Below are 288,358 nucleotides of genomic sequence, written 5' to 3'. Positions count from 1 at the left end.
AAGTAAAGTGTAATCCCATCAATAGTGGACTAATTGGTAAATCATGGTATATCCATGTAGTGGAATATTATACAGCTGTCAAAAAGAATGATAAAGCTTTTTATATACTGATAAGAAAATGTCTCTTAGATACATTAAGTAAAAAATTAAAAAAGCAAGATACAAACCACTGTGTATAGTATGCTCCTGTTTGCATATGAAAATGGGGGAGTATGAAAAAAGTCTGTTACTAGTATTGTGTTAACTACTTAGGGAGGATGAGAGACTGGGTGAATTAATGAGGAACAGGAGGGAGACTTTTCATTTTAGACCTTCTTATACTTAAAAAAATTATGTGAATTATCTATTTCAGAAAAAAAAAAGACTGGTTAAGACCTAGTGAATATCTCTGTATAAAAGAGGAAAAAAGAGAGAGAATTTATAATCCTGAGTTGGCAAAAATTCTCCAAAGAAAGAATGAACTCCATTAACTTGTTCAAGTGAGAAAAATTATGATTAAGCCTATAAGTAAATGGAATATTTATAATGCAGAATAATTAGATATTTTGATACTTTCTGCAGGTATGAGGAAGGCTTATGTATTATTAGTCTGCAATGTGAAACTGGGTGGAGTTAACAGAGCATCAGAAATATCAACTGCGCTTCCCTGGTGGCACAGTGGTTGGGAGTCCGCCTGCCGATGCAGGGGACACGGGTTTGTGCCCCGGTCCGGGAGGATCCCACATGCTGCGGAGCGGCTGGGCCCGTGAGCCATGGCCGCTGGGCCTGCGTGTCCGGAGCCTGTGCTCCGCAGCGGGAGAGGCCCCAGCAGTGAGAAGCCCGTGTACCGCAGGAAAAAAAAAAAAAAAATCAACTCATTTTTGTGAGATCACCTAAATCATCTGCTTTAAGTAGCAGTGTGACTCTGGGTAGTTCATTAGCTCTCTGTCTTTGATTATAAAGCGAGGGAGGTGGCCCTCATTGCTAAGGTCTCTTCCAGCTTTATCGTGCCAGCCAAAACTCCGTAGGGTAATAGGTGTGTACAAAATAAAGAAGTATGCCTTATAGATTAGGAAGACTTTTGTTTTACTGGAAAGGTTACATATGAATATGCATTGGGTATTTCCCTCTGTGGCTCTAACATTTTCATCAGTTGATTTGAAAACCTCACCAATGTTTTAACAAGAATTCATTTGGTACCACTTGTGCCAGGCCCTGAACTAGCCTCTGGGAATCCAGTGCAACATGGTCTTTGGTTCAAAACACTCCTGCAGTTTTGTGGGGAAGGAAGACATAGCACAAATCTTTCTTTCCCTCTTAAAATAAGTACCAAGGTGTCTCACAGGGCTGTGGAGGATTTAACAGGTGTAGGCCCATTCTTGAGACTCTCTTCTTAGAGGAAAAGGTTTTAGTCTCGTTTAAGCTGTTTCTTCTGGCCTTTCTGTACATGTGTCTATTTACTATTCTTTCTTGATTTGTAAACTTTAGACAGTTTATATTGATTTCTGATGATGGTAGATGAGGACTTAGCTATTTTACACCTCTTCCCACTTCCCTTTATTCATTCAGTCAAAATAAGTGTTATAATTTTGGGACTAAATCAGAAGTCAACCTTTCCATGTATATAAAATACAGTTTTGTTTAGAGTAGTACGACATGCTTTTGAAGGAGCACACCTTTTATATTTTCTTTATGACAAGAAGCGCAAATGGTAGTGCCAGAAATGACATGAAAATGGTATTTGAATGCTCTCACAAATACTAATTTTGTGTGATTTCTACATGATATGTTAGAAATTTCTCCTTTACTCTGTGCTAAAATTTATACAAAACATGGATGCTACCTTAGTGGCAGATCATAATTTTTTATAACTGCCATGACAAGGAATGAAATACTTTGAATTTTAAAGTTTGATAACTGGGAACAGGTTGGGTGAGATGTAAACTCTCAGCTTTTTATTGTCTTTGTTGTCAAAGCACGAAGGATCATACCCTGGCTGGAGGGGTGGCATTGTGCTGTATTAGTCAAAGCTGAAAATATGTATGATAATTTTTTTTTTTTTTTTTTTTTTTGTGGTACGCGGGCCTCTCACTGTTTTGGCCTCTCCCGTTGCGGAGCATAGGCTCCAGACGCGCAGGCTCAGCGCCACGGCTCTCGGTCCCAGCTGCTCCGCGCCATGTGGGATCTTCCCGGACTGGGGCACGAACCCGTGTCCCCTGCAGCGGCAGGCGGACTCTCAACCACTGCGCCACCAGGGAAGCCCAAATATTTTTGATTGTTCCATTGTTCTAGGTAGGCAGATAAGGATATTATTTGGCAATGTTGTATTTATTATGATACAGAGAAATTGCCATTATGAAATATTTGTACTGTTAGTATTTAGTTATTTGTTTACTTTAAATTTACTAGCATTTTTCACTAACTTGTTTTTGTGTTTTAAAATCAACTACAATACTTGTCTTTTCTTCCTTTTGATAGTAATATATGCTTTTCTAAAACAGCTATGAAATTATAAGAAAATCAAAAATTAAAAAAGCACAGCTCATACATAACCCTATCCACCCGGAGACGAGTACTGTTCTTCTAGATCATTTCCTATGTGCTTATCTACATGTATACATATTTTTAGAAAAAGTGAAAGTTCTCTTCAGGATTTTGAAACCTGAATTTTTTTTTCACTTAACAATGGTGCTTTGTCATTTTCTACAATAGTACATATACTTTTACAAATTATAAAGATAATTTTAACCCTTTAAAAAATCTTAGATGGGTCATTGCTTTTCAGAATCTAGTTTGAATATCTAAATGTGTCTCTGCTTACAGAGGGTTTGTATTCCGATGGGAAAGTTATATAGATTTATATATAATGTTAGCTTTGAAGTAAAATAAAGCTGGGTGAGGGAAGAGGACGTGATGGAAGTAGTGGGTCTGTAATAAGGTACAGAGAGGATGGTCATGAAACGCCTCTCTATTGGGTACCATTTGACCCAAGACCTGCATGACATTTGGAAGTAAGGACATGAGCAAATCAGAGGAAAGGTCTTTCCAGGAAGAGCGAAGAGCCAGTTTCAAGGTCCTGGGGCAGGACCATGTTGGCACAGATGCCAGAATAGGCAGAGACCACAGAATGGAAGGGAGCCAGGGGCCAAGTTGAGGTAGGTCTTGGTAAGGAGTTGAGATGATGAGATTACTTTTTCTAAAAAAAGGAATCACTGAGGCATGGGTTTATATGTACTTGTATGTTTGTATATTCTCACACAGTTTATCAGCTTATTGGTATCCAGAAGACTTGACAGAGGACGAAGAGTTTGAGTTGGAGGTAAGGTCAGCCTTGGTCGGCTCTGGGAAGGCCCAGTCTCACCTGTCCTTGCATCTCCAGTGCCCCTCCCTCAGGGCAGTTTGTTGAATGGTACACGAATGGGTGTCCCATTTTAGACAGCAGCTAGAATACTGCTTTGAGTTCATGTCACAGCAAAAGTTCAGGGTATTGATTCTTTTTTTTTTTAATTATTATTTATTTATTTGGTTGCACCCGGTCTTAGTTGCGGAGGGGTATTGATTCTTGTGATTTGGGTCACAAATGTTCAGAATCTGAAGGGTATGAGGAAGAAGACTTTGGGAAAATAGAGCAGTTGCTGATGTCATGTGTAGCTGGACAGCTCAGGTCACATCAAACAGACTGAGCTTCTCTATAGCCTGTGATTAAACTGTAAGTATGGGTCTTGTTTTGGGAGCATGTGATGGGAACAGGAAGTAAATAAGCTTCAAGGTGGATACATAAATTATAGGAGAGGGTTGACATTATGGGGAAAGGACTGTCAGAAGCTCTACGACTGCAAAGCCATGAAGCTTCATAATCATGTCTATTACCTCTCCTCCTTGCTCCCAGTTTCTCTCCAAAGAGTTCTGAAATTTAGACGCCAGATGTTTGGGCTAAAATACATGCTGTTTGTCTTAAAAGTGCAGCATTTTGTTACCTTTTAATTTGAAACCCAGAAATAGCCATAACCACCTGTTTTATATTCTGTTAATAGTCATTAAAAAAAAATACAAGTACTACTCTACTGCTGGCAGTCACTGTTTATGAATGGGGTTGTTTGGAAATTGTCGGTGTGGAACTGTCTTTATTCCCATAGAAGCAGGGTTGGAGATGCTGGGTGGGATTCCAGGCCAGTGCACAAGTCAGTCTAATCCATAATGTACCTGCAGTATAGCAGTGAACAAAGAGAACTCTAGAGCTTGTCGTGTGAAGATGTGTTTCTAAGATCCCCAAGGTAGTGTAGATGCCCCAAGGAATGAGCAGACCCTTTGGAAGGTGTGAGGGTGCTATATTTAAGGACCCAAGTGAGGGATGAGAGGGAACGGCCCAAGGGAATAGAGGACAGACCCCGGCTTGGCCTCAGTCACTTTGAAATAAGGGACAGTAGAAGTTTCTGCCTCCTTTGTGATGCCCTGATATCAGTTTTGACTGAGTTGGTTTCTTGGTCAGTCTTTTTCTTCCTTTACCACAGAAGCCTCAAGGTTAGTCTCCCTGTTCCTGTTTCCCCTCACTCTGCTTACTGAAGGATCATATGGGATTTTAGATATGGCAGAGTGCTGAGCTGACACTTCCAATGTACATATTTGAAAACATCAGATCCAGAAAGAAGCATTTTGACTGAAGTGCCTTTTGTCCCTAAGGTGCCATCCCTGAAACAGACCTATGTCCGTTTTGTTTTATTTTACGTCTGGCATAAAGTAAGTGGTTGCTTAATGACTGTAAGTTGGATTCCTGGTTTTCAGACATGGTCTAAATATGTTTGCTTCAAAAATGAGGAGCTTCTGTGTCACTTTGACCTTGATATTTATCTGGACCATTTTCAAAGAGTAATTTCCAGAGTTCTGTTAGCTAAGTAAGATGAGGCTATTAAAATTCAAGGGAGTCTTATTTGTGCCTACGTGTGATTATGATTACTGCCCCTCACCCCCTGCCGTGAGCAGAATGTGTGCTTTCTAAAAATACTGCTGTTGAAATAATTCCCGGGTCCCAAAGGGGGTTAAATTGTGAAAGAACAATAGGAAAGGCTTGTCGTCTTTCTTAACGTTTGAAGTCATCTGAATTGGAAATGTTTCTCTTTCTCTTGTATTTTTGAGAGGCTGAGAGTACCACTCCAAGTCTTTCGAGACTTTTCTGTTAATGTTTCTTCTTCTTCGTCCTCCTCCTAAGTTGACATCTAAGTATGCAGTATTTTGAGTGTCTTTATAGATTCTCTTCTAACTTTTTTGTGTTTTGTTTGTAAATCAATTGGAAATACCCTTGTTGCTATTGAGTAATTTTCTTCTCACAGCCCTACTCCCCTCTTTATACCTTTAGAGAAAGATGATGCAGGATGAGAGTGGATGGTACATGCTCTCAAGAGACTTATACTAGTATTTCATTAAGGAAAAAAGACTAATGTGTATTATTCCATTGTTCCCAAATGGAATAGTGTTTTCTGATTAAGCACACATAACTGGAGACTGTTTAATATCAGTTATTTTAAAAATTCATTTAACAAACAATATTTGAGTGCCTTCACACTGTCAGGCACGATGCTAGGCTCTGGGATACAGCCATGAATGATATCGTTCCTGAGTTAAATGAGTTCAAGTTCTAGTTCGACAAATGGACAATCAGCCAGTCATTACCAGCAGAAATGTATGAGGGGTATCAATGAGTGCAGTGGAAGCACAAAAAATACAGGTTAATGGACTTCCCTCGTGGTGCGGTGGTTAAGAATCTGCCTGCCAGTGCAGGGGACACGGGTTCAAGCCCTGATCCTAGAAGATCCCACATGCCGCAGAGCATCTAAGCCCGTGCGCCACAACTACTGAACCTGCGCTCTAGAGCCCACGAGCCACAACTACTGAGCCTGCATGCCACAACTACTGAAGCCCACGTGCCTAGAGCCTGTTCTCTGCAAGAGGAGAAGCTACCGCAGTGAGAAGCCCGTGCACCACAACGAAGAGTAGCCTCCACTCTCCGCAACTGGAGGAAGCCCGCGCCCAGCAAGGAAGACCCAACACAGCCAAAAATAAATAAATAAATAAATGAATAAATTTATTTTTAAAAAATACAGGTTAAGCTAGAACTAAATTGTAAAGGATTAAGAGTTGGACAGGGTGGGGAAGGATGTTGCAGGCAGGAGAAGAAACTGGTTTGCTGGCACGTGAATTTGGTGCATTCTGAGAATGGGAATGAGTTCTATGTGACAGGTGTGTCTGCGACCAGGAAGTGAATAACTTTCTATATCTATATTAAGGACTCTTCATTTTATTCATCAGCTGATGGAGATTTATTGAAGGAGTTTTTGAACAGAAGAGTGTCATGGTCAGATTGAAAATCACTTTGACCAGGAAGAATGGATTAAAGCAGAGTGATCCTGAAGATGTCTGAAGATGTCAGAGACAAATGAAGAAGGGACTCTAGTAATCTAGGAAGGAAGTGGGGAAAGCTTATCTGAAGCAGTGATTTTTATACTTACCCCAAATTTTAAAATATTTGTTTTAAAATTCAACACATTTTAAAATTTTGATTTAGCAGTAAGATTAGTGAAGCAAACATAGAATGTAAGTTTCAGAAAATTTTACGAGTGTCAAGTATTACTTCTTTTGGTGATTTCAGCTTTAAATTCTTCAGTTGTTTGCGCAATGCAAAATACTTATGTGCTGACTTAACAACTGTTTTTCTGGTATTTTGTGTGTGTTTATAGTGTGGAAATGATTATAGCTGCTTGAAAATACTGAGTTCTGCCTTAAATCCCATGGACGCCGAGCTGCATTTTCTGCAGAGTTTTTGTATTGGAAAAGACACTTTTACCATTTTCATTTACAATTTCACTAAGGCAGTAAGTTTATAGAATACCCTGTAAACACTCTAAATAAGTATACTTTCAGAAATCTTGAAGCAAGAACTAGGATACTAAAATGCCTATTGTATGTTTAGATAGTTTTTAGGTCATTTAAAATAGATTGTAGTTAGAGAATACACTTATAAAATCACCATAATCAGTAGTATTCATGATTATACTCCAAATTTTTATATCATGCTCTTTTTATGTGTATTTTGCCAGTCTCTTCCTTGATTTGAGCTTAAATAGACAAGTATTGACATTTAATTTAAAAAACCTGAATTGTAAATAACCTTGTGGCAAAAGATAAGCCTAGTAAAATAGGAAAAAAGAGATAAGGACCCACTCACATTTAAAATATTAACCATCTGAAACATTCTTATTTTATAGACATGTACATGTATATAGGTTACAATTCTGTGTTGTACATTATTTTTTCTACTTTTGTTCCTGTTTTTTCCTGTGGAATTTACATGTATTAAACACATAGCTCACAGATTTATCTTATTTACATGCTTGCTTTTTCCTATTTGGCATTTAAAAGGCTTAAGACAATGGCTGTTTCTTGTTGGTCCTTGTATTCCTGCATAGAGTCTGAGACTAAATGAGATTTTAATCCATTATATTTTCCAGGTGTTCATGATCTTTTTATTTGTTCCTTCTGTGTTTTGGGTTTTTTTTTATCATTATCGCTTGTTGCCTGGATAGTCTGCTCAAGTGCACTGGATTGTATGGATAGAAAATCTAAGTAGCACAAATGTGGCCTCTTTGCATCCTGTTGTGAGCTATCGACCCCCTCCTCCTTTCCATTCCCCCCCACCCCCGCCAGTCACCACGATTCCATATGTTTTCCCCCACCCAGTCATTCTCCTGTCTGAAGGCTTCCCGGTGCTTCTCACATTCTGTAACTGGTCCTCTGGTCTCATTCTCATCTTTAGCAGGATTACCTCTGCCTGTCACAAGATCCTGTGCTCCAGTCTTTTTTTTTTTTTTTTTTTTTTTTTAATTATTTTTGGCTGCCTTGGGTCTTTGTTGCTGCGCGGGCTTTCTCTGGTTGCGGCGAGCGGAGGCTACTCTTCGTTGTGGTGCGTGGGCTTCTCGTTGCGGTGGCTTCTCTTGTTGTGGAGCACGGGCTCTAGGCGCGCGGGCTTCAATAGTTGTGGCACGCGGGCTTAGTTGCTCCGCGGCATGTGGGACTTCCCGGACCAGGGCTCGAACCCGTGTCCCCTGCGTTGGCAGGCGGATTCTTAACCACTGCGCCACCAGGGAAGTCCCCTGTGCTCCAATCTTATATTAAAAACAAACAAACAGAACACGGTTTCCCCAAAATGCCGCATTCTCTATCACCTCCTGCCTTTGTACCTCCTCTGTGGGCACTTGACTAAGCAGGCAGAATCACTGCCTCTTGTTTCTTCTGTGCTCTATGGCATTTCTTTCATTCAGCAGTTGTAACTTGTATCAAGTTGTATTATTTGTTTGTGTATCAGTCTCCCCTACTAGACTTTTTACAAAGACCCTGACCTACTCCTTCTTAAATCCACAAGGCCTAGCACGTGGTAGAGTGTCATGATAACCTTTAGAGTGGAGCTACTCAATTTGTCTAGGATTATCAAAGTGTGAAAAGAAAATAATACGTAAACATAGAGACATAAATATTTAGATCTAAAATGTATGTGTGCCTAATAGGCAAAATAGGTTATTGTGACATCTGTGAAGGTATTCCAGACAGGACAATTAGAAGTGACTATCTGGAAAATCAGAATTTTAAGGGGCCATCTGGGACACATTTGGGGTTAGATAAACCTGCATCTATTTTGAGTGTCCCCAGAATTCGCTAGATGACCCTATACATTTATAAAAATTTGCTGAGTAGAAATATATTCCAAATAACACTCAACATAGGCATTAAAAAAAGATTAGACTGTGGAGAACCTTAATAGAGATAAAATCAAAGAATGGTAACACTTTCCAAGATTATGATAGTTGTACACGGGTGCTCCTTTGTTCAGGTGCATCGTTAGTGTGATGCTGGTCGTCCGCATAAGAAAATACAGCGCAGAATGGACTCACAAAAATGTCTGGAGTCTAGATGAGCATTTTCAAATGTGTGTTTCAAGTGTAGAGACTCCTATCAACATCTTTTTAGTATAACACTTTGTATATGAATCTTGAGTATTGCAGATATAAAGGACCTTTCCGTTTTTTCATTAAACCCAGAAACTGTATGATTTTAGTAATTCTCTTTTAATTTCAAAAGAAACTGTGGTTTTTATTTTTCAGTGTTGAAAATGAGCCCATGAGCACAAGTCAGAAAAAGGAAAAGGTACTTTCATCAGAAGCAGTAAAGGTATAGTTTTAAATTAATATTATTTTATATTAAGCAAATATGTTTCTTAGTTTCTGCTGTTTCTTATTCTTTTAGATTCTGTCATCTCATTTTACGTTTCAAAAAGAGCATAAAGTCTTATCACTTTATGTGGAACTCCAGCCCAGCTCTACTGGACATTTGCATCTTGGGGTGTGGGTAGGGGGAGAGGACTGAGGAGAGACTTGAGGCAGTGGTGCTCTCACCCCAGCGTAGCCACTAACCAACTGTGAGGCCTTCAGCTGAGGCATTTAACTTCTTTGTGCCTTGGTTTTCTAATCTGTAGATTGTATCATCTGACCTCCACAGTCTCTTTTCTCTAGGAACTTCTTTGATTTATGTTGTGTTTTCTCAAATGTTTCTGACAACTAAGAGTGCTTTTGAGGGCGTAGAAGTTAAAGACATGTTCGTACATGTCATTAGTATGTGATGATATGTTTGTCAGCTCATATATGAACTGGCTTTCCCTGCATCTACAGGACAAGCATGAAAAGAGTATAAGGTACACTTCTACGCAAATAGTTACTGAAAAGTGTGGTTAAAAATCCTGGAAAACCACTAAACCTTAATAACATTTCTTTTTAGTCATAAGTGATTTTATAGAAATTGGATGTTTATGTTGTTTGGGGATATGAGGCCAGGTATGTGATCAAGTTTTGGCAGCTGTCTCCCATTCATGGAGTTTGGTCCCAGTTACTTTCTTTTTAAACGATTTGTGACAGTCAAGGAGAAAGCTTGTGCTTTCCAGGGATTTCTGGGTACGTTAGCTTGGTCAGTGGAAGGACCAGAAAGTCATCTTAATTCTTCCTTACTGATATGGGGACTCTTAAACATTATATGAGATCCAAAGACCTTAAATATGGTAAAGATAAAGCTGTGTTCCTTCTTTATTCCCTCCTTCTCTATCATAGTTAGCAATATAAATATTTTTTGAAAGAAAAAAAATCAGAATCTAATTTTTTTTTATTTGTTTGTTTTGTTTTGTTTTTTTTTGCCATACGCGGGCCTCCCACTACTGTGGCCTCTCCCGTTGCGGAGCACAGGCTCCGGACGCGCAGGCTCAGCGGCCATGGCTCACGGGCCCAGCCGCTCCGCGGCATGTGGGATCTTCCCAGACCGGGGCACGAACCCGTGTCCCCTGCATCAGCAGGTGGACTCTCAACCACTGCGCCACCAGGGAAGCCCTGATTTTTTTTTTTTAACTTTATAGAAAGAAAAAAATCAGGATCGCCTTGCTTCCCTTCCCTTTCTTCTTCCTTTGTGAATTTGGCTACTAAATCCTGCTCCCAGGTTTGATAACACCTCCTACCTATTCTGTTTCAGCTAGTCGTTAGCCAGCTTGCTGGTTCACCACTGCATGGGCTCTGTAGCTTTCTGCCTCTTGCTCAGTTTTCACATGTCCTGAGATGCTTTACTTCAAGATTTTTGCTTGAATTCTGTAGGTGCAACCTTGCTCTTGAGTTGTTTCACAGGAAGTACGTATGTTACTTCTGAGATCTCAGACTTCACAGTTGCTTTGGCTGCCAGCTCCTGTCATTCTCTCTCTTAATCTCTCATTGCCTCTGCACCCACCCTTGAGCTTCAGAGAACCTTCATGTTTTCCCTGCTCTCTTCTCCTCTCTTGGTCTCTACTTGTTTGTCTACTTAGCCTGGAACTGATATGTAACACTCAGCTATTAATCTCACTGAAAGAAACAGTCTTCAAACTTGGCCCTCAGACTTTAATTTCCAGTAGTCCTGCTTTTTCACCTGCAGAGTTCTGCTCTAGAAAGTTACATCTTTGTGGCTTCAGTGTCTATGTGGTGGCAGATATAGTGGCTGGGCCTCCATGATTATGATCTTTTCTATCCATTCTTAGTATCTTGGTTTGAGTGCCCAGGATAATTTCAGTTTGGGATTTGGGCCCCCAAGTAAACAGGGCTCATGTTGTGAAACTGTTTCTCTTATGGTTTAAACGAGACCTATAGGATTACTTATACATGGGCAGTTTTGTTAGCCCATGATAGAAAGGGCACCATGGCACTCTCACTGGAGTAGTGTAAGCATTTTGGACCATGTAACTGCTTTTTTTTTTTTTTTTTTACTTTCTGGAAATTATTGGTAGGATTTCCTCAACCTCGCTACGCAGACCCAGTTGTTCTGGGACTTACTGCTGCCAGGCATCAAAAATACTTACATTTTGCAGATTATATTCCATTATAAGTTATGACCAGCTATCGGGTATAATTCTCTGTGCTATACAGTAAATCCCTGTTGCTTCAATTAAAAAAAGGAAAGAAAAAAGTACATATTTTGATAATATCAATAGTCAGATGCATACCTAGGGGGAAAGAAAGGTTAGCAACAATATCTATGATCTTATTATTTTAAGTAGTCTCATTTAAAGTTTTTTATTTAGCAATTAGTATAAAACACGCATTTGCTTTCTTTGTAACGAATGGTTTTCTGAAACAGCACTCCACTGTAATGTGACATTTCTTGCCGTGCTTCCATCTTCTTAACCTGGATTTTATGATAATGCCTTCCATGATAAGGAAAAATGTGTACCATGTTTCCTCTCTAGTGTAAAATGTAACAGATTTATGTATAATGAATGTTTTTAGTGCATTGCTTTTTGTATTTGACCTTGAGATACCAAATCAAGATATTGAAGATTGTTTTGTTATAAATTTAAGCTACAAAAAATTAAGTATATTTTTCAAACAGCTAGAGACTGTAGAAGCTTTATATTATCTTTGGACATAATTAGATTCTTAGTTCTTAAAATATCACTTATACGCTATACAAATTTTGCTGTTTTGATAACATTGGAATCTGTTTCTCACATGTGCATCTACCGTTCCACTGAAATATATATTTCTTCTATATTAATCAGTTTTTGTATCTAACTGGCAAAATTCCAGGTATTTAGTCCATATTCTATGTTTATTTCTCTATAGAGAGTGTAGATTCTTGTCTTGCAGCCTTAGACTCTTCCTGTGCTCATGTCTACTGTTATTTAAAAGAGAGGGAAGGCATGTTATAATGCCCTGCTCCCTTCTGCCTGTTTCAGAGGACTATTCATCCCTTCCTGCCTTCCAAGGCTAAACTCCCTAAATCCCCCTGCTAGTGGTACTGGTCTCTAATTTCCCACCTTCTTTTGGACTTCGCCTTGCACTGCATCCATCTCTCCATCTTCACTGGCTTCCTCTATTTCTCTCTAAATATATAAAATTTTTAAAAATATACTTTTTTCCTTTCATGGGTCTGGATTCCTTTCAGGCTATCATTTCATTTTACCTGCTCCCTTTAACTCAAAGATTTCTTATGAAAGTTTGTCATAATCACTGTTTAATTCTTAATGCTTTCTAATCTGACTCCGGTCTCCCTCCTGGTTCCCTTAGACATGGGAAAACCAGTACTGTGCCTGCCATACATTGTCATAGTTGTTAAATGAGTGAGAGTCATTCCATGAAACCCTGACCTCTTGCTAACCATCAGTGGCCTTTTCTTAGTTCTTATTTAACCAGTTGAGACACTTGATTTTCCAAGTCTTGTCTCCTTTCCAGAAAGTCTCTTTTTTATATTTGCACTTATGATATTGTACATTCTTGTTTCAATTCCTGCCTCTGGCCATTCCCTTCTGTTTCCTTCACTGATTCTCTTCTGGCTAAATTACTTTTCATGTAGATGTTTCTTAAAGTCCTCGACCCTCCTCAACATCAGTCTTTCAAAGCAGTATCTTCCAATCTTATTACTTCATCTTTTGGCTCTCAGATCTCTACCCGACATCCCTCTTGAGCTCTAGACTTGATTGTCAGAGTTCCAGACATTTCTACATGGATGGCCTTTGATACTGCAAATTCAGTCTGCGCAAAAGTCTCAATATTTTCAGAGATGTTCTCTCTATATAAATTTGTTTGGGAGATAGAGGTGTTGGGAGGTAGGGAGGATTGTTTAATGGCTTGGGATGGAGGAAGAGCCCTGGGGGTCAAGTACTCCATTTGGAGATTTTCAATCAAACTCTGCTCTTAATCCCATGTCTCATATTGCCCTAAGTAGTACCTAGTATCTTCAAATCCTGAGCTTTTCCAGGTGGTCTGCTGACAATCTGTCTGTAGATTGTTTCCCCCTTATGATCAAAGTTCCCTGTTGCAGACACTTGGGTGGAAGCTTCTTCTGGTCAATTACCATGCCTTCATCTGCTTTTGCCTTCTAAACTTTTTCTGAAATCTCTTATGTGCTCATATCTACTCTCTTCCTCTCCTTGTATTTATAACTTAAAAAAAAACCCTTTACTGTCATTTTAGAGTGTTTTGTACAAGAGAAGAAATCAGTGTGTGTGGTTTATCCCCAGTGTTAATCAGAATTTTTATCTCTCTTTCTTTCTATAAATTTATTTATTGATTCATTTATTTAATTTTTGGCTGCACTGGGTCTTTGCTGCTGCACGCGGGCTTTCTCTAGCTGCTGAGAGCGGGGGCTACTCTTTGTTGCGGTGCGCGGGCTTCTCATTGTGGTGGCTTCTCTTGTTGCAGAGCACAGGCTCTAGGCGCACGGGCTTCGGTAGTTGTGGCTCGCAGGCTCAGTAGTTGTGGCTCGCGGGCTCTAGAGCACAGGCTCAGTAGTTGTGGCGCACGGGCTTAGTTGCTCCACGGCATGTGGGATCTTCCCAGACCAGGGCTCGAGGCTGGGTCCCCTGCATTGGCAGGCGGATTCTTAACCACTGCGCCACCAGGGAAGTCCAGAATATTTATCTCTTAATAGTTGAGGAAAGTGAATCTCAGATTGTCACTTGACAAACTCATATTATTATTGAGAGGAGGCAGGAGAATTCAGATGCAGTTCTATACCATAGTGCTTCCCATTTGTGAACTTAATTTGTAAGGTATACTTATAAACTTAATTTACCAAAAAGAAATCCTATTAAAAATTAAAAGAGCTGTGGCGGTAAGTTTGTTTTCAGAATGAGTCATGAGCTAAATAAAATAAATTAAATCTGAACCATAGGTTATAGATTTTCCAAACCAGCCCTAAATAACTTGGTGATTATTAGGCCTGTTCTCTGTAGCTTGGCATCTGCTTTATGTAAAGTTTAACTCTTGCCCCATTTTAGAATTGTTGCTCATAACTGATCATACAACATTGGTGAAGGTTCTGGTATCTTTTAAGAGATGTCTGGTTGCTATATGCCTATGATGTGTCTAGGGACAACCGAGGAGTATCAATCTAGCGCATATTACTGTTAGTTGTTAATAATTCATAACCCTTATTTTTAATATTATCATAAATAGTTTACTAAAAAGAACCACGCTTGTTTTTATTGTTGCCACTGTTCACTGATATGTAAAAATGGAAGAATTGTAGCTCAAGAGTATCTCACTGAATAAAAATAGTCACAAATTGTTCTTTATATCAATGCCTATATTGAGGGTACAGTACTGTTTAGTAAGATGAATATATTAAATTATGCATTTGTTTATATTTTGATTCGTGTAACTCTTATTTCCTTATTGGTCTTTTTCAACTCTTTTTTGGCCAGAGGTGAAATGGTAGTCAAATTTAAATATATTAAATGTTTGCATGGTTAGGAGAAATTTAATTACTGAACTAATTTTTAAAAATAAATTATAGCCTTAATGCATGCTTGCTGTCCTTTTTTTCTCAGTGATACAAATAGCAATATGACATCAATTTAAAATCAAGATTAAAAAATTTTTCTTTTTCAAACACGGGAACTCTCTTTTCAAAAATTTCAACTATAGTTGGACTTGGAACCCCATATGTAAACAGATCCAAGCAACGCTCCCCTGTTGATGATGGGAATGACTAGCCTGGAGCCTCAGAGTCAGCCGCTGTTCCCTTCCTCTGCCAGCTATGGCACCTCCTTGGAACAGTTTTAAAATTACATGTGCAGTGATGGAAAGAACACAGTCTTTGGAATCAGACATATCTGGGCTTAAATCCCAGGTCTCCATGTGGTAGCTTTCTAACCTTGGAAAACGTACTCAACCTCTCTGAACTTTGGTTTGCTGCTCTGTAGTGGGAGGTGTCAAACCTTATTTTTTTTTTTTTTTTTGCGGGACGCGGGCCTCTCACTGTTGTGGCCTCTCCCGTTGCGGAGCACAGGCTCCGGACGCGCAGGCTCAGCGGCCATGGCTCACGGGCCCAGCTGCTCCGTGGCATGTGGGACCCTCCCGGACCGGGACACGAACCCGTGTCCCCTGCATCGGCAGGCGGACTCTCAACCACTTGCGCCACCAGAGAAGCCCCAATCCTTATTTTATAGAAGTGTTTTAGAATTAACTGAGATAACATGTGCTGCACTGCACGATACCCAACACAATTTAGGTACTGAGGAAAAGAGCTGTCTTCCTACCTTATGCAGTCTGACGAAAACTTAGAATCTAACTCTTTGCTTAAGAATGGTGCTGACTTTTTCTGGGTGAATTGTATGGAAATCAGCTATTAGAAACATTGATTCTCTGTAACATTTGAAAAGAAGGCATGCATGAACGTATGTGTGCACATGGAACTTTAGCTAGAACTCAAAAACTCTCACCCCTGATTGCTTCTATAAAGACCGGGTGCTGTCAGCGTGCCTGAAGTGGAGATTGCACTGCATGTTACTGCACCATTCACATGACCAAAGGGGCTGCCAGGGCTTAAGCCTGTGGATATGGCTGGTGCTGCTCTGGGGCCTTGATAGCTCAGAGTTCTTGGATGTTGAATGTATTGCATGGTATCTGGTTTGATTTGCAGCGGCTCCAACCTCTCATAGACCTGGAATAGTCCTACTCTGTGGTGTGGTGGCGTACCTTATGAAAATGGAAACTGGGGGTGAAGGGTCACGTACATACTCTAGATTTTTTGTGAGTAAATTTGCCTCCACAGGTGCCAGATACTGATTTGAGAGCTCCAAAAGGCTCTCACAGAATTAAAAACATTTATTATTCTTGCCCAGTGTTTTCGTTGGAGAAGTGTTTATACCATAACAAGAAGGAATGGCTTTCCCCCTACGCTATGTCATCTTGTTCTTTTCTCTTCTCACCTTACACACCTGCCCTGGTTGATTTGATTTTACCTACATCTTAGCCAATGACAAAAATCACATCTGTCCCTCCAGCCCAATGTGTTCTCCTGAGCTTCAGGGTGACGGAGCCAGTTCTTTGATGGACCTTTCCTGTGAAGGTCCCTGAGTATGAGATTTGACTTCCTCAAAGTTGAATTCCGTGTATTTTATCCTAATTTCCTTCTGTTCCTGTATTCCCTGTCCTGCTGAAAGGTGCCGCCAGGTACCCAATCTTGGTATCACGGAATGATTCTGCCAAGTAATGTGTTGTGGCCAGATATCTTAGGAGAAGACTAACTAGAATTGTCTAGTAAGCAGCTGGGTTTAGTTTATGAATGCCAGATTTTGGTAACTGTAAGTAATCTAGGTAATAGTCCTACTCATGAAGCAAGCATGAAGTTGTTTGCCCTAACCTTGTGGTGACAAGGAAAAATAGGATGTTAAGAGTTGTTTATTGGAAGAACACGCACGCACGCACGCATATATGTAGGCAGTCTCCATTCTGAAAAACTTTTGAGTTGTAGTAGGAATTTCCCAGGCAAAGAGGGCAAGGGATAAATGGTCTCAGCAGTGGTAATAGCTTTGTGCAAAGACATACCTGTAGTAAGAGAAAGAGGAAGCAAGAGGGCAGGGGGGAGAAAATAGGCTCCCATGAATGCCTGAGACCGCATATGGTGACATTAGGCATTGCGAGTGACAAGACATCAAATCAGAGAGGGGCTAGACCCACCAAGACCCTAAATGCCATGCTAGGGAGTTTGGATTTTATCCTGACAAGGGTGCACAGCCAATGGAGGCCTTTAAGGATGATTAGATTTGAAATCTTTTAGATCGCTGTGGCTTTTGTCTGGAGAGCAGACTGGGGAACTTTAGGAAACAAGTCATTCATTGCTGGCAGTGTTCTAGGAGAGAGGTCATGGCGTCCTGATGTTTCATCTGACTTTTTAACAAGTGGGAATGTTAAAGTTTACAGAAAATGGAAGAATGGAGACACAGCATGGTCAAGTTCAGTTTTGGATGTATTGGGTTTGAGGTGCCAGTGAAGCATCCAGGTGGGTGTGGATGTTGGGTTGATCGTTGGATATACAGTCTGAGTTGAGAATACAAATCTGGCAATCATCCAATTAATCTGTGAGAAATGAGACCCCGTAAGAAAATCATGAAGGTAAAGCAGCCCCGGGCTGGAAGTTGGAGAAACATGACATGTAGGGAATGGCTAGAAGGATGTGAACTTGAAGGAGATGGAGAGAGAGGAAGAAGGGAAACCTCAGGGTGATGTCATGGAAGCCAAGGAAGACTGGTTTTCAGGATCAGATTCAGTCTCACCTCCTGTAGACGCATCATATGAGACCAGGGCAGAAAGAAAGTACATTGAATTAGCAAGTAGGACAGTGTCTCTGAGAGATCGTGGTCAGAGCACAACTGGGGCAGAAGCCAAATTGCAGGGGCTCAAGGAGTCACTGGGAGGAAAGGGAAAGAAGATGGTGAGGGTTGGTGACTCCTTTTAAGGAGGTTGGTGGTGAAGGCAGAGGAGAAGGCTGTCCCTGGACTTAGACTTCTGAACAGTGGGCTCGCAGAAGGGGCAGACGAGGAAGTGGGGTTCCTTAGGAGACATCAAGTGTTATGAAGTGGTGCCCTGGTGGATCCTTAGAGGAGGAGTCCTTCATCCCTTTATGCTGAGGGTGAGTGAAGGCAGTGGGACGGATGTGCTGTGAGGCAGGTAGAGGAGGGGTGGAGGCAGGACCATAGGAGAGCATCTCCATGAAGTAGAAGGTAGGTGCCTCTGCTGGGCGACGGATGGGATGGTGGAGGGGGTGTGGCAAAGGTTTGAAATAGCTGCTGTGGAAAACGGGGACTGTCTCAGACTGATTTCCAGCAGAGGCTGTAAATTGTGAATTATTGGCAGCCTACATCTGCATAGTTGTGCATATCCCTGTGGATTTTTAGAGCAAGATGCATTCACTTATGAGGAAAAGATAAAACTAGAATCTTTCCGGGTGGGGATGACCAGAGAACAAGTAAAAGAGGCTCTGAGGGTGTTAGCCATATTTGATGTCTGGATAGAAAAGATACGAAAATTTGCGGGAGCTGAAAGGGACAGAGTGAGAGAGGCCAGAAGCTGTGATGAGGCAGGAGGACATTGTGTGGTGGGTGCACCTGGGACAGTGGGTTAAGAGAGCTGGAAAGATGATAGGGTGTGAACACTTGGGAATGCCTGAGATTGAGATTCACAGGCTGGGTGATTATGGGTAAAGACAAGGGTCAGGGGTTGCCGAACAGTGAGGTCCAGCAGAAGTGGAGGTCATCGGAGTTGAGGACGCTAACACAGGTCAGGGTGTTGCAAGGATTATCCCTGCTGTGTACAGTGAAGGCAGAGCCTGAGGTGGGTGGATGACCAAGCCGGGTGCTTGAGACGCTAAAGGAAGGGCCATCTGGCTCTTCACTATTTCTCATCAACAGACTCTTCGTTTGGTGACACTCTCTACCCCTTGGCCTTCTTGACCTTGTTCCCTGTGCCAGTCACCATGTTGGGACAGCACCGGCCACCTGTTAGAGGCTGATGAAGGAGGTGACAAACTAATGCCAATTAGACCTGAAAATAAGTTCTCACATCCCTAGAATGTAGGCTCTGTGAAAGCAGGGCTCTTGGTATATTTTTTTTCACTGTTGGATCAACGCACATAGAGTTGTATCTCGCTGTTCATCATTTATATAAGAATGAATACCTTAACATTTGCATTGACCCCGACTGTTCCTTGGAACACCTGGTCTCAGCCTATTGCTGCATTCCCCCAAACGCTCTTCCAAGTCTTCTCTATTTGGGGAGCTCAGATCCCAGCTCCACCTCTGTGTCCCTTCTTCAGCGGAGCATCTCTCCTCTCGCTTTACTGAGGTCAGAGCCACTCGTTGGACCTTGCTCATAGTCTTCTCCCCCTTACAGAATTGCTCAGGCTTTAGCCACTTCCTTATCACTGTAGCTGGAAGAGGAAGTGCCCCTACTCAGCTCCAGAGCTCATTCCTCCCCTTTATTAGAAGTATTAGAGACTGTACTGGTCTCTTCATCTCATCACCTTCTGCTTTTCTTCCTCATATCCGTCATCCTTCTGTTGTACAGCAGTTACTCCCTTCCCCCCAGGTGTAGAGCTGAGCCACAAAACAGGAACAAAAAGTCATTTCTGCTGTCTTGGACCTTAAACTGTCACCTTTTTACCTTTCCGCTAGTTAAAAAAAAAAAAATCAGAAGTGTTGCCTTCTATTGAATTATTTACCGAGTGTTTCTATCTCTTTGCTCTGTGTTCACTGTTTAACACCTTGCGTTTGGGGCTGTACTCACAAATTCCTGAGCTGTTATGACTATTTCTCCTGCATTCCTAGGGCTTTTCTATGGTCTTCATTCCTTCGTTTATTAGTGCAACAAGGATTTAAGCACCCCTTATTGTCAGGCACATTGCAAGGTGCTAGAGACAACAGCAATGACTAAAACAGACAAAAACCCCTGCACGTGTGGCTTTTACTTTCTAGAGGAAGAAACATTAAATAATATGTGTGTGTGTGAGATGTGTGTATTTGATACTAACAAGTACAAAGGAGAAAAATAAGGCTTTTACTTTCTAGAGGAAGAAACATATTAAATAATATGTCTGTGTGTGTGTGAGATGTGTATATTTGATACTAACAAGTACAAAGGAGAAAAGGCAGAGAAGGAATATAGGCTGTTTCAGAGTGGAGGAGTTTACTATTTTAGATAGAGTGACTGGGGAAACTTCAAATGGAGATGACAGTTAATAAAGGTTTGAAGGTGGTGAGCGGGTGTGAGTCATATAGCTCTGTGGGGGAAGAACATTCTAGGCAGAGAGAAGGGTGAATGCACAATTCCCGAGGGATGAGTGGGCCTCATGTTTTTTGGGTTTTTTGGGGTTTTTTTTTTTTGCTGTACGCGGGCCTCTCACTGTTGTGGCCTCTCCCGTTGTGGAGCACAGGCTCCGGACGCGCAGGCTCAGCGGCCATGGCTCACGGGCCCAGCCGCTCCGCGGCATGTGGGATCTTCCCGGACCGGGGCACGAACCCGTGTCCCCTGCATCGGCAGGCGGTCTCTCAACCACTGTGCCACCAGGGAAGCCCGGGCCTCATGTTTCTGAAGAACAGTGAGGAGGAAAGTCCTCATCTTTCTTGACCTTACAGTGGCGTTTGGCATTTGCTCCCCTTTGCTTTCGGAAATATCCTTCGTTGTTTGCCTTTGGAGACCAGCATTCTGGTGGGATGACTGTTCCGGCTTTGGCCTTCCACATCTCTTTCACTGATTTTTTTCTTCTTTGTGCCTGCCTTTTAATCTTTTTTCCCCAAGGCTCTTTTGTTGGTCCCCCTGAACACACTGTGTATCGCCAAATTGTGTTCTTAACTGTGCTCTGACTGCTTCACCAGGGGACCACAGATTCTGCACGTTTGACATCTAGTTTGTTGCCTCACCTCCCCCAAACCCCACAAAGGCTCTAATCTCACCTTTCCTTCTATTTCCCATATCCATTTTTGTCTTAACTACTTAGATAGTTTCCCAATTTAGAACACTTAATCATCTGTGACTTTGTTATCTCTCACCCTCCACTTCTAATTGGTCATCTTATCGACTTCATTCTCTATCCTCTGTGCCCCAGTCTTCTTCACCCACAGCCCTGCCGTAATAAACGTACTTCACACTTCTGTGTGCTCGACCCAGGCGCTACCTTATGTGTTGAATGCTCTTCTCACCCTTCAGGAGCAAGCTCGAACATCACCTCTGTGTAGAGAATTCTCCCCATCCCCAGCCAGATTAATTTTGTCTTCCATTGTGTACATATCTCTCCCTTGCCCCACCCAGTGATATAATGATGAGTATCTTGCTGGACTGTAAGTTCCTTGAAGCCACAGCTGAGTATTATTAATCATTGTTCTTAATGCTTTCCTGTGTTTCCCTGTATTGGGCACATAGCAAAGAGAATAGTTAGATAGATGGATGAATTTGGACCTAAGGACACTGCGTTACAACATATTGAGTATGAAGGGAAAAAAAATTAAATTCCCAAGATACATATGCCTTCATTAGTAGCCTTTATATGTTACATTCGGAATACCAACATCTTTGAGGGCAACTGGAACCGATGTTTTGTTAACGTTTGCTTGAATCCTGAGTGCTTTCATTCTAGTACTCGTTGGAACAGTGGCAGACAGTACTATTGGCAGGTGACATTGGCCCTAGCTTGTGGCAGGCTGAACTTCATTGTTGTCTAGGCTGAGGTCAAAGAGCAGCTATTTTATATCAAATTTTAAGATGTAGTTATATAAATACTGGGTTTGTTGTGTTAACTTTGAATAGCAGTGCTCTTTCGTGCTAACTTTTGTCTCTAAATTTAAATAGTTTTTTGGTGGTGTTGTTGAAGGTATTTTAATTACTGATACAAATTTCTCACAAGATTAGTAGGCAAAAATTAAGCAACTAAGACATTAAAATGCTCTTAAGATACTGGGATTCTGGAATAGCAAAGAAGTGATAATTGAGGGGAAAGAGAAACAAGTGATTTTTTAAAATTTTATATATATCATTGTAAAAGCGTTAAATGAGAAGGCTTTCACTAGTTTAGCAAAATGTATTTTCCTTGTTGAGACAGCAGTCCATTATATTTTGAAAGGAATCGTCAAGTAAAAATAATTGAGGCAGTGAGAGAAATAGTATTTTTGACAAATTATTTGTCTTGAGATTTTATGGATGTCAAAAAATGTAATTTCCATGTTCTCTAAGTTTTCCTTTTTCAAAAACCATTGCCCCAATTTTATAGAACTCCTTTGTGACTCTCTAAAGCATTTCAGGAATATTTGTGTTATTTTAGTGAGCAGCCTGTAGTTCCCGTTCCTCGGGTAGCCTCCCAGGAGGAGTGATGATACTCGTTGCAGGAAACAAATCACTGTTCTCTTCGTGCTGCAGTCTTGGTTCAGTTTGAAGCAGGAAGAAATATTGTGGGTGGCCATTACAACAAATTAAATGGAGTAGTTAAAGGCAAAAAAATATATGTCTTTCATACACACGATCACTTTCAAAATGTCAACTAGCATATTTTCTGCTGCTGTACCGAGAGGCCATCTATGCTGTCAACGCGAGGAGAGGGCGCAGTTAATTTATAGGGCGGACCCCATGAAGAGCAGGAGGCTGGGTGGGTGAAGTGGAGGCGCGTGGGATTGAGATGCCGTTGAAACCAGTAAAAGGCGAGACTTTGAGTGCCTCTGGAAGGCTGGTGCTACTCTAAACGTAGAGACTCACAAGTTACATTAAGGACGTAACACACAGAAAAATGCTATGCTGTGTGTTTACTCAGAAATATCCCTGACTTCTAAGGTGGGAACAAACAAAAAATATTGTTCGCTTGAAACTAATTTCCTGGGTTAATGGGTTCTAAACATTTTCTCAACCCTCCATATGCCAAATATTATTAGTGGTTAGTGGAACACTCCTTTAAACTGTTTTGAATTTGGATTAAAACAGGGAAGGGGGGTGAACAAATGACATTATACTTATGATGTTCTTTGCTTCTTGAAGATCAGCTTCTTACAAAACGTTTTCCTGTGAACCTGCAGTGGCCTAAGGTGGTCTCACCTTGGTGTCCTGATATTTTTCTGACTCACACTTGAGCTTTCCTTTTATAAGGACTAGTGAGTGTGACATCTGACACATACTATCAGACCGCATTCCTTTCACAAGTAGGTGAGTGAGCGTGTTGGGAAGGCAGGCTGAGCTGGTCCCTTGGCCTGAAGCTAACGCAGCTTTAGGGAGGAGTGTGCCCTGGAATGCCAGCGCGCGCTCGGATGGAGCAGCTCCGTCTCCTCACACAGAGTACGCGTGAATGGGAGCTTGCTTCACTAGTAGGTTAATTATGAGCAGGTAAGATGCACCCCTGAAAGTGTTTAACGTCTGCAAGAATTCCCGGTGCTGCCCACCGTTTGCATTAGTGCACATATCAGGGCTTTGTGTTTTACCTTGAAGAGTCTGTAGTGGGCTTTTCCTCTAAATTGATACACCATGTTGCTGTCTTTCCTCATCTTCCTGAGGAACAGTTTTCCACCATGTGGCAGCTTCAGAGGTTAACACAGTGCTGAAATGATGAAGTCTATTTAGGTGTTGTCTGATGTACCGAGTGTGTGAAAATACTGTCCATTAGCTCTGTAATAATAAAAGCTAAATTTAAACACCTCTGAGGTCTGCCATGATCTGTCCTTTTACTTATCTCTCCATACTTAACTTTTTGCGCTTCTCATTTTACACTCTTACCTCCAGTCCTTTTAAACTCCTTAGAAGCTGACACCTCTCTAAATGCAGAGAGACGGGGAGAAGAAGCAGGGAGCGGAGAACAGAGAGTGAGGGAGATGCACAAGCATCACACAGGCACTTTTTAGGTCTCCTTCAGAGGACACTTCCTTTAGGAAGCATCCCCTGAGTTACCTCCTCTGCTCTCTCCACAACCAAATCTGGACTGGTTACTCCTGGGTCCCCATGTGGGCTGTCCTTCCCCCTTTGTGACATTTACTATATAGCTTTGTTAAAGTTGCACTGACGGTGCCCTTCAGTAGCTTGTAAACTACTAGGGAACAAAAGCCATCTGTCTTATTCACAGATGTATCCCTGGCATCGGGCACAGAGTGTGTCATGTAATAGGTTATCAGTTAGCCTATGTCATTTTTTAAATGATGTTGCTTAATATTCTCTCTTTTGTTTTCAAAGATTCCCCAAAGTGAGGACAAAAGGAACCATGCTGAGAAGCTAATCACTCTTCCAACACAGGAAGATTCCAAAAAGCCAAATGACCTTTCCGGTTCCACTTCAGATGCCAGAATGGGAGAAAGCGATAAACAGCCGAAAGAAAGCTTTTTTCAGTTTCTTGGTAACTTATTCAACATCTCAGGAAAATCATCTCTTGGTGAAGCCAAGCAGTCTTCTTTCAAAGATGAACATGACAAAACTGAGAAAGACTTACGAAATCCCAGTGACCATCCTGATGAAGGGGTCCAAAGGGAGAGGGCTGTTGTCAGTGGCTCCCTGGGAACCCTGGCACTTCCAGCAGAAGCACAAGAATCCAACTCAGCTGAACTCTCAGATGCCTTGTCTTTGGATACAACACAAGACAGTGAACAGGAAACCAGTGATTTGCTAAGAAAGTAAGTTTAAAATCTACTTATCTAAAAAAACTGAGCTTTTGGACCTAGCTTTTGAGCCTTAGTTCTACTACTGTTAAGTAAGGGGATTAGAAAAAGTATTCTGTAATGTCCCTGCTACTAGGTGAAAAATTATGTGATTCTGTGTACCATACACATATCTAGGGCCCTTTGAGCTATTTTAGGGGGTGGTACTAATACCTTTTAGGTGCTAACTTTGTCATAGTAAACGATTTATTTCTGATTTAAGACTTCCTTAAATGGGAGTGTTTTCTGTTGTCTGAATTCTTCTGTAGTAGGACAGGCAATGTGTTCAGTATCTGCATTTTGGGAACAAAAATAATCCTACGGTTTGTGTTCACGTTCCATCAATATCTTTTCTTTGTGGAATCCAATTAAAGGGGTTAAGAAAAGAAATTAAATTGACTTTATTTATGGAATTAGCCTTTTGAACCTTTCCCACAGCTCCAAGAAACAAATCTTGAAGAAATTTAAGAAGCACTTCACCAACCCTTTTTTCTTTCTTTGATTTACAAATGGGCACTAACTTGTTTTTCTTTGACTCAAATGAGCTAGAAGGAACATTTTCTATCCAGAAAATGTTTGTAACAATGTTGAGTCCATTAGACATTTTGTGTAACATAAAAGTATTCATTCATAACTGATAAGGATCTGTTTTGTTTTATTTTTAAAAATTTATTAATTTATTTATTTTTGGCTGCATTGGGTCTTTGTTGCTGTGTGGGCTTTCTCTAGTTGTGGCGCGCAGGGGCTACTCTTTGTTGCAGTGCTCAGACTCTAGGCACGTGGGCTTCAGCAGTTGTGGCACAGGGCTCAGTAGTTGTGGCGCATGGGCTTAGTTTCTCTGCGGCCTGTGGGATCTTCCTGGACCAGGGCTCGAACCCGTGTCCCCTGCATTGGCAGGCAGATTCTTAACCACTGTGCCACCAGGGAAGTCCATGGATCTGTTTTACTGATTTTAATTTAAACTCTACTTGAGAATTATTTTTGTTCTTTGAAGAGTTCATTAATACTATAGTCAGATGACAATTTAGGACTATGTGATTCTTTATAGTTTCAAAGAGTCCTCATGCATGTGATTTCAGTGAATTCCTCATAGTAAGCTTTTGAAGTAGGGGTAGGCACAGACCCATCTTACAGTTGTGAGAACTGAGACCCCAGATGGATTTGGGTTTGCCCATCAAGAGTGATGAGGTCATATGTACAATGGAATATTACTCAGCCATAAAAAGAGACGAAATTGAGCTATTTGTAATGAGGTGGATAGACCTAGAGTCTGTCATACAGAGTGAAGTAAGTCAGAAAGAGAAAGACAAATACCGTATGCTAACACATATATATGGAATTAAAAAAAAAAAAATGTCATGAAAAACCTAGGGGTGAAACAGGAATAAAGACACAGACTTACTAGAGAATGGACTTGAGGCTATGGGCAGGGGGAAGGGTAAACGGTGACAAAGCGATAAAGAGGCATGGACATATATACACTACCAAACGTAAGGTAGATAGCTAGTGGGAAGCAGCCGCATAGCACAGGGAGATCAGCTCGGTGCTTTGTGACCGCCTGGAGGGGTGGGATAGGGAGGGTGGGAGGGAGGGAGACACAAGCGGGAAGAGATATGGGAATATATGTATATATATAACTGATTCATTTTGTTGTGAAGCTGAAACTAACATACCATTTTAAAGCAATTATACTCCAATAAAGATGTTAAAAAAAAAAAAAAAAAAGAGTGATGAGGTGGGGCTTGCCCTACCAGTTGTTAAAGTGTACTGATAAAGCTACGTAAATTGAAATGATGTAATACTGGTGTAATATTTGCTAGACATTTATATGGAACAGAATAGACAGTCTAGAAATAGACACTTGTGTATTTTGTGATTTGAGCCCTTGAATGTGATGGCATTATGTATTCTTGTAAAAAGGAAGACTTGGGGAAATGGGATAATAATTTGGAGAAAAAAATAAAAGCTAGATACTCATCTCATTTTTACATTAAAATTAAAGTGGAATAAAAATGTTTAAGAAACATACAAAACTAAAAGCAGCTAAATGTGAATTATTCTGGTGAGAAACAATTTTCTAAGCATGATAGCAATGGAAAGTATCAGGAAAGAGAAGATCAGTAGATAGGATTGCTTCCAGTTTTCCAACTCTCTATGATAAAAACTGTGAACAATGATACATTAAATTGGCAAATCAGAAAATTATATACAAAATTTGTATGTAAATAGTATATACAATTATATGCAAATATAATCATATAAATATACAAGTCAAAATTTAGACAAGTTATTACCTATAATTTGAAGTGTTAGAAAAAAATCCTTATCAAAAAGCATTGTAAATGATTTCATCTTCACTTAATTGAAAATAATAAACAGCTGTGTAATTGTTTTTATGTACCGTTGAGTATGCAAATTTCATTTTTAATACCAATAAAGCCTTTAAGTAAACCTGTTGTGCTAACACTTTTTAGATTACTTTCCATACATTAACTCATGCTTCTCGTGTAATTTATGTAGGAAGCTACTTCACTGTTGGATTGAAATTCTTTAAAAAGTTCTGCAATTCTTACATTTTCAGCAAATTCATATCCATCATGAGAAACTCTTCTGTCAAAACTTTATTGTGCTTTTTAAGTAAATGTCTGGTTTTGCAGCTTTTCTTTACATAAAATAGTTAAAAGCCTTCCCTATTGTGAGAGAAGATATTCTTTTTAAAAAATTATTTTTATTTTTATTTTATTTGTTTTGGCTGCATTGGGTCTTTGTTGCTGTGCGCGGGCTTTCTCTAGTTGCAACTAGCGGGGGCTACTCTTCGTTGCGGTGCGCGGGCTTCTCATTGTGGTGGCTTCTCTTGTTGCAGAGCATGGGCTCTAGGTGTGTGGGCTCAGTAGTTGTGGCATGTGGGCTCTAGAGCACAGGCTCAGTAGTTGTGGCACACGGGCTTAGTTGCTCCGCGGTATATGGGATCTACCCAGACCAGGGCTCGAACCCGTGTTCCCTGCATTGGCAGGCGGATTCTTAACCACTGCACCACCAGGGAGGTCCCAGAGAGAAGATATTCTTTTTTAAAAAAAATAAATTTATTTATCTATTTTTATTTTGACTGTGTTGGGTCTTCATTGCTGTGCATGGACTTTCTCTAGTTGCAGCGAGCGGGGGCTTCTCATTGCGGTGGTTTTTTTTGTTGCAGAGCACGGGCTCTAGGTGCGCGGGCTTCAGTAGTTGTGGCTTACGGGCTCTAGAGCGCAGGCTCAGTGGTTGTGGTACACGGGCTTAGTTGCTCCGTGGTATGTGGGATCCTCCTGGGCCAGGGATCAAACCCATGTCCCCTGCATTGGCAGGCGGATTCTTAACCACTGTGCCACCAGGGAAGCCTGAAGATATTCTTCACTATGTAATTTGAAAGGAAATAAATCTTAACACTAAAAATGTAGCTTAATCATACTTACTAAAAGTGAATTAGATATACTGAATACTTTTGCTCTAATGCTATTATTTTCAGGCTGCCTTTATAGAATTTTCTTTGAAGAATGACACATGTCTTTGGTTGATCTTTGTAGTATCAGATGCATTAAGTTTATCCAGGATAGAGTACAGCCATATGTAGTACTTGGAGGCTTAATAAACTTGCACATGATAGGTAGTTAGGTTTGGGCTGAAATGCATAAAACCCTTTCCAGATTTGCAATATGTATGTCTATTCCCTTAAATAGTTGAAATTTCTAGATATTTTACTTTTTTCTTAGTGTTGTTTGGATCACATACCTCTACTTATATTGAATAAGCTACAGATCCCATGCACAATTACATAATACATGAAATGAATATGTTCTTTATTCAGTTTGTGAAAATAAACCTTTTTAATTTTCTATCTTTAGTTTATTTGTAAAGTTATGTATTTTTGACATTTCCATTTTCTTTCTCTTTTCTGTATTAGGGAAAATCTTAATTAAAGGACAGTTTTATGGTCTTAATACTATTCAGTTATGAAGACTCAACTACAACCTGTGAGAGAATGTTGTAGAAAATAGACTATCTTGGCATGACTAACCCTTTACAAAGTGTGAGTGTAGCTCATCAGTACCTGAAAGGACTAATTATAATACATGAAGCTAAGCTTGAAACTTTGATGTTCAGTGCTTTAAACGTGATAGTATAGTTGTTTAGTATAAAGGGTACATATTTTAGTCACAAGCGTATAACATTTCCAGCTAGGGTGCTGAGGGAGATTATTTCATTAGAAATTTATACTGGTTCATATAAATCAGTTTAATCATTCTAGTTGACAGTAACCAGAAAGCTCCCAAGATGGGAATGGAAAACAATTATCCGCGCCCCACCCCCCCAAAAAGGACTCCAAAACTACCAAAAGGCAGTCTTACAGTGAACTGAAATTTTTTCTGGAGTGGATTTTTCTCTGTGCTTTATTTTAATAGAAGTTCTTTTAGAGCAAAAGTCGCATTATTGGATTGATGTAGAATAAAACGCCTTGACATCTCGTTAGGATGGAGTTGGTAGTAAGAGAACCTGAGTTTACTATACTTGAAGAATAAACTTCTGATCCTTATCTCTCGAGTCTTATTTCTTCGGACATCATGTACATTTTGGTGATCTTTTAGGGAAAAAAAAATTTGCAGCCTTGAAAGTAGGTTTTAAGTATAAAATTTAAAAGCTTTGAAAGAGAAATCAAACAATAAAACTTCTTGTCATCTGTTCATACTTCTGGATCTTCGTGTATTGTTCTGAAAGGCTCTTGTATTTTCTGAATAATTTATGCATTTTGATATAGGATTTTACCAATAACATTAATTTACCTATATGTATTTTTTCTTCTCGTATGTTTTCTTAGATAGGTTCCCTTATCCAACTTTTAACTTTGTTTCATAACTGTCTTTGATCTAGCCTGAAATTTGTGTAGTAGCTAAAATCACTTCTCCAAGGCAAAGCTTTTCTCTATACATCTCCTGTAGCTCTTTTAAAATAGACAGTAAAATGAATGTAACTAATACAAACTTTTACAATAGTGGTGTGGTAGGATTTTATAGGCCGGCAATTACATAGATTGAAATAAATTATTTCAGCTAAAATTCAAGAACTACATTAAGGGGCACAGTTAATTGAGATTTTACATGTCAGAAGTTTACTTTGTGTTTTATCATGTGGACAAACCTAGCATTCTTCATGGTGTTGCTTTAAAGTTGGGGAGAGGGCTTCCCTGGTGGAGCAGTGGTTAAGAATCAGCCTGCCAATGCAGGGGACACGGGTTCGAGCCCTGGTCCAGGAAGATCCCACATGCTGTGGAGCAACTAAGCCCGAGTGCTACAACTACTGAGCCTGTGCTCTAGAGCCCACAAGCCACAACTACTGAAGCCCACGTGCCTAGAGCCCATGCTCCACAACAAGAGAAGCCACCGCAGTGAGAAGCCCACACACAGCAACAAAGAGTAGCCCCTGCTCTCCGCAACTAGAGAAAGCCCGTGCACAGCAATGAAGACCCAACACCAAAAAAAAAATAAATTTATTAAAAAATTAAAAAAATAAAGTTGGGGAGAAAATACCTCATTTTTAGATACTGGAATACTGATAACTGGATTTCTTAGTTATTCATATGGGTTCTATAATGTTTTGTTAATTATATGTTTAACCTGAAAAAGTTAGAGCATACATCAAGTTTTTCTACCATACATTTTTGTAGCTGGGACCCTAAAATGTAACTAGAGAGCAGAATTGAAAACACTTTAGTATCATTTATAAGGATTAAGACAGAAACAAATTACTTAGCGTTTAGTATCATTGCTTTACTTAGCCATTCATTAATTCACACAAAGTTATTAAACATACATCATTTGCCAAATCTTATGTAGGGCACTTAAAAATATGAAAATGGGGCTTCCCTGGTGGCGCAGTGGTTGAGAGTCCGCCTGCCGATGCAGGGGACACGGGTTCGTGCCCCGGTCCGGGAAGATCCCACATACCGCAGAGCGGCTGGGCCCGTGAGCCATGGCCGCTGAGCCTGTGCGTCCGGAGCCCGTGCTCCGCAACGGGAGAGGCCACAACAGTGAGAGGCCTGCGCACCACAAAAAAAAAAAAAAAAAAGAAAGAAAATGATGAAGATGTAGTGCCTGCCTTCAAATAGGCACTAGGTTAGTGGGGAAATAAATCAGTGCATATATCTTTATAATCTAATATGGCAAGTGATGTGCTCAGGGCCCTTTGTCCCCACAGATCAGAGGCTAACTGCCCGTTCTAGCAGTAACGGGGTCTTGGGGTAGGTTTGCATTGGGGTTAACTTGGGAACTGAGTCTTATAGGACAGAAGCTTCTGTCTGGGGCTGGAATTGAAGGGGAGAGGAAGGTGTGTGTTAAGGGCTGTAAGGCAGCATAGCATAGCATAGCATAGCATCAGAGCTCCCAGGGGTAGATTCTCCAAAAGAAGTTAGATGCTGAGGACATCAGGAACTTTATGCTAGGGTTGAGAAAAAGTAGGGAACTTGTGCTAGAAACCTTTTTTGATTTCTGCATTCACCCAGCCAGTTTAATACTTACTGCTAATTGAAGAACTTAACAGGAGAGAGGATTTTTAAGGGAATTCTGTCATTTATTGACTTAAGTATATATTGAGTGCTTACTGCAGGCTAGACATCTTGCCAGGTGTTTTCATTACAACTTCTCTAACTCTGTGCTAAAAGTTGCTGTTCCAAATTCACATCTAAAGAAAGGAAGAGAAGCTCGCTATGATGCTCTGATATGGTGGAGAAATCAGTGATTAGCCATGAGGTACCAGTATGAGGCACAAAGGCAATGTGGTTCCTTCTAGTCAAAAACTCTTTGGAGATCAGAGCTAGAACTCCGGCCTCAGGCTTGTCAGCCCACATTCTCTCCATTAACCACCGTGAGAGAGACAGACGTAATCAGGTGAGAGGGACAGTTCTGAGGAGCTCAGACATTCATGCTGGTTGACACTTATGTGCTGCTGGTCACGTCTGTATTATGCTTAATAAAGATAGGTTGAACTAAAATATTCTAGGATTTCCTTCCCAAGTTTGGACATATGAAGAATAGGAGTGTTTGAAAGATATACTTCACTATGATTTCTGGAATTACTGTTAAGTGTTACTAATTATATTTCCTGATACTCTCATGCTATTTCTTTTTGCAGACAAATGGATGGTACACCAGAGAGGCCTGTAGTAACATATGCCACGTACCGAGGCCCCAGACAAATTAGGAAGTATTTGAAGCAGCAGACGGCGCTGGAAACCTTGAATCCCTTAGACAGAGAAAATGAAAGTTCCGACTCTAGTACGAGCACACATATTGGCCTTGGAAGTGAGATAGAGGCTGGGATGGTGTCATTGTCATCAGCTAGCACAGACGTTTCTGTGAAAGGACAAGTGCTTAAAGGCCGGATAGAAGACTCTGATTATAATAAAATAAATATCAACCCAGAAAGCCATTCAACAAACAACCGAGAACTGTCTAGCACTGCTTCTTCTAGGGATGTTTTAAATAAAAATGATCCTGGGGGACCTGAGAGAAGTCGGTCATCCCGTTCTGAGACTAACTCTAGCTCCACTGATGGAGAATTTGACTCACAGCACCATTTCAGTTGTATACCAGTTTCTCAGACTGACAGAAATTTGGTATGTTCAGCATTGTTTACAAAAAGTAACAGTAGCAAAATTCCTTGCAGTCCAGACTTGCAGAGGACAGCAACACCAGAAACTACGGTAATAGAAAACAGCTCGATGATGAGTGATGGGACACTGGTGCAAAGAGAGGAGCGTGTTGAGCCTGAGAACCCTGCTGTTTCCGACTTCTCTGGTAGTAAATCTGATGGGAGTGACACTACCAAACATGCAAATACAGATTTGCCAAGTCCAAATAAATCAATTAGGCATCAAGCTCTGCAGTGGCCAGAGAGTAAGTGTTCTGACAAGCACACTGAAGGTAACTCGTCAAAGCACGCTGCCAATCACACCAGCAACATTGCTCTCCAGAGACATGCTGTAACAGACACAGAACTTGTAAGTGAAGAAAACAGATTGTCTGCCCTGGACACACAGGAAAATTTGGCTCCTACAGAAATCAAGCAAGAAACAGAAAGCACCTCAGTTGGTGAACCCACAACTTCAAGTCATGGAAAAGCTCCAGAAGGTAGAATCGAGTCATTACCCAAAGGTACTGACAAGTTGTTGGTAACAGAAGCCAAGAAGCTCGTTAGGCCACATAGCAAAATGCCTCCCATTGTTAGAATGAATGAAAAGGATGCTGCCTCTGTACAACACACCAGTGAATTAGCCGTTGTAGCATGCTTAGAAAATAAAATATCACCTGAACTGGATAGAAATCACATTTCAGGATCTATTCTTGACTCTCAGAGTCGTCAGCAAGCCAAAGCCTCACCTGATGCCAGGACATCTCTTAACCTTGACCATAAAAAATCAGATTTCAATACTTCATCTCCTACCTTTGTTTCCCGAGCTGGCCTGCTGAGCAGGTTGGATATTCCTGTCTTAAAGAATGAAGGTTCCTCTGTGCTCACTGAAACTGGGGATGTCAGCATCATTGGTATTTCCCATCAGCCTCGTAAGTGTCAAGAAGAAAATGTGGCAAATCATGCTGAGGCCACAGACAGGAAGAGTCTCCCTGCTTGCCTTCATCCTGAGCGTGCATCTGCAATTCCTGAGTCCAAGGAAGTGCTTCCTGATAGTGGAAAATGCCAGTTTCCACTAGGTCTTGAAGCCAGTGACACCCACTTAACTGCAGTGGACTTGAGCTTTGAGTCCGAAAGCCTCTCTAAGGACCACAGTTCCACTTCATCTCAAGACCGTGATAAAGCAGAGTTCATGCTGTCAAACGCCAAAGCAAGTCAGGGCACTATAGGCAAGTCTGATTCTCTTTTCTCCTTGGAAACCAAAACTGATAACCTTGCAGAAATGTTGTCAACGTCTGAAGTTGACAGTCAGAACAGTGTTCCTGTTGGGTCACATTCTGGAAGAGGAAAAACTCTAGGTCTCTCCAAGATACCTGTTCCCCAAACAGAGCCCAGAGACACTTCTCAGGATACAATCTCTTCTCCACTTGAAATTACAGATGAGCCAGCAAGTCCTCTTTTATCAGAATTGACTTCCCTAGAAGTTGAACAGGACAGAAGTTTTCAGTTAGTGGGTCATAAAGAGATTAAAGAGAAATATTCAGATGCCAGCCTTAAAGAGAATCGCCAAACTGAGGTTTCTCCTTCTGCCTCCAAATATCAAGGTACACAGGAAGCAGAGGTGGAAGCCTCAGGTAATTCTGCTCTTCTCCAAAGTAATATACTTGGGACTTTACCTGCTGTTCATGATGGAAAAGTCACTAGGCAAATGGCACAGAACTGTGAAGCCAACACTTCTGTGATTCATCAACCTGCAGTTATCTGTGGGACCAAAAAGATTTCTGGTTTTTCAGAAATGGCAGAACTCAGTTTCACTAATACTTCCCCCAAATTCCAAGAAACTGACAGCACAGCAGTAAATGCACCTTTTCTGGGCTCTGGTGTGAGTTTGGAAAAAACTACGTTTGCATCTGAGGATTCAAATTTTCGTACTCATCCTTCTGTGCTGAGATCAGAAAAGAGAGCCTCATCTCACAGAAAGAAAGAGGGTGCTCATCTCCTAAGTGGTGGTATTGATGGCATGGCTTCTTCCTCCAGTAACTCTGAAGAAGTTAGCATGGTTACAAGTTCACAGAATCCCCCAAAGGATTTTAGTTCTGTAAAAGTTACCATAGATGTCCCACATGAAGGTGCCTCCTTGACTAACCTGCTGTACCCTGATAGCTCTTATTTGGAATTTGAAACATCTCTCCCAACAGGGGCAGAAGTCACCCCACTTCAGGACCATTTTGGGGATCATACTGGGATGGTATCAGTTGATTTCCCAACTGCTGCCCAATTTGACAGTCCTATGGAAGCAGAGACTGGAGCAGTTGCTGGGGCCCCAGCGTCAGTTAACAGCTCAAGCCAGCAGTGTTCTGAAGCATCTGCTGAGCACATAGAAGCAAGGAGAAGAGCACGTGAGCAACTTCTGGACCTCGAAAGTGGTTTATGTAAAAAGGCTGATACATTGATTGGTGAGATCTTTAATTCTGTCAGGGAAGAGCTAAAGTCCAGACACACAGTTGGTACCTGCCAGGAGTATATAGCCGTAGGCGGCATAATGAATCCAGGTACCCTAAAAGAAGACATCCTTGAGAAAAGCCCATCAGAAGTGACACTGACAGGGATCCAGCTGACAGAACATTTGGAAGAGCAGGCCGTGGAAAACATGTCTGAAGTCCAAGGGGAAGAAAAGGCTTGTGCTTCACCTATGGTTGGTGAGAAGAGTCTCCTTTTTGATTCTGATAGAATGAATGTATCTTGGTTGTTAGAAGATCAAGCTAGGGAATTAGTCAATGAGATTATTTATTCAGCCCAAGAAACCTTAGCAAACGATGCTCGGGATACCCGGGATTCTGAACTTCAGGCTAATACTTCAAAACTTCTGAACAGTGATAGTGTTAAGCCGCTTGATATGGTAAGGGAGTTCTTGGTGTCAGAACAGGCAGGAAATCAAAGCACATGTGAAATTAGTGAAAAAGTATTAGGTAGATTCTTTGCTGTAAGTAACTTAGTTAGTGACACAGAGTCAATTAAAGGAAGAGAAATTGTTCTCTACCAAAAATCCCCTTTTTCAGGAAATAGAGGTGGACAGTCTGATAGTATAAACTTGCAGGAGTCAGATACTGTTTTACTAGCTGAAGACACGCCCCATACAGGGTTAGATGATAAGTCAGAAGCACATTCGTTTCTCAACAAGGACTGTAAAGAGAAAATGGAAATAAAGGGTGTTGATAATCACAAAACTGAGACAGAGGAAAGAAGAACTCTTGTATTAAATTTCACGTGGCCTCCATTTGTGAATGATGACATCCATGTACCTGGGACATCTAAAAGCGGTTTGTCTGATACTCTTTTATGTATGTCTGAAAAAAGCTTGCCAGGACATAGTAATAAAAGCGTACCCCTTGCAGTGTCAGAAGTAGGGAAAGTACACAAGAAGGACACTGAAGTAAATGTAGGAAGAATTGAGCTTATACCTTCCATGGTAGAAATGGGAAAACCAAATAAGAAGGATGCTGAATTGAATATTATGAAATATGAGGCAGTTCCCCCTATGTCAGAAGTGGGAAGAGCACATAAAGAGGATGCTGAGTTGCATACCTCGAAAACTGAGCCAGCAACTGAAATTCTTAAAATGAGAGAAGCATACCAAATGGATGCTGAGAGGTATATTGAAAAAACGGAGGGATTACCCGCCATTTTAGGAATGGAAAAAGCTTATGAAATGAGGGATACTGAAGGGGATATTGGGAAAACTGACATAACACCTGATATGTCAGAACTGAAAAATGTCTACCAAAAAGATGCAGAGGGAATCACTGGAAAGACTGAAGTGATACCTGCTACGTTAGAAATGGAAAATGTTTACCAAAAGGATGCTGAAGGGGATGTTGGTAAGACCGGGATGACTTTGGTTATGTCAGAAATGGACAATTTCTACCACAAAGATGTTGAGGGCACTGCCAAAAAGGTTGAAATGATACCTGCTACACTAGAAATGGAAGATATTTACCAAAAAGATGCTGAAGGAAAGATGGACAAAACTGAGGTGATGCCCATTACATTAGAAGTGGTAAATATCTACCAAAAAGATGGTGAGAAGATCACTGGAAAGACTGAAAGACCTATGATGGACGTGGAAAACACTTACCAAAAGGATGCCAAAGGGGTTATTAGGAAAACTGAAATAGTACCTCCTTTTGTGTTAGAAGTGAAAGAAGCACACAAGAAGGCAGTACCTGCTTCCTTAGAAATGGAAAAAGCATGTAAGAGAGATGCAAAAGAGACAATTGGAACGATTGTGTCCATGCCCTTTAAGATAGACATGGAAAGAACATCCCCAGAAAATTCTGATGGGACTGTCAGGAAACATAAAGTGTTGTCCACAGCGGTAAACCTTGAGAAAACATACGGAACAGATCTGGAATTGCCTGTTACACAAGAAGAGGCCACACCTCCCATATCTGAAGCTGAAAAAGCACCCCAAGAGGTTGCTGAAGGGAGTGGTGGAGAAATGGAGAAGGAGCCTACTGAAATGAAGGCATGCTTGACAGCGTTTGACACTAGACTCACCGCTTTCAGGGGTTATGAATCACCTATGCTAAGTAAGGATTATGAAGGCTACCCAGCCTTAGCAATGCCAGATTTTCAACCCGAGGCTACCATAGGAAAGCTAGACAGAAGAACATCTGTTACTGCAGTACATAAGAAAATAAGAGATCTAGATTATGGAGATGAAAAGGAAGAGCCTAACCTAGCCTTCGTTGCTCAGGATGAACAAGAAAGTTCTTCCTTTACTATATTATATGAAGAGCCTCTTCAAGATGAGGACAAGTATGCTACTGCAGAAGTAAGAAGAACACAGTCCCTCCTGATTCCTGACATATCCACCAACAGCATGCCTGTTTCCGCGTGTGAAAGGTCTGAGAGTAGAACTGACCTCTTCCATCATTTTGAAAAGGAAACTAAATTAGGTGAGACATTCGATGATGATAGTTCAGAAATGATCTTATCAGTAGAGGCCAAAAGGTACAAGATTTATCCCTTAGCTTTGTCTCCCATTTATGAGGATGACAGCTCTCAGGAGGACATTCTATCCAGCGAAATCTCACCTGGCCATCGTGGCTCCACGAAATCGAGAGAGAGTGCAAACCAGTCCTCTTCTGTTTTATCACTTCTCCAGTCAGTATCGGAGCGTTTAAAGATGAATTTGGATGAAGATGACAGATGGAGGGGAGGGGAAGAGGAGAAAGAGGAGGAAGAGCCATTGCACAAAGGAAGTCTGAGCGCTAGAAGGCGGGAAAATGTTATCTTCAAGCTGCCAGATTCTTCTGTCGCATTTTGCCCTGATGATGACCAGGAAAGTACTGGCGTTTCTAAGAGTTCTTATGTGATGTCAAATGAGCCTACTACCTCTAATCTGCAAATTGGTCTGTGGCCAGAAAAGGCCTCATTTCTACAAAAATCTGACCTTACTTCCAAACTACATTCTTCTTTAAAGAGTGCTTATCATCAGTATTTGCAGACTTCCAAAATCCGTTCTTCAGAAAAAGGAGCCAGATTTGGTGGAATTTTTCAGGAACCGGTGTCAAAATATTGCTGTGCTCGAGACACCTCAGGCCGATTAAGCTCGTTCACAGAGGTGAGTTATTTTGATTATTAACTAGTGAAGTAGTGCTTTGGATCATGAAATGATCTAAAAGTTTATTAAGAAAATCAGTGTTGGGCTTCCCTGGTGGCGCAGTGGTTGAGAGTCCGCCTGCCGATGCAGGGGACACGGGTTCGTGCCCCCATCCGGGAGGATCCCACAGAGCGGCTGGGCCCGTGAGCCATGGCCGCTGGGCCTGTGCGTCCGGAGCCTGTGCTCCGCAATGGGAGAGGCCACAACAGTGAGAGGCCCGCATACCGCAAAAAAAAAAAAAAAAAAAAAAGTGTTTTGAGGTTGTGAAAGATTTTTTTTTTAAAATACCAGAGGTTACTTTGTACTTTGAAGTGTATCATACCTCATGAATTTTAGCTGGACTGGTATATTTGAGAAAACAAAATTGCTTCATCAGAATTTAAAAGGCATAAGAGAGAAGCAAGTTATATCCCAGTTCTTTGCTAATTTTTAGTTTTCAAACTAAATTAAGTGACAGCCTTCTGAGTTTCTCAAGGTACTGTATGTAGAAAAATTGTCACTTGCTGTTGAGCTTATGTGTCTCAAGAAAATATTTCACGATACTTAAAAATACTTTAACTACTTAAAATATTTTAAGTCTTTGCTTGACAACAGTCTCTCACTGTAGTTGGTCTTCTTCTTGTTCATACATAGCAGGGCAATGAACAGACTAATTCAGAGAAAAGGAGATGAAAACATTATAGCTGGAAAATGTCTTGAAATTCAATTACACTTTTCTTCAACTTAGAAATATTTAAATGTTTACTATAGACTATTCATTGAATATGGGACATTCCTTTTATTTTTTTAATATATTTATTTATTTACTTTTGGCTGCTTTGGGTCTTCTTTGCTGCGTGCAGGCTTTCTCTAGTTGCAGCAAGCGGGGGCTACTCTTCGTTTCAGTGCACGGGCTTCTCATTGCGGCGGCTTCTCTTGTTGCGGAGCACAGGCTCTAGGCACGTGGGCTTCAGTAGTTGTGGCACGTGGGCTTCAGTAGTTGTGGCACGTGGGCTTCAGTAGTTGTGGCTCGTGGGCTCTAGAGCGCAGGCTCAGTAGTTGTGGTGCACAGGCTTAGTTGCTCCGCGGCATGTGGGATCTTCCCAGACCAGGGATCGAACCCATGTCCCCTGCATTGGCAGGCAGATTCTTAACCACCGCACCACCAGGGAAGTCTCAGGACATTCCTTTCTGACATTCCAAGATCATGGAACTTTCTCTAGGATTCCCAAGGACTGTATCTGTACTTTGAATACCCTTAGTAGCAAGTACTAATACTTGAATACCAACCAATAGCTTGCAAGGCAAGGTCCTTTTAAAAGAAAGCTTGGTATTTGAAGAAATGTTTCTTTAATGGTTCCTGGTTTCCTACTAAGTCAAGTGCAACCTCTTCACTCTATGACGAGTTCCCCAAGTCTTGTTTGCTCAGCGTTCTCTCTTTGTGCGCTGGTTCCACGCCTTGTAAGAGTCTGCACTTTTTCTCAAGATGGTCTCTTCCTGTAATTTTTTTCTTTACTACCTCCACACCAACCTGCCACATTTTTTCACTTACTGAAGTCCTGTTTTTCAAGGTCTGCTCCATACCACTACTTCACACAAGCCTCTTGGGCACCTTCTTCTGCCATCACCTCACCTCCATGCTGGTGCCATTTCTCTTGACTTCCATAACTTGGCATTTTGATTGTATTTTACCTGAGGGTTTAACTTAATCCCCCCACCTAGAAGAGACATGGGAATGTGATCACCTGTTTCCCCTTTCTAAGCTATAAACTTCTTGAGGGCAGAGACAAAGCTTTATTTTCCTTTGTATTTACCTTTATATCCCTTATAGTACCTAGAGGTGCACCTTGTAATGATGCCCACTAAATAAATATGCGATAAATTGGATCTGTGACCGCTAAGAAAGTGAACTGTATATCTTTCTGTTTATGTTTCTTAAGGCTTACTTCTTCCACTTTTATTATTTCAGAATGTTGACAAACAGACTCTGAAGTGTAACCCAAGACCTGGGAAGGTAAGCACAAGTTTCTTAGCTAGACTAAAATAAAAGAAGTAAGGTTACTTTTACGTTTGGGAGTTTAAAGTAAGTACTTTTAACTGACTTAGAACATGATTGTTTTACTCAAGGGTTTAGCATCTAAAGTAATATTTTTATATATTTAGGATGTTTTATTTTCTACATTCTAGGACATTTTGGAATTTTAAATGCATTCTTAAAATTAGTTATTGTGCCTACTTACTGTGTGTTGCAGCTGGTTATCTATGATCTCCATGGAAGTAAATATAAACAAGAGATCTACTGTAATATTCCCGATGCTACATCTTGGTCCTTTCCGAATGGGGTACTGATAAAGGTTGTAAGGGGCTGGTAAGAGATCTCTTAAAATTTATAGCATTTTCCCCCTAAATTAAGTGTTTTCTTGCTGTTTATGCTTTATGTTTTTTGTATTGAGGTCACATTCCTTTTCCTCTAGAATAACTGTTTGAAACGTTATTTGTATTTTATAACTTAATTGTTCTCTTTATTTACTGTGACAGAAAATATAGGTTGTTTTTAGTACTTACAGCCTGCAGTAAGTAGTAAGTCCTAATATATACAGTATATATAATCAGTACCATTTTGTAACTGCATTATTAGCAGGATAGATTTGGCAAGTTTAGTTGAAGGCTTCAATTGAATGAAGCATAGCTTTGAAAATGAGTTCAAAATTTGTGGGACACTAAGGAATGTGAAGGCCACATGCTTAAAGTCATTTGTATCGGGCTTCCATGGTGGCACAGTGGTTAAGAATCCGCCTGCCAGTGCAGGGGACATGGGCTCGAGCCCTGGTCCAGGAAGATCCCACATGCCGTGGAGCAACTAAGCCCGTGCACCGCAACTACTGAGCCTGCGCTCCAGAGACTGTGAGCCATAACTACTGAGCATGCGTGCCACAACAACTGAAGCCTGTGTGCCTAGAGCCCGTGCTCCACAACAAGAGAAGCCACCACAATGAAGAGTAGCCCTCACTCTCCGCAATTAGAGAAAGCCCACACACAGCAACAAAGACCCAATGCAGCCAAAAATAAATAAAATAAATTTTTAAAAAGTCATTTGTATCACTGATCTGCTCAAGAAGTGAAAGATTCTTTGTATGGTGTAAAAATGATGGAAAACCTCATTTGTTATTATGGACCATGTCCCCTGGACATGTGGGGGCCAGAGTTTCTTTGTCCAGTGTTTGCGTTACCCACTGGTCAGTCACGTTAAAGCAGTGTCGTGTAGTGTATCTTCATGTTATAAAATGAGACACATGTGCTCTATTGTCCAATGACAGGAAAATTAGGGTAGAAGTGGAATTTGGAATTGTTAAGCTATTGTTTTTTTTGTTTGTTTGTTTGTTTTGAGGTACGTGGGCCTCACTGTTGTGGCCTCTCCCATTGCGGAGCACGGGCTCCGGACGCGCAGGCTCAGCAGCCATGGCTCATGGGCCCAGCCACTCCGCAGCATGTGGGATCTTCCCAGACAGGGGCACGAACCCGTGTCCCCAGCATTGGCAGGCGGACTCTTAACCACTGTGCCACCAGGGAAGCCCCAGCTATTGTTTTTAATGTAAATGTGTATACAGCATCTGTAAAGTGTATGTATACATAAATATAGGCACAGGCATAGACTGTGGTGCTGTGTTCAGGAAGTATTACTTCCAAGTTCTGTGCACTTTTATTCTTCACTCTTTGCTTATCCTTACATTAGCATATTTATCATTGTTTCAAAATAGGATTATATGCTAGTAGTGGAAAATAGCCCAGATATTAAAATTTAAGTAGAGAAGATGGTCTGTGAATTATAAGTATCATTTGTTTTATGCCTCGTTTCTTAGAAAATTAATTATAACTGATCATGCTTTCATATTTGTTCAGCTGGATTTTATATGAGAAACCACATTTCCAAGGTCAGAAATGTATACTAGAAGAAGGGGAAAAGGTGTTAAATCATGACTGGATCCTTCAGAACAGAAAGCATCCACAAAGAAACTTTGTATTGGGGTCTATCAAACGTGTCTTAAAGGTAATGGAACAGTTGATTTTATCCCTATTTTTGATTTTATTTTGTTTGTCATGTAGTAAAGCTGTACTTTGGCCCAGCAATGCTAGGAAATGGTTGCTAATATTTGTGCAAATTTTATTAATCTTCATATCATATTGATAATTTTTTGACCAGATATGTATAAAGTGTTAAGTGAATGAAAATTTAAAATATTACATGTAATCTGGCACATAAAATGTTACGTTATGTATATGTATTTTTAATAGTAGTAGGAGTATACCATCCAGACATCTTTAGGATAAGATATTTACAAATATATCTTTTTCTAGTGTAGATTTCTATTCCTCATTGTAGCTGTGTGTGTGTGTGTGTGTGTGTGTGTGTGTGTGTGTGTGTGTGTGTGTGGTGTTTATGAGAAAGGGGGAGAGAGACGAGTGTTAGAAGAAATTAGAGAAGGAAGGATGGGGAGAGGAAGCGAAAAAGTGTTGCTTTTTTATTTTCTGTTTAGAAAATATTATTTAATACTAAGATGAGGAAGGTCTTGCCACATAATGAAACATTTTGTGGGAAGTGCCTTGGTGGTTTAGAGGAGGGGTGAGTTAGTGATAATGACAGAATTCTCCCATGTATTCTTAAGAGTTCCTTCGGCAGTAATGTAGTCCATGATTTAGCGCAGTGACTCCTGTGACAGTCGTGGACATATATATTTTTCAAATTATGGAGATTCCATTTATATGCTAAAAATGTCTAAATTGGAGTGGACCCTATCATGATGACTTGAATCAACATTATTTAACCTTGATAGTTGCAGATAGCATATAGAAAAATAAGAGGACATACAGGAAAACTCATATTATCATAAAGGAGTGTCTGCATGAATTAATACCTTCTGCAAAACTGTTAAACAAACCTTTGTCTAACAAATGTTTGTGTCTTCTTTTGGACCCAATACTGTGATAGGCATTGGGAATAGAAATACAAGTGATGTACAGTCTTGTACTTCAGATTGCTCAGAGTCTAGGTCAGAGACAGCTGAATCACATGACCATATGATGTGAGAAGTACTACGCAGGGCCCTACAGGTGCTCGAAGAAGAGGTACCTCACCCAGAGGAGGTGGTACCTGATTGGCATCTTGACTGAGTGAACAGGAGTTAGGCAGCACGGGAGATGTGAGGGAGTCCCTAACAGAGCCACATGTGTCAGATACTGAGGTGAATGTTGGTGGCTTGCTGGTACTTCAGGGAGATTGATGGCTACAACATAGAGGGCAGTGTTCGTTTTCATTGAAGAATTTAATCGCAAGCAGTTCAGCTCAGCAAGCAGCATTTGAGTGCTCACATAATTAGCTAACTCACGAGAAATTCCTTGAAACAGATAATTAGTTTGTAGGTGGAATCTTCTAAGATTTAAATAATGTGTGGTTTTGTGCCTGCCTTGTGAATGTCAGGCACTGTGCCAGGCATAGTGGGGGAAAAAAAAAAAGATGAATAAAGTATTGTAAGCAGCAACCTCCACCCAGAATCAAGCAACAATAAAATCAAACAAAACTTCAATCTGTTGAGCCTGGGTATATAAATGGGTATTTGCACTTCCGCCATTTGCTTCAAATATATTATAAGAAAGAATAAGTCATACTTGCATTTTTTTCTTCTTCCACTGTTTGTTTGTGGAGTCATTTTTTAAATTGCAGTGTTAGTGCCCGCTTGTCTTGGACATGCTCGCAACTATTAGTGAGGAAGGAAAATAAAACTATTGAGCATTGAATGGAAAAAGCATTAGCATTGTTCTAAATATTTTACAAAGCAAGAATCAGGCATCAAACTGCTTCCTTTCTCCCACCTTGTCAAAATTCTGCCTATCGATAGCTTCATTTTCCTGGCAGCCATTCCAAATTCACCTAGGCCTACGCCAGCTTTAGCTTGTTCCAGCATCTTTTAGTGGCTCTAGTCTGAGTAGTCAAACTTTTAATGTTCTTTAAAGAAAATACTTTCATGATGTCTTTGTTTTGCCGTGAATAGATAGAGCAAGTAACAGAAGATACCATCAGTCATCAGCAGTTGTAGATTCTGCTCAAGGGTCATCTTTGCCCCCAGTGGAAATAACTGGAGGTGGGGTAGCAGTGCAGTGAGTCTTGAGTCAAGTGCTTTCTTTTCTCAAACAGAAAGAAGGAATATTGCGCATTACTCTGTTTATGACGCATTTAATATTTATTTTCAAAGAATGACATTTCCCTCTTTCAGAAGTTACTTAGGTTGTGCCCTCATTAATGAGCTGAGAAGAGAGAGATCTGTTGTTCGATCAGGGACTGGAGGTATTTCATGTAAGGTGGAGGCAAGTTTTTCTTACTGTTTTTGTAATTCATTCCCACCCTGTTTCTCTCCTATAGCTTTGTCTCCATTCCTACTAGTCGCTTTAATAGTCTAAGCTTGTAGATTTCACCAAGATATTATAAAGTATATCATGACTAGAAAAGTCTGGGAGGAAGCCATATAAATTCTACCAGGAGTAAACTGCTTCTTGTTGCTAGGTTACCATAAGGCGCCCTTCAGTTGCTAGTGTTTACTGCCTTTGTCAAGAATTATACAAATCTTGCAAAAGACATTACTTCTGTGAATAGCCACCGTGGAGAAAATAGAACTCATCAGTGAAATCTTTTTCAGTCAACTAGAGAAAAAAATTTGTCCTCTAGTAAAGATAGTTGAGAGCATAAGCATTCTTATTTTTATTTTCAATTTTTTAGCCATCATTATGCTTTTTCCATTATCTGTTTCCTTCTGTGTTGTGGTAGACTCATGCCTCTTAGCTTTTTCCCTTTTAAAATACACCACCCAAACATTGTTTGTATAACACAATGCAGAGGAAACTTATTTGTGTGAGACACTTAGTTATGTATTCTGTTACTGTACCTCAGATCCCTGGGGGAACATTAGTATGGCAGCATTTTAAATAATGTTACTAGAGCTCTATTTTTAATAGCAAACAAAAGAGTCTTGAAGATTGACAGGTGACTTCTGGAGATTTCTGGCTGTTTTTTAAATGAAACTTTAGAAGGAAATATACCTTTTATACTTTAAAGGATATTTTAGGTTATACCTTTTTACCGTACTGCATTTTAGAACTAACTTTCTGAAAACAAGATGTATCAACTTGCTTGCTTTTACATATTAATAAGAATGATTAAGAACGATTAATAAGAGAACTCAGTTTGAAGAAAGATTAAAAAATCAGAAAATTGCAGTTTTAAAATTGCAAAGCAGATTATAATAAAAATATAATTGTTTAATAACTGTCACCTCTAATTGTTATTGCATTTACCTATTTTATTAAAGCACAATCATTTGAATTTCACAATGTCTTGGATGAGAATTATGCTACTGAAACTTGAGTTGTGTAATTAAACATTCATGATTACTGAGATAGATTGTGTGTTCAGACAGAAGCACATCTGTAGTTTTAGAGAAGAGAAAAATAATTGTGGTTTTGATTCTTTAAGAAATGATAAGGTATTTTTTTAAATTAATTTATTTTTGGGGGGTCTCTCCCATTATTCTTTTTTTAAATTTTTAAATTATTTTTTTAACATCTTTATTGGAGTACAATTGCTTTCCAATGGTGTGTTTCTGCTGTATAGCAAAGTGAATCAGCTATACGTATACATACATCCCCATATCTCCTCCCTCTTGCATCTCCCTCCCTCCCACCCTCCCTATTCCACTTAGAGGTGGTCACAAAGCACCTAGCTGATCTCCCTGTGCTCTGCAACTCCTTCCCACTAGCTATCTATTTTACATTTGGTAGTATATATAAGTCCATGCCACTCTCTCACTTCGTCCCAGCTCTTTTTTGAGTTAGGACTTGACTACCTAAAACAAACTTATGGTTTGCAAAGGGGAAACGTGGCTGGGAGGGATAAATTAGGAGCTTGGGATTATCGTACATACTACTGTATATAAAATAGATAACCAACAGGGACCTACTGTGTAGCACAAGGAACTCCACTCAGTGTTCTGTAATAACCTATATGGGAAAAGAATCTGAAAAAGAATGAATATATATATATATATATAAAACAATCACTATGCTATACACCTTAAACTAACACAAGATTGTAAATCAACTATATTCTGATAAAATTTAAGAAAAGATTTTCGTAAGTAGTAATACAGACAATTTTGTCTTTAGTTACAATAAGGGAAACATTTACCAAGGTTAGAGAGGCCAGAAGCAGAGGTAGTATGGATACCAGTATGACTGAAGAGTTTTGGGGAGTTAGTATAGCTCACTGGGTTGTTGCCATATTATAGAAAGGAAAACAGAAATATAAATTTGAAATGCTTGGGTCTTGAGCCAAGGATTATGATGAGGGAAGTGGTGTTCTCACAGGCCCAGCTCTATAAAGAGTAAGCTTACTCGACTGGTGGCCTAGGCCCATAATCAAAGTCTTGGCCTTGATGAAGAACCTTGACAGTGGAAATTTTAAAGGAAAGTTTGACAGGACATGGTGACCGTGGACGTGTGACGGAGTATAGGTTCAAATTTCATAATGCCTTTCTTCTTCAAACCAACTTGTACTAAAGAAAATAAATACCACAAGTAGGAAAACATTTCCTTTGCCCTCACCTCTAATTCCTATTTCTTTTGTCAGTGTAAATTGGATAACATGCTGAGGGAGCAGTGCCTCTCTGTTATTTATTTTTTATGTTCCCCATGAGATCAGCTTTTATTTAACTCCCTTCCTCCCTATGGCTTTGTTATGCTTCTAAGAAGGAAGGCTTACAGACTCTTGGCACTCAGATAGTTTGGTAAATCTGAACCTTGGTTAATGGAGCAAGACTTTTAAAAACAAAGCAGAGAGAATTGGAGTAATACTTTTTCAATCAATAATATTTATAATTTTCATGTTATCAACGTAACTCCCTAGAAAAATTTATTTTAACAGACTGGTAAGGAGAAACAGTACTTCCTTTAGGCTGTTTTTGGATAGAAATTCAACTGAACAATGAGAATAATTGTAACTGCATGTCCAGGGTGTTGAGAATACTGGAGTGTGTGTCTCTAGATATTTCAAAGCCAATTTTTTTTCAGGATTGCAGCATTCCAGAGATAGAACTTTGCCCACAGTCTGACCCAGCATGTTGTCCTATCTACCTACAGCAAGCAGTCCCCAATTTGGAAGAGCTGAATATCCCCAAATCTGTGTCTCTTACTGTGAAGTCAGGAGTGTACGTATCCGTTTCTCTTTATTACAGTGATTGCTGGTTACCAAAGTTAACTTTTTGTTTAATGTTTCAATTGGTGACATACACATTTCTGAAGTTTTAGTTAATTTTACTGTTTATACTTCTGGATACCCAAGGAAGACTTTTGCAGGGATTAAAACAGATTCTGTCTTTGTTCGGATCCAATTAAGTCTTTGGTATGTGACTCACAGGATCAGATACAGATTCTCAGACGTAGTTCTTGATAGATGCATCCATTGTCTTTTCATCTACCAGACTGTGGGACTGAGAAATAAATACATGTCCCTGGCCTAAAGTTCTGGAGCCTGAGCTATTTGTAGAGTGTCTCAGTGCTGATAGTTATTGAGGGCCTCGTAGGACCAGGGACATGGCACCTTTTTATTACTCCTCTATTCCTGGAAGACAGGTAGAGCTGCTCTCATGTCATGAATGAGGAAATTAAGTGGCTTGTCCCAGGCTGCCAGTTGGTAAGCGTTAGATTTGATACTAGCCCTTTCTGATTCCAAAGGTATCTTCAGGACTGTGGATCTAAATTCAATCTTAATTCAGTCCCAGATTGGCTTAAATCATAAGTTTTGTGATGTCTGGTTCAACATGGATGCTTCTCTCTTTCAGCATTTTCATCTGCTCTGGAGATGGTTAGTGTCGAATTTGGGGGTCACTGTTGGACATCTTTCTTCATCTCCCCCAAGTGTAGATTAGAACTGTTGGGCAGACCCAGTAATTGACATGATCCTGAGAAATGTCTGTAATTATCAAGTTTAGCTGGTTGCTAAATGGGTTTTTTAGGAATCTTATTTCAAATGCTGTTCCTGAGGCAGCCCAAGAACTGATATTGATTCTAAAACTGTGGGTCAAAGGTATAAAACGCTTAGTGGAATCCCTACCTCTTATTGTCCTAGTTTAAAAAAGAATGGAATATAGTGGAATGGTTTTTATTTTTCAGTTACATCCTAATTGTAATTGTTTCACACCTTTTAAATATTGGAAAATTCTAAAGAAAGCAATGCCAGTGCTTGGAAAACATATAATAAACTTAGGATAGTATCTGAATGTAAGTACTTAACAACTTGTTAACTCATTGTTATATGCTGTCTGGCAATGTCACTTTGAGTGTGTTTTACTAGTGTAATTCTGTGACAGAGGTTTCTTTTACTTTTTGTAGCTTTTTTTTTTTTTTTAACTTTCAACTCTTACAGAACCAGATTAAGGTATTCCTATTATACTTTAACCAACCATTCATTTCTTACTTAGTTGGCTTGCCTACCCAGATATTAATTTCAAGGGGCAAGCCACAGTTTTGGAGGAAGACCATGGACTCTCTGAGATTTCTGCAGCAGAAATGAAATCATTGCATCCACTTCAAATGGTAAGCATATTTAAAAAGAAGCATTTTCCCAAGTATCCATGAATTCAAAATTAAGATAGCTCTGATGATTGGTCATGCATCTCGGTCTTGAGAAATGTATATGTATCCTACTGAATGGGCAAACTATTCATACATTGTGTTTCTGTTTCTTTCAGTGTGTGTGAAAATATTTTAATGTTTTCTAGAAGACAGATGTCTGAATTTACTTTGTGCTAAATTTATCACAATACAAGCAGTTTCTTTATAGTAGTATTCTGTGAAAATTTTGCAAACTTTAAAAAGTTCTGAATTTGTTTTTTTGATGCTTATTAGAAAATTGCTTGTTGGAAATTATACTCTTCCATTGCAGTAATGAATGATAAGTTCAGCATTAATAATAAATGGACAGTTCTGTCAATGGTTGCCTTCTTAAAAGTAATAAATGCCTGCATTAATGATTTATTTTGTTGCAAACATTTTTACTTGAGGGGCAGACTTCAGTTAAATGATACTATGTGATAAACCATTATGGTTGTGCTGTGCCTTTAAAAAAGCAACAGGAAAAAAAAAAAAAAAAAGCAACAGGAAAAACTGGGAAATTTTAAGGAATATCACAGTGTGGAGTACCATTGGAAACAAGGAAAGTATAAACTAGAGCTTTTGTGAGGAGTGGGTTACCTTTTATGCTCTACACCCCTGTGGTCACAAAGATAGTAAGTGTGATACGACGTGTTGATAGAACTTGGAAGAGGAAGTGCTCTCTCTAATGTAGAAAGCCCAAGCAATTGTAGAGAAGCAATTTAGTATTATGTGGTTTAGAAATGTACTCTGCCAGATGAAAGTTTTAAATCTACTAACAGCTCCACTGTTTTGAGACACTCCGCTGTGGGGTTAAATCTTTAATTGGTCACATGTACTTAAGCACTAAAGTTTGGTTTCCTTCCTTGTAGCGGTTATACTCTAGAAAGTATCTTTTAAGATTTCTTACCCCATCTACACTGATGTAGAGTAGTCTGACTTGATTTTGACCACTGTAGAGTTCTCTACTTAAATTTCTAAATTTTAAAATACACAACTTAAATTTGACTAATATGTAATCTTCACTGATCAGATTTTTATATAACCTACATACATCACTTAGTTACTTTTGAGTACTTTAAATATGTGTATGTCTAATATTAAAATTTCTTGTCATCTTAAGGGTGGACTGAAAGTGGAAATGCCTATGAACTTAAAGGTGAGTCTTAAACACACTTTGGTAGCAGGCTAAAAAGTTTGAGTATTAATCTTTAAGTATTTTGGACTATTAAAATAAAAAAATGATTACCTGAACGTATGCTAATAATAGCTAGCTAATGCATATTGGGGTGGTGGGAAGTGACTGCACACAGTGGTTGCTGAGAGCCCAGGCTTGAATGAGGAGAGGGCTCAGTATGCAAAGGTGGAGGTCTGTTCTGACAACCTAGTCAGACCCAATAAGTACCTCCTAACAGGGTGGAAAGATGATAGGTTTGATATTTGTTTTGTGGAGTGGTTGAGGTGACAGCTAGACATTCAAGTGGAAATACCTGGCAGACATTTGGGCGTGATGCTGAGGATGGAGATCAAGGATGATGGAAGGAGGTGTAGGCAGCTCCTATGAGGTGATGTCAGTTTGAAAGTATGAGTATCTGAAGGGAACGGTAGAGGCAATGAAACCTGGGGTAGTAATAATGCCAGGATTAAGTACGTTTTGGGAAAGGAAAAGAAATGGAATTAGAAAATTATGGTAAAGAGAGATAGGAAGAAACCCTCTGTTTAATTAAGTTACAGCATTTCCAGAGACAGGCAGGGAGACAGGGATTCATCCTCCTCTCCTCCAAAACAAGGCACAACTCCTCCAGCTTTCCCATTTCTGGGCTTCCTAATTTTTGGAATTGACTACCGTTTTCTCAATCACATAGATGGAGTTTTTTAAAACTTAGTATCTGACTATCTCTAATACACCTTGGCTGTATGTTGGAATCATACATGTGTGAGCTTTAAAAAAATACTTACGCCTGGGTTCCACTGGAAAAGATACTTTTTTTGGTCTGGGGTGTGGTTAAAATTTTTCAAAGCTTCTTAGGTGATTCTAACATACAACCAAGGTTTCGAACCAGTGACCTAATAGTTTCAGAATTAGTTGTGACACAGTTAGTTGTGACACTCCCTGAGTGATGTCTCAATCTCCTTGTCTGCTGAATGAGAATTTCAGGTGCGACAGGCTGGGAGTCTGACAAGTTGTAGAGGTGTGTGAAAGGAATGGCTATCCTAGATAGTCACAATTTTCACGTTGTTAGGTGTTGGCTTATGACTTACTCATCAAAAAATTATTGCTTCTTACTTAGTTTGAATGTGTTCAGCATATGTAGCATGTATTAAACCCAAATAATACTTCATCACTTCCAATAAACACTCTGAAAATTTAATACGTAGAAAACAGCAGGAACAGTACTACATATTTTTTTCAGTCTGCATAATGTTCTCAGTTTGTTTTTTTAATAAAGAAGCTATAACTTGCTGGTTCAGTGTGTCTAAGCATGGGTCTTATTTGCCAATTGTACACAAATTATGCCATTAGCCATAAATAGGACCAAGTGATAAGAGTGTGGCTAGATGAGCGCTGTTATCACTCTTATCACTTTCCTGTACTAAGGGCAGCTTGTGTTTGGGAAGTAAAGAGCATCAGAATGGTAGAAGAGAAGAACTACCAATCCAAGTTTGAAGTAAATGAAATACTAGAAATCTGTTTCCTACTACATTCCCTCCTCCCCCATTTGAACCAAATATCCAATAAAAATACCAAAATTCTTTCAATCATTTCAAACTTTTAGGAAGTTTTGTATTTAAATTCAGGAATTTGCATATCTAATTCTTCTCAGTGATTAGTAGTGACCATACAAGCAGTGCTACAAGACACAGCATGTTCTCTCAAACCAGTAGATAATTTGTCATTATGCCCTGGAACCCCTAGAGAGTTTTTATTTCTTATAGAGGACATTAAATAACTGTAAGGCAGGTCTGTATCAAATTTTGAACAGAGAGAAAAACGTAGAAAGATAATTCAAGAACCAGTTATAAGACAGTTTACTCCATGAGATGGTCCTAGGATTTGGGTAACTAGAACAATGTAATCATGCTTGAGTATAGTGATACGAGAGAAACATATTATCAAGATGTTTTAGCTTTATGATGATAAAGACTCACATATTCCTTGTGAATGTCAGACAGCGTGCTATATTTTGAGTATGTATTAATGAAGAAAATGGACAGTGGCCCTTAATTCAGGTTGTGGCCTTTAGTGTCACTTAAGTAAATCAGTATGTATCTATTCTAAAATATGAGCCTGCTAAGTAATTTTCTTTCATATTTTTCAGGTTATTATTTATGAAAAACCTCACTTCCATGGACAGGCCAAAGAGTTTAGTGAACATGTAGACTCTGTCCCTAATTTTTTAAAAAATGATGTAGACTTTCATGGAATTGGATCAATGCGTGTCATCGGTGGAGTGTGAGTGTTATATTTTCAATATGTGACTCAGTTGTCGATTTTTGAAGATCGGCACAAAACACGTGCTAAGCAGAGCAAAAAACAACCTACCTTAGTCTAAAACTATACATCCCTTCTGAAATGTGGGAAATAAAAAATATTAGTTACTGACAGCTTCCTGTGAACTCTTGTTAGTATTAGAGATTTTGAGATAGATTAAATGAAGAAAACAGTTTCTAAAACTTAAACACTTAGTATTTCTAAACACAATATAGAAGATAAGAATTGCAAGATAAAATTACTTTTTGACAGATCGTGCACATGAATGAGAGCCCCAGTTTTTACCCCCTATTCTACCTTAGTTGACTTTCTGTGCTGAGCATCTTGGCAGTGAGTCCTCCCTCATTAAAGAAGTAGCCTGGATTGTGTGTTCACAAAGTCGAGGATTCTTGACACTGGTTATCCTCTGGCCCTGCATTGTTTTAAGAAAGCTCCCTAAGAACTTCTAAGTACAAACCCAAGTGTAACCATCATGCTGCTATCCTAGTCTCAATCGGCAGTTACTGGGGCAAGAACCCCAGAAAATCCATGACTGCACCTGTGATGTGCCTTTGTATCCTGGCAGGTAAAACCATAGAGAAGAAGCCTTCCTCATAGCTTATTTGCCATTGTCAACTCAGTGCTAGACTTCCTTCAGACCCATTGTGTTAGTCTCTCTGTTGATAGGTTGGACTGTTTGGAATGATGGTTTAGTTTAATTTAAACATCCATATCTCGTATTATTTGCAGTAATAACATCATATAACTTGTTCATGCTATTCTAGCAAAAGATGCTGCTCAAATATTTTATTCATAGAAGTTAAATAACTTGTTTAAGATCAGTCAAGGGTCTACATTTAGAGACTTAACCTTTGCAATTTCTGACAATAAATCAAGCAATGGCCACACTAGCCAAAATGGAAATATAAGAGAGTATGCGATGCATTAGATATGTAGGTCATGTCCATAATTAGTCTTGTTACTTACCAGGGTTCTTGGCCTCTTTATTCAATAGGAGGCTGACAAGAAATTCAGGCAAGGCTTCACTGGGGCCCCTGCTGTAGCAGGGGGGGAGAGAGAACAAACAACAAATTCCCTTTCTTACTCACTCCCTGAGCGGGTGGTGAGCTTGTTCCTTATATGGGGTGAGGGTAAGGGTGTGTCCAGGGGTTGAGCCCGAGGGGTAGCTTAGGTAGTTTGCCCACCCCTTAGGTGGTGGTGTGTGCAGGGGGCATGGACAGTGCCTTGCCTTTGCTCCCCAGCCCCCTGCCTTTGCTCCAGGCACTTCAAAAGTGGCAGTTGTGTTTTTTGGTCTCTTTGTATCTTTTGTTCAGAATTTGCCCCAACTGCACATGTACTCAGTTATTTTTAGTCCCATATAGTTTCTTTGTATTTTGTTGCTCCAGGAGAGGTTTGTTCAGGTGCAAGCATTGCAGCACTGCAGCAAAGGGTCCCAGGTTCCAGCCTGTCTGAGTCTGACATATTAGTAATCAGCTAATTCCTTATCTTTGAATTTAAAAATTTTATTAGAGGCTTGAAAAACACAGCTCTTTTAGATAAACAGATTTTTATTGTGTTGTATTTAGTTAACAGTGTTCTCTGATCTGTGGACACACATGCTTCTTGTTAATCCTGATATAAAATATTTTTTGCCTTTTCTTTCCTTTAGGATCTGAATGGTTTTATCATTAACTATATAGTGATTTGCATTGTTATTTTCTGAGTGTATTTGCAGTTATTTTATAAAAATCTCAAAATATTATGCTGGTAAAACAGTATACACACTTTCATTTTTTATATGACACCTGCAGGAGAAAAATGTGATGTCCTAATTTAAAGGTGAACAACTGACTTCGTTAGTTTTTCACAATTTCTACTATTTTTTTGTTTTGTTTTACTGCTTCTCTATTTCATTATTTTCACTTTTAACTTTTGAACTTTATCTGTAAGTAATAGGAACTCTTCCTCACCTCTGTCTTGTCTTGAGGAGTCTAGGGAAAGTGAGGTTGATGTGTCTTAATTTTTCTCAGATAACATCTATTTTTAAATATCCCAGATATATAAATTGAATACTAATCAAAACTTTATCTATTGAGAAAAGCTGGGCAGAAGATTTTTGAACTGTCATTATGTAATAATTGCTGATCTGTCCTTTAATATTAGATCTTCTATATCTTATATTATTTTTCCCATTCAGGTGTATTAAAAGCATGTTTCGAATAGCTACATTTATGTAAACTTAGAATTTGAAAGTTCTCGTGTGAAATTTATTTTCACATAATAGTTTAAGAATAAAATAATGTTAGTTTCTTTATATATTACAAATTAATGAAGATGTATAAAATGTTTTTTCCAACTCATGTGGACACTTACCCTGCCATATGCACTAAGGAAATTGGAGACAGGTTCATGGTTACTGAGTGGCTACTGTTATTTTTGTACCCTATGAAAACGGTTCTTTGGGATATTCCTTGTATTTTCCCAAAATAATTGTAGTCAGCCCTACCTGGCTTCATTTTGTCAAGCTCCAGAATTCAGAGGTCCCTAACCCAGGAGCCCAAAATAGTCACCCTTGAAATCTGCCCCATTGGAGGGGGTCCCACTCTAGTTACACAGTGCCAGCTGAAGGCAGATTTAATCAGGTCAACGTGTGTTTTGAACCATCTATGCCCACGTTGCGTTAGCTACTGTGGATTGCTCCAAATAAAGGTACGTTTCCTGGAGGACTAATGACTAACGGTGTTTATCAGTGTTCTGTACTGATAATTTTAGAAGTCAAGAAACCTGTGTCCCTGGAAAGACTGCCACAGTGCTTCCAGTTTCCATTATCACCACTGATAAACTAGTGGGAGCAACATTTCCTACCCATACATATTTACAGGAGTCTTTGTATATACTTAGGCCACGAGGGCTAATACCAGCCCAGTCGCATTTCCCAGTTCTTGCTTGCTAAACCCACCTGTAATGTGTTTCAGATCTGAAGCTGGTGACGGGTTCCTTTGATTTAAACCCTAAATAAATATTTAATATAGTAATCATTCTGGGGTTCCAGCAGAGCTTAATCAGAAAAATAAGACTGATTATCTTTGAATCTCAGTGTGGGCTTGCACTATTTCTCATTGGCTATTTGTGCTTTCCATTAGTTTTTACTCGGCAAACTATTCTCCGACCATGTTGAGATGTAGTATCGGGTCATGCTGCAAACATTTAATGAGAGTTCCTCTGTTGCAGTTCTACAACAGTTAAGCTTTTGTTGGGAAAAGCCTCCAAACCATAAAAACTATTGATCCATGAGGCATACACCATTTGTTTGTCTCTGTAAATGGTAGCAAAATAAACGTGTTGCTTTTTAAAATACGGTGATGTGCAACGCGGTGCTTTATGATGATTTCCTCTCTTGCGTTCTTGCCTGCAGTTTTATCAATGACTCAGTTGGATGTCCTCTGTATTTCTAGGTGGGTTGCCTATGAAAAAGAACATTTTAAAGGCCAGCAGTTCTTGCTTGAAGAAGGAGATTTTGAAGACAGTAGTGCCTGTGGCGCGTTAAGTGGTTCCATCTTGTCTTTCCGGTACTTACAAGCTGTGAGTTAGCCTCCTTGTTCTTAATTTTCTTTTTTCTTTTTTAGCTCTGCATGTAAACTGGATATGACCTCTGGTAGAACATAAGATTATAAAATGTTTCTAATACCTGAGAGCATTAAACTGAACGGCTTATGTGACTTGCATGCCTTTCTTAACTGCCATGATTAATATAGAATATTTATGTTTAGTTTTCATCCATTGATTCCATAATCGTTTTTGACCACCTGCTTTGTTAGATGTATTGTGTCAGGTGCTGGAGATATGGTGGCCAGAGACTCAGTCCCTGCCTTCGCAGAGCAGGCAGTGATAGGGTAGATAGCACCTATATAAATGTTTGATATTGTTTGACTATGACTGGATTAAGCACAAAGTACTCAGGATACCCAGAGAAAGGTCAAGTACTTCCCCTTGGAAGTAGAGAGGAAAAGAGGGCAGCTGAGCTGAAATTTCAAGTTTGAGCGTTAGCCAAGTGAAGAAATTTGGGGACAGGGTGAAGAGGAAAGACAGGTGTTTCAGCAAGAGGTTAACATATAAAAAGGCAAGGATGTAAGCCAGTGGTTCTCAGCTGGGGGTGATCTTACCTAGGGGGCATTTGGCAGTGTCTGGAGACATTTTGGACTGTTATGACTTTGGGGCGGGGGGTGGTATGGCATGCTACTGACATCTAGCGGGTAGAGGCCAGGGAGGCTGCTAAACCCCTGCGATTCACTGAACAGCCCCCCACCACAAAGAATCATCAGCCTAAAATGCTAATAGTGCTGAGGTTGAGAAACCCTCATGTCAGTGAACCTGGTGTGTTTTGGAAATGCAGCAAAGTCGGGATATTAGGCAGAACTTTGGGAAGATGAATACAGAGGCAGATAACGAAGGGCCTTATATGCCATGTTGAGGAGCCCACACTTTTTTTCTTGACCTTCTTGGCATGAGGTGAAGAAGGTAAGTAAGCCTGGAGGCAGGAGGTCTAGAATGTTCCAGGACTCCAGGCGGAAGCTGATGTTAGAGAGTTCTGCAGGATATCAGGGCTTCTCAAATGTTGCTCATTTTTCTGACCAGCTCTGGAGACTTTTTTGGTGTGTTCAGAGGGGCATGTTTTCTCATAGTTCAGGAGTTATACCACCTCAGTGTATTTCCAAAATAATCTTTACCCATATAAACTCTAAGCTATCTGGCATGGCCTCCAAAGCCTCCTTTAGAAGGAATTGATAATGAAGTGAAGGGTGATTATTGGGTCCACGTGGGCTTTGCATGAGCACAGGGGTTATGTGCTCTGTTCCTTAAGTTTCTGTCTGCCGGGGGCCACCAACACCACTGGTGCAAACCCTCACCTGTTCAGGCATGAGGAGCCCAAATGGGAGAGAAGCAGCACAGGGAACAGGAGAGCTTTTTTTTTTTTCCCATGAGTGATCATTGTTAGTAAGAAAGTGAGTTGGAAACCGGTTCTACCAAAAAGAAATGTAACACAGTCCACTGAAGATTGGGCACTGAGTTTGCATGAGCAATGGATAGATAGCTTTTGAGGTATTTAGTTCACAATTCTAATGTACAAGGGCCACGGGTTTCCTCTACATAGCTACTCCTTACTTGAGCACTAAAAGGCAAGCCAGACAAAACACAATACAGCCTTTTTTTTCTTTTAGGTCATTGTGACCACACGCGTCGAGGAAGCTAAGGGTTGTGATTCAAAGCATCTTCCACCTAGTATTGAGTAATTTTTAAAATTTTCCCTCCTGATTTAAAAAAAAGAGTTGGGTGGAAGTGTTGCTCCTAGAAATGTTCAGCAGTGAATATGATGGTATCTTCCAAAGATGACTATGACTAAAACAAGCAAAACACAAACCAAAACCCCAAGATTTCACTAGTTGAACTCTCCCAATAGTAGAAAATGTAAAAATTAAAAATACTGTATAACTATGTAGCTAAAATTTTAGGAGATGTTTGATATAGACAGTCTATGATAAAATATATTGGAAAAATTAGCAGAGATTGGCATGTCAATTACCTCTGCAAACAAAAGTTTTGGGTATTTACAAAAATGATGTCACAGTTTTTGTACAAATAAGTACGACTTTCCTTCAAAGAAAATCTTTTTAAATTAGATTTAAAAAAAATTAGGACTATGGGGCTTCCCTGGTGGCACAGTGGTTAAGAATCCGCCTGCCAATGCAGGGGACAGGGGTTCAAGCCCTGGTCGGGGAAGATCCCACAGACCGCGGAGCAACTAAGCCCGTGCGCCACAACTATTGAAGCCCGCGCCCCTAGAGCCCGTGCTCCTCAACAAGAGAAGTCACTGCAGTGAGAAGCCCACGCACCGCGACGAAGAGTAGCCCCCGCTCGCGGCAGCTAGAGAAAGCCCACGCACAGCAACGAAGACCCAACACAGCCAAAAAAAAAAAAAATTAGGACTAGTTTACCTTGTAAAGATGTTAGCATAATCCTCATTATAATAATCCTAACATTTTCAGGTACTTATTAATGGCTTTACATGCATACATGCACTTAATCTTCACAAAAATGAAGAGATAGAGACTCACGATTCCCATATTATAGATACAGAAGCTGAGGATCTAAGATGTTCAGTACTGTGCCCGAGTGTGGAGCTGTGATTTGAGGGGCAGTCTGTCTTACTCTAGAGCCCATGTCATATTACCCATTTTCCTTTATTACGGAATGATTAGAGTAAAAAATTTAAGCACTTCAAGAGTAGAAAGCTGGAATTTCATTCAGCCAAAGGATTATTAGCATTTCATTTGTAGCTATAAATATATAGTTACTCTGCAGACTACTACACATGTATAAATATTTACATAATTTTCAGATTATTTATAATTTAAATGTATGTTCACGAAAATGTTTTCAGATGAAATATTTTATACTCTCCAGGTATAGCATATAATTGGGGAGGAGTTCTTTTTTAAAAACCACTTTATTGAGGTATAAGTGACATGTAAAAATCTGTACATATTTTTTGTATACAACTGAGGAGTTTGGGAATAAGTATACACCCATGAAACCATCACCACCATCAAGGCCATAGACATAGCCATCTCCTCTCAGAGTTTCCTCGTGCCCTGTTTATAATTATTATTAATGTTTTTGTGCTGTAAGACACAACATAAGATCTACCCTCTGAAAATTTTAAATATATGATACAGTATTGTTAGAAATAGGATTTAAAGCTCTTGGGGTTGTCACCTATGTCAACCTATGTGATTAGCAGGCAGAGTTGATGTGAGACATCTTTTCCCCATGTAGACTCTCAGAGGTCTCTCACCTGGGAAGAGTGAAGCACTGCATTTAAGATCTAAGCTGAAATAATAGAAAATAGAGGACAGAAAAGTTGCATAACACAATGCAGTCTTCTAACATCCTGGCTGTAGTGCGTGGAACACTCTGGATCTGCGAAGGTCAGATTCTGGATATGTTCCTTAGGGATAATGTGATCTGTGTCATGGATTGCTTTGGAGAGGACAACCAGAAATGTGTTTCTAATTCCAAATGAGTCAGGCAGATATGTTGACTTGGAGTTGATTACTTTCTAAAGCGAAAAGGACCAGAAGGAATATAGCAGTATTTAGACTCCAGGGATTAAAGAAGGAATTTTTATTCCTTGGTTTCCTCTATAAAACTTTCTTGGGATGCTTGTTTTTCCTCAGTTTCATACTAGCCTAACTTCTGGATTTGCTTTTGATATGATTTTCAGACTTGGGGCCTCTTTTCAGATCTCTGAAACCAGGTGGTGTGCAGCAGACACTGTTATGTCTCCTAAATTAATGGATACACCAGATCCCAGCTGGTGTCTCGTATTACGCTGCCCACCCTGGGGGGTTGTAGCGTAAGAGTTCCAGGGCCCAATGAGCTGAGGGATTTTATGGAATTTAAGAATAATCAAATTACTGATCCTTAAGACTTATTTTTGGTCCTGAAGCAATGGCTCATTAGCTTGCTCTAACAGTGGGGAGTACTGTACCTGAAACCATATTAGACTACCCAGATTTTTCATTGGATTTAAGTTCTTTAAAAATACAAAACGGAGTACAGATTTGAGGTTGTTACATCATTATTCATCCTTCTGGAGCAACAGAGCTCCACTTAAATCTGTGTGACTTTCAAAGTTATTTGATAAATTTAAGTATTATGTAATTGTGCTTATAGTCAGAATGATAATAACCTAGAATAACCTAGTAACCTCACAGGACTTGTGTCCTGTGGCAGTCACCTCCTGAGCAAGGCAGTTAGAAGTTTTGGTTTTTTGTTTTTGTGTTTTCTGGCATATTTTATCCCATACTTTATACATGTGACCCTTGAGATTTAGCCCCAGATGAGTGGATTTGGCTTGGAGTTAAGAACTCTGACCAGCAGGGACACCATATTGATGGCAACTAGTCAACTGGATCAGATACTGTATATTTGGTAGGTTTGAGTGAAAAATGCAGAGGGGGTCAAAGACCAAAGCCTGGCTCAGAAACATACTTAGAAAAAGATGGAAGGCAGAAGCTACAAGGCATGAATACACAAAAGCAGGAGATTAAAAAAGAGAACGATGTCACTTAGGAGTCTCCTGTGGCCTTTGGCCACGTCTCTGGGAATGGTAGCCAGAGTAGGAAGGACACAAACTCAAGCCACATGAGTAAATTTATTTGTGAACCCATGTGCTGCGAGCACTTGTACTCGGCACTGCGTCCTGTGGCAGTGGGTCCCTCCTCCTCTGCTCAGCTCCCGGCTGCATCATTGCCAAATGGCCTGCGCCTTCAGCCTGCTTCCCAGCTCACCCTCCTCACTGCCGCCACTCTCCCACGACCCACACAGTAGGCTTTGTGCAAATCAGTGCTCAAGTAGAGTCCATGACACCGTAACACAAGTGATTTCTCAATGAAAAGGCACAGTCCCAGCACATGTGCACATATCTGTGCTTGTCTTTGTCCCGTTTCACTCCAGCGTGACGCAGTGACCCATGGTTTATGTCAGCTTATCCCCACTCAATTCCTACAACCCTAACAGGGAGTAGAGAACAGTTGTAGGGGCAGAGGAGATAAAAGCAGAGATGGAGCGTTCCAGAATCACCAGAGTATGGGAGGAGGGGTCCACGTGTGAGAGCTGCTGAAGACCTGCCCATTGTCATGGGGCCTGACTTGGTCGGCAGCTGTTGATACCAGTTCCTGACCAGGACCCAGATGGGCGCCTTCAGTTGTCATTACCGCATTGTATTCTCACAGCCGCCTGGAGCTATTTACACACTTTCAGGTTGCAAGAAACAGAGGCATGTTCGTGTTCCTTGGATGATGGAAGTTTATGTTGTCAATATAACCAGGTTTGTTGATGTGGCGCCCAGGCTGTAAAATGTCATTGGGGAGGCTTGTCCTGGACACCTTAAGGCAAATCTCTTCTAGGATGTTGAAGCCTTGATTTAATATATGTATATTCTAGATTTGTATCTGGAAAATGGCAGATCTATATCTGTAACAAGATAGATATAGACATCTGTGTATATGTGCACATATATGTATATATATGTGTATATATACACATATATATGTAAAATAAGGGTTTAAGGGGAGCTCAAAAGAGATAACAAGTGCAAGTGTTTTGAAAAGTGTTCTATTAATAAAATGAGGGATGGTGGGAGTCATGAAGAGTAAATCCACCCTGCTCCCGTTTTCTTGAGAACCATGAGAAAGTAATGAAGGTGACAGGTGTTCTCAGGTTGCACATGTTTACTCTCAAGCAGGAATTGAGAACACGAATATGGGTTAGAAATTATTTTATAATAAAAATTTCTGGTAAAAAGCCTTTATCTTTGAAAATTTCAAATGAAATTTGACCCAGCTGTGTTAGCAGTTTTTAAATCCTTCAAACTTGACAAGTTGTAAGTGCAAGAGAATTTTTTTTTAAATGTATTTTCTTTCTCTCCTCATAGGTGCTTTGTTTTTATTGGACACTGTTTTGCTTGTTCATGTAAAATGAATGGTTATACTAGAAATCTTAGATAATATTTATAATAATAATCATAATGAGAAATTTGATAGTGTTTGAGATGTATAGAAGCTGATAACTTTTTTCCATAGGTCTAAGACTTGAGTTACAAACAATGAAATATAGTAGGCAGAAAGGAAGAGTCTTTGTTTTTTGTTTTTTTAAAAAATATATTTATTTATTTACTTGGCTGTGTCAGGTCTTTAGGTACAGCACGCGGGATCTTTAGCTGCAGCACGTGGGAATCTTTTAGTTGGGGTATGCAGGATCTAGTTCCCTGACCAGGGATTGAACCGCGGCCCCCTGCATTGGGAGTGCAGTTTTAGCCACTGGACCACCAAGGAAGTCCCTCTTGTTTTGTTTTTTTAATGCATTCTGTATTTTCCATTTAAAAATATACCTATTATAAAGTTTTGAAAAAAATATAGGGTAAAATTGTTCAACTTCTGGACCCAAAGTTAACCAGTCTTGGTATTTTCTTTTTTTTCTTCTAGTCTTTTTTTGATGAAAGTTGGGGTTTTTTTGAGAACTTGTAATCTTACCAAGTTTTTAAGTTTTAGTTTTTGTCCTACTGTTTCATCCTTACATTTATATCTGACAGTAATTAAGAGTTTAGAGTAGACAAATAGACAGATTTGGACTCAAATTCAATCTCTGCCACTCAGTAGCTGTGTTATATCAGGCAAGTTACTCAGTTTTGTTAGCTGTAAAATAGGAGTGATAGTAATATAATCACATTGGAAATAAGGCATGTAAAGCTCCTGGCCACTAGTAAGTGTATGATATAATTTTTAACTGTTAGCTTGTTAAAAACTCTGCTTAATTGTATTTATTCCATCAAGCACTGGATGCATAAAGGTTTATGTTTGTAAATCTTTGGGGCATTTACACTTTTTACAGCTTTTCGCTATGATAAATAATTCATCTTTGCATATAAATTGGCTATCATTTAGTTTTAGGAAACTTAAGAAAAAAGGAATTTCAGACTCAAAGAATGTAATCAATTTCAGTCTTTTAAATATATATCTAAATTATTTTCTAAAGTAGCTGTAAAATTTATATTTCCACCAGGAACGTTCCCTGGTAAAACTGGGTTTTTAGATCTTTCTTAACTTAAAAAGTGAAATTGTATCTGTTTTAATTTGAATTTCTTCATTTTTATGAGTGAAATTATACATTTGTTTGTTTTTAACATTAATCTTTTTTGTGAATTATGTGTGCCTTTTGCTGATTGTCAAGTTGGGTCTTAGAATCTTTCTGTTATTTTTGTTTTAAATATGCCGTCTGACTATACAGAGATGTCCTCTGATTTTAATTTTTAAAGAACAATTTTTTTGTCAAGCGGATTTTATTTTTTCTGTTACATTTAAGCTCATAAAATCCTCTCCCACAATGCCCACAGTACATTGTGTGTTTACTTCTTGGTTCATATGGCTTTTGCTTTTTAGGCATAAGTGAGACTTTAGTTTCCTTTACATTTAGTGTCATATGTGATAGTCTGTAAGTCCTGGCAATTTACTAACTGTTGACTAATTTCCAATTTCATAAAAATGTGTTTTCCTGATTAAAGTAAATTCAGACTTATTTTTTTTCTTTAAAGTATATAGGAGTAGTGACTATTAAAATTGTTTTCAGTGCCATTTAAAATTCTTCCTGGATTTATTTGTGTGAAAATCATCCCACAAGTATGTGAAAATTTGCTAAAATACAGCAATCCGTAAAACAAAATACCATTGTTCTCCTAAACTTTCCTCTTCCTCCTTTTAGAATTTCATAGAATCTTCTATCACACTGTTTGAATCTGATCTAGAAAGTGGAAAGTTTATTGACATTACAAATCAGGAAATTTCTGACTTAGAAGAAATGGGTTTTGGCAGTGAAACAAGATCCATTCACGTTAAAAGTGGCGTGTAAGTTGTCTCCTATTCTGAGAACCTAGAGCTTCTTTGGTGTTTAAAATTATTGGTTGCTCGATTCTGTGTCACCTCAGTTCTTTTTACTTTTTATCCTGCTAGATGGGTTGCCTACCAGCAGAAGTTCTTCTGTGGAGAACAATACATTTTAGAGAAAGGGAAATACAAATGCTTTTTTGACTGGGGAGGATCAAATAATATAATCATGTCAATACGACCTATCCAACTGGTGAGTTAAATGTGAACATAACCAATGCCAGTGACATGTAATGGCATACAATTGAACACATGGAACAGGCTTTTGTAAAAGTGGAGCTGTTGGATTATTTTGTATGTATCTATAGAGAAAATGAAACAGCATATGGATTTCTGCAGATTCCATAGAGAGCTAGTAGATTGGCATTAGCACCTCGATGATTAGGTACTCTGTAATTTGATCAGTTCATTCAGTAGCATTTATTTAGTGCCTTTGCTGTGTCAGACAGGACTGATCACTGGAGATGAAAGATGAATAAGACTGCCCTGTCTCAGTCTCTTAGAGAAGACAGGCATATGCACAATTGCTTATGGTATGACTAGTGAGGAAATGAAGTGTGTAGGCAGTGCTGAGGGACCAGGGGAAGGGAGAATGGAGAGCCTGGGGAGCTGGGGACCATGCCTCTCCTCAAGAAGAGGATGCATTGAGTCGTGTCTTAGAGGATAAAAGCAATTTTGCCAGGAAGGGAAGTGGGGCAGAAAAGGCAGTTCACCAAGAGGGAATCATCTCCTCATGTGCAAAATTACGAAGTTATGAAAGAGTGTGGCCAGTGTGGTTAATAACAAACACTGCAGAACAATAGGGTGCCCAGGAGATAGTGACGGGAAAGAGAATGTTGGCAAGTTCAGACTCTATCTTTCTGATGGACTATTGGGGCACATTTTTCTTCTAGCTATAATATTACTCAAAATGAATTAGTAATAAACATTAAAATTATTATAAGCTAATTTAGTAGGTTATATGAGGGTCCTAACCAGTTCAAGGAATCTAGTAAATTGGTCAGACCATATATTTTTTCATTTTTCAAAGGAGATTTTCAGCACTTTCAAAGACAACTGTGATTATACAATTATAATTTTTAAAATGTTTTAATGTATGTTTCAGGAACCACTTGGGATAAATGAGCCTCCACATTTGGTATGTTTAAAAATATTCTTAACTTATAATTGTTAAATTGTGTACTAAAAATGTATGCCCTTTCTCTCAAGTCTATCCCTTTCCCTCAGATAACTTTTATGGGTCTGTATGGCAGGGCAGTTTCTGTTGTCCTAGGAACCTGTGAGCACAAGAGTGCCCATCTTTGTTACTGATCATATTGGCCTGGATTTGTCACGGTTCCTTTCTTTTTCTCCTACTAGAGCTTCAGCACTGACCACTTTGGGTTCGTCTTGAACCTCTGCCACTCCTTCCTTCCTGTTGCCCATCCATTCTTCAGTGTCACATTCGTATTCAGCACAGTACGTTATGCTGACTGGAGGAGCAGACTTACCAGGGAGAAATGGCATGCTTATTATGTAAATGTAATTCTAATACCTAAATCACATATTCCTTAAAAGCACAGATAAAACTGCAACCCCGCTCCTTTATTTCTAGTGTGTTAATGGTTTGAAGGATTGGGTAATACTCTGGAGCCTAATGTTTGTTTATTATCCATTGAGGGCTAGAAATTGTGCTTATTTAATGCTTCTGATAACTCTGTGAGGTCAGGATTTATTCCCATTTATTAATGAGAAAGCAAAGATTTAGAATTTAAGTAAGCATCATTTCACACAGCTAGAAGTAGCAAAAGAGGCATTTTCTTCAGTATCTAATTCCAAGATTTTACGTCAAAGAAGGACATATCATGATATGAGCGGTACAACCACAAAAGAAAGGGGATGAGTTACAGTGCTTCCTCTGTCTCATTTTAAATAACCAATTTAGAAAAATTTCTTCAGAAAACCAAATACAATGATTAATTTTTAATATTTGACATTTGCTAGTTTTACATAAGGCTGAATCTTTTTCTCTGAGTGTGTATGTTTTTCGTGTTCATGTCAGTGTTTATATATTTCAAATCAGCTTAGTTTAACTGTGATTCTGTTCACAATGCTTCCAGGTTTTATTATTTTCCGATTAGCTCAGGCCTATTGGGAACATTTCCTCTCTGAATATAATTCAGTTGCTGTTCTGGAGACACTTCCTGCCAGCTCTTTATTTTGAATCTTAGAAAACTCTGACTGTGGACTTTCAAAGCACTTTTTCACATGCATCAACACAACCTGAGTAGATAAAGAGGTAAACCAGGATAATTCCAAACTGCACATTCTCTGAGTTTTAAGTGCAGATAAAAAAATCACATTCTTTTAAGCTCTGTTTCTCCCCCTCCTACATCCCTGTTCTTTCTTATGAACTTCCTTGTTTGGGGCAGATTGCTCAGAGGATTTACAGCCCAACTTGAAGAGAAAGTAAGCAGCAGCAAACACCCAGTGAAATTGGCCCTGTTTAATTTTCTCAGTAAAGCTCAGCCATTGCCTTGTGAAATAAAGGTCTCTGACTAGTGTATGACAGCTGGATATTTGGTAACATGCAGACAAAGCCTCCTTAGTTTACCCAGTATCGAAGCCCTTATTATTTCCATTGGACCAAATATTCAGAAAGTTGTGCTTGTTTTCATTTACCCAAATGAAAACAAACAGATCTTGGCTGATAGTCTGGTTCCATTCAGTAAGTAGAAGGTATTTTCTCCTTCGCAAGTAGTTGTGATAGGTTGACGATGCAGAAGCCGTGTTCATTTGGGGTAATTTCCCTATCTAAGGTACAAGGAGGAAGTTATATCTCAAGTTCAAGTGAGAGAGGGAATTCTTGTCTGCTGGTGATTTGAAAGGAAACCTCAAGCCACTTAAGGGAAAAGCCAGAAGATATATGTGTGTAGAAATTAATATATAGCATGAGAGTTATGCTAATAAAAATATTATTGCTTATGTGTAAGCATATTATGATGATATATGTCTTTTTTGGGACACAGAACATCACCTTTTATTGAGAAGATTATTTTTTCCCGTGGCTGAAGATTGATCACCAAGTCTGATTGCCAACTCACAATATTTGATACAGTGACAGGACCATTATAGAGTTCTTCATAGCAGCTGGCATTTTATTTTTGTTTTTATTTTTTCCCAAACAAAACAAACAGAATGTGGATTATGTCCAGAATGTCCTCATCTCTCTCTTTTAGCAAGTCCTGAGTATCAGAAATCTCACTAGATTAAATCTCATAAAAGTGAGTTTCGTTTCTAGAGAGGCTGTAGTCAGGCATCCATTCTCTAGAAATTCTAACCAGTTCCCCACTTTGACCCAACCAAGGACCTTTCTTTCCTGGAATCTTTTAAAAGTCCATTTGCAAATATAATTAGAAGTTTGGATTTCTTTAAGTACTGAGCCCTCTGTTCCATTTTATACATGATTCTAGCTGAGAAAAAGCAACTGAATATTTTCTTCTATTGGATAATTTGGCCAAATTGAATTTTAGAGCGATCACAGGATCTTTAACAGTGGTGGTTACTGTTATCATGTATGGAGGAGAAGTAAACAATAGTTTTAGTCAAATATCAGTAAGATTCAAGAGCAGTAGAGGAAAACATTTTTTTGGTACTACGACCAGATCATTTTTATAGAATCCAGAGACCAGAAATATTCAGGAAGTAGTACTTATCTAAGTAAAGAAAGCCTTCTATGAGTAAACAGGGAAGTAAGATTATTATTGAATATGTAACGAATGTGAAAACTACATAGCACTGCATTATGAGACAATGTGATGTAATGGAAGAGTGGAAACAAAACTGTTCTTTGTTTAACAATCAGTACATTTATTTGAAGGAAGTCCAAAGGGCTGCAGAAAGTCTTGTTTAGACAGGATAGAATGTTTCTCAGAGAAGTTATTTTAGCATTGGAATAAATAAAATTACGTTCAAAAATTATTCTGATATTGTGGAATAAATTGAGAAAGCACAACTGTTGTTCAGTAATTAAGTTCTTGAGGTTTTAGTTTGTCATATTGAAGAACTATTACGTCTATTTCTATATATCGTAAATGAAAAGTACATAGTAAACAAAGGATCTCTACAAAATTTTCATCATAAAGAGGTGATAATATCTGCTTCAAAGGGTAGTTCTAAAGAAGATAAAAGATAGATATGTGAAAAGGCACCTTGGAAACCAGTGATACACTGTTGTTGTTTTTTTCTTCTTCCATACAGTTCCATTTGGTGCTGGTAGGGATTAAGCCATGCTCACATGGCACGGAGGAATGGGCATAGTTCGAAATAAACTCATTTCTTGTTCAACTGACTATTCATCTGTGTTCTAAGCCAAGTTGTTAATTTATTCTCCATTAACCTGGAAAGGAAACCAAAGTAGTGAGTCATCCAGCTAGCTTTTCACAGGACTTATTCTCACCAAGGTACTGCCACTTAATTTCACCAAGGGTAGAAACCACAGATTCATTATTATAATTAGAAAGTGCAGAGTTGGTTTCGGGTGGTCCATCCTCAGAACATTATTATGAGAATTATTCTGTTCTGAGGCATTTGTAAGGTACTCAGAATGAGGGGTTACTTTTCTGGGGTTGGACAAATCCTGAGTGAACTGTGTATCAATACCATATCTCATTTGGGGGGTAAAAATAAACTCAGGTCAGTATTAAGTCCTTTTTTTAAAATTTGGGTTAAGAGTATTTTAAATCATCAAATCAAAACAGTACTTCATGGCAGAGTGAGTGTGTGTATGTGTGTGAATTTTAATGCTTCTGAGTGTGACAACTGAGACTAAAAAGTAGAGGTGGCTGTTACTACATCAACTGCAATATGATTAGCTTGCATCGTCAGTTGTCCAGGATTTGACATTTCACGACTTCATGATGAAATACTGAAGTGTAAATCTTAGGCTCAGCAATATGAATATAATTAATTCAACAAACTGGGAATACACGTAGTGAATCAGACAACCGTGATCTCTGTTCTCATGTGCTGTTTCTGATCCTTATTGTGAATAAAGATAATATTTGCCTGTAGGAGAAATTACTCCACATTTTTGGGAGTTAAATGTGATTTACTTTTTAGCCTCATGTTTTATAAACCTTTAAGTTAAAAAACATAGTCTGAAAAACCACTAACTAAAATATATGCTCTTATCAAGGAATCCAGGGCAGTGTGCCTGGACATGTAGAATTGTTCTTATACAGGGAATCAGTCGTTCCAGAGGTTTGTATTGTTTTGGACTTGCGTTTTCTTTCTATCCCCTGTATCCACCAAAGGACCATGATGTAGGAACTTGATGGATCACGCTTCCTTAAGGCAGGGAGTCCCTTGGTGTTTGAATGCTCCAAATAGAGCCTCGTTTCACATTAGGAAATCGTATTGTGCAAAAGCCCCGGTTGGTCGGGGGGAATGGGTTCTCTCGGCTTTCTGGTTTTGGCTTCGCTTTGATATCAGACCTAGCAAGGTCAGAGCAGAATGAGCTAGCTAAGAAACAATTCCTCAGAACTCAGAGACCACCCGTCTCTAAGAGGACCCTTGGGACAATGAAGCTGAACTTCAGCTGCTCAAAGAAGCCTTGTTCTCCAGGACAGCCGTGGCGGGAGAGAGGGCGGTGCTGTAGATGATCATGATGCGCTCTCAGCTGCGACGCAGGCCTCTTGGTGCCGGGTGGATCTGTGGGCCATGTTATGTCAAGGCTCCACTGTATCATGAAATATTTATAGGCCTCATTCATTTTTTCTTACTTATTGGAGATCCAAGGCCACTAGTGTTGCAGATTATTATGTCTCTGGTCTAAAGGGAATTAGAGTTGAGACTTCATGAATTTTCCTTGACAAGAAGGACTAAAGCAGAAACGTACTTATATAAAGCTGTAAGCTGTGCATTTAAGGTGCTCTTCAGTAAACTGGAACCTGTAAGCTGAAATATATGGCACAGACATCTTTCTTCACCATAAATCTTCCACTGATCCCATCATTATTGTCTTCTCTGCCATCTGCTCCTGTGGTCTCACAGTCACCCTCATGCTCTCTTACGAGCATGCGCTTGTGCTTTCTCCGTCTCCCTTTTATTAACTGCGGATCAAGAAGGCTTGGGGAGAGAAAAGGCATAGCCACCACACCTCATACCACTCCAAACCGCCTTCGTGTTTAGCACTAAATTGCTTCTTATTTTACACATGTAGTCTCACCATAGGGGATAATAATTGCTTGATACAATGGGCAAGGACCACATTTTAGTAGAGGAGGGACTCTGATTTACTCTTATAGGTAGAATTATTTTCCAGGCCTCTGTGCCCAGCATCTGATGCAAGAGATGGATGGAAATGATAAATAAATCTTGACACTTCTGGCAAATACATAAGGGGAAAAAATTGAGTTTAAGGAGAATGTCATCCTTAACATGGATTCCTTGTTAATAAAACACGAGTCGAGTATTTTGCTGAATTCTTGTAAGTACATGAAATGGAAGGTTTTCATTTGCTTTGTGATGATGTCAAGCAACTGTTTTCTGTTTCATTGTTGTGTTGTTGCTCTTATAGCTCAAAGCATTCAGTAAACCAGGGTTCCAAGGTGAATGTATAGATTTTACCAAAGAAATTTCGGATTTGACTTCACCATTCACGCCATGTTCTTTTAAAGTTCTTCGGGGTTGGTAAGTATGCTTACGGAATGATTTCTGCTGTTGTTTACATAACTAAATTGCTTTTAAATTTGCAGAGATTTAACTTTATTTTTTGCGTATACAGTGAAATAAACATATTTAATCATTAGTCAACTGCTAATTTGCCTATATGATCTTTGCCCAGCTTGTATTACAAGCTACTGTGAAATAGAATGCTGATTAGCCAACATTGGGAGCATTTTTGGTGGGGTTTTTTTTTCTCATTGTTATCTTAGATTATTTCCTAAATGTTTTGAATGTTTATATTGTGTGTTTACTGTGTAGTATAATAGAATGCTATAAAAATTAGCATTTTTGTCCAGATAAGACATATTATTCCTAAATTTAAAAAAAAAAATAAAAAACTTTTTGTTTGTTTAAAGTATTCATTGTCCCCATTTCACAGATGAGGAGCCCTGATTCAGAGTTAGTTTCCCAAGGTCACACACCAAATGTCAGACCCAGGATTGTTGGGCCGTTTTTTTTTTTTTTTTTTTCCTGTGTTCTTCCAACTGTGGCAACGTACTGGACCTTTCTCACATGTATATGAGACTGTATGTGATTCTCAACTTATATTCTAACATATATTCCTTTTTTTTTTAACATCTTTATTGGAGTATAATTGCTTTACAATGGTGTGCTAGTTTCCGCTTTATAACAAACTGAATAAGTTATACATATACACATGTTCCCGTATCTCCTCCCTGTTGCGTCTCCCTCCCTCCCACCCTCCCTATTCCACCCCTCTAGGACATATATTCTATGTATCATTTTTTATTGTGGTACAATATGTATAACATGAAATTTATCATTTTAGCCACTTTTAAGTGTATGTATCTTTACAGTGGCATCTCTGTATGTCAAGTATCTACCTAATAACTCATCAAAGTCTCTCTTCTCCCTTCAAAATATATTGGATTCATCCGTTCTCCTCCGTTTCTCTTGAACTGGTAGAGGGGTCCTATCTTCCACTTGAGGAATTTCAGTCCCCTAATGAGCCACACTCCAGTGTCATCTTTTTGTTTTTTAATTAATTAATTAATTTTTTGGCTGCATTGGGTCTTCGTTGCTGTGTGCGGGCTTTCTCTAGTTGTGGCAAGCGGGGGCTACTCTTTGTTGTGGTGCGCGGGCTTCTCATTGGAGTGGCTTCTCCTGTTGCGGAGCACAGGCTCTAGGGACGCAGGATTCAGTAGTTGTGGCACACGGACTTCAGTAGTTGTGCTCATGGGCTCTAGAGCACAGGCTCAGTAGTTGTGGCGCACGGGCTTAGTTGCTCCGCGGCACGTGGGATCTTCCTGGACCAGGGCTTGAACCCTTGTCCCCTGAATTGGCAGGCAGATTCTTAACCACTGCGCCACAAGGGAAGTCCCCCAGTGTCATCTTATTTCCAGTGTTTACCACAAACCAATCATAGCCCAGTTATTTGTCCCAAAGTCCAGCTTAATATTTTACTACTCTTCTTTAAATCCCACTCATTCTCTAATACCAGTCAGATCAAGTTCAAACTCTTCCTTTTCCAGGATTTACCATCGATGAGTCTCATTTTCCATATCCATACTCCATTTTATCCTTGTACTATCCTCCTTTCCTCCTGTCTTTGGGCATTTCCTCAGCTATGTGTTTTCCTCCTTACCATCTGTACCAGGGGTCAGCAGACATTTTCTGCAAAGGGCCAGGTAGTAGATATTTTCAGTTTTGTGGGCCATACAGGCTTTGTCCCAGCTACTCAGCAGTGCCACTGTAGCACCAAAGCAGCCATAGGCAATACATAAACGAATGAGCATCGCTGTGTTCCAGTGAAACTCTGTTCATGAATGTTGAGATTTGAATTGTATATAATATTTGCATATCACAAAATCTTCTTTTAATTTTTTAAAACCATTTAAAAATGCAAAAATCAGTCTTAGCTTGTGAACTGTTGGAAAACTGGCTATGAGGTGGATGTGGCCTACATGCTGTAGTTTGCTAACCCCCGCTCTGTATCAAACGTGGTAGGTTTCAGGTAAATCTAGCAGGTGTTATTTGGTTGGCCTACACACTGTTTAAAAGGTTTTTTGGGGGCTTCCCTGGTGGCGCAGTGGTTGAGAGTCCGCCTGCCGATGCAGGGGACGCGGGTTCGTGCCCCGGTCCGGGAAGATGCCACGTGCCGCGGAGCAGCGGGGCCCATGAGCCATGGCCGCTGAGCCTGTGCCTCCGGAGCCTGTGCTCCGCAACGGGAGAGGCCACAGCAGTGAGAGGCCCGCGTACCGCAAAAAAAAAAAAAAAAAAAAGAAGTAGTTTTTTGTATCAATACTTAAGTTTAGAATATTTTTCAGAAGAACCTGTTTTTCACCATCCCTTTAAAAATCAGAAGATTTGGAAACTCTGGGGAAACATTCACGTTTGGTGATAATTAGCTGGTGTTGAGTAGAGGCATAAGTGCTCCCCAGTGTACCATAGGATATATTGCCAATTTGTTTTTTTTTTTTTTGTTTTGTTTTTTTTTGCGGTACTCGGGCCTCTCACTGTCGTGGCCTCTCCCGTTGCGGAGCACAGGCTCCGGACGCGCAGGCCCAGCCGCTCCGCGGCATGCGGGATCCTCCCGGACCGGGGCACAAACCCGTGTCCCCCGCATCGACAGGCGGACTCTCAACCACTGCGCCACCAGAGAAGCCCTGCCCATTTTTTTTTCATCTGGTACACTAGTCATTTATATTACCTGCCTGACCTCCTGCAGGTACGTAAGTTCGTGAACCCTGCTTAATACTAACCTGCATATATGTTTTTAAGGTTCAGTCCATCCTCATTCCCTCTGTTAACCTTCTTGATTAACCCTAAATAAAACAGTCTTTTCCCTTTCTGATTTCCTATAACTCTTACTACTTTGAACCTCTCTGTATCTGTTACTGTTCTTATACTTACTTCCAAGAAGGATATGAAAGTTTTACAATGTGAAAACACATAAAGTAGGACACGGTTAGTTAAATAGATGATCTGCAACTTAGTGAGAAATATGTATATCAAGGGCCTGAGATAGTCTTGTTCCTAGTATTTGAGTTTTCTTCTCTAAGAAAAAAGAAAGTATTTTGCAAGATATAGTTTAAATTTTCTGATAAAAGGAAGCACTGAAGTTGTTTTTGGAGGGGAATGTTTTTGTCCTAGACACTGAAGTCTAGGACAAATTAGTCATATGTGTTGCTTCATGTAGGAAATGTATATGTTATTTACTTATAAATATATATATATATATATAATTTATACATATTTTTCAGTATAATGTGTGTGTGTGTGTGTGTATATATATATATAATTTATATACACAGTTGTCCCTTGATATCTGTGAGGGATTGTTTCCAGGAATCCCCATATATACCAAAATCCGTGGATGCTCAAGGCCCTTATATAAAGTGGCTGACGACAGTCGGGCCTCTGTATCTGCAGGTAGGAAACCTGTAGATACAGAGGGCCAACTACATACAAAATGTACATTTTATTTACATATTTTATTTAGATTTATGTGTAATTTATTAAACTGTAGTTTTAATAAAAGAATACAGGAACCATGGTGATTGTTTAAGTACCGGGGATGCTTCAGAGATGAGGATTTGAGCCCAGTTCACCACTATGTAATCTCAAGCAAATTGGACCATTTCTCTGAACCTCAGTTTCCTCCTGTGTAAATGTGGGCTAATAACAGTACTTACCTCAAAGGATTCTTATAAGGACTAAATAAATAATGCACGTAAGGGCTTAGCTGCATGCCCAGCACATTGAAAAACCTTTCGGAAATATTGGCTATAAAATGCTTGTTACGTAGGAGACGTGGCAGTAAATTTTGTCACAGAGCATTTCTGTGGTTATCTAAAGTTAACCTTGTATAGCTAGAGCATGGTTCTGGTGATCTTAAAATATAGAGCTAGAACTTAAACACACCAAAGCTAAAGTAGTAACGGTCAATTAATTTCTCCCTTGTGCCCCTTCTTTCCAAAATGGCATGTCTTAGCCAAGCTTTTGATGAGTGCTATATTGAAGATAATTTGCTATGGAAGATTCTAAAGGGTTCATTTCTTTTTAAAAATCTCCGCTTGCTATCAGCTATGCAGGTGACAGGTTTTAAATACTGTTGTGTGATTTTTGGAGTCTAGCTTCTAACTCAACCTAGACTGAAAGCAAACTCATCATTAAATAAGGATACAAATTTTTGTTTTCCTCAAAAAGAATTTCTAATCTGTTAAAGTACTTAATAATTACTATAATTTGATCCCAGGTTTTTATACTTGAAAGCACTGAATGAAGTTAATGTCTTTAGCTTACAGCAGATGTTTTATTTCAAATTTATTTAATAGTTGGGGGAATCTTGGGCAAATCACCTAACTTTTCTACTTCACTTGTTTCTACCTCATAAAGTAATGAGTACGTGGTGAAATAATGCATGCAGAGTACCTAGTCTGGCACATGGTAAGCAGTCAATAGGTGATAGTAGTAGCTTTTTTTTTTTTTTTCCAAACCGACTCTGGGTATTCGCTGCTGACCAGCACCAGGAGTTTTATGTCTTACTCCTACCCTGGCTCCCACTGCATGATGACGAGTCAAACTGCCAACTGATGCACTTTGACTGAATGTTCCACTGCTTGTTTTTTCAGCTGGCTCCTGTATTACCAAGAGGACATTTCTAATCGTCAGTGTGTGTTAGAAGAAGGGCTGTATGCTGACCTTACTTCCTGTGGCTGCCCAACATCTAGAGTCAAATCCCTCAAGCCCATTGACTATGTAAGTACTTCGCTGATGCATATTTATAAGACTTTTTCTTGTCCAGTTTAATTACCATGAATGATAACATGAAGTTGGAAGAAATAATACAGGGAAAATATAAAAATTTAAGTAACTTGCTTGAAGATTGTAAAATTGAGGTTCACTCATGAAATCCAACTAATGAAAGATGGATTTTTTTTTTTTTTTTTTGCCGCACCATGCAGCTTGTGGGATCTTAGTTCCCTGACCAGGGATTGAACCCTGGCCCTCGGCAGTGAAAGCACTGAGTCCTAACCACTGGACCACCAGGGAATTCCCAAGATTGATATTTTTCTTCTTTCTTTGTTTTTTTTTTTTCATCAGAATGCAAAATTTAGGAAGTAGAGTAATATAGCCCTGAGCTTAAATGAATACTTTAACAACTTTGGGTGACATTGACAAAGTTACTTAGTTTCCTCATCTATAAAAGATAGTAGTACTTTGTAAGGCCACTGGGATATTAAATGCGATGGTGCTTGTAAAATGCCTAGCACATGGTGAGCGCTCAATAAGTATTAGCTGTTAGTATCGTGACTGTAATTGGTAGAGCTGCTTAATAAAAATAATAACCTGATCATTTTATTATTCTGCTAGATAAGTCACATGACAGCTTGTCTGCTACTTAGGTTTGCAGTGTTACTTTAAGTCACGGAACACCGTTGGTATTGATTTCAAACCTTGTTTTGGGGGAACTAGGGCTTTCCTGCCTAGAGTGTGCAGAGTTATCTGGGTCACCTTGGAGGCTTACATTTATAGAGTAAGTAATTTTACTCCTTTCTATCATATTTACTCAGAATTTTAAGTGTGAGAAAAACAGGATAGCTATTCTGGGACATTCATTCCGGGTCCCTAGTTAGTAGTGTCTTTGCAGAGGAAGTAGTAAGGATCTGGAATATTTTTAAGATGTCTAGTTATGATGATTCCCTAGGAGCATTTGGTCAAAGCTGAGATTTACACAATGATGACTAGAAGCCCAACATGGTGACAGGAGTGACTCAGTCAGATCTTTCAACCAGAGCTGACTCCAGGAGTGATGATCATACTCAGGATCTTCGATCCCAACCTCAGCAATGTAGTCTTTTTTTTCCTTAAGATTTATTATTTATTTTTAATTTTTTAAATTTTTGGCTGCATCAGGTCTTAGTTGCGGCAGGCAGGCTCTTTGTTGCGGCACACGGGCTTCTTTCTGGTGGTGGCGCACAGGCTCCAGGGCTCATGGGCTCTGTAGTTTGCGGCACGTGGGCTCTCTAGTTGAGGCGCATGAGCTCAGTAGTTGTGGCTCATGGGCTTAGTTACCCCGCAGCATGTGGGATCTTAGTTCCCTGACTAGGGATCGAACCCATGTCCCCTGCATTGTAAGGAGCATTCTTTACCACTGGACCACCAGCGAAGTCCCAGCAATGTAGTCTTATTTCAAGGCATTCCTGGAGAGAGTATTCTTGGTATCAGGGTAAAAATAGAGTCTTGGCTGAGGAACAAGAATAAAAATAGAGGCTCGGTCTCTCTTAGTGGCCTTTAGACACCAACTTGGAAAGACTAAGTGGCTACGATGCTTCCTGTCTATTGGAGGAAAACTGGATTTAAAAAAAAAAAAAAAAGAATGTGTTTTGGTCAGTCTCTCCAAGTATTGATAAGGCTGAAAAAGGCATGGGAAAGTAGTCTGCATTTACCGGGAAGGGAACTTTTTAGCAATTTTTAGTGGTCAAACTAGCAGACAGATACTTAGGTGCTCCAAATGAATGGTATTACTATTTTTGTTTGAGGAGTTACATTTCTTCCACATTCATGAAGTCAAAAATAAATAGTTAAAATTAGGAGTAAAAATACAGACAGAGAAAAGAAACGTCTCTACATAAGTTGAATTATGCAGTTGCATGTCCCTGGTTTGGTCCTGTGGAATCCAGGCAGTGTAGATGAAGGTGCCTCTTGGAAAGGATTTGAGAGCTATAGCCTTTTCACTTCAAGAACTGATTAAAGAGTGTATTCAGTTTATGTAAGGAGAGCATATAAGTTTTCTTAATGCCTTTACCAGGTATGTTTTGAATCTCTGAAAGGTCTTTGTTGAAGCCATGTTTAGGCAGTAGGTTTGGTGGTGAAATGGAAGGAATATGAGGTGACATTGGGCATCCCAGTAAAGATCTGCAAGCTGACCAGGAGGCAGCCTCAACAGGTAACATTTCCTTGGTGAAGTCAACCATGCTTCACCCTGGTGGCCCTGAAACCCTGAGTTGATCAGACCTAGGAGATTGATAGGTGAACCAGAAGGCCAACCTGGTAATTTTGTAGGAGGTGGATTCTAGTAACTAGAATACTTGAGAATTCTGTCCTGGGTATTTTTCTGCCTCTCTGGAAGAACGCAGGAAATGGAATTAGTCATCAGACATTTTAATATTTGGATAAAATTAGGTAGATGAGTAGTTTACCTAGGCTAATATTCCCCACAAAAGAGACTCCACCACCCCACCTCCCCAGTTGTTTGTATTCTCCAAATTCTGTGTCTCCGTTCCTTGGAAAATTCTAGACACACTGTATCTATCCTGCTTCTCTGATTACTTTCACAGCCCCTGTCCCCCTACTGTGTTCCCACTTAGGAACTGATACGCCTTTTTCTATAGATTGGTTAATACTACTGCCTATGCCACAATCCAGTGTGATTCTGGATTCATTGTGGGAAATGTTACATCCAGCTGAGTTAACTTTACATATATATGAGCTAAATTTTTTTATTTTTGCTTTTATTAGTTAAAACTGCAGAATTATGAGGGTGTTGCTTGTAGTTGGCATTCCCAGACATGCTGGGACTTTTAGTGCTAAAGTGTCATAATGGTATAATATTGAGGAATCCTAACACTTCATCTTCATACAAGATCAGTATGTCTTGCAAATGACAGTTTGCTCCAGGCTGATTTCTATCTGTGCAGACATATGTTACATTCTAGAGGTCCATGGATGCATAATTTGCAGTCATTTTACAGCGAAAGGAGCTGCGAGCATGGTTTACAGTTCTGCTTTTCACTAGTGTGACCTTGTACAAATCACCTAATTTATTTTGACCTCAGTTAACTCACCTGTAAAGAAACTGTTAGAACAGGTATTTTTACAGGTATTTTTACAGGTATTTTACATCTTTACATCTTTACATCTTTACACTTCAACAGAATAAGTATCCTGGGCATATTTCTAATTGGACATGAAAAGCAATGTGTCCAGTCTTAGGCCTCACATGGTCTGAGGGAATAAGATGGTATGTTAGCTTTCAATAAAGTTTTGCCAAATAACAGTCCCCAGAACAGTTGGTGAGGGGCTAGAGGTGAGTTGGGAACATTAAGTAAAATGTTTTTTAAGCATTGGTCTAGTCGTGTGTGGGGTAACCTGCTTTTGTTGCATTTCCATGGGAGCAGCAGTCTTCTCATTACTTCTTTAGTGTCTCCATGGTGGCTTGGCATGAAAGTTGGCCTCCTTTGAAGTATAATCCAATCCTGGTAGCTATAAGCAGGCAAAGCAAAAGAAACATTGTAACAAGAGATTGTAGAAAAAGTTCAAATGAAATTTATGACTGTGATGACATAAATGATCTTAAAAGGTAGAATAAGAATTGGCAAGACAATAATTCATTCTGTGCAAGAGTAATGAATAAGGGAGGGGTACAGCTATAAATAGATGACTGTAAATCCAGCCACAGATGAAAGGAAGCAATGACTTTATAAAGTGTAGGGGAGTTTGGTTACTTTTAAATTTTCAGATGAACTTATATATAGTTAATAGCAGTAACAACTGTGTACATTTTGAACATGAAGGCCAACAAAAACCTACAGTAAACATCATACTTCCAAGTAAGATACCTGAAGCATTTCCTTTTAAATTCAGGCAGAAGACAATGGTCTCTACTATCACCACTTCTATTCAACATTATTTTGGAGTCCTAGGCACTTTAATAAGATTAAAACCACAAAAGGTATAAAGGAAGAAACAAAATTGTCAAGAATATCCACAGACAAGTTATTAGGATTAATATGAAATCTTTAAAAGTTGCCGATTACAAGATAAATAGCAATTAAAATATAGGATACTTAGAAATAAATCTAACATATGCAAGTAAGTTCTTTATGAGGAAAATTGTTAAAACTTTCTTGAAGGACATAAAAGATGGAGAGAGATTTTATAGATGAAAAGACTCAATATTGTAAATATTTTGGTCTTCCCCAAATTAATAAAATTTCAGGCAGAATGCTTACAGAATCTTTTGTCTTTTGCAGGGGTGGTGGTAAGACATGATGAGCTCCTTCTAAAATTAATTTGGCAAAGATAGGGATTCAAACTAGCCAAGATTATTTTTAAGAACAATAGGCAGGATCACTTGCCCTACCAAATACAGATATTGCATTATTCATCAGTAATAATTAAGGTAGTGAGTATTGGTACAAGGAGAGACCAATAGAAGAGTGGGATAGGAGAGCATAGAAACTGACCTTCATGAATAATGGAATTTGGAAGGTGACAGAAATAGCATTTCAGTGGGACTATTATGAAAGACAGTTGGCCCTTTACATGGAAAAAGATACCATTTGAATCTTGCTTTATTCCAAACACCAAAAATAAACTCCAGATGGATTAATGGCAACCTAAATGTGAAAAACAAACCTGAATGAAATGTACAGTGCCGGGCATATAGTTAGTAATTACGTAATATCTTTGTAAGGTGACAGACGACAACTCGACTTCACGGTGATTGTTTTGAAATGTATAGAAATATTGAACTACTGTATTGTGCACCAGGAACTAACATGGTGTTGTAGGTCAATTATACTTCAAAAACAAACAGACAAACGAACTCATAGAAAAAGAGGTCAAAAAAAAAAGAGGTCAGATTTGTGGTTAACGGGGTGAGGGGTGGCGGAGGGGGAACTGGATGGCAGTTAGTCAAAAGATGCAGACTTCTAGTTATAAGATAAATAAATACTAAAGATGTAACTTGTAATATGATAAATAGAATTAACACTGCTATATGTTATATATGAAAGTTGTTAAGAAAGTAAATCCTAAGAGTTCTCATCACAAGGAAAACAATTTTTTCCCATTTCATTTTGTATCTATATGAGATGACGAGTGCTCACTAAACTTACTGTCCTCCACAACAGTGAGAGGCCCGTGTACCGCAAAAAAAAAAAAAAATTAGTGCTGAAAACAACAGAAATGATCTTACATTTCTGGAGGTCAGAAGTCTAAAATAGGTCTTACTGGGGTAAAATTACGGGGTCGGCAAGACTGCATACCTTCTGGGAGACACTAGGGGCGAATCTGATTCTTTAACTTTTCCAGCTTCTAGAGGTGCCCAGCATTCCTTGGCTCATGGCCCTCTTCCATCTTCAAAGTTTATCACTTCAATTTCTGTTCTCTATCCTCTGTCTCTGACCCTCTTATAAGGACCTATGTGATTATATTAGGTCTATCTGGATAATCCAGACAAATATCCCCATCTCTAGATTCTTAACTCTTTTTTTTTTTTTTTTGTGCGATACGCAGGCCTGTCACCGCTGCGGCCTCTCCCGTTGCGGAGCACAGGCTCCGGACGCGCAGGCCCGGCAGCCATGGCTCACGGGCCCAGCTGCTCCGCAGCACGTGGGATCTTCCTGGACCGGGGCACGAACCCGTGTCACCTGCATCAGCAGGCGGACTCCCAACCACTGCGCCACCAGAGAAGCCCTAGATTCTTAACTCTTAATCACATTTGCAAAGTCCCTTCCACTATATCAGCTAACATATTCATAGGTTCCAGGATTAGGATGCAGACCTCTTTTTGGATGGTGGTGGGGGAACATTAATTATTGAGCCTACCACAGTAAGCCACAGACTAGAGAATATATTTTCAGCCCTTATAAGCTACAAAGGTTTAATGTATAGAATATAAAAAGAACTCTTTCAAATCAATTGAAAAAAAAAAGAAAAACCTATTTTAAAAATCAGCAGAGACTATGAATAGCCAGTTCATAAATGTGAGAAAATGGCTAAGAACATACAAAGGATGTTAAACCTCACTAGTGATCCAGTAAATGCAAATTATCAATAAAATAGTAATTAGGTAGCATTACCTTACTTTAGATACAAACATTGGAAGATCTGACAACACCAAAGTTTAGTTTAGTGGCAGAGAAGTGGGATTATTCGTACAAAGCTAGTGGAAGGAGTATCAGTTGCTATGAGGGAAAAATAAGGATGTTTGTTGCAGCATTGATGGATGAAACAAACTATAGTACAGCACAATCATAAAAGGAAATATAATATATTAACTGAGGTTCATGTGTTACTAAGGATGTTACAGTAAGATATATTTCTGTGAAATTTAAAAACAAAGGATGTATAAAGATTCACAACTTCATCATAGTGGTTACTTCTAGGGAGGGGGGAAAATTAAAATTCATCTGTACATGTTATGATTTTACTTGTTTATACAGTTTGATATAAATATAGTAAAATTCAAATGTATTACTTCTGGGTGCTGGATACATGATCGTCTAGATATTATTTATTCTTTTTTGAAATGTATTATAACTTTTTTTTTAAAGGAAGAAGACCAGTTAGAAAGGTAGGCCTGTGATGAAACTGATTTTCTAAGCCAAGTGAAAGAGGCTCTTATGAGGGGCATTATAGTTCACTGGAGAAGAGTTTGGTTTGAGAGTCTGACAGACCATTGCTTGTTAGCTGAGTGACCCTGGGCATGTTTCTGACCACTCTATGCCTCAACTTTCTCATCGAATAAAATGAGGATTATATGAGCTAGTGCATATGAAGCCTTTAGCACATGAAAACACTCAATAATATTATAATAGCTCATAGACAAGAATTCATATTTGTTGTGCAACATCAAGATTTGATAAGACTGAAAGTATTTATGTGATTTTGTTTTAAATGGGCCAAACTTAGAAGATTCCAGATTAGAGTCTCATTAGAGATTTATGAGCCTTCTATTAGATTTTCATCACTGCAGATACGTTTTTGCCAGCACACTGTTTGGTATTTCTCTGGATTGGAATGGTATTTGAGGTGCACATTATGGTTACTTTCCTTGAATTCAGTCTAGTTGTTCTTAGTTTTTTAGCCATGGTTCACTTGGCAAAGATTAGGGTGAAGTGATATTGTTGGGCTGTACAGATACGGCTGTTCTTAGTGGCTGTTTGCTAGATATTTTTAAAATAAAATAACATGTTATATTAGAGTCTAACCAACTAACATTATCCTAAGGTAATATCAACACCTTTTCCATACAAGCAGTGATTTGAAACTCAAAGAACTATACAATGCTAATGTACAGGTCTGTATGTGTTTTTTTTTTTTTTTTGTATGTAAATAAATGAGCATGTTTATTGCCCAAAGGGAAAGAGCCAGGAAAAAGTGGAAGGTGGAAATGTCAGAGACAGATGATATGGGACAAAAGAATTCCCCTGGACTTGGCAACTGGAAATACCTGGAAGAGTGAAGATCTGGTTAAGGCAGATAAGGATGTAAAGTGCTGAAAAGCAATAGAGATGATAGTAACTTTGTTACTCTGACAGATGAGGCTGCAAAGCCCTTTGGAGATCAGAACGTGAAGGGCTTTGTATACCATGAAAGGAAGTTTTGGACACTTCCTGTTAGAGGTCAGAGCTCAAGAGCTTCCTTCCATCTCAGCGTTTGAACTTGTTTAAGTATCCCAGGCACTTGGCAAATTATCTGGTGTGCAAGAAAAATTCAGAAATGTTTGCTAAATTGAATAATTTCTTCTTTCTTCTAAGCAATGAGAAGTAAGGCAAAATTTTATCAGATGCTTTGTTTTTAGTATTAATAGTCAATAAACTTTCCAAGTAGTTTTCACCTCTGTTCTCACTTCCAGAATGGCCTCTTTTTCTCCAATAAATGTGGTGTTTGAACGGGATGTTCCCTTTCATTATGTTTTTGTCAGAGGTCTCTCTTCCACCCCCGCCAACTCCCCGCTTTTAGTCTAACACAGACTCTAACTAGAGATATTCTGTGTGATTACACAAACCATGCTTCTAGGACCCAAACATATTTCCATTTCAAAAATCTTTTGACTATGTGCTTTCAAGTTATAGTTTATGTACTCCCTGGAGTGAAAGATTGAAGTCTTGGTCTCATGTTGACACTGAGCTAACCAATATAATTCAATATTTGCTTCGTCTTTAAAATTAGGAAAAGACCATTTGACAGACTTCATTCCACCTCAAAGACTTGCTATATGGATAAAAAAAAAATGAAAAAAATGTATAAAGTACATATATTCTCTTTACCATCTTGCAAACTCATGCAATTGGTGATTAGGGAAACTAATTCACCCCCATTGTTAAATACTATTCAAGTTCACATTCAAGTCTGTATAGTTTTAAGAAATGTCAAAAATTAGTAGTTAGATTTAAACATTTTATCCAATATATATTGAAGATGTGTTGATATAAATGTAATCCTTCTAGCAGAGTACCTGTACCCAGGTCTCAGAGCTTCAAATTTAGATGGTGGACACACTTGCTAAGTTGATGGGATAGGTAAGAATGGGGTCATAGATATTACCCAGATGAGCAACATGAAGTCAACTGCTTCAGATAATGTCACACATGCCAATCAAAAATATTCTACATGATAAAATTACTTAGAACATTTTAGAACTATAGTGGAGGGGTTAAGAACACAGCCTCTGAGGCCATTCTGTCTGGTTTCAAATGCCAGCTCTTTTATTTACTGTGTGTGACCTGTGCCTTCATTCTTCATCTGTAAAGTGGGGATAATAATGGTACCCATGTCAAAGGAAAGTTGCATGGATTAAAGGAATGAATACAGTTCTACAATTCCTAACATGAATGTATTTTGGGATTTGGAATTTTTCATATTTTAAACAGTAATATGGTTCATAGATAGCATATAAGACAATAACCCCAGAAAGGTTCTGGGCAACACCCCATAATTAAACACATTTCTGTTGCTGTAGCAAAATATAATCATGGCTACACAAGTTGGATAAATATTATAAATAGTTTTCTACTTATTCAGATCAGATTTTGTTGCCAAATGAATTCGGTTAAAAAAATCGGGATATATGTATATGTATATATACACACATGTATATATACATATATATATCCATCCATTCACAATCCCTTCTATATAGTTTGTGTGTGTGTATGTATATATGATGCCCAGCACATATTAAGTGTCATGTATGTAAGTTCTTACTATTACTGTCATTTAAAATATTAGTTGATGGAGTGATAAGTTTTCTTTTCATTTATACAGTTTAAGTATTCTTTTCCTTTCTTAACCACAGCCTCCTTTTAGAGGCTGTATCCTCTTTGCATGGCTTAGACTTCACCCAGCAGGAATGTCCTGTTGCTGCTGACACCTAAGAAGAGCCTGTGGCCCCAAATGGTTGGCTGTCTTCTAAGTTAGCATGGACTGAGGCCGAGAGATTTGCAGAGCTCAAATTGTAATTAAGTTCTGGTGGTTTCTGTTGTCCTTGGAAAGTTCAGATTACTCTGTCATCTTCAGTTTTAAAGACTGTTAATAGTGTATGTATACTCTTCCTACTTTCATATTTGGAAAATGTATCAGAAAAATAAGATTTTAACATAGTTCTTCAGTGCTCTTTATTTCTGAATGATTGCCTTCCTAACCTTTAGGTACATTTATAAATCGAGTACATTTATGAATTTAAGTACAGTTGACCATTGAACAACACAGGGGTTTAGGGGTGCTAACCCCCCCGTCTCCACCCCCTATAGGCAGTGGAAAATCTACGTACTGCTATTTCTGCCTCAAGACAAAGGAATTGATAAATGTCTCACCCAAGGGCAGGAAGGTGAAACAATTTGGATAGAATCAGGACTCGAACCCAGTTCCTTTGATTCCATATATTGTGATCTCTAATGAACACAAACTTTCCCCAACACTTAGTTAATTTAAAGAACTGTAAAATGAAAATACAGATACTAAATTTATTGGGAAAAAATCCACGTTCGGGTGGATCTGCACAGTTCAAACCCATGTTCAAGGATCAACTGTGTATTTATAAATTAAGACCATTTAAGTAAAAATAATTTAAATAGAGAAAAGTCAAGTTAAATATATATCTCAAACCTCTAAAGACGGACTGACTTTAAGCTTAGAAACAATAGTTGTTCGCAAATGAAAAGTTTGACAGATGGGACCACATGATGATATCTCGTTGTTGTTAATGAAAAGGAGGGAGGTCTGTCCATCCCTGTTAGTCATGTTTCCTACTTGGTTAATGCTGTTGGTTTGTGTTCTTTGCCCATTTAGGTACTGGGTCTCTTAGAGGATCCTTACTGATTTATGTAAACTTGTAAAAATATCTTCAGTCATTTTCTGCAATTTTTTTCTCAATCTTCCTGCATGATCATTTTTAAAACAATTTTTGAGATCCCCTCCATCAGATTTTGCATTGTTATCGTAAGATAAATTTCTAGGTCCAGAATTGCTAGATTGTCTTTGAAATGGGGAGTGAATTTGATGCGATGTGAGTGATAATGGTAGTCTTTTAAAAAATGCCTTTGAAAAAAATAAAAAACACCTTTGTGGACATTCCACAAAAGGAAGGTGAAAAATGTACACAGGACCTATTTTCTTAGAATATCACTTAGCATTTAAGTTATATCCTCACATAAGATTTTAATTTTTCCCTGTGGAATATAAAAGAGTTACCTCATGTCAGCGTTAAATGCCTGTAATGTAAGTGCCACTCTTACCACAGCAAACTCTTTACTGGGGAGAGTGTTGCTGGTGGTCGATCACGAGCCCAGTCCAGGCTCCTTGCCTGTCTGCCCTTCCTTACTAATTAGCAACTCAACAAGTAGAGGTAAGCTGAAATGTTTCTTCATTAGCTTAAGGGTGAGAATGTTGGGAAAAGTCCAGCAATAAAGTCAGGGGCTTATCTGTGGATTTTGACTGTCCACTAATTTTCGGTCACCAGTTTTAGTGGGTAATTTAAAGGCTGCTATTGGCTGCATTTCTAAACTACTACTGTTCTCGACCCTCCTATAAGGACACTTCTTCTATAAATTGTTGGCATGCTTCCAGTTTTTATTTTGCAGATAGCAGAAGAGGAGCCTGATCTGGTCTGCAGTCACTCAGGAACCTCAGTGACTTGAGATGAATTTCCATTCCTGACCCAGTTTATGTTGTTTACTGAAGGAAAATCAGTGCTCCCGGGCAGTCTTTTTATGCTTAGCTTACTGTCTGACTGCACACAGTGACGCTTACCTTCTTTTCCAGCATCCTCTAACCCCTCAGTCTGCACTATCTGATACCATAGCACTAGCCACATGTAGTTTTTTTAATTAAAATTAAATAAAACAAATTCACTTTGGTCACACGAGCCACATTTCAAATGCTCAATGGCCACGTATGGCTAGCAGCTACCATACTGAAGATACGGATATACAATATTGCTGTCGCTGCAGAAAGTTCCGTTGGACAGTGCTTCACACCTTCCTTGATCCACAGGCAACCTTTGCCACATAACATAAAGAGAAAATTACAACACGTTTTACCTATTTTAGAAACCTGGAAATTTCTCGGTATTCTTTCTCTATCTTTCCTTGTATTTCAAAGGTAGCATATTTCATCCTTTTCAAAGCAATCCTTTCCTCATGGACTGATTCCAGTCAGGGGTTCTGCACTGATGGGACAGTGGATTGGACCTCCACCTTCTTCCCTAGAACCACCCCTCTTGTCTTGCATCATTCAGGTTCTTCCCGTTATGCTGCCACCTTCCACCGTGCCTGCCACGTGGACCAGCCGCCGATTTCCCTCCTCTTTACCAAACTTCTCTAAAAAATAACCTGTATGCCGTCTACAATCTCTTCCCGCTTATTCCTCAGCCCTTTCAGCCTAGATTCTGCCCCTCATCTCCTGCATGTGGCTCAGTGAGCTCTCTCATTGGTTACCAGCTGCCCCCTGGTCGCCAAACCCAATCAGCCTCATCGCAGTCACCCTCTTCCTTGAAATCGCAAAAGTATTTGATACTGTGGCCAACTCTTCCTTATAATTTTCTTTCTCCTTTACTTCTGTGATATGTCCTCTTTTGTCTCCTCTCTCCTAGTTCAGTCACCTCCACAGGCCTGCCTTTGATCACCACCCGCTTCGTTTGTCAGCACAGTTCTGTCCTCCTGTCATTTCCATTTTCTTACCCATAACTGGCTCCAGTTATTACCCAGATTCTGAGAGTTCCCAGATTATCATCCCTACATTCGATCTTCTCCCTGAACTCCAGATCAGAAGGTCCAGTGTTCATTGGACATTTCTGCTAGGATTATTCTGTCTCTATCTCAACCTTCAAACCTCCAGTTCTCAATATAAGTTCTCAGCTGCGGGGCGTATTTCCTCTCCAGATTTTCTTATAATTAGTGTTGACTCTTGAACAACATGGGGGTTAGGGGTGCCGACCCTCCGCACATTTGAAAATCAGCGTGTGCCTTTACTGGTGGCCCTCCATTTCCGAGGTTCCACATCCAAGGATTCAACCAACCTCAGACTGTGTAGGATGTATTTATTGAAAAAAATCCCTGTACAATTGGATCTGTGCAGTTCAAACCCTTGTTGTTCACGGGTTGACTCTGTACCACCGTGCCCCCAGCCCCACTCTCGCACATGTTTTTTCTCACTTTCTCATTCCATCTGTTTGTCTCACTTGGTCTCTCTCATCACTGCGATAGTTTTTCTGGCCATCCCTTATTCGCCAATCCTAACCTTCCAACACCCCCCCCCCACCACCACCACCTCCTGTTTTAGGTCTGACTCTTCTTCTTTGGCCTGGGGGATTCTTCCCCTGTACTGATACTTGCATTCTTTCTTTTCTTCACTCATGTTGTTGCCAGATAAGTTTTCTGAAGTCCATTTAAAGAAAAATATGTGCAAACACATTTACATGCAAACATAGGCATAATAATTACCAATTTAAATTTTTGAATAAATATTTCCATGGTTCAAAAATCCAAAAGGAACCAAAAGGCATGCAGGGAAAAACTTGGCTCCCACTTGGGCCTTTTATCTTCTCAGATCCTAGTTTCCTGACAGACATATTCGCCATGGAGTAGTTTTATATTGATTTTTTTAAGGAAAATTTTAATGCATATAAAGCACATGTTATATGTGTGTGTACATAAATTTTCCCTTCTCTACACAAATGGCAGCATAAGAAATGTGCTCTTCTGCACTACTCTTTGTCTTTGCCACGAAAGAACATATCTTAGAGATCTTTCGTAACAATCTCATTCTTTTGTACAGCTGTATAGAATTCCTCCACAATTTACTTAACCCGTGCCCACTTGATGGACATTTAAGTCATTCTCCATCCTTTGCTATTCCAAACACTGCTGCCAGGAATAACACTTTGATAAGTCATTTTGCTCTTATGCAAGTGTATCTACAGGTCACTTGTGAGAGCTGGTCGTTGGACTGTTTATTTACTGTTCTCTGAACGTCCACAGTCCCTGTCCCCAGTGCTCTGCTTCTCATGTACCAACTTACACATAGTTCAGCCCCTTCCTACTCCTCTGCCCAAAAGCCTTCAAGGACTCCCTGTTGGCAGTACATCTGTCTCTGCCCTGTCAGTGTAAAGGAGAAGCAGGCAACTCAATACACAGTAGCAAACAGTGGGAGCGCTCGGCACTGTTTCTTGTTGGACTCTGTGTTCTAGCTACATACGTCTACCTGCTGTTTCCCTAACGTGGCCCGTGCCTTTCTGTCTCCCTTCTTTGCACAGAGTGCCTTCCCTTTATTCTCCGTAGGCCTCTCCAGATCCGTGGCATCTTTGGAGACTGAGCTCCTACACCACCGTGTCTGTGAAGCTTCCTTGATTCCTGCACCTTTCTGCTAGAAAGAGTCTGGGCTTCCCCTGGGTACTTTCATAGGGCATATCCTTCTCTGCCCTGGATTACATGCCGATATCCGTGCAATTCTTCTAGTTTAGCTTCTAGTTAGTAATGCCCCAGACATAAGGATGGTGACTTGTTTTGATTTCTCATCCCCCTGAAGTTGCCTAACATGGTGTCTTGTATATACCAATGAATGAGAAAGAGCAAAGTTGATTCTATTCTTGTCTGACGTGAGGGTTGGGGGAATACTTAAGAGCCTAGAGCCAAGAAGTCTTGTATTCTCAGTGACTGCTCCTGTGACCTCCTGGGAAATGCGAGTTCTGTTCCATTCTATGTTTATTCTATGGCCAGCTAAAAGCATTGGCAGGACCAAAAATGCGGTCTGTATTACAGCACAACCAGACCTTAATATGTGATTGGAACCAGGTCTCCATTTTTATTACGACAGCGAGACTCCTTTTTTCAAGCTTCAATTATTTACAAAAAAATTGAATAAAAATTATTTATGGAATCTAGTCTCACCACTGCAGCTTTGACTGTAAGGCCATTAGAGGGTAGAGCAGTAAACTGCATATGAAACCGTGGATCCAGGGTACCCTGCGTTCTAACTGGGATGTCACTGAGGTGTGGCCACTGTGTATGGTGATGTTTTCTCTTTTCTGTGCTGTTAGGTTTTCGAAGAACCCTCCATTAGCCTTTTTGCTCTGGAACATTGTGAGGGGAGAGAGTTACATCTAGAAGAGGCTGTGAACTCTGTTCTGAACAAGGACCTGCACTTCTACACCCAGTCTGTGTGGGTAAAAAGTGGACTGTAAGTATGGGACAAGGGCCTGGCCTGCTTCAGTCACTCTTGTAGGACAGAGTTGCACGGTTGCTTTTTATTCCCCCACAGCTGCTGTTACTTGGTCTGATGGTACTCTTACTCCTTCTTTTCTCTCTCCATGTAATAATAGTAGTTTCTCTCAAATAAGAGAAGACAGTGGACTGTGTCCAGTATGAAGTAGCAGGCAGTGGTCTGGGAGAAGAGCCTGCTGCGAGAGAAGGGCTGCCACGTGTTCAGAACATGTGTCCTAGAGAAGGTGGACCAGATGACCGTAGCAATTTGAGCCCACTTTCCTTTCAGAAGAAACCTAATTAAACCAGCCGCTTTGACTGGTTGAGACCATTGCCTGCTTATGACAAGTGACTAAAACTAATAGGGTTTTTTTGTATTTTGATTTGACATCTTGTTTATTCTAGAGCTGTTTGCTCCAAGGCAGTTATTTTCAGGCTGGATGTCCTGGCTGACCCAGCCCACCTACCAGCGTTGCTGTTCATTCAGGATGTCAGTCAGGGTGGATCCAGGTCTTGCAGGGCCTGCACTTTTACAATCTAGGGAGATGACTCTAAGAAAAGAAATAAAAAATGATGGGTATGAACTTCATTAGGTATGAACTTGCAAATTTATTCAGAACAGAAATGGTAAGTGGCCTGCAAGGGAGGGGCCCTGAAGCTGAAGCTCTAATGCTTCCTAGAAAATCTACATCTCAGGCCGTTTCTGAGAGTGGCTGTCAGCCTGCCCCTCCTCCTGTACCTTTGGTGTTTAGGTACCAAAAGTCATCTGAAAGAACACACATTGCTCTCAGTGATTAATATAAAGATGCCTATTTTTATGTCTTATGACTTTGAAATTGTGTGATAATCAACTCTCCTTGTTAAACTATCTTGGGGATAATGAAAGACAAAGCTGAGACTATAAGTTGATTTGAAAACTGAGTTAACTATTATAATAAGTGGTTTCTGTATCATTCACGTGTACAGCAGTTTAAACTTTCTTCTGCAAAGCATTTCACATGGTTTGACGTTTATTAAACATAAATTGCTTTACTCTCTCTAAGCATAATAATCCCTATATTATATTCCAGTATATCCTTTACCACTTAACTAACTCTGAACTGAATTCTACATCCCTGTGAAAGTTAGGACTTTCACAGCAGTTTTTTTAATAATAAATTTATTTATTTTTGGCTGCGTTGGGTCTTCATTGTTGCGTGTGGGCTTTTTCCAGTTGTGGCGAGCGGGGGCCACCCTTCCTTGCGGTGCACGTGCTTCTCATTGCAGTAGCTTCTCTTGTTGCGGAGCATGGGCTCTCGGCGTGCAGGCTCAGTAGTTGTGGGATCTTCCTGGACCCAGGGATCGAACCCGTGTCCCCTGCATTGGCAGGTGGATTCTTAACCACTGCACCACCAGGGAACTCCCTTACCGCTTTTTTATACATTTCTTTTCTTTACATTTCTAAGTGGAACCGATAGTTACTGACTCACTTCTGGAAATTTCTCACGAGCTTATTTCACTCTTTTGTAGAAAACTGCTGCCATTTTACCGTAACATTCTTATTGCTTCTCTTTAGTTTATTATGTACCTCCTCTCACTGTTCTGGATTCTCTGACAGAGAATTGGTACATGGAGTAAGGACTAGTGAAGGCTGTCTGAAGGTTTTCCTAGGCCACAGATGGCTCCCAGAATGCCACTTAATGCACAGCCAGCTGCCCTCAGTGACAAGTTTTGTTTTGTTCTGTTTAATCCCTGTATTATGCCACATCTCTGATCTGTGGTGGTAATGGGGGCCAAGTTAATGCTTTTCAACTGTGAAATTCATTAGATTAATATATATTGAGGTATAGTTTATTGAAACCTTGCCTAGGTTTTATAACTGAGACATCCCTGCCTGTCTAAAAAGAACCTGCAAAGCTGGAGAGGTAGCTCAGCCCCTCCATGGTCATGCTGTCCTGACTCTGCACCAACCTGATGGTTTATTTAGATTGTGTTGGCAAGAAGGGGTAGAGGGAAGGTCATATGCCTTGTTCATCCATTCATAATTTAGCCAAGCCTGATCTTGGCTGTGGAGAGCAGGAGGCTTCGTCTGAACCAAGCAAGGCAGCCACCTCATCTTCATGCCTACTTTCTGAAAGCACCATATGCCGTGACCTGGAGTCCTGCTGAGAATTTCAGATCCTCCTGGCAGTCCCAGCTTATTCTCCTTAGTTTGATAACCACCTCAAGCAGGGCTCAGCAAACCTTTTCAGTAGGGGCCAGGTGGTCTTTTCAGTTTGTTGGCTATCCTGACTCTGTCACAAGCATTCAACCTGCCATTGTGGTGCTGAAGCAGCCGAGGCCAATCCGGAAAGGAATGGGCGTGACTGTGTGCCACTGAATGAGTCTCCAGGCTCCAGACACTCACCTTGAGGCCCTGCACACTTTGACACCCTGTAACTTGGCCCGATTTGAAGGCCCCTGGGGTACTGAGAAGTATTTGCAAAGGAGCTAGACCTTGAAGTAAGGGTTCAGACCAGATTTCTGTGGATAATTTTAAGTAGCCTTTGCTGGGAGTTGTTGTGGAAGGAGGTGTGTCTGCAGAGGTCACCGGAGCTGTCCAGAGAGGCTGTGAAGGATGTGGGACAGTGAGCCTAAGAGTGGAGAGGAAACAGGTGGTTTTTAACTGGGTGAGTAGGGAGGAATTACGGTCTATCTCTGAATGTTAAAATGTTAGGAAAATAACTTGGTATCATCAAAGGAACAAAGAATTCTAAAGCTGGAGGGAACCTTGTTTTGGACGTAAGAAAACCAGATTCCTGATGAATCTAAATCTTCTAAGCCACAGTCCAGTGGGCTTTCTCCTAGTCCTCCCTGCTTTTTCCGTTAAAATATACAATTGCACAATGTTTTTTCTTAAAAACAGTCTACAAACCTGGAGGTTTTAAAGAAGGAACCCTATATGGTATAGTAAGAGGTATTTTTGTTAAGAGATTGCTTTCTGTTTTAAGCATCCCATTTTTTTTCCTTTCCTCTTCTCGTATAGGTGGATAGCTTATGAAGGATCCAATTTCTTAGGAAGACAAATCCTACTCAAGCCTAATGAGATCCCAAATTGGACAGCATTCAGTGGATGGAAAACAATTGGTTCCCTCCGTCCTATGAAGCAGGTAAGGAGAAGAGAACCATACGATCCAAAATAGCTCCATTTCTTAGTAGAAATGTCAAAACCCACAGCATCTGAACTATGGACCGTTTAATTTAGTTTGCCATTTATGTTATAGGAGGATCTGATTAGGATGGGGATTTTATAGATTTTAACTAATTCATAAAATTGTACCTAAGGTCAGCACTGGGTTTTAGCTTTGAGTCCAGAGTCCTATTGACCTTGTTGCCTTTTCGTGGGAAAATAAGTATCATAAGCTCTGTGGCAAGCAGTGGAAAGAAGAATGAACTCTGAGAGTGCACTAGTTTTACTTCCTAAGTACTTGGCTTTTTCCCCCCACTTATGTAATACTCAGGATGGATCCTGGCAATTTAATTAACATAGTATTTATTGCACACCTACTGCTTGTCAGTCTTCTATTCAAAAGCTTCCCACTGTACTTCGGATATAGTCTAATCTCTTCAACGTGTCCTATGTGATCTGGCTCCCCCTGGCTTCTCCAGCCTCATCTCTCATCATCTCCCACTCACACGCATGGCTGTCACATGCACCAGCACACAGAGTGTTTTCCCACGCTTAACACAGGCTCTGCCCTCTGTCTAGAAGTTTCTCCCCCCATTCTTTGCCAGGCTAGTTCTTACTTCTCCTTCTAAGTTCATCTGTAGTTTCAGGTCCTCCGGGAAGCCTGTTTCACTCTCTCTCTAAAACCAAACTACATCCTTAAAGACCTGGTTCTTTTTCTACAAGACACTGCCTGCCGTTTGTCATGACATAGTTGTTGTTGGACTGGGTGCTTTCTCACTCTGCTAGAAGCCCTGTGAAGGCAGGGGCTGTGCATACTCTACCCTGTCACAATGTCTGGCACATTGTAGGAACTCAGGGACTATCTGTTTAATGAAGGAATGAATGTATAAATGGATAAGTGAATGTTTGACATTATGCAGAAAAATTATGGAAGATGTATAAGGGTAGACATGATTTTGGCCTTCTTGGAGCTTACATTTTTGTTGGGTAAAAAACATGTCCAACTCAAAGCAGTAATATAAACTGCAAAGTGGGGAGGGGCCAAGATGGCAGACTAGAAAGACCCTGAGCTTACCTCCTCTCACAAGCACACCAAAATCACAACGATCTGCAGAACAGCCATCGATGAAAAAGACTGGAACCTATCAGAAAAGACATTCTATAACTGAAGACATATAGAAGGAACCACAACGAGTAGGAGGGACAGACTTGCAATATAATCAAATCACATACCCCTGAGTGGGTGACCCAAAACCTGGAGAATAATTATATTGCAGAAGTTCTCCCAAAGGAGTGAGGGTTCTGAGCCCTACATTGGGCTCACCAGCCTGGGGGTCCTGCACCAGGAAGACGATCCCCCAGAGCATTTGGCTTTGAAGGCCAGTGGGGCTTAATTTCGGGAGCCCCACAGGACAGGGGAAAATAGAGATGTCACTCTTAAACGGTGCAAACAAAATCTCATACACAATGCCCAGGGCAAAAGCAGTAATTTGATAAGAACCTGGGCCAGACCTACCTGCTGGTCTTGGAGAGCCTCTCAAAGAGGTAGGTGGCAAACGGATCAGTGAGCTGGAAGACAGAGTAATGGAAATCACTGACACTAAACAAAAGAAGAAAAGAGAAAAAAAAGAGGACAGTATAAGAGCCCTCTGGTACAACATCAAGCACACTAATATTTACATTGTAGGGGTCCCAGAAGGAGAAGAGCAGGAGAAAGGGCCTGAGAAAATATCTGAGACATAATAGCTGAAAACTTCCCTAACCTGGAGAAAGAAATAGTCACTCTAGTCCAGGAAGCACAGAGAGTCCAATACAGGATTAACCCAAAGAGGAACATACCAAGACACATTGTAATTAAAATGACAAAAATTAAGGATATAGAGAGAATATTAAAAGCAGTGAGGGAAAAGCAACATATAACATACAAGGGAACTCCCATAAAGCTATCAGCTGATTTTTCAGCAGAAACTGCAGGCCAGAAGGGAGTGGCATGATATATTTAAAGTGATAAAAGGGAAAAACCTACAAGCAAGAATATTCCACCCATCAAGGTTCTTGTTCACATCTGATGGAGAAATCAAAATCTCTACAGACAAGCAAAAGCTAAAAAGAGTTCAGCACAACCAAACCAGCTTTACAACAAATGTTAGAGGAACTTCTCTAGGCAAAAAAGAAAAGGCCACAACAAGAAACAAGAAAATTATGAAATGAAGAAGCTCACCAGTAAAGGCAAACAAGCAGTAAAGGTAGGAAATCATCCCCACACAAAGCTAGTAGGGAGGTTACAAAGCAAAAGTAAAACCATCTCTATCCACAGTAAGCAGTTAAGGGATACACAAAACAATTAGGTGTAAAACATGACATCAAAACAGTAATCATAAGGGGAGGAGAGTACAAAGAGAGGCTAGTTAAAATGCATTTGAGATTAAGAGATCAGCAACTTAAAACAGTCATTTATATATATAGACTGCTGTATGAATACCTAATGGTAACCATAAACCAAAAATCTACAACAGATATACACACAAAAAGGGATGCAAACATAACACTAAAGATAGTCATCAAATCACATTAGTAGAGAACAAAAGAAGAAAAAAGGGGAGAAAAGGGCCTATAAAAACAAATCCAAAACAGTTAACAAAATGGCAGTAAGAACATACATATCGATAATTACCTTAAATGTAAACAGACTAAATGCTCCAACCTAAAGACACAGAGTGGCTGAATGGATACAAAAACAAGACCTGTATATATGCTGTCTACAAGAGACTCACTTTAGATCTAGAGACACATACAGACCAAAAGTGAGGGTTTGGAAAACGGTATTCCATGCAAGTGGAAATCAAAAGAAAGCCAGAGTAGCAATACTTAACATTAGACAAAATAAGACTTTAAAATACTGTTACAAGAGACAAAGAAGGACACTATATAATGATCAAGGGATCAATCCAAGAAGATGACATAACAATTGTAAATATATATGCACCCGACATAGGAGCACCTCAATATATGAGGTAAATATTAACAAACATAAAACAAGAAATTGACAGTAACACAATAATAGTAGGGGACTTTAATACCCCATTCACATCAATGGACAGATCAGACAGAAAATCAATAAGGAAACACTGACCTTAAATGACACATTAGACCAAATAGATTTAATTTATATAGAGAGAGCATTCCATCCAAAAGCAGCAAAATACACGTTCTTTTCAAAGTATACCTGGAACATTCTCCAGGATATATCACACGCTAGGCCACAAAACAAGCCTTGGTAAATTTAAGAAAATTGAAATCAAGTATCTTTTCCGACCACCATGCTATGAGACTAGAAATCAGCTGCAAGAAAAAAACTGCAAAAAACACAAGCCTGTGAAGGCTAAACAACTAAACAACCAGTGGATCACTGAAGAAGTCAAAGAGGAAATCAAAAAATACCTACGGACAAATGAAAATGAAAACACAACAATCCAAAACCTATGGGACACAGCAAAAGCAGTTCTAAGAGGGAAGTTTAGTGATACAGGCTCACCTCAGGAAACAAGAAAAATCTCAAACAACCTAAACCTTATGCCTAAAGCAACTAAAGAAAGAAGAAACAAAACCCAAAGTTAGTAGAAGCAAAGAAGTCATAAAGATCAGAGCAGAAATAAATGAAATAGAGACTAAAAGCACAATAGAAAAGATCAATGAAACTAAAAGCTGGTTCTTTGATAAACCTTTAGCCAGACTCATCAGGAAAAAAAAAGGGGAGAGGGCCCAAATCAATAAAATCAGAAGTGAGAAAGAAGTTACAGCCGACACCACAGAAATACAGAGGCTCATAGGAGACTACTACAAGCAACCATCTGCCAATAAAATGGACAACTTGGAAGAAATGGACAAATTTTTAAAAAGGTATAATCTCCCAAGACGGAAGCAGGAAGAAATAGAAAATATGAACAGACCAATTACCAGTAATGAAATTGAATCAGTAATTCGAAAACTCCCAACAAACAAAAGTCCAGGACTAGACGGCTTCACAGGTGAATTCTACCAAATATTTAGAGAAGAGTTAACCCCTATCCTTCTGAAACTATTCCAAAAAATTGCAGAGGAAGGAACAGTTCCAAACTCATTCTCTGAAGCCAGCATCACCCCGATACCAAAACCAGACAAAGATATCACACAAAAAAAGAAAATTACAGGCCAGTATCACTAATGAACATACATGCAAAAATCCTCAACAAAATACTATCAAACCAAATCCAACAATACATTAAAAGGGATCATACACCATGATCAAGTGGGATTTATCCCAGGGATGGAAGGATTTTTCAGTATCTTCAAATCAATCAATGTGATATACCACACCAACAAATTAAAGAATAAAAAAAAACATATGTTCATCTCAACAGATATAGAAAAAGCTTTTGACAAAATTCAACATCCATTTACAATAGAAACTCTCCAGAAGGTGGGCACAGAGGGAACGTAACTCAACATAATTAAGGCCATATATGACAAACCCACAGCTAACATTATACTCAAGGATGAAAAGCTAAAGAAATCTCCTCTAAGATCAGGAAAAAGATAAGGATGTCCACTCTTGCTGCTTTTATTCAACACAGTATTGAGAGTCCTAGCCACAGCAATCAGACAAAAAAAAGAAAGAAAATGAATCCAAATTGGAAAGAAGTAAAATTGTCACTGTTTGCAGATGACGTGATACTATACAAAGAAGATCCTAAAGATGCCACCAGAATACTAGAGCTCACCAATGAATTCAGTAAAGTTGCAGGATCCAAAATCAATATGCTGGAATTTGTTGCATTTCTATACACTAACAATGAACTTTCAGAAAAAGAAAGTAAAGAAACAATCCCACTTACCATTGCATCAAAAAGAAAAAAACACCTAGGAATAAACTTACCTAAGGAGGCAAAAGACCTGTATTTGGAAAACCTTAAGACACTGATGAAAGAAATTGAAGACAACACAAACAGATGGAGAGATTTACCGTGTTGTTGGATTGGATGAATCAGTATTGTTAAAATGACCATACTTCCTAAGGCAATCAACATATTCAATGCAATCCCTATCAAAATACCAATGGCATTTTTCAAGGAGCTAGAACAAATAATTTTAAAATGTATAATGGAAACAAAAGACCCCTGAATAGCCAAAGCAATTTTGAGAAAGAACTGAGCTGGAGGCATCACACTCCCTGACGTCGGACTATACTATTGTACAAAGCTACAGTAATCAAAGCATTATGGTACTGGCCCACAAACAGACACATATATCAGTGGAATAGGATAGAGACACTGGAAATAAACCCATGCACCTACAGTCATTCTATGACAAAGGAGGCAAGAATATGTAATGGAGAAAAGACAGTCTCTTCAATAAGTGGTGCTGGGAAAACTGGAGAGCTACCCATGAAAAAATCAAATTAGAACATTCTCTAACACCATATACAAAAATAAACGCAAAATGGATTAAAGACCTAAATATAATACTGGATAGTATAAAACCCCTAGAGGAAAACATAGGCAGAACACTCTGACATAAATCACAGCAATATTTTTTTGGATCCATCTCCTAAAATAAAGGAAATAAAAGCAAAAATAAATGGACCTAATTAAACGTAAAAGCTTTTGCAAAACAAAAGAAATCATCAGCAAAACGAAAAGGCAATTTACTGAATGGAAGAAAATGTTTGCAAATGATATGACTGATAAGAGATTAATATACAACACATGAAAACAGCTTGAATAGCACAACACAAAAAACATACAAACTGATTTAAAAATGGGCAGAAGAACTGAACAGACATTTTTACAAAGAGGAAGGGCAGATGGCCAACAGGCACCTGAAAAGATGTTCAACATCACTAACCATCAGAGAAATGCAAATTAAAACCACAATGGGATATCACATCACACCTGTCAGAATGGCTATTATCAAAAAGAAGACAAAAAAAATGTTGACGAGGATATGGAGAAAAGGGAACGCTTGTGCACTGTTGGTGGGAATGTAAATTGGTGCAGCCACTGTGGAAAACAGTATGGAGGTTTTTCCAAAAACTAAAAATAGAACTACCATATGACCCAGCAATTCCACTCCTGGGTATATGTCCCAAAGAACCAAAAACACTAATTCAAAAAGGTACGTGCACCCCAATGTTCATAGCAGCATTATTTACAATTGCCAAGATATGGAAGCAACCTAAGTGTCTATCAACAGATGAATGGATAAAGAAGACGTGATGTGTGTGTGTGTGTACACACACACACACACACACGATGAAATACTACTCAGCCATACAAAAAAATGAAATTTTGCCATTTGCAGCAACATGGTTAGACTTGGAGGGCATTATGCTTGGTGAAATGTCAGAGAAAGACAAATACTGTATGATATCACATGTGGAATCTAAAAAATACAACAAACTAGTGAATATAACAAAAAAGAAGCAGATGCACAGGTACAGAGAACAAACTAGTGGTTACCAGTGGGGAGACTGGGGAGGGGTAACATATAGGGGAGGGGGAGTAGGAAGTAGAGACTATTGGCTGTAAGACAGGCCCAAGGATGTATGGTACAACACGGGGAATACAGCCAATATTTTGTAATAACTGTAAATGGAAAGTAACCTTTAAAAGTTGTACTAAAACTTTTTTAAAAAATTAAAAGCTAGGGGCTTCCCTGGTGGCGCGGTGGTTGGGAGTCCGCCTGCCGATGCAGGGGACACGGGTTCGTGCCCTGGTCCGGGAAGATCCCACATGCCGCGGAGCGGCTGGGCCCGTGAGCCATGGCCGCTGAGCCTGTGTGTCTGGAGCCTGTGCTCCGCAACGGGAGAGGCCGCGGCAGGGAGAGGCCTGCGTACTGCAAAAAAAAAAAAAAATTAAAAGCTAAGAAAAGTGCAAAACAGTGTGTAATCATCTAAAAGCCACAGGCAATCCCTGATTCAGAGGAAGGAAGCATGACCATGTGTAGGAGTGGTGGGAGGTTTCACGGAGGGTAGGAACCCATGCTAGGCTTTAGGGGTACTGTGGCCAACGGATATGCCATTGGTACTTCTATGAATCCTTTAGAAACACTTTCACACTTGATTCCAACAATAGTCCTTTAGGGTAGGAGTTATTACAGTTGACTCTTGAACATGGGTTTGAAATACGTGGGTCCACTTATACTCCAATTTTTCCAATAAATACTACAGCATTACAGGACTACAGTGATCCAAGGTTGGTTGAATCCACAGATGTGGAACTGAGGATACAGAGGGCCGACTATAAGTTATGCTCAGATTTTCAACTGCGCAGAGGGTTGGTGCCCTTCACCCCTGCATTGTCTAAAGGTCAACTGTATTCCTGTTTTCTAGAAGGAAAAATAAGGCTGAGAGAGAGAAAGCAAATTGGCAAAAGTCATCCAAGTGTCAGAACCAGGATTTGAACCCATACCTATTATGCTCTAACATCTGTGTTCTTAAAACAACCACACCCTACTTTCCTCCAAAATAAGAGAAGCATTTACAGTGTGGTACCATATACTTCAGGCACTGAGCGAGTGTAGGTAGCATAGTGGGTATAAATGCCGAGGCTCTGATTTTCAGATCTGACATATAAGTGGTAAATAAATGGTAGCCAATAAAGTTACCCTAATTATTGGTCTTGCTGCCCCCTTCTCTCTCTCGCTCTGTCACACACACACACACACACACACACACCCCATGCTCATCCCTACCACTCTGGTTCTGTTGGTTCAAATCCTAGCTCTGCCTCTCAGAAGCAGTATGACTTGGGGTGAGTCACTTCATTTCTTGGCGCCTCAGATTTCCTCACTGGTGAAACAGTGATCACATTGCTTACCTCTCAGTATCACTGTGAGGGTTAAATAAGAGTCTGACACAACACGTGGCTCATATTGCTGTGGTAACACATTTATTTTGAAAGGTTCTTTATTCACGACGTCCTTTGAGAGAACCAGAGATGCCCAACTGAGGGATACTAAACATCAGTGCACTTTCTTGGCAGAGTGTGTGGTACAGGATTTCCTGACCCTCACATCTTGCTTATTCCTCAGTCCTGTCACATGGGATGATGGGTAACCGCCCTGAAAAGCCGTGGGGAAAAAGCACGGCTGAAGTGGGATTTCAGTTTAGCTTTTACCGACTATATGATAACGCTTAATCCCATGTTGTTAGAAACTTCAGAAGCCAAGTTGGATGCTGAGAACATTTCCCTCACTTTTGAAAGGGGGTTCCTTGCTGGGGAAGGATGTCCCTGCCTATTGTTCAGGGCCCTGAGATAAAGAATAGCTAGAACAGTGTCCTCTGATTTTACGTAGTTTTTTGACAATTAACATTATATATCATTCTCCTTGCATTGTGCTTTGGGAAATTATTCCTGGTTAAACGTTTAATTTCAAAATAATATTTTAATAGATTATTTTCCTTTGTTTATTTAGGCCACAGCTTTGAAACGCAGCAAAGGAAGTCTAGGTTTCTAAAACAGTATCATGGGTCCTATTTCCTTTTTGGTAAAGCTCTTGGCAGTGCTTTAGTTTATATTCTTGTTTAGAAATTCAGGAATCATTAAAATGTGATCCTCTTTGAGCTTGGGAATTAGGAAGTCACTAAGGTAATTATCTGCATATCAGTGATTAAATGTATAATTACAGAGGAGTCAGACTACAAGTGTGTAAAAAGGGTAATTAGTACCTTGCTTGAGTTAATGGATTAAAACTGTGATGTTTGGTCCTAACATAATTGGAACTCTGTCATCTGTGAAGGTCACACCTGTTTCCTTATATATATAAGGTAAGGAAACTGTAGCAAAGAATGTACTGAAGCGTCCAGAATTAATTGCGGTGGGAGATTTATAGAATTATATGATTTATAGACTTTTGAATTATAGGAGTTTACCTACTGTTGCACTATGAATGTGGAAGTAGTAGTTTGAAACACTTAAAACATTTTGCCTAGTAGAGGTCTTTTTCACCTGCTTTAAATTACCAGATTAAAAAAAAAAATGTCTTTCTATTTGCTCATTTAAGTGTTCCGAATGTTTATTTCCTTAGGAAGGCAAACTTTAACTGGTCTCATGTTGACCCATCTTAAATTTCAAAATAGAATATTCATTGGTGGGTTTACCATGATCCCTTGTTGAATTTACCTAGCACTTACATTTCTCAGAGTGAAAGTGCTCTTTTGTTAAATCACAGATCATGTATTACTGTTATTTGACAGGGTTGTAATTGGGATGCCAACACCTGACCCAAGGTGGGGATGTTGGGTGTCCTGTGTTATATTACATTAAGACTGGAGGCCTAAGTCCTGGGGCTGAAAGAATAGTTTCTGTGGAGCTTCAGTCATGTGCTGTGTCCTCCTGTCATCTTATTTCACTGCCACTTTTGGAATCGGTCTCATTCCCTGTGTCTGAGAGTAACTAGTGCATTTCTCACACAGGCCTTAGAGCATCAGGGTGAAGAGGGAGTGTTTTGGTGCAGACAAACCTGGCTCTTCCTTGTCTGCGTCACCCTTATTTACAAAACTGCGGGTCATAATTGTACTTTCTTGAGGGGTTGTTCTGGTCATTAATTCTGACTGTGGCCCAGAAACCATTTAGGACTAAGTCTCAATAAATAATAACTGTTACCCATAGAGGCAAGTCCCAGATTTAATATTTTATTTGCAAACTTCTTGTATATATGCTAGGCCCAGGAGATGAAGTCCTCTGTTACCCAGTTTTTGAATACCTACATAGTGATCACCTACATGCATGGTCTCTTTCCTTGACATATTAAGGTCAACAAAGTATAAACAAAGAAATTACCAGTGCTACTAGGGCCCTCAGCTACCTGGGTTTTTCAAGACCTCCCATAGCATTCATTGGGCACTGAATCATAGCTCAAGCCAGTATGTCTGATGATTGTACTGTCGCTGCTAAGTTGTTGTTACATCCATGTAGGTAGTACCCTGCCCTTATTCCTACTCCTCTGCCTTCCTCAGGCCAGCTGGGACATAGTAGTTAGTGAATGAACCTCATTAAGTGCCGAATTCTGCACCGCCCCTTGCCATAATGGAGTGCGAGTGAATGAAACTATTACCTTTCACCCTTCCAAAAGAGTGTATTTCAGAAAAAATATAATAGAGACTGTACAATTTAAGCTGTGTGCCCTGTGGTGTAAGGATCTGTTAATAGAAAATATTAATTTACACACATCTGCTAAAGTGAAACAGATATAAATAAGCTAAATTCTGTTACCTCTCACATCCCCCTCAAGCTGTCCTTTGGAAAGATTGATTTCCAGATTCAAAAGGTTTTTTCAAAATGTCTCTGTTCCTCCCGTCACAGCCTGCAGTGTACATAAGAATAAAGAACCGAGCCCAGGATGAGTATCTGACAGTCACCGGAAATGTAGCTGACACGAGGGCAACATCTGTGTGCCTTTCTCCCTACAGTGGGAAGAATACTCAGATCTGGCACTACTGTCGAGGACTCTTTAAATCCAAGGTAACCAACCCCGCTGATAGTATACCCCGCTTTTCGGTCTTTGGTCTTTTTCGTTTGGAAACCAGAATCTTGCCAAATCAAATGGCATGATAAAATAATGCAATTTCCTATCAACAGTTTTTTGCATAATTATAAGAACACTGACATATATATTACTGAAGCATCTAGGTGAAATGGGCTTAGAAACTAGATTTTCTACATCAAAAAATTCTCTATTTTAAGTAAAAAGTAAGATTAACACATACTATGGATATTCCTAAATGGTTTTTTTAAACCAGTGATAAGTCACTGTACCCAAATGGACAATGTACTTTTGTGAGACGTTCCTTACACTCTGCGGCCCAGATTAATTTAGCTGTCTTTGTGATTCCAAACATGTTGAAGCCTCCTCATCTTCAAAATATACAACGAAGGTAGAGCTGCTGTTTTTTGGAGGAAGCTTAGAAAATAAAACTTAGGTTTCTTTGTTTTTCTGCAACCCTTCCATTATGTTTGATGCTGTGGGGAATAAGACACCAGTTTTATTATATCACCAGTGGATTGTCGACCATTTTCTCATGCTTCAACAAAAATGAGAAGCACTTAGAAGTAATTATTGTCTGGGTATCTTGCACATCACCCAAGGTTTTTTTGTTTTTTGTTTGTTTTTTTTGCGGTGTGTGGGCCTCTCACTGTTGTGGCCTCTCCCGTTGCGGAGCACAGGCTCCAGATGTGCAGGCTTAGCGGCCACGGCTCGTGGGCCTAGCCGCTCCATGGCATGTGCGATCCTCCCGTACCGGGGCACGAACCCGTGTCCCCTGCATCGGCAGGCGGACTCTCAACCACTGCGCCACCAAGGAAGCCCACCCAATGTTTTTGTAAGAAAAACAGGCTCGACCTTACACATTTAAGCTAACAGGGATTCAACATTTAATTGTAATTCAACAAACCTTTGACCATCTGTTGTCAGATCCAGACCATCCTTTTAAAAACAAGTACCTCTAGTTCAGTATGTTTATTTCCATACCATCTCCTTCCTTCAGCCATAAAGAAGACTTAAAAAGTTGACTGAATTTATAATTATGCTAGTTTTCTTTTGAGATTAGACAGTCATGTCTCTGATCTGTTCACATGAAAGAAAAGGGGCCCAATCCAATTGATTTTAGTAAACACAGTACTGCCAATTTATTTCTTGACCCTTTTAGGCCAGTGACACATGTCTCGATGTGATTGGTGGTCGAGACATACCTGGAGCTAAAGTTGCCCTATGGACTGAACATGGGCAGTTCAGGCAGAAGTGGAGACTGAACAAAAATGGGACCATCAGCTCCTACCTCAGTGACCAACTTGTCCTTGATGTTAAAGGTAGGCCTGTGATGAAACCCAGTGTTCTGTGTCCTTGGATATTCCTTTTAAATTCCAAGCCTCCTCCTCCTTATGGGTAAAAGAAGTCCTTATGCATAAGGGAAATATTAAATCATTTTAAATTATGCTTGAAAAAGTCGAGATATGCCATTTTAACAAAACAATTAGCTATATACGGATCAAGAAAAAGCCTAAGGACCAAGCCTACAAAGGTTTTTGTTTATCAGTACAGCTGTAAAATTTTCAATTTCTACATGATCTTTGAGAACATTTCTAAATTTGAAGCATCATCAACCACAGGATGTCATCCATTTCCTAAAGAAATATTTCTCACTTTCTGTTGTGCATTGCTGTGGTCCTTAAAATGTATGGTCCTTTAAATTTATCATTTAAACTTGTTTTTGAGTCCAGCCAAGGTCAGGGCCAATATTATTCAGTGCTGTCGCTTTAATTGAGTTAGTCATAGCCACTCTTGGTGTAGAAACTAAAACCCAGTACCTGCCGCTGAGCTAGAGCACTCTCAGAGCACTGTGTTAAGAATCCCATTGTCAGGGCACACCGCTTATGTAAACATCTATTATACCACTTAGCTTTTCAATCAGTCATAATGTCTGATTTGAGGTGAAGAATAGCTACGCCCGTTTAACCTCAGTTTCCCATTTCAGACCGCTTTACAAATGACATATTAATCTACCCCAACAGTGAGTGGGCTGAGCAAAAGCCTGTGAAAACTGAAATTGCTAAGCACCTGTGTGAACAAATAATCTTTCCTTTTGGGATTTCTGTTTTAGGAGGAAATTATTATGACAAAACTCATGTAATTGTAAATGAGCCCCTGGAGGGAGAAGAAACACAGAAATGGGACATTGAAATATTGTGAGAGAATCTGCAGCATCCCTGAGAGAGAGCAAGGGGAGAAGGACCCTCATGCCCCGTGAAAAGGAAGCTACCTGTCCTCATGCTTCTGGGATCACTGAGCAGAATGAACTTCTTCCCCAACCTTGAAGACTATTGTTGTTAACCATGGAAAAGCTCAAAATATTCTTGCCAGTCATCCAGTGTTCCTATGAAGAAGGCGTTAACGATTTCTGGGAAAGGTTCTACTCCTGCTTGATCTCCAGCTTCGGTGAGCAAGCTTCTTGAAGTCTCTTCTCTCTCCTTTCCACCAAACACGAATCCTATCCCTGATAGCCATTATAGGACACTGGTGATGCTGTCATCCTGTGTTAATTAACCTCCTAGTAGATGTGTGTGTGAATGCAAGGCACAGAGAAGCAGAGTCCTATAGGTCAAGTCATACTTTTAAAAAGACGAATAATATTTTTAGCAATATCTGAAAACATATTTAATAAACCTTACTATTAAGCTGCTGTATTAGATAAACATTAAAGGTTCCCTATTGAAGCTTTTATAACTGAAGCACCGTAAGTATTCACACTTGTAACTGACCCCAGGGAGGGGACCTCAGCTTTGTAAGGAAAAGGCTCAAGTACAGGAGTGTTTTCTGTGGCTGTTGTTTGCTCGGTCCTTCAAACTAAAAAAGCACAAGTAGCCTGCGGCTGTCCTTGCACTCTAAGTATTAACAGAGACACCCTTCTGGGTGACAAGACTGTAAGTAACCGGGGCTTACCTATCCTGGTTCTGAGACCTCACCTGATCTACCCTCAAGAAGTGTTTATAAAGACTCTGTCACCTACGTGTAAGAATAGTCAAATTTTTCTTTGCCTGAAGTAAGGGGAAATTTCATATGTTCAAATTAAGACCAAGTAGTATCTGATCCTTGACTATACCACTTTACTTTACAAAATGTGACAGAAAACTCAGTTTTTCACTCCCATTTTAAATAGCTTTCATTCAAGCAAAATCAGGTAGGATAATGTCTTTGACTTAGTTTCAAGTAATCATTACCACCATCACTATACAATTCTCAAGCATTTTTCCCTCCTGAGTTGGTTTTAAACTTACATTGAGACAACTGTTCCCTTCATCCCCAACTTTTGCCAGAAGGCAGAAAAAGGTCTGCTCTATTTTTATATACAGAAAGATTAAATTCTCCAATGATATTTTTAAAAATATCAACCTGTATGCACTTTAGAATGTTAACAGTGAACTGTTTAAACTCAAAGACCCACTATTTTGAGTATTTTTTATAGACTTGGTCTTTCCATGTAAATATTATTGTGTTTTTTTTTTCCCTTCCCTTCAATCTCAGGCTCTTTTGTCATCTTTCAAGCAACATCTGTAAAACTATTTTATGCCCACTGATGTGAGTGCCTGTTAGTGTGGCAGTATTATTTAATGAAATTGATGTTATAGGGTAACTTTATTTTAATGGGAGGCCTTGTGTGTACACAAAGGTAGGTATGTATATTTTCACTGTAAAAAACCAAGTTAAAAAATTCTTCATGTTAATTGTTTAAAATTTTTCTAGAGCCAGTGAGGCTCTTTAAAGAAGTTGTTTCTTCCAAAGAACAAAGACAAAGCCAGGTAACGACATGTAAATTTAAATGATACATTTATTGAGCTGTGCCTTTTCTACCACACTGGATTAAATAAACTTGTCAAGAAGTACGGTTTTTGTCACCTTCTGGGACATTTAGTAATTTGCTGTTCTTTCTTCTATGTACCTCTGTTAGTACACATGGCCAACTGGTCACCTTTAACAGGTAGGTCTCATGTTATGTTATTAGATACACAGGTAAGGAAAGTTACATTCATTATGTCCTTGGTTCAAAGCAACAGGGGCTCCCTAGCATGTAAATCTTTGCAGAATCAAGTGTCTACTATTTTATATATACATATTTAAAAAGAAGCAAAGGCACTAGACTACTTGGATTAGACATTCTGTCCAGAGGGCTAATACCAGGCTTTGCTTTTCCTCATCTGTAGTAAGTTTCAGGTCCTTGACAGAAATAGCTGAACTGTTCCAAATTTGCTTCAGTGCATCGATATGTGATAAAGGAAAACGAAGTCCATGAGACTGAAAAAAGATAAACTATTTAGTCACTTAGGTGGCATTTTCCATAATTTCTCAATACATCATTATTGATATCCTTCACAAGTATGAAACTTGTTTCAGATAAGCTACTTACAAAAATTATGATAACTTACGAAAGTTGCTAATTCCCACATGAAAACTCAGACTTCATGAAAGGTATTCTATTTTATAGAGTAAGAAATATTAATCCTTTGAGAAATGCTTCACATTTGCTACACCTTTCCCACAAGGCCACAGGTCCTAGTATCTTTTAAAGTGGGTACATATATCACAGAAATGTCTGACTTAATCATCCCTGTGCAAGGGCTGTCAATTTGTGAAATGTGAAGTCCACACTGCAGTCATAAAAAAGGTCATTACCCATAAATCAAAGGTAACAGATTCTTCCCAGCCACCAAATCGCAGGAAAGACATGCATTTTAGGTTGGAACAAACCTCTGTTTCCTCATTTCCCATCATGTGTGTGTCTCTCCTATTCTTTAAGGAATGATAGATGTAAACCATCTTTTCTCGAGTTTCATCCTTAAAAAAAAAAACACAGCAAGTCGTCAACACCAAAATATTGAGCACTTCAATACTAGGAGGGTTTTCCAATAACAAAGGTCAACACCAAGAAAAATCTTAATGCCTCAGTGCTTAAGTGAAATTTATTGAACACTAAAGAATCCTTCTGGCAAAAAAATTATGAGATACAGATAAATATAGATATATACACACGCAATGTAGAATATACGTATTTCATTATAGTGCTCACAGATTACTATTTGTATGCAGCAAATAACCACTCGTCATTTTTCAAAAAGATAACAGCATCTTCAGAAACGACCTAATGAAAAAGCAACCATTTATATATCAACTTACTTACCAATGAAACATTCAAGTTTTTCGTTTCATCATACCTGCACTATCTTTTTGCATCAGAAAAATTTGACATTCCTAGGTATACATAAATGGACAATTTATGAACACCACAGAGTAAATATTAATTCCTAAGAAATACCAGCTATGTGATCTATAAAAACTTCTATTCCACGTATAGTAAAGTAGGCTCCCGAATGGTCTCGACTTCCCGTCCCTCTCCACCCACCATAACACAGTGCAGTTTATTATCTCTTCCAGAACCTTTAGAAATTCCTTGTCACCTCTCACTCAGACGAGGACCCAAAGCCTTAGCCTGAAATAGAACGCCTCAAACTGATTGATTGGTTAGCAGAATAACTAGGATTTTCTTTTTTTAAATGGGGATGTGGGAGTATATACTTTTTAGGTTTTATATATATGTTATAAACCAGTCTTCTCCAGGGCTGGCCCTGATGGCTGGAAAAATAGGGTTCTGGAGACATCTCGGTGCCCCCCGACTCTCATCCCCTCCAGACACTCATTGGACACCTCCCAAGAAAGCTGATTAGGAGGAACAGGGTGAAGCCACAGGGCATGGGAGAGTTCCCAAGGGCTTTAGGGTTGTGTGGGGTGCTTTCAAAATAAATGCAGAGGCTCCACACCAGACGAAGCCCAGGAACTTACAAGTTCTAAAAATTTTCCAGTTGACTGTAATCAGCCAGTTTGGGGAACCACTGGGCTAGGTGGCAAGGGTATGGAATGTAGATTTTCCTCTCCATCATCTACAGAATAGAGAGTTTTTGAGAAGAACCATCAACAAAACCATATGTAAAGGCAGGTCTGCGCCGTATACGGGATGGGCGAGGGACTGAGACAGGGAGACGCATGAACGGGGTCTGCGGCCGTCTAAGCAAAGGCAACCTGGCCTGAATTAGGAGACAGAGAACAGACATTTAATTACTAATTAGAGAAAAGAAGGAGGGTTCTGTGGGGCCGAAGACAAGCCCTCAAATGCCCAACAGGCAGGAAACCTTGGAACCATAACAGTGAGATCTGGGCATGATCTGATCTAAAGAGATGGCGTTAAGCTGTGAGGAGGTGGATGCCCAAAGGAGGAGGGCAGGGCCATTTGTCAGTCTGATAACCTGGGGCCTGTGATGGAAATGCCCTGAGAAGAACGGAACCCCCTTCCCCTCTGGATACTCACGGATGGGTCCTGATCAGGTCCTACAGTGAGGACAACGTGGTCTCTAAATTGCAGCCTCACAGTGCTGTCCAACCCCGGTAACCGTCCACCTGGAAAACCCAGAGACAGGGAAAGCCATCTTTCAGAGAGGAAAGCAGCAGGCTCAAACCTGCTTGCAGGAGCAACTATTTAGGAAGTACACTTAGTAACAATTTGCAGGTGAAGCCAAATGTGGGGCGCCCTCTCCAGCTCAAGTATTCGCTCTCCCCGACATGTACGGTGATCTGAAAAGTGTAGCTGACATCTTGATGGAGCTCATCCTTATACTGAAGACACACATACAGACTTCTGTTGTTATTTATCTAACTGTAAGTTCATTTAAATAGTTGTCACCAGTACCCGGGGAGCACATACTATCACAGTACAGACAGGGCCACCATGCCTTCTGCACAGAATGCTCTCACGTCTCCAGTTTCTCTCCCCTGCTTGCTCCACATGTGGACTCTGAAAGGACTTCCAGAGCTCAAAGTGCACCACCCCTCCAATTACTAGTTCCATGACCATGGCAAATTATTCAGCCTGTGTAGGTCAAGTGCAGTGTCATAAAAAAGCCACCTAATAAAGTCCACAGGAAAAACTACTCTTTCCTAGATTGGATTTAACTTAGTGAAAAAGCAGCCACTACAATCAGACCAGCCTTACAGGGTCTTCTGGCTGGAGAAAGAGTTGAGGGATCATAACTTTATTGACTATAAGGACTAAGGCAAGGAAAACTCTGGATAACATATCCTGGGCCATAAGCTGATACTCAGAACACTGTTCTGCTAAAGATTAAAATATGTGCTGAGAAAACATGTGCTATTTTGAGTAGATGCTATCAAAAACAAATTTTAAACTCCTGCCCCCCCCCCCCGAGACTATAATAAAAATGTACATAGAATCAGTGTTAGAAGGGACCTTGTAGAGTGTGTATCTCAGTGGTTCTCCACTGGTGATAAGGCTTTTATGAAAATTAGTGAAAATGAAACTCTCCCTGTACCTGACTAAGAGAGAAGGAGCCTGAGAGCCAGCCTGGCACTCACGGCTGTGTCTCCATGTTCTCCAGCTGAACACAGGCCATTACACAGAACCGCGATATTAAGCAAGGCCACGCTGTGTCTGAGAGAGATCGAGACAAAACCAAGACCACTTCATCATCAGGTCAGAACTCAGGCCAAAGCAAGGACACTGTCCACACCACAGAAGTGACCAGACGTGCCCTATCCTGGCTGACTTGAGTGACTGCTGCTGCTGCTCTACCAACTGTCACCTTGGCTTCATTTCACTCCTCCTGCTACTGGCTAAGATTTACAGGAGACCCAATCCGAGAATCCCTCCTTTTTCCCGACAGCATTCAATCCCGAGCAAAGCCCTGCTTCCTTGAACCCTCCTGAAAATCACCTAACTCAAACCCAAATCCTATAAATCCTTTCCAACATCCTTTTACCGAGGTGCCTACAGCCCCCAGTGGCGTGCTCTCTTCCCTGTTACAAGTCAATAAACCCAGCTTTGTCCAACTACAGGAGTGTGGTGTGGTCTCTGCTCCAGAACACCGGTATCACCATCCACCCAGAAGTCTATCAATGTCATCTGTACCTGACACCTGTCACAAAATAGTCACCTGGGACTTGGGAGCAGGTCTGATAATCTTGGGCATTCTGGTAGTTCCCCTGCTGATGGCAACATTTTACCCATCCCTGGGTTAACTCCAACAAGATTATTTCAATGTTCAAGTTCTTAAAACTTCCTGAAGATGATGAATTCCAGAGGGACCCTAACCACACATACTCCTCACCCCAAATCACAGGGCTCTCATTCCCCATCAGGCTGCATGTCCTGTCCAACCTCACGCTAAGGATAGGCCCACATTAATCCTCAAATGCTTCATACATTCCATCAGCTCAAAGAGGTGCCCACCCAGAAAAGCTCAAAATAGCCCACATTAGCCCCTGACCACCTAGAAGAAAAGAGCAAAGCTCTACCTGGTGTTGAAAGCTCTGCTCCATCTCCCACATAGTACGGTGGGAGTCTGTTCATAGCAAAATCCTTCTTCATGTCTGCTGAAAGCAGTTCTCTGGTGCCCTCCAGCCGGTCTGCAAGCATCCTCAGAAAGCCACTTAATTTTCTTGTTGCAACGGCTGTGGTTTCCACCTGCTAGAAACACAGAGGTGAGTCCGGGCCCAGACTCCAGTGACCTTACTGCCCAGGTCCCAGTCTCTGGAGTAGTCCACTGACCACCATCACCCAGGGCAGACGCAGATCCACGTCACTCCCTTAAGAACAGTATCCCTTTATTTCCTCATAACCACTGTTCATCTTAAGCTGCCTACCGTTTGCAAAAAAAGATCAATTTTCAGGATTTTGCCTGAAAAGAGGGATCCCTGGGAATATGGCACAGTCTCGGCTTTGCCTTTTGAAAAGCAAATCGCGTCTAAGGTGTCTGCTTCAGACCGCAAAAGCACCCTCTGCTCAACTCAGCACTGATGCACTCAGCTTCTCAAAACTAGCCAACAGGGCCGCTGTTTCAAAGGTAAAACCAGGACAGACAGGAAAGCCAGGGAGCATACCAAGGCCAGGCTCTCCAGTGGGTCTGTCCTAACTAGTGATCTCACGTGTGCTCAGGCTACAGTTCCCAAGCCACGTTAGTTATTCATTCAACCACTGATTCAGCCAGAGCTCCCGGTGCCTGCCATTGCCGCCATGAAGTACAGGAAGCGGGCCGTCTGCACAACACTGTTGGTCCTTTGGGCGGCATGCAATGTGCAGCACTCCGTTCTGCAAACCACCGTGCCCGGGAGAAGACGAGCTTGGCTCGCACGGGGAGGACTCTGGGGTCCCGAGGAGGGAGCCACAGCTTCAGCTGGCCTGGGCCGTGGTTACCCCTCCTTTCCCACCTGCCTTTACGCCTTACCAGGAGCAGCTGCCGGGGTATGCCGGCCCGTAGCTCTACGTCTGCCTTTGCAGTATCAAACACGAGCCCTGAAATGGTGTCCAAAAGGAAATCTCCCCATGAACTGGAACGTGTACCAAGAAAAAAAAAAAAGAGTGAACACATAAGAAATGTGCACAGAACACTGATTACTAAAAGCCTAAAGCTACAAACTGTCACACCAACTCCCCTGCCCTGACGTCCTGAGTTCCACTAATTTCACATTACTCAGCATAAAGACTTACGGCCTTTATCAGTCAGTCTTCCCTTACTTCCCATCCCAGACACTCAGGTGCAAAATTAAAGGTGGGAAGCTAGGCTTCCTTCATGATTTGTCTTAAATGTAAAGATACCAGAGAATTAATTACAGACTGTCATAAAGTAGGAAGTTTAAGGGACCAATTTTTTTTTTTTTTTAATGTTTTCAACTATGTAACACAGAGCCTCGAGGAGAGCTTTGCAGGAAACTTTAACCCTCAATCATTATAGGACCTAAAAGGATTTTTATGTGTAAAAAATCCAAAGCAACACATTTAGGGTAACAGCAAGATCCCCGGACTGTGTAATCATCTGAACAGTTAAACACTACATTTTCCTTTGTTCCTTGTAAAAATTCCTCAGCAAAATATCCAACATCAACAATTTCAAAACAGTTGATTTTGCAACTTGTTAAACCCTGGCAGTGGTTTTACTGGGGTAGGAGATAGAAGCCAGAGGCCAAAAATACCATCTCGGGACGAGCATCAGTGTTCAGTTGCCTCTGCTTTCTCTGGGGCATTGAGAATCGCTCGCTCCTCAATGTGTGCCAGTGTGAGAAGCACACGCTGTGGGGCTGCTCTCTTTAAACACTTCTGAGCTGTTTAAAATTTTCCTCTGTGTCACCAGCAGATTTCAGATTGCTGGCTGCATGCAAGATGGAAATTCACAGTATGACTTTTGCTTCTCACGCAGTAACAAAATTAACACTTTTATGCTTCCCTCCTGGAAAAGTGGCAAAAGAGGACAAAAGCCACATGAGAGACACTTCCCCCAAGACGTCCACTCCTCCGTGGTAGCCTCACCGCTTGTGACATAATGCTACACCCAACCTCACACCTTTGATTGAACTTGGACCATAGAGACCTTTCAGCAGCATGAAATAATATCGTCTTTTGAAGGGTCCCAGGTACAAGTCATGCAGCAGTAGCTCACAGAGGAGTTTAAGTGCCGTTAAATTGAGCTCTGTGTTCTTCTAGGAAAACGGATCTTGGGCCTTTCCAAAGTTTGGAAACAACACCTCTGGAGGGGTTCACTTTGGTAAAGCAGCCAAATCGACAGGCCACTGTCTCACACAGCTGGCCCTAAATGTTCCAACAATGCTACCCTTGAGAGGGGTTAGGAAAAGGCCCAAGTCCTCACTCTGCCACAGGCCTTAAGGAGCACCAGGACCAAAGCATAGGGACACCTCCGGGGACCGATGGTCCTCGAGTTACATCTGTCCCGTTCTAGCACCGGCCCCACTGACAAAGGCCCAGGTCGGCATCCAGCTTAGATGCACAGGTCACGGTGCCTACCCACAGCCCCCAGCAGGCATCCTCTGTGACTCAGACCTCTCTTCCCCAGCCCTGCTGCCTGCAGAGGGGGTGGGTGGGACCAGGGAAGGCTACCAGTTCATCCTGGGGACTGGGAAACAGCAAGTCAGGCACTCAGTGGAAGCAAAAGCTAATAGGTTCAACGAGATCGAGGGAGGTCAGAGAAGTAACTGAGGATGCCTTGTGATGAGCCAATGTTGTGAGTAAATAGAAACCGAGGAAGGAAAACAAGGGAGCGAAAACCGATTACTAGGAAACCAAGAGAAATGAAAAAGAGGGAGAATTAGAGAAAGAGGGAGCAGCTGAGTAACCTCAACGGCGGGACACCAGAAGATGGACATTCATGGGGCCAAACTATCAATATGCGGCTGCCAAGGCCCAGAGCTGCTTTAGTCCAGAACGAACTTCTGGTTCAGCCTCCCTGCAGCCTGCCCTTCCCCAGTTCCTATGACCCACCCCCTCAGTCACCTCTGTTCTTCTCGAGCTGCCCTCAGAGACCGTTTCTCGCTATGCAAGGCACCTAACCAGTCACGGTGCCAAGGGCATTTTACATAAAGGAAGCCCCGAACAAGCTTTAGCTTCTACTTGTGGGCAAAGAGAGCCTAACTTCAGGCCAGACTCCAGCTAGCTCCTCCTGTCTCTTAAACACAGGGGGTTCACTTCTCGCTGAAAAGCCAGATGAGGAGGCAGAAGAATGCTTACTCACTTGTTCTGCAAGATACGGCTTTGAAGTTAGGAGGCGACTGGCTGTCCCTCAGGCCGGGAATATCCTCTCCTACTCTGACCTCCTGACCCACCTCTACTTACTCATCCTGTAAATCTCCCTCAGCTTGGGTGTCAAGTCATTTCCAAAGCCTTCCCTGAGACCCGGGCTTAGCTAAGTGTGTTCCTCTGTGCTCCCAGAGTCTCCTCTGCAAACCTATGATGGGATGTGTCACACTGTTTGGTAACTACATGCCTATCTCCCCTCCTTCCACCACTTCCAGAGAGTAAGTTCTCTCAAAGCGCCTTCAGTCCAATGCCTACAATCTCAGCAACTAGCACAAGGTGTAGCGCTGCATGATGAATAAATTAATGACTGGCGTTTTTAATGGGACCTGGACTACTGAGGTCACTGCTACCAGGAAATGACTCACTGGGCACTGCTGCCCTGGCCCTGTCATGTGACGAGGCACTCGCTGAACTGGAACGTGGTTTTAATTGGAATTGTTTTTAGCACGTGTGCTTTCAGGACTCACTGTTCCAGACTTCCTTTCTGACTTTAATTTCATGAACTGTAAAAAAAATGGAAGCCTTAAAATAGACCCAGAGGTTTCAATGGATAGAGTTTCTGTTTGGGGTGATGAAAATGTCTTGGAAACAGGTAGTGGTGATGGTTGCACAACAGTGTGAATATAATTAATGTCAGTGAATTGGACACTTAATGGTTAAAATGGCACATTCTATGTTATAAATATTTTACCACAATCAAAAAAAAATTTGAAGGGGGCGGGGAGAGAGAGAGAGAGAGAGAGAGAGAGAGAGAGAGAGACAGAGACAGAGACAGAGAGAGACAGAGAGGGGAAGGGAGGGAGGGAGGGAGAGAGGCAGGGGATGGGGTTGTGGGAGAGAGACTACAAGCCCAGCCTGGCAACACGAACACACTGCCACACCCACAGCTATGCTTCTATCTTCCCAAACCATGGGAGACTTTATTTGGGCAATTCCCAGCGTTCTGTGGAGTCAGGGTCATGACAGGCCAGGAGGAAGCCTGAGTGAGTCAATGGCACAGGTAGGACGCTGAAGGAATAGGAAGTCAGCCAGAAACCCCGGGGCCGGGTAAGGAGGAGAGAAGCAGCTAACTCCCTCACGTCTCCCGAACACGCCGCTGTGGCCACAGCTCGGAGCTGTCGGGGACGCGAGGCTGCAGGTGAGTGCTCACCTGCTCTGGTAGGTGCTGATGGTCACGTGCGTGGAGTGGGCCAGCCCTGAGGGAGTGTCCGCCTGATGAACGGTCCCTCTGGGAAAGTACAGCAAGTCTCCTGGCTAAAGGAAAAAAAAAGGGGGGAAGGAGTTAGTAGGGAGGATATCTTCTCGTTCTTCTAGAAAGGCTGTTTCAGTTCTGCATTCTAGAAACCTCTATGTGGTGATTCGAGCAGTGGTCTGCATGCCGTTCTCTGTGGTATCCACCCGTCTAGCTCTGCTGTGTCTGTGAACCTGTCACCATGAACCCCAATCCTGGAGAGGCTTCCAGAGCCTGAAGTCACTTTCTTTATTCATAAGCTGAGACCAGATACACCTGAAGCCACCCTGGGATCAAGGTGACAGCCCGTGCCTGGGAAGCCTGCTCCCGCCCTCCACACCCGTCAAAGGGGGCAGTGAGGATAGGAGCTTTAGAGCCATACAGAGGCTACACTCCCTGGCTGCTGGCCCCAGCAAATTACTTAACCTCCCGAGGCCTCAGTTCCTTTATGTGTAAAATGGAAGCCATCGCCCCAAATCTCACAGAATTATTTTGAGGATTAAAGGAAAAGAGTTCTTGGAGCTGCCTTCCCTGGCGGTCCAGTGGTTAAGACTCTGCACTTCCAATGCAGGGGCCGTGGGTTTGATCCCTGGTCGGGGAATTAAGATCCCACATGACGCACGCGAGGCACGGCCAGAAACAGAAAGCTCTTGGAGCAATGCTGGGCAAGTGGCTGTGGCTGTATTATGATTCTTATTGTACCTGCCAGTCCCTGAGAGTCTGTGAGCTCTTCCAAGCAGGGTCCAGATCCATCTTGTATCCCCAGGGCCTAAACCACCTAAGCATTCAGCACACACCAGAGGCTCAAAAGATGTCTGGAAGAATGGATGAAAAACCCTGTGACCCTTCATTTGAACCTAAACACGATACGTAACTAAAGATCAGTCCCTTCTCGGGCAGGTGAGCCTCCTCCACCCTGTCCTATTTCTTTCCCAAGCCACGGAACAGAAATATTTTCCCCAAATCACTACTGCCCTGGAGCTTCCTCCTCCCTAATCCCAACCAGAAGAACATTCTGTATACAGCAGTTGCCTGAGCAGAGGAGAGGGAATCTTGGGAGTCGCTTATCTGCTCTCTGCAGCCCTGCGAAGCCTTGTCTCACTGGTTAAGAGCATGGGCCCTGGAGAAAGAGCTCAAGAAATATCAGATTAAAAAAACTTCTCTTTTTAATGTTAAGTACATACATAAGTAATTATATATGTACTCATAAGAGCTATCTTGCCCTGGATAACACCAATCTGACAGGGAAACTAGTACTTCCAGTAAACAAATGCATTACTCATAATTACAGGCATCATTTGTGAGAGTCTGTGGGCCAGCCCTGTGACTGAGGCCCTCACGTACATATTTCATCCATCCATTCATTTATCCATCCCACAAACACCTGATTAACCCTTCCCTGCCCACCACCCACGCCAGGGACCTGTGCTAGGCACCGGGGGAGAGAGCACTGAACGAAACAAAGACCTGCCCTGATGGAGCACATTCCAGAAGAGAAAAACATTTGAGAAGGGAGAAGGTACACTAGACAATGAAGACATTCTAGTGGGGCAAGAAGGATAAAATAAAGCAGCAAATAAGTAATGTCAAGTGATGGCGAATGCAAAGAAGACAAAAAAAGCAGAAGGAGGAGGAGGGGAATGATGTTGATGGAAGTGGGGGGTGGCGGGGGGTGTCTGGGATTAGAGGGGCTATTTGACCCAGGATGGTCCATTAAACCTGACTCTGCTAAGGTGACATTTCAGTAGAGACTTCAGGAAACGAGCAAGCCAGCCATGCAACGACCTGGGGAGAAAGGATTCCAGGAGGAGGGAAGAGCAAGTGCAAAGGTCCTGAGGTTGGAACGTGCCTGGCAGGTTGAGGGGCATCCGTTAGGCCAGTGTGTCAGGAAGGTAGTGAGTGAAGGTGGGAGTGATGGGAGGTGCAGTGAGCAGGCAGCAGAGGCGCCAGGTTACAGGGCCTTCTAGACCATTTTAAGGACTTAGCCATTTGACATACCACTGTCCTGTTTCTGTTTACTCTGAAAGAACTAGAAAAGCTAATTATTTTAACCAAGAAAAAAAATATTTCTGGCTTCAATCCAAAGGCTACATAAACCAGCAGCATAAAGCCTTGAGAAAAGGAGGATTGGGTATAAATGAGTTCCATTTTCATTGTCTTTAATTATTCCATTGGTATTAATGCCTTTGAAAATATACACAATGGTAATGAATATGGTGGTACACTAGGATGTTGAAAAATATTTTAAAGAAATTTTATTATAATTTTCCATTAATTAGATCATTAAAACTTACTATGCTATCAATTTTCCATTTAAGTAATAAAGCATTGGTTATTTTTTAAAAAAAGGACTTTGGCTTTTATTCTGGGTTTAACGGAAAGACAGTAGACGTCTGGGCAAAGGGTTCAGGGATCACAAAAGGATCATCATGGTTGTTATGTCAGAAACGTCTGCAAAGGGGACACTAGGTAGGAGGCTTCTGTATAAATCTATGTCCAAGGATTTTGCCCCAAACAAGTAGAAGAAGAGTGACACATCTGCAGGGAGAAGGAGGTTGGGGACAGGGTAGGACATGGGATTTTGGTTTGGGGAATATTAAATTTGTGGTATCTTTTACATTTCCAGGGAAGACATTAAGTGGGCAGCTGGATTATGAGTCTAGAGTTTAGAGATGTGGGCTAGAGATCTAAAACAGCATTTAAAATACATCAGTGTAGAGGGTATTTGAAACCTTGGGAGGGGATGCTGACTGATCAAAGAAGTCCAGGAAATGAGCCCTGTACCCCAAATTAGAGAAGTAGGAAGACTGAGGACAAAACAGCGAAGGAGAATGAATAGGACAGTCAGGAAGGTGGAGAGAGAACCAAGAGAAGGTTGCATGCCGGAAGCCAGTGGACAGGGTGGAAGTGACCCACTGTGTCAAATGCTGACGACAGGCAGACTAAGAGGGGACTAGGAGTTGACCGCTGTACCTGACAACGTGGAGGTACCCTTGAGAATATTTCTAGAGGAACAATGAGGAAGAAACCCTGCTAGAAAGGTGCCCAACAGTGGGAGAGTCGAGGAAATGAAGACAGGCCATTATGGCAGGGTCTCCAAAAATGTCTACATCCTAATACCTGGCATCTGTGAATACTTAGGTTACACGGACAAGGGGAATTAAGGCTGCTGACGGGGGATTATTCTGGATTATCCAGGCAGGCCCAATGTAATCACAGGATACTTAAAAGTGGAAGAGGGTAGGGCTTCCCTGGTGGCGCAGTGGTTGAGAGTCCGCCTGCCGATGCAGGGGGACGTGGGTTCGTGTCCCGGTCCAGGAAGATCCCACATGCCGCGGAGCAGCTGGGCCCGTGAGCCATAGCCGCTGAGCCTGCGCGTCCGGAGCCTGTGCTCCGCAACGGGAGAGGCCACGACAGTGAGAGTCCCGCGTACAAAAAAAAAAAAAAAAAAAAAGTGGAAGAGGGTATTGGAAGAGAGAACCAGAGAGAGGGCAGCATGAGAAAGACCAAGCTCCATGTTGCTGGCTTTGATGTCGGAGGGAGGGGCCGTGAGCCAAGAGATGTGAGCAGCCTCCAGAAGCTGTAAAGGGCAAGGACACAAATTTTCCCCTAGAGCCTCCGGAATGAACACAGTCCTATTGACACCTTGATTTCAGCCACGTGAAACCCCTTTTGGACCTCTGAACTGCAGAACTACAAGATAATAAATTTGTGTTGTTTCAAGCCATAGAGTTTGTGCTAATTTGATAGGCAGCAATACACTGACATATAGCCATCACTTCCATGGAATTTCACTGTAAAGGCAGCATCAAAGTAATATTTTTAAATCTTTACAACCTACAAGATAAACATTATGATCTCCATTTTAACAAAGAAAAAACTGAGACAGAGATCAATAACTTGCCCAAGGACATGCAGCTCGTTAAGTGACAGCAGCTGAATTCAAACCCAGGTTTGTCAGATCCCCAAGCCACAGAGATGTCTATCCATTATAGGGGTGGTCTTCACCCCAAGACCTCAGGTTTGGCAGACGTACAAGTCAGGCTGCCACTTGGGTAGGAAGGAAGAGGGGTGAGGAGGGCTCCAGACCGCTCATCGTAGCCCCCAAGCCCACCCCCACCCAGAGCGACTCAGATCTTCGATTTCACACACTGGGCATTTATGCAAGATTTCATTTGAAGAATTCCACTGATTAAAAACTCAATAGACATACAACTTGAAAATTCCCACAGGACACAATGCTGTCTTTCTCCTTCCAGGAGACTCAGGGCTTCTCGTAGTGAGCTGGGACCAGGATGGGCACGAGCAGCGTGCAATGCTCCGTCTCCTTCAAGTCCCATGCCCTCTATGACCACCATGAAGCCCGACCCACTCGGGCAGGGCAAGTAGCCAGATGTCAGTCTGGGTAACTCAGCCCTGGCCTCAGAGACCATGGACAGCTTAGTCTTTGGCTTAAAAATAATCAGCCAAGAGCAGGGCTGGCCAACTCTCTCTGTAAAGGGCCGGACAGTAAATATCTGTGGTTTGTGAGCCACATGGTCCCTGTGGCAACTAGCTGACTCTGCCCTAGACAGTACATAAGGAATGAGTGTGGCTGTGTTTCCATAAACTTTATATAGAAAATCGGGCAGCAGGCCAGACTTCTGGCCTATGGGCCATAGTTTGCTGATTGCTGACCAAGAGCATAAAAAAAAAAATGAAGAACGGTACCTTTATTGTTGTATTTATTCAAGTCCCCTATAACATAGGCACCCATCCTAAAAAGGGAGATTGTTTCTCCCAGTTATGGCAGGCAGGCAAAGATCTTAAAATCAAGAAAGAGCTATGAGGCCCTGAGTAGGAATTAGATACTAAGCATAACGTCAAGACACAAGAAATACAAAAACAATAACCATATGCAAGTTTGGTTAGAATCTTCGGTATGGTTTAAATTACCTATTTTCTTATTACCACTGAAGGAAATTAAATTTTAAGTTTTGTAGGAAAAGGTATAAAATTTAATTATGCAGCTATTCTTATCCAAGATTTTTTCCTCAACAACCCCACCTGCTGGGGATTGGCTATGATCCCATCCAGCTAACTGCTCAAAGACACACTTTCTCAGCAGCAAGATGCCAGCGAACCAGCACATGCTCGAGCCACCTGGCTTCCTGGGGAAAGCCTCCTCAAGGGCTTTCGTGCTGACTATTCTTCTGGGTACTATATGCAGGGGGAAGGGAGCGCAGAGAGTCTACTGCACAATCAGGAGGAAAAGGGGTCAGACTGGAATTTTACCAAAAAAAACTACTGGGTCCCTGGCCGTGCTCTGCTCAAGCAGCCTACGACCCAGCGGTGACCACTGGCCATGCCTTCCACTTTTGCTCTAGAGAAGTCAGTGGTTACTGAATTCATAATTCATTCCTGTTGCACTTGGATTATAGTTGGAGACAGGTGATTTGGAAAATGAACTTAACATTTCCTCAGCTCACTTCCGCAGCTAAAAACTACCAAATGTCCTTTAAGAAGCCCCCCCGCCCCACCCTGTGCTGGCTAGCTGGAATGGGAGCCACTTGCCCCCAGCCTCTTGGGTACGGACCATTACACAAACCTCAAACCAAACCTGTGTCAGGAAAGGCACCCACGAAAGCAGGCCCGTACCTTCAATGTGAACTCGTGTGCTGGCCTCCCGATCCTGTCCTCAGCCTCCAAGCTGTACTCCCGCGCCAGGGGCACCGTCGGGTGGTACAGGCGCCAGTGTTTCTCTCCCTCCAGCTGCAGGATGAAAACCTACAGGAAGCACAGGACCCCGGAGTGTCAGAGAGCCTCCAGACAACTCATGAGGCAAAGTGCTTCTAGAGTGTTAGCCCTCTCAGGGCTTAGATGAATCACAAATTTCAGATAAAAAAATAAAAATAAAAGATCACAGATACATTTCACTATACACTTAAAGTTGCCACTACTGGTATTCACTTTTAAAAACAGGTAATCGTGAAGTCTGACACTGGAGGGCTAGTCATTCTTTTCACTTTCATGAAAGCCTCGCTAAGTTCTTTATATTCCAATATCTATCCCACTATCTCATTCTTTTAAATCTTCCATCAGGCAGCTGAAAGCCCATAATCTCTGATGGAAAAGCCAAGCTTCGGATATTACTGAGTGTCTAAAATCCTGAATACAATCCTTGGCACATAGGAAAATGTCAAGTTTTTTTATTCTTCATTCAACCAAAGATATTTTAAAGTTCTGTTAGAAATATATATTTTTAAATTTATTTATTTTATTTATTTATTTTTGGCTGCGTTGGGTCTTCACTGCTGCACGCGAGCTTTCTCTAGTTGCAGCAAGCTGGGGCCACTCTTCGTTGTGGTGCACAGGCTTATTGCGGTGGCTTCTCCTGTTGCGGAGCACAGGCAATAGGTGTGTGGGGTTCAGTAGTTGCAGCACGTGGGCTCAGTAGTTGCGGCACGTGGGCTCAGTAGTTGTGGCTCGCGGGCTTAGCTGCTCCGCGGCATGTGGGATCTTCCCAGACCAGGGCTCAAACCCTTGTCCCCTACATTGGCAGGTGGATTCTTAACCACTGTGCCACCAGGGAAGCCCTATTAGAAATATTTTTTTTTAATTTTTTTGGAAACAGTATTGATATCAAATTGCTCTCAAAGGAGGGGGAAAAAAGAGGTTTTTTACTAATAACTCTGTGTTCACACATTGTCTTGGTACAAAAATAAAACTATGAAATACCTAAGCCAAAGGGTTAACTCTTTTTGGCAGCCACATGAGAATGAAATCAACACTTGTCAAGGCGCCAGCGCTTAAGTGAAACCATGACCTTCATTCAAGCTGCCCCAAGATCTTCACAAATGGAAAAAATATATACTTTTGGTAGCTACAGAAAAAGGACAAAAGAAAGCAGATGTAAGAATTACTTAAGACCTCACCTTATTAAAGATCATACATTATAATATTAAAGAAAAAGCCAATCACACTTTTCTGTAGAAAATTCAAAAAACACCTATTTCAGAGGAATGTGTGGCTCTTTATATTAGTAAATAAACAATCTCCCCTTTCTGAAGGAGCAGGAAACCAGTTTGATGGGATTAATTTTGGCCCAACATCCCGGTGACTGAGGTCAAGCTCTGCAGAGCCCGCACAGGAAGAGTTGGCAGAGACCCGGCCCGAGAGCTGAACTGAACCCTGACAACCCACTAACCCGGGCTGGCAGCAACTCGTCCTCCCGGAGCCGAGCAGTTTCCTCCCCCCTCACCTCTACGTCATCATAATGGGGCGGCAGGCCCTGAGAACCCGCAGGGGTTATGTATACATTCGAGCCAACCAACGAGCCAAAGTAGCACTCCAGCTTCTCCTGGATCCTCCAAAGCTCATCCTTTAAAAAAAAAAAAAAAAAAGATGGAGGGGAAAGAGGTGAAAAATACATTAGAAACAAGGAATATGTTCTTATGCGCTCAGCAAGTCTTTATCACACAGCTATTATGTTCCAGACACCTGGAATTCAACGGTGCCCAAGCCAGCGCCTCTGTCCTCAGGACCCTTCCGTCCTCGTGCAGAACAGCACAGAGAAGAGGCAGCAGCAGACGAGACTGGAGAGGCAGGCAACAGGGAGTCATAGGATCTTAAGCAGGACAAGGACAGGATCCAATGCACACTTATAAAAGCTCACTCGGGCTGCGGTGTGGGGAATTGATTGTAGAAAAGCAAGAGAGAGCCGTGGGGAAGCTACGAAGGCAGCAGCGTAGGCTGGGAGTGACCAGGGTGGTGGGCAAGGGAGAGAGAAGTAGAAAAGTCGAGATGCGCTCAGAAAGCAGCACTGACGGGACATGCTGATGGCTGGGGTATGGGAGCGGGGAGAATAAATCAGAGAAACATTCTTGGGTTTTTGACTGAGGCAGTTAGTCAGCTCCCAGTTCCACTGAAATGGGAAAGATCTGCTAAAGAACAAGCATTCAGGGGGAAGAAAAGAAAAGCTGTACATTAGCAGTGTTAAGTGTGAGCTGCTAAGACCCCCATGTGCTGCCTGGCTAAGTCTGAAGTTCTGGCAAGACGAAGAGCTAGGGGGTACATCTGGGAACTGCCTGCACAAAAGGGTACTCAGAGCAATGGAAGCAGAAATGACTACCTAGGAAGGGGGTACAAGACAGCGAAGGGGTAAACAGGGTCGAGGAATGCTCCCTTTCTCCAGTCGCTAATCAGCTCTTCAGGGCCTAAGTCGAACTGAGGGGCCTAGAGAGGAGCCACACATCCCTGCAAGGTAGAAACCTGACTGTCCCGAGGCAGGTGAGAGAGGAGAGGCAGCAGTTAGGCCACGTAGGTATCGGCACTTCCTATGTGCCAGGCACTGTTTCCAAGCGCTTTTACCTACTTCAGTTGTACAACCCTCCCCGCCACCCCGTCTCATAGGGTGGGTCCTACCAATGAGGAAATGCCAATGAGGAAACGGGCACGAGAACACACAGCCAATGAATGATGAAGCCAGGATTCAAATCCATGCAGCCTGGCTCCGGAGCCCACACCTTGAACCATGACTCTGTATTGCCCCTCTAAGGAACTACCTTAAAGAAGTCACCTACAAAGAACACTGCAGAGCCCCTTCAAGCACATGCACGTACAGTGCCTGCCACACACGAGACACTGAAACGTCGAAAGTATCTGCTGAGTAAACCAGTGACCACAGCTTGGGAGTCAATCCTACCACTGGACTGAAAAACACCAAAAAAAACCCAAAAAAAACTACAGTATTAAAAATGCCAAGTGGGAAAGAATTGGGTCAGCATGAAAAAAGCTTTGGGAGACATCTTCAGTATAGACCACTGAGCTTCTCTACTTACACATCTCAGGCAACACAGGAAGGATGATTTTATGGCATCTGAATAGCTCCCGAGAGTTAAGAGATCTCCCAAGCTGCCTAATTTATACCTGGGAGGGGCCAGCAGGACCTGGCCCTGTAATTACATTTATACAGTAACTAGAACCAGTTTCTCTCTTGCTCTTTCTCTGTCTCTGATGGCCTGAGAGGTGTCTCAGGACCATATGGGTGACTTTATGGCCCCCAACTCAAGCTTCTGGGTCTGTAATTGAGGAGTACATGTCTCTTTTCTTCTGAAAAGTTACTGAAGGGCTTCCCTCGTTGGCGCAGTGGTTAAGAATCTGCCTGCCAATGCAGGGGACACGGGTTCGAGCCCTGGTCCGGGAAGACCCACATGCCGCGGAGCAATGAAGCCCGTGCGCCACAACTACTGAGCCTGCACTCTAGAGCCCGTGAGCCACAACTACTGAAGCCCGTGCGCCTACAGCCCGTGCTCCACAATAAGAGAAGCCACCACGATGAGAAGCCTGCGCACCACAATGAAGAGTAGCCCCTGCTCGCCGCAACTAGAGAAAGCCCGCGCGCAGCAACAAAGACCCAACACAGCCAAAAATAAAATAAAATAAATTAATTTTAAAAAAAAAGTTACTGAAAACCCCATCATTTGTACAATTTTTCTATCTCTCCTGGAAATAGAACCTTTAGCTTCTCAATCTGCCCAGTGTGGCCCACTAGAAAGGGATCTGGAGTCAAATCACCACCGACCAAGTTGTAGGTACAAGTCAGCTTCTTTATTTGCAAAGGAAGACTCCCACCCTAAGACTGTGGGAAACAGCATATTTATCTCAAAGCCTATTTACATTGCAAAGAAGTGTACAACTGTTACAGCTTCATCAGTGCTGACTTTGGCACAAACAAGGCTCCTGAAATCTGTCTCCTTTGACTCGTGACTCCCAACTATGTCTGGAGATGCGAAGGAGGACCCCAGAACAATGGGAAAGGGAAAGGGAAAGAGGAAGCTCCTCCTCTCTCCACTGACCTATCTGCAGGCTCAGCTGAACACAACAGCTAAGACCGGAAGCCCACACTCACACCTAAAGGTGAAAGCAAACATGCCCAAAGCCCTACTACATTTCAATTAATATCTTTAGATATATGGTTAGGAAAATGCTTTAATTTTGGAATCAGAAGTCCTTACTTAGTAGCTATGGAAAAGTCACATCTGTGAACTCGTTTTTTCCATGTAAAATGGAGACCACAGTGATTGCCCCAATTATTTCAAATGTCTGTTGGAGGGTTCAAAAGTGAACACATGTAAATATCTGGTAAACTCATCTGGACTCCTGATACACGGATTACCCAAAGCAGATGGGGAACAACCCACCACTCTCTGGTTACCTCCTTACTCATTTCCAGACAAACTAGAATAATAAACTGTGCACACGGTGTGACCTGATAAAGAAAGGGCTGACTGTTCACTCTGATACTCTCTCAATCTGGCCAATGAGGAACTGCCTCTATACTTTCTCTACCCTGATACCGACATATCCATTAGTAAACACACACACAACACTAAATCTGGTCACAATATAATACTTGGAACCCGGCTTCTAGTGTAAGAGGGTGAGCTCCTGAGGCCCAACAGATTTCTCAAGTCCTGGTGGTGGAAAAAACAAGCAAAACAGGATGCATCCTAGTCTAGCCCGGGGGCTGCGTTGAGATGGGAAAGCTCATCCTTCCTGCTTTGATAAACATGGCTAGAGAGCTGAGTCAACAGGGCAAAGGAAACACAGTCTTGGCCACTTGAAACTGGGGAAGAGGAACATGCAGCACTTAAGCAGACGAGCAGAGAAGAGCCCAAGATGATTCTACAGCACAAAAATGACAGCCACAGAGGACACCACACATATGCCAAACAATAACTTTCTGCTGGTCTGTGAACAAATTACATAATCAACATCAGTGATCTTTTCTATTCATACTTCTTAGGTGTCTAAAAACCACTTTTAAAAAAAAGTGCTGCTTCTAGCTAAGTAAAGAGTCAAGGACAAGCTCAGAGGGAAGTACCTCGGTGTCCATATTTTCTGAATACACATCATGACTTGGTCTGCAAGTGATTTATAAATTCCTTTTGGGTGCTAGGGACAAAAGGCTGGCATTCGAAGGACATTTCAACTGCTCATGATTGCCTCACTCCTTTGGAATGAGTGCTTGTACTGAAAAGTCTAAGAGTACTTGTACTTTATCCAGAGTACAAATAGGTTCAGGATCCTGCAGACAAGAAAGGGAAAGGCATTCAACAGATGAGAGAGGCCTAATGGATCTAACAGGGCAACTTGAGTTCCGTCGTGAGAAGCATTACTGGTAATTGATGACAAAGTCCTAGGAGCCACCACACAGCCAGAAGCCGCCCGGTCAGTGTGGAACTTCACGTGCTGCTCTCCTCCTCCTAAGCTGACATTTTGATTCAGCCATGGGTCACAGAAGGGCATTTCTGAATGGGGATAAACTTTATCTAAAACTCAGAATGGGCCCTCAACTGTTCTGGGCCACCTGTCACATAAAGATCTCATGCCTCTAAGAGCAGATTAGCTCATCCTAAGTCTACATTTTATAAACACAGAAACTGAGCACAGAGGAGGCAAATTATTTCTCAAATGTCAACCACTGACGCAGAATAAATAAAAGGTTAGCCAGTCTTCCCGACTTGCAAATCCAACCTACCCTCCACCTGCGAATGCCCCCCCAGCAGCAGTTCCAGGACCCTGCCCCTCAGTGCCAGGCGGGCTACTGTTAATAAGGGTGAAGTCTCTTTCTTAAACGTGCCTCTGGTGCCTATGTGGTCTGGTCACTGCTCAGAAGTCTCTACTTAGGTAGATGTAGGCAGTAGAGGGAGGCAACTTTAAGGAAAAAATGATCACCTTGACACTATCATGCCTTAAGTTACAGTGAAGGGACAAGCCAAACAGAAATGTCTACCATGTGTCAAAACATAAACCAGCCCACGGAAATGCTCCTGGAGGTGTAACGTCACTTTAACAAACTTTATAAACCTGAAGTATAATTTAGTTTTTGCACCTCACCACGTCCAGCCTGAGTTGTTGCAGATTCTAACAGTTTAGCCAAAAGGGAACATAGAGTCACTGAAGTTGTAATGCATTTGAAGACCAAACAGGTGCTACCTCTTCTCAAACTGGCAGCAGCCTAATCATCATCAAAACAGATTTACCCCCGAGCTGATCTGTGGCCAAATGGTAGCACTTTAATACACACCAGGATTCTGCACTGGGGAGAACTTGTTACCTTAAATCTCTGAGGTTGGTGAAACTGAATTGTTGCCCTTTTCTGATCAAAATCTTTTCTCAGCTGAAGAAAGTGCACTTTGCCATCTTTATTTAAAACCTTCTTCTTCCCATTGACACACCGGCAGACATTTACGTCTCTTCCATAGTACATACCCCGGCTGCACAGACTCTTCAGATCTGAGAGCCTGAACAGGGACCGGTAATATGTGGCCAGCACAGGGTCATCTCTCTGGATAAGAAGGGGCTTCTGCTCCCAGAATTCCTTGAAAAAAGTCTCTGTCTTGACGGGCGAGATTAAACTTTCAAAGAGGCCACTGGGACTGTCATGGTTCAAAGGGGAAGGCCCACCAGCTGCCTCCAGCTTCACCTGCTTACAGGGAACAGGCCCCTCTTCCTTCCCATCCCCTGCAGGCTTCACTTTCTTTGGCATCGTTGTCTTCAAGACAAGGCAGTGAGGAAACGCAAACCTGCCAAAAAGAAGAAAACACTCGTGATTAGGCGTCCCAGTTTCGGTGTCAGAGGATCTCATACACACAACTTGCATGACTATTAGGCCTTTGTGCGAACTCTTCCTAAACCAAGGCCATTTCTACCAGAAGAAGAGACAGCCTGAAGCCAACACCATTTCTTCCAAGATATGATTCAGCCTCAAACACTATGCAGATCACATATTCGCAGAAAGGAAGGCGTGTTTTTCTTGTACACGAGCACTAAGTCGTGGAATTCATCACTTATCGGAAGGTATAATTATCCCAAATTAAATGATTCAACTATCTCAGCAGCTCCTAGTCACAGTTTTTAGCCTGTGGCCATTGACACAGCAAAGTTGAAATCTTAAAGTTGGCTTTAATCAGCACCAGATCCCAAATCTAATTAGATGCACTCTGAGTTATAAATACTTGACTCAAGAACCACCAAGAGCTGCCCACGGCCAGGTGCTCCTCACCAAAGCACTACCCCCAGCTGCTGTCCTGGAGGCCACCTGGGCCAGAGGTGCCACCTGACGGCTGGGGCAAGAAGATGCCTGCTCCCAGGTCCTTAACCACCTGAATTGCCTCACTTCCAAACCTCAGCTTATTCCTAAAAATTGCCACTTTATCAGAAAAATTAAAATAAAGCAGAAAACTAATTGGGGGCTGAAAGTGAAGGGTAAAGATAGTTATATCTCAAGGCTTTTAAAAGCTCTACCTTTTTAACTAAAATAAGACATAATAAAATGGCAACGTCATTAACTTCTAACAAAGCTCTCCTCCCTCCAGCCTTCACGTGCATACACATCCCCTGGGCGCCTAGGGCTCGGGTGGGACTTGAGATTCTGCATGTCTAACAAGTCCACAGGTAGTGACGCTACTGCTGGGCCACAGACCACACTTGAGTAGCAAGAGAATCCACTCCCCTGAGTATTGTCAAAGGTCTCTCAGAACTGCCTCAAACCACAACTGTCGTCACGTTTACAATGCAGGTGTCCTGCATCTGGAGTTCAAGAATGTATGAATTTAAATTATATGAATTTCCTGAAACAAAATGCTATTTTAAAATCAATTTTTTTTCTGGGAAAGGGGGTAGGTCCATTGCTTTTACCAGATTTTTGAAAGAGTCCCCATCCCCCAAAAAGGTTAAGAACCACTGTGCTTATAAAAACCAATTTTTCCCAGAGACCAGTAACTTATTTATAAATGTCATGCTTTTCTATTTTGTTGGGCTATCAGAATTGCAAGTACACTGTTTTCTGCTCTTTTGTCATTATAACTAAGCTGTATTTCAGCTACACTATAGACTGAGTAGAATTAATGGTCTGGCCTGGGAAGTAGGCACCCGAAAAATGTGTTACACATTGCAACAACTTACAAATTTATAATTGATAAATTCAGAATAAACCTAGAAAATAAATTTAGAATTAATCCCTCTGTCTAGTGTACCCAGACCATTAGTCACTTAGTGGCCGTCTTGGTGATCAGACTGACTGTCCTAGTATCAGAAAGCTTGTCTTCCGGTGACCCTTATTTTACTTTATAATGATGGCCCCAAAGTCCAAGAGTAACGATGCTGGCAATTCGGATATTCTCTTACTGTGCCTAATTTATAAATTAAACTTGGTTATAGCTATCTGTGAATAGGGAAAAAGCACAGTATATACAGACTTCCGTACCATCCACGATTTCAGGCATCCACTGGGTGTCTTGGGACGTTGTCAGCCGTGGATAAGGGGGCGCTACTGTTTAAAACACTCTAGTGGCCTCATTTTAGCTTCTAAATATTGTACCCACAAATAGCTCAGTTCCTTCAAAAGGTCCAATGCTTTGGGCAGGAAACACAGGACCATAGTATAAAACTAATACAAATTGATACTAAAAGCTTGCATTGAAGGGGTAAGGGCTTAAGCTTTTTTCTTAAACTTTGGGGAAAAAAACTTTAATGTCTTAGGATATATCATCAATGAGACATATTTTCTGAAAATATTTCTTATTCTTTTTAAGTTAAACAGACCAGCGTGCTTTCTCAACTGAAGAATCAAAGCTTCAGTGAGACAAAGTACTGCTAGTACTTGGAGCCCAGAAGTGATGAAGAAATACAAGAGATACGAAAACAGATTCAGTAGACAGCATTGCTTGTGCAGAAAAGAGCCACCTGCTATCCTCTGAAAGGTCAGCATGTGGTGGATGTCAGGTCTGGGAACTTAGATTTCAGATGTGTTCCCACCACCATTAACTGAAAAGAGGGACTCACTGTGTCTAAGCTGTTTGGACAAACAATGCAGGTTATACTGAGCACCCGCATTCCTTCTGGGTGTCTGGAATTTTGATACATGCCAGCCAGAAGGTCCTACATGATGAGCCCCCAATAAAAACCCTGGGCACTGAGTGTCTAATGAGCTTCCCTGGTTGGCAGCATTTCACACATGTTGTCACAACTAGCTGCTGCAGCAATGAAGCACTTGGTCTCCATCTGCTGTAATAAATCAGCTGTGAGTCCTAGCAAATCACTAACCCCGGGGATGGTGTTGGGGACCCGGGATACAATGCTCACATTTAATTGTTAAAAACTGTTAGGTTGCCTCAGAAGGTTTGCATAATTAAAGGTGTTTATTAATGGAAAAGTAATTTCATATTCAGCTACACATTTCTTATCCCTTACAATTGGTCAGTTTAAAATTTATTTAAGGGATGGGAGCAGCAGGAAGATGCAAACAAAAGGCTTGTTTTCCTTAAGCACAGTATATGAATACAGTATAAGCATATTCACCAGGAAGTGTGGTGAAACAATGTGTGCAAAATACTTAAGCCAAAAATAAAATCACTTGAAGCATATTTCCCATCTACAATCAGTAACAAAATAAATCCCAACAGTGCATAACGAATGCTTTTGTTAGACTATGAATTTCACTACTTTTACTGCCAAAAGTTACATCATTTATTGTTTCTATGTGTTCATTTTGAAATGATTTGAGGCTCAGTTAATTGGAACGTAGATTAGTGGTTATTAGGCAAACATACTATTTCTCTGATTCTCACATTGCCCATACTGTAAGACAACCATTCTTTTTAACAGCTTTTGGGAGGTTGAGAGAACAGATGACATACTCCACCACATTAAACTTACAAAATAGTAAGCTGCATCACAATTTCAGAAACATTAAAAATGAAAAAAGCAAAAAGTGTGTTTTGTAATGTTAAGAAATATAGGAACTAAACAAGAGAATGCTTTGTCTGGAAAAGTACAGCCAACACTAGCCTGCCTCTGAATCTCACAGACCACCCAAACAGAAGTTAAGAGTAAATATTTTCATAAGCTACAGGGGGAAAAAAAGCAAGCGTTTAAAAAGCAATTGTTTCCAACTTAAGTTGACCACAGCATTCAAATGTAAAAAGATTAAGTTAAAAGATTCAAGGTTCATATTTTACTAACTGCCCACAGATGAAAACCAGCAACTAATCTAAACAACTTTGAAGGATTAAACTCCACAAGAAAATCAATAGTGATACCCATTCTACAGGCAACAAATACAAACAAAGCCTTTATATTTTTAAGTGTCCTAACTTCCTTTTCTATGGTAATATTCACTGACCAGAAGTCTTAACACAGAGCAACTATCTGCACATTTTCAGAGCCTAGCACAGACCAGGGCACATAGGAGGTCCTCAATAAACATTTGCTGAATTTTTTTCCCCTTTTCATCTTTTGTATACAATTTTAGAGGAAAAAAATCTCAAAAGCCTTACACAAAACAGAGTTAGGGGAAAACAGATGGTTTGTTCAGTGGGGATTATTCTTGGATGGCAGCTGTAGCTTGAGTATTCAACAGTACGGTCAGAGCTGAAAGGCACCTTAGCCATCAGAGGTCATTACCAACCAGGAGAGGGAGGTGTGTCTTTATAAGCTCCAGAGCTGTGTTTTACAAAGTGTAGTCAAATCACCAGGAAAGCTTGTTAGTATGCAAATTTATGGGCCCCATATCAAACCTACTGGACCAACACTTCTGGTAGCTGAGCCCAGAAATCTGCAGTAACACAGTTTAAAAGAAGTTAAAAAAGAAAATTAACAGTTCTCAGCAGGAGAATTTTAGATCCACTAACATAGAGGAGGATCATAGGCAAACTCAGCTCAGTTAGACGCACACAAACTGACAGAAACGATATATTGCCTGTAACAAGTTTGCCTAGGCTGACTTAAAATATTTTCTTTGGGCCCTCATTGATGTTTACCAGTTCAGAGAGGGAAAAGTGGTTCTCCTGTTGACCTAAAGCTGTGATTGGCACTTATCTTTTTAATTCTATTTTAGAAATAATGTATTGAACCTCATTAAAGTATTTTAGTAACCCTGAGGTTACAAAGGATGAGGGCAGAGAGGCAAAACTATCCAAGCGATGGTGTTAGAAGCTGGATAAATCAGGCTTTTCCACTTAAAGATGAGCCCAGTGAAATCAAAGGCCCGGCGCCGAATTTACAGCTGATTATTGGAGTAATCAGAGCCTGCGACTCCCAGGCCAATACTTCCTTAAAACACAGTGAACCACCTGGTCTCATTAACCTGATGGACAACCCAACAGTCGAGCAGCCGTTCTAGAAATATTCGGTGACAAATGAAAGAAAGGGAGGGTAGAATGTCATTTTAAAGTTACGGTGGGGAGAGAAAGACGCAGCTCTCCCGCCCGCACTTCAGGTTTTGCTGCCATAAAGCCGGTCTCCTAGGCCCGCCCGGCCGCCCGGGAGGACAGCCCACGTGGCGCTCCCATACAGCCCGCCGAACGGGGCCAAGGCCTGCATCACCCTCCCTGCAAACCTCCAAACTTTCCGTGTGCTCGTCCCGTCTCAAGACCACCGGCCGAGCACGTGGTTACTCTTGGTGCCCAGGCCATCCGCAATCCTGGGCGGCACCACACCCAGCGTGTCCACTATTCCAGTGCCCGGGATCGTCGAGCGCGTCGGCGCGCGTCCCCCGTCCCGAAACAAACAGAGCCCGCTGGCCGTGGCCCGGCCTTACCGAAGCTCTCGGCCCGAGCCCTGCGGTCCCCCCCACCCCCACCCCGACCTTGCTCCATCCACACTCGCGCCTGGACGCCCGGAAGTTGAGCACCACCCCACATAGCAGTGGCGGGGACAGAGAGCCGAGACCGCTCCACTCACCGGGCTCTGCGTGGGGCGCGCGGCCGCGAGCCAAGCGGGCGGCGGCGTGGGTTGGGGGCGGGGCAGCGCAGAGCGGCGCGACGTGAGCACGCTCCGGCGGCCCCTCCTGCTGAGCGCCCTTCTCCACGCCCGCCGCCGGCCCGCAGCGGGTGGGAGGGGGCTTGCTTCTAGCTCCGGGATGCAGGGGTATGTTGGGAGTTCAAGCCCGCACATTTTCTTATCTGGTGCAAAAGGAAATAAATGAGGGTTTTTCTTGAATTGGGGCGGGATGAGGCTCAGGATTTGGGGACGTGCTCTAGTACCGCACTGTTCCTTTAATGAATGGAGAAACTGAAGCCCGGAGGGAGTAAGTGAGCTGCCCAGGTTTAGGGAGCTAGCGGTCCAGGTTCTCCATCGCTGTCCTTTGGGGCTCTCTGCTACACTGTGCTGCTTTGTACTAAGTCAACTATAATTACTATCGTGTTGCTCCCGGAGAGAGAATTAATCCTGATTTTAAAGGATGCTGGAAATTCTTGCTACTGTGCCTGTAGAAGAAAAGAGTAATTATTTGAGTAATTTCGGCCTAACACTCTCTCCTTTTGACTCATTATCAGGACTTTTGGGTGGGGAGGCTGGCTGAAAGGAGTTGTCAGGGGATCAATTGCTCATCTCTGCTCTGGCATGTGCGTTTCATAGCTCTGTACACAGGCAGAGGGGTCACAAAGAAAGTCCTTATTTCATTCTGTTAATATGATTGAAACCAGAAGCTCTTTCTGATGATCAAGGGACACATGAGCAAATGGAAACAAAGTTTACCCTTACCCAACACTTGTCCAAACTAACAATAATCGCAGCCAGTAACGAATATTTCTAAAAATGAATGCATAAACTGTGATGAAATAATTTGTATAGGAGTAAATCTAATGGGATTTTCACTTGAAATTTCACTTAATGCCCCAAAACAGGAGACAATCATAATACTTTTGTTGAGCACCTACCGTTTTCCAGGCACTTTTTAAAATTTGTACTCAAACTTACTAATCCATACAAAAATCTATGAGAAGGATGCTACAGTTATCCTCATTTTGCATGTGAGGAAAATGAGGCACCAAGAGACTAAGTTCTTAGTCAAAGGTCACAGAGTACACGGGTCAGAATGGCCATCATCAAAAAATCTACAAACAATAAATGCTGGAGAGGGTGTGGAGAAAAGGGAACCCTCTCGCACTGTTGGTGGGAATGTAAATTGATACAGCCACTATGGACAACAGTATGGAGGTTCCTTAAAAAACTAAAAATAGAACTACCATATGACCCAGCAATCCCACTAGGGGGCATATACCCTGAGAAAACCATAATCAAAAAGAGTCACGTACCACAATATTCACTGCAGCTCTATTTACAATAGCCAGGACATGGAAGCAACCTAAGTGTCCATCGACAGATGAATGAATAAAGAAGATGTGGCACATATATACAATGGAATATTACTCAGCCATAAAAAGAAACGAACTTGAGTTATTTTTAGTGAGGTGGATGGACCTAGAGTCTGTCAGAGTGAAGTTAAGTCAGAAAGAGAAAAACAAATACTGTACGCTAACACATATATATGGAATCTAAAAAAAAAGGTTCTGATGAACCTAGGGACAGGACAGGAATAAAGACACAGATGTAGAGAATGGGCTTGAGGACATGGGGAGGGGGAAGGGTAAGCTGGGATGAAGTGAGAGAGTAGCATGGACTTATATACACTACCAAATGTAAAATAGATAGCTAGTGGGAAGCAGCTGCATAGCACAGGGAGATCAGCTCTGTGCTTTGCAACCACCTAGATGGGTGGGATAGGGAGGGTGGGAGGGAGATGCAAGAGGGAGGAGATATGGGGATATATGTATGCATATAGCTGATTCACTTTGTTATACAGCAGAAACTAACAACACTGTAAAGCAATTATACTCCAATAAAGATGTTTTAAAAAAAAGTTCTCAGAGTAATAAGAGGTAGAACCAATATTTTAATCTAGTCAGTCTGGCTTTAGAGCAGGCTTTCTTAATCTGGGCATTACTGACATTTGGGGCCAATAATTCTTTCTCGTATGGGGCTGACCTATGCATTGTAGCAGTACCCCCAGCCTCTACGCTTTAGATGCCAGTAGTGCCAGCACCCAATTTGTGACAGCCTAAAATGTCTCTAGACCCTCCATAATTTCTCTGTGGGGAACTACTGTGTTAGTAGTAACCCCTACCCAGCTTTTCACCTCACACTATGCTGCAGTTACATTCCGCACTTCTCAAGAGGAGGTGCTCAACGTTGCCCTACAGGACTCACTAAAATAGGTTCCATGACCATCACCCACATTCAGAGTAAGTAAAGAGAAGACTGGAAATTGAAGGGCAATCTGTGGCAGTAGGGAATATATGGGACTAGAAGATCATCAGACTAGTGGAGATTGCTGTAGCATTTCTCCTCCTCCCCCAAGCCAAGTGACAGGGACTGCAGAGCCCATCAGAGAGAATGGGGGCATGTGCAGAGGAGTACCTGACCTGCTGCTTGCTGAGCTGTGAACCTGCTGGTCTGTGCTGGGGCTGCTATCAAAGAAGAGCCCGGTGTAGTTACAAAGTTCTTGGATCCCTGAGACATGGCTGTGGGAGCTGGGGGATGGTTTGTGGACAGAGACAAGTGGCTGCTTCTTGCTGGGAGGATCCTGAAGGAGGTGGCACTCTGAGGCCAAAAGGCAGCATGAGGCAACTGCTCTAACACCCTTTGTCTTGTCAAGGACCCTTGAGTATCCTCTGGGTGGAGGGGGTGCTGTGGAAAGTATCAATACTTGGGCTTGGTCCATCGGGAGGTACCCTGCCAAAGAGAGTGACATAGCAGCTGATGAAGGCCAAGCATTAGGAGGCAGTGGGGTCCACTGGCATGGACAGGAAAGGAGGTATGGGGCCACAGGAGGTCAGTCAGAGATCTCAAGTTTAATTTTAATGCAGCCCAGTGTGTAGACCTCCAAAAGAACCTTCACCTGCATCCCTTGTAAACTTCAACATTTGAACACCCGTTATCAAGGCCAGCTACATAATTGGTGGGGCTCAGTGTGAAATGAAAACGTGGAGCTCCTTGTTCCAAAGGTAGGGGAAAAGTGTCATTAAAGGTTCTAAGGGGGCTTCCCTGGTGGCGCAGTGGTTGAGAGTCCGCCTGCCGATGCAGGGAACACGGGTTCGTGCCCCGGTCCGGGAAGATCCCACATGCCGCGGAGCGGCTGGGCCTGTGAGCCATGGCCGCTGAGCCTGCGCGTCCGGAGCCTGTGCTCCGCAACGGGAGAGGCCACAGCAGTGAGAGGCCCGCGTACCGCAAAAAAAAAAAAAAATGTTCTAAGGTATAAAATGGTTCCTTTCCTTTGCAGCCTCTCTCTTCACTATGATGGTGGTGTTTTCAACTTGCTATTTAGTGTCATGCTCTAGGGAGCACAGGAATACTTGAAAGGTGAGTGCAGACATTCAGGAGCACTGGAGGGCCCTTCCGTGCCACTTGGACCCGTGTATACACAGGAGCACCTGTCCCACAGGCTGTCGAGGTCTCCCATCTGCTGAACACTGGTCCAGCACTGCTGTGCCCTGGCCAGGGGTGGAGAAACCAATCCCTGATGCACTGGTCATGGCCGCAATCCACAGCAAACCAGCAAACCTCAGGAGATTGCAACCTTCCGCCCAGGGAACACTCCTTACCTGGGCTGGGGTAGTGAGAGCCTTGCTCTAGTCCAGTCACCTTCCAAACACACCAAGGTGCTACCTGCCCAGGGCGGTTACAGGGTGTGGGATGTGCGCCCCGACCCAACCCACCCTGCATCTGTGAGGCTTCAGACAGGGGCAGAGGGCAGCCGTGGGCTTCGGGCGGGGCAGGGAGAGGGGGCCAGGAAAGCGAGGTCCAGAACCCATCTCACAGGGAGGGAGGCAGAGCTGCACAAAAGACTTCACTTAAAAATCAAATTCAGATTACATTATTAACAACTATAAGATAGCAAATGCAGAGCATTAAACTCCAAGGGTGAGGCCCTGTGTGAGGGCACTGACTGCACGCCCAGGAAGCAGACCCTACCTGCCAACCAGAGGACATCAACAAACTCAGCTAAAATACATGTCATTTCAGTAAAAGATTTGCCAACTCTTTCCCTAATCCTCCCCGTCCATTCCTTGCCCCTAAAACTGGTGGAATGGAGGAGGGTGAGAGAGAGGTGTGAATTAAAGAGCAGATTCTACGTTCTTCCTTGGACCATTTCTTCAGTTCAGGGTGCAGGCCTGAGCTGGAAGATGGGAAAACAGACTTGAATCAGTCTAGGCATTATAACTGAAAATTATTATCATTGTTATCAAAGTGAGTATTTTGTATGTATGTATGTGCTTGTTGATTGATTGATAATTCAAAGTATCCAAAAAGCAATGGGATTCACCTGAGAAGTCAGCAAGGGGCAGAGAAGGAATAGCTAATAAAGCATGTTTGACAATAATTGATGAAAAATACAACCATTTTCTACCTGTACCTCCAACAAGTTCCAATTGTTTCACATAAAACTATGGTTCAGGGATATGATAAATGGGTAACAAAGTAGAACTCACCAGAAATTCTCCACCAGTAAATTCACTGCATAAAAGGGGTAAGTGATAAAGTCATGAGAGAGTAATTTGAAATGGGTTATTTGTGTCAAGATGGCATATTGATTACTTAGTGACCAATATGCAATTTAATTGCTTTGATTGCCCAAAGACACACCATCTTTTGTACAAATGAGCAATAGTCATCTGATTGCATTAATCTAGACCAGGATATTAACCAAAATAATCAAAGTAATTAATTCTACATTCAAATCCAAATCTTTCTCCAAGATATATGGGACTTTAAGGAGTTTGTTTTGTGGATCAATCCCATTTTTAGCTTCCACCTTGGTCTTTCCTTTGCCTTATTTTTCTCTCCTACTTTAAATTCATATTATCTTTATAAGTCATATTAAATTATTTGAGCTCATTTTCACAAAGCTTTCTCTTTCTTTTCTGTCTACCTGAATTGCATATTTATTTAAAAGCTGTTTATCAGGTCCTGAGTGAGCCTCCTTTCACCTTGATTCGCCATTTAATTTAAATATCACCTCATCCAAGATACAACCTAATTAACAAAAGATATTTTAAGCTATTTTGGGGTGGTGTGATAGCTCTAAAAATGTATTTGATGAGTGGGTTTATATTTATAACACTTCTTTAAAGTGCAAAATGCTTGAAACAGCTGCATTAATGTTCTCTGAAGAAGTAAGAGAAGAAACGAATATGGGTGCAACACATCCATCCTTCGGATGCCTTGTTCAAAGAGTCTGCTTGGAAATATTAGAACTTATATGTCACTTTTAAAAGACAGTCTTGTATATCAAACCTCAGAAAGTCTTATTACTTCACACTAGCTTTAAAAATAGTTGGTAATGACACTAACTTCATCTATTGATACTTTTGATTGCCTAAGGCAAGAAGTGATCAACTAGCAGCACAATTTTGTAGAAAGCCTTTGAAGCACTCTTGTATGAATAAGTTTCTATAATGAATTGTATTGATCCTAGGTTTAAAAGTAATAGTTCATCCTTCATATGACCTAACTGATAATAAAACATAGTTCAGTTTTTCCTACAACAAATTATCTATATATTGAAAAGAAAACTATGGTAATTTTTCCCAATGACCGTGAAATCTGTCATCACTTGGCCCCATCATTGACCAAAAAGCATTATGATTCAGCAGTGGATTAAAATGGAAGAAAAACTGACAATGTTGAACTTTTTCTGAAGCCCCAGCGTTCATGGAAAGCACAGCAAAGGTTGAAAAATCCCCCCACCATTTTGTTTTCTGAGAAATGGTAATTTTGCTCTCATATATTCTGAGATAAGACCCACCGCTACCCTTCCCCAGTGGATCTGACTCCCATGTTTAATATACCTCTTTGGGTTTCTCAGTCCCCTTCCTTTACTTTGAGATGTTCCTAATTATGAACATCCTTCCTGTTGCAATAGCCTGAAAAAATCATCTCCTTAATTATCCCATGCATTTTGTCTTGCATAACTTCTTTTTTAAATTTAATTTTATTTATTTTTGTTTGTGTTGGGTCTTCGTTGCTGCGCGTGGGCTTTCTCTAGTTGCAGCGAGCGGGGGCTACTCTTCCTTGCGGTGCACGGACTTCTCATTGCGGTGGCTTCTCGTGTTGCGGAGCACCAGGCTCTAGGCTCGTGGGCTCTAGAGCGCAGACTCAGTAGTTGTGGCGCACAGGCTTCGTGTCTGCGGGGTATGTGGGATCTTCCCGGACCGGGGGTCGAACCCATGTCCCCTGCAATGGTAGGCAGATTCTTAACCACTGTGCCCCCAGGGAAGACCCATAACTTCTTTACAAGAGGAAAAAAAAAGTGTTCAAGCTCTTCATTAAATCCTGGGAAGTCAAATTGCAGTTGGAAAGTGATATGACTTTGAAATTAGGCAGGACTTTAAGTTTGATCGAGTGTTTAAAAACAATGTTTACAAGGGAAGAGTGGATGCCTCCATTCACAAATGAGGTAGTTGGAGTGTAACACTGACTGCTTTGCCTAAGGCCCCGCCAGGAAATAACAGTAGCACCAGGTATAGAATTGTAGTTGAAATAGCAATTTCCTTACCACCGCTTTCTTTTGCTTCTTTAAGGATGTTACTTAATTTCATTGGAATTTTGACCTTCAGTATGGTAACAGAATTAGATATAATTATTTTCCTCATTAATCTTCATGTTAAAAAATTATATGTGTATATATGTGTGTGTATGTGTGTGATTTGAACAGGCTTATGAGTCGTACAAAACAAAATGAGACCTTACACATTAAAACTAACCCACCTGCAAGGATTAAGACAATGTAACCATAAATTATGATTTTGTAGCAACTCATATACAACTATTTACAATCTCAGTTATTCTTCTACTTACAAAGATGGTTTGTTGTGGGAATAGCAGTCATGCAAGGAAGCAGGATTTCAACAAACAGGACTGCTTTAATATAAGCATTTTATACAATGCTGAAACATCTTTTATATAAAAGGAATGCCAGTGGATATATATTCATATATATACATGTATGAAGGCTCTGCTTTGGGGGGAAAATGAACTAAAAAAAGTTCCTTTAGTTACAGTAATCTATACTCCAGAGCTTCTGGACAAATAGGCGAGTCTGACATGGCAGATTCTAGTAGCAAATAGGGATTCTTATAGAGAATAAATGCTGAAATTTGGATAGGGCTAGAAATTTCATTTGTTTCTAAAATAATTTCACTTCTAAATATTCTTTATGTTGCTAACTGCAACCCATTATAATGGCACACAATGGGAAATAAAGCAGATGTCCCACAGGAGGAGATGGGCTAAGTAAAGTGCACTCATTCAGTGGGCTGCTCTGCAGGCATAAAAATTAGTTTGCAGGAAAAAATGGCATAGTTGTCTATGGAAAAAAATTAAACAAATTGAAAAATATATTGTTTATGATCTAAGGTAGAAAATCTGGCTACAAATGGCACCGTTTAGACACATTTTCAAGTAGAATGTATGTTCAATAAGTCAGGGGGTGTTCATCTTCAGTTACTGTATCCCCAGCAGTGTTTAGTACGACATAAGGGTTTACATTAATAAATGAAGATATATACAAAATGATTTCGTTAGAAAAATATATGTTATGCATAGAAAAACTCTAAGAATATTCATTAAAATATGAACTATTTGAGTGGATTTTTTTTTTGGCCAACTGGTATTTTTAATTTTTATAATGAAATTGTATTTCTTTTGTAATCAGAACAAAAACAATAAACTTAAGTTAAAATATATCTTTTCATAGGTTTTTCAGAGCGGTCCTTATAAAACAGTCCTGATAAAATAGCCCATTTCTATATTTAGGCAGTTTATAGAGTTGGCTGGCTCTTTCTTAATCTTGGAAAGCAACTTATTTTCTGAAATCTTCACATTTTATCCAAGCTTATCCCTCAGTGAACAATCACACACAGTCTGTTCCAGATTGTAATCAGTAAATGAAGTGAAAATCACAATGAGATAACTATTGTATGCTGTCTGTCACTCACAGATTTCCCAGGTAGCTGTGATTTCATTCTTCACGAAATAAGAACCAAACCAGGAACGTTGTTGCTCCCCAGCAGAAACAAAGCTCACTGGAACAGTTCTGTCCTCACCATCTTCAACAAGCCACTGATTTGAGAAGAAAATGAGCTAAAATCCTAGGAGCTTATTGTGAATGCTCTAATTAATGCTCTTGAGCAGTAAATATATTCTAGACATTTATTACTGAAGAATGCAATGACTGTGTTTCTAGACATTAACAAAAGTTACGTTTGCTTGGCCAACAATTGTGCATTAATGCCCCTCAAGAGGAATGCCGAGTGTATGTGTCCTGTGATAGAGACCCATTTTTCTGGGCTAGATTGCCAAATGTATAAATGATGCATTTAAAATTGTGCAATGAATACGCCCAAGGGAAGTGTTAGCTGTCCTGAACGTTATAGATCAAATGGAAGAAAGAAAGCAATGTCTGAAAAACTGGAGACTCAGAAGAAGGGAATTGTGCAGATTTATTCTGTTCATTTGCAGATGTGTCTTTTCTTTTTTTTTTTTGCATCGATTATATACAGAGTATATCATATATCAGACGTAGAAATGTTAATCCAACTGTAGTATTTTGCTTAAATAATAGCTACAAATTCCCAAAGAACCACCTAGGATATTAATCTGTTCTAGATTTTGAAAATATAATCCTAGAAAATTTTACCCCCTTTAAGTCAAGCTTAAAAACTATTAAATGAATACTTATAAATTGTATTTATGGTTTATCCAATTAAACAGAGAAAGTTTCCAAATAAATTATATTAGCTCAATTTTGGACAGTTTCCTAGAAAAATATAATCCTTGGAAAGTTTTGAAATAACTGAAAAAGTTGTCTTAAGAAAATAGAATGAAGTATCCCAGAATTAGCCTGCCCATGAGGGAAGTCATAATAGAGAAAGAATTTGCCTTTAAATCTTTTGCACCCAAGAGGAAAATAAGTTTCTAGAACAGTATGTTATTCACAATAGAGAACCAAAACCAATGTTATTGGTAAACAAGCAGGACGTTATTTGTCTCTTCACCCGGCATGAAATAATTCAAATCATTTTAGTTCACTTTATGGTAAAATAAATGGCAAGACACTGAAAGTAATACACCGTTTAATTTATTTCCCTTAATTCAATCCCAGAAATCAAAATAGGATGGGAAATATTTCATACTTCCTATCAAGAACTTATCTCTAAATGGAATCTTTTTCACAAATACTCAACACAAAAGCATGCAAACTGTCAATCTACAAAATGAATGCTGATCATTGGAGGGTTTTCTACTTACCAAACATTTATTTAATACCCACTTGACCTGATTTACTTGGTTCAACCAAAGTTACTACAGATTGCTACGGGATACATAAATTTCATTCAATTTTTTCACTCAATACCAAGTCTGTAAGCATCTTCAGTTGTTTTTAAATTGAGAGCCCTCATCCCTTCATGGATGTTTTTTCCCTTCTTTTGATATCCTCTTTTCAGAACCCAGGTAGCGTAGTGTCTATACCTCTATTTTAACATCCATTACATTTATTATTTACTGTAGCTGCCATTTCACTGTTCCTACTATGCTGTGTACTCACTGATGGCAGGAATGTCATTTTGTATTCATTTTTTAGTACATAACACCAAATAAAATACCTAGTACATGTAGGAGGTCAATAAACATTTGGTGAACAAAGGTAACTAATTAAATACCTCCAAAAAGCTATGAAAGCTATAACTACGAGATGCTACTATTGAAGATTAATGTATTAATCTAACATTAGGATGGGAAGACTGAGTTATGTTTAGATTTTTTGTCCCCCCTTGGTGTCAATAACATATGAAACTTAATAGTAAAATAGGATGAAAGACTTGATTGGAGATGGAAGAAGGAGGCTCTTCATGGGAATCTCAGCTGTGTGAGTGACCATGGTGCCACCTTGATGTTGATAATTCTACCTCAGAGGGATTCAGCACTGTTAAGTAATCTAGCACTAAGGAACAGACTCTCCTGGAATTATTGTGATAGTCCAGCTTTATTCCTCAGTTAAATGCAGACAATTTACATTTAGAAAGCAAGGAGAATCTAAATGAAGCATTTACAAAGCCCTTCCCTATGGAAACTGTATTTCCATACTCTGCATGCCTATGACTATTATTTTTCTTTAAATCTTTATTTGAGTATAATTGCTTTACAATACTGTGCTAATTTCTGCTGTATAACAAAGTGAATCAGCTATACGTACATATATCCCCATATCTCCTCCCTCTTGCGTCTCCCTCCCACCCTCCCTATCCCACCCCTCTAGGTGGACACAAAGCACGGAGCGGATCTCCCTGTGCTATGTAGCTGCTTCCCACTAGCTATTTATTTTACATTTGGAAATGAATAAATGTCAATGCTACTCTCTCACTTTCTCCCAGCTTAAACTTCCCGCTCCCAGTGTCCTCAAGTCCATTCTCTAGTAGGTCTGTCTTTATTCCCGTCCTGCCCCTATATTCTTCGTGACCATTTTTTCTTTTTTTTTTAGATTCCATATATATGTGTTAGCATATGGTATTTGCTTTTCTCTTTCTGACTTACTTCACTCTGTATGGCAGACTCTAGGTCCATCCACCTCACTACAAATAACCAAATTTCGTTTCTATTTATGGCTGAGTAATATTCTGTTGTATATAAGTGCCACATATTCCTTATCCATTCATCTGTTGAAGGACACCTAGGTTGCTTCCATGTCCTGGCTATTGTAAATAGAGCTGCAATGAACATTGTGGTACATGACTCTTTTAGAATTATGGTTTTCTCAGGGTATATGCCCAGTAGTGGGATTGCTGGGTCATATGGTAGTTCTATTTTCAGTTTTTTAAGGAACCTCCATACTGTTCTCCATAGTGGCTGTATCAATTTACATTCCACCAACAGTGCAAGAGGGTTCCCTTTTCCCAACACCCTCTCCAGCATTTATTGTTTGTAGATTTTTTGATGATGGCCATTCTGACTGGTGTGAGGTGATACCTCATTGTAGTTTTGATTTGCACTTCTCTAATGATTAGTGATGTTGAGCATCCTTTCATGTGTTTGTTGGCAATCTGTATATCTTCTTTGGAGAAATGTCTATTTAGGTCTTCTGCCCATTTTTGGATTGGATTGTTTGATTTTTTGATATTGAGCTGCATGAGTTGCTTGTATATTTTGGACATAAATCCTTTGCCAGTTGCTTCGTTTGCAAATATTTTTTCCCATTCTGAGGGTTATCTTTTCGTCTTGTTTATGGTTTCCTTTGCTGTGCAAAAGCTTTTAAGTTTCATTAGGTCCCATTTATTTGTTTGTGTTTCCATTTCTCTAGGAGATGGGTCAAAGAGGATATTGCTGTGATTTATGTCATAAAGTGTTCTTCCTATGTTTTCCTCTAAGAGTTTGATAGTTTCTGGCCTTACATTTAGCTGTTTAATCCATTTTGAGTTTATTTTTGTGTATGGTGTTACGGAGTGTTCTAATTTCATTCTTTTACATGTAGCTGTCCAGTTTTCCCAGCACCACTTATTGAAGAAGCTGTATTTTCTCCATTGTACATTCTTGCCTCCTTTATCAAAGATAAGGTGACCATATGTGTGTGGGTTTATCTCTGGGCTTTCTATCCTGTTCAATTGATCTATATTTCTGCTTTTGTGCCAGTACCATACTGTCTTGATTACTGTAGCTTTGTAGTATAGTCTGTGGTCTGGGAGCTGATTCCTCCAGCTCCGTTTTTCTTTCTCAAGATTGCTTTGGCTATTCTGGGTCTTTTGTGTTTCCATACAAATTGTGAAATTTTTTGTTCTAGTTCTGTGAAAAATGCCAGTGGTAGTTTGATAGGGATTGCATTGAATCTGTAGATTGCTTTGGGTAGTAGAGTCATTTTCACAATGTTGATTCTTCCAATCCAAGAACATGGTGTATCTCTCCATCTGTTTGTATCATCTTTAATTTGTTTCATCAGTGTCTTATAGTTTTCTGCATACAGGTCTTTTTTCTCCTTAAGTAGATTTATTCCTAGGTATTTTATTCTTTTTTTTGCAATGGTAAATGGGAGTGTTTCCTTAATTTCTCTTTCAGATTTTTCATCATTAGTGTATAGGAATGCAAGAGATTTCTGTGCATTAATTTTGCATCCTGCTACTTTACCAAATTCATTGATTAGCTCTAGTAGTTTTCTGGAAACATCTTTAGGATTCTCTATGTATAGTGTCATGTCATCTGCAAACAGTGACAGCTTTACTTCTTCTTTTCCAATTTGGCTTCCTTTTATTTCTTTTTCTTCTCTGATTGTGGTGGCTTCAACTTCCAAAACTATGTTGAATAATAGTGGTGAGAGTGGACACCCTTGTCTTGTTCCTGATTTTAGAAGAAATAGTTTCAGTTTTTCACCATGAAGAACGATGTTGGCTGTGTGTTTGTCATATATGGCCTTTATTATGTTGAGGTAAGTTCCCTCTATGATTATCATAAATGGTGTTGAATTTTGTCGAAAGCATTTTCTGCATTTATTGAGAGGATCAAATGGTTTTTATCCTTCAGTTTGTTAATATGTTGTATCACATTGGTTGATTTGTGTATATTGAAGAATCCTTGCTTCCTGGGATAAACCCCACTTGATCATGGTATATGATCCTTTTAATGTGCTGTTGGATGCTCTTTGCTAGTATTTTGTAGAGGACTTTTGCATCTATGTTCATCAGTGATATTGGTTTGTAGTTTTCTTTTTTTGTGACATCTTTGTCTGGTTTTGGTATCAGGGTGATGGTGGCCTCGTAGAATGAGTTTGGGAGTGTTCCTCCCTCTGCTATATTTTGGAAGAGTTTGAGAAGGATAGGTGTTAGCTCTTCTCTAAATGTTTGATAGAATTTACCTGTGAAGTCATCTGGTCCTGGGTTTTTGTTTGTTGGAAGATTTTTATTCTTTTTTTTTTTTTGGCGGTACACGGGCCTCCCACTGCCGCGGCCTCTCCCGTTGTGGAGCACAGGCTCCAGATGCGCAGGCTCTGCGTCCACGGCTCATGGGCCCAGCCACTCCACAGCATGTGGGATCCTCCCGGACCAGGGCACGAACCCACGTCCCATGCATCGGCAGGCAGACCCTCAACCACTGCGCCACCAGGGAAGCCCTGTTGGAAGACTTTTAATCACAGTTTCAATTTCAGTGCTTGTGATTAGTTGTTCATATTTTCTATTTCTTCCTGGTTCAGTCTTGGAAGTTTGTGGTTTTCTAAGAATTTGTCCAATTTTTCCAGGTTGTCCATTTTATTGGCATAGAGTTGCTTGCAGTAGTCCCTCATGTTTCTTTGTATTTCTGCAGGATCAGTTGTTACTTCTCCTTTTAAATTTCTAATTCTTTGATTTGAGTCTTCTGCTTTTTTTCTAGATGAGTCTGGCTAGTGGTTTATCAATTTTGTTTATCTTCTCAAAGAAACAGCTTTTAGTTTTATTGATCTTTGCTATCATTTCCTTTGTTTCTTTTTTGTTTATTTCTGATCTGATCTTTATGATTTCTTTCTTTTTGCTAACTTTGGGGGGTTTTTTGTTCTTCTTTCTCTAATTGCTTTAGATGTAAGGTTAGATTGTTTATTAGAGATTTTTATTGTTTCTTTAGATAGGGTTGTATTCCTATAAACTTCCCCCTTAGAAACGCTTTTGCTGCATCCCATAGGTTTTGGGTCATCGTGTCTTCATTGTCATTTGTTTCTAGGTATCTTTTGATTTCCTCTTTGATTTCTTCAGTGACCTCTTGGTTATTTAGTAGCGTATCATTTAGCCTCCATGTGTTTGTATTTTTCACAGATTTTTTCCTGTAATTGATATCTAGTCTCAGCATTGTAGTTGGGAAAGATACTGGATATGATTTCAATTTTCTTAAATTTACCATGGCTTAATTTGTGACCCAGGATATGATCTATCCTGGAGAATGTTCAATGAGCACTTGAGAAGAAAGTGTATTCTGTTGTTTTTGGATGGAATATCGTATAAATATCAATTAAGTCCATCTTTTTAATGTATCATTTAAAGCTTGTGTATCCTTATTTATTTTCATTTTGGATGATCTGTCCATTGGTGAAAGTGGGGTGTTAAAGTCCCTTAGTATTATTGTGTTACTGTCGACTTCTCCTTTTTTGGCTGTTAGCATTTGCCTTATGTATTGAGGTGCTCCTATGCTGGATGCATAAATATTTACAATTGTTATATCTTCTTCTTGGATTGATCCCTTGATCATTATGTAGTATCCTTCTTTGTCTCTTATAACAGTCTTTAAAGTCTATTTTGTCTGATATGAGAATTGCTACTCCAGCTTTCTTTTGATTTGCATTTACATGGAATATCTTTTTCCATCCCCTCACTTTCAGTCTCTATGTGTCCCTAGGTCTGAAGTGGGTCTCTTGTAGACAGCATATATAGGGGTTTTGTTTTTGTATTCATTCAGCCAGTCTGTGTCTTTTGGTTAGAGCATTTAATCCATTTACATTTAAGGTAATTATCGATATATATGTTCCTATTACCATTTTCTTAATTGTTTTGTGTTTGTTTTTGTAGGTCTTTTCCTTCTCTTGTGTTTCCTGCCTAGAGAAGTTCCTTTAGCGTTTGTTGTTAAGCTGGTTTGGTGGTGCTGAGTTCTCTTAACTTTTGCTTGTCTGTAAAGGTTTTAATTTTCCTTCAAATCAGAATGAGATCCTTGCTGGGTAGAGTAATCTTGTTTGTAGGTTTTTCCCTTTCATCACTTTAAATATTTCCTGCCACTCCCTTCTGGCTTGTAGAGTTTCTGCTGAAAGATCAGTTGTTAACTTTATGGGGATTCCCTTGTATATTATTTGTCGCTTTTCCCTTGCTGCTTTTAATATTTTTTCTTTGTGTTTAATTTTTGATAATTTGATTAATATGTGTCTTGGTGTGTTTCTCCTTGGATTTATCCTATGTGGGACTCTCTGCATTTCCTGGACTTGATCCACTATTTCCTTTCCCACGTTAGGGAAGTTTTCAACTAAAATCTCTTCAAATATTTTCTCAGACACTTTCTTTCTCTCTTCTTCTGGGACCCCTATGTTTCGAATGTTGGTGCGATTAATGTTGTCCCAGAGGAATCTGAGGCTGTCCTCAATTCTTTTCATTCTTTTTTCTTTATTCTGCTCTGTAGTAGTTATTTCCACTATTTTATCTTCCAGATCACTTATCTGTTCTTCTGCCTCAGTTATTCTGTTTTTGATTCCTTCTAGAGAATTTTAAATTGCATTTATTATGTTGTTCATTATTGTTTGTTTGCTCTTTATTTCTTCTAGGTCTTTTTTTAATACTTTCTTATATTTTCTCCATTCTATTTCCAAGATTTGGGATCATCTTTACTATCATTACTCTGACTTCTTTTTCAGATAGACTGCCTGTTTCCTCTTCATTTGTTTGGTCTGGTGGGTTTTTACCTTTCTTCTTTATCTGCTGCATATTTCTCTGTCTTCCCATTTTGCTTACTTTCTGTGTTTGGGGTCTCCTTTTCACAGGGTGCAGGTTCGTAGTTTCCATTGTTTTTGGTGTCTGCCTCCAGTGGGTAAAGTTGGTTCAGGGGCTTGTGTAGGCTTCCTGGTGGAGGGGACTCGTGCCTGTGTTCTGGTGGGTGGGGCTGGATCTTGTCTTTCTGATGGGCAGGGCTGCATCCAGTGCTGTGTTTTGGGGTGTCTGTGAACTTAGTATGATTTTAGGCAGCCTCTCTGCTAATGGGTGGCGTTGTGTTCCTGTCTTGCTAGTTGTTTGGCATGGGGCATCCAACACTGGAGCTTGCTGGTCGTTGGGTGGAGCTGGGTCTTAGCGTTGAGATGGAGATCTCTGGGAGAGCTCCCGCCGGTTGATATTACATGGGGCCGGGAGGTCTCTGGTGGTCCAATGTCCTGAACTCGGCTCTCCCACCTCAGAGGCTCAGGCCTGATACCAGGACAGAGCACCAGGACCCTGTCAGCCACACGGCTTCTGAAATGTAGTCACGTTCTCCATTTAATTTGCAACTCCTTGTAGAAAAATGATTAGCCAACAATAAAGACTGCAGCCGGGCAGCGCTCTCTGTCTCTGTCTCTCTGACTTGCTTTCTCTCTCTCTGTATATGGTCCAGATGTCTCAGTAACCCCTTACTATCGCAAGGCTGTGTCTTTAAGGCAGCTTCTGGTGTGGGGGAGGCAAGCAGAATGTCGACTCTCATTGATGGAGCCAAATTCTCCTAAGACCTTAAACTCTTTCCTAGATGTGAATCAGTTAACTTTCAAATCTTCTTTGGGCCAAGAGAAGTGACTGGCTGACTCCAGTGTAGTCTAGTACCATCCAATTTATAGTTAAGAGTTGGTGGTTTTTATTGTTGTTTTTAACATAATCTGACTCCAAAACAAATTTTATCAACTGGGCTTTCCTCTTCACACGTAAATACTCCAGTAAAACAAATTAAATGTAATGTACACAATGGGAAATAAAATCCTTGAATAGGTGTCAATGACATGGTTGTTCTCCAGAATGATTCTACCAACCTGCCCTCCTAGTGATTTTCTTCTCTTTATCGGAGGTGAATCTGTGCTGAGGTTGCCTGTGCATCTTTCTTGCATGGAGTCCTCTTCTGAGTGTAGAGAAAAGGATGTCTGGTCCGTGTCAGTTGTACTGTCATGGTAACAACCATCGAAGGCCATGGCTTGAGCTGCATCAATACTGTACATTCCAGAAATCTGACAAAAAGACTTTTGTTAGTTAGTCATGAATATGGTTTTAGGAGTTGGAATTACAGTAAAAATCTAAACAATCAGATTTTAAAAATAGTTTCAATAAATACTAAGAATGTTTGTTTATTTTAAAGAATAGAATTCTGGTTTTGCTTCTGGTGTCTGATGAAAAGTCATTTTCATAATAAATGGAAAACATCATCTTAGACATCCATTTTTAATAGGGCTTTAGAGAGAGAGAGATTTGAGCATTATACAAATAAATGTATCACAACTATAATGGTCAATGTTTTCTAATTTAGTCCAGGCCTGACAGACTGTTACACTCAATGTTTTTTTCCACAAAAGGGAACATTGTTTCAAGTTTTCCTCTTTGTTTCTGAGTAGTATGAATTGCTTGCCCTAAGTTTGTGTGTTGAAATTGAATATGATTTATCAGAAGAGCAATATAAGCAATTGGACTTGTTTTTCAATGTATTTTTTCTCTTTAGAGAAAACATAGCAGTATGCCTAATCAGTGTGGGGTTTTTGTCCCAAAACAGAACAATATCATCTGGTGATCCATTTTTGCTTGAATTTGGGGTGGAGATAGGGAATGATTTTAGCTGCTCCTTTAAAATGCAAATTGACCAAGCCTTCCCACTTTTGCTGAAAAGTACCTTTAAATGATACTAACATAGCTCAATTAAACAACTTGAAATTGGTGTATTTTTTTGAAGGAGTGAGTTATCAATGCTTTCTGGCTCCATTGCTTGACTGAATCTAAACCACTGTTTTTCTTTAAGGTTTTACTCTGCGGGAGATAGTGGTTCTCCCTGATACAGAGCTGTGTCTAGGAAGCAGCTGTTACTAATTGCTTTCTGAGAAAACAAAATTTCTTTTTGATCTCTAGGGAAGCTAAAAAATGAACAAATATGGACAGGCTACTACTGGATGAAAGTATTCATAATTCAAATTGGAGGCTGCAGAGTAAATTCTGCCAAAATGTATATTTGGTTCAATACTGACTCAAAAACCTAATATTTTACTGAATTCAAGAGACATAAGGACTATTTTGTGCAGTCAGTAAACTAACCAGGGACCCATACTCGAATTATGTTGTCCCTTTTTGTTTTAGTTGTAGAAACTTCTCATAGTAAAATGAAAATGGGTAAAATAAACATGAAACGACATTGAGACTGAATTACTAACCAATAGCCAATAATAACACTTATATCCAACTCTGGATCTGAGGATAGAATAACTATATACTGTCTCCTTGGTTTTCTTTCTCCATTATGATAATTTAGATCTATAAAATTGGTTAAACCTTGCAGTGCACAATTTACCAGTAGGCTGCTAATGTCCACAAGTTTGTAAGTTGGTTGTTCCAGTAGAAACAGTTTTAGAACTGGTCTTTAATTTTTCACTCCAGCTTACAAATAAGCACAAAGCTAAGGCATATTATATCTAAAGTACAGATTTGATGGTTTTAGACTAAGCTCTAAGTCCTAGAATTAGGAAAACATTTGGATGAAGAATAAGAAAGAAAATAGCTTCCTTTCTCCTTTCTGGGCAATGGTCAATGCTAGGGACAAATTTTCCATGGACCTTACTGTTCTCCCATCTCTTGGTATCTGGGGGTGGTTGGGACGGGTGTGTGATGGTGGTGATCGTGGTGTTGGAAGGAAATGAGCTTTGCTTAACTTCATGATTTCATAGGGAGGAACTCCATAGCCTAACATTCCTGGTCTTTCTCATCATCCCTCAATCACTCTACCCTAGGGGTTTGGAAGAAGGAACTGGCATGTGTGTTTTTAGTCCTTTTGGAGTCACTTTAGGATCTGCATTGATGTCCAGGTTTGTTTTCTGAAATGAGATAAAGGAGACTGTCCTCACAGGGAAATCCTGAATTGTCTAGCTTCGCCAGTGACCAAGAGAGTAAGTACACTGAATACAGCAATGAAATATTAGTGGGACCCCCTGCTCACAGACCTAAGGCAATTTCTCTAAACTGTTTTACCAATAACAAAGGTAACATTATCACATCCATCTGTCTGGCTCCTACATCTCTCTCTCTCTCTCAGACTGGTTTCCCAACTCACATACAGAGGGGAGAGGTGTCATTGATTAGCCCCCAATCCTACAGACATATCTTTTTTCCCTGCATCTCACCAGAGCATCCCACCCCTTTAAAGATCTCTCATCTCAAACAGGCTGTTCCCACTATCCCTTTCAAAACTGCTACTCCTTCAGAGAATATGCTCTGGGCACTAATCACAATAAGAACATAACATTTGTGTAGCACTATAGGGTATGCAAAAATGTTAAATGCATTTAGTATATCATTTGATCTTCACAACAGCTCTGTGAGGTAATAGGGAAGAAATTCCACCATTTTGCAAATGCAGAATGAGGTTTAGGAGACAGCCTGGCACACGGAGCTAGGATATTAGGTTTGGCATCACTTCTGACTCCAAATCTGTGCTCCTTCATTTGTACCACAAACATATGAAGGGCAAGTAGGACATTTCTTTGAGATAATTGCACCTTTGAAGGAGAATGCATAGAATGGTGGTTTCCAGAGGTTGGGAGGAGGGGGAAATGGGGAGTTGTTTAATGGGTACAGAGTTTCGATTTTGCAAGGTGAACACTTTCTGGAGATTGGTTGTATGGCAATGTGTATACTCTTAATACTATGAAACTGTACACTTAAAAACAATTAAGGGCTTCCCTGGTGGCACAGTGGTTGAGAGTCCGCCTGCCGATGCAGGGGACACGGGTTCGTGCCCCGGTCCGGGAAGATCCCACATGCCGCGGAGCGGCTGGGCCCGTGAGCCATGGCCGCTGAGCCTGCATGTCCGGAGCCTGTGCTCCGCAACGGGAGAGGCCACAATAGTGAGAGGCCCATGTACCGAAAAAAAAAAAAAAAGAAAGAAAACAAAAACAATTAAGATGGCAACTCCTATGTTATGTATATTTTACTACAATTGAAAATAAAAAATAATTTTTAAAGTGAACAATGCTTATTAATTCAAAAGAATATCTTCTGGGGTACACAGAAGACTGTGAACAACCCGATCAAGTGAAAAAAACATGCAAGTAGTGTGAGCACATGTGCTTTGTGGTGGGGTGGGTGGAGGTGGGGAGTCAGAGGACCAGCTAGAGGTGGCCGAAATTACTACAGTGCCTCTGTCGTGGGTTCACCACTCCCCACATGAAAAAAAAAACAAAACAAAATAAAACAAGAACAAAATTCTTCTCCTCATCACACATTTATCTCTTTCACTTCACAGCTTATCTAATCATGGCTCTTCACAGTGTGGCTATGGACTGGCAGCAGCCAGGGCTTAGAAATGCAGACCCTCAGCTCCCACCCCAGACCTACTGAACGAAAATCTTAACAAATCCCAGGTGATGCGTACATGCCGATTACTGCACACTCGTCTAAAAGCTCCTGATTTTCTCACGCCTGCGTAGCGGTCACTGTAGGTATGTATGTGACAGAGACTCATACTTCCATGCTGTCAACAAAAGAAACTAAAGCATCTGCAATGAAGCAAAATCAGTTTCTATTACAGCTTTGACTCAAAGGATATGAAATAAAAGACTGAAGTAGCATTACAGGAGATCTGAACTGCGATTGCAGCTCTGCTGGCTCTGGATCTTTTGGCAAATCACCAGAGATCATCATCTCCGCAAGGCCTACATCATGGAGTTGATATGAGGGCTCGGTTCCAGAAGAGGATATACAGATGCTCTGAAAAGTATGAAATACTCTCACTAGAAGTATAAATAAATATTAAATAATGTTTTGGGTGTGTATAAATAGTCATTATAAGAATTTCGTAAACCTGTGTGAATATATCACATTAAAATTGCACATATATATATACACATATACACACACACATATATATAGCAAACAAATTAGTTTGATCAGTTAGGTTTCTGAAGTAAAATATCATGTGTCAGTTCTCGTAATAACAGGAAGTTGGTGCCCCACCCCTTTGTGAAATGAAGCAGGGAGAGAGCAATCTAGCCAGATTGAGAATGTCACAAGGAACAGGTGATAACATTTAGGCCGAGAAGGTGCCTTATTCCCAGTACACTGTGAAGAGAAGAACCTTCCCTCGTGCTCTACCACTCTCCCGAGTGACTAGAAAAGGAAAATAAATCCTAGCTCTTGGTGGAGATCGATCATTGATTGGTTGAGAGCACAGCCTTTGGAGTCAGGGTGCTGCAGAAACAAATCCTGATTCCTCTTAAGCTGTGTGACCTTGGCCAAGTTACTCCCCCATCTGCTCCTATTTCACCTCCGTAAAATGAAGGTGATAAAGTACCAACCTCTTGGAGTTACTCTGAGAATTAAAAGACATAATATGTTGGATGGTTAGCACAATGCCAATATATAAGAAACACTCATTAAATGTTAGCTATTATTATTATCATCATCATCATCTACTTGAAAGGATGTGATTTTGTACATCAACCCCTTCTTTTCAAGGGTTAGAGTCAGTGGAGGGGAGCACACTGAGAGAAATTCCTCACACAGAAAATCTCTTGGCAAAGGTGAATGAGGATGCTGAGGAAACCAGCCAGCACAGAGCAGAAAGAATAAAGCTCAATATCAAATTGTCATCACCCCATAAACTTGCATCTTGCCAAGGCACATGGACTTCACACAAGGGTCGCAATGCTGTCAGGAGAGGGCATAGATGAGGGTAGTCTTTTTCACATTCCGGAAAGGATACAACAGTCAAAAGAAGGCAGTACCTTCCCTGTCTTCACTGTGGTGAGGTAGTTCACGGCTGCGTACTCAAGGACTGACAGGAAGACAAAGAGGGAGCTAGCCCACAGGTACACGTCCACGGCCTTGACGTAGGACACCTGGGGCATGGAGGCGCATACCCCAGAGAGGATCGTGGACATGGTCAGCACCATGGTGATTCCTGCCATTTGAGAACAGTGATGAGTTCAGTGACATAACCATTCAGCTCCAGGTGCTGGTGCTGGATGACACCAGGGGATACATTTCCAGATTGATACCTGGTGATCAAAGGCGTGTGTGTGTGGACGGAATCCCAGCATGTTAACCTAGTACACGGCTTGAGCCTAAGCAAGAAACTGCTTGGATTTCTCTTTCCATCTCATTTTCTCACCCTCACCTCCATTGTCTGTGACGTCTCCTTCCCTCCAGCTAAAGTCTCCACGGAGTCAGACTTGTCTTTAAGGATCCATTGCTTCCCACCCTCAGTTGGGTCTCTTCTAACCATCCCAGGAAGGTAATAATGTATTCAAGTTTTAAAAATTCTTCTGAGAAAGAAATTCTAAAACCATTTTCACTACCCTTCCCCATCATTTCACAACTTCTACTGTTCAGAAAGCATCTTCATGTCAATCTTTAATCTTTCATTTGTCAGGGAGTGATCTTTAGCAGTATTAAAGATTGCTTTCTCTGTATTTTTCTTTCATATAGAACACTTACAAGCCATCGTTATTGGTATCACTTTGCCCATGGTTACTGAAACTACAATTCAGTTGAGATTGAGAACGGAAGTGTGTTAGTGGAGGCTGGGTTCAGTGTAAATATTTACTAAGCAACTGCTAAATGCCACTTACTTTCTGCGCCTCCCCTCCCTTTCCCTTGTTGTCCAGTACTCCTACCACTTTCCTTCTCTTCCCTTCCTCTCCCTGACCACTGCCTTCCTCTTCCCTTTCCTTTTCTTCTCTTCCATTCCCTTCTTTAATCCCTGCCATGGGCGTCAGAGGTAACGAGATCAATGTTCTGGGGGACAATGGAGAAAGAGGTGACTCTGAGACTTCCTTAATAAAATGCCAGCCTTGGGGAGGGCTACTCTGTGTCTACACTAATTTCTCAGAGGCATACTGCAAGAGTACTGCCTGGAGAGAAAGTAAAGTATTGTAAATATTTGAAATGTACACTGGCTGGCATGGTTTTATTTATTAACTTCCCACCAGGGGAGTGCAGATGGAATCCTTAATGATTTTTATAAGTTGTGAGGACATTTTAATGTTAACAGACAGAGTCCCGAACAGCAGGAGGAGCACTGCGATTTACTCCTAAATGTACAGACAGAGCATGTGGACAGCTTTCACCCGCACGTTTCTACCTTTTCAACAAATTCTATAATTCTGCGAGGTTCTCCTCTGAGGGAGGCCCGTATCAAAGACAATGACAGTGCTACAGAGCTACTCAATTTCAAATTAAGTTTTTCCTTTGGATGACCCAAACCAATGCAATTTGGCAATTTGATAGTCACCATGGGAGGGCCTGGAATCTCACCTTCACACTGCTTTGAACTCCAGAATAAGAAACCTAAAAGCTTCTCTAGCACTTACCATGAAATGCAGGCCACTGACCCACTGAGTCTCAGGTTTCCCCAACAATGGTAATATCAATAATCTGCGTCTCTGTGGAGGCTGCTTGCATTCCTTGCTACATAAACATGGAGATGTGAACTTTTTATTAATGGATCAGGTGTATGTATAGCTGAAGCTGAGATTAATAAATAAAACTTGCTTGCCTTTATTGAATGTTTACCCGCCACAAACCTAGGTAAATATTAACCACATGTTGCAGAGGAGAGTGGCTAATGAGCCTGAGTTTGGTCAGGAGCAGGACTGAAACCTTTCTCTCTGAGTGTAGAACCATGCTCTTTTCATGCAAACCTGTGGCCTCTCATTCTGAACCTGTAGAGGAAACTTCCTTTTGTTTTGTTTTGTTTTGTTTGTTTTTGCGGTACATGGGCCTCTCTCTGTTGCGGCCTCTCCCGTTGCGGAGCACAGGCTCCAGACGCGCAGACTCAGCGGCCATGGCTCACAGGCCCAGCCGCTCCGCGGCATGTGGGGTCCTCCCGGACCGGGGCACGAACCTGCGTCCCCTGCATCGGCAGGCGGACCCTCAACCACTGCGCCACCAGGGAAGCCCTCCTTTTGTTTTTAAGATTATAAACCAATTTCTATATATGGAGTATCTCTGCGACAAGATGCTGTAAAATTGAGTGTAGAATTGTGTCAGGAAGCATGAAGGTACTTTGTGCTTTACAAGAGGCCAAAAGTCTTACCCTGTCAGGATTTCCCAGGTAAAACCGTGAAAACTGTGAAAATCCTAAATGAACATTCCTATTTAGGAATGTTTACCTCATTTGTTCAAAAATGTTGAAATGTTTTCTCTTACTGGTTTTCTAAGATATGGAAGATAGAACTTGATTTTTTTTCAGTGAACAGTAACATGAAGCTTAATGGACAAAATAAGGGTTTAGAAAGACACACAGATACATGCTCTTGTCATGTATTTTAAATTGATGACTGTTGGGTCAATAAAAGGGAACTGCATTATCTATATTTGCCAGACAGCAATAAACTAGCAGTCATTTTCTTTAGAAAGGTGCTTAGTCCAACTAATTTTTGGTAGCTTTATTTATTTAAACCAGCATTCTAGACTTCCCTCTTTAAAAGGAGCAAACAGAGAGAGGGAGAGACAGGGAGACTGGGGAGAAGGGAATGTTGAGTACAGGGAGTAAGGGGTGAGAAAACTGATATATAAATTCCTAAAGCAATAGGACTTGGAGTGAGGAGTATTACAGCTACATTAACCACACTTGTCTTGAGCCACCCCTTAGAAATACATTAACCTTGACAAACTGTATTCATTCCAAGCCCATTAAAGTTAACATCCCAATAAAGGAGTTTTGAATTATAGGAAGTGACCATTTAGTCAAAGAAAGGTCCTGTGTTGGGATTAGAGGACTATTTTCCCACCTACTGAGATTGCTATGCATAGTGAGGAAAGTGTTAAGAGGCAATAGTTAGTCTGGCTTCTGGGACTCAACTTCCCTGAGCCTCGCAGTTTCACTCACCATATTAATTCTTAAGGACACATATGAGATCCAAAGAGCCCTGCAGTTAGGGGAGAATTATTCATCTAGCTTTGTGTTTCATTGGCTATTTTTTGCCATATATGATGGAGAGGTTCCTTGACCTGTGTGAAAGCAGTAGGGCCTGCAGCCGTCACTTAGAACTACTGAGTCAGTTCACCCCTTCAGTGGCTGTGTGGTGGGGAGCTCTTTTGAAGGAATAGGTGTCTACATTCATCTTTAAATGAGCAAAAACATTTTCCCTGTAGGCCTAGGCAGAAGAAAAATATTAAGTGACGTGAGGGAGAGAAACACAGGCTGGATATCCAAATATCACTCTATGGCCAGAAAGTAACAACCATTATTCCACAAAGGCGGTGCCAGAGCCCGTGGCACAGAAGTTCTAGTTACTTCTATAATGGTAAAATGAATAGCTCCTAAGTATTTACTTTTCCAGGTATACGGGATATCCTCTGTTAGACATTTTGCTTTATGAATGACTACATGCCTGAAAGTTTTAGTTGCCTTTCTCTGCCATGTTTATTTCCTGATAAATGACCCCATTACTTCATACATTGTACATGAATGGCATACCCCAGCAGAGGGGTCAAAACAGGAACGATGGAGACAAGGAAAGAAGGAGGGAGGTAGAAAGGAGAGGAGAACCCTCCATGAGGGTTAAAACATCCTTGAACAGCTTGTAATAGCCTCACACCAGATCGAATAGAAACATAGAATGGTATTTTAACCCATTACACATTCCAAGTTATGACAGCTATTGTCTCTTATGAGAAGTGCCTAATCACAATTGATACTTTTGTGCTGTTCAGCTTCCACTGTTCTTTATCTGAAACGTGACAAATGTGGAAGGGTCTTAACCAGCAAATGATTCATCCTCAATCAGCAAATGAACCCAAATGTGGAAGAGTCTTAATGAATCATCATTGTTTTCAGTTAGTAGCTAAAATACAGTTATTAAAAACATGGTGGGCTAAATACTGGTAGTTTAACAACTATGTATTGAGCACAAAATATGTGCAGGACACTGTGCCAGTCACGTAGGGACAGAAAAGAGGATAATAATGATCCTTTTCCTTAAGAAACTCATATTCTAATAGAGGAGACAAGATGAGCTACCAACCCATCCCATAGCCGAACATGAAATAGAGGAAGCAGGGGTCTCAGGAGAGATACAAAGTGCTATGTGGTCCAAAGATGGGAGAGACCATATCTGCCTGGAACCATCAGTAAAGGCTTCTGGCTGTATAGAAATGGCTGAATTTGACAGAGAAAGACAGGTAGGGAGGGCATTCCAGGCAGAGTGAGAGCCAGAACAAATGTATACGCAGATAGGCGTGAGGGCCTGTTTGAGAACATTGAACATTCAAATTGGTTGAAGCTTATTAGGGCTAGTATGTTGAGGCAGGAGTATGATTGAAAATTTAGCAAATAAAAATACAGAACACTCAGTTATATTTCAATTTCAGATGAACAATGAGCAGTGTTTTAGTATCAGTATGTCCCATACAATATTTGGGATAGACTTAAACGAAAACATTATTTGGTGCTTATCTAAAACACAGATTTAACCAAATGTCCTGTATTTTATCTGGCAACCCTCAAGGGACACCTTGGATTCCAAGTTGAGTGTATTTACTCCAATGGCATTTGAGATGAGAGTATTGTGATCACATTTGCGTTTTAGAGATATCACTCTGGTCATAGGGTTGAACTGGGGCAAGAAGAGAAGGAGGTGAAATAAGCTATTACAAGGCCTCTGCAAGCCCAAACTACATCTTTGTACAAATTAGTAAGAGGTGCCCCTTCCTCTGGAGGACGTCACCCCAAACCATGTCCCATGGAACTTGGGCTGGATTTCTGCTCCCTACTCCTCACTGGGTGCACTGAAAAATTAGGAGTTTGGGATTCACAGATACACGCTACTATATATAAAATAGATAAACAGCAAGGACTTACTATATAGAACAGGTTACTATACATAATATCTTGCAATAACCTGTAATGGGAAGGAATCTGAATCACTTTGCTGTACACCTGAAACTAACACAACATTGTAAATCAACTATACGTCAATACAAAAAAGTTTTTTTTAAACAGAGGGCAAAAACAAAAAACAAAAAACAAAAAACCAACAGAGGGCAAAGTATCTTTGAAAGAACTTGAAGGTGGTAGGAAGGAAAAGCCTAAGAGGATAGCGGTGTTCTAGGAATACTACAGTTCTATTAAAAAGGAGAGGGACACTTCTTATTTGTATATTATTTTACATAAATCTGCATAGAAATTTCCTAACCCTGAGGAATCGGATGTAGACACAAGAAGCACAGAATTTCAGGGGCGACTTAAATGGATTTCAGTGTTCTCCATTCACCCACCCTGCCCTGGAACCAGCGTTTACTGCTGTCATTTTCAAAGTATAAGCGTTGAGCAGTCAGCTTCAGGGATCCTATTGAAAATCATATCCATAAACCTTTAGAGACTGAATACCCTTCTCATTCTGTCTCGAGGGCTGGAAATAGGCCTTTAGTCTCCTCTTTTGGGTCTACACTGCCCTACTGAGGTCAGGGCCAGGCTGCTCTGATGTGAAGGAACAGCTACAATAATTTAATTACTCATTCAGATAGTATGTTTCCTCTTGAAGACATTCAAGCCTCAAATGCTTGTAGATTGAAGCTTTTAATAGGGGAAAGAGGTGAACAAATTATTAATATTAATGACGATTTATGTCTTTCAAATGATCTTTTGAAGTATGCATATAATTTGTGAACATTAACTTAGAAATCACCCTTTCTGGAATGAATTGCGTGATAATTACAATAATTATGAACCACTTATGACAATCTTCTCTCTAGTTAGAGCATTACAGGTGAAAGAACAAAATCAACCAAAATGATAGAGTTCTGCCCCAAACCAGCTAAGAAGGCAGGTGGGATTGACTCTTGGGTTCCCACTAAGTAACATGTTATCTAAGTGCTTAGCTTGGCAACTCCACTTTGTAAGGACTCAATAACTGCTGAGTCTGAAATCATTCCCATAAATCTGTATGTGTGACAGTGGCATATAACATATGTAGATAGAGGAGATAATATACCTGTTAATGAGGCTGGAAATGTTTCTCCACCGGAAATCTCTTGCCCACTAATGTGTCACCATACCTAAAATTCCACTGCAGCTGATTCTGATTTTAGCGTTTAGATTACGCCCTAATTTCTAACTAGTGCTCATGTTTCCAAATTCAAACATCCCCTTCTCCAAGAAGTAATTTATTAAGGTACCAGTAGTATAGGGTGAATTGGTTTGAATTGAAATCTTCTGTGATGTACGGGTTTGTCAGGGGAAGTGAAATGAACTTGGGCAAGGGATAGGGAGGTTTTCCTGAAAGGGAGAAGAGAGACATTTATAAAGTGAGGCTGTTTATGCTTCATAATTTCACCCTCTCTCCTTACTATCATCCAGCTTTGGTCAGTTGGTGCAGCCTTCATAGCTAATGTCTGGATTCCCGAGGAAAGAGTCCAACTACAATTTGCCCTTGAGGCTGTCAAGCCAAATACTGTAACCTGAGCCCACATCAGTAACTATCCCTACTAAACCATCAGTCTCTTTCCCTCTCCACTTACCACCCTTTTTATTTACCTTCCTCGACATTTCTCCCATATTAACATTTCACAAAGGTGTGGAAAGACTTACCCTCTTGCATGAACAGCTCTCTGGTCAATCTAAAATGAAACCCAGGAAAGCATTACCATCAACACAGCCGGGAGACAGGTTTGCAGCACGAAGAAGAAAATATGCCTCCTTAGCACAAAGTTGATGAAAAGCCTGTTGTACCAACCTGTGAGAAAAAGCCAAAGTTTTCATCAGAACAGGTTTCTTCGCGGAAACCCCACACTTAGTGAAACAACATGCTTCTTTAGACTCCAAGCTCTTAGGGAACATGGAACTTAACACACTCATCCTTGTTTACCCAGCATTGGCATAGGACCTGGGCCTGGCACTCCATCCAATGTTTGTTGAACTAACTGAACTGCAGTCTGTTTAATTATCTGACTCAAAGATCCTCCTTTAAATTTCATACCTGCTGTTCAGGGATGAATGGTAATTACATTTTATGGGATGGCCTTTAAAGACCTTTCTCCAAAATATACTGTGTTTGCAGTGTTTCTGCAGGTGAGAAAGTCTTCAGTACATGGCTAATGACTGATGCAATAGCCAATACACTATTTATTAGCTATAACAAATGAAATGAAATATTTTATGTGAAGGAAAAGATTCACAGTAGCTACTAGGTCACTGGATTCCAAGTTAGGATCCAGACAGCTAGGGATTCAAAGAAGAGCTAGGGGGAGGGAGTATCCGTAAACTATTTTTTATTATTTCAAAGTTTCACGGGTACCATTAATTTATCTATGATAAGTCTGCCAAAAAGTAGCCAAATGATGTTCTTTTGCTTGTTGTTGGAATTATATAAACTCACGTTGGTAATATTGATTAATTTGTGCTGATCAAAAGTACAAATTGTAGTCACATCCACACACATTTTGTTCAGGTTTCCCTTTTCACATTGGCTGCAAGGAAGTTTAAAGCCATATTTTTGGACCATCTATAGGACTTCTCTGACTGCCATTCTCTAATAACCACATATATTCTATAACATAACTTACCCTTGTTTTACATTTTTCTTTCTCACACATTTCTGATTCATATCATGCTTTATTTCACAATAGCTGTGATGTCAATCTTATTAAACCTTTTCTAAAATAAGGCAGTGAATAATGAAATGATAAAAATGAAAGTATATCTTTTATAAATAAGTGGTAAGATTAATTTTTCTATGATAAATGCAGTTGACTTTGAGACAAAATTATTCAAATCACAGAGACCATAGGTCAAAATAATAAATAAAACTAAATCATAGATGTTGCACAAGTGGTAAGATTAATTTTTCTATGATAAATGCAGTTTACTTTGAGACAAAATTATTCAAATCACAGAGACTATAGGTCAAAATAATAAATAAAACTAAATCATAGATGTTGCAAAGTTGGAGAACTCTTCTACTTCCTCAGTAGTAATTTCTTAGGTAACTCAAGATGGCAAACCTATTTAGACAGATTAGGTAAATACTTAGGCACTTAGTCTAAGATGTACTCCTAGTCAATCCACACCGAATTGGCAGACTGCATGCCTAATATTCTACTCTTTTTTTTTTTTTTTTTTTTGCGGTACGCGGGCCTCTCACTGTTGTGGCCTCTCCCGTTGCGGAGCACAGACTCCGGACGCGCAGGCTCAGCGGCCATGGCTCATGGGTCCAGCCGCTCCGCAACACGTGGGATCTTCGCGGACCGGGGCACGAACCCGTGTCCCCTGCATCGGCAGGCGGACTCTCAACCACTGCGCCACCAGGGAAGCCCAATATTCTACTCTTAATTAACTGCTGGTTACCCTTCTCTTTCCTACTTGTTCTGAGTTTCTCTCACCATCAGTTGATACGTTTCAGGAACACCAAACAATTTCATTACCAAGGCTAATAAAAGATACACTACATAGTGCATTCTAAAGTCAAAATATACATTTTTTAAGCTACTCATTGTCTTGTATTACCCATGTCACAGTCCACTTCATTATGGTTTGCAATTGAGAATTTTGATTATGGTTGCAGAGTGAAATAATAGCATCTCTGACGTTATAACTTCATATAATTATTGTGAGATTAAAAGAGATAAGGAAAAGCTGTGAAAGTACTTCATAAAGAAAGACATTAATGCATATGGTTTTAAGTCTTGAAATATATTTAGGTAACGAGGTCCTTTCTTTACTCATAATTTTCTGAATTTTTTTTTTTTTTTTGCAACCCAGCAGGAGAAATGTTGCTCTGTCTTGCAGTTCTTCTGGGAAGGGGAGACTAGGGATGGTTTTGTTGTTGAAGCTGTAGCCAAGAAGAGCTCCCTTTACCAACCAGGAAAGGTAGTGCTGCTTTGAAAAGTTGTGGAGCCCTCACTTTGGGTAGTGCAATAAATAGAGTGTGAGTCCATTTTTCATATTTGACTTCTGATAACTTTCTAGCCCCACTGCCCCTTCTGTTCCACACCTGGGCAAGCTAGGAGGAAAGCCAGATGTTACCTCTTTGGCACTGGTGGGAAGATCAAACCATGCAAACACTGCACCATTTAAGGGAATCCTCACCCTAGCCCCACTTTCTAACCACCATAGAACCCCAAGTCAGGCACCCTTTTCTGTTCTCTCAGACATTTTCAGACCTTCTCAGGAGCCTGCCCTGCTCTCTCTAGAAAACCTCATTATGTGAGTAATAAATCTCTTTATACCCTTTTGGCATGTGTGTGGCATCACAGTGACGTACTTGATTGATTGATTGATCGATTGATTCAGCTGCTATTTATTGAGCACCTATCATGCGCCAGGCACATTCGAGGTGAACAAGAGAATGGGGAAGAGATGGTGAACAAGGCAGACAGATCCCTGCACTCTTTCTAGTCAGGCACTCAGACAATAAGGCAGTCAAATAGAGATGTATTTCAGGACATGGTTAGTGATGTGAAGACAAGTACACATGGGAAATGGTGAGGAGGGAAGTCTATTCTAGATAGGATGGCTAGGAAAGCATTCTTTTTTTTTTTTCTTTGCGGTACGCGGGGCTCTCACTGTTGTGGCCTCTCCCGTTGCGGAGCACAGGCTCCAGACACGCAGGCCCAGCGGCCATGGCTCATGGGCCCAGCCGCTTCGCGGCATGTGGGATCTTCCCGGACCGGGGCATGAACCCGCGTCCCCTGCATCGGCAGGCGGACTCTCAACAACTGCGCCACCAGGGAAGCCCTAGGAAAGCATTCTTTGAGGAGATGATATTTGAACAAAGCTCTGAGCAAAATGAGGAAGCTGGTCATCAAAAGATCAGGGGAAAACATTCCAGGCAGAGAGAGAAAAGGCCAAAGCAGAAACCCTGCAGATGGAATAAGATGGGTGTGTTTGAAGACACACAAGAAGTAGGGAGAGGGGGCAGGGGTAGTTGTTGAGGTCAGAGCCTTAGGCAGAGAAAGATCATGTGGGCCCTTGCAGGCCATGGTGAGAAGCTTAAATTCTGCTGTAAGTTTGGTGGAAAAACACCAGAGGGCTTTGAACAGAGAAGAATTGTGCTGTTTATGTTTTCAAAAGAACACTCTGTCTGCCGTATTAAGAGTAGACTGCAGGGGCCGAGAGGAAGCAAGGCATCTAGTTAGAGGTGGTTATATGACGAAGACAGAAATCTACACAGACGGTCCCTGACTTAAGACGATTTGACTTACAATTTTTTGACTTTATGATGGTATGAAAGCCATACACATTCAGTAGAAACTGTACTTCCAATTTTGAATTTTGATCTTTTTCCCGGGCTGGCCATATGCTCTCTGTGTGATGCTGGGCAGCCGCAGCGAACCAGCCCCCAGTCAGCCCCAGATCACGAGGGCAAACAACCGATACACTTACAACGATTCTGCACCCAGACAACCATTCTGTTTTTCACTTTCAATACAGTATTCAATTAAATTACAGAAGGTATTCAACACTTTATTACAAAATAGGATTTGAGTTAGATGAATAAGTGTTCTGAGCACATTAAAGGTAAGCTAGGCTACTTATGATATTTGGGAGGTTAAGTATATTAAATGCACTTCAACTTATGATGGATTTATTGGGAGGTAACCCCATCGTAAGTTGAGGAACACCTGTATTGGAAAGGTAGAGGTGGCTGCCTATAAAAGAAGGATGATATTATTGGCCAAATGGTATGCTTGTTTGGACTTGGGTCTTTCCACTCATACTTTGCCGACAGTAGATGCTCAATAAATGCTGATGAACTGTCCACATAAAATACGGTACCTGTGCTGCTATAGAAAACAAATCCACTGGATGCACCGAATTCCTCAATGAAGAACTGAGAAAGCGAAATATGCTCGTCAGTATTCAGGGACTTGTGTCCATGTTTCCAGTACAGCATTAGATCCTCCTCATTGTAGGCATCTAAGACAAGAAAATAACATTCTTTTTATTGGAGTAAGCTCTTGTAAGTTCCATGAGGTCTATGACCATGTTTTATACAGTTCTGTATCCCTGGGGTCTGGTCCAATGTCATGGCTCTGAAATATACGTTTGCCAATAGACTGATAATATCCACATCTTCAAAAAGAAAAAAAAACCTCCAAAAATTAGACCCCGATTACTGGCATAGTGTGGCAGCTTTTTCTGTGCCCACGTGACGCATTAAAACTCTCCTAATAGCTGTTTCCATGTCTGTGTGTACTGTGATGTCACAGCACCGCCTTTCCCTCACAGGTCTGATGCCAAGTCTTTAGGCCCCTTTAGTTTTGTAGCTCTATTGGATGAAATTCCAGAGTGAGCTGGGCTTGTATAGAATTTTCTTCTATAATCAAATACTATTATAGAGAGTTTCTAATGGATTTGGGGAGGAGCATCTACGTAGGAGACATCCATTGAGATTCCCAGCATTTTACCCACATTATGGAAAACTGCAGTCAGCTTTTAAGATATCATGTCAAAAATAGCTGGTGGGTCAAAGTAATTGACAGGGAGCTGGCTCAGATGCCCTCTGACAGGGCTTTGATTAGGAGGTTTAAGTCTAGAGCTGGGTTTTTCCAGGGAAACAAAGCATACTTAATGGAAGACTGGGATTTATACGGGAACATAAATGGCGGAGCTTTCTAAATCTGCCCGTCTCTGTTAATAGCATTAGCAAGAATACAACTTTTTAGGGAGCTATTCCTTTAAAATCATTGTGGAAACTGCAGAATATGTAGTTATCAAAGCATTTTTTTCCTTGAATCTTCTATCTTCTCATTTGAGAGACAATTTGCCATCATGATTCTTACTAAAAAACCAACCAACCAACCAACCAACCAACCAGCTGTTTTGGACAAATATATTTATCAAGATGTTTACATGCTTGTTAAGAGTATGCTTATTTATATGCAAGTATGTGATGGTGTGTTCAGACCACACATACTCCATAGGGAAGTAAGACTTACAGCTTTCCCGTTCAAGGGAACAATTTTGAGTGTCAAGTGGAAACCTGCTGAAATCCATAAAGCACATTGCTGTAACAGTTATCCTATAGCAAGAATGAGAAAAAGAAAACTGCAGATCATTTAACCACATGGTCAAATAAGCAATGCAGCATTGAAGCTCTCTGACACTTTTGAGTGCCTTTCAAGACTAATGCAAAACAGGTGTTACCATCTTCTTTCCAAGTAACCCATAAGGAAGCAAACCCAGGAAGGTAGGTGATTTGCGTAAGACACAGTTAACGAGTGAATTCCTGCCCTAATAATTGCTTCTGATCTCACCATTTCCTGCTCAGCTTCCTCTATATTTTCTGGGTGTTTTCAGAAAAACACACTTCAAAGTGAGAAGACTTTTAAATAGATTTAAATACTTTCTGCTTTCTGGAAGATGCAAACTTAAATAGTTTCCAGTAATAAAGAGCTGGAATGGTGGTAATAAAAACCTATGAGTAAAGGTTTCTTTCACAAAGCAAGTTTACCTGAGGAAATTATCTTTCCAGGAGTGAGGGGAAAGCCTGGAGCATTTTCAGTTATAGATCTACGTGCTATTAAGCATGTAATTCAGGTGCTATCAAGTGAAAGGCTTGCATACTGATGAGGACTGCTTTTTCAAATTTTATGTCCTTTTAGCTTTTCCTGGCTTCAGGCAGAGGCTGTTGAACTTTGGTACCCGCAATAGCAGATCGGAGGTTCCTTAAAAGGCCCCTGAGCAAGTCTGCAAAAAACAAAGGCAACAGCTGGTCCTACCGATGGTGTATCCAAGTTAATCAGAGGAGTAGAACCATTTTATCTGCCGGGGGTTGAATTCTACTGTCAATAGTCATGCAGCCAAATGCCAAGCCAGGGAGATGTCTGGATAACTTTGTGTCACAAAACATATTCATTTTGGCATCTTCCTTGTACTTTAAAGCTGGAAAGGACTTCTGAAATCTTTGAGTCTACTTCCTTCAGAGTACATATGAATAAATTAAAAACCAAGGAGATTAGGCAGGCACTATTAAAGAAAAAACTATGCATGATACTTGTTAAAGAATGGTAGGCAGACTCTATTTAGGAGGGCTACTATAATTTTTTTTTAATGGGTAACAAAGATTGGGCTCAACTCCAAATATAATGAGTGGGAATTTATAGTGAAGGAAGAGGGAGTGGGGTGGAGGTGCGGAGGTCAGTGGATGAACAATTACCAAGAGGAAACATCAGGGCTTGGGCGATTCTGGCTAAATGGACCTAACAGGATTCTTGCTGAAGGGGGGCCAGGGTGATCAGATATCAGCTGGGGGTTAGGGGGTGGATGAGGAACCTCATCAGATATGGAGGGTGATCAGATATTGATAATAGGGGAGCAGGGCCTAGGTGAGAAGACAGTTCAGAGGAGACTGAGTAGAATTTGGTCAAAGAGAGAATCTTTGTCAGTAGACGGTGTCAGAACCAAGCCTGAAACCAGGTGACTGGCTGGGCTTCAGCTGGCTCTGCTGTCAGCTGAAATAGCTGTGCAGACAACAGTTTTGAGTCCTTCTCCAAGACCAAGCTCAGGTTCAATGTTTCACTAGAAGGATTCACAGAACTCATCAAAGCTGTTATACTAACAGTTAATGGTTCATTGCAATGAAAGGATACCAGTTAAAATCAGCAATGAAATAAGATGCATAGGGTAGGTTCCAGGAGAGACCAGGAGCAAGTTTCCAGCTGTCCTGTTCTAGTGAAGGTATATGGACAGTGCTTACTTCTCCTAGCAATGATGTGTGACAACATGCACGGACAATTGCCAACCAGGGAAGCTACATAAGCTTTGGAGTCCAAAGTATATATTAACTGAAGGTTGGTCACATAGTTATGGCTGACCTTAGTTTTAGCTCCTCCAGAGATCAAGTTGATACCGTGCGGCTCAAGGCCTCCGGGTAAACAAAGACATACTTATCAGGCAGGATATTCCAAGGGCTTGTAGGTTATTTCCCAGGAACCAGGCAAGAGCTAAATCTTTCTTTGGAATGTGCAGGGTAAGGATAATCCCTCGAGTTAATTCTCCAGTGGATATCGCCTCGTCAAAATAATTAATTTAAATCAGTTGATTCCTTGGCCAGATGCTGCCAATCGGCTTCTGATTCCTAGGAACGCTTGATTCCAGTACTTATTAGAGTCCTATGTTGCTTCTGATTTAAAAGTCCTATGGAAAGTAGTATTTTCCTTTAATTTCATTTTTTTTAAAAAAAAGCATATGAAACATCTGGTAATAGCACCTTTGTACTAAAGTGAGCAAGGTGTTTTTAATGAACAAAAAGAATCTGTATTGGTTTCCTATTTCCATTGTAACAAATTACCATAAACTTGGTGGCTTAAAACGACAGAAATGTATTCTCTCACAGTTCTGGAGGCCAGAAGTCTGAAGTTAGTATCACTGGACTGAAATCAAGGTGTTAGAAAGGCCCTGCTCCCTCCAGAGGCTCTAGGGGGGAAATTCATTCCTTGCTTCTCACAGCTCCTGGTAGCTGCCAGCATTCTGGGGCTAGTGGTTGCATCACTCCAATCTCTGTCTTCATGGTCACACTGCTTTCTATTCGTCCATGTATGTCAAATCCTTCCTCTGCCTTTCTCTTACAAGGATACAGATGATTGCATTTAGGACCCATCCAGATAATCCAGAATAATTCCCCTATCTCAAGACCCTTTATTTAATCACATCTGCATAGATCTTTTTTTTTTTCCTTATAAAATAACCTTCACAGGTTCTGGGGATTAGGGCATGGATAACTTTTGGGAAGCTAATTTTTTTGGTTTTTTTCAGTTTACTACTGAATCCTTCTGGGATTTCTAAGACATAAAAAAAATGAATTGCTTGGATTTACCAAACATTTTTAGGATTACCTATGGTAAGCCACTCAGTAAGCACAGGACTCAGGCTTAAAAACATATGGTATATTAAAGATGGAGGGATATTATAGCATAGTGTCAGTACAAATGTTTTAAATTAAAAATTTTTTTTCATTTTCAAAATTTTTTAAATGAAGAAACTAGGGGTAACTTGGATGATGACTATATATTCCTGTGAAAAATGAAGGAGATAGTTAACAAAATTATTTAGTTGATCCAAGATTCCAAGACTGCTTGTTGGGGTGCAGGGTGGGGTGGAGTTGGTGAGGAGGAAAAGTAGTTTTGTATACTTATAAAATTGTGGGCCAGATTCTTAAGGATTTCCATAATTCAGCTCCACTCTGTCCAACCTTATTTCCTATCATTCTCCAATACATGCCCAGAGTGGGTACAGTTAGACTAGGAAACCATTCTTTAAAACCTGGAAGTTAGAACCAGGAAAAATCACATCTTCTGCTTGTGTCCCAAGCTCCAGCATTACTAAATACAGCAATATTGGGAGTTTAGCCTGAAGTGAGGCCCATCAGCTTTGGTGTAGATGGTGTGGTATAAGGAAGCCAAAGGCAGTAGACAGCCCTCCTTACCTGACACTGAAGAGGACATTTCCATCAGGGTGTACACACAGCATGATGTTCTCCGCAGTTGTATCATGGATGAAGGATCTCTTCGAATGGACAAAAAAGATATCAGGCACCCAAATCTTTTTGATTAATCTGTGATCAAAAGTCATGCTTTTGTTGGTTTTGCTGGGAAAGGCAAGTCTTTCATCTTTCCAGTAATGCCTGAGATAAAAAGTCATTGTAAAGTCCTAGGTAGAGAGAAGCAGAGACAAGTCAAGGTCAGTAGGAAAATGGTTCAGGGTGACCAATCAATACTATTAGTCTCGACTGGTTTCCATGGGTGTTAGTGACCTGTCCGTGCATAGCTTATATTTTCAGGTAGATTTAGAATGAAGCTACTGAGCTTCGGTCACAGAGCCTCTCCCTCACCTGGACTCTGGTGAATGTTGAGAGTTTCTGAAAACCATCAAGTATTCAAGTTGGTGAAGGGAGACAGGTTATAACTGGGAAGCATTTCTACCTAAGCACTCTGGTAAATCACCTAAAGAGATCTCAGAAGAAAGGAACCTGAAACTCCATGGTCTGGTATTTTATTTTGATTTTTTTCTCATTATAAATAAATATTCACTTTTGTGATTGATTTTGTATCCATACATTTATATTGTTTTTGTTTTAAAGAAGCCCTCCCCAAGTTGAAAAAACTACAGTCCCACAAAAACCTGGACACAGCCTTTATTGGAGCTGTTAGTGGAAAGCATGTTTTCAGAGGTTCTGAAAAAGCGACAATGATCTCCCTCTTCTTGAGAGACAGAAAGAATGCCAGGAGATGGTGGTGCTGGAATTTTAGTGTGCAAAAGAATCACCTGTGAATTCGTTAAAATGGCACATTCCCCAGAAGCTAGTTCCCAGAGATTCTGATCCAGTATGGCTCAGGTATTTGAATTGTTAATGTGTATTCCAGTTGTAAGGAGGTAAGGATGAGGGGGAAAAGCTATATTAACATTATGTTAGCAGAAAAAAAAAAAAATGGTTAGTCAATAATTTGAGTTTTATTTGGCTCTCAGATACGACATTAAATATTTTGTTTGAACAGAAGTTCTCCTATCTTCGTCCAAGTCACTGGGTGTGGGCGACAACGTGTTTCACATTTCCCAAATGCTTACTTCACACTATCATTTATTGCCCAACAACACTCTTATTTTTCTTGAAATAACACGTATAATAGAACTTTGACATTTATTACACAGGCAAAGAACAAATCTCAGTAAACCACAAATAAGTCATCAAGCAATGATGAGCTCATTTGTTTTTCTTAGGATCAGAATAGAAGTACATTGTATTATTGCTCTGCGTTAATCTGGGAGCATCAGCCCTGTGTAATTTTGGATTACAGTGAGGGTGAATAAATAGAATGGTTCATTCATTACTGTAACACTACTCCACAGGGAATCCTGTGGGTTACTGCATGGATTGCTTTAATGAGCATATATTTGGTTTTAGATGCTCAGTCTGATCAGAAGGGCACTGGGCAAATACTGAGCCTATGAAGTCAAATGGCAGACATTGGTATATACATGTCAGTGGTACATCAGCGTCACCACTAGTTGGCACTATCATGAGAAGCGGGCTGAACAGCCTGTTTTGAGGAGAGCAGGACAAAACTAAAAGGGATCGAAAGTGAATTCAGGGTGGGACAGGGGAGCATGGGAAAATGATAAATGAGAAGCAAAAGAAGCCAACACTGGAGGTCACTGATGATTTTTTCAAATTAGGCATGGAGAATGCAGACCAGTTTTTGCTGATACTGAGTACTAAGGCTGAACTTATTCAGGAGAAAAGGATGAGGTCCAGTTTTGGGGGCTGTGGGGTAGACACAACGAGATTTTTAGATGCAGACTGGATCATTCAGGTATCACTTAGAGATTACGCCAGGAGAGGCGAAATGAGAGCCTGCTTCTGGAGCACAACAGGCTCAAGAAAATGTCACTAAAAGCCACTTTTGGTAAGGGAAAAGCCAACGCTTTCTAATCAAGGCATTTTTGAATAGTGGGTACTAGTGGTGCTATTCCCTCTGGGAGTAGGGTGCTTAAAATGAAGGAAGTTTCATTTAAGGTTTGATATTGAACTGAAATAAATATTAAATTAGATAATGACAAGGACTAGAAGGACATTAACTGAAGACTGAAACCAGATGTTGGGCCATAGAAGATCTTGTTTAGACTTTTCTGGAATTTTTATGTGTCCTGTAATTTTCATTTAGTTAGCATTTGGATGGCAATGACTAGTTGAAGGAATCACTATAAATAAAAATATTAATTAAGTTTACATATGAAAAGATTATTTGCTCTTTCAATTTTAAGTGATTTATATTTTCTAGGTCCTGCTTCCTTAAGAGATCCCTACTTTATTCTTTCTCTTTCATTCTCTTCTTTTTTAAAAAAAATTACCTTTGTGGTAATTGCATACTAAAAATAATATGTAGAATCTAAATTTCAATACTTAATTCTATGAAAAACACTATATATAAGCCACAGTTCATATATCAAAAATACTTTTATTCCAAAAAATATCTCAAAGCAACTTTTGAAAATTTCACAAGAACACACATGTAAAAGATTCCAGAAAAGGGAATAAAATGCAAGGATTAACATACATGAAATGACCAGATTAGATAAACAACAAACTAAATCTTTCCAGATGGAAAACGGAGCTTGAAACTAATTCATATCTTCTCTATTCATGGAGGGGGTATTCCCTGGTTTTATTTTTATCACCCTCTAGCCCCCTGCAAAAACCAAGCTTCCATATTCAAAGTAGAAGATGAAAGACAACAAGCGTTTGGCTAAGAGTTGCAACTTCAGATGTCTCCCTGGATCAGGACCTGGCAGGAAACACCAATGAACGAAGCAGGATGAACCTAAGAGGAAAGCCAGGCATGGGTTCCAGGGCAAACTGGAGGGCACAGGCCCTATCTAACGGCATTCACAAACTGTCTAAAACTTGGGGGGAGGTAGGAACAAATTCAAAACTGAAACCACAACCAAAACCAAAACATGTTCAAAGCTGCATCCTACCAGTGAGTACCTGTTAGGGCCCTTGTCATTAATAGTTGCACCTAGTGCAATGTTGATAGGAAACAAAAGAAAGACAACTACAGGAGATGATGGAAAAGACAACACAACTGAAGAGAACAAAATTAGATGGAAAGAGTGATTCAAATATAAGAATATACATCACTTAGGTAAGAACAAGGAAATGGACATTGAAAATTTGAAACTATAACGCACTTTTTATTTGGCATAGAAAAATATACTAAAATGGGCTACACAAAGCTCTGAGACATTAACAAATTAACAGAATAGTAGTAGGTAAAAAGGAATTACATCAATAATGTATATGTTTGTGCAAGTAAATATTATTCTTAAAGTACCTGAAAAAAGCTTAAAATTACTTAAATGAAACACAATTCTGGTAATTATGTAGACTCGGTAGTTCTAAAGTGGGAGTAGAGAAAATGAAATGGAAAAATTATGGTAGGGGATATTAAAACATAAATATAGCTAAAATGGTAAAACTGGGTTAGGGGGAATGGGGAAGAGGAAACAAAAAAGCAAAGCATATAAAATGGCAAAGGAAACAGGAAAAGGCTAAAAGGAAAATGATAATAATCAATCAGTTTAAAGTTTTAAGTGATGGTGGTTTGCAAGTACTACTCCATAAAAATGACAAATATTTCAGTGCAAAAATAAAATAAGGGCAGTCTCTTCTGGATTTCTAGAAACTCTAAGGGAATGGACAAACTTTTCTTAATTTAAATTTTTAGTCCTATGAGTTTAAAAAATCCTTTGTTCTCTGCTATTGTTTTTCTACAGATAAGCAAAGTTAGTATGAACTGAAAAATCTGGAAGCATTCTATCAACCCAGATTCAGGTGTTTATCATTTTGTGGGTAAGGACTCATGGTTGTGACTTCATATTTCACGTATATTATGATCACCCTTTCTTCTTGTGCAATTGTTTCTGGTTCATGTCACATAGCTAAATATATCATGTCCTTCAGTGCTGCACCACTGTAAAGCCATTAGAAGGAAAAGAGAAGAGGAGGAAAGGAATGAGAATTTTAATCAGAGGTAGAAAGTGGTGGATAGAAGAGAGTAAAGCAACTTCAACTTTATTAAGCAAAGTAGGAAAAATAAGTAACATACATAATTAAGATGATTTATTAAAACACCAGTGATTTTGACACTATTGAGACTCTATCCTTTCAGAAAAAGTATCTCATAGAGAAACTGACCATGTTAACCTCTGAAATGCTGTCAATGCTTTCAACCTGGACATCTATAACCCACAGGCACTGGAGATCCTTCAGAAAGAAGAATGGGTAATATAACGAGGAATCAGGATTATTTTGGAAACATTTAAAGTGGAGAGAGATCAATGTTGCAAATGAATTATTTTTCAAGTTTTAACAATAAATCTCTCCATTGTCTATTGATATATTATTACACATTCAGGGAGTGGATGTAGTCATGGAGTTCATGACTTTGGTAAATATGGGAGCCTTTCCTCCCTTGCCAAAAATTCAGCCTTTTTCACTTGGGCAGTGCATGGCAGGCTAGAGGAACACACTGCTAGTACAGTGCTACACAGGGATGCTGCACATTCAGAAATGTCGCTACCCAGATCATCAGTAACCACAACCTGCATTTGGGATAAAGCAAACATCCTTTGAAATGTGTGGCTGAGAGTATTCTGAAAGTCAGAATTGGAGCAACTTCAGACAGACAAGTGCTGAGATTGGTGTGCCGTTGGGCCTCACAGAATCAGGCTCATGCACCCAGAGAACAGACTGAGACCAAGACATTTCCTTGTTACACCTTACAGAGGGTTTCATCTGTTCCTGTGTGAGGGGATGCTGATGTTAATAGCTTCATTATTTAGTATTGTGTATGAAATTTGATGTATATATATGTTCAAATAGTTTGTATATTTATACATATAGTCTTCGTATGTTTTCTTTCCATGGTGACCAATTCTCAAACTTTATAGTCCCGAGTTAAAAAATGCTTTCAACTGTTGTTGAAAAAACAGAAATCTTGCCTAGATGGATCCCAGGTGGCTGTTTCAGTCAAGATTCTGGGATTTAGAAGGGACTGGCCAGAAAAACTTCCTTCCTTATTGTCTGGATGTGCTACATGTGAAATATATGTGCATATAATTTAATAAGGCACCTAATTATTGTGTTTTAAATGCACACTATAAAACAAGATATGCCTCGCCAGTCCCTGTGCACCTTCTATGACCCCCCTGCCCCATTAATTGGCTGATGTTACCTTCACTTTATCGACCCAGGTTCCCTCTTCTATTCCATAAGTCTAAACCCTCAATATCCTTCTTTACTTACCAGGGTATCAGCTGGCCAGGCACTGGGCCTGTCACTAGAATATATTTCTGTTTCAGGCTTTAGGAATACCTTACTTGCACCTTAACCACCAACTACTTCCTGTCATTGGACCAATTACTTCCTGTAATGTTAATAATGACAATTCTATTAAAATTTTGTTTAATGATAATTATGATTAAGCATTAACTTGGGAACAGCTCAGTATTATTCCTTTATCAGCTTTAACTCTGATGCTTTTATTTTGTTTGGTTGTCTTTTTTCTTTAATTGGTAGAGCTATCAAAATAAAAAAATCATGGAAAGATCTCATCCCTGCCCCTATCTGGCCTTTCAGGATGAGTAAATATTCCCATTAACTCCAATACTCCAAGGGACTGAAGGGATTGGACAGGTCTTGGACAGGGAGCAGAATGTCCTGGAGAAAATTCTGGCATTAGAGTCCAGACCAGAGTTTGAATCCAGCTCCATGTCTCACGTGTGATCTCGGGTCAGTAACATCTCTAAGCTTAGTGTCCTCAGCTATAAGTCCAGTAGTAGTACTCACCTTGGAGACTTACTGAAAGACTAGAAATAATATACAGTAAACTTAATTGATACTCAGTAAATAGCACAGAATAAATGTTACTCTTACTGCAATTCAGCAAAAATGTGAAACTGTTCCTAGGACTGCAAACCACAATTCCCAATCTTACATTCAAACATTTAGACAATCAGTCCACTCTTCACTAAAAAATGATCCAGTGTTTCTTACAGAGAGCTTATTTTAGGACAAAACCTGAACACAACTTGGATTCAAGATCTCATGACTTGTAAGTAGGACCTATTTACTGATGACTATCTCTGCAATCCAGGAACAGTCTTATAAAGCCACCATACAAGGACATTCATGCCACCACTGGACAAGCACTGGGCCCTCGGGGTTGTTTGAAGGCTGGACTGACAGTGGGGTAATAGTATGGCTTGTCTCTTAGGAATGGGTTCCTGGAAACATCTTAGATTTCTTCTTTCTTCCCTCTCATTTTTTCTATTCTTGTGGGGATCTTCCATCTCAAAGGAAAGTGTTTGTCTTCAGATGCTGTCTAACCTCATTTTTGTCTCCTTTGCATTTGATGCCCAAGTGTACTTTCTCCTGGGTCTAGGCCTCTGTACTCTGGTTTGACATTCTGAGGACAGAGTGGAGGGTGAAGGCGTGTAAAGGCAAGATGCAGAATCATAGAATTTTGGAGCTGGATAAAAGCTCCAAAGATCATTCTTTTTGTAAAACAGGAGCTGAGTCCCAGAGAAAAAGTGGCAATAAAGCAAAAACAAACCAAAACAAAACAAAAAAACATGAAATTTGTAGCCACATAAACCCGAGTTAAAATTAAATGTCTGGGGCTTCCCTGGTGGCGCAGTGGTTGAGAGTCTGCCTGCCGATGCAGGGGACACGGGTTCGTGCCCCAGTCCGGGAAGATCCCACATGCCGCGGAGCGGCTGGACCCGTGAGCCATGGCCACTGAGCCTGTGCATCCGGAGCCTGTGCTCCGCAATGGGAGGGGCCACAACAGTGAGAGGCCCGCGTACCACACACACACACACACAAAATTAAACGTCTGTAAATCCTTAACTCCTCTAAGCCTCAGTTTGCTCATCTGTAAAATAGGGGAAATAAGTATATGGTATGTGCCTAATTGGGTTGCTGTGAAACAAAATGAAAAAATGCATGTTAAGTCCTTAGCCTAACCTAACATTCAAATGTCTTAACCAACTTATTCAGTATCTATTTGATGTGTAATACATAGAACACGAAATATAACACTTTCATAAATACTCTTATTAATTCTCTATGTAAAGCATTTGGAATATAGTAAAAATTAAATGACTATTAACTATTACAGTTAGGTGTTGATTTCCCAGGATCACTAACTAGGTAGTGGCATAGATGTTTATACTGCTTTATATATATATATATAAAGCTAGATCATCTATCTGGTTTTATGCATGCTGGAATAAGGAGAGCTAAATGAAAGTTATTCATCTTATTTGTGAGGTGCATTTAAAATACTTTATATATTATCTAATGTTATTATTATAGCCACTTCATTAGTTAGCTGGGTAGAATCAATCTTAACTCCATTTGATATGAGGGAACTCATGCTCAGCAAGGTTGAAGAGCTTGCCTGCAACCTAGAGCTGTTTAATGCAGGAATACAGCCAGGTCCCTCTGGCTCCCAATCTGGTCCTCCTGTGTGAAAGCAAAGACTACACAAGCGGCTTTTAGAGCTTTAGCTTTTGTTTTGACTCAGTAGTCAGTATCTAGATGCTGAATTGTTTTCACTTTAAAGAAACAAAGAAATCATCAACTATAAAACTAAAACCAAAAAACCCCTTAGTTATGGGAGATGTAAAGGGTAGGGAAAGTGTAAATAAAGAAAATGAGCTGCAATTTATAACCCAAGTTAAACAAAAAGCTCCCTTAAATATGTATCCTCCTTTTTCCACATAATGAGTCAATTAATCTTCTAATGCTTTATAAAAGACACTGCAGTAGCAGCTGGTTTTACTGTTAAGGCTAATTAGGAAAACATTAAGGCAAGAGAAGTGCTGAAGTTACATTTAGCTCAAGAGGAAAGAAGTATGTGTGTGTGTTTGTGTTATGGACAAGTATAAAGAAAGAGAAGATAAATTTAAGCCTGTCTTTTATATCCTGCAGGCTGATTTTCCCAGGAAGGCAGGCTTGAGAGAACAGAGAAGGGGTCACCTGTATAAAAAGCGGTTCTGACCAAGACAAGAGAAGGTTAAGGATTATATTTCACAGGGCTACCAGACTGACATTTCTGACTGAATTTATGGATTTTTCTGCCTGAACTGACTGAACACACAAGCCATTTGGATACCATTTAGCCCCAGTCCATGATTGTCAGAAAAATTTCTTAATCGTGGGATGATTTGCCACCTGCCACTAAATAGTACATATAAATTGCATTTTTAATGACCCCACAAAGTAGCCTCAGGAAAAAAAAATGTTTTAAAAATTCTTAACATGTATCCCTAACAGATCAAGAGAAGTGGAATTTTAAGATCAGTTTTATGTTTTTCTGAGGGATGAGGATGATATATAGGAGGGAGAATGGAGGCATAAATGCTTTAAGATAAAAGTAGAGGGTCGGCTCTTGGTAATCTATGACAGTGCTTGTCAAATTGTAAAGCGTATTCAAATCACCTGGAGATCTTGTTAAAATGCAGATTTTGATTCAGAAAGCCTGGGTGGGGCCTGATCTTCTGCATTTCTAACTAACTCCCAGGTGGTTCTGCAGCTGGTCCTTGGACCACTTTGAGCTACAAAGTGTAGCATGCTTGTTTCAAGGTCCAAATTCAAGGACGGTAATTTTTCTCTTAATCTTTCTGGCTTTCAATGGTCTAAAATAGGCCCATAAAACCCGTTCCTCTAGGATAGTAGTTCATTTAATTGAGGAACCTAACCTGACAGGAATTAGGGCAGCTTTTTGAATCGGTATTGAAGAGAGTACATCATTTTGAACTGCTAACCGCTACTCGGGAGAGGCCCATTCCAAGCCATTCCTGTGCGTCTGGAGCCCCCTAATGGCTCAAAGCACCCATAGCCCGGCAAGTTTAACTTTGTAAGATTTTCCCCAACTAAACCATGAGAGGGAAAAGATTTTAGAAACTCTTTATAGAATCATAGAGACCAAGGTTCAGAATACCCGAGTAAGAGTTGTAGAGTATATTCTCCAAACTTTGGGCAAAACTTTGGGGGAAATAAACGGTCTGTTGGGAATGGTAGTTAGATTTCGGGCATCTTTTGGAGAATTGTCATCCTTAATGACACATCTGAGAAGTAGTGATGTAAGACAACAACAGCAAAAAACCAAAAACAAAAAAAAAAACAAAAGAAGATTAAAAAAATAGACCTATAATTAAAAAAAAACCAAAACAACAGAAACGCACACATCTTTAAACCTGATTGATTTTGAGGCTTCTAAAAATCTTAAATTAGGTTCAATAAGTGTGAGAAATGCTCTGGAAAACAAACAAATTCTACTCACCATGATTTAATCTGATGCTGATAATCTAATTCAGTAGTTATCACATGTGATCTCGGATCAGCATCACCAAGGAACTTATAAGACGTGACAATTGGTGACGCCACTCAAATCTACTGAATCGAAACCTCTGTGGGGGAGGCCCAGTAACCTGGCTGTTAAGGAGCCCCCAGGTGACTCTGATGCTTGCTAAAGTTTGCATCACTAACCTAATGAAATCAAAACCATACCCTTAGAACTGCGACCCAATGGATTCCAGGAAATGAGAACAAAAACCAAACAACCCTCAACATAACAGCTACCTGATGTACTTTTAAATTTTCCCTGTTAACAAATGAGTTTTCTAGGGTACCTACATGCCTGTTGTGCTTCCCTTTGTCATAACCACAACATGATGAGTATCAAGTTCTCCTCACCCCACGCTGAGTACTTGAAGCATTGGTTATTTATCGAAAAGCGGTACCTGTTCTACTGCTGGGGGATCCTGCCTCCTCACCACCACGCTCACTTCTCTCACCTCCATAGCTCTAGCATGAAAAGTTGAGTGGGAGGTGGGAGAGGTATGGTGGGAGACCTTAGGTCAATGACAGGAGGGTCAGGATGGATTTAGCAGTAAGACGGAGAGTTCAGTTTACCTTGTGGATTTTACCACATCCTGTGCATCTCTGGGAAACTTGGTACCCTCAGTGATGCAACTACATGCACAGTAAACAATCTGACGGGAGGAAAGGCTTTCTTACAAGTGTATCCTTCTAATGTGGTTTGCTTCTGTTCTCATCAGCCATTGCATCTTGGTTCCACCACTTACTGCTTTTTTCATGGCCTTGAGAAAATTTCTTGACTTCTCTAAGCCCCAGTTTCCCCATTGGAATATTAGGGATCACAATAACGCCTACTTCATAGGGTCACTGTGAGCGTGGAACGAGACAGTGCATTAAAGGGCTTAGCACAGTGCATTAAAGGGCATTCCAACATTTTGATCACTTTTTGTTGCTAGGAGTAAATAAAGGAAAAATCCTCAGCAGAGGTGGTTCGAGGGAAGCCGTGGCGTTTGGCAGACTAGTTCTTCAACAAAAGCCAGGCATTGCAGCTCATAAGAATGTTCAACAAGACTTTATGAATATTATCATATAACCCAACTTAACAAATTTTAATTAAAACAATATGTTGCTGTATGGGCAAGGTATATACATTCACTATTTTTGAACACACACTATTTATTAAACACACTATTTATGATAATGTATATAGAAAAAAATGAGTCTTTTTGGTTAATTTAAAATGCATAAATTATCAACTGTTCTTATTCAAGAGAAGATCATTGTAAAAGGTTTTTTGTTTTTTTTAAATTGGTGGTCTTGTGTTTTGGTCTTAATTCCTTCAAATTTTCAACTCAATTTTTTGACAGTGCAATGGACTGTGACACAAGAGTTTTGTAAAGATAGTACTCACCTCCAAATCCAGGTCTCACTGCAGAATTCTGGTCCTCTATATGGAGAAGTTGCTAATACTTCAGGGGCCACACTTTGGCACTGTCATCATTCCTCATTCTAGTTTCTTGTTTGCTGTACCTCCAAGGGAGAAAAATGCTTCTGAGATACATATGCTTCTGGATATTTTGATTTAGGTTAGCTTTCTGTGTTCAACATGATATGCTCTAAAATATACACATAAAAGCTCATTTTCTCAGTTCATATTACATATAGCCAAAGACCTGCCAGCATTTACTGTTTAGTATCCAAGGGTGGGGCAGGTAAGCAAATCTTGGAGCACCTTAGATGATAAACTGAGTTTGGATGTGATCCTGACAGGCAATGTTTCTCAGAATGTGGGTTATAGTAGGAAAACCTGGTTACTAGCACCTGGGTGGAGGTGATCAAGATTCAGATCCACGGACCCCAACCCAGATCAACTAAACCAGAACCAGAGGAAACAGGGCCTAGGCATCTGCATTCAATGTGCTACCTAAGTGATTCTTAGAGTCACTGAAGTTAAACTACCTCTTGCACTAAGACAGTAAAAAAAAAAAAACCATGAAAAATTGTAGACTGATGAAAATAGTGTTTTACAAAGACAGAATGTGCAAAAATTATGGGTGCTGGTTGAGATTAGAGGAAGTACCCCTATGGCGGATTCTGGAACCTGAGAGAAGGCGATGGGCATGGATGGAGAGGAATCCCAGGGAAAAATGGATGATCTGACAGCTGATTGGACCTAAGGTCAGGTCCAGCTGTGAAGCAGGTGCAGCCTATTTTCATCTGCAGTTTTCTAGGGCAAAGACAAAGTGTGTGGCCTCTCCCGCGTGTGTGGAGTCCTGATCTGGGAGTGAAGCCCGTTCCTCCCTGGGTCTTTGAACTCTAGCAAGTTACTGGGCCTCCCTGACTTATTTCCTGTGCTGTGACACATACCTCCCAGACGTATTCTAAGTGTGGCGGCAGAATATCTGTGGAAGCGCACACAGCTCCTCTGTATGTGACATGCTGCTGTCTCCTCATCCCCAGTGCTCGAGACCTAGTTCACTGCCTCTTCCAGAAGAACGTTCCTGTCACCATCACCGTCATCACTGTCAGCAGCAGCAATAACACAAGACACTGAGGGGTCTTCTAGGTGAATTCTAGTTACTCTGAATTCCTGACTGACTTTTGCATTGATACATGTCTTCTTCAGGAAACACACGTAAAATTTTAACATAAGACTCATGAACGCAATTTCCTAACTCAATAAAGTGACTTTGATTGTGGGAATTTCACATCCTGAAGCGGCTGGTTTAAGAAATATGTCCAGGTTTATGGGCACCTCAGATCACCTAGTATGGTCTTTAACTAGAGAAGTTTCTGGCTGAAACCTTCAGAGATTTATGTATGTATTTTTGCCATTAATAGAAATGGCGAAGTTGGAGGAACAAATCTGTTTTGAGTAGAAGACAAATGAGTTTGATTTTAAACATAAGTCATTTTATCCTATGAATAATTGAACACATAGAACTATTTCTTCCAAGGATCTCTTAACTAGAAAACTTCTTTCAGGGAGCTAGGATGAACCATTTATTGAAAAAGTAATAGCAGCTTGTGTACGGCCCCGGGCGTCCCCGGGAGTCCCCGGGAGTCCCGACCAGCAGGACAAATCCTTGTGAGTCCGAGGAGGAACCTGTGGGGGTTGAAAAAAGGGGGAAGGGCAGGAGACGCGAAAGAATGGAGGCAAGACAGAATCCTGATCAAGCCTCAAACTTTTATTGCTGCGGTAGCTGTATTTATACACTGCAGAGAAAGGGGGGCGGGATTCAGAATGAGGGAAGTACTTGGCTAATCATCATTGGTGCTGCGTGCGCGGGCTTTCATTTTAGGCGCGAACTTCTATCTCATAAATCAGGAAGAGAAGCAGGGTGTCGGCCATCTTCTAATGGCGAAAACTTCTTGGCTCCCAACAGCAGCTAACTTTTATTAAATGCCTACTGTGTTCAAGGCCCCCTACCAGATGTTTTGTAAATACTATCTTTGGGGTGCATCTGAATCACCAGGTTTGCTGGGTCCCATGCCCAGAGGTTCTGATTCCACAGTTTTAGGGTATGAGAATTTGCATTTATAACAATTTCTCTGGAGAACTACTGGTCTGGAAAATAGCAGACATTTTATAAAAGCTAGCTAGTTGTTATTATTTTATGAAAAGTGGAATGTAACCTTGGGTGGAAATTCATGGAAATTTGTGAACTTCTTCAGTAATATACACAACAAAACGGCAATCTCTAATACTCCTTTCAAAAGCATAACCCTCCATGAGATTGGTAGGGATAAATCTTAATTAAGAATCACCAGAACAATGAACATGCAGCCTGCTATGAAAGGCACTCTTGGCAGTACCTCAAATCACACACACCTTTTTTTACCTGAGGGCTCTTCTGATGTACAGTGAGATGTCCCATCTTTATTTATTTTTGACTTTATTTATACATCTACTTCTCAAAATATTTATACATCTACTTCTCAAAGAGGTTTATGTGGCTTAGATACCCTCTAAAAGAATTTTGAAAACCTCACACATACTTAAGTAGACACCTACAATTTTTTCATCATAAAAGTTAAAATTACTTAAATATTGATAATAATTTAAAATAAAACATATTCCTCCTTTTAATGTATCCAATGAACCTAAAATACCCACTTTATGCATTTTAAAATACATGAATAAACTCCTCTTTAAAAACCAGAAGTTTTATCTCATTCCTTGTTTTCTTGGAATTTGTATTTTATTTTATTTCCATTTTATTTGAAAGTTCATTCGGGTTTTTCCGTAAGATGTTACGGAAAAACCCGAATGAACTTTTTGGCCAATCCAATATTTCCTTCATTGAATTTTATCACCCCATCACACTTCTTTGCAAGAATATATGTATACACATTGAAATCATCTTTTTTAGCCTCTGTGACTATTGCAAATGGAGCAAAACATAATGCATATAACTGTTGATAAATACTTATTAAAATTATGAATTAAATTTTATAGGAAAAGTATTTCTTAATAAAGTGATGGTACATTTTCCCTATTTTGTGTATCTGTATATGGATATTACTTATTGCACTTGTTATTTCTTGTCTTTTTGATAAAGCCCTTCTAATAGGTATGAGGTGATATCTCATTGTAGTTTTGATTTACATTTCCTGATCCTACTTTTCACTTCTATAGATGAAAATATTGAAAAACTTTGTTGATATATATGTAAGTACATGGAATTGCAAGAAATTTTGTTTCAGGAATGTAACTTAATTATTTAAATTCCTTCTTATTTTCCAAAATTCACATTGTGGTCTATCATCAATTATTTCTAATGATTTGTAACCTGACAAATTAATTAGGTTATTACTTCAATACTGATGAACACAAAAAAAAAAAAAGAAAAAAGAAAATCACGCAGTTTGGAAAAGGATGTGTTATTTAAACTAAAGTCACCTCAACAACAATATCTGTAAAGGCTTCTTTGTACCTGGGAGGAGTTTATACACTGGTGTAATACACATAGTTAAGATTCAGGAAGAGGGAGAGGCATGCCTTTATTTTGCCAAATGGGACAGAGCAATCATTAAAGGGAGGCTACAGAGGAGATTGCAGGCAAGTTTTCAGGAGGATCCGTTTTAGGAAAGAGGTCAGAGGAAGTCAGAGATCCAGAAATAATTATTTTAAAACTATCCATGCCCACGTGCCCCTCTGCTAGCTTGCATGTACCCTAAGGGGAACATTATACTCTAGGAGTATAAGTGCCCTATTTGAAGACCTCTGGCTTATTAAAAAAAAACATATATAGAAAGGTTAATAAAATGAAGACTGAAATAGAACAAAGGCAAGAAAAGTAAATATGCTTAATAAGGGGATTAATTTATGACAGAGAATCAGATTTAGCTCAGAGCTTTCTGGCCTGATTCCATATATGTATAATTTTAAGCCCCTTTGTCTTCTGCCCTCTTCCCTTTCCTAGAAAAAATGATTTTGTTTTTAGTAGTTACTGAAAGAAATCTTTTGGATGACTTCTGTCTGAGGAGAGGGTCTTCTAGAAGGCTAGGTGCCAATGGGATAGAACAAAGAAATCTCAACTCACGGAAGAGTCTTGCATCATTACAGCATTCTTAATCTTTATAGCATTCTTAATCATTACAGCATTTTTATTCTTTCCCCACAAAGAAAGATTATGAACATTGTTTGAGAAACAACAGGTAAGGCTCGGTAATAGTTATCATTTTTCTTTTTGAGTTAGAACCTTTTTCTTTCTGGATGAAACAAAGGAACCATATTTTTATGTTCCCCCTTCTTGTCAGTATCAGAAACTTTACTATAATTTTGTCACTAAGAAAGTGTGGGTTCAGGGGGAAGGAAGGGCTGGATTTTGAGTGGTTTCAGGGGAATAAAGGGGTCTTTGAGGAGGATATACTAGGCAGAGAATTAAAAAGTACCAGAACTGCTTGAGGAAAAGCAAATACATCCAACTCATTCTGATACATTGGTGTTTAGTCAGTGGAAAGACAAAAACTCATTTTAACTGAGTCATACTCAGCTGGTTGCTTTACCAAACTGCTTTCCCAAGGGCCTATATAGTTGATTAGTTTACTAGGATCAGGACTTGGAAACGACTAGGCCTGACTAAATAGACTATTTACCCAAGAGAGGCTATAATTAAGAAACATATTAAAAAATATTTAATCTAGAGAGTTAACAGTGAGATAACAATTAAAAGTATGAATGCCATTTTATACCTATTAAATGAGCAGAAAACAAAAAATTTTAGTACCCAGTGCTGCTAAGAATAGGATGAAATAGAAATGTTTATACTTTGTGTGTAGCAATATACTTGTAAAGCCCGTTTAGAAGTTGATTTTGAGAGCTACGAAGATAATTCACATCCTTTGATGCCAATCCAAGGAATGCAGTAAAGTAGTCGGAAGGAAAATCAGTTGATCCAATTTTTGATCACAAAGAAAACCTTGATAATTCTGGATCCAATGTTTATTTTTAGGTCCCTGATGCTTTTGAGACTTCTTAGAGAGGACATGGTGCATTATACGGAGTGAATCTTGTGGCTTCGACTGAACTGCCCTTGAACTCATGACTCTGGGAATACACACTTGACTTTAGTCAACAGCCCGTTTCTTATAAAGGAAAAATCTACACAGACGAGCATTTCTGTGGAAGAGCCAGCCAGAGAGAGTGCCCCACTTGAGACACGACAGTTTCCATGACTTAACTTGTGTCTCTATCAGATCATGAGCTCAGTGAGGTCTCAGTTTCCTCATCTGTGAAATGAAGAAATTGGACCAGATTAGGAGCTGGTTTGCAGACATTTTTTGGATAGCCCATATGGTGTATTAAAGTGGAAAATTTCACAGGAAAATCTGAATTTTTCTCTTGAAAAATCAGAAAATCTGGCAATACCAGGCTCAAGTTGTCTTATAAGAAGTCATGACCTGACCAGCCTCTGCCCCCAGAGGAGCATATAGCCTGTAGTTGCCACAGTCTCTGCCACGCCCTTTGTTATTTGCAGTAGCAGTTGAATTGGCAATCTCTAGGACCCTCTTGGCTTCTACATTAGGTTCCTGGATGTGCTGGTAAATGTTTAAGTGGCTCCCCTGGAAAAAAAAGCCCTATTTGTAGTGTTTGTTGATTTCCATGATGTAAATACTGCCACCATAGCTGATCTCAAGCTACAGATATGACAGAGATGTGTGTAGCCCATAGTGTAGTATAGTATAGTAAAGTATAGTTTTGTGTATTATAGTATACTACAGTTTATAGGATAGTATAGTACAGTATAGTGTAGTATTTCTACCAGACATAAATAGATATAAATAATGGAGAATAGACAATAGCGACATGTAGTAAAGTAGTTAGGAAGTGGTGAGTTTTAAGTATTTATTACCTTCGTTTTAAAAATAATTTATTTAATTGTATATTTATATAATTTAATTTTTAATAATGCTTATATTTAACAGCCTTAAAATTTAACAATTGGCTCTTGCAAGCCATTTTGCACAGACATTGGCACTCTGCTGATTATTCTTAAAGCCAGAGACAGTGTGTTGTTCTTAACTCTCAACCCAGTACTTGTCATAAAAAAGGCACTCAGTACGATTGTTGAAAGAATGAATAAATACTCAGTGAGTCTAGATGCCTAATCCCCTTTGCATCCCTTGAGAGCCAAATCTCTCCCCTAGGCAAAACAGGAACATTTTCCCCTGCCATACTTAATTTATTCACCAACTCCTCCTCTCCCCCATTTTGTCTTTAAGAAATAAAGGAAATGTTTGGATGAAAGATTTTTAAAATACTTCGATAAAAAAGGGAATCTTTGGGCAAAAAGTAAGATTATATTCTGAATGAAAAAGGATAATAGGAAAGGATTTAAGGGCCTGATTGTAGGAAAACTGGCTCAAAATAATGTACATAAATGTGAGTTAATATATAAAGATATACTTCCTAATTTTCAAAGAAAGATCAGGCCTTTCTTCCATGTTCATTCTATTAGTTCTCTTGCATTATGACAGAGTGGATTGTTCATTCATTCATTCATTACTTATTTAATTACCGATAATCAGATTGTGTGTAGGGCAAAGAACCTCACAGCATTTATTCATATATTAAGGTCTAATGTATCCTGGGCTCTTTACTCTAGAAACTATCCTATACAGTAATTTCAGTATTTTTGTCAAAATGCCTTAAAATCTTCATGAGAGAGTGCTGAGCGACAGCTCAGAAACAGGCTGGCTGAATTATTCTGTTCACTGGGGAAAATGCCTGACTCTCATCCTAAGTGGCTGCTTCTGAACTAGGGTCTATGTTTTACGCAATCCCTAGTGTCCTAGAGGATTTTTCTTTGAAGAACAAAAGAAGCAGATATAAATTTTAATGAATCATGTTGTAGCTTATCGCTGAAAGGGGTACCTCACTTAGGTTATAGAGAAGTGAAAACAAACATGCTTGGCCCCATGGAGTAGGAAGCCCGGGGTTACCTCTTCATTTAAATAGATTCTAAAAATGAGACACCTATCATAAGAGAGAAATTCCCACCCCGCCACAAAGAACAGATGTTCTCCTCTTGTCCCTTAAATGACACCTAAAAAATACACATGGTGGGTTTTTCTGCAGCAACTCTTCCACCGAGAGTGTGCTGGTGAGATTGATGAGTTCCTATGACCATCTCCCTTCTTATCTGCACATCCACCAAACAAACTGGACAAACTTCCTATTGTTTGAGTTGTAGATGATAGTTTAAGCAGTCTCTATTTGTTTCAAAATTAGATAAAATATACTACTAAAATATACTAGATGTTATAAGCAATCTGAAAAAACATACAGTTTGGTTGTATAGCCCCACATTTCCCAAATATTGCTTGCCCAATTGCCTTAAAGAAGACTCAAAGTGTTCAAACTGGGCAAGATTTCATAGCGTCTCAGATCTGCAGAAGCCTGGGAGGGAAGTGTGGGAGGTGGTCCTTGATTTTTAAGAGCAGAGCAGGAATTAGGTATCTAGTGACCTCTCCTCCCCTCCCCCCATACCTCTTTTGTTTTTGGTCATTAAACCTGAGGCTTCAGAAGGATTTATTAAATTTTTATGTTCTTTCCTGATGTTATAGTGAGTGCTTCACAAATATCCAAGATGTGAGGGCAATCTGGCTGAAACAAAAGTTACCTCACTGATCGCTAAGGTTGGCTGGGTGATATCACTCACCTTTATTCCTCAATTTCTCCTACTAGGTCTTTTTGGGAATCTTGTGCTTGGTGAAAAGGAAAGACTTTCCCTACAACAGGAGGTCATTTCTTGGTTATTAAAGGGTAGTAGGGTGACTAATCGTTCTAGTTTGTCTGCGACTGAGGGCGTTCCTGGGACTTCTAGTGCTAAAAACCATGGAACCCCAGGCAAATCAGGATGAACTGGTCATTCTAGTAGAGATCTATGCCGCTTCACTAGCAGGTCCAAACATACTCTGATTATTGATAAGATAATAATGATGATGTATTGACATTCAGGATGATATTTCAAAGATGATTTTCAAAATGGAAAATGAATTTTATAAAACAACAAATGGCTTTAATGTCTTTCAGTACTGTCTCATCGATATACAGAACTATACACTCTGCAAGTACTTGACATTAGAAATTGGTGCTTAGACTAATTTCTACTCAAAAAATTTTGAAGGAACATTAAACTCATGTTGTTATTTATAATAAATGCATTACTCATTGGAGAAATACAATCCCTGAAAGAAGATTCATACATGAGCCCTTTAACTGTTTTCTCCAAAAATAAGCAAGCAAATGCCAGCAGAAACCCCAGACTCTTCTCTTTCTATGCTAATTAGAGGCGATTTATTTTGATGGTTGAATGCTATCTCTAGAGACAATCACTGCCACAAATGCGTGCTACCATTAAAGATATAGCTCTGAGGCAGGTGGTGAGAGAAACTGGGACTACACTATGGATATCTTACCGGGTCGGCTTCGCTGAAGAGAAGCAGCGCTGGTGGGGCTTCTTGATTTCACCAGCAGTACAAGCATTTGACATCAGTGCGATCCAGATGCAGGTGAAGAAGACCAACTGGGAAGCCGGGATCACCTCTGCCGAAAAAAAGGAATGTAGATGGATGCAACCAACGCTGTTACCAATATTGCTTCTTCACGTGTCTTTTAAAAAGTAATTAGAGGGGCTTCCCTGGTGGCGCAGTGGTTGAGGGTCTGCCTGCCGATGCAGGGGACACTGGTTCGAGCCCTGGTCTGGAAGGATCCCACATGCCGCGGGGCAACTAGTCCCGTGAGCCACAACTACTGAGCCTGCGCGTCTGGAGCCTGTGCTCCGCAACAAGAGAGGCCGCGATAGTAAGAGGCCCGTGCACCGCAATGAAGAGGGGCCCCCGCTTGCCACTAGAGAAAGCCCTCGCACAGAAACGAAGACCCAACACAGCAAAAAATAAATTAATTAATTAATAAACTCCTACCCCCAACATCTTCTAAAAAAAAAAGAATTGAGATAATTTAAATCAGACATCAGCAATCAAAATCTAGTCAGAAAAGGGTGGGAAGAGCAAATGTGAGATGAGGTGGCAGGAGTGAGTCACTAAAAAAAAAAAAAAAAAAAAAGTAATTAGAGTGCCAGGTAAAAAGGTATCAAGGAAAAAAGAGAGACATTGTTTTCAATGCTGTGTCTTTTGTTTTAGTAGGTTAAATGGATTGACATCATTTACAGGCAAACATCTGTCTCGATCACCAGCAATTTAAGAAAAACAAAGCAGATTTTTTCATTTTGTTTCCATCCTTTAGTCCCTCTTTCCGGGTAAGGTTCTTAGTGGGATGCTTGATCCCCTACTCAATAAACTCCCAGCTGCAGTCCTCCGCAGACAAAGAAGTGAGATTAGGCATTAAGTCCCCTTAATCCAACACAATATCATTTGAATATATTTAATGACTCAGCAAAATAATATGCTTAATGAGAATAAAGATGATTAGTTTAATTTTAGTTATAGTTTTAAAGATCCTTTCCTTTATCTCATGGCTGTTTTTTTAATCCAGAAAGGAATCTTTCCCTCTCCAAATGCGTACAGATTGCCAGAATACAAACAAACTTAAATTATTATTTTATCAAATAAATAACCATATTTTAAGATGATGGTTTATTCCATTGATATAAAAAGTAGTTCAATTTAAGGTTTAATGTGGTGAGCAGCCAGATAAATAAAAAAAGAAATTAGTCTTGGGCGGTGGGTAAGGAATTAAATTATGGCCACATCAGCTCCTAAAGGTAGTTTGCACACATCGAGTAGAAATATTCCCTCCATGTATGCAAAGTACCAGTGAATGGGCAGGTTAGTGAAATTCAGTTTCTCCAACTGAAAAAGCACAGGGTGAGCAATCCAGAGACAGCTGACCTGTTTACTAGGACTTAAGAAGAATGCTGTTTTCTTCCCAGGGATATACTGTGAAGGAATTCTTAAATTTTCTCGAATTGATTTGTCTCCTTGACACCTCATATCCTGTGTTATTGCTTGATGGTGTTAATTTATTTTGATTTGGGTTATCTCTTCTCTTGGCCCATGCATCTCCTCCTATGTTTCTTTGGCATGTCTTTCCTCTTTAAAATACGTGTTTAATATAAAATATTACAAATATTAAAATATTACAAATATACAGAATGATGTAATAAATACTTACCTCTCTCTTGATCCCCTATTTAGTGTTTATCATTGTATACAGTTATACTATTATGTATATTATGTACAGATTTTTTGCATATTTCAGAAAGTTTAATAAAAATGGTGTTAAATTATACTTTTACCTCTGCAACATACTTTTCCTCTCCACATTATGCTTAGATTTATTGTGTTGATAGTTGCAGTCCTAGTTAATTTTTGAGTGCCATATAGTATCTCACCGTGTAGATAACTAACATTTTATTTATTCTTTTGCTGATGGGCATTATTTCTTATTTTTCAATGATAAACAATCTATTATAAGCAAACCTGCAGTGAATTTTTGTCAATATTTTCTTGCTCTCATACATAACAGTTTCTCTAGGGTAAGTACCTAGGAGTAAAACTTCTAGGCTGAACAATTTTCACATCTTCAAATTTATAGGAGACTACCTTAATGCTCCTAAACATGACTGTACCAATTTACAGCCCCATTAGAAGTGAATGAGAGCCCTCATTTCTTAAAATTTTTTTTTAACATTAATATTATCAGGCTTTTAAATGTTACCCAATCCAATCAATGTTGTAGTTTTAAGTTTAATGTCCCTAATGGCTAGAGAAATTTGAGCATTTTTTTTTTCATGTCTTTCTGGGCCAGTAAGCTTTCCTCTTCTGCAAAGAACCAGTCAATAGAAGAAATGTGAGGAAAGTTGCTGGTCTTAAGCTACTTCTGGAGGATGCCACCATGGTCAAAGTTTGTTTTCTACCCTAGTGATCTCATGAGATCCAGGGCCCTGACACTTGACCCGAGCACTCTCTGCTACCTGGGCCTGTTCTCTTCATTAAGTACCAGGATCTACACCAACATTTCCCAAAGTAGTTCTTGGCTACACTGGAGATGTTTTGTGAAAAAACGTTCTGTGCCAAGTGAGTCTGGGAAACACTATACAAAAAAAATTTTTTGTGTGTGGCTGTTTACCAATAAAATTTGTTTGTTGACATTTGAATTTCATAGAGTTTTCATGTATCATGAAATCTTCTTCTCTTTTCTCCCCCAATTAAACACTATAAAAACCATTTGGTGGGATGGATACAGCCCACGGGGCATAATTTGCCAACTGTGAGTCCCCAGTCTAGGTTGGGGATTCACAGTTCACATCACACGGTTCAGTGAAAATGCTCTCCTCCTTCAGCAATGGGGAGGATGTGAGTTCAATTGTCTAGCCTCAGTGCTTATCTTACTAGATCTGCTGGCAACAGTGACACACCTGAGCTCTCCCTACTTGAAATATTTTCTTCACCTGCCCTCTGGGATACTGGACTTGCCTGTTTTCCTCTTACATCTTCCTCATTCCTGCTCGGTTCTATTATCTTATCTCCCTTCCTCTAACAGATTTCACAGTACTCGAATGGCCCTGTGCTCAGCACTGCAGTACTTTAGTATCTTCTTTCCTACCAACTCACTCATTCTGTGATCTCAGCCAGTCTCAAGGCTTTAAGAACCGTACATACACTCCCAAATTATATAATCAGTCCAGGCTTTTCTCGCAGAATTCCATCTCATATTCCTATGGTCTCAATATTTGTGTCCCCCAAATACAAATGCTGAAATCTTAACCCTCAAAGGTGATGGTTTTAGTAGGTGGAGGCTTTGGGAGGTGATTAGGATGAAGCCCTCAAAAATGGGATGAATGGTCTCATAAAAGAGGCTCCAGAAAGATCTCTCACCCCTTCCACCATGTGAGGATAAAACAAGAAGTCTGCAACCTGGAACACAGCCCTCATCTGACCAAACTGTCACCCTGATCTTGGACATGAACTGTGAGAAATAAATTTCTGTTGTTTATAAACTGCCCAGTGTGTGGTATAGTGTGATAGCGGCCCAAACAGACTAAGACACATATCCAACTGCCTGCTTACTTGGATGTCTGATAAGTATCTCAAGCTCAACATGTCCAAAAGTAAGTTTGTTAATATCACTCCCCCTAGCCCACCAATAGCCTTCTCTATCTCAACTGATAACAACACTGTCCGTTCTTTACTCCTGTCTCTGACATTCCTTGTCCAGTCCACCTTAAAAATACAACCGGGATCCAAGTGCTTCTCACCAGCATCTCAGCTACTACCCTGGCCTTTTAGTCATCATCATCTGTTGCTTGAATTATTGCGGTGGTGGCCTGTCTCCTTGCTTGTTCCCTTGCCTTGTTTCAGTTAATGCTCAACACAGCCACCAGTGATCCTTTAAAAATATAAGTCAGGTCAAGTAACTCCTCTCTTCAAAACTCTGCAATGGCTTCTCCTTTTCTTCAATTTGAAAAGTCTTTACAAAGGCTAGGAAAGCCTTACCTAATCTACAGTTCCCTCCTCTTCCTTGCCTTCTCCACTGTTCCCTCCCCCACCACTGGCTGTAGAAATACTGGCCTCTGTGGTTCCTGGAACACACCAAACACACTCCCACAGCAGGGTCTTTGCACAGATTGTCACACTTGCCTGACCCACCCATCACATAGATTCTGACCCACCCAAGGATCTATATGACTAACTTCTTTAACAAATTTAAATTTTTGCTCAAATATCGTTTATTCAATGAAGTATACCCTAACCCCCCTTTAAAAAATGCAGTATGCTCCCTTTCCTTCAAACACCTGTTACCAATCTACCATATACTCCACTTAGCATGTTTTATACAATTTACTTATTATAGTTATTATTCATTCTCTGTCTAATCATGCTAGAATGTAAGCTTTACAAGGAAGCATTCTTTGTCTGTTTTGTTCCCTGGGGTATCCTAAACACTTGTAACCATTTTTGGCATATAATCAGTGTTTAATAAATATTTGTTACATTAAAAGCATCAGAAAAAATCCTGTTTAGTTCTGCTGAGTTGTGTGTTTCCCAAGCTAGGTTGACCTCAGATCTCCATAAAAAAAAAAAAAAATCTACCAGACTTACTAATATTCCTCAAAAAAAGTGCTCCTCCAGAGCACCCAGTTTGGGAAATTCTGATTTATCAGTTAATCTGTGCTTTACAAATCCTCCGTATCAAAATTCTATGTCCTAGCATCTCATGACTACTTTTTCTTTTTAACATCTTTATTGGAGTATAATTGCTTTACAATGGTGTGTTACTTTCTGCTTTATACCAAAGTGAACCAGCTATACATATACATATATCCCTATATCTCTTCCCTCTTGCATCTCCCTCCCACTCTCTCTAACCCACCCCTCTAGGCGGTCACAAAGCACCGAGTTGATCCCCCTGTGCTATGCGGCTGCTTCCCACTAGATATCGGTTTTACATTTGGTAGTATTTATGTCCATGCCACTCTCTCACTTTGTCCCAGCTTACTCTTCCCTCTCCCCATGTCCTCAAGTCCATTCTCTAGTAGGTCTGCATCTTTATTCCTGTCCTGCGCCTAGGCTCTTCATGACTTTTTTCTTTTTTTGATTCCATATATGTCATAAGGTATTTTTTTTTCTCTTTCTGACTTACTTCACTCTGTATGACAGACCTAGGTCCATCCACCTCATTACAAATAACTCAATTTCGTTTCTTATTATGGCTGAGTAATATTCCATTTGTATATATGTGCCACCTCTTCTTTATCCATTCATCTGTTGATGGACAATTAAGTTGTTTCCATGTCCTGGCTCTTGTAAATAGAGCTGCAATGAACATTTTGGTACATGACTCTTTTTGAATTATGGTTTTCTCAGGGTATATGCCCAGTAGTGGGATTGCTGGGTCATATGGTAGTTCTATTTGTAGTTTTTTAAGGAACCTCCATACTGTTCTCCATAGTGGCTGTATCAATTTACATTCCCACCAACAGTGCAAGAGGGTTCCCTTTTCTCCACGCCCTCTCCAGCATTTATTGTTTTTAGATTTTTTGATGATGGCCATTCTGATTGGTGTGAGATGATACCTCATTGTAGCTTAGATCTGCATTTCTTTAATGATTAATGATGTTGAGCATTCTTTCATGTGTTTGTTGGCAATGTGTATATCTTCTTTGGAGAAATGTCTGTTTAGGTCTTCTGCCCATTTTTGGATTGGGTTGTTTGTTTTTTTGATATTGAGCTGCATGAGCTGCTTGTAAATTTTGCAGATTAATCCTTTGTCAGTTGCTTCATTTTCAAATATTTTCTCCCATTCTGAGGGGTGTCTTTTTGTCTTGTTTATGTTTCCCTTTACTATGCAAAAGCTTTTAAATTTCAATAGGTCCCATTTGTTTATTTTTGTTTTTATTTCCATTACTCTGGGAGGTGGGTCAAAAAGGATCTTGCTGTGATTTATGTCATAGAGTGTTCTGCCAATGTTTTCTCCTAAGAGTTTTATAGTGGCGGGCCTTACATTTAGGTCTTTAATCCATTTTGAGTTTATTTTTGTGTATGGTGTTAGGGAGTGTTCTAATTTCATTGTTTTACATGTAGCTGTCCAGTTTTCCTAGCACCACTTATTGAAGAGGCTGTCTTTTCTCCATTGTATATTCTTGCCTCCTTAATCAAGGTGACCGTATGTTTGTGGGTTTATCTTTGGGCTTTCTATCTTGTTCCCTTGATCTATATTTCTGTTTTTGTGCCAGTAACATACTGTCTTGATTACTGTACCTTTGTAGTATGGTCTGAAGTCCAGGAGCTGATTCCTCCAGCTCCGTTTTTCTTTCCCAAGATTGCTTTGGCTATTCGGGGTTTTTTAAGTTTCCATACAAATTGTGAAATTTTTTGTTCTAGTTCTGTGAAAAATGCCAGTGGCAGTTTGATAGGGATTGCATTGAATCTGTAGATTGCTTTGGGTAGTAGAGTCATTTTCACAATGTTGATTCTTCCAATCCAAGAACATGGTATATCTCTCCATCTGTTTCTATCATCTTTAATTTCTTTCATCAGTGTCTTATAATTTTCTGGATACGGGTCTTTTGTCTCCTTAGGTAGGTTTATTCCTAGGTATTTTATTCTTTTTGTTGCAATGGTAAATGGGAGTGTTTCCTGAATTTCTCTTTCAGATTTTTCATCATTAGTGTATAGGAATGCAAGAGATTTCTGTGCCTTAAATTTATATCCTGCTACTTTACCAAATTCATTGATTAACTCTAGCAGTTTTCTGGTAGCATCTTTAGGATTCTCTATGTATAAGATCATGTCATCTACAAACAGTGACAGCTTTACTTCTTATTTTCCAATTTGGTTTCCTTTTATTTCCTTTTCTTCTCTGATTGCTGTGGCTAAAACTTCCAAAACTATGTTGAATAATAGTGGTGAGAGTGGACAAGCTTGTCTTGTTCCTGATCTTAGTGGCAATAGTCTCAGTTTTTCACCATTGAGGACGATGTTGGCTGTGGATTTGTCTTATATGGCTTTTATTATGTTGAGGTGAGTTCCCTCAATGCCTACTTTCTGGAGGGTTTTTATCATAAATGGGTGTTGAATTTGGTCGAAAGTTTTTCTGCATCTATTGAGATGATCATATGGTTTTTAATCTGCAATTTGTTAATATGGTTTATCATATTGATTGATTTGCATATATTGAAGAATCCTTGCATTCCTGGGATAAACCCCATTTGATCATGGTGAATGACCCTTTTAATAAGGTCCTGGATTCAGTTTGCTAGTATTTTGTTGAGGATTTTTGCATCTATGTTCATCAGTGATATTGGCCTGTAGTTTTCTTTCTTTGTGACATCTTTGTCTGGTTTTGGTATCAGGGTGATGGTGGCCTCATAGAATGCATTTGGGAGTGTTCCTCCTTCTGCTATATTTTGCAAGAGTTTGAGAAGGATAGGTGTTAGCTCTTCTGTAAATGTTTGATAGAATTCGCTTGTGAAGCCATCTGGTCCTGGGCTTTTGTTTGTTGGAAGATTTTTAATCACAGTTCCAATTTCAGTGCTTGTGATTGGTCTGTTCATGTTTTCTATTTCTTCCCGGTTGAGTCTCAGAAGGTTGTGCTTATCTAAGAATTTGTCCATTTCTTCCAGGTTGTCCATTTTATTGGCATAGAGTTGCTTGTAGTAATCTCTCATGATCCTTTGTATTTCTGCAGTGTCAGTTGTTACTTCTCCTTTTTCATTTCTAATTCTACTGATTTGAATCTTCTCCTTTTTTTTCTTGATGATTCTCGCTAATGGTTTATCAATTTTGTTTATCTTCTCAAAGAACCAGCTTTTAGTTTTATTGATCTTTGCTATAGTTTCCTTCATTTCTTTTTCATTTATTTCTGATCTGATCTTTATGATTTCTTTCCTTCTGCCAACTTTGGGGGTTTTTTTGTTCTTCTTTCTCTAATTGCTTTAGGTGTAAGGTTAGGTTGTTTATTTGAGATGTTACTTGTTTCTTAAGGTAGGATTGTATTGCTACAAACTTTCCTCTTAGAACCACTTTTGCTGCATCCCATAGGTTTTGGGTCATTGTGTTTTCATTGTCATTTGTTTCTAGGTATTTTTTGATTTCCTCTTTGATTTCTTCAGTGATCTCTTGGTTCTTAAGTAGTGTATTGTTTAGCCTACATGTGTTTGTATTTTTTACTGATTTTTTCCAGTAATTGATATCTAGTCTCATAGCGTTGTGGTCGGAAAAGATACTTGATATGACTTCAATTTTCTTAAATTTAGCAAGGCTTTATTTGTGACCCAAGATATGATCTATCCTGGAAAATGTTCTATGAGCACTTGAGAAGAAAGTATATCCTGTTGTTTTTGGATGGAATATCCTATAAATATCAATTAAGTTCATATTGTTTAATGTATCATTTAAAGCTTGTGTTTCCTTATCGATTTTCATTTTGGTTGATCTGTCCATTGGTGAAAGTGGAGTGTTAACGTCCCCTACTATGATTGTGTTACTGTTGATTTCCCATTTTATGGCTGTTAGTATTTGCCTTATGTATTGAGGTGCTCCTGTGTTGGGTGCATAAATATTTACAATTATTGTATCTTCTTCTTGGATTTATCCCTTGATCATTATGTAGTGTCCTTCTTTGTTTCTTGTAATAGTCTTTGTTTTAAAGTCTGTTTTGTCTGATATGAGAATGCTACTCCAGCTTTCTTTTGGTTTCCAATTGCATGGAATATCTTTTTCCATCCCCTCACTTTCAGTCTGTATGTGTCCTTAGGTCTGAAGTGGTTATCTTGTAGACAGCATATATATGGGTCTTGTTTTTGTATCCATTCAGCCAGTCTCTGTTTTTTGTTTGGAGCATTTAATCCATTTACTTTTAAGGTGATTATCGATATGTATGTTCCTATTACCATTTTCTTAATTGTTTTTGGTTTGTTTTTGTAGGTCTTTTCCTTCTCTTGTGTTTCCTGCCTGGAGAAGTTCCTTTCGCATTTGTTGTAAAGCTCGTTTGGTGGTGCTAAATTCTCTTAGCTTTTGCTTGTCTGTAAAGGTTTTAATATCTCCATCAAATCTGAATGAGATCCTTGCTGTGTAAAGTAATCTTGGCTGTAGTATTTTCCCTTTCATCACTTTAAATATGTCCTGCCACTCCCTTCTGGCTTGCAGAGTTTCTGCTGAAAGATCAGCTGTTAACCTTATGGGGATTCCCTTGTATGTTATTTGTTGCTTTTCCTTTGTTGCTTTTAATATTTTTTCTTTGTATCTAATTTTTGATAGTTTGATTAATATGTGTCTTGGTGTGTTTCTCCTTGGATTTATCCTGTATGGGACTCTCTGCATTTCCTGGACTTGATTAACTATTTCCTTTCCCATATTAGGGAAGTTTTCTACTATTATCTCTTCAAATATTTTCTTAGTCCCTTTGTTTTTCTCTTCCTCTTCTGGGAGCCCTATAATTCAAATGTTGGTGTGTTTAATGTTGTCCCAGAGGAATCTGAGGCTGTCCTCAATTCTTTTCATTCTTTTTTCTTTATTCTGCTCTGTAGTAGTTGTTTCCACTATTTTATCTTCCAGATTACTTCTCCGTTCTTCTGCCTCTCTTATTCTGCTATTAATTCCTTCTAGAGAATTTTTAATTTCATTTATTGTGTTGTTCATCATTGTTTGTTTGCTGTTTAGTTCTTCTAAGTCCTTGTAAAACGTTTCTTGTATTTTCTCCATTGTATTTCCAAGATTTTGGATCATCTTGACTATCATTACTCTGAGTTCTTTTTCAGGTAGACTGCCTATTTCCTCTTCATTAGTTAGGTTTCATGGGTTTTTATCTTGCTCCTTCATCTGCTGTGTGTTTTTCTGTCTTCTCATTTTGCTTAACTTACTGTGTTTGGGTCTCCTTTTCTCAGGTTGCAGGCTCATAGTTCACATTGTTTTTGGTGTCTGCCCCCAGTGGCTAAGGTTGGTTCAGTGTGTTGTGTAGGCTTCCTGGTGGAGGGGACTAGTGCCTGTGTTCTGGTGGATGAGGCTGTGGATAAGTGGATAAGTGGATCCACCAGTGCCTGTGTTCTGGTGGATAAGTCTTTCTGGTGGGCAGGTCCACATCTGGTGGTGTGTTTTGGGGTGTCTGTGGCCTTATTGTGATTTTAGGCAGCCTCTCTGCTAATGGGTGGCATTGTGTTCCTGTCTTGCTAGTTGTTTGGCATAGGGTGTCCAGCACTCTAGCTTGCTGGTCGTTGAATGGAGCTGGGTCTTGGCGTTGAGATGGAGATCTCTGGGAGAGCTTTCACTGTTTGATATTACGTGGAGCTGGGAGGTCTCTGGTGGACCAATGTCGTGAACTTGGCTCTCCCACCTCAGAGGCACAGGCCTGATTCCTGGCTGGAGCACCAAGACCCTGACATCCACACAGCTCAGAATAAAAGGGAGAAAAAAAGAAAGAAAGAAAGAAAAAAAGAAAACAAATTATTAAAATAAAATATAATTATTGAAAATTTAAAAATTTAAATAACAAAAAAAGAAGGAAAGAAAGAAGGGAGCAAACACACCAAAAAAGGCATCCACCAATGATAACAAGTGCTAAAATCTATACTAAAACAAACAAACAAACAAAAAATGGACAGACAGAACCCTAGGGCAAATGGTAAAAGCAAAGCTATACAGACAAATCACAAACAGAAGCATACACATACACACTCAGAAAAAGAGAAAAGAGGAACAAATATGTATATATCGTTGCTCCCAAAGTCCACCACCTCATTTTAGGATGATTTGTTGTCTTTTCAGGTATTCCATGGATGCGGGGTACATCAGGTTGATTGTGGAGATTTAATCCACTGCTCCTGAGGCTGCTGGGAGAGATTTCCCTTTCTCTTCTTTGTTTGCACAGCTCCCGGGGTTCAGCTTTGGATTTGGCCCCACCTGTGCGTGTAGGTCGCCTGAGGGCGTCTGTTCTTCACTCAGACAGGATGGGGTTAAAGGAGAAGCTGACTCAGGGGCTCTGGCTCACTCAGGCTGGGAGGAGGGAGGGGTACGGAGTGCAGGGCGAGCCTGCAGTGGCAGAGGCCGGCGTGACGTTGCACCAGCCTGAGGTGTGCTGTGCGTTCTCCCGGGGAAATTGTCCCTGGATCACGGGATCCTGGCTGTGGCGGGCTGCACAGGCTCCCAGGAGGGAAGATGCGGATAGTGACCTGTGCTCGCACACAGGATTCTTGGTGGCTGCAGCAGCAGCAGCCATGGAGTCTCATGCCCGTCTCTGGGGTCCGCGATGATAGCCACGGCTCGCGCCCATCTCTGGAGCTCGTTTAGGCGGCACTCTTAATCCCCTCTCCTCGCGCACCATGAAACAAAGAGGCTAGAAAAAGTCTCTTGCCTCTTAGGCAATTCCAGATCTTTTCCCCGGACTCCCTCCCAGCTAGCTGTGGCGCACTAACCCCTTCAGGCTGTGTTCACGCCGCCAACCCCAGTCCTCTCCTTGTGCTCAGACCTCCGAAGCCCGAGCCTCAGCTCCCAGCCCCCGCCCACCCCGGCGGGTGAGCAGACAAGCCTCTCGGGCTGGTGAGTGCTGGTCAGCACCGATCCTCTGTGCAGGAATCTCCCCGCTTTGCCCTCCCCACCCCTGTTGCTGTGCTCTCCTCCATGGCTCCAAAGCTCCCCCCCTCCGCCCCCCCGCAGTCTCCGCCCACGAAGGGGCTTCCTAGTGTGTGGAAACCTTTCCTCCTTCACAGCTCCCTCCCACTGGTGCAGGTCCCGTCCCTATTCTTTTGTCTGTGTTTTCATTTTTCTTTTGCCCTACCCAGGTACCTGGGGGGTTTCTTGCCTTTCGGGAGGTCTGAGGTCTTCTGCCAGCGTTCAGTAGATGTTCTGTAGGAGTTGTTCCACGTGTAGATGTGTTTCTGATGTATTTGTGGGGAGGAAGGTGATCTCCGCGTCTTACTCTTCCACCATCTTGAAGCTCCTCTCATGACTACTTTTGATGACTACTAAACTTTTAAGCTCATAATGAAATATTGATAGCTGATGAAGGGTAGGCAAGACAGCAAGTGGGTATTTCTTGTAACAATACTTTGAGCTGAAGGAATGAAGCACTAAAGTAGAATTTCATCCACCTGTCAGGCAGGCAGTGGAGCTATTCTGGGGGACATATGTTTTTCACGAATGTCTGGCAGGTCATATGCGTCCTCACCATCACTTAATCATATCAGCGTGCCCTGCAGAAATGACACACTGTAGAAACACTGTAGAAATGACACAAATCCATCTGATCTCTTCATTGAATCATCTTTGCTAGAACAACTATCCATATCAACATTAACATTAAGGGAGGAGTAAACGCAGTTTAAAATTTGTTAGTTATGAATTTTAAGTCTGCATAAAAATAAAAATAAGGCAATGGCCTAGGATACAAAGAGTTGGCTCACAGAAGGTCTTGGGGTTTCAATTCAATCACAGTAAGACATCTGTCTCTGTTGTTGCTGAATCTGCTCCTTATCCCTTTAGTGCTTTCTTTGCAAACCCAGTAAGCTTCTCAAGAAAAGAGCGGAAAACCACATCTGTCAAAATTAGAAAGTGGTAACTACCAGGAAACAAAATAATCACAGGGTCACTGGAGGCTTTGTAAAGGTTGAAGCTCTCCCTCACATAAATTGCCTCCTGTTCACTCTCCTTCCATTCTGATGACGTCAGCCAGTTTCTGTTCCTTTGGCAGGGAGCCAAAGGGAACACTTGGATAGCAGGGCTGTGTCCTCAATATTCATCTTGGGATATGCAGCTATTTTGCTTACAAAGAGAAAACACAAGGTAAGTGGAGGTCTTATTTATATTGGATCAAGAACATCTGACAACAACAATAATGAATTCCAAGCCTCCACAGATTTCCCCCTGTGTCCGCATGATGCCAAGTAGGCAAAATATCCTGAGTGGGAAATTGTAGAGTCATAGAATGTTGATATGCAAAGGTCTTTGGAGATCACTTAGATTACCTACATCCTTCTCTTTTTTTGTATATGGGGAAACTAAGACTGGAGAGAGTAAGCACACAATTCATTTGCTTTTTTTTTTTAACATCTTTTTGAAGTATAATTTCTTTACATTGTTGTGTTAGTTGCTGCTGTATAACAAAGTGAATCAGCTATACGTATACATATAACCCCTTATCCCCTCCCTCTTGCGTCTCCCTGCCACCCTCCCTATCCCACCCCTCCAGGTGGTCACAAAGCAGCGAGCTGATCTTCCTGTGCTATGTGGCTGCTTCCCACTAGCTATCCTTTGGTGCATTGGAAATGCAATATAACATGGCCATGTCAAGAGCAGCCACTAGGAGGCATTTGCTATCCCTCCAAAAAACCTTGCTCTCACTCATAAATGGTGTTTTCTCTTCCGTTTCCCAGAATTACCAGAGCCCCGATAGAGCATCTTTCCAACCCACTGCCCTCTTACATTCCCCTCCCACTTCATTCCTGAATTACAGAATCAACAGTGATGGGAGCGGGGGACTCCACGTTAGTGGAAAGTGGGTGACAGGAATGCAATCTTCATCATAGTGTAATAATACAATATAACCACGAGATGGCAGCACAGACTACACAATATTGTTTAAGCATTCTCTTCCTTATGAAATGAAAACCACAAACTAAATGATTAGCACTTATATTCTGCAAAAGTAAATGAAAAGATTAATAATATAATGGCAAGATTCAGGCAAAAAGAAACTCCCTTTTATTCAGGAAAACGCAATTATTTACCTTGCGTGAAGACTGAACACTGAGCATATTTTAAAGCATCTTTTATAGATATAAGAACAGCATTTCGTTTTATCTCTGGGAACGCTAGGCTATAGAGGTGAACACTGGAAAAAGAAACTTTCCAGAGAAGACAAATATCATATGATATCACTTATATGTGGAATCTAAAAAGGTGATACAAATGAACTTACTTACAAAACAGAAACAGACTCACAGACATAGAAAACAGACCAAAGGGAAAGGGGGGGGGGGTGTAAATTAGGAGTTTGGGATTAGCAGGTACAAACTACTATTTATAAAATAGATAAACAACAAGGTCTTACCATATAGTAAAGGGAACTATCTTCAATATTTTGTAATAAACTATAATGGAAAAGAATATGAAAAAAAAAGCCTATATATAGGCTGAATCACTTTGCTGTACACCAGAAAGTAACACAACATTGTAAATCAACTATACTTCAATAAAAATGAGACTTTCCATCAAAATAAAGTGCATGTCATGAGTAATGTATTGAAAGGACATGGGATAAGGAGCTAGGAGACAGCTCTGGGTTGGGATGTGGCACTTAACTGTATGATATTTAGAAAGCTTCTTAACCTCTCTGGGCTTCCATTTCCTCTTCTGTATTCATTAGGCAGATGGATTTAGATGATTTCTGAAATCCCTGAAGAGGCAATCGAATATAGTGGTTAAAAATGTGATCTTTGGCAACAGACTTCCTAGGTGCAAATCCTAATTCTTGCACTTACTAGATGTGTGACCATTGGCAATGGCTGGATATTTTTCTCTGAGTCAGCTACTTCATATGTCAATTCGGGATGACATCACTAGGACCTATCTCTTAGGATTATAGTCAGAATTGATGGGATAATACCATGTGTTTAACACAATGTCTAGTACATTGAAAATACAAAATTAACATAATTGTTAACTGCCAATCTTATTCATCTTTATTAATGTAGTCTTTGCATTTCCAACATCATGACTTTGATCAAAACTACCAGCATTCCCCTACTCTTCCAGTCTTGAAATTTTGAAGTCATCTTTGACCCCCTACCTTTTCAAGGCTTGAATGTTTTTGTTTTATTTGTTTTTTTCCTTCAGAACTTTTTTTTTTTCTTTTTAGTTCCCTTGTCTTCCCAATGCCACTAGACTGTTTTGCCACTAACATAAATAAATACCTCAATCAGCCTTCTTGCTGCAGGCTTTCTATTTTACTCTCTTCCGTTTGCTTTTGCCAGATTTCTATTAGTGATACTTCTTTTTTCTAACTTCTTTTCTCTGGTTAACATGTTTTCATATTGCCTATAGGAGAAAGCCTATTCTGTTACATTGGCCTACGTTACTACACCTTTGCAAATACTGTCATCACTGTAGCTTTATTGTAAATAAATCTTAAAATCCTCCAACTTCATTCTTCTTATTCAAAGCTGTTTTAGTTATTCTAGTTCTTTTGTTCTTCTGTATAAGTCTTACAGTCAGTTTTCTACATCTACAAAATTCTGCTAGGATTTTAATTGGTATTGCATTAAATATGTAGGTCAATTTGGTGAGAATAGACATCTTACGTTGAATCTTCCAATCACAGAGCATGGTATGTCTCTACTTAGGTCTTTTATGACTTCTTTCAATAGTGTTTTATAGTTTTCAGCATCTTGTACATATTTTATTAGATTTAGTGCCTAAGTATTTATATTTTTGGAGTTATTATAAATGGCACTGGTTTTTAAAATTTTGGCTTCCAATTATACATTGTTAATATATAGAAATATAATTAATTTTTTCCTCAATTAAGAAATTGTGGGAAAATACATAACATAAAATTGATCATCTTAATCATTTTTCAGTGAACAGTTAGGTATGTATTAAGTACATTCAAATTATTGTGCAACCATCAATACCATTCATCTCCAGAACTCTCTCCTCTTTTGTTTTTAAGACAATTTTTAAAGAGCTGTTAACAGTTCACAGCATTTAAGTTTCCTCCATATCTTTTCATGGCTTGATAGCTCATTTCCTTTTAGCACTGAATAATATTCCATTGTCTGGATGTACCACAGTTTATTTATCCATTTACCTACTATAAAAGACATCTTGGTTGCTTCCCAGTTTTGGCAGTTATGAATAAAGCTGCTGTAAACATCTGTGTGCAGGTTTTTTTGTGGGCGCATAAGTTTTCAACTACACTGGGTAAATACCAAGGAGTGTAATTGCTGGATCATATGGTAAGAATCTGTTTAGTTTTGTAAGAGGCCACCAAACTGTCTTCAAACGTGGCTGTACCATTTCATATTCCCACCAGCAATGAATGAGAGTTTCTGTTGCTCCACATCCTTTTCAGCATTTGCTATTGTCACTGTTCCAGATTTTGGCCATTCTAGTAGATGTGTAGTGGTGTCTCATTTTAATTTGCATTTCCCTGAAGACATATGATGTGGAGCATCTTTTTATATGCTTATTTGCCATCTGTATAACTTCTTTGGTGAGGTGTCCGTTAAGGTCTTTGTCCCATTTTAAAATTGGGTTGTTTGTTTTCTTTTTTATTTGTTTGTTTGTTTTCTTATTATTGAGTTTTAAGAGTTCTTTGTATAGTTTGGACAATAGTCTTTTACCAGATGTGTCTAGCAAATATTTTTTCCCATATTGTAGTTTGTATTATTCTCTTGACATTGTCTTTTTTTTCAATATTCAAATTTTTATTATGTGCTTGATGAAAAATTAAAGAACACATTGCTTAGTGTTACCCATAATTTTTTTCACACACACTGTATTTTATTTTTACAAGAGATAAATAAACTGACACCAAGCATTGTAAATGGATGACCACAACAATAGCAACAATGACTGCAATTACCAAACATGAAACACACTCATACTATTGACATTGTCTTTTGCAGAGCAGAACTTTTTAATTTTAATGAAGTCTAGCTTGTTCTGTTTTTTGTTTTTTTTTTCATGGATTATGCCTTTGGTGTGGTATCTAAAATGGCATCACCATAGCCAAGTCATCTAGGTTTTCTCCTTTGTTATTTCCTATGAGATTTATAGTTTTGCATTTTATATTTAGGTGTGTGATCCTTTTTGAGTTAATTTTTGTGAAGGGTGGAAGGTCTGTATTCTGCTCGTTTTGGATGGCATGTCCTATAAATATCTGTTAAGTCCATCTGGTCTAATGTGTCATTTAAGGCTGCTGTTTCTTTACTCACTTTCTGTCTGCATGATCAATCCATTGATGTAAGTGGGGTATTAAAGTCCTCTACCATTATTGTGTTACTGTCAATTTCTCTGTTAATATTTGCTTTTTATATTTAAGTGCTCTTATATTAAGTGCATATGTTTATTTATGTTATATCTTCTGCTTGGATGAACCCCTTTATCATTATATAAAGCAGTTCTTTCTCTTTTATTACAGACTTTGTTTTAAAGTCTATTTTGACTGATATGGGTATAGCTACCCCAGCTTTTTTTGTTTGTTTTTTTCCATTTGCATGGGTTGCCTTTTTCCATTCCTTCACTTTCAGTCTATCTGTGTCTTTAGCTCTGAAGTGACTCTTCTGTAGGCAACATATAGATGGGTCTTGATTTTTTTTTAAATCCAATTGGCTACCCTGTGTTTTTTGATTACAGAATTTACTCCATTGACATTTAAAGTAATTATTGATAAGTATGTACTTATATCCATTTTGTTATTCATTTTCTGGTTGTTTTTATGGTTCTTCTCTATTCTTTTCTTCTTCTTCTAGTCCGCTCCCTCGTGGCTTGATGATTTTCTTTAATGTTACGTTTAGGTTCCTTTCATTTTATTTTTTGTGTATCTATTGTAGGTATTTAATTTATGGTTACCTTGATGTTCTTATATATATATTGACCTATAACTATATCTACTTGTTTAATATGATAGTCATTTAAGTTCAAACACATGCAGGGATTCAGGGTCTTCCTACTCCACCATCTTGACTCTGTCTCTCAAGCCTGCTTTTTATTGTTATTTGTTAGCAGTTCTAAATGATACCAGTAATAGTATGCTCCTTCATGAGAAAAATATTTTGTTAGTCTGTTTGAAACAACTGCTGCCATTACTGTTAAGTATTACACATATGTATATAAATTTACATTAGCATGTGTTATTAAAGAAGCATTAATAAAGAGTACATTCTGTTTAGAAGTTTATTCAGAGAACTACCATTTAACAGTTGCTCTAGATGCATGGGAATTCAGCTATTTGTACTCATTTTAAGAATAAGCTTATATAGAGATATACCATGTTCTTGGATTGGAAGAATCAACATTGTGAAAACGACTCTACTACCCAAAGCAGTCTACACATTCAATGCAATCCCTATCAAACTACCACTGACATTTTTCACAGAACTAGAACAAAAAATTTCACAATTTGTATGGAAACACAAAAGACCCTGAATACCCAAAGCAATCTTGAGAAAGATAAATGTAGCTGGAGGAATCATGCTCCCTGACTTCAGACTATACTACAAAGCTACAGTAAACAAGACAGTATGGTACTGGCACAAAAACAGAAAGATAGATCAATGGAACAGGATAGAAAGCTCAGAGATAAACCCATGACCATATGGTCACCTTATCTTTGATAAAGGAGGCAGGAATGTACAGTGGAGAAAGGACAGCCTCTTCAATGAGTGGTGCTGGGAAAACCGGACAGGTACATGTAAAACTATGAGATTAGAACACTCCCTAACACCATACACAAAAATAAGCTCAAAATGGATTAAAGACCTAAATGTAAGGCCAAACACTATAAAACTCTTAGAAGACAACATAGGCAGAACATTCTATGACATAAATCACAGCAAGATCCTTTTTGACCCACCTCCTAGAGAAATGGAAGTAAAAATAAACAAATGGGATCTAATGAAACTTAAAAGCTTTTGCACAGCAAAGGAAACCATAAACAAGACCAAAGACAACCCTCAGAATGGGAGAAAATATTTGCAAATGAAGCAACTGACAAAGGATTCATCTCCAAAATTTACAAGCAGCTCATGCAGCTCAATAACAAAAAAACAAACAACCCAATCCAAAAATGGGCAGAAGACCCAAATAGACATTTCTCCAAAGAAGATATACAGATTGGCAACAAACACATGAAAGAATGCTCAACATCATTAATCATTAGAGAAGTGCAAATCAAAACTACAATGTGATATCATCTCACACCAGTCAGAATGGCCATCATCAAAACATCTAGAAACAATAAATGCTGGAGAGGGTGTGGAGAAAAGGGAAAACTCTTGCACTGTTGGTGGGAATGTAAATTGATACAGCCACTATGGAGAACAGTATGGAGGTTCCTTAAAAAACTACAAATAGAACTACCATATGACCCAGCAATCCCACTACTGGGCATATACCCTGAGAAAACCATAATTCAAAAAGAGTCATGTACCACAATGTTCATTGCAGCTCTATTCATAATAGCCAGGACATGGAAGCAACCTAAGTGTCCATCAACAGATGAATGGATAAAGAAGATGTGGCACATATATACAATGGAATATTACTCAGCCATAAAAAGAAAAGAGATTGAGTTATTTGTAGTGAGGTGGATGGACCTAGAGTCTGTCATACAGAGTGAAGTAAGTCAGAAAGAGAAAAACAAGTACCGTACGCTAACACATATATATATGGAATCTAAGAAAAAAAAAAGGTCATGAAGAACCTAGGGGTAAGACGGGAATAAAGACACAGACCTACTAGAGAATGGACTTGAGGATATGGGGAGGGGGAAGGTTAAGCTGGGACAAAGTGAGAGAGTGGCATGGACATATATACACTACCAAACATAAAATAGATAGCTAGTGGGAAGCAGCCGCATAGAACAGGGAGATCAGCTCGTTGGTTTGTGACCACCTAGAGGGGTGGGATAGGGAGGGTTGGAGGGAGGGAGACGCAAGAGGGAAGAGACATGGGAACATATGTATATGTATAACTGACTCACTTTGTTATAAAGCAGAAACTAACACACCATTGTAAAGCAATTATACTCCAATAAAGATGTTTAAAAAAAAAGAATAAGCTTATAAAAGTTTGAAATTACTCAGATTGAAGTTTTGTCTCCAATCCCATTGGTATTACATATTCTTATATTTAAATGTTAGATTAAAAATTAATAATGAGAACACATTGACTAAAAAGACAGGCAGAATTTAAGTCATTTTAATTATATCATTGTATGGGAATCACTTGAAAATTCTATCTGTGTTTAAAATTTACAAAAATGAAATAGCATGCTAATTGCAAGGTAGGATATTTTTGTTTGCAAAGTGTATGTTTTAGTTCTTCCATCAGCTATAGCAAAGATGTTGATGACTCTGGTTATAGGTCTATTGAATATAAGTGTAAAAAAAAGATAAAAATTTGGAAGAGCATTGGCAAATTTGTAGAAGTTGAGTCATAAGAACAGAAACTAATATTAATTATTTATTATGGTGACAGAAATGTAAATGTATATTCTTTTAAACATATAAAAATGTGGTTAAAAACATTAATCTGTTGCTTTTTCATTTTTATGCTATAATATTTTATTTTTTACTGACATAATGTGAAATTAAAGAAAATTTTTATTGCTTGTATTCTTTTCTGAACATTGTTATTATTATTTTATTTTGTGATTATTACTGAGAGTACTTCTATCATATAGAGGAGGCATTGTTAAGAAATTTTCAACTCCATCTGTCAAATAAGCTTGTTATGCCACTGACCCTGACTACCTTACAAAACAGCAATTCTAATCTATTTCTAGGTGAAAACCTAGGAATAGAAAATGATTGCACATGTCCACTGAAAGACAAATTCATAGCTAGCTTATTTACAACCAAACCCTGGAAACAACTCAAAAGTCTATCAACAGGAGAATGGATAAACTGCGGTGTTTAAGAAAACAATGGACTGCTATACAACAGAAAGTTGATTAAACTAATGGTACACAATGACATGGATGAATATAAAATACTATGTTGAGTAAAATAAGCCAGATACCAGAGTACTTCCCATATTATTTCATTTATAAAAACAGGCAACAATGCTGTGATAAAAAAAATCTACATTAATAAAACATTAATGTAGTATAAAAATAATAGCTTAATTTTGCTCTTGATAAACACTATTTTCTCCTGACTCTGTTTAGTTCATACTCTTGTTTTCTTTCAAGTGTAGCTAAAGAAAAAGTGAAAGACTGAATCTGTTTTCCATTAGACTCTGCTTGGACAAATGGCTATAGGATTCCTCTTACAGAGCATCTTGTATCCATCTGCCTGCCTCCTGAGACATGTTCCTTAAAATTTCCTTATGATCATACTTTGTATACATTATTGTTTTAAATGATGAGCCAGTGAATGAGTTTATGACAGTTTAGCAAGGCTGCTACTATTCCTAATAACCATCAGTGACTGTGAGTTGAATATGTATGAAGTGACAGAGCATAGGGCTTGGCATATGGTAAGTGCTTAAATAAATAAATTCTTGATAAAGGAAAAACATAGTCCTAGTTGTTTTAAATACACTGATGTAAGATTTATACACAGTATTACCATTTTCCTCATATGGATATTCTTTTATTGTTTTTGGAGGTCTGACACAACTGTCTCTATTGTAGCAAATATGAACTTGGTGTTTGCTCTCTAAAAACAAATGCATTAATGAAGAAATTGTACATGATACCAATTTTTTCAAATTTCCAAAAGATAATTAGTTTGAGGAGACTGGCTACACACATCCATTCAGTTTATAAAAAGCTAACCGCAATTCTTTCCTAACAAATATTTCTCTTGCCTTCCTAGAGTCCCGTATTTCAGCAGGTGTTTTATTTATATTGGCAAGTTCTCCATTTTTGTCTATATTAGAGTATAGTATAATCAATCCATTAAATATCATTAAGCTATTACAAAATGTCTGCTAGGTACATAATTTATATAATTGGAGTAAATGGCCTCTATGCAACATTTATTACAGGTCACTAAAGCAGAAGAGAAGCCAATGTTACAGAGATTTTTTCACATGAGATTGTCATTCTCAAACCTCGGTGAGCATGAGGCCACAGGTATTGGCAGACAATAGCCAATACTTAATAATAAATTAAATGGAGTATAATCTATAAAAATATTGAATTACCAGTTTACCCCTGAAACGAATATAATAATGTAACAACTATACTTCAATAAAATAAATAAATATAATCCCTATAGGCTTTTCCCTTTCAGGTGATGTGTCTCATTTACTCCACAAAAATCACTATTTTCTGGTCTCTGTGCCAACCTGCAGGTGGCATGAGCTAGATGTAAAAGTTGTTTTATGTAAAAAGTTAAACTGTCATTGTCACAAATTAACAATATCTCAATTTTGCTCACCCCAAATACCATTGCCTAACAAAAGAGCTTAGCTGCTTTACTTATAAACAACTAGAATAACTAACACAAATAGTTAAACTTAATATTTAAGGAGCCCTTTCTACCTGTGAAGTACAGCACTAAGGCTTGTTGTTTGTCCTCTCATTTGATTCTTGTAACAGTCTTATAAGTGCACATTATTTACTTTCTTTCAAAATGAGGAAATCAAGGCTTAGGTAATTTAAGTTATTGATCATAGTTTTAGAGGCAAAGCCAGTTTTGATCCCAAGTCTGTCTTTCCAAAGTCTATGCTCTTAATCAACTTCATTACTCTTTCTTTCCATGTCTAGAAGTAGACTATCACATTTTAGTGAATTCGTACCCATTGTGAACCTTGACGACATAAACATAGTTTCAATTGTTACAGCTAACTTTATGATATAGTGCAATATTGGGCATGGAACATCTCCCATCTTTATTCTTTTTGTAAAATTCTTTTGACATAAAAAAATCAATTTGATTCCTGATGAATTAGAATTTACTAATCAAACTACCTCCCAATTATTTTGTTTGAGATTGCATATAATTTATATATTAATTTGGTAAAATTAACAACTTTACTGGATTTCAAGTCTTCCTAAGACTTGAAATGATTAATTTTCATACATTAAACAAATTTTTATGCCTTTCAGTAGATTTACATTTCTGACAAATACATTAGATCGGACATATTTCTTACTAAGTTTAATCATAAATATAGATAAATACAATTATGTGAATATGTGTGTGTGTGTGTATATATATACACACACACACACACACACACACACACATATATATTTATACACAGTTGAACCCTGAACAATGTTGGGGTTAGGAGTGATGACCTCCGCTCAGTTGAAAACCCAGTACAACATATAGTTGGCCCTCTGAATACATGGTTCCTCAGTAACAATGGTTCTGCATCCATGGATCTGACCAACAGCAGGTTATGTAGTACTGTAGAAGTTAATGCTGAAAAAAATCTGAGTATAAGTGGACCTGTGCAGTCAACCTGTGTTGTTCAAGGGTCAATGGTATTATACATCTCTTTTTGGTAGTATAAAGTTTGGTAAATTAGTAACTTCAAAATTTGTATTGTAAAACAGTACAATTTTCCAAGAGGCCCATTGATTTCTTGAAAGAAAATCCTTAATATCATGAACATATTTGGACAAATTATCTTTAACTCTATAATTTTATAATTATAGATTTTTACAAAATTGTTGTAGCCAGAGAGACAACCCCAATGTTCTTCAAACTAAGAACATAGGAGAGGAGAGGAGCTTCAAGATGGCGGAAGAGTAAGATACAGAGATCACCTTCCTCCCCACAAATAAATCAGAAATACATCTACATGTGGAACAACTCTTACAGAACACCTACTGAACGCTGGCAGAAGACCTCAGTCCTCCCAAAAAGCAAGAAACTCCCCACATACCTGGGTAGGGCAAAAGAAGAAATAAAAAACAGAGACAAAAGAATAGGGACAGGACCTGCATCAGTGGGAGGGAGCCGTGAAGGAGTAAAGGTTTCCACACACTAGGAAGCTCCTTCAAGGGCGGAGATTGCAGGTGGCGGAGGGGGGAGCTTCGGAGCCACGGAGGAGAGCGCAGCAACAGGGGTAGGGAGGGCAAAGTGGAGAGGTTCCCGCACAGAGGATCGGTGCCGACCAGCAATCACCAGCCCGAGAGGCTTGTCTGCTCACCTGCCGGGACGGGCGGGGCTGGGAGCTGAGGCTCGGGCTTCGGTCACATCCCAGGCAGAGGACTGGGGTTGGCTGTGTGAACACAGGCTGAAGGGGGCTAGTGAGCCACAGCTAGCCAGGAGGGAGTCCGGGAAAAAGTCTGGAGCTGCTGAAGAGGTAAGAGACTTTTTCTTGCCTCTCTGTTTCCTGGTGCGCAAGGAGAGGGGATTAAGAGCGCTACTTAAAGGAGCTCCAGAGACGGGCGCAAGCCGCGGCTATCAGCGCGAACCCCAGAGATGGGTATGAGATGCTAAGGCCGCTGCTGCCGCCACCAAGAAGCCTGTGAGCAAGCACAGGTCACTATCCACATCTCCCCTCCTGGGAGCCTGTGCAGCCCGCCACTTCCAGGGTCCCGTGATACAGGGACAACTTCCCTGGGAGAACGCACAGTGTGCCTCAGGTTGTTGCAACGTCCCGCCGGCCTCTGCCCCTGCAGGCTCACCCCACATCTGTACCCCTCCCTCCCCCCGGCCTGAGTGAGCCAGAGCCCCCGAATCAGCTGCTCCTTTAACCCCGTCCTGTCTGAGCGAAGAACAGACGCCCTCAGGTGACCTACATGCAGAGGCGGGTCCAAATCCAAAGCTGAACCCGGGAGCTGTGTGAACAAAGAAGAGAAAGGGAAAACTCTCCCAGCAGCCTCAGGAGCAGTGGATTAAATCTCCACAATCAACTTGATGTACCCCGCATCTGTGGAATACCTGAATAGACAACGAATCATCCCAAATTTAGGTGGTGGACTTTGGGAGCAACGATATATATATTTTTTCCTTTTTCTCTTTTTGTGAGTGTGTATGTGTATGCTTCTGTGTGTGATTTGGTCTGTATAGCTTTATTTTTACCATTTGTCCTATAGCTTTATTTTTACCATTTGTCTGTCCCTCTTTTTTTGGTTTGTTTGTTTGTTTTAGTATAGTTTTTAGCGCTTGTTATCATTGGTGGATTTGATTTTTGGTTTGATTGCTCTCTTTCTTTTTTTTATTACTTAAAAATACTTTTAATAATTTATTTTATTTTAATAACTTTATTTTATTTTATTTTATTCCTTCTTTCTTTCTTTTTTTCCCCTCCCCTTTATTCTGAGCCGTGTGGAAGACAGGCTTTTGGTGCTCCAGCCAGGCATCAAGGCTGTGCCTCTGAGGTGGGATAGCCAAGTTCAGGACATTGGTCCACAAGAGACCTCCCAGCTCTACATACTATCAAATGGTGAAAATCTCCAAGAGGTCTCCATCTCAACGCCAAGACCCAGCTGCACTCATCGACCAGCCAGCTACAGTGCTGGAAACCTTATGCCAAACAACTAGCAAGACAGGAACACAACCCCACCCATAAGCAGAGAGGCTGCCTAAAATCACAATAAGGCCACAGACACAACAAAACACCCCACCAGATATGGACCTGCCTACCAGAAAGATAAGATCCAGCCTCATCCACCAGAACCAGAACACAGGCACTAGTCTCCTCCACCAGGAAGCCTACACAACACACTGAACCAACCTTAGCCACTGGGGGCAGACACCAACAACAGGAACTACGAACCTGCAACCTGCAAAACGGAGATCCCAAACACAGTAAGTTAAGCAAAATGAGAGGACAGAGCAAGACACAGCAGATGAAGGAGCAAGGTAAAAACCCACCAGACCAAACAAATGAAGAGGAAATAGGCAGTCTACCTGAAAAAGAATTCAGAATAATGATAGTAAAGATGATACAAAATCTTGGCAATTCAATGGAGAAAATACAAGAAACGTTTTACAAGGACTTAGAAGAATTAAACAGCAAACAAACAATGATGAACAACACAATAAATGAAATTAAAAATTCTCTAGAAGGGATTAACAGCAGAATAACTCAGGCAGAAGAACAGATAAGTGACCTGGAAGATAAAATAATGGAAACAACTACTGCAGAGAAGAAGTAAAAAAAAAGAAAAGAAAAGAATTGAGGACAGTCTCAGAGAACTCTGGGACAACATTAAACACACCAACATTCAAATTATAGGGGACCCAGCAGAGGAGAAAAAGAAAGTGACTGAGAGAATATTTGAAGAGATTATAGTGGAAAACATTCCTAATATAGGAAAGAAATAGTTAATCAAGTCCAGGAAACACAGAGAGTTATATACAGGATAAATCCAAGGAGAAAAATGCTAAAACACATATTGATCAAACTATCAAAAATTAAAAACAAAGAAAAAATATTAAAAGCAGCAAGGGAAAAATAACAAATAACATACAAGGGAATCCCCATAAGATTAACAGCTGATCTCTCAGCAGAAACTCTGCAAGCCAGAAGGGAGTGGCAGGACATATTAACAGTGATGAAAGGGAAAAACCTACAAGTAGGATTACTCTACCAAGCAAGGATCTCATTCAGATTTGACGGAGAAATTAAAACCCTTACAGACAAGAAAAAGCTAAGAGAATTCAGCACCACCAAACCAGCTTTACAACAAATGCTAAAGGAACTTCTCTAGGCAGGAAACACAAAAGGAAGAAAAGACCTACAATAAGAATACCCCAAACAATTAAGAAAATGATAATAGGAGCATACACATTGATAATTACCTTAAATGTTAATGGATTACATGCTCCAAACAAAAGACATAGACTGGCTGAATGGATACAAAAACAAGACCTGTATATATGCTGTCTACAGAGACCCTCTTCAGACCTAGGGACACATACAGACTGAAAGTGTGAGGATGGAAAAAGATATTCCATGTAAATGCAAATCAAAGAAAGCTGGAGTAGCAATTCTCATATCAGACAAAATAGACTTTAAAACAAAGACTATTACAAGAGACAAAAAAGGACACTACATAATGATCAAGGGATCAATCCAAGAAGAAGATATAAAAATTGTAAATATTTATGCGCCCAACATAGGAGCAGCTCAATTCATAAGGCAAATGCTAACATCCATAAAAGGGGAAATTGACAGTAACACAATCAGAGTAGGGGAATTTAACACTCCACTTTCACCAATGGACAGATCATCCAAAATGAAAATTGATAAGGAAAAACAAGCTTTACACGATACATTAAACAAGATGGACTTAATTGATATTTATAGGACATTCCATCCAAAAACAACAGAATACACTTTCTTCTCAAGTGCTTATGGAACATTCTCCAGGATAGACCATATCTTGGGTCACAAATCAAGACTTGCTAAATTTAAGATAATTGAAATCATATCAAATATCTTTTCTGACCACAATGCTATGAGAGTAGATATCAATTATAGGAAAAAATCTGTAAGAAATACAAACACATGAAGGCTAAACAACACACTACTTAATAACCAAGAGATGACTGAAGAAATCAAAGAGGAAATCAAAAAATACCTAGAAACAAATGACAATGAAAACACAATGACCCAAAACCTATAGGATGCAGCAAAAGCAGTTCTAAGAGGGAAGTTTATAGCAATACAATGCTACCTTAAGAAACAAGAAACATCGCAAATAAACAACCTAAGCTTACACGTAAAGCAATTAGAGAAAGAAGAATAAAAAAACCCAGAGGTAGCCGAAGGAAAGAAATCATAAAGATCAGACCAGAAATAAATGAGAAAGAAATGAAGGAAACTACAGCAAAGATCAATAAAACTAAAAACTCGTTCTTTGAGAAGATAAACAAAATTGAAAAACCATTAGCCAGACCCATCAAGAAAAAAAAGGACAGGCTTCCCTGGTGATGCAGTGGTTGAGAGTCCGCCCGCCAATGCAGGGGACACGGGTTCGTGCCCTAGTCCGGGAAGATCCCACATGCTGCGGAGCGGCTGGACCTATGAGCCATGGCTGCTAAGCCTGCGCGTCCGGAGCCTGTGCTCTGCAACGAGAGGGGTCACAACAGTGAGAGGCCCACGTACCACAAAAAGAAGAAAAAGGAGAAGATTCAAATCAATAGAATTAGAAATGAAAAAGGAGAAGTAACAACTGACACTGCAGAAGTACAAAGGATCATGAGAGATTACTACAAGCAAGTCTATGCCAATAAAATGGACAACCTGGAAGAAATGGACAAATTCCTAGAAATGCACAAACTGCCAAGACTGAAGCAGGAAGAAATAGAAAATATGAACAGACCAATCACAAGCACTGAAATTGAAACTGTGATTAAAAATCTTCCAACAAACAAAAGCCCAGGATGAGATGGCTTCACAAGCTAATTCTATCAAACATTTAGAGAAGAGCTAACACCTATCCTTCTCAAGCTCTTCCAAAATATAGCAGAGGGAGGAACACTGCCAAACTCATTCTACGAGGCCACCATCACCCTGATACCAAAACCAGACAAGGATGTCACAAAGAAAGAAAACTACAGGCCAATATCACTGATGAACATAGATGCAAAAATCCTCAACAAAATACTGGCAAACAGAATCCAACAGCACATTAAAAGGATCATACACCATGATCAAGAGGGGTTTATCCCAAAATTCAAGGATTCTCTAATATATGTAAATCAATCAATGGGATACACCATATTAACAAGTTGAAGGAGAAAAAGCATCTGATCATCTCAATAGATGCAGAGAAAGCTTTTGACACAATTCAACACCCACTTATGATAAAAACCCTCCAGAAGGTAGGCATAGAGGGAACTTACCTCAACATAATACAGGCCATATATGACAAACACACAGCCAACATCATCCTCAATGGTGAAAAACTGAAACCATATCCACTAAGATGAGGAACAAGACAAGGTTGCCCACTTTCACCACTACTATTCAACATAGTTTTGGAAGTTTTAGCAGCAACAATCAGAGAAGAAAAAGAAATAAAAGGAATCCAAATCAGAAAAGAAGAAGTAAAGCTGTCACTGTTTGCAGATGACATGATACTATATATGGAGGATCCTAAAGATGCTACTAGAAAACTACTAGAGCTAATCAATGCATTGGTAAAGTAGCAGAATACAAAATTAATGCACAGAAATCTCTTGTATTCCTATAAACTAGTGAAGAAAAATCTGAAAGTGAAATTAAGAGAACACTCCCATTTACCACTGCAACAAAAAGAATGAAATATCTAGGAATAAACCTACCTAAGGAGACAAAAGACCTGTATGCAGAAAATTATAAGACACTGAAAGAAATTAAAGATGATACAAATAGATGGAGAGATATACCATGTTCTTTTATTGGAAGAATCAAAATTGTGAAAATGACTACTACCCAAAGCAATCTACAGATTCAATGCAATCCCTATCAAGCTACCACTGACATTTTTCACAGAACTAGAAGAAAAAATCTCACAATTTGTATGGAAACACAGAAGACCCCGAGTAGCCAAAGCAATCTTGAGAAAGATAAATGGAGCTGGAGGAATCAGGCTCCCTGACTTCAGACTATACTACAAAAGTACAGTAATCAAGACAGTATGATACTGGCACAAAAACAGAAATATAGATCAATGGAACAAGATAGAAAGCCCAGAGATAAATCCATGCACATATGGTCACCTTATCTTTTATAAAGGAGGCAAGAATATACAGAGGAGAAAATACAGCCTCTTAAATAAGTGGTGCTAGGAAAACTGGAGAGCTACATGTAAAAGAATGAAATTAGAACACTCCCTAACATGATACACAAAAATAAACTCAAAATGGATTAAAGACCTAAATGTAAGGCTAGATATTATAAAACTCTTAGAGGAAAACATAGGCAGAACACCTCATGACATAAATCACAGCAAGATCCTTTTTGACCCACGTCCTAGAGAAATGGAAATAAAAACAAACATAAACAAATGGGACCTAATGAAACTTAAATGCTTTTGCACAGCAAAGGAAGCCATAAGCAAGACGAAAAGACAACGCTCAGAATGGGAGAAAATATTTGCAAATGAAGCAATTGACAAAGATTAATCTCCAAAATTTACATGTAGCTCATGCAGCTCAATATGAAAAAAAAACCCAACCCAATCCAAAAATGGGCAGAAGGCCTAAATAGATATTTCTCCAAAGAAGATATACAGATTGCCAACAAACACATGAAAGAATGCTCAACATCATTAAAGAAATGCAAATCAAAACTACAATGAGACATCATCTCACGGTCCAAATGGCCATCATCAAAAATCTACAAACAATAAATGCTGGAGAGGGTGTGGAGAAAAGCAAACCCTCTTGCACTGTTGGTGGGAATGTAAATTGATACAGCCACTATGGAGAACAGTATGGAGGTTCCTTAAAAAACTACAAATAGAACTACCATATGACCCAGCAATCCCACTACTGGGCATATACCCTGAGAAAACCATAATTGAAAAAGCGGCATGTACCACAATGTTCATTGCAGCTCTATTTATAATAGCCTGGACATGGAAGCAACCTAAGTGTCCATCAACAGATGAATGGATAAAGAAGATGTGGTACATATATACAGTGGAATATTACTCAGCCATAAAAAGAAATGAAATTAAGTTATTTGTAGTGAGGTGGATGGACCTAGAGTCTGTCATACAGAATGAAGTAAGTCAGAAAGAGGAAAACAAATACCGTATGCTAACACATACATATGGAATCTAATAAATAAAAAAATGGTCATGAAAAACCTAGGGGCAAGACAGGAATAAAGACAGAGACCTACTAGAGAATGGACTTGAAGTTATGGGGAGGGGGAAGGGTAAGCTGGGACAAAGTGAGAGAGTGGTATGGACATATATACACTACCAAATGTAAAATAGATAGCTAGTGGGAAGCAGCCACATAGCACAGGGAGATCAGTTCGGTGGTTTATGACCACCTAGAGGGGTGGGACAGGGCGGGTGGGAGGGAGGGAGTCGCAAGAGGGAAGAGATATGGGGATATATGTATATGTATAATGTATAACTGATTCACTTTGTTATAAAGCAGAAACTAACACACCATTGTAAAGCAGTTATACTCCAATAAAGATGTTAAAAAAAAAGAAAGAAGAACATAGGAGAATATGAATGATATATTATTCAATTACAAATAATTTGTGAAAAACATGTGTAGCAGTAGCATTATCATATACATAAAACTTTCAATAAATTATATATAAAAATATATGTAAAACAAATATATATGTAAATATACCAAGAGAGGTACATGCATTGGTTAAAGGTGAAAGAAAAAATACCCTAAAAGTTAACTGTATTTTCCAGTGATAAGTGAGATTACAGCAATTCGTTTTCTTTTTGCTTTTCTACATTTTCAATATTTTTCTATAATTAAGCTGTAATTTTTCTACTATTAAACTGAAATTGCTTTTAGAAGAAGAAAGAAGCTATGAAAATAATAGTTGCAAATGAGTATGTTCAAAATGATATGTTGATTAACCTATAATACCCAGTAGATTGATTTATTCTACAGGGAATCTTTTGGTAGCATTGAGGGAGATTCAATATTATCTCCACAAACAGATTTGAAGATGGGAGGATATAAATACCTTTCCTTCTAAACTGCATTTCTCAAAGAAGATTAATGAGATGAATAATTGTTTTTGACATTTTTCTTCTTGAACTTTAAGAGCTCTTCTTGAAAATTTATATTTTATGGCATCTCTGCATCTTCTTATTGGGATTGGGTGAGAATTCAATGCTTTATTTTATTGCCATTATCCTTTCCATGAAAAGTGATAGAACATATCATTTTCGTACCAAGAGTTTCTCTGGAGCTGTCAAAATATCTGAAAAAAAATTGAAATGACTTAACTACCAAATGGAATAGGCAGCAATCCTGAACTGAACAGTTAAATAAACATTATGTTCAATCCTCTGAACCCTTATGGATACAAGCTATATATTTGTAGAATGAAGATTTGAATTGGTGATATTACATATAGAGTCTGTGTGCTTAACTGTTATACTCTACTAGTTAAATAAACAGCAAAGAGGAGTCATAGACTCATAGACTGTGGGCAGATATGCCTTAGAAAATCCAGTGCACTACAGATGAGAATCTTAGAACAAGGTCATAAAGTGGTTTAGGCATTGTCATTTAGTAATTTAGAGGTGGAATTGAGACTCAAAGCTTCAGAAATTTTGTTACATTTTCTTTGCCAGGATAATGAGTTATGGAACCAATGTATTTAATAGTTTGTGTCTGTAAAGGTGGAATTTATTCTAGCCTTTACTGTACTGTCACAGAATCCAGAAAATTTTCCAACAGTGAAGAATCGTAGGGTTATGGAGTTTTAAAGGTAGTCTATGCCTTTGTCTTCAACCTGGTTCTTGTTTAGATTGTTACTTCTCTGGAGATAGGCAGAAAGAAGGAGTTCACCACATCTGCCCCTAGCCATACCTCATTATTGTATTCTAGGCAGAATGTAAAATGTAGATAATCTGCTACTTTCAGTGATATGACAGCAGTGTGCTTACTCAATGACTACTGCCAATGTTACCAGCCTCTCTTTTTGTACTTTTTAAGTCTAATATTAATCTCAAACAAATTTTCTCTTTTCCTATTCCTTATGAAGTGTGCAGAAGTGCTTTCCTCTACATACCCTCCCTTTTTAAAGGAAAAAAAACGAACAAAAGAAAAAACCAAACAACCCCCCCCCACAAAACCTCTATGTGCATTTCTGTAGAAAATACCCCAATTCTTCTATATATTTACTGTTCAAATATTATTTTTGTCAGAACTGAATTCACAAACCCTATCTTCCTCAAATTTTCTACATTGTTTCCTTCTTTTGAATTACAATGCAGGCACTTTGAGAAAATGTTTCAGGCTAGCATAGACTTGGCAGTGAAATCTTCATCTACGTTCTGCAGAGTTGGTGACTAGGATATAGAAATAAAAATTTGTGCTGGAATGACTCCCATGTGGTTGGACATGTCATAAAAGCCAGGGAACTGCGAATCCAAGTCTTATTCCCTTGCATGGTTATATACTTAGATCAGCTGTTTCTAAATGGCTAGATCCTTCTTTAGATAACCGAGGCAGGGATTTGGATGCACAGAACACATTTTATATTCAGAAATGTACACAATTTGTCACTGATAAAATGCATTGTGATGATGTGGACTTAGGTTTATCCCTCTGGGTTTCCACAGGATCTAGCCTTCTCATTTGCTTCACAGGATTATAAAATTAACAGGTACATTTGTAATTTGGGGCTCTTTTCTGCCTTACCTATCTTCATGTTAGCCATTGCCTACCAACGTGTTTCATCTTTTCTCCTCATTTGATTTAGGTGTAAACAAAATTTTAATTTTTACTATTTAAATTGAATCCAGATATTCAAAACATTAAACACTGGCTATTCTTTCCATTTTGGTGTTTTTGGAATGTTAAATTGCACGCTGACTTTGATAGTCTCACTTGTAATCTCAAAAAGGGCAGGGAAGGGGGGACGAGGGGAAGATGGCGGAAGAGTAAGATGCGGAGATCACCTTCCTCCCCACAGATACACCAGAAATACATCGACGCGTGGAACAACTCCTACAGTACACCTACTGAACGTTGGCAGAAGACCTCAGACCTACCAAAAGGCAAGAAACTCCCCACGTACCTGGGTAGGACAAAAGAAAAAACAAAAAACAAAGACAAAAGGATAGGGACGGGACCTGCACCAGTGGGAGGGAGCTGTGAAGGAGGAAAGGTTTCCACACACTAGGAAGCCCCTTCGCGGGCGGAGACTGCGGGTGGCGGAGGGGTAAAGCTTCAGAGCCGTGGAGGAGAGCGCAGCCACAGGGGTGCGGAGGGCAAAGTGGAGAGATTCCCGCACAGAAGATCAGGGCCGACCGGCACTCACCAGCCAGAGAGGCTTGTCTGCTCACCCGCCGGGGCGGGCGGGGGCTGGGAGCTAAGGCTTGGGCTTCAGTCGGAGCGCAAGGAGAGGACCGGGAGGGAGTCCGGGGAAAAGTCTAACCTGCAGAAGAAGCAAGAGACTTTTTCTTCCCTGTTTCTTTCCTGGGGTGCAAGGAGAGGGGAATTAAGAGCGTTGCTTAAAGGCACGAGGCGCCGCTAAAAGCACGGACCCCAGAGACACGCATGAGACACTAAGACTGCTGCTGCCACCACCAAGAAGCCTGTGTGCGAGCACAGGTCACTATCCACACCCCCATTCTGGGGATCCTGTGCAGCCCGCCACAGCCAGGGTCCCGTGATCCAAGGACAACTTCCCTGGGAGAATGCACAGCGCACCTCAGGCTGGTGCAACGTCACTCCGGCCTCCGCCGCCGCAGGCTCGCCCCACACTCTGTACCCCTCCCTCCCCCCAGCCTGAGTGAGCCAGAGCCCCTGAATCAGCTGCTCCTTTAACCCCGTCCTGTCTGAGTGAAGAACAGACGCCCTCTGGCGACCGGGCGACCTACATGCAGAGGCGGGGCCAAATCCAAAGCTGAGCCCATGGGAGCTGTGAAAACAAAGAAGAGAAAGGGAAATCTCTCCCAGCAGCCTCAGAAGCAGCGGATTAAATCTCGACAATCAACTTGATATACCCTGCATCTGTGGAATACATGAATAGACAATGAATCATCCCAAATTGAGGAGGTGGACTTTGAGAGCAAGATTTATGATTTTTTCCCCTTTTCCTCTTTTTGTGAGTGTGTATGTGGATGCTTCTGTGTGAGATTTTGTCTGTATAGTTTTGCTTCCACCATTTGTCCTAGGGTTCTAACTGTCCGTTTTTTTGTTTTAATTTATTTTTCTTAATAATTATTTTTTATTTTAATAACTTTATTATATTTTATCTTACGTTATTTCATTTTACTTTATCTTCGTTCTTTCTTTCTTTTTTTCCTTCCTTCCCTCCTTCGTTCCTTCCTTCCTCCCTCCCTCCCTGGTTTCTTTATTTTTTTCTTTCCTTCTTTGTTTCTTTCTTTCTTTCTTTTTCTTTCTTTCTTTCTACTTCTACTAATTCTTTCTTTCTACTTTTTCTCCCTTTTATTCTGATCCGTGTGGATGAAAGGCTCTTGGTGCTGCAGCAAGCAGTCAGTACTATGACTCTGAGGAGGGAGAGCCAACTTCAGGACACTGGTCCACAACAGGCCTCCCAGCTCCACATAATATCAAATGGTGAACATCTCCCAGAGATCTCTATCTCAACACCAGCACACAGCTTCACTCAACGACCAGCAAGCTACAGTGCTGGAAACCCTATGCAAAACAACTAGCAAAACAGGAACACAACCCCACCCATTAGCAGAGAGGCTGCCTAAAAACCATAAGTCCACAGACACCCCAAAACACACCACCAGATATGGACCTGCCCACCAGAAAGACAAGATCTAGCTTCATCCACCAGAACACAGGCACTAGTCCCCTCCACCAGGAAGCCTACACAACCCACTGAACCAACCTTAGCCACTGGGGACAGACACCAGAAACGACGGGAACTACAAACCTGCAGCCTGCAAAAAGGAGACCCCAAACACAGTAAGATAAGCAAAATGAGAAGACAGAAAAACACACAGCAGATGAAGGAGCAAGATAAAAACCCACCAGACATAACAAATGAAGAGGAAATAGGCAGTCTTCCTAAAAAAGAATTCAGAATAATGATAGTAAAGATGATCCAAAATCTTGGAAATAGAATAGACAAAATGCAAGGAACAGTTAACAAGGACCTAGAAGAACTAAAGATGAAAAACACAACGATGAACAACAAAATAAATGAAATTAAAAATACTCTAGATGGGATCAGTAGCAGAATAACTGAGGCAGAAGAACGGATAAGTGACCTGGAAGATAAAATAGTGGAAATAACTACTGCAGAGCAGAATAAAGAAAAAAGAATGAAAAGAACTGAGGACAGTCTCAGAGACCTCTGGGGCAATATTAAATGCACCAACATTCGAATTATAGGGGTTCCAGAAGAAGAAGAGAAAAAGAAAGGGACTGAGAAAATATTTGAAGAGATTATAGTTGAAAACTTCCCTCATATGGGAAAGGAAATAGTTAATCAAGTCCAGGAAGCACACAGAGTCCCATACAGGATAAATCCAAGGAGAAATATGCCAAGACACATATTAATCAAACTGTCAAAAATTAAATACAAAGAAAGCATATTAAAAGCAGCAAGGGAAAAATAACACACAAGGGAATCCCCATAAGGTTAACAGCTGATCTTTCAGCAGAAACTCTGCAAGCCAGAGAGAGTGGCATGACATACTTAAAGTGATGAACGAGAAAAATCTGCAACCAAGATTACTCTACACAGCAAGGATCTCATTCAGATTTGATGGAGAAATTAAAACCTTTACAGACAAGCAAAAGCTGAGAGAGTTCAGCACCACCAAACCAGCTTTACAACAAATGCTAAAGGAACTTCTCTAGGCAAGAAACACAAGAGAAGGAAAAGACCTACAATAATGAACCCAAAACAATTTAGAAAATGGGAATAGGAACATACATATCGATAATTAACTTACATGTAAATGGACTAAATGCTCCCACCAAAAGACACAGACTGGCTGAATGGATACAAAAACAAGACCCATATATTTGCTGTCTACAAGATAACCACTTCAGAACTAAGGACACATACAGACTGAAAGTGAGGGGATGGAAAAAGATATTCCATGCAAATGGAAATCAAAAGAAAGCTGGAGTAGCAATTCTCATATCAGACAAAATAAACTTTAAAATAAAGACTATTACAAGAGACAAAGAAGGACACTACATAATGATCAAGGGATCGATCCAAGAAGAAGATATAACAATTGTAAATATTTATGCACTCAACATAGGAGCACCTCAATACATAAGGCAAATACTAACAGCCATAAAAGGGGAAATTGACACAAAAACATTCATAGTAGGGGACTTTAACACCCCACTTTCACCAATGGACAGATCATCCAAATGAAAATAAATAAGGAAACACAAGCTTTAAATGACATATTAAACAAGATGGACTTAATTGATATTTGTAGGACATTCCATCCAAAAACAACAGAATACACATTTTTCTCAAGTGCTCATGGAACATTCTCCAGGATAGATCATATCTTGTGTCACAAATCAAGCCTTGCTAAATTTAAGAAAATTGAAATCATATCAAGTATCTTTTCTGACCATAACGCTATGAGACTAGATATCAATTACAGGAAAAGATGTGTAAAAAATACAAACACATAGAGGCTAAACAATACACTACTTAATAACGAAGTGATCACTGAAGAAATCAAAGAGAAAATCAAAAAATACCTAGAAACAAATGACAATGGAGACATGACGACCCAAAACCTATGGGATGCAGCAAAAGCAGTTCTAAGAGGGAAGTGTAGAGCAATACAATCCTACCTTAAGAAACAGGAAACACCTTGAATAAACAACCTAAGCTTGCACCTAAGGCAATTAGAGAAAGAAGAACAAAAAAAAAAAAAAACACAAAGGTAGCAGATGGAAAGAAATCATAAAGATCAGATCTGAAATAAATGAAAAAAAAATGAAGGAAACAATAGCAAAGATCAATAAAACTAAAAGCTGGTTCTTTGAGAGGAAAAACAAAATTGATAAACCATTAGCCAGACTCATCAAGAAAAAAAGGGAGAAGACTCAAACCAATAGTATTAGAAATTAAAAAGGAGAAGTAACAACTGACACTACAGAAATACAAAAGAGCATGAGAGATTACTACAAGCAAGTCTATGCCAATAAAATGGACAATCTGGAAGAAATGGAGAAATTCCTAGAAATGCACAAGCTGCCAAGACTGAATCAGGAAGAAATAGAAGATATGAGCAGACCAATCACAAGCACTGAAATTGAAATTGTGATGAAAAATCTTCCAACAAACAAAAGCCCAGGATGAGATGGCTTCACAAGCTAATTCTATCAAACATTTAGAGAAGAGCTAACACCTATCCTTCTCAAGCTCTTCCAAAATATAGCAGAGGGAGGAACACTGCCAAACTCATTCTACGAGGCCACCATCACCCTGATACCAAAACCAGACAAGGATGTCACAAAGAAAGAAAACTACAGGCCAATATCACTGATGAACATAGATGCAAAAATCCTCAACAAAATACTGGCAAACAGAATCCAACAGCACATTAAAAGGATCATACACCACGATCAAGAGGGGTTTATCCCAAAATTCAAGGATTCTCTAATATATGTAAATCAATCAATGGGATACACCATATTAACAAGTTGAAGGAGAAAAAGCATCTGATCATCTCAATAGATGCAGAGAAAGCTTTTGACACAATTCAACACCCACTTATGATAAAAACCCTCCAGAAGGTAGGCATAGAGGGAACTTACCTCAACATAATAAAGGCCATATATGACAAACCCACAGCCAAAATCATCCTGTATGGTGAAAAACTGAAATCATTTCCACTAAGATCAGGAACAAGACAAGGTTGTCCACTCTCTTCACTCTTATTCAACATAGTTTTGGAAGTTTTAGCCACAGCAATCAGAGAAGAAAAGAAAATAAAAGGAATCCAGATTGGAAAAGAAGAAGTAAAGTTGTCATTGTATGCAGATGACATGATACTATACATAGAGAAACCTAAAGATGCTACCAGAAAACTACTAGAGCTAATCAATGAATTTGGTAAAGTAGCAGGATATAAAATTAATGCACAGAAATCTCTGGCATTCCTATACAATAATGATGAAAAACCTGAAAGTGAAATTAAGAAAACACTCGCATTTACCATTGTAACAAAAAGAATAAAATATCTAGGAATAAACCTACCTAAGAAGACAAAAGACCTGTATGCAGAAAATTATAAGACACTGATGAAAGAAATTAAAAATGATATAAATAGATGGAGAGATATACCATGTTCTTAGATTGGAAGAATCAACATTGTGAAAATGACTCTACTACCCAAAGCAACCTATAGATTCAATGCAATCTCTATCAAACTACGACTGGCATTTTTCACAGAACTAGAACAAAAAATTTCACAATTTGTATGGAAAGACTAAAGACCCCGAATAGCCAAAGCAATTCTGAGAATGAAAAACGGAGCTGGAGGAATCAGGCTTCCCTGACTTCAGACCATACTACAAAAGCTAGAGTAATCAAGACATTATGGTACTGGCACAAAAACAGAAATATAGATCAATGGAACAGGAGAGAGAGCCCAGAGATAAACCCACGCACATATGATCACCTTATCTTTGATAAAGGAGGCAGGAATGTAAAGTGGAGAAAGGACAGCCTCTTCAATAAGTGGTGCTGGGAAAAAAGGACAGCTACATGTAAAAGTACGAGAATAGAACACTCCCTAACACCATATACAAAAATAAGGTCAAAATAGATTAAAGACCTAAATGTAAGGCCAGAAACTATCAAACTCTTAGAGGAAAACATAGGCAGAACACCTCATGACATAAATCACAGCAAGATCCTTTTTGACCCATCTCCTAGAGAAATGGAAATAAAAACAAAAATAAACAAATGGGACCTAATGAAACTTAAAATCTTTTGCACAGAAAAGGAAACCATAAACAAGACCAAAAGACAACCCTCAGTATGGGAGAAAATATTTGCAAATGAAGCAACTGACAAAGGATTCATCTCCAAAATTTACAAGCAGCACATGCAGCTCAATAACAAAAAAACAAACAACCCAATCCAAAAATGGGCAGAAGACTAAACAGACATTTCTCCAAAGAAGATATACAGACTGCCAACAAACACATGAAAGCATGCTCAACATCATTAATCATTAGAGAAATGCAAATCAAAACTACAATGAGATATCATCTCACACCGGTCAGAATGTTCATCATCAAAAAATCTAGAACAATAAATGCTGGAGAGGGTGTGGAGAAAAGGGAACCCTCTTGCACTGCTGGTGGGAATATGAATTGGTACAGCCACTATGGAGAACAGTATGGAGGTTCCTTAAAAAACTACAAATAGAACTACCATATGACCCAGCAATCCCACTACTGGGCATATACCCTGAGAAAACCATAATTCAAAAAGAGTCATGTACCAAAATGTTCACTGCAGCTCTATTAGCAATAGTCAGGACATGGAAGCAACCTAAGTGTCCATCATCGGATGAATGGATAACGAAGATGTGGCACATATATACAATGGAATATTACTCAGCCATAAAGAGAAAAGAGATTGAGTTATTTGTAGTGAGGTGGATGGACCTAGAGTCTGTCATACATAGTGAAGTAAGTCAGAAAGAGAAAGACAAATACCGTAGGCTAACACATATATACGGAATCTAAGGGGGAAAAAAATGTCATGAAGAACCTAGGGGTAAGACGGGAATAAAGACACAGACCTACTAGAGAATGGACTTGAGGATATGGGGAGGGGGAAGGGTAAGCTGTGACAAATTGAGAGGGTGGCATGGACATATATACAGTACCAAATGTAAAATAGATAGCTAGTGGGAAGCAGCCGCATAGCACCGGGAGATCAGCTCGGTGCTGTGTGACCACCTTGAGGGGTGGGTTAGGGAAGGTGGGAGGGAGAGAGACTCACAAGGGAAGAGATATGGGAACTTATGTATATTTATAACCGACTCACTTTGTTATAAAGCAGAAACTAACACACCATTTTAAAGCAATTATACTCCAATAAAGATGTAAAATATATATATATATATATATATATGCAATAAAAGGAAAAAGAAAAGACATGACACCATAAATCTTCTGGAAGAGAGCATAGACAAGACACTCTCTGACATAAATCGTACCAGTGTTTTCTTAGATCAGTCTCCCAAGGAAATAGAAATAAAAGCAAAAATAAACAAATGGGACCTAATCAAACTTATAAGCTTCTGCATGGCAAAGGAAACAATAAACAAAATGAAAAGACATCCTATGGACTGGGAGAAAATATTTGCAAATAATGCGACCAAAAAGGGCTTACTTTCCAAAGTCTACAGACAGGTAATATAACTCAGTAACAAAAAAACCAAACAACCCAATTGTAAAATGGGCAGAGGACCTTAATAGACATTTGTCCAAGGAAGACATACAGATGGCCAATGGGCACATGAAAAGATGCTCATCATTGCTAATTATTAAAGAAATGCAAATCAAAAGTACAGTGAGGGGGCTTCCCTGGTGGCGCAGCGGTTGAGAGTCCGCCTGCCGATGCAGGGGACACGGGTTCGTGCCCTGGTCCGGGAAGATCCCACATGCCATGGAGCGGCTGGGCCCGTGAGCCATGGCCGCTGAGCCTGCGCGTCCAGAGTCTGTGCTCCGCAACGGGAGAGGCCACAACAGTGAGAGGCCCGTGTACCGCAAAAAAAAAAAAAAAAGTTTACTAAATACCAAAAATATAACAAAGGAGGAATAGAGAGAAAACATGACACAAGACATACAGGAAACAAAAATCAAATGGCAGAAGTAAATCCAACCATATCAGTAATAACACTAAATGTGAATGGATTAAACAATACAATAAAAAGGCAAAAATTGTCAGACACAATAAATGTAAGATACAACCACATGCTGTCTATAGAAGATACACTAGATTCAAAGATGCAACTGGCTTTCATTCTTCTAAATGGAAAATATTATACCACAGAAAGAGCAACAATAAGAAAACTGTAGTGGCTATACTAATATCAGACAAAATAGACTTCAAGACAAAAGGTAAATTAGAAAATATTTTAGATGAATGGAAACAAAAACACATCAAAATTATGAAATGTAGCTAGAGCTGTACTTGAAAGGAAATTTATAGCTGTAAAAGAGAAAAAAAGATCTGAAATAAACAGCCTAAACTTCCACCTTAAGAAATCAGAAGAATAAGAAATTATAAAGCAATTATACTCCAATAAAAATGTTTAAAAAAATTAATTAATTAATTAAAATGGGCAGAAGGAAAAAAAATCAGAGAAAAGAATAACAAGCTAAATCCAAAGCAAGCATAAGGAGATAAATAATAGAGATAAGAGCATTAAAGAAACAGACTAGAAAAGCAATAGAGAAGATCAGCAAAACCAAAAGTTGGCTCTTTGAAAAAAAATTGACATTCCTTAGCTAGACTGATCAAGAATAAAAGAGAAAAAAGAATAAAAGAGAAAAGACTTCAGTAGCTACAATCAGGAATTGAGGAGGGGAAATTACTATTTGACCATACAGAAATAAAAAGAATTATAGGGGAATATTATGAACAACCCTATACCGATAAATTAGATCGAGGAAATGGATAAATTTCTAGGAAGCAACAAACTACCAAATTAACTCCAGAAAAAATAGGAAATCTGGATAAACCTATAAGAAGAGAATAATAAATCAGTAACTATAAAACTTTCCACAAAGAAAAGCCCTACCTCAGACAGCTTCATTGGTGGATCCTCTCATACAATTAAAGAAAAATTAATACTAAATTTTCACAAACTGGTCCAAAAATAGAAGAGGAGGGAACATTTCCCAACTAACTCATTCTATAGGGCCAGTGCTATAGACTGAATGTTCACATCTCCCAATATTCATATGTCAAAATCTAATCTCCAAGGTGATGGTATTTAGAGGTGGGGCCTTTGGGAGGTGATGAGGGTGGAATCTTCATGAATGGGATAAGTACCCTCCTAAAAGTAAAAACAGCTTGTTTTCTCTCTCTGCTCTCTACCATGTGAGAATACAACTAGAAATTGACATTCAGTAACCCAAAAGAGGACTCTCACCAGAACTCAGTCATGCTGGCACATTGGACTTCTCAGAAATGTGAGAAATAAATTTCTGTTGTTTGTAATCCACCCAGTTTGGTATTCTGTTATGGCAGTCCAAACTGACTGTGACAACCAGTATTATTCTGATAACAAATACAACCACATCACATGAAAAGAAAACTAAAAAATATACCTTATGATTTTTAAAGTAGGCAAGTCAAGGAAATAAAGGCCATTCAGACTGGAAAGAATGAAGTAAAACTATATTTGCAGATGATATGATTTTTATATAGAAAATCATGAGGAATCTACTAAAGAACAAATAAAACCTATAAATAAATTCAGCACTGTTGCAGGATAAAAGATCAATACACATATCAATTGTATTTCTATGCACTAGCAATTAGCAAAAAAAATGATATTAATAAAACAACTCTATTTACAATAGCATCAAAAGAAATTAAAATATATGTTCAAACAAAAAAATCTTATATATGAATGTTTATAGTAGCATTATTTGTAAGAGTCAAAAAGTGGAAACAACCCACATCCATCAACTGATGGATGGGTAAACAAATGTGGTATAGCCATACAATGTAATATTACTCAGCAATATAAAGGGGTGAAGTGTTGTTTCATGCTACAATGTAAATGAACCTTAAAAACGTTATGCTAGTGAAAGAAGTCATTAAACCACATATTATATGATACCATTTGTATGAAACTTCCAGAATAGGCAAATCTATAGAGACAGAAGGTAGATTAATAGTGCCCCATGATTGAGGAGGGAAAAAAGGGGCTTGACTGTTAATAGGCATCTTTTGGGATGACAGAAATGTCCTAAAATTAGACTGTGTTGATGGTTGCACAACTCTATAGAAATACTAACACTGTTGAATTGTACACTTAAGAAATCACATCTATCTCATTCTTTGGATTATTATTTGATACTGAATATTTGGAGGTACATTGTTAAGTATAGCTCAGTATACAAATTCAGGTTTACCCAGTATGAAGAGAAACAAGACAAATCTAGACTGTGGGACATTCTAGCCTATTTTCTTCAGCAAGTCAATATTTTAAATATCATTGTTCCAGACCAGCATAGCAAACATAGAAGTCATGTGTTGAAGTGGTGGAGAAACAAAATGGGAGGATCTGATTAGAACAGAACCAACCAAGAAACTTGTTTAATTTTTATTTGAGGGATAAATTAAAGTATTACATTAACTCACTAAGATATTGAGGTCCATTTCTTAAAGCAGCAAGGATTGCTACAACAAATATATCTACTCAATTCAATGCAAATGAAATTAAAAAAACAGCATATGTAGTTAAATATTGGGTCTGTTTTATGATATGGCCTAAAAGATAACTAGGCTTAAAATTTTTGGTCTTTGGCCTAAGTGCAGTAGAAAAAAATTTACAAGTTTTAAGTGGAGACAGGAATGGATGGATGTATTAGTTTACTATGGCTGCTATAACTAACACCACAGACTAGACGGCTTAAGCAACAGAAATTTATCTTTCACAGTTCAGAGGCTGGAAGTCCAAGATCAAAGTGTCAACAGAGATTGGTTTCTGCTGAGGCCTCTCTCCTTGGCTTTCCAATGGCTGCCATCTCATTGTCTTCACATGGTCTTTCCCCTGTGTACAGGCATAGCTGATGTTTCTTTGTGTCTTCAAATTTTCCCTTCTTATAAAGACACTGGTCTGATTGGACTAGGACTCACCCTAATGGCCTTATTTTAACTTAATCACTTCTTGACAAGCCCTGTCTCTAAATGGAGTCATATTCTGAGGTACTGGAGGCAAGGACTTCTATTTATGATTTTTTTGGAGACAGAGTTCAGGCCAGGACAGTGGTAGGAATGAATGTGGGTAGTGACATAACAAACTCTACATTTTATCAGATTGGTCTTGGGGCAATGTAGAGAATGAATTGGATGAGTGTATTAGTGGATACAGATGGATTACTTAGGAGGTTTTTTAATAATCCATGCAAAACTTGGTTGTACCTATAGAGAATGTGAGAAGTGGATGAATATGAGAGATGCTAGGAGATGAAATTTACAACTTGACAATGGCTGATGCATGGAATCAGAGGGGGAGTTCAGTGTCAAGGATTTTTCTGTTATATGGTTTGCATAACTGATGGTTTAGTGGTGTTACTTCTCAAGACAGAGAACACTGGAGGGTAAATATACCTGGGGGTGGGATTAAAGAAGATTCTAATTTCAAATTTGGACATGGTGACTTTTAGGTAACTTTGAGAGTTTCAAAGAAACATGTAAAGTAGGGTTTTGGATGATACTATTCATTAAAAGAAAAAAGAGAAAGGAAAACAAATATTTCCTAAAGGCTGTTCATTGATGTTCTGTATAGATCTTCCACAGTAATCCCTGTGGATTATAAATACAGTTGTTAATTGTGACAACTAGTTGTGGTGGTGAACTGATGATTAACTCACAATGCCCAGCAGAATGAATTTAATTTCATCCTACAGGGAATCCTTTGGAAGTGTTGAGGGAATATTTGTCTTTCCTTTGTTTTTTAAAGAACAAGTTTGGAAATAGAAGTAATAAATATTATCACCATTCATTTTTGAGTTACTGATGAAAATCAGTGTGCCAGTAATCACTGCCTCATTTCTGTCTATTCTACCTTACTTCAGGAAAACTATCACTTTCCAATTTCCCTATGTTTTGCAGGAATTGGGTGAGAGTTCAGTGATTTCTACATTTTCCATTACTTAGAGTTTTGCAATTTGTCTTTAGATATCAAAATATCTATGCAAGATATTTATGTAGGAAATTAAAATTTCGGAAAGGCACTGAGATTTTTTTCAACAGTCATCAAAATCTGGACAGATGGGAGAGGATGGCTTACTGTAAAAGGAGACATATTTACCACAAAATTTTGTAAATAATAAACCTTAATAGAAGAATGAAGTAAATGGAAAAACTTAAAGTAACCACAATAAAAATGATTCAATAGCTTTAAGTTTTATTTTATAATACAGAGAGTTTAGAATTGAGACACAGCCATGAGGGTTGTATATACTTTATTTGTAATTTTGCAGAATGAAGATAATCCTGGACTTTAAATTTGGTGGCTGTCTATAACACATAGCTTTTAAAACTTCATGGAATCATGAGGATAAGGGCTGCAGTAAGTAATATAGCCCTTATAATATATAATATAAAATATATAATAAATATATAATATATAGCTAGCACTGTCTGCTTTACTCTCATCTGCAGATATTTCTTTCATATTACTCTTAAGGAAAAAGCAATTCCCAAGCTTGCTACTTCTTGGCTTAATTATGCTGAATTAATGAAGCAAAATTAAAAATGTCTATTACTTGGTAATTTGGGTTGCAAAGAAAGCAAGGTCACTTTATTTAGGCCCAAATCTCCACTTTGGAAAGAAAATGACATTTCGTTAACATTCATGTAGTCCATTTTCAGTAAATATACTCCAGTGAATCTTTTTAGGTGTATATATTATAATAGGGATTCCTGTGGGTATGTGTTTGGTAATTTAAATGTATTAAATGTTTTTTTTTTTTTTTAGCTTAATGAAGAGGGAGAATAACAACTCATTGTTCTTGCTACTGGTTAAACAAACCTAGTTCTTTTAATGCATTTTCATTCAATGTCTCTATGTACTGTGTGTCAAGGGGTATGGCTATAAAATTATGAAATTTATTTTTTAAATGTTACTTTTATTTTAACTGTTATTATTATAGTAAATGTATTTTTGTTTCCCTTTCAAAGAGCATAGGAAGTTACATTTTCACTGCAAAATATTTGGGAAATTCTATTCTGGATTTTCATTCAGATATAGTTTATAAGTAATAAAAGAAAATCAACCTTATTACTTCATAAAAATATCTGACATTATAGTCATAATACCAGTAAAACCTAAAAACCCCTTAGGAATAAATAAGAAAAGCATTGAAACTATATGAAGAAACTATAAAAAGGCCTACTATACTTGGATACCACCTTAAACAATTTCCAAATGCCTTTTGACTATTTCAAAGAATAATGCCTGCTCTCAGTAGTCTATTACTGAATATTTAAATGGAAAATATCATTAAGAATTAAAGACTGTTAATAGATATTTTCATAGAAAAATTTACAGATTTTTGTTCCTATTTTTAATTAGAGTTTCCAGTGTCAAATACTTCTTGTTTAAAGTAACAATAACATTTTATTTTTTCTGTTTCTATTAATATACTAGTGACCAACCTTTTATATATCTTTCCAGGCATACATATGCATACAGACAGACACACAGGCATAAACACAGACATACAAGCATATATATATAACAAAATTATATACTAAAGGGTGTATGATATGTTTTTAGCATAATTTTTTTGTGTGTGTAGGACCAAAATATCTCTCCTCTGCTTTCACTATTCCTGCCACTACGTCTACTTCTGCACCAGAAAACCAGTGTTAGCAACTTGGTATATTATTCCACATTTATCCACATTCATATCATCATATTTATTTATATTTATAAACAAAAAATTTTGAAAATTATAAAGATGGGACCATAAAATTTAAACTTCTTTATATTTTGATTCCCTCAATCATACATTGAGAAAATTCTTCCACAGTTAACTGATACAATTCAAATACATTTCTTTTATGTCTGAATAATAATCCACAGTATGACTGTACCATAATTTATTCAACCATTCTACAGTTGTGAGTGTCCTTTCTGTTTCCAGGCTTTTCCCTCATGAATAATGCCTTATTAAATATCCTTGTACTTTATTCTTGTATATGAGTGATATTATTTATAGAATATATATCCATGAATAAGCCTGGTTGATCAAAGTTTATATACATTTCTAATTTGACAGGTAATGTCAGATTCAAAAGGCTGTTACAATTTATATTTTCACCAGTTACATTAGAAAGTGCTTTCTTTTTCACTTTCCTGTCATCAACAGATATTATTTCTCATTTTGCTGTTTTGCTTATCTAACAAGTGAAAATATGCATCAATTTTAAAAATGTTCCTAATTATTAAGGAGGATGAATATTGTTTAATATATTTATTGGTCACATTGACTTGCTCTTCTATAAACATGTCTGTTCATATTTTCTGCCCTTTTTTTTTTTTTTTTTTTTTTGCGGTACGCAGGCCTCTCACTGTTGTGGCCTCTCCCGTTGCGGAGCACAGACTCTGGACGCGCAGGCTCAGCGGCCATGTCTCACGGGCCCAGCAGCTCCGCGGCATGTGGGATCTTCCCAGATCGGGGCACGAACCCGTGTCCCCTGCATCGGCAGGCGGACTCTCAACCACTGCACCACCAGGGAAGCCCAAGGTTCCATATATATGTGTTAGCATATGGTATTTGTCTTTTTTTTCTGACTTACTTCACTCTGTACGACAGACTCTAGGTCCATCTACCTCACTACAAATACCTCAATTTCATTTCTTTTTATGCTGAGTAATATTCCATTGTATATATGTGCCACATCTTCTTTATCAGTTCATCTGTCGATGGACAATTAAGTTGCTTCCATGTCCTGGCTATTGTAAATAGAGCTGCAATGAACATTGTGGTACATGACTCTTTTTGAATTATGGTTTTCTCAGGGTATATTCTCAGTAGTGGGATTGCTGGGTCGTATGGTAGTTCTATTTTTAGTTTTTTAAGGAACCTCCATACTGTTCTCCATAGTGGCTGTATCAATTTACATTCCCACCAACAGTGCAAGAGGATTCCCTTTTCTCCACACCCTTACCAGCATTTATTGTTTGTAAATTTTTTGATGATGGCCATTCTGACCGGTGTGAAGTGATACCTCATTGTAGTTTTGATTTGCATTTCTCTAATGATTAGTGATGTTGAGCATCCTTTCATGTATTTGTTGGCAATCTGTATATCTTCTTTGGAGAAATGTCTATTTAGGTCTTCTGCCCATTTTGGATTGTGTTGTTTGTTTTTTTAATATTGAGCTGCATGAGCTGCTTGCAAATTTTGGAGATTAATCCTTTGTCAGTTGCTTCATTTGCAAATATATTCTCCCATTCTGAGTGTTGTCTTTTAGTCTTCTTTATAGTTTCCTTTGCTGTGCAAAAGCTTTGAAGTTTCATTACGTCCCATTTGTTTATTTTTGTTTTTATTTCCATTTCTCTAAGAGGTGGGTCAAAAAGGATCTTGCTGTGATTTATGTCAAAGAGTGTTCTTCTTATGTTTTCCTCTGAGAGGTTTATAGTGTCTGGCCTTACGTTTAGGTTTTTAATCCATTTTGAGTTTATTTTTGTGTATGGTGTTAGGGAGTATTCTAATTTCATTCTTTTACATGTAGCTGTCCAGTTTTTCCAGCACCACTTATTGAAGAGTCAGTCTTTTCTCCACTGTATATTCTTCCCTCATTTATCAAAGATAAGGTGACCATATGTGCATGGGTTTATCTCTGGGCTTTCTATCCTGTTCCATTGATCTATCTTTCTGTTTTTGTGCCAGTACCATACTGTCTTGATTACTGTAGCTTTGTAGTATAGTCTGTGGTCTGGGAGCTGATTCCTCCAGCTCCTTTTTTCTTTCTCAAGATTGCTTTGGCTATTCTGGGTCTGTTGTGTTTCCATACAAATTGTGAAATTTTTTGTTCTAGTTCTGTGAAAAATGCCAGTGGTAGCTTGATAGGGATTGCATTGAATCTATAGATTGCTTTGGGTAGTAGAGTCATTTTCACAATGTTGATTCTTCCAATCCAAGAACATGGTATATCTCTCCATCTATTTGTATCATCTTTAATTTCTTTCATCAGTGTCTTATAATTTTCTGCATACAGGTCTTTTGTCTCCTTAGGTAGGTTTATTCCTAGATATTTTATTCTTTCAGAAAACTGAATTTTTAATGAAAAATAGAACAGGCTTTTTAAAACAAAGGATTTAGAATTTTCAATGTTTGACTCTGTAAATTCCTTCTAAATTGATACAGTAGTTTGTGATTTTGCTGTGGCAGACATTTGCATGTTTCTTTGTTTGAGTTTGGTGTGACTGAGTGAAGATAATTGTTTACAGCTTGCATATCAAAACTCTTGCTGCTTCTCAACTGTTCAGAGACTCAGATGAAGTGACTTCTTGGAGGAGATTGTCCGTAAAGAGGAAAATTTCTTTGTAATAAAGAAAATGTTTAAAAAGCACAGATTATAAGAGACTGGTGAATTTTACTGGAGAATAATGGAAGCTGGAATAAAATAAAAAGTGAACTACTGAACATGGCTCAAATATATGCAAGTACATAGTGCATTTTATCAGGAAAATTATAGGTAATAGTGGTATTCAAGACTTTGCAGATATTAAAAGATTTCAGAATATATTTCCTCAGATATTAGCAGTCTACTGTATTAATCTTTACAATGTTTAATAAGGCAGAAACATAAATTTACATAATTTTCACGCTTCTTATAATCTCTTGTATGTTTACTATTTAAGTAAAAATAATTTATTTCTGCAATTACATGATGCAACACTTCTTAATTCGGGTAAGTGCCAGTATGGAATGGTTCTCATTTCTGAAGTGACTGTAAAAACTTACAATGTAATATTTATTGTTCTTTCATTGACTGCTCTGTACGGAACGTGTAGTGACTTTCTCTGTTGGCCATATCCTAAATTTAAAGGAATTCTAAGGTAGAAAATGTAAAATTAGTTTGAATTTATATCATCATTGGCTACCTATTGCTGTTGCAAAATCCTTAGGTGACGACCTGATACTGCTGATCAGTAAGGAAGAATTAAAAGGAAGAATTACATATACAGAAAACCTGATGTATAGACACAACAGGTATGCAAGGTAGCAGGATGCAAGGCTGAGAACTGAAGCCAGAAATGCAGCTCCACTGCCCTGTCTTAGACTATCTTCAGGGCACAGAGAGTACGTGAACTTAAAATGATTATATAAATGTAATCGGCCATCTAAACAGGCAGTAACCAGAGGAATGAACACATTGAAGCCAAATGAATTTTAAAATTCTACAAATCAAATTAGTTCTGGGAGAAAACTGTCCTTGTTGTATAAGTGGAAGAATTTAATAGGGGCATCTTTGGTGCTGATAGAGATCAAAGTATCTAATCCATCGATGCTTCTGCAAGGTGTCCTGTCCTCTCTTCAACCAGATAGGGAGAAAGGGTTTAGATTTGTGAAAAAGGACACTGTTATTTCAAAGCACAAGTGTTGTAAAGCCATATAATATTCAAACTCATCAGAAAAATCTCATATATAGAAGAATTTCTTTTTTGAGAGTATTTTTGGAAAGAAATGACCACTGGAGGGAGTCTATTGTGTATTTACACCCTCTAAACTGGTGATTCTAGAATTGGCAAGTTAGGCTCACTCATTCTAAAATATAGCTCATCAAGCCATTTCCTAGAAACAAAGGAAATCTTGGATTCCTAAGCTAAATAATCTGCAATGGATAGCACTGATACTATAACAACCACAAGAGGACTATGCTCCTGGCAAACAGTCCCAGATTTCAGGGTAAAGAGAGGATCTTTAAACTTCTAGATAGAGAGACTGGGTTACTAACAAAGTAAAGGTACGTACAGTAATATTTGATTTCCCATTTGTTGCACTGAAAGTAGAGACAATGGAACAACATTTATAAACTACTGAGAGAAAAATGGGTTCCATGAATAGTGTTATAACAAAGTGTGTACAGAGGAATTTTGAATGGCCATGCAAACTGTGTGCACTGCTTAACTCAGGGGCACTATTCACAACACAATATTGTATTGCTGACTGCCCTGTGTATTAGACACCATAAGCAATGACCCAATGGATGATGATGATGTGACTGGGAAGAGTATTTGCTTAGATTTTTAAAGACTACAAAACAAATTAAATAACATTCCATCACTACTTTAGGGGAGTTTTGGCAACTATCAGAGGAAACTTTATTCCAATTAAAAGGCCCTAATGTTAAGTGTTACATAGTATAAATTGTATGCCATGACTCACTGTGAAACACTGTTTTCCACTTTTCTAATACTGTAAGAGCAATTTTCATCGTTTCTTTTGTTATATGTGGACAAACCTAAATTTAAGGTTTTTGAGAATGGGTTGCTTGAGAGGTAGTCTGACTCACTATAATAGCTAGTGTTGAATGACTCATTCAATGTGAGTCACAGATCACACTGTCCATTGATTCCGATATATTCCCTGTTACAGATACTGTTGGTGCCTGCCCATGTCTTTTCTAACTATACATCTTCATCTGAGGGCTTTCTCTGATGGCCAGAGGCATTTAAGGCAGATTGGAGGAACTGGGAAATGACTACTGTTCATAGACTCTCCCCCAGACCATTTATCAACCAATGATTGGCAGGAGTTGGTGAATAAATACCCCAGATCCTTCGCCCTTTGTCTATATAAATTTGACATTCATGCTCTATACTGGCTCATGGTGTTTCCAAAAATGATTAAGCTTGATTACCCACAGTTGTAACTTGTTTGGTAAATTACCCTTTATTGGCTGCATTCCCTTTCCTGTCTCACTTCATCACTTTCTCACTCATCAACTATTCACAAATAAATTACTGCACTCAAACAATGTCTCAGTCTGTGGCAGAACACAAACAAAGATACCTACCCCTTCTCCCCTAAGGTAGAATTTAATGTTTTATATAGAAACCAGGCATACATGTACTATACTATTTCGTATGAAGCGATTATTACTTTACAGAAATCTCAATGGTTGGTGGTCCTCTCACTACTTTGGATATGCCCCATCTATCCAGATGTTATTCAGATCTAAGCAGAATCTTAAAGTGGTTCTTCCTTTTACCTCATACCTTTAAGAGTCTGACCCCCACCACATACATATACAATACACTCTACCAAAGTTTATAGTCAATGTCCATTTTAACTTGGTATCTGAAATATACACTTCAGCTAATAAAAAAATTTTAAGTTTTTATAATTCCGGATATTTCATTTGTCCTTTAAGTACGATTAACTTCCATTTTTATTGTCCTACACATGAAGACCAGACTTCAGATAAAACTTGTGAGACAAACAAACAACAACAACAAAAAAAAAAACAAGAAAGAGACAACCCAATGTCAAAAGGCAAAACAATCAAAAGAACAAGTGTCAGATATGACTCAGAAGTTGGGATTATCAGTCAGGAAATTTAAAATGATCATGAGTAATATGTTAAAGTTTCCATGCATGATCAGATTTAGAGAGAATTTAGAGCTAGACGGATAGAAAGTGTTTTTTAAAAGTCAAGTGAAAATGGTAGAAATAATTTTTTAAAAACATGAGAACAAACATAAAGGATGCCTTTGGTGAGCTCATCAGTAAATTAGACACAGTAGAGGAAACAACAGTGATGTTGAATATAGGTCAATAGATATCAAAATTAAACACAAAGAAAGAAAAGAGTAAAAAAAAAAAAAAAACCCAGAATATTCAAGTACTGTGAAGGACTATCAAGTTATCTAACTTATGTGTAACTGGAAACTTAGAGGAAAAGAATGAGAGTTGGGCAGAAGGAATATTTGGAAAACATAATGGTCAAGAATTTTTCAAAGATAATGAAAGTCATCAAACGAAAGAATCAAGAAACATAGAACCTGAGGCAGAATAAACAAAACAAACAGAAACCAAATCATAAGAAAATAAAAACACAAAAACACCTGGACACGTTATATTGAAGTGGCTAAAAACCAAAGATAGAGAAAAGTTTGAAGGTAGTGAGAGGGGAGGGAAAAGTACACAGCCAGAAGATAACTGAGTAACTGAGTGACATATTTCAAACTGTGGGGGAAAGAGACCTGCCAACTCAGAATTTTACCTAACAAAAAATAACTTCCAAAAATTAATGTGGTCCAGGTCCTCAGCTTGGGGGACTTTCTTCCTCACTGCAGGATACCTACTTGCTTTTGAATTTTGCCTTTTTACTTCCACAGATGTAGGGGTAGGTGTAGGTGATGGGTCAGGAGGGTTGGAGCTGGGCTGGGTTGACCTTCTCACCTGGCTGGGCTTCCAGCACCCCGCTTCTGTGCCTCCTCCAATATGGTCCAGGAATTGGGCAGGGGTTGGAGAGTAGCTGAAGTTTTTGGGGTACTCAGTGCTATGTGAGTTCTGCAGAGGGATGGCATAATGGGTCCTTTAGGTTGGAATGGGGCTGGATCCTCAAGGCTGCTGGAAACTTCTCAGCCTGAAGTCTAGTCTGGGGCCAGGATTGAGAGCAACTCTGAAGGGGTCTCCCCCAAGCCTTGTGCTGTCTTCCTGGTGGCATGAAGCAGGACAATGTGAAGCTGCAGCAAAACCTGGAAGGGTCTCAGGACATCAGAACTTTACAGGAGCTCCAAAGCAGAAGAGGATCACCCTGTGGGAAGGTATTTAGCCAAAGGAGCAGCTGCTGTTTTTAGACTCTGCAGCTCAGTGTCAGTAAAGTGTGTAAGCTGCAGAAATAGGTGGAGGAAGCTGACAACAAGGAGAATCTTCAGGGAAAAGGCAAAGAGGAATCCCTCCTGCAGCAGGCTCAAAAGGGAGAGCAGATAAGCATTGAGAACTAAGTAGCTTGGCATCAAGAAGCACATACTCTGAGTGTGGCTCTGTATCTGGTACCAGAAGGGCAGTCAATCAAGCAGGAACTATTCCCAATGAGAGTATTTTGAGGCTGCTGAGATTCCTTTCATGGGGTCACCAGTGTGCTTTTCTCTGGCACCAGGGCCCATTTCAGTAGTCTAGACTATGGGGGCTCTCACTTCACTATTCTGTACTCCTTGGTCCCTTTGACCTTTGAGGGTGAAGTGTCCCCTTTTGTCCAGCTCACCACTCTGGGCTTTCTCATGCATTCAGACTGAGGTGCCTGCTTTTCTCTGAGGGGTGGGGGCAGGAGTGGGGGATGAGGAAAGCAGGAGAAACTGGGGAAACAGGACCCTGGGATTTGTGCCAGGGCTTTTGGAGTTAGGTTTTTCATTCAATAAATAGGAAACATTCAATTAATTGGGAATATGAAGAACGGGGGCAGGGAGTTTTGAGGGAAATAGTCCGAAGGAAGGTAAAATTCATTGATGTTCTTGATTTTAAACACAATGTCAGTCATCACTTTGTTTTTAAATAAAGAAGCCTGGGACACAGTGGGGAAAAAAAGTGTAAAATAAAAACTTTTAAGACAAGAACCAAAATAAAAAATCATTACCCAAAGTGCTAGAGGAAAAAAAATTATGAAAGGAAGTTCTTCAGGAAGAAGGAATATGATATCAAAGAGAAACTTGGTGCTACACAAACAAACATCTCTGAAAATAGTTAAAAATTAAGGTTCATACAAAAAGGATCTTTCTTCTTATGAATTAATCTAAGAGGTAATTGAATGCCAAAAGAGTAGCAATATATCATAACTTTACAGATAAAAGTAAAATATATGATAATATAGCAGAAAAGATTGGAGGGAGAAATTACAATTTGTTAGATTATTGCCCTATAAATGTAGTGGTATGATATTATTTGAAGGTAGATGTAATTAATTAAAATAATATATTGCATACCCTAAGAGAATCACCAAAAGATAGACAATATATAAATAATAAGCCAAATGTAGATATAAAATGGAATCATAAAGAAGTTTCTATACTCCAAAAGCAGGCAGGAAAAGAGGAAAGAAGAACAAAGAACAATGGAATGGATAGAAAAATATCCAGCAAAATGATAGATTTTAATCCAATCACATCAATAATTCATTGAATATAAATGGTATAATATACCAAATAAAAGACAGATTGTCAGATTGGATTCAAAAGCAAGATCTAACCACATACTATAATTATATACTGTTGAGAAGAAATACACATCAAATACAAAGACACAGATAAATTAGAAATAAAAGTATGAAAAGCAGACATACTATGCCAACACTAATCAGAAGAAAGCTGGAGTGGCTAGCAAACAAAATAGGGATATTACCAGAGATAAAGAGGGACATTGCAAAATGATAAAGGATTCAATTTATCAAAAAGACAAAATAATACTAAGTCTGTAAGCACTGAACAATGGAGCTTTAAAATACTTGAAGCAAAAACTGATAGAATGGGGCTTCCCTGGTGGCGCAGTTGTTGAGAGTCCGCCTGCTGATGCAGGGGACGTGGGTTCGTGCCCTGGTCCGGGAAGATCCCACATGCCGCGGAGCGGCTGGGCCCGCGAGCCGTGGCCGCTGAGCCTGCGCGTCCGGAGCCTGTGCTCCGCAACGGGAGAGACCACAACAGTGAGAGGCCCGTGTACCGTAAAAAAAAAACAAAACAAACAAAAAAAAAAACTGATAGAATGGGAAGGAGAAAGAGACAAAGAAGAAAGAGACAATTGCAGATTAAGACTTCAATACTCCTCTTTCAATAATTGATAGAACAAGTAGAGAGAAAATCAATGAAAGTAGAGAAGACCTAAAGAACATTATCAACCAACTTGATAGTTATAGAATACTATATCAAACAACAGTAGAATACACATTATTTTTTTATGTGTGCACTGAACATTCACCAAAATAAACTCTATTCTGTGTAATATTTAAAATAATTGAATTAGGGAAGGGCCAAGATCATGGAGTAGAAAGACCCTGAGCTCACCTCTTCTTACGGGCCCACCAAATTTACAACTATTTACAGAACAACCATCAACAAAAAAGACTGGAACCTACCTGAAAGATCTTCTACAGCTAAAGATATAAAGAAGGAATGACAACAAGATGGGTAGGAGTCATGATATAGTCAATTCTCATACCCTCGGACCCACAAATGGGAGAATAATTACAATTGCAGAGGTTTTCCCAAAGGAGTAAGGGGTCTGAGCCCTACATCGGGCTCCCTAGACCAGAGGTTCGTCCTAGAAAGGTGAGACCCCAGAAAGTTTGGCTTTGAAGGTCAGTGGGGCTTATTTTAGGAGTTCCAGAGGGCTGTGGGAAATAGAGACTCAACTTTTAAAGGACACCACAAAATCTCACATGCACTGGGACCCAGGGCAGAAGCAGTAATTTGAAAGGAGTCTGGGTCAGACCCACCTACTGATCTGGAGAATCTCCTGGAGAGGCAGAAGGCAACTTCAGCTCACCTTGGGGACATGGACACTGGCAGAAGCCATTTTGGAGAGCTTGTTCTACCATGTGGACACTGGTGCTGGCATTCACCATTTAGGAATCCTCCTTCTAGCTTATGAGCCTCAGGACCCAGCCCCACCCATGCCCACCAGCCCATAGGCACTAGTACTGGGACATCTCAGGCCAAGCAATTAAAAGGGCAGGGACACAGCCCCACCCATTAGCAGACAGAGTGCCTTAAGACCCTCTGAGCCCAAAGCCTGAATAGACAATTTTCCAAAGAAGACATACAGATGGCTAACAGGCACATGGAAAGATGTTCAACATCATTAATCATCAGAGAAGTGCAAATCAAAACCACAATAAAATATCACCTCATACTTGCCAGTATGGCTGTCATCAAAAAGAACACATATAACAAATGTTGGCAAGGATGTGGAGAAAAGAGAACCCTCATACACTGTTGGTGGGAATGTAAATTGGTGCAACCACTGTGGAACACAGTATGGAGGTTCCTCAAAAAACTTAAAATAGAACTACCGTGCAATCCAGGAATTTCACTTTTGGGTATATATCTGAAGAAAGTGAAAACATTGATTTGAAAAGGTGTATGCACCCCAAGGTTTATAGCAACATTATTTACAATTGCCAAGATATGGAAGCAACCCAAATGTCCATCAACAAAGAAGATATGGTTTATATATACAATGGAATACTACTTGGCCATAAGAAAGAATAAAACTTTGCCATTTGTACAAACATGCATGGACTTGGAGGGCATTATGCTAAGTGAAATAAATCAGGCAGAGAAAGACAAATACTATATGATATCACTTACATTTGGATTCTAAAAAAATTAAACAAACTAGTGAATTTAACAAAACAGAAACAGGCTCCCAGATATAGAGAACAAACTGGTGGTTACTGATGGGGAGAAGGAAGGGGAGAGGGACAATATAGGGGTAGACGATTAAGAGGTACAAACTACTATGAATAAAATAAATAAAGTACAATGATATATTGTACAGCACAGGGAATATTAGCCAATATTTTGTAATAACTATAAATGGAGTATAAGCTTTAAAAGTTGTGAATCACTAGGTTATACACCTGAAACATAATACTGTATATCAACTATAACTCAATTTTTAAAAAAGGAAAAAAAAAAGAAAACAAAAAAATATATAAGGTATTTTGTATAGATACCAAGTCTTTGAATATAATAGCAAAACATACTTTGATAATTTTTCCATTTAAACTTCAATAATGGGCTTTAAATAAAATTTTAAAGATTAAAGAATTAGAATGAAATAATTGAATTAATACAAACTATAAACCCATAACATAATTAAATTAGATATCAATAAGAGAAAGATATCTCTAAAATCTCCATGTATTTGGCAATTAAAAACCATCTTTCTAAATATCCATGGATCAAAGAAATAGTCACAGGGAAAATAAGAATATATTTTAAATTCAATGATAATGAAAATACAAATATTTAAATATGTGGAGTATAGCTAAGAGAACGGTTAAAGAGAAATCTATAGCATTAACTACGTACATTAGAAAAGAAGAAAGGACTGAATCAATGTTTTAAGCTTCCACATTAACATACTATAAAAGAAGAGCAAATTAAACCCAAAGCAAGCAGAAATAAATAATAAATATAAGAGCAGAAATCAATTATATTGAAACAAAAGTAATAGAGAAAATCAATAAAATGAAAAGCTGGTTATTTGAAAAGATCAATAAAATTGATAAGCTTCTAGCCAAACAGGCCAAGAAAAAAAGGGAAAAAACTTAAATTACTAAATGACAGAAAATGCAAACATCAGAAGAGAAAGAGGAACATTATTACAGAGGCTATAATGTTTAAAGGACAGCAAAGAAATATCTTGAACAGTTTTATGTCTGAAAATTTGTCAATCTAGATGAAGTGAGCAAATTCCCTAGAAAAAATATAAGATACCAAAGCTTATTTAAGAATAACTAGGTAATCTGAATACTCATATGCTTTTTTAAAATTTGGATTTTTAGTTAAAAGTTTTCAAACCAAAAAAAGTCCAAGTCCGTATATTTTATATAAAACAGATAAGCAGAAATAGCTAAATTATCTTCTAGGAGTTTTGGGGAAAAGTACCTAAACATTCTTTTTGATGTTCTAGAGAAAGATATAAGTGCAAGGAAAAGAAAGCAAAGTAAAATGTATTGCTACCTGAGTCTTGGTCAAAATAAGACAGAATATTGTGGCCTAGACTAGAGGTCCAAGGAATTTTTCACTGTTAAGCCTAATCTGAACCTTGATTTCTAGCTCTGAAAGAGATGGAGCCAAAGGTGTACAAGTTAAGCCTTGGTGCGCAAATCTGGCCTGCACTGGCCAGACCAAAGCCTGGTGGCCAGTTTGGAAAAGAAAGAGTGAAGTGGAGCTGGCTGTGTTTGGAAAGAAAAGTCCAGGGTGAGCTTACTTCTCCAGTCAGGAAGAAGAAATAATGGAGAAAAGGGAACCCTCCTACAGTGTTGGTGGGAATGTAAATTGGTACAGCTACTATGGAGAACAGTGTGGAGGTTCCTTAAAAAACTAAAAATAGAGCTACCATACGACCCAGCAATCCTGCTCCTGGGCATATATATGGAGAAAACCATAATTCGAAAAGATATATGCAACCCAATGTTCATTGTAGCACTGTTTACAATAGCCAAGACATGGAAGCAACCAAAATGTCCATCGACTGAGGAATGGATAAAGAAGATGTGGTACATATATACAATGGAATTTTACTCTGCCATGAAAAAGAATGAAATTCTGCCATTTGCAGCAACATGGATGGACATGGAGATTATCATACTAAGTGAAGTAAGTCAGACTGAGAAAGACAAATATCATATAATATCACTTATATGTGGAATCTAAAAAAAAAATGATACAAATGAACTTATTTACAAAACAGAAACAGACTTGCAGACTTAGAGAGCGAACTCATGGTTACAGTGGGGAAGGGTGGGAGGAGGGATAGATTGGGAGTTTGAGATTGACATGTACACACTACTATTTTTAAAATAGATAACCAACAAGAACCTACTGTATAGTACAGGGAACTCTGCTTAATATTCTGTAATAATCTAAATGGGAAAAGAATTCAAAAAAGAAGAGATACATGTACATAACTATTTTTTGTACATACATAATGGAATCACTTTGCTGTACACCTGAAACTAACACAACATTGTTAATCAACTATGCTCCAATATAAAATAAAAATTTAAAAAATAAAGTGAGATGTTACTAGGGATGTAATGTACAACATGATAAATATAAAGAACACTGTTATATGTTATATATGAAAGTTGTTAAGAGAGTAAATCTAAGAGTTCCAATCATAAGGAACAAGTTTTTTCTATTTAACTTTTATCTACATGAGATGGTGGGATGTTCACTAAACTTATTGTAGTAATCATTTCATGATGTATTAAGTCAAATCGTTATGCTGTACACCTTAAACTTATACAGTGCTCTATGTCAATTATATCTCAATAAAACTGGAAGAAAAAGAAAAGTGAAATAAAAAAGAAAAAAGAAGAGGTGACTGGCTTGTTTCAAGGAAGCATGCCTGGGAACTATTTAGCATTCTGTTAAAAGAAGAGACAAGCTATGGTAAATCAAAGCCACAGTCTGACTTTTAGATGCCCCTTAAGCCCACCCATGTGGTCCCACCAGAATCTTGTTACTTCACACAACACATTAATATCTCCTTACGTTGGGAGAAGGAAAAAGGGAAGTGCAAAAGGGATCAGAGTAGGAACTTGAACTCCTTTCTCACTCTTATCACTCCAAATATAGTAATCAGGAATAGCAGGTTGCAAAACTGTATGTATTTGCATAATTTATCAGAAAACATGCATGTTTGTATAATATATGATAGAAAAATTTAAAAGATTCATACTAAAATATTAGTAGTATATATTTCTAGATGATTATAAAATATTTTTATTACTTAGCAGTATTTTCAAATATTTCTGTAATGGACAGTTTTATTTGTGAAATAAAATAATTTGAGTGAATGGAAGATATTGACAAAGATTCTGTCATTGATCAAACTCTACTCAGGTTCCTTTGAGCTCTCTTTCAACCAGGCCTGATTTTTGTACTTCCATATTCGTCCCTGAATTGTCCAGTTTTATCAAAATTCCTGCTAAGTCTGACCAGTACCCCTACCCTTGATATCTGATCATCCTTGATACATAATTAGGTTCCTTATCCTCCACCATACCCCAGGTGATGTCTGATCACCCTAGACTGCCTTCAGCAATACTATGAGGTGGGTTTAGCCAGAATCCCCTTACTTCTGTTGTTTCTTCTTGGTAATTTTCCATCCACTGCCCCCCTCCCTGCTCCTTGGCTATAAATACCCACTTGCTTATGTTATATTCAGAGTTGAGCTCAACATCTCTCCCCCACTGAAGTGGTTCCTACACCTAGTAAAATAGCCTACACTTGAATAAAGTCTTCCTTACCATCTTCAACAAGTGTCACTGAATGATTTTTTCCTTAATAGCATCCAGATTGGATGAAAAGAAATAAATGTATTTTAAACAGATAATATAATAATCTATGCAGAAAAATCAAATGGAATCCACAAAAAGCTACTACAACTAACAGATGAGTTTAGCAAGTTTCCAGAATACAAGATCAATATTCAAAAATCAACTGCACTTCTGTATAGTGGTAATAAACACTCAGAAATTGAAGTTTAAAATACTGTGTACAATTATAATAAGCATATGAAAACTCAGTTTTAAATCTGGCAAAAAATGTGCAAGATCTATAAATGGAAAAAGAGCAAAAGCTTTTCTGAGGAAAATTAAAGAATACCTAAATAAATGGAAAGATGGGTTAGAGGATTCAATATTGAAAAAATGTCAATTCTCCCCAAATGCATTTATACATTTAATAAAATTCCAATCAAAATACCAGCAGGATTTCTTGTAGATATTGACAAGCTGATTCTAATACTCACATGGGAATGCAAAGAATATAGAATAGCCAAGACAAGTTTGAAAAAGGAGCAAAGTTAGAGATCTAACACTATCTGATTCTAAGATTTAACATAGAACTTTATTATCAAGATAGTGTGGAATTGTTGTAAAGATAGACAAGCAGATGAGTAGACTAGAATATAGTCCAGAAATAAACTATAAATATATGGATAGCTGATTTTGAACAAAGCTGAGAAGGTAATTCAGTGAAGAAAGGAGAGTCTTTTCAACAAATGATGCTGGAACATCTGGATACCTGTATGAAGAAAAATGAACTATAATCCAAATCCTATACAAAAATTAACTCAAGATGGATCATAAACCTAAATAAACAACCAAGAAATATGACATCAAAAGCACAACCTATAAAAGAAAAAATATTGATAAATTAACTTCATTAAATAAAGAATTAAATTAAATATATTGCTGTTAAAAATTGCTAAAATGAAATGACAAACCATAGAATTTCAGGAAACATGTTTAAATCATATATCTGATAAAACACTCATATGTAGGATATGTGAAGAACTCTCAAAGCTCAAATATTAGAAAACAAATTTTAACTACTGAAACAGTTAAAAATGGGCTAAAAAATTTGAAGAGACACTTCACTAAAGATGGCCTACAGATGTCAAATAAGGGCAGAAAGATTCTTAATCATCATTAGCCATCAGGGAAATGCAAATTAAAACCTCAATGAGATACCACAACCCACCTGTTAAAATAACTGAAATTGAAAGGACAATCCACTCCAGAAGCAGCAATACAGACCTTTGTATCATAGATAGGCAACACAATAAATTAGAAGATAATTACACAAAATTGAAGGGGGCAGTAAATTTACATCAAATTTTCTTTATGTTAAAAGTTCCCTCGGCACATTCTAGTTACCTCTGCACATCCTACTGCTTACTCAGCCCTTCTGCAGAGTTTTCGCAGTGAATCCTCTTTAATCTATGTTATTTTTTCTCCACTTTTTTGCCTTTCATTAGCAAAATTCTAAGGAAGCAGGAAAAGGATTAATGCATCTATCAAACAATATGCCCTTTTTCCCTGGTATGTTGCCAGACACATTTCAATTGGAAGTTATTTTTTTAAAACTTTTTAGATATAAAATCAAAATGTCACAAGTAAGTAAATTAAGGTTTATTTTATGAATGTTCATGGATAATTTTCTCTGTTAATGCACAAAAAGCAAATCTGAACACATTACCACCATGTTCAAAATCATGTTAATAATTTTTCTTTAAGTTGGGGTAAAGAACAAAGTCCCTGACCTGGCCTCCAAAGTCCTGTGTTATCTAAATATGCTGGCCTCTCCGACCCCATAGGGCTCCTCCCTGCTTCTCTTTTTGCAAGCCACATTTACCATGCTGTGCTTCTCCAGTTACCTAGGTTCTCTGATAATCTGATAGTCCCTCCAATGATGAAGGCCCTGTGGATGGGACCTGTCCACAGGCAACAATCACTTTGTTAGAGTTGAAGACCCCTGGGCCCCACACAGACCTACTGAAACAAAATCTGCCTTTTAACAAGATTTCCAGGAGGTTCACAGGCAATAAAGTTTGAGGAGCACTGATCTAGATCACCTCTCACTGTGATCTTTTTTTTCCTTTGCTCCTCCCTAGATCTTTGCTTAGTAAGATTTCTCATCAGATTTCAGCTTAAAGTTGGGAGTTAGGTGTGAGTCTGGAAGGTGAGCTACAGTTTGCACGAGGAGGACAACTTTACTTGGGGTTCACTCCTGAAGGGAGTCTAGAACTTTGACCTCATTAAAATCATGTATGATTAGCTCAGACAATATGATACTAAGCAGAGCATCAAAATTTATAGATAAATTGAAGTTTTCATAAACATATCAGATGTGTCATCTGTAGTGAAAAGTAATGGCATAAAGTGTGGTTTCTACTGTTAAAACTGGAACTATCTACAATGATTGATGTTTATAATTTCAGAGCCTATGATGCCCCATGGGACAACCTGCCTTTCTCATACATGTCCAAGTCCACAGTGCCCAGTAAATGCTTAGCTTTGCCCTAAAGGGAATCCTTGCAGGGGGTATCAAGGGAATTTTAGTTCTTCAGTCCTCCTTCTTCTGGCAAAAGTACACAGTTGTATAATTGTTTGACCCTTCTGTTCAAAGCAAATTAATATAAACTATAATTTCCTGAGCTTGGGAAGTCTCCAAAATGAATCAGTGTGCAAAGAATTGCTACCTATGTTATTGTCATTTCTGTGCTGTTGTAAAGAAAGCCTAATGTATTGACAGGATATCCACAATTTCTCATAAGATATGGGTAAGAGAGAAATGATTTGTATAATATTCATTATTCTTTATATAAAAATTAAAATACTGTTTATAATAATTTTAGATTGGGTTCATAAGATGTCAAAATAGCCGCGTAGAAATGAAAAAAAGTGAATTAATTGTGTATTTTACTTTTGTGATTAAAATTTAGACATGTAAAATAGCTGTAAGACAGAATTGTTCCCTTTAATTTAATGATGTTTTATTATTTTGTTAACCTAACTATAAAGATTTATAAGGTAAATTCTGGTGAACCAGAAAGTTAAATAATTTTAAATTGGGTTTAATGTTTCAGGTCATATGATTCTTATATGAGAAATCATTTAGAGCTTTCTGACAAAAAGACCCACTCTGATTAGTTAACTGATTAAAACTTTTAAGGTAAATCACTTAAATATTAATTCCTATATTCCTTCACATACTTATGAGAAAAATTTTATTGAATATTTTGTATATATAGCATAGAAATATATACATGCATTGGAATATAAATGAAAAAAGTATATAAATCATATATATATATGTTAGGAAATATATAGACAATGTTTCTCCACTATGTTTTCCAGCATTTATGAATTAATAAGTACCCACACACAAAATAAATTTGAGAACTTTCAATTACTTAGTGATTGGGATTGAAGAGAAGGAAGGAAATTTCATATAAAAATCTACTTAACAACTGAAATTCTTGATGTTCATTATTTATATCACCTATATTCAAGATCCGGTTTGGGATCAGTTTTTGATTCTCCCCGCAAAACTAAAAAGCCCACAATTGGTGGAGAGTAAAGTGCTCTCAAGTTAAATGAGCAGGATTTCTAGATAAGGTAAGTTCTAATTACTCTAATAACAGAGAGAAAGTAATTTTAAATATGGAAAGAACTTTCTGTCAGTGCCAATATATTTATTAACAACACACAATTTGTAAGATACAATTTAAAATAGAAGTCTCTTTTTCATACACAAATTCTAGAGGAAAACAAACTTTGCATAAAAAAAAATTCAGGACAGACAACCTTGGGGAACACCAGAGTTAAAACAAACACTCACCCCCAAGTCTCTGAGCCTTTCCCTTTACAGGTTTCCCCTGCTATCTGAAAGTAGAACATTCCTATGAAACCTTTTAAAAGCTGAAATGGCATAAAGAGAAGAAGCTATTACCTTAAGACACATCTTCCTAACAGACGGACAAAATAAATCAAGATAAAGCACAGATACAGACACAGTTCAAAGATATGATGGCTTGATGCTGATAATGATAAATGTAGTTCCCAGGGAAGGAGCTTGGTGGGGCCATTCTGGCTGCTGGGGGGTGTGTGTCGTCTCTATAGCTGCTTGCTGCAAAAGAAATGCTGAACACTGTTTTTGTCTTTTATTGGTAATAGCAAAAATCCTTTTCGGATCTCTTTTGGTTAGTGAAAACAATTATTAATATAGTTCTTTCATAAAAGAGAAGTGGTGGTAAAGCAAACTTTTGAAAAGCGGGGCATACCTATATTTCCTCTTCAGCTTTTCTTGGACACTTGCTCTCTCAGATACTTCCTTCTCAGCTCTACTTTGGCTTGTCTTTCCTATACTTATCCATCTATGTCTCTTGATATTTTCCATCTGTTATCTCCCCGCTGTTTTCTTTTCACCAACACACATTATCTTCCCACTTTTCCTGTTCCCTTTCTCCTCTCAACTCCTTACTCTCCTCTCTTTTGAAAACTTTCATTAAAATATTCTAGAGGAAAAAAAAACCCCATATGTGTCTAGGAGAAGTAGGAAAATGTCAATGGTTCTCCACCTTTCGTGGAGTACTCCAAATCCTTCCACCCACTTGTTTCCCTTTCACTTCTCATTAGTCTCTGGCCTTAACTCAATCACAAAATGCAAACTGCTCTCACTAAAGCCACTAAAAATCCCTTAATTTCCACACTCAGTGAAATCTGATCACCCTTTGTCCTACTAGACCATTTATTTTGGCATTTGACACATCATTCTCTTCGTTCATTTTGAATATCTTTTCTCTAAGTTCATAACACTCAGCTTTCTAGTCTCCTTCCTGCTTCTCAGCTCAGTATCCTTTTCTGGTCTCACCCTAGTCTTTCTCTGTTGTGAACCAGGCCTCTTGGTTGCCACAGGAAATGAGTTAATTGAATGGAAATAGCTCTAACATAGAAATGCATGAGACAATGGAGAAATCAGGTGAAAAAATGATCAGGAAGAGAAGGAAGCAAAGGAGCTAATCAACAGCCCAAATCATGACCCAACACCAGCTCAATGAGACCTGCTGCCACTGATGTTGAGGTTGGAATGCCAGCTCACACTCACAGTGCCATGGTTGTGGATGCAGGATGAGTTTGCTGGAGTCTTGATATTGCTGTCTTTGCAACCAGTATTCTCTTTTGTCCCGGTACATTTTTTTTCTCTCTCTCTTCTTATTCCAAATGTAGGTTTTGTGGATTTGATTTGACAAATCTAGGTCAAGTTCCCTCACTCTATGTGCAAGGGGAATGGGAAAGTCAGTTTCTAGTTTTTTGGCTTCTTTTTTTTTTAATTAATTTTTTATTGGAGTATAGTTGGTTTACAATGTTGTGTTAGTTTCTGCTGTACAGAAAAGTGAATCAGTTATAAATATACATATATCCACTCTTTTTAGATTCTATTCCCATATAGGTCATTATGGCTATCATCTTTTGGCTTCTTGAATGGGTGATACCCTCTACCAGCCACCACGATTACGTGGGAGAAAAGGGGATCAGATGTTGGCTATCTAATATATGCTGTGTATCCACTGTGTAACCTCTTTAATATAAGTTCCTCACGTTTCTTTCTGTGCCCTTCTTCTTCTTATGCATACTCTTCAATGGATAGGTTATCAATAAATATGCCTTCAGCTACCCCCAAAACTCCTAAGACATTATTTCTATTAAGCTATTTGTAGACTCATATTACTAAGTACATCTCATCTTGATGTTCAGAGGATGCTCTCTCCACAAACTGGCCACTGCAGCTGAGATCTTGATTTCAACTTTTGCTGTCCATCTAGCCAGTCACCAAGTGACTCTTCTCTCCTTCACTGACCATCCCTTTCACATCTAATGTCACAAGGTCCTAGTGTCTCTGCATTTTGAATTCTTTTGCATCTATCTCTCTGTCTTCCTCATGACAACCAAAGTTATATCACCAACGGACTAGGCACTACACATGCATTTGTGGAGCATTTTTTTAAAGTACAGATCCCTAGAACTGAATATTGACCCACTGAATTAATTTCTACAGTAATGTCTCACAATGTATATTCTGCATAAAAAGCTCCACAATCAATTCTGATGTGTAATCTGGTTAGAAAACCATTGGACAATAAATAGCAATATCTCCTGAATAGTATCCCTGACTCCAGCTTTCCCTCCATGACACCTATTTTCTGTGCTGACAAAAAATTAATTTAAAATACTTTCTGAGGCCTCTCCCTGTCTTGAAAATTTTCAGTATATACATATTACCTGAGGCAAAGAGTTCATGATCCTTCACGTAGCATTCAATTCATTTTATAATCCAGATCCCTTAAACATCTATTCCCTTGACTAATAATCCATGTCCCAGACTCAGAATTTCCCTACCACACTCTATCAGGTCCCCACAAATTTAGCAAATGGTTAGAATGTCTCTTTTATATAAATCTATTAATTTCTGCACATTATTTGAACTGAAATTATCATATTGAGTGGCATTTCTTTAAATCCCCCAGTTTATATAGTGATATTTTATGAAATTAAAAGGGCATTCTGATAGGAGTATGATTTCGACTCCACTTTACAAGTTTTCAATTCATAAATCCATAGTGAATGTTATTTTTATATTTATTGCATTTTATTTCAGGGGACATCCAGTGAAGATATGGAAAAGGAAAATGCAACATTGCTGACAGAGTTTGTTCTCTCAGGATTTTCATATCAACAGGAGTGGCAAATCCCCTGGTTCCTGGTATTCCTGGTGATATACCTCAACGCCACTGTGGGGAACCTTGGTCTTACTGCTCTCATCTGGAATGACTCTCAACTTCACACCCGCATGTACTTATTCCTTGGGAGTTTGGCTTTTGTGGATACTTCAGTATCATCCATAGTGACCCCCAAGATGCTGGTCAACTTCTCCGCCAAGAGTAAGATGATATTTCTCTCTGAATGCATGGTACAATTTTTTCCCTTTACAGTCAGTGAGACCACGGAATGTTTTCTCTTGGCAAGTATGGCATATGATCGCTATGTGGCCATATGCAACCCTTTATTTATCCAGTGATTATGACCAATAGACTATGTATGCGACTGTTCGTCTCATCATTTGTAGGTGGTGTCCTACATGCCTTTATTCATATAGGATTTTTATTCAGATTAACCTTCTGTAATTACAACATGATATATAACTTTTACTGTGAGAGTCCACCTGCCGATGCAGGAGACACGGGTTCGTGCCCCGGTCCGGGAAGATCCCACATGCCGCGGAGCGGCTGGGCCTGTGAGCCATGGCCACTGAGCCTGTGCGTCCAGAGCCTGTGCTCCGCAACGGGAGAGGCCACAACAGTGAGAGGCCCGCGTACAGCAAAAAAAAAAAAAAAAAAGAAAGAAGCTTGTAAGATAAAGAGATCAGTAGTATGTAAAAGTTATTCAAATGTGTTGTTGACAACAAGGGGCTTTAAATGCATATTACCAAAGCTCAAATAATGTTAAGATGATATGATGCCATAGTTCCCAGTGGGTAGCTGAGAAATACTTGAAAATGAGCAAGAATTTGGCTGTTTCATGCTCTAAAAGTCCTTGAAAGGTTGCTCTCCTCACATGCCATACTATTTAAGTATAATAAGCAATCCATTTTCAGAGCCATTTTGCCTTTCCTCTCCTGACACTTAAATTCCATACACATTCCATATCACTCAGGTCCTAACCCTCAAAACTACCGACCTCTGTTATTTATCCCTTCCATCCTGCTGATATTTTTTCCTTTCCAAACATACCTGCAGGATTAACCTTTATAAACTGGACTCTGATTACATGATATCTTTCTTCAATAACTTTTAATAGATTGTCATTGCTACCAGATTTTTCACATATATGGGAAATGTGTCTAGAGCTGTATACATACATGTGCATTATGATTATTTCTTCATTTATGTTAAGATTATATGGTATATAAATACAAGTAAATATATACGCATATATATCTATATATACAGACTTCTTCCTTTCTTCCTCCCTCCCTCCCTCCCTCCCTCCTTCCTCCTTCCTTCCTTCCTTTCTTCTTTCTTTTTTTTCTGTTCTTTCTTTCTTTCCTTCCTTCTTTCTTTTTCTCTTTCTCTTTCTTTCTTTCTTTCTTTTCTTTCTCTCTTTCTTTCTTCTTTTCTTTCTTTCTTCTCTCTTTTTTTCTTCATATTTCACCCTGCATATGTTCATCCCAGCATTCAAATAAAACCTTGCTTTAACTCTGAAGGCTCTTTCTCCACAATCCTCCTGTGGACTCTACACTATACCCAAACTGAGTTACTGAAAGCTTTCTGGACAAACCTCTCTCTCTCAGGTTCATGCTTTTGCTCACACAGGTCTCTCCACAGAGAAGCCTCCCCACCCAACTTCTCTATCTTCATTTAAAATTGAAAAGGTATCATTTTCTCAACGACTCTCTCAAATTTTACAACTTCTGCGATGTTTTTCCAGTGTACCTCAAAGATAATAGGAATGCTCACTCATCTCAAATGTTTAGCAGTTTATTTATTCTTCTTGGTCACACTTGGCCTCGTATAATAATATTTTTGGCCTACAAACTCTTTTAAATTACAATTTAGAAATCCTTCTGTCTTTTGTAGTAGATAGCATAGTGGCTTACTCACATGAGCTCCTAAATAAGTATTCACAAAATATTTATAAACTTAAAATGATCTGACAGCTCACATACATAGAATACAGTAAGAGTGCATCACTCTTTTTCAACCCGGCAATGAGCCCAGGGAAATTACTGGACCTGGCATGGCTGCTGCATGCCAGCTCACCTTCTTAAATTTCTTTCATGACAATTGAAAATATTATCAGTAGGATTGGTTCCTGGGATAGAGTATGACAAAATATCAGGGAGAAGCTTAATCAGAGGTTTGGTTTAAAGATGCAAGACATATAATTATTTAAAACAAAAATCATTACTCTATATTCCTGGAAGTGCGAGTCACAAGATTAGACCAGGTCATCTGCCTTCTTTTTACTCCTCTGAGACATCCCCCTATGTCCCAAAAAGGGAATGCATTCATCACATTCCAGTTGCTTTTACTGTTTCTCCCTAAAGAGTCTTTTTTTTTTTTTTTAAGGAAACTCCATACTGCTCTCCATAGTGGCTGTATCAATTTACATTCCCAGCAACATTGCAGGAGGGTTCCTTTTTTTCTGCACCCTCTCCAGCATTTATTATTTGTAGACATTTTGATGACGGCCATTCTGACTGGTATGAGGGGATACCTCATTGTAGTTTTGATTTGCATTTCTCTAATAATTGGCGATGCTGAGCATATTTTCATGTGCCTTTTGGCCATTTCTTTGGAGAAATGTCTATTTAGGTCTGCTGCCCATTTTTTGATTGTGTTGTTTGTTTGTTTGATATTTTGCTATATGAGCTGTTTGTATATTTTGGAGATTAAACCCTTGTCAGTCTCATTGTTTGCAAACATTTTCTCCCATACTGTAGGTTGTCTTTTTGGTTTGTTTATAGTTTCCTTTGCTGTGCAAAAGCTTTTAAGTTTAATTAGGTCCCATATGTTTATTTGTTATTTCAATTCCTCTAGGAGGTGGATCCAAAAAAATATTGCTGTGATTTATGTCAAATAGTGTTCTGCCTATGTTTTCCTTTAGGAGTTTTATAGTAACTGGTTTTACATTTAGGTCTTTAATCTATTTTGAGTTTATTTTTGTGTATGGTGTTAGAGAATATTCTAATTTAATTGTTTTACATGTAGCTGACCAGTTTTCCCTGCGCCACTTATTGAAGAGACTGTCTTTTCTCCATCGTATATTATTGCTTCCTTTGTCATAGATTAATTGACCATAGGTGTGTGGATTTATTTCTGGGCTTTTTATCCTATTTCATTAAAATAGAGCTACCATACGATCCTGCAATCCCACTCCTGGGCATATATCTGGAGAAAACCATGACTTAAAATGATACATGCACCCCAATGTTCATTGCAGCAATAGCCAAGACATGGAAGCAACTTAAATGTCCATCAATGGATGAATGGATAAAGAAGATGTGGTATAATATATGCAGTGGAATATTACTCAGCCGTACAAAAGAATGAAATAATGCCATCTGCAGAACGTGCATGAACCTAGAGATTACCATACTAAGTGAAGTAAGCCAGACAGAGAAACACAAATATCGTATGATATCGCTTATATGTGGAATCTTTTAAAAAATGATACAAATGAACTTATATACAAAAGGTCCAAAGACATAGAGAATAAACTTATGGTTACCAAAGGGGAAGGTGGTGGAGGGATAAGTTAGGAGTTTGGGATCAACATATACACACTATTATGTATAACATAGATAACCAACAGGGGCCTACTGTATAGCACAGAGAACTTTACTCAATATTTTGTAATAACATATAGGGGAAAAGAATCTGAAAAAGAATAGATACATATATATGTATAATTGAATCACTTTACTGTACATCTGAAACTAACATGACATTGTAAATCACCTATGCTTCAATTTAAAAAAATTAAAAATAATAAAAAAGAATCATTGTTATTGCATATGTACATAGTTCAATGATTTTTATTACTGTATAAGGTTTCCATTGTTTAGATGGATTCCTTCAATTATTTAGCGTTTTGCTTCTTCATACATTGTAATGACCCAAAGACTAACTGAAAGTATAGGCAGCGGTATGTATTTCTTCTGCCATCATTAGCACTGTTTCCTACAGAATTTTTCTTTGAATGAGAAGTCTGGTGTCAAGCTATGAGTATATGAGAGGGTGTATAACCCATCACATCTTAATTTAGGTTGCTGAGTACAGAATAGACAGTTGGAGGCCTCTCAGAAGTGCAGACTTCCTTGAAGCCTTCTCTTGTAGACGTCTAGTCTACAGATTCCTCTGCTCTGTATTGATCTTCAGTACAATCTCAACTACTTTATGCCTTCCAGAAATTACCAAAATCCCTACTCGAATGATGGATCCCATTCACTTCTGTTATAGATTTATTCATTTGTACATTTTTTTGTCATTTCAATGGTATGTTGGTAAAGAGGTAAAAGATACACCTGTGAAAAATCCACATTTTTGGACAAGATATTCTGCTGATTCCTTTAAAAAGAAACTATGAAATTAAATCTGTATTGTTTAATGGTTATTTAGATTTAAAGGATGATATAATTTTGCTAAGTTCATCCAGTTGTCTGGACACTGCTGATGCTAGATTAGATCATTTGTTGGAAATACAAATAATATACTTGAGATATTCTTTATTATGAAGTTGCATTCATTTTCTTAACCTGGAGATTGAAAAGAATATATAATAAATTATCTCTCTTTATGTATATGTGCATATGTTTTTTTCTCTTTGCCTTCCAATACCTTCTACTAAGTAAGACTTCTACTGTTCAGGAGATTGTTGATAATTTTATCCTAGACTGTGTTCAAAGAAATAACATAACTAGGATTGGGCAAAAACAAACAAATATAAATCAAAATTAGAACTGTATAACTAAAGTCTGTTTTGTTGACTGATTTTGGCATGTAGTCTTAGCACATGTAGTATTTGGAAAGTGTCAAAACCTCTCTGGTATAGGCTTTCATTTTAGCTCTTTTTGTTGGTCTTTTAAAACTAAGGTTTGAAAAATTTAGTGGGCATCAAAATCACCTGGAGAGCTTATGAAAACACAGACTGATGGGCATTATCATTAGAGTTTCTAATTCAGTCATGCTAATGCTGTTGTTTTGGGACTATACATAGCAAACTACTGTTGTGAACTGAATGTTGATTTCCCTCCAAATTCATACATTGAAGCACTAATCCCCTAATGTGGTGGTATTTGGAATGAGGACTTTAGGAGGTAATTAGGGTAGGAATAGATCATAAGGGTCAGGTTTTCATGATGGTATTAGTGCCCTTATAAAAAGAGAAAGAGGCAAGAGAACTAACTCCTCCCCACCACCCCCAGGAATACTCAACCTGCAAATGCCAAGTGAGAAGGCTGCTGCCTACTAGGCCAGGAAGCAATCTCTCACCATGTACAATAAATATCTGCTGGCCCCTTGTTCTTGAACGTCCCATCTTCCAGAATGTAAGAAATAAATGTTGGTGGTATAAGCAACACAGTCTATGATATTCTGTTACAGTAGCCTGAGCTAAGATAATCACTGCTTTAAAGTAATCAGTGAAGCAAAATTGTTATAGTATTAGGATATTTTGATATCAGATGAAACAGAGTTTCCATATACTCTATTCCCTACTTAAACAGCACTCTGAAAATATTTTGACAGTTTGCACCCTCTATTTATACTTTCCTTTCAGTTTTGGACAGAAAGATGCAAATAGGGCATCTATTTCAAAGGATGAATTATTGTGGATTTTTAAATAATTTTTTCTCGGGAACCATGATTGATAGTGATGATAGCCAATAAAAACCACATTGTCTAATTTCAGTATGGTTAATGGGAGGGTTCTCTGTCCCTTTTGAAAAATTAATTACCAAGCCAGATCAGCATTTAGATCACCCCTTTCAAGTACAACTTCATATACACAATATTCCTTATGCTGTAGTACGTGACGTTTACCTCTTCTGAAAAGGTACCTTCACAGTGAGACTTATTTAGAGCCATAGCTAACAGTTACATAATGATATTTCCCTCACTTTGCAAGATAAAACAAGATGTTCACTAAACATACAGTGAGTTTTGGTTATAGTCATGGTTGTCCAGAGTAACAGAACCAGGAGAATCTATCTCTCTATCTCACTACCTCCCTATATATCTATCTATCATCTATTTATCTATCTATCTATCTATATTTATACCAAGACATTTATTATAAGATATTGGCTGACATGATATGGAGTCTGAGAGGTTCCATGATTTTCCCTCTGCAAGCTGGAGAGTGAGGACAGTAGTGTCCTACTTTCAAAGGTCTCAGGCAGTAGGGCCAATTGTATAGATTCCTTTCTGAGTATGAAGTCCTGAGAATCAGATCATCAAGGGCAGGAGAATATCAATGCTAACCAGTCAAACAGAAAGTGAATTCCACCTTCCTCTGCCTCTTTGTTCCATCCAAGCCCACACCAGACTGGCTAATGCCCAGCTACGCTGCGGAGAGTCATCAGCTTTACTGAGTCCACCAATTCCACACTAATTTGGAACTTCCTCACAGAAACACCCCCAAATAATGTTTAATTAGATATCTAGACAGTTCACGGACCAGTTGACACATAAAATTAACCATTACAGGTTCACCTTTTGTCAACTTAGCACCCATACACATATCTTAAAACTATTCTATTTCTAAATAATGATAATAGCAAGGTCACCTAACATGATACAACTATGCTATGTACAACCAAAAATGTATTACTTCTTCCCCGGAGAGGAGGTAAAATCTTTGAGTGATGTTTACTATTGATTCTCCTTGATATCTGGTAATACAAATACTAAGATGTCAAATGAACAACACTCAATTATTATACTATAAAGTCAGCACATCTTATGTCTCATGACAAGGGAATAAGAGTGGAAAGAAAACAAAGCTGTTTGCTATACACACCCACAAATGTTTTCATATCAAACTAAGAAGGAAATCTCTTGGCAAATTACACCTCATATCTGTAACTGGACATGTGATTGGTGCTGGTATTTTAACTAACTTCTTTCACTACCCATTCTGCATTCTCTTTGCCTCCAGCAAACACCTCACTCAGGTGGTCATTGTTCTTCACCTTGTGGAATAAGCCAAAGGTTCACTCCTGAAGAGTCTGGGCCATTAGAACTACTATGTGGTTTGGCCTGTTAAAGTTTTCCATTGACCTTAACCATGGGAATGATAATGCTAAGAGATAGCCTGAGGTATCTTCTGTATTCCAGACATACTCTTCCTTACCCTCTTTGTGGAATAGTCCAGTTTCCTCTTGGTAGTTGCCATCAATCACCTCAGCCAGCACAGTAACTCACTTCTTTGTCTCATGAGTCAAAGGAACGTAAAGCCAAAGGGACCAAGGGGCAGTCTACTTTCAGCTCAACGGAAGCATTGTTGTGTGTCCTGGTGGAAGCAGGACTGCCCGCTGTAAGGTTTTCCCTTCACTACTGTCCTTCCTAAATGTCACAGAGAGGAGTTGTCATGCAACAGCTGTCCACTTTATGATGGTGCCTACATACCACGCAGAACCATCTGTAAATCAGGCCCCAGTCTTCTCTTCTCTGTCAACTCATCATAGAGAATTCCCTATAGGACCACAGGTCCAGGCTGGGAGACAGAAGCCATTGCAGCAGGAGTAGAGGCCAATAGCATTTGAACCACTTCTTCATGTAACTTACTTGTGCCTTCAGGACCTGTTCCTGCCTTGATCAAGTGTCTACTACTTCTATTCGATGAAGGAATGCTGCTGTGCACACTGAACTTTATGGTTAGTGGGTCAAATAACATCCAGTGTGTCAAGGGCAGCTCTGGTATCATGGCAAATTGGTGGCCCATTGTTAAACGTTCATGTTTTACCAAGGCTCACTAGCAGTCCAACAGCTGTTTCTCTAAAGTACAGTCATTATCCACAGAGGATGGCAGTGCTTTGCTCAGAATTCTAAAGGCCTGCACTGTGATCAACCTCTAGAGGCTTATTAAAGGCTCCAAGCATCTGTCACTGCCATTTCAGGCTCCACTGGATCTGCTGGATATGGTTCAAGGAGCAGAACAGCTTGCACAGAAGCCAAGACATGTTGCAAAACCTTCTTTTGCTCTGAGACCCACTCAAAACTAGCCGCTGGTAAATGGGCTGGAGTAACACACCCAAATAATGCTAATACTGCTCCAAAATCCACACGGGCACATTATGTGTTGTGCCTCTCTTTTGGTTTCAGGAAGGGTCAGATATAACAACTTATCCTTCACCTTAGAAGGGTTTTCTTGACATGCCCTATATCACTGGACACCTAGAAATTTCACTGAAGTAGAAGGCCCCTGAAATTTTGTCAGATTTGTTTTCCACCTCTGTCCTACAAATGGCTAACTAATAAATATTATTGCTTGCTCACTAAGACCAATCAGCACAATGTCATCCATGTAACAGACTAGTGTGATATAATATTTACAAATCATATGTGTGATAAAAGGCTTGTTTCCAGGATATATGAAGCACTCTCAAAATTCATAATAAAAAACAACTAAACCAATTAAAAATGGGTAAAATACTTGAACACTTTACCAAAAGAGATATACAGATGTCAAAGAAGGATGCAAAAAAATGCTTTATAAAATTAGTTACTAGGGAAATGCAAATGAAAGTGCTATGAGATATTACCTATTAAAATGACCAAAATTGAAAAGACTACCCAGAGTGGAAGCAGTAATACAGGCCTTTGCGCTCAGAGAGAGGCAACCAAATAAGTTAGGAGATAACTATACAAAATTGAAGAGGGCAGTAAATTTTAGTCAAGTGTTGGTTATGTTGAAGCTACCTCTGCACATCATACTCCCCACTCCATTCTTCTGTGCACTTTTCACAGGACTCTTCTCTTCTATGTTATTTTCTCCTCTACTTTGGCTTTCATCAGCAAAATTGTAAGGAAGCAGATTAATTGATCAATCAATCTACTAAAATGATGCTGTTTGCTTTCCCCCATCTAGTCATCCAAGTCCCAAATGGAGGCTAAGCATTTTCTTTTGTTACTCAGATATCATACCAAAATACCACAAATAAGTAAGTTAAGTTTTATTTTTCTGAATAAATGTACACTGATAACTTTCTCTGTTAATGCAAAAAAGGCAAATCTGATCATCATGGTACCACCATTTCTAAACCCCTCAATAGCTTTCCTTTAAATTAAGGTATAGAACAAAGTCCCTGATCTGGCCTCCAAGGCCCTGTGTTACCCCCATATGCTGGCCTCCCTGACCCATCTGGCTCCTCTCTGCATCCCTCTTTGCAAGCCAGCTACATTTACCATGCTGTGCTTCTCCAATTATCTAGGCTCTCTGATAATCTAGGCTCTCCATGATAAAGACCCTGTGGATGGCACCTGTTCACAGGCATCACCTCTTGGAAATGAAGACGCTCAGGCCCCACCACTGATCTACTGAAACAGGATTCGCTTTTTAACAAGATCTCCAGGAGACTCACAGGCATTAAAGTTTGAGAAGCACTGCTATAGGTTGTCTCCCACTGTGGTCTTTTGTTTTGTTTTTCCTTTACTCCTTCCCCAGACGTTTGCTTGGTAAGATTTCTCACCAGATTTCAGCTTAAAGTTGGGAGTTAGGTATGGGTCTGGAACGTGAGCTACAGTTTGCATGAGTAGGACAAATTGACTTGGGGTTGGGTCTTGACAGGAATCTAGAAATTAGGCCTCATTAAAATCATGTGTGATTAGCTCAGATAAGACCATACTGATCAAAGCACTCAGAGCATCAACACTTATTGATAAACTGGAGTTTGCAAAAACATGTCAGAAGTGTCCTCTGTGGTTGAAAATAGTGCCATAAAGTGTAATTTCTATTGTTAAAACCAGAACTGTCTGCAATGACTGACGTTTATGATTTCAGAGACTGTGGTGTCCCATGCAGCAACCTGGATTTCTTGTACCTGTCCAAACCCACAATGCCCAGAAGAACAGCTTAGCTTTGTCCAAAAGGTAATCCATGGGTGCTATCAGGGGAATTTAAGTTCTTCACTCCTTCCTCTTCCGGCAAAAGCACACAGTTATACAATTGGTTAACTCTTGTGTTCAACACAAATTTATATAAACTTATGTAAACAACATTTTCCTGAGCTTGGATAATGAAGCCTCCAAAGTGAATCAGTGTGCAAAGAATTGTCACCTGTGTTATTGTCATTGCAGTGCTCTTATATTAGTTTCTACTTCAGAAAGCCAAACACTGAAAGGAGCTCAACAATTTCTAACAGATATAGGTAAGAGAGAATGCTTTTTGTAATATTCATTATTTTTTCATAGAAAGTTAAAATACTGTTAAATTTGTAATAATTTTGATTTGATTTACAAGATACCAAAATAGCCAGTTGAAAATGGAAAACAAATAGTGAATAATCTGCATGCTTTATTATTGTGAGTAAAATCTGGATGAGCAAAATAGCTCTAAGAACACATTGTACTCTTTAAATATTTAACCATCTGGTTAGCATACTTACAATGACTCTATAGGATAAGTTTTGGTGAATTAGAACTTTAAACAAATGAACAGTAGTTTAAGGATTTAGGTCAATGTTTTCTACATAAGAAATCTTTCTGATAATTGCATTCAAAATATTTATTTGATTTAATTAACCATATTCTCTGATTAAATTTTAAGTTAAATCACTTAAATAATAACCTCTCTATTCTTTCACCTACTTCTGACAATAATTTCGTTATACATACATGTACATATACCTATATATATACAGAAAAATGAAGAAAATGTTTCTCCAGTGCTTTTCTCAGGTTTATGACTTAATAAGTACCCACACATCAAATTGAGAATTTTTAAAATGTTTAGTGATTTGAAATTGCATGGAAGGATGTTCACTCAAAATAAATATACATTTAACAACTGCAGTTATTGGCACTGGTTATTTACATTGCCTGTATTAAGTCCCAGTCTTTGAATCAATTTTATTCCACTAATAAAACTTGTGGAGAAGCAAATGCTTTAATCGCAAACCAGGAGGATTTCTAAAGAAAGTCAGCTCTAATCATAGTAATAACAAAGATAAAGCATCTTTTATATATGAAAAGAACTTTGAGGCCATGCTAGTATATTTATGAGCAAAAAATAAAATTAAAATGAAAGTTTTTAACACACCATTGTAAAGCAATTATACTCCAATAAAGATGTTTAAAAAAATTCTTAATTAAAAAACCTAAAAAAAATGAAAGTTTCTAATTAATACACAAATTCCATAGGAAAATAAACTTGGAGTTTTTAATAAAAGAAAAAGAAAGGTGACCCTGTGTTGACAACTTTTGTTGAAGCCAGAGTTGACAGATATTTATCCTCCAAACGCTGAGACTTTCCCCTTATTTCATCTTCAGCCTTTCTCTGATACTTCCTCTCTCTATTTGCTTGTCTTTCCTACACTTATTCATCTATGTTCGTTTGTCTCTTCCAGTTTTTTGTTGTTCCTTGTCACCCACACAAATTTTCCATTCCACTTCTCTATGCACTCTCATCTCAATGACCTCTTCTCTCTCTTTTGAAAACTTTCATGACATCGTTCTATAAGGAAAAATATCGCATCTGTCTATGGGCGGTGGTAAACAAATGTCAACTGTTGTCCACAACTTATATACTTTATTTCATTCTCCTCACTGCTGTGCCATTTGCTTCCTTTTCATTTCTCATTATTCTCCGACCTCAACTCTATCCCAAAATGGAAATTGCTCTCACTAAAAACTCTCTTAATTCCTACACACAATGATCTCTATTCACTCCTTATCCTACCAGAGCAATTATTTCATTTTAGGCACTGTATTTTCCTTTGTCCTTCTTGAGTATTTTCCTCTCTTTAAGTTCCCAACACTCAGCTTTCCAGTTCCCTCCTGATTCTCTGACACTCTGCTCTGTAGCTTTTTCTGGTCTTTCCTTTTCTCCTTTTGTGTGAGCCAGAGCTCTTGGCTGCAAGATGAAATGAGTTAATTGAATGAAAATTGGCTTGGACATAGAAATGTTAGGGAAGTTGGGGAAATCCACTAGAGAAATTGGCAGGACACAAAGAAAGAAGTCAGACAGTCAACAGCCAAAATCATGTCCCATCTCTAGCTCAATAAGACCTGTTGTCATTGCTGCTGAACTTGAATGCCACAATTCACACTCTCAATGCCACTGCTATGGGTACAGGATTTTCTGGGGTCATGATATTGTTTCCTTGGTTGACTTTATAACCAAAATTCTCTTTGTCCACATTTGACCTCTTTCTCCCCTCTCCATATCCCAAATAGAGTGTAAATGAGTTTTTTGGGGCTAACCCTATATCAAGCCCCCTCATTCTAGGTACCAGGGGGATGGGAAAGATAGTTTCCAGAAACTTTGGCTTCTAGAGAGGTTGAGAGCTTTAGTCTGCCACCAAGACTCATTTGGTAGAAAAGAGGATCAGATGTGAACCATCTAATAAATGATGTACATCCATTTTTAATCTCTTTAATGTAACTTCTTCAAGTTTATTTTCATTCCTTCCTCTTTTTTTTTTTTACCTTATGCACACTGTCCAATGTATAAGCCATATATAAGTATGTTTTCAGCCACCTCAATGATACCCAAGTCATTATTTCTATTAAGCACTTGTAGAATCATACTGCTAAGTTTATCTCACCTGGATGTTCAGAGGATGCTCCTTGCAAAAACTAGCTACTGCATCTTCAATCTCAATTTTTAATGACTACCTATCCAGTCATTAAAGAGAGTGACTCTCTCTCCTTTACTAATTACTCCTTCACATTTAATCTGTCACCAAGTCTTAGTGACTCTACATTCTAATTTATTTTGATCTCTTTGTCTCCCTCATCATTCTAATCATATCACACATGAACCAAGAACCTCACATACATTTTAATCAACTGGGAGCATTTAAAAATGCATATTACTTGACCACATTCATGATCTACTAAATCAATTTCTACAGTAGTACCTCAGACCCAATGTTTTGCATGGAAAACTACCCCAAACAATTCGGATGTGTAATCTGGTTCGGGAATTACAGGACAAGTGTTATAACTTCCTGAAGAGTATTCATGACACAAGATTCTGCTTCCTGCAGACTATTTCTACAACCAAATATTTAATTTCAAAACTAACTGATGATGACACTCCACATCTTAAAAGTTTTCAGTGCTTGCCTATTCCTTGAAGAATAAAATTGAAGATCATTCACATGGCATTCAATTCGTTTGATAATCCAGGCCTTTCTAAGATTTTTTTGATGTGCATCCATGTCAAACACACAGAATTTCCCTACCTCATTCAATAGCTTCCCCATAAATTTGCTCATGTTCAGAATTTCTTTCTTTTCTTCTAAATCTGTTTATTCCTATACATATTTTGAACTGAAATAATCACATTTTTCCAATATAGCAATTTCCTGAAATACTTTTCATGTATTAAAGAGTAAATAAAATAAATGGCATTGAGTCTAGTGTATGGTTTTATTTATAGTAGCTTAACCAAATCTTCTTTTTAAACTTCTGATAAATGTTACTTTACATTTACTGCATTGTATTTTAGAGGCCATCTAAGGATATGGAAACGGAAAATGCAACAGAGCTGACAAGAGTTTGCTCTCACAGGACTTACATACCAACCAGAGTGGCAAATCCTCTTGTCCCTGCTGTTCTTAATGCTACACCTCATCACCATGTGGGAAACCGTGGTCTGATTGCTCTCATCTGTAATGACCCTCACCTTCACATTCCCATGTACTTATTCCTTGGGAGCTTGGCTTTTGTAGATACTTGGTTATCACCCACAGTGGCCCCCAAGATGCTGGTCAACTTCTTTGCCAAGAGCAAAATGATCTCTCTCTTTGATTGCAAGATACAATTTTTTTCCCTTGCAATCTGTAACCATGGAATGTTTTTTGCTGACCACAATGGCGTATGATCGCTATGTGGCCACATGCAAACCATTACACTATCCAGTGATTATGACGACTAGGCTATGCATCTGGCTATTAGTTTTGTCATTTATAGGTGGCCTTTTCCATGCCATATTCAGATTAACTTTTTGCAATTCCATCATAGTACATCACTTTTACTGTGACATTATACCATTATTTAAGATTTCCTGTACTGATCCTTCCATTAACTTTCTGATGATTTTTATTTTCTCTGATCAATACAGTTGTTCACTATTTTCATTGTTCTTGTGTCTTACACACTTATTCTCTTTACAGTCTTAAACAAGAAGTCTGCAGAAGGCATAAGGAAGGCCTTCTCCACCTGTGGAGCCCAACTCCTATGTGTCTCTTTATACTATGGGCCTCTTCTCTTCATGTATGTGTGCCCTGCATCCACACAAGCAGATGATCAAGATATGATGGACTCTTTATTTTACACTGTCATAATTCCTTTGTTAAATCCAATTATCTACAGCCTGAGAAATAAGAAAGTCATAGATTCACTGACAAAAATGTTAAAGAGAAATGCTAATAGGTGTTCTTTTTTCATTAAAAGAACACATAATTGTACAGGTTAGATGTTGCTACGTGTTGACTAGTGTTCAAAGTTTTTTGCATTTATAATTGTCCTACTATTTTAATGACTTAAGATGTTAGTGCCTAACAAATTCCTTAAAGTATTTGCATATCTTATTCAAAAATATGTAAGGAGGGGGTGCAGGCAAGATGGCGGACTAGGAGGACGCGGAATTTGCGTCCACATTCCCTGTCGACTAGGGCACCTACCAGGCACTGGTAGGGTACCATGGACACCTAGGGTACGGGAGGAACCCCCAGCGACTGGGTAGGACATGGAGCATGGAGGGAGTAAAGGGGGAGGAGAAGTGGAGGCGGGACGGGACTGGCACTCCTGAGGGGTAGCTGGGGGAGGAGAAGGGATTCCCACGCCCGAAGGGGGAAATTGCGGGACCATTGGGAGGACAGAGGATCAAAAGGGAGCATAGCCAGGTTTCCCCTGCCCACCTGGGGCCCCAGGAACCTGCTGAGATCCTGGGCCTGATCCTCTGCCCACCGAGGCCCCCTCCAGCCACGCAGGTCCTGAAGGAGTGGGGGGAGGGAAGAGGCAGCAAGAGTAAAGGATGGACCTACAGGCCGGCACCTCTGAGGGGCGGCTGGGGGAGGGGAGGAGTTTCTACACCCAGCAGGATCCATCCATGGTTAGGGGTCCAGAGGGGATGGGGGAGACCCTGTGGGAGACCCTGAGAGGGTAACGGAGGAATGGAAAGGAACGTGGCCAGCACTTTCCCTGTCCACTTAGGCACTGGGGAGCCTGTTGGGCTCTCAGGCCTAATCCTCTGCCCTCGGAGCTTCCCTCTTACCGCAGAGAGCCCAAGCCCTGTCCCTACACCCCCACCCAGGGCCCTACCTCTATACTCAGAGACCCCCTCCAATGTGCTGGGCCTAAACCCCACCCACACACCCTCACCCAAGGCCCTACCTCCAAACTCCAGAACCCCACACTCCACTCATGCTGCCTTTCCCCTTCCACGCAGGTCCTAAGCAGAGGCCCTGCACCTCGCTTTAACATCGCCCTGCCTAGGCCCCGCCCCAAAGGCCTTTTCTGGCTGTGTGCGTCCTGAGCCTAAGTCCTGCCTAGGCCCCACCCCTGCCTAAGTTCCACCCCCGCCTAAACTCCACGCCCCCTATAGCCAAGGACTTTTTTTTTCTTCTTCTTCTTTTAGGTTGGGGTTCTGTTTTACCTTGTTGTTGTTGACACATTTATATTTTTATTTTTTCTAATAAATCTTTTATTTTTCAAAATTTATTTTATTCTTTATACTTTGTTATTGTTCTGCTCCTTTTGGCTTGTTCCCCCCCCTTTTTTTTTCTGTTTTCTGTTGTGGTTTTGTTTTACCTTGTTGCAGTTGTTTCAATTATATTTTTATTTTTCATAATATATTTTTTACCTTTCTAATTTTATTTTTTATTCTTTGTTATTGTACTGCTCCTTTTTTTCTTTTTTTTTTTTTTTTCCACTGAGCCACGTGGCTTGTGGGATCTTGGTTCCCAGGCTGGAGGTTGGGCCTCCAAACAAACAAAAAGCAAAAGCCCAAACAAAATTTGTCCTCAAAAATTATATTAAGATTTAAAGGGTTTTCTCTTCTAAATGTTAGAAAAACTAAAGTATAAAAGCAAGCTTTTAATCTACTCTGATATACTTCAGAAAATTTTACACAATTTTCTTAGAATCAGAAAAATTGTAGATGAGTCCCTTCAGATTAGGAATACCACTAACCTGGACTGATTCCAATTATGAGTACTGATATATGCATAGCATTAACAAAAACCTGGAGATGCTGATCAAGCATATTGAGATATAAAATGTTAAAAATTCTACATTTATAAACAAAAACACTTATTGATCCTTACAATTATGAAAGAAAAAAATAATTTACTGAGAACCTACTATCTGCTAGGCACTAAGCTAGAACTCATATATATTACCTACTAAAGAGTTAGACATGATTTTTCACGATTTTCCTCAGTAAAAAATTTCATACTTTGAAATATCAAGGAAAGGATTTATTACCAAAAGACCAAATCTAGAAATAATAAGCAGATTAACTGATGTATGTGATTCTCTGATTATTTGCCTTTTGGCCTCAATCCATTTTCCAACTTCCTCTCCTGTGTTTTGTTTTATAATTAGGGACCACTGTAAACTCTATTTCCCAGACTCCCTCCCTTTCAAATGTCTTCTGGCTAGATTTGGACAATGATGAGCACTGTAACTAAAGAGTGGGGGGAAACCCACAATATTTCTGCCCTGTTCCACTGCTGTAGGGAGTGTCTCCAGCACAAGCTGCATCTTATCACTGAGTCCACCTCCTGCAGGGAAACTGCTCATGCGGGTCAAATCATGGGTTCTGTTAACTAACCACTCATCCTCATGGGATCTTCCTACCATTAGTAATCTCTGGGCTGCCTTACTATTCCCTGTTTGACTTTTTGATTTTACAACACTTTCAAACCATTTGCTAAATTAAATTTCCTCTTCTTAACTAGTGGGTAAGGTCTTTGTTTTCATGAATTGTTCCTCTTACAATGACTACATAAAATTTTAAAACTTTTATATAATAATAAAATAGAAGAGTTAACAGCCACATAAAAATACAAGAAAAGATATTTAAGACATTTATGAGGGAAAGAAAAAGTTTAATACCTTTAATATATAAGGAACTCTTACAATTCATTAAAACATGCAAACATCTGAATGGAAGGAAGGGCCACTGAACATTCAACTGAAGAATTAAAAATATCCAATAAGTTTAAGAAGTATATTTAACTTATTTCAATTTAAATAAATGAAATTTAAAATTTTTGTTTTATTTATTTTACTTCTATGGGTGAGGGGAAAGAAGAGCTACCAGTTTGGAAAACATTTAAAAGGATAATGATAGCCAATTTGTGGGAATATAATGGAGCAGTTGTACTGCTAAGATTGATAGTCTTTATGAGGACAGTAAACAAAATAGATTAGATTGGGAGTGGCCACAACTGGGGAAGAATCTTGATCATGGGACTTAGAGGTCATCCGGGCCCAGGGTAGAGCCTGGGTGGGACAGTGGTGGTCATTGATGGCACTTACTAAAGTGGCACCTCAGAAGCCACCCAGATCTCTTAGCAGAGCCATGGACACCTACACAGGCAGCACACTGAACCTCTGTGCATGTGACCCACTCATTTTAACACTCCCCTCTGCTGGGGCAAAGGTTCTAGCACAGGGAGAGGGAAAAAGACACACTTAAAGGGAACAGGGCCCCCTCAAAGCCCAATCCTCATGGCTTCTAAAAAAATAAATAATAAAACATAAATAAACAATTTACCAGATAAAAAATTCAAACATTGGTAGGAAAAATGTGAACTGAATTGGGGAAAATAATTGATCTAAACACTGAACAATTTGACAAGGGACTAGAATGCAAAAACGACCCAGTCAAAAATGAATAATTTAATAGCTGAAATAAAAAACACACTAGAAGAAATGAATAGCAGACCAACTGATACAGAAGAATGCATAAGTGATTTGGAAGACAGAATAATGAAAATCAACCAAACAGAACAATAGGAAGAAAAACAAGTTTAAAAAATAAAAGCACTCTGGAATACCATGAAGTGTTTCTACATTCACATTATAGGGGTTCCAGAAGGAGAAAATAGAGAAAATGGTGGAAAAAATGTATTTGAGGAAACTGTAGTTGAAAATTTCCCAAACCTGAAGAAGGAATAGATATCCAGGTACATGAAGCACAGTGGGTCCCAAAGAAGATGAACCCAAATAGACCCATACCAAGACATGTCCTAACAAAAGTTAAAGAGAGAACTCTAAGGCAGCAACAAAAAGGAGAGCCATATTCAAATGAATCCCCATAAGACTATCAGCTGATTTCTTTGCAGAAACTTTGCAGGCCAGAAGAGAGTAGCATAATGTATTCAAAGTCCTGAAAGGGAAAAACTTGAAACCTAGGATACTCTACCCCTCAAGATTATGATTTAGAATAGAATGAGAGATAAAGAAATTCTCAAACAAGCAAAAACTAAAGAAATTCATCAATACTCAAATGGTGAAGGGTCTTCTCCGAATGGAAAAGAAATAAGAACCTGTAAGAAAGGGAAAAAATCTCACTAGGAAAGGCAAATATATAGTAAGGAGGGAGGACCAATCAATTAAATAAGCCAGTGTGCAGATTAAAAGACAAAAAATTGTAAAAGCAACTTTAACTACAGTAAATAGTCAAGGGATAAGCATGAAGATATAAAATATGACATCAAATACACAAAATGTTAGGTAGAGGAGTAAAAATGTAGATCTTTTAGACTGTGTTTGAGTGTAAACAACTACCAGTTTAACGCAAGTAGACATACAGGTCAACATTTAGGAATCCCATGGTAGCCACAAATCAAAAATGTACAATAGATTCACACACACACACACACACACACACAAAGAATGCAAGCATAATCTTAAAGAAAATAATAAAACCACAAAGGAAGAAAAAAGAAGAAAGAATGAACAGAGAAGAACTACAAAAACAACCAGAAAACAAGTAACAAAATGTCAATAATTACTGTAAGTGACAATGGACCAAATGCTCCAATCAAAAGACAAAGAATGGCTCATTGGACCCTTCAATAGGCTGCTTTCAAGAGACTGCTTTCAGGGATAAAGACAAACAGACTGAAAAGGAAGAGTTGGAAAAAGATATTTCATATAAACAGAAATGACCAGTAAGTGGGGGTTAGCAATATTCACATCAGACAAAATAGACTTTAAAACAAAGGCTATAATGAAAGACAGAGAAGGGCATTATATTATGATCAAAGTATTAATACAAGAAGATATTATACTCATTAACATATATGCACCCAATACAAGAGCACCTAAATATATCAAACAAATACTAGCAGACATAAAGGGAGAAATTGAAAATAATACAATAATAGTAGGGTACTTTAACAGCCCACTTACATCAATGGACAGATCATCCAGACAGAAAAGCAATAAGGCAACAGTGGTCTTAAATGACATGTAAGCCAAGTAGAACTTAATAGATATATACAGGACACTTCAGCTAAAAATAGCAGAATATACTTTCTTTTCAAGTGCATATGGAATGTTCCCCAGGACAAGACTACAGGCTAGGCCACAAAACAAGTCTCAACAAAATTAAGAGAATAGAAATTATATAAAGCATTTTTTCCAACCACAACATTATGAAACTAGAAGTCAATTACAAGAAGAAAAATGAGAAAAGAACAAACAAGTGGGGATGACAGAACATGCTACTAAAAAACCAATGGGTCAATGATGAAATCAAAGCAGAAATCAGAAAGTACCTTGAGACAAATGAAAATGGAAGCACAACACTCCAAAATCTATATGATTCAGCGAAAGCATTTCTAAGAGGAGGCTTTATAGCCATTCAGGCCATTCTCAATAACAAACAAACAAACAAAAAGCAAATAAACAACCTAACCTACCAACTAAAAGATTTAGAAAAAGAAGAACAAAGCCCAAAGTTAGCAGAAGGAAGGAAATAATAAAGGTCAGAGAGGAAATAAACAAAACAGAGATCAAAATGACAATAGAAAAGATCAAAGAAATCTAGAACTGGTTCTTTGATATGATAAAAAATTGATAAACCATTAACCAGGCTAACCAATAAGAAAAGAAAGGACCCAAATAAATAAAATAAGAAATGAAAGCGGAGAAATAACAGCTCATAACACAGAGATCCAAAAAATCTTAAGAGAATACTACAAATGGTCATGTGCCAACACATTGGACAACCTAGAAAAAATGGGCAAATTTCTTGAAATATACACCCTGCCAAAACTGAATCAAGAAGAAACAAGCAATTTGAACAGACTGGTCACCAGTAGTGAAATAGAATCTGTAATTTTTAAAAGTCCCTTCAAACAAAATACAGGACCAATGGTCCTGCATCTTCTTGATTCAGTTTTGGCAGGGTGTATATTTCAAGAAATTTGCCCCCCTGCCAAAACTGAATCAAGTAGAAACAGGCAATTTAAAGATGTAGACATAGAGAATGGACTTGAGGACACGGGGTGGGAGGGGGAAGCTGGGGTGAAGGGAGGGTAGCATTGATATATATACACTACCGAATGTAAAATAGCTAGTGGGAAGCAGCAGCATAGCACAGGGAGATCAGCTTAGTGCTTTGTGACCACCTAGAGGGGTGGGATAGGGAGGATGGGAGGGAAGCTCAAGAGGGAGGGGATATGGGGACATATGTATGCATATGGCTTATTCACTATGGCGTACAACAGAAACTAACAGTATTGTGAAGCAATTATACTCCAATAAAGATCTATTAAAAAAAAATAGTACAGGACCAGACAGCTTCACTGGGGAATTGTACTAAACATATAAAGAAGAGGTAATACCTAAACTTCTCAACCCATTTCAAAAACTGAAGTGGAGGGAACACTCCCAAATTCATCCTATGAGGCCACCACTATCCTGATACCAAAACCAGACAAAGACACTAAAGAAAGAAACTAATAAGCCAATATCTTTGATGAAGATAGATGCAAAAATCCTCAACAAAATATTAGCAAACCATATCCAACAAATATAAAAAGGATCATATACCATGATCAAGTTGGGTTTATTCCAGGGATGAAAAGATGGTTCAGTATTCACAAATAATGTGATACACCATATTAATAAAAGGAATGATAAAAATCATATGATCATCTCAATAGATGCAGAAAAAGCACTTGCCAAGATTCAACATCTATTCATGATAAAAACTCTCCTCAAAGTGGGTATAAAGGGAACATATCTCAACATAATAAAGTCCATAAATTTAGCACATATTTAGAATGTCTTTCATTTTTCTAAGTCTGTCCATTGATTCACATTTTTTGAATTTAAATGATTGCATTTATTTCCATCCCCCCCGCAAAGAAAAGATCCCATCTATTAAGGAGGTATAATAAACAAAATTAAGAGGAAATTCTGAAGTGCATGTTTCATTTCAACTCTCTTCCTCCATAGTTTCACTTTATAATTTCTTACTGACTATTCCTTTCATTTACTCCATGTATTTCAGACACTGCCCAGTGAGGATATGGAAAAAGAAAATGCAATGTTACTGATAGAGTTTATTTTCATAGGACTTACATATCAACAAAAATGGCAAATCCCCTTGTTACTGGTATTCTTGGTGATATATCTCATCACTGTCATGGGGCACCTTGGTCTGATTGCTCTTTTATGTAATGACCTTCATCTTCACATCCCCATATACTTATTCCTTGGGAATTTGGCTTTTGTGGATGCCTGGATATCATCCACAGTGACCTCCTCCTGGCCCCAGCCAGATGCTGGTGAATTTCTTTGCCAAGAGCAAAATGATATCTCTCACTGAATGGAAGATACAATTTTTTCCCTTTGTAATCAGTGTAACCACAAAATGGGTTTTGTTGGTAACAATGGCATATGATCGCTGTGTGACCATATGCAAACCGTTACATTATCTAGTAATTCTAACCAATAGACTAAGCATCCAGCTGTTGGTTTTGTCATTTTTAGGTGGCCTTGTTCATGCCATACTTCATAATGTTTTTAAATTCAGATTAACGTTCTATAATTCTATCATAATACAGGACATATACTGTGACATTGTACCATTGTTTAAAATTTCCTGTACTGACCCTTCCATTAATTTTCTGATTGTATTTATTTTCTCTGGGTCAATACAGTTGTGCATAATTCTGACTGTTCTTGTCCCTTATAAAGTTGCTCTCTTTACAATATTAAAAAAGAAGTCTGTACAAGGCATAAGGAAAGCCTTCTACACAAGTGGAGCCCATCTCTTAACTATCTCTTTATACTATGACCCTCTATTCTCCATGTATGTGCTCCCTGGATCTGCAGAAGCAGATGCCCAAGATACAGTGGACTCTCTATTTTGAACTGTCATAATTCCTTTGTTAAATCCAGTGATCTATAGTCTGGGAAATAAGAAAATCATAGGTTCTCTGGCAAAAATGCTAAAGAAAATGCTTAGATCTCATACTAATATCTGTTCTCCATTCATTAAAAGTCACATAAGTGTGCAGATTAGACATGTGTTGATTAGTGTTCAAAGTTTTTGCACTTACAATTGCCCTAGAGATTTTACAACTTAAGGTAGGAGTACTAATAAATATATTAAAATATGTGCATATATTAGTCAAAAGTATAAAAACCATAGAAAAATTTAATCAAGTGTTCAAGTCAAATTAATTAAAGAGGAAAACAAATTAATATATTTTACACATATGTTCTCAATGTGGCTCCATAAATGCATGATGCACTATAACAGCACAACTGCTCTGAAAAAAAACTGAAAAAAAACTGAATATGATTTTTTGATAGTAAAACAGCTGTGCAGCCTGGAAGCTCATATCATGTTTACCTCCACAGTGGAGGCAGGTTTGTGTTTAAGGAAACAGAGGCCAATTACAGGAATTTTGCTAGCCACCAAAAGGACTTTCATTACATTCTATTTGGGACATGGTGAAATTTATTTCTTGTGGGGACTTAATTCTCATATTACACAGAGAAATCAGCAGAAATGAGAAGGCAATAAGAAAAAATGAGAAAGGAATTAAATAAGTGAAAGAACAAATTGTAAGAGGATGCTTTTAGCTAAGTGTGTGTCTATAAATAATGAGAAGAGGGAAGCTGCCTCTCACTGTCTATGATGCCTTGAAAGGCACTGTCCGGTTTTCTTGTATGTTGTATGGTAATCTGAAAAGCTTTACTAATTCAGAAAGCTAAGAGATGAGATTTCAGATTTAATTGGGATGGGCATAGAGAAGAAAAGAGAAATGATAGAATAGGAAGGAAATGGATTAACCCTTCCTACAATTTAAAAATAAAGAAACTGATAAGAAAAAAAAGAAGTAACATGTAAAGGTTATTAGAATATATTGTTGAGTAAAAGAGGCTTCATATGCGTATTACCAAAGTTCAAATAGTTTTAAGATGATATGATATTGGTGAGTCCAGTGAGTAGCTAGAAAAGACATAAAAATGAACAAGAGTTGTTCCCCCAAAGTCCCCCAAATCATGGGGGCATGATTTGTGCCCCCCAAAGTCCTTAAATGTTAGCTTTTGTCTCACTCCATACTCTATGAATAATAAGTGATTCATCTTCAGGTCCATCCCTGACCTTCCAATCTCACCACTGATTCCATACACATTCCTACCGACACGACTGAGGCCCTCACCCTAAAATTACTCATATTTGTCATTTGCAATAGTCTTGTTACTTCCTTTATACTATGTTGATATTCTCTTACTTTCCAAACATTAGTGTCAGATTATTCTTCATAAACAAAACTCTGATTAAATAATATTCCTCTTCAATAAATTTTAGTGGATTGCCATTGCTACCAGATTGTGTGTATATATGGTACATGTATGCAGAACTTCATATATGAATAGACATGTTTAATTTTCAGATCTATGTATAGATAACATGATATATAAACACACCTACATCTAAATATATTACCTTGCATTTGCTTATGCTGGCATTATTTGAGGACTTTCCCCCCAGATTTGATTTAATTCTGAAATCTCTGCCTCCACAATTTTCCTAATGGACCATATGTTATACCCAAAATGAATTACTGACAGCCTCTGCACAAACTTTCCTCTCAGGTACATGGTTTTGTTCATACAGGTCTGTCCACTGAGAATGCTCTCTACAGGTACATCTGTCTTTGTTTACAATTGAAATGGTCCTTTCTTCAAAGTCTACCTTAAATGCTACAGTTTCCATGATGCATTTCCAGATTACCTCAGAGAGAATAGGAATGCTTCCTCGTTAGAAACACTGAGTAGTTTATTTGTTCTTTTAGACCACAAATGACCTTGTGTAATACTTATTTTTGGCCTACAGACTTAAAAGTTTGATTATTCTTCAATCTTTTGTGGTACTTAGCACAGCTGTTTACACACATGAGGTCCTAAATAAGTATTTATGAAATATACAAACAATTGAAATAAATATGACTTCAAAAATACTTCAGATGAAGTAAGAGTGCATCCATTATTTTCAATCTTGTAATGAGTTCAGGGAGATCACTTTGCCTGGGATGGCTACTGCATGTCAGTTCACCACCCTGTTTCTTTTAAGATAATCACAAGTATCATACACATAAAGTGAATTAATCTTATTCTTTTTATCATGAGGATTAGCTCCTGGGATATATCAGGAGAAGCCCTTTAGTTAGATCTTTGGATTAAAGTATTTCTAACAATGTCATTATTACATATTTCAGGAGGTGGGTACAAGATTAGAACTGGTCAACTTCCAGGAGAGATACATTGATTTCACTAGAAAAAAATTAGTTGTCAGGCTGGATCAAATTTTGGACCACCATTCTCAAAGAAGTTTCATATACAAGTTATTCCTTGTGCTATAAAAATATGATGATACCTTGTTTGAGAAGGTACCTTCTAAGTCAGCTTCATTTGGGGGTTACAGTTAACAACTGCATCATGATATTTCCATTTATTTTTCAATATAAAGAATGTGGTTCACTAAATATTCAGTGTTTGTATTAGTCAGTATTGTCCAGGATAGTACCAATAGGAAATCTATATCTATATCTATCTCCACAATACATATACACACATACATACACATACATGTAGACAGATATAGAGATCAACCTATATCACTCTCTATATAAATCTACATCTTCATGTACTTCCATATCCATATCTACACCTATATCTAAAGACTTGTACTATTAGATGTGACTCACCTTATTATGGAGGCTTAGGAGACCCATGATTTGCTATCTGCAAGGTAGAGATCCAGGAAAGCTGACGGTAGTTTTAGGCTTGAAATTGGAGAGCCAATGGTATATATTCCACTACATGTATGAAACCCTGAGAAACAAGAGCATGGAGGGCAAAATAAGATTCATGTTCCTGATCAATCAGCCTTCCTCTGCCTTTCTGTTCCATTCAAGCCCATAATGGATGAGATGACACCCACCCACAAAGGGTGCTGCAATCAACTTTACTTAGTCCACTAGTTCAGTACTAATCTGTTCTAGAAACACCCTCACAGACACACAAAAAAATAATGTTAACTGGATATCTGGGCATCCCTAGGCCATGTCAACTTGACACAAAAAATTAACCATCACAAGTCCACCTGTTGTCAACTTGGCTACCACACATAATTTCTTAAACTACATTTAAACTTCAAACAGAGACAATAGGTTACCTGGGCCAACATGGCAGAGTACAAAAACCCTGAGCTCACCTCTTCTTACAGACACATAAAAATTACATCTATTTACAGAACATGATAAGAAAGACCAGAATCTACCAGAAAATATCTACAACTAAAGATATAAAGAAGGAACCACATAGAGATAGGTAACAGGGGCAGAGTTGTGGTATAATCAAGACCTGTACCCCTATATAGATTGCTATATATAAACCTCATGGTAACCACAAACCAAGAATCATAATAGATACAACACACAAAAATAGAAAGGAATCCAAACATAACACTAAAAACAGTATTCAAATCATAAGGGAAGAAAACAAAAGAAGAAAGGAACAAAAATGAAGTACAAAAACAACCCTGAAACAATTAACAAAATAGCAGTAAGTACATACTATCAAGAATTACTTTAAATGTAAAAGGACCAAATGCTCTAATCCAAAGATGTAGAATGGCTGAAGGGATACAAAAACAACACCCATATTTATCCTGCCTACAAGACACTCCCATCAGATCTAAAGACACACAGTGACTGAAAAAGTATAAAAAAGTTATTCCATGCAAATGGAAATCAAAATAAAGTTAGGGTAGCAATACTTATATCAGACAAAATAGACTTTAAAACAAGGACTGTAATAGGAGACAAAGAAGTACATAACATAATGATCAAGGGATCAATCCAAGAAGATACAACAATTGTAAATATGTATGCACCCAACATAGGAGCACCTCAATACATAAAGCAAATATTGGTGAACATAAAGGGAGATATTGATAATAACACAATAATAGTAGGGGACATTGACACTCCACTTACATCAATGGATGGATCATCCAGACAGAAAATCAGTAAGGAAACACTGGCCTTAAAGGACACATTAGACTGAATGAACTTAATAGATATGTATATAGAACATTCCATCCCATAACAGAAGAAAACACATTGTTTCAAGTACACTTAGAACATTCTCCAGGATACATCACACATGGTAGGGCACAAAACAAGCCTCAGGAAATTTAAGAAAGTTGAAATCATATGAAGCATTCTGACCACAATGCTATGAGACTAGAAATCAATAATGAGAAAAAAATCCCCCAGAAAACACAAACATGTGGAAGCTAAACAACATGCTACTAAACAATGGATCAATGATGAAATCAAAGAAGAAATTTTAAAAAACAGGAAAAAATGAAAATGAAAACACAGTGATCCAAAATCTATGGGACGCATCAAAAGCAGTTATTAGAGGAAAGTTTATGGCGAAACAAGCTTACCTCAGGAAGTAAGAAAAATCTCAGATAAACAACCCATCCTTACACCTAAAGGAACTAGAAAAAAGGAACAAACAAAAACCAAAGTTACTAGAAGGAATGAAATCATACAGATCAGAGCAGAAATAAATGAAACAGAGACTAAAAGAAAAAAATAGAAAAGATCAACGGAACTAAAAACTGGTTCTTTGAAAAGATAAACAAAACTGTTAAACCTTTAGCTAGACTCATCAAGAGAAAAAGAGAGAGGGCCTGAATCAATGAACCAGAAATGAAAAAGAAGAAGTGAAAATCAACACCACAGAATTACAAAAGATCATAAGAGATTATTATGAACAACTATATGCCAATAAAATGGACAACCTAGAAGAATATGATAAATGCCTAGAAATGTACAATCTCCCAAGACAGAACCAGGAAGAAACAGAAAATATGAACAGACCAATTGCCAGTACAGAAATTGAATCAGTTAAAAAAAAAAAAAAAGAAACTCCCAACAAACAAAAGTCCAGGACCAGAGAGCTTCACAGGTGAATTCTACCAAACATTTAGAGAAGAGTTAACACCCATTCTTCTCAAATTATTCTAAAAAATTACAGAGGAAGGAAAGCTTCCAAACTCATTTTACATTGCCAGGATTACCCTGATATCAAAACCAGAAAAATATATCACACACAAAAAAATTACAGTTCAATATCAATGATGAACATAGAGGCAGAAAAATTTTCAAATAAATATTAGCAAACCAAATTCAACAATACATTAAAAGAGTCATACACCATGATCAAGTGGGATTTATCCCAAGTATGCAAGGATGGTTCAAATTCTGCAACTCAATCAATGTGATACACCACAGCAAAAAAATTGAAGAATAAAAATCATATGATCATCTCAATACATTCAGAAAAAACCTTCTGAAAAAAATTTAACATCAATTTATGAAAAATACTCTCCAGAAAGTGGGTATAGAGGTTACATACCTCAATATAATAAAAGCCATAAATGCTAAGCCCACAGCTTACATCATACTCAATGGTGAAAAGCTAAAAGCATCTCCACTAAGATCAAGAACAAGAGATACTATGCTCTATTGCCTGGAGGGAGGAGAATCAAAAAATCTATGAAAATATGTTAACACCACATTAGCAATTAATAAATAGTTGGTAGAGATATTTTGAGACTATAAACTATCTTGTTTCTCCTTTAAGTTTTGCATCACTGGATCTTGCCTGTAGCAATTATTACTTTTTACTTTCATAGCAATTTTCTATTTCCCTGATGTTTTCTACATGTATTAACTGGAAAATATAACTTATAAATAGATATAAAACCCTTGGCTTACACTCTTTTCCTTGAATTTATTGACAATAAATTATTGACAATAGTGATCCACTATTATCTATTTTTTTAACATCTTTATTAGAGTATAATTGCTTTACAATGGTGTGTCAGTTTCTGCTATAGAACAAAGTGAATCAGTTATATATATACATATGTCCCTGTATCTCTTCCCTCTTGCATCTCCCTTCCTCTTACATCTCCCTCCCGCCCACCCTCCCTATCCCACCCCTCTAGGTGGTCACAAAGCACCGAGCTGATTTCCCTGTGCTAGGCGGCTGCTTCCCACTAGCTATCTATTTTACGTTTGGTAGTATATATATGTCCATGCCACTCTCTCACTTTGTCCCAGCTTAACCTTCCCCCTCCCCATATCCTCAAGTCCATTCTCTAGCAGGTCTGCATCTTTATTCCCATCTTGCCCCTAGGTTCTTCTGACCATTTTCTTTCATTTTTTTTTTTTTTTTAGATTCCATATATATGTGTTAGCATACGGTATTTGTTTTTCTCTTTCTGACTTACTTCACTCTGTATGACAGTCTCTAGCTCCATCCACCTCACTACAAAAACTGTTAAGTTACTTTTTATGATTGAGTAATATTCCATTGTATATATGTGCCACATCTTCTTTATCCATTCATCTGTTGATGGACACTTAGGTTGATTCTATGCCCTGGCTACTGTAAATAGAGCTGCAATGAACAGTTTGGTACATGACTCTTTTTGAATTATGGTTTTCTCAGGGTATATGCCCAGTAGTGGGATGGCTGGGTCGCATGGTAGTTCTATTTTTAGTTTTTTAAGGAAACTCCATACTGTTTGCCATAGTGGCTGTATCAATTTACATTCCCACCAACAGTGCAACAAGGTTCCCTTTTCTCCACCCTCTTCAACACTTATTGTTTGTAGATTTTTTGACGATGGCCATTCTGACCGGTGTGAGATGATATCTCATTGTAGTTTTTTTTTTTTCTTTGCGGTACGGGGGCCCTTCACTGTTGTGGCCTCTCCTGTTGCAGAACACAGGCTCCAGACGCGCAGGCACAGCGGCCATGGCTCATGGGCCCAGCCACTCTGTGGCATGTGGGATCTTCCCGTACCAGGGCAGGAACCCGTGTCCCCTGCATCAGCAGGCAGACTCTCAACCACTGCGCCACCAGGGAAGCCCTCATTGTAGTTTTGATTTGCATTTCTCTAATGATTAATGATGTTGAGCATTCTTTCATGTGTTTGTTGACAATCTGTATATCTTCTTTGGAGAAATGTCTATTTAGGTCTTCTGTCCATTTTTCGATTGGGTTGTTTTTTTGATATTGAGCCACATGAGTTGCTTGTATGTTTTCGAGATTAATCCTTTGTCAGTTGCATCATTTGCAAATATTTCCTCCCATTCTGAGGGTTGTCTTCATCTTCTTTATGGTTTCCTTTGCTGTGCAAAAGCTTTGAAGTTTCATTAGGTCCCATTTATTTTTGTTTTTATTTCCATTTCACTAGAAGGTGGGTCAAAAAGGATCTTGCTGCGATTTATGTCATAGAGGGTTCTGCCTATGTTTTCCTCTAAGAGTTTCATGGTGTCTGGCCTCATGTTTAGATCGTTAATCCATTTTGAGTTTATTTCTGTGTATGGTGTTAGAGAGTGTGTTCTAATTTCATTCTTTTACATGTAGCTGTCCAGTTTTCCCAGCACCACTTATTGA

General features: G+C 39.2%; 3 protein-coding genes, 3 long non-coding RNA genes and 3 pseudogenes across 18 annotated transcripts in view; 4 read left to right on the top strand and 5 right to left on the bottom strand.

Annotated features, from left to right (window-relative positions):
* CRYBG3 (crystallin beta-gamma domain containing 3) overlaps positions 1-107,164 on the top strand; it is a 114,847-nt gene extending 7,683 nt beyond the window's left edge. The window contains exons 2-23 of one of the 5 annotated variants that reach the window (XR_002173763.3): positions 9,129-9,195; positions 24,009-24,442; positions 31,628-37,751; positions 39,739-39,783; positions 40,022-40,137; positions 41,670-41,817; positions 46,884-47,020; positions 48,293-48,407; positions 49,588-49,623; positions 51,785-51,918; positions 55,392-55,518; positions 63,256-63,398; positions 63,504-63,630; positions 64,543-64,575; positions 69,997-70,109; positions 74,741-74,867; positions 89,437-89,576; positions 92,604-92,727; positions 103,091-103,249; positions 104,434-104,593; positions 105,385-105,719; positions 107,025-107,164. Coding sequence is in view for 2 of the 5 variants with exons in the window: in XM_019922388.3 (XP_019777947.2) it covers positions 9,129-9,195; positions 24,009-24,442; positions 31,628-37,751; positions 39,739-39,783; positions 40,022-40,137; positions 41,670-41,817; positions 46,884-47,020; positions 48,293-48,407; positions 49,588-49,623; positions 51,785-51,918; positions 55,392-55,518; positions 63,256-63,398; positions 63,504-63,630; positions 64,543-64,575; positions 69,997-70,109; positions 74,741-74,867; positions 89,437-89,576; positions 92,604-92,727; positions 103,091-103,249; positions 104,434-104,593; positions 105,385-105,473 (8,698 nt within the window). In the remaining 3 variants the exon portion in view is untranslated. Of the gene's footprint in view, positions 1-9,128; positions 9,196-24,008; positions 24,443-31,627; positions 37,752-39,738; positions 39,784-40,021; positions 40,138-41,669; positions 41,818-46,883; positions 47,021-48,292; positions 48,408-49,587; positions 49,624-51,784; positions 51,919-55,391; positions 55,519-63,255; positions 63,399-63,503; positions 63,631-64,542; positions 64,576-69,996; positions 70,110-74,740; positions 74,868-89,436; positions 89,577-92,603; positions 92,728-103,090; positions 103,250-104,433; positions 104,594-105,384 lie in introns of those variants that run through there. The other 4 variants (XM_019922388.3, XM_033855921.2, XR_012331554.1 and 1 more) reach the window with 4 other exon arrangements.
* LOC109547834 (uncharacterized) lies at positions 74,863-103,055 on the bottom strand. Its single transcript, XR_004526434.2, has 4 exons — positions 94,264-103,055; positions 93,823-93,889; positions 90,067-90,150; positions 74,863-78,374 (listed from the first exon to the last, which is right to left on the bottom strand). It is a non-coding gene; the product is annotated as an uncharacterized lncRNA (long non-coding RNA).
* On the bottom strand, positions 106,769-134,034 carry RIOX2 (ribosomal oxygenase 2). 9 transcript variants are annotated; one of them, XM_019922393.3, is made up of 10 exons: positions 133,886-134,032; positions 128,259-128,727; positions 123,345-123,518; positions 121,796-121,924; positions 116,078-116,181; positions 112,568-112,670; positions 111,639-111,810; positions 109,639-109,727; positions 108,027-108,113; positions 106,769-107,573 (listed from the first exon to the last, which is right to left on the bottom strand). In XM_019922393.3, exons 2-10 carry the CDS (start codon positions 128,688-128,690, stop codon positions 107,415-107,417), a joined length of 1,449 nt encoding a protein of 482 aa, XP_019777952.1. In that variant the 5' UTR covers positions 128,691-128,727; positions 133,886-134,032; the 3' UTR covers positions 106,769-107,414. The 9 variants fall into 9 exon arrangements, with proteins under 9 accessions (XP_019777952.1, XP_033711814.1, XP_033711816.1 ...); XM_033855923.2 differs by having other exon boundaries at positions 111,639-111,807; XM_033855925.2 differs by having other exon boundaries at positions 111,639-111,807; positions 123,399-123,518.
* A 10,265-nt stretch (positions 134,035-144,299) lies between these two features.
* GABRR3 (gamma-aminobutyric acid type A receptor subunit rho3) lies at positions 144,300-192,659 on the bottom strand. The gene is given in 13 exon segments (XM_073804648.1): positions 144,300-150,713; positions 155,463-155,638; positions 157,050-157,079; positions 160,721-160,806; positions 162,272-162,416; positions 166,457-166,597; positions 167,620-167,702; positions 171,108-171,331; positions 175,377-175,424; positions 175,426-175,445; positions 181,981-182,093; positions 190,497-190,661; positions 192,583-192,659. Coding segments are annotated over 13 exon segments (1,611 nt in total). The 3' UTR covers positions 144,300-150,410.
* A 10,112-nt stretch (positions 192,660-202,771) lies between these two features.
* On the bottom strand, positions 202,772-283,639 carry LOC141278487 (uncharacterized). The gene is made up of 2 exons (XR_012331245.1): positions 283,576-283,639; positions 202,772-204,927 (listed from the first exon to the last, which is right to left on the bottom strand). It is a non-coding gene; the product is annotated as an uncharacterized lncRNA (long non-coding RNA).
* Positions 258,250-266,379, top strand: LOC141278513 (olfactory receptor 5H1-like; annotated as a pseudogene).
* On the top strand, positions 271,830-272,843 carry LOC109547779 (olfactory receptor 5H8-like; annotated as a pseudogene).
* LOC101325918 (olfactory receptor 5H2-like) lies at positions 279,870-280,941 on the top strand (annotated as a pseudogene).
* Positions 283,640-283,641: 2 nt separating the features above from the next.
* LOC141278486 (uncharacterized) lies at positions 283,642-286,329 on the bottom strand. The gene is made up of 3 exons (XR_012331244.1): positions 286,304-286,329; positions 285,327-285,380; positions 283,642-283,702 (listed from the first exon to the last, which is right to left on the bottom strand). It is a non-coding gene; the product is annotated as an uncharacterized lncRNA (long non-coding RNA).
* Positions 286,330-288,358: the final 2,029 nt, after the last annotated feature.

This window comes from Tursiops truncatus, chromosome 4 (genome assembly GCF_011762595.2).
Source record: "Tursiops truncatus isolate mTurTru1 chromosome 4, mTurTru1.mat.Y, whole genome shotgun sequence".
In the NCBI taxonomy this organism is placed as follows: Eukaryota; Metazoa; Chordata; class Mammalia; order Artiodactyla; family Delphinidae; genus Tursiops; species Tursiops truncatus.
Note: the sequence above shows the minus strand (reverse complement) of the source record. Positions and strands in the feature narration are given on the sequence as shown.

Excerpts from the sequence above, each read along its gene's own strand:
- RIOX2 (XM_019922393.3), bottom strand. The coding sequence starts at position 128,690 with ATGCCAAAGAAAGTGAAGCCTGCAGGGGATGGGAAGGAAGAGGGGCCT. Across the intron at positions 121,925-123,344 it reads ACGAGTTGCTGCCAGCCCGG|GTTTTCATCCTGCAGCTGGA; the intron begins GTTAGTGGGTTG and ends TGCTTCCTGTAG. Across the intron at positions 111,811-112,567 it reads TACCCCGGCAGCTGCTCCTG|CAGGTGGAAACCACAGCCGT; the intron begins GTAAGGCGTAAA and ends CTGTGTTTCTAG.